The 288,358-nt window shown below is 39.4% G+C and overlaps 2 protein-coding genes and 1 long non-coding RNA gene across 9 annotated transcripts; 1 reads left to right on the top strand and 2 right to left on the bottom strand.

Annotated features, from left to right (window-relative positions):
• Positions 1-4,763: 4,763 nt before the first annotated feature.
• On the top strand, positions 4,764-66,129 carry igdcc4 (immunoglobulin superfamily, DCC subclass, member 4). Of its 3 annotated transcripts, none has more exons than XM_086072154.1 (20): positions 4,764-5,171; positions 33,401-33,715; positions 39,705-39,846; positions 43,332-43,468; positions 45,946-46,080; positions 47,301-47,453; positions 49,027-49,437; positions 50,392-50,556; positions 50,644-50,781; positions 51,639-51,821; positions 52,729-52,929; positions 53,467-53,565; positions 53,637-53,823; positions 55,560-55,687; positions 56,354-56,521; positions 58,231-58,365; positions 59,871-59,973; positions 60,207-60,438; positions 60,512-60,631; positions 62,063-66,129. In XM_086072154.1, exons 1-20 carry the CDS (start codon positions 5,105-5,107, stop codon positions 62,543-62,545), a joined length of 3,702 nt encoding a protein of 1,233 aa, XP_085928280.1. In that variant the 5' UTR covers positions 4,764-5,104; the 3' UTR covers positions 62,546-66,129. The 3 variants fall into 3 exon arrangements, with proteins under 3 accessions (XP_085928280.1, XP_085928282.1, XP_085928281.1); XM_086072156.1 differs by having other exon boundaries at positions 60,207-60,387; XM_086072155.1 differs by having other exon boundaries at positions 43,335-43,468.
• A 23,640-nt stretch (positions 66,130-89,769) lies between these two features.
• On the bottom strand, positions 89,770-215,552 carry unc13c (unc-13 homolog C (C. elegans)). 4 transcript variants are annotated; one of them, XM_086070783.1, is made up of 33 exons: positions 199,559-203,793; positions 189,711-189,733; positions 189,110-189,156; positions 187,605-187,683; positions 183,545-183,550; positions 183,086-183,157; positions 176,472-176,691; positions 175,740-175,967; positions 171,585-171,726; positions 166,941-167,110; positions 164,435-164,550; positions 164,179-164,342; positions 159,186-159,342; positions 158,929-158,997; positions 149,099-149,188; positions 146,338-146,466; positions 138,449-138,582; positions 135,270-135,355; positions 122,847-122,973; positions 121,773-121,869; positions 121,014-121,157; positions 120,255-120,332; positions 117,692-117,769; positions 115,282-115,308; positions 111,884-111,972; positions 110,950-111,087; positions 108,006-108,129; positions 107,372-107,434; positions 103,198-103,278; positions 100,355-100,502; positions 96,265-96,357; positions 93,174-93,333; positions 89,770-91,884 (listed from the first exon to the last, which is right to left on the bottom strand). In XM_086070783.1, exons 1-33 carry the CDS (start codon positions 203,634-203,636, stop codon positions 91,599-91,601), a joined length of 7,743 nt encoding a protein of 2,580 aa, XP_085926909.1. In that variant the 5' UTR covers positions 203,637-203,793; the 3' UTR covers positions 89,770-91,598. The 4 variants fall into 4 exon arrangements, with proteins under 4 accessions (XP_085926909.1, XP_085926907.1, XP_085926908.1 ...); XM_086070781.1 differs by lacking the exons at positions 115,282-115,308; positions 183,545-183,550 and adding an exon at positions 215,387-215,552 and having other exon boundaries at positions 183,086-183,139; XM_086070782.1 differs by lacking the exon at positions 183,545-183,550 and having other exon boundaries at positions 183,086-183,139.
• A 30,820-nt stretch (positions 215,553-246,372) lies between these two features.
• Positions 246,373-277,505, bottom strand: LOC147176905 (uncharacterized). 2 transcript variants are annotated; one of them, XR_015094330.1, is made up of 3 exons: positions 277,309-277,505; positions 276,382-276,550; positions 246,373-246,693 (listed from the first exon to the last, which is right to left on the bottom strand). It is a non-coding gene; the product is annotated as an uncharacterized LOC147176905 (long non-coding RNA). The 2 variants fall into 2 exon arrangements; XR_015094331.1 differs by lacking the exon at positions 246,373-246,693 and adding an exon at positions 274,400-274,543.
• Between the last annotated feature and the right edge of the window lie 10,853 nt (positions 277,506-288,358).

The raw sequence follows: 288,358 nt of genomic DNA on the forward strand, positions 1-288,358 counted from the left end.
AGGGAGATCATGCAAGCTTCACAAAGGAAGGCCAGAGCTTGAATTAAAATGCACCTTTATTAGGGGGTGAAAGCGTTTATTACAGTGCCGTACGTGTACAAATGCATTTAATGATAATATTCACTTATATATAATTGTATCCACATTTTAAACAGTATTTTATAAAATTATGGAAGATCATGTTTTCGTTGTTTTTCTCATATTTCTGTCTAATTTGATTAAATATTTGGCATCAATTATTTTATTTTATTATATATCATTATATTTATTGCCACAGACAAATTTATTGTGTGTGTTTTTTTTTTTTATTCCTCACCATTAAAGATTATTCGGATTTTGATGACCACTTAACTATTTTCTGAGACCAGTGAGTGTATTTGCAGTTTACTATTCCAATGATAACACAGGGGGGAAAAAAAGCCCAGGTATTATTTCACAGCACTAAAAAAGCATCAGTGGATGTTTTCTGGCTTGCATTCAAGACACTCACCTCGCCGCTTTAAACTGCCAAGAAGAACCACTAAAAAGCTCTCATGTGTTTTGAATAAAGTTTACTCTACTAATTGGTCTCTGTGAGATCCGCAGACATCACAATTAAGCCAGCTGGTACGTGCAAATGTGTCATGTCATGGCCGTTCGAAGTCTATGAAGTCCACTGAGGTTCTACAGTATTTTGCATTAGAGTCACAGCAACAAATTGTATGATATTTGAATGGCAGCTGAGTTAAGATGTGGTTCAAAGGTGAAATGAGATCATGTTTCTTAACACGTGCCCAAATAGTATTAGAGAAAGTTATTATTCATGTGAAGAATCCTATGTATTTTAAAAGGATCCCCAACTGTCAACGTTTAAGGTAAAAGAAGACCGAGGTCAAATCGACAGTAGGAGTTGTGGGGGTATGTTGAGTGCGCGGGTGCCAAACGGTGGTGCGTATGTGAAAGGCACCCTATTTGAGGTTTTTGTCAGAAAGATGTGGCTTGAAATACGTAGGAAAGGGCTAGAATTTTTTTTTTTAGGGTGTGTGTTAGGAAGAAGTGGTTCGCCAACTCTATAAGAAAGTTGTTGAAAGGGGTGAAGAAGATGTGGTGCGCCAACTTTGCCCGGATGTTGAAAGTAGTGTGTGACTTAAAATGTTTGAAATAGGCTGGGGAAGGTTGTTTTTTTCCCCAGGGGGTTTAGGTTAGAGGGGGTGCGCCAGTTCGGATGGGATGTTGAAGTTGGATGCATGGCGTTAAACTTTTGGGGAAATCTGATAAAGAAGACCTGTTTGTTGGGTGCGCATGGGGAAGACACTATTGGTTTGCGACATACCGTAGGCGTAAAAAGCTGGATTACAGAGGATGACATTGAATAATTTTCAACACAAACTACCATCTCAAACTACATAGTGTGCTGCTATCTAGTGGTCGACAGTGGAATTACACTCAAAATAGATGAGAATGAACCCAAAATAGTTATTGCCTTGTGTTGGGGAAAAAGGTGGTGCACCAACTCTGTATAGAAGTTGAATGGTGTGACTTACTGAAAGGGAAAGTTGACCTCCCAGAAAAAAATCTTGACAATAATGTGTTCTATGCAGTCCCACTAGTCTAAACACGGTATTCTGGTTAATATTGTGTTAGTGGAATATGAGTTGAGCAGCAAAATCCAGCCGTTTTTATCCATCTCAGGGGTGGCCATTTTGTCACTTGCTGTCGACCGAAGATGACATCAATGTTGCTCAGGTCCGAGGTAACAACCAATCACAGCTCAGCTTCAGAAAACAGGTGAGCTGTGATTGGTCGTTGACTGAGCCCTGAGCAACATTGATGTCATCTTCAGTCGACAGCAAGTGGCAAAATGGCCGCCCCCTGAGATGGATAAAAATGGCTGGATTTTGCTTCATAACTCTTATTCCACAAATGTAATATTAATCATAATGCCATGTTTATGATTAGTGGGGTGACGTTTAAGGTTGACTTCCACTTTAAAATGTTGTGGGAAGTGCACTCTGTATGGGTGTGTTTGGAAAAGAGGGGGTGCGCCAACAATCTGGTATGCTTGTACTGCTTTTTATTAGCTATGCCTTACTTCGTGCCAAACCAAATTTACTGCTTGACACAATGCAAGCAAAAGCCATATTTACTCCCCTTGGAAACAAAAACAAAAAAAGAGACATTGGGGAGAATTAGAGCTTGACCACGATCGCACCTGACACCGCCATCCTGTAATAATTCACATGCGCTGTAATCAGACACCTGGGAAATGCGCGCATCCGATTTCATTTCATCAGAGCATATCAATCTGGCATCAGCATGAGGAGAGGTGTGCGTTATATTACCAAAGGGAGTGCCTCCATTAAAGCCTTTAATCATTGTGCCTGTGCTTACAGTTAAAAGACGAGCGTGGGGATTTGCTTTGTGCTGCCTTGACTATGCTGCATTACAGGCTATTTGGTGCACTTGAATTCAGACAGCAGCAGCGGTACTGTATGCGTACGCTGGCTCTTCATCACTTTGTTTCCTCGAGGATGCTGTCTTTGTGTGGCAGGCGGGCAGGCAGGCAGGCAGGCAGGCAGAGCTCCAGCTGGCTGCCCGCGATGTGTTTGCACGCACGAGTCAGTGAAGCCCTCAGCACTCAGCCGCTGATTGATTGGGATGCACACCACGAGGCAAACTGCCCCTCCTCTTCCTTCTTCTGCCCAATCTTGGAAGAAAAAGAAGAAGAAGAAGCATATATATCCTTTTTGAGCTGTTTTTTTTATTTATTATTTCTGCCCCACACAGGTGATATTTACTGATAAATTGATATATGTGTAATACATTGGAGGCGATCAAAAGGCTTCATGTAGTCATCATCATTGGGTACATGAGGAGCAGGAATTCATGTGGAAGTGAGAGTACAAGTGGGTGTGTAAGGAGGAAAAGGTGGTGCGCCTTTTCTTTTGGGATTTTGAAGGCAGTGCATGGCATAACATGTTCCACAAAGGCTGGGGAAAACGCCCTTTTTTATGGGTGCGCCATCTTGGGTGGGATTTGGAAGGTGGTGCATGGCTTTAAACCTAAGGCAAGGCCTCCATTCAGAAGGTATGGCTGGTTAGGGGGTGCGCAAACGGAAGAGAGTGGTTTGCTGAAAACATTTAGGAAATGCATATTTGCTTGCACCAACTCTATTATGATATTGAATTGGGTGTGTGCGTATAAGTTGGGAAAGTTTTATACGTGTGCCTTGGGGTGGGGGTGGGGGGGGTGCGCCAACTTTGACAGAATTATCATCTTAATCCAGGGCATAATGTCAACACGATCTGCATGTTGAAAGGGGATGTGGCTTAAAGTCTGAGGAAAATCACCCTTGTATATATCTGTAAGGTGTGTTGGTGGCGTAAATATTTCGAAAAGCACCTTTTCTTAAGATGTGTGTATTGACACACATCAACACACACATCTTCAATACTGTTGAAGAAACGGTGCTTCAGCTCCGTCAGGAATCAGACAGAATGCATGGCTTAAAATATTTGGGAAATGCATCCTTTTTTTAAAGGGTGTTTCTCGGTAAGTGGGGGTGCGTCAACTCTGTTGGAACATTTACGGGGTGCGACGTAGAGAAAAGCACCAATTTTTAGGGTGTGTTTGATGAAGAAGGGGTATATCAGCTTCCTTGGGAAGTTGGAGTGGATGCGTGGATTAAAATATTTGGGAATGCATATTTTTTTAGGGTGCGCCAACTCTGTTGGGAAATTGTTGCGACCAAAAATATTTGGAAAACTCTCATTTTTAGGGTGTGTGAAGAAGTGGTGCGTCAACTCCATCGGGAAGTTGATAGGGGGCGTGCCTTAAAATATTAGACGCAATTTTGAGGGTGTTTGTTGGTAAGAGACTCTGTTGGGACATTTAAGGGGTGCGATGCACAATGTTTGCAAAAGGAAGGAAAAACGCACCCATTTTTAGGCTGTATTTGGTGAAGTGCTGTGTCAACTCCATCGGAAGTTGACGGGGTTGTGTGGCTTTAAATATACTGTATAAGAGAAGCACACTATTTTGAGGGTGATTAGTTAGTTTGTTTGTTTTTTGAGAGAGAGAGAGCTCAGTAGTGTTAATTCGGTAATCTTATCAATTCGACATTGCTCTCTTTTTATTTCTTTTTTTTCTCTTTTTCTTTTTTTTTGTACGTGCGAGAGAATGTGCGTGTGCGTGCGTATGTGTGTGCATGTGTGTGCATGTGTGCGTGCGTGTGAGCGTGTACTCATTAATTCACCTAAAACCTATTAAAAATCCCATACCGTTCACCTAAACCGAATACTTCAGAATCCAGCTCGAGTCGTGAGGTTGTCAGGGGACCTGAGGAAGGATCAAAGAAAATAAAGTGAAATCCAGCACCGAGGGTGACTTGGGTAAATACATGCGCCAAATATATCAAAAAGTTGAAAAGACTGGTGGGAAAGGCACCGGCAATCTATTTATTTATTTATTTTTGTACGTGGGAGTGCACCAACTCAGTCAGGAGGTTGAAGGGGTGCTTGCTTGAAATATTTGCTTGGTAGGGCATTAGTAATGCTGTTGGACAGTTAAAGTTTAAAGTCTGGGGAAATTATTATTTTTATTATTATCATTATTATTATTATTATTATTATTATTATTATTATTAATAATATTAATGTGCGCGGCTTGCTCCGGTGGATCTTCATCCAGCCAGCCAGGCAGTAAGTCAGTGTCTGGCAGCGTGCACGCCCCCCCCCCCCCCACTCCCCACAAGTGTGGAAGTGTGTGCGCATGTATGTGTGTGGAGCAGCAGGCACGAGCACCAGCACACACCACTCTTCAACGTTGGCTGGTAACATGGCGTTGACTCGCCGAGGGACACGACGGCTCTTCCACCCGCGCTGATGTTATTGTTGTTGTTGGGACTACTAGAAAAGCGTGGGAGTGGGGTGCCGGGTTGTGTGGGGGGGACCTTTAGCGTGGGGTGAGTCTCTCTTAAAAATAAAACGCGCAGACAATAGCAGACTGACCACCCGCGGGCAAAAAGAAAATGCATCGCATGTGGCTGTGACGGCGTGCAGACACGGACGAGGAGAACCCACGCTACCCCACTGGTGGACCCCCCCTCCCCACCAAAAGGCTGTACATGGCGGTGGAGAGCACCCCTTGGCTCATTTGTGTGCTTTTGCTCTTTTGTGCTCCATCCAAGCAAGGTAAATATAACATTTCCATCCATGCTTTTACTATAACGATTTGTCTTTTTAAGTGCGAGTGCATGAGGGTGGTGGTGGTGGTGGTGGGGGGGGGGTCTCATATGCACCTTGCACCGTGCAGGACAATATACGCTCACTACTGGACAGGACTCTCAATACTCTTATTGGTGCTGTTCGGTGTTTATTGTGTGTTCACTGCAAGAGTTGCCTGCAAAAAGAGCAGCGAGTGAGCTTCCAAAGTTGGATTTGGCCAAGTTTGACATCAATTGTGTTCAATGGGTTCACTTACTAAAGGGACACAATCACGTGCCATATATTAGATTTGACAAGTTATGTTCTTAGTTTGTTTATTGGTGTGTGTGTGTGTGTGGGGGGGGGGGGTATGACAAGTTAATGTTATTATACAAGTACGGTAGCTATTGAGCTGCGCCAAGGTAGAGGTCACAAAAAACAAACACTAATTCAACTCCGGTAGGCTACTTAAATAAAAGAAGAAAAAAAAGTACATACTCTAAAATGTAGGATTAGGGCCAGTGAAGAGAGAGAAAAAAGTTTGACAGGATTCTGACTTTATTCTGAGAATTCTGACTTTAAAGTCAGAATTCTCACTTTAAAGTGAGAATTCTGAGAATAAAGTGAGAATCCTGCCAAACTTTTTGTTTCTCTCTTTACTGACCCTAATCCAATTCCTTACATTTTACTGTCAATATTTTTTTTTTATTTTTTTTTTATGTATCAATAAACTAGCCTGTTTGTTTGTTTATTTGTTTGTTTGGGTAAGACTTGTTATTGTAATTTGAAAGTGCAGTAATTATAGTACAGAACATAGTCTGTATTTGGGTATAAGGACAGATACTTGAGTAAAAAAAAAAGTCTGATTGAACTAGAAGTATTGCACTGAGGGGCCGTGTGGAACTGCTAAATTGTAGCCACATTAGAGAGTAGAAGGAAAAAATCCTGATCAAGTTGTTCCAATAAAAGTTTTTTTTTTCAGCGTGGAGCCGTTCGTTTGAGTGATAAAAGTGCAGCGAGTAGCGCGCTAATTAGCATTAGCGAGTCAGACCGGAGTAGATCATTACGATTCCTTGCACATTTATAGATTGAAGCAAAAGTCATTGTTAATCAAATCATTTTGAATCAAAAATCGTTCGTAATCGAAAATCTATTTTCGGAATCGAATCACAGGCCCAAAAATCGGAATTGAATCGTGAGACATTCAAAGGTTCCCACCCCTACTTAATACACAATCTAAAAGACATAAAACAGTGCCACCCCTAAAAACAATAAAACAATTATAATAAGCGAAAGCAATCACATATGCTGATCACTCAATCAATCTGATTTCTCTATCGTCCTGTGCTTACCCCAAATCCACTTAAGTTAGTTTCTTTGTTGTTGTTGTGACGTAGATGTAACGCAAATCGCGCTGGCAGCTTGAAACGACAATTTCAGTGTTCGTTTTTTGTTGTCCTTACCTCCGAATTTTGAATAGATGTCGGAAATATTGGAAATCTCCATCGCAGCTCATTTCTCTCATGAGCAATGCAAAGGATTTAGTCCATGCTTTCAATTGGCAATTTTCTCTTTCCGCTTTTCGTTAAACAGCAAACTTGGAATACATGCAGCACTTTCATGCAATCTGGGTTCCCACAGCTGTCACAGCAAGCATCAGTGAGAGTTGGTAATTGCACTTCCAGCAGTGAACTCAGTGACCCAGTAAAAGGCTGTCTGTGTATCGTTGGCATGGAGACAAGTCCTGGGATGACTCGAGTGAAGCGCGTAGTGAAGGAAAATACTTTTTAATTTGGGGAAAGGGTGGCGGGCGCCCACCTCGGGCACTACGACACCCGATCTCGTCAGACCACAGAAAGGGTCATAGATAAGATGCAGCCTGGGTCCTACAAATGGTGCATTCTACAGCCAGACAGGGTACGTTGGTGTAAATTTCAGCTTTAGGGACCGAAATTAACTCCTGTTGTTCCCTTTATGTGGAGCTGCAGTGTTGAGTACGTTTTTTTTTTTTTAAAGAAAAGTTCCACACGTCACTGATGAAGGGTTTGTCCGGTCAGAGAAAAACGTGTAGCAAGTTGCAACTGTGTTTGATCGAATGATTATTTTAACTCATTCACTCGCAGCCATTTTCACTGAAGCAACCCCCTTCGCTCCCGGCTGTTTTACTGGATTTTGACAGATTTTGCAAGGCCCACAGAATATTTTGTTCTGTTGCTATAAAAACATGGAATCTGGAAGAAAGATCAGAGTCTCTTTTTTCATCAAGAAAAAAAAGTTTTGCAGCAATTAGCATTAGAATAAAGCTAAGTTTCATCGTCAGTCACAAATCTGTTTAGAACTGTGGGGAGATCAGCTTGTTTGCAACATGGCCCTGGTTGGTCTCTTATACTCTGCTGCCACCTGCTGTCCGTTTTTGTTTAAACCATGTTACCATTGCTTTAAGCGACCTATTCAGGTCAAAGCCTTCTGTATGCTCTAGCATAAAACATAAAACATGTATAAATAATTTTTTGTGACTATGGCAATATTTAAAATAGAACGCTTTTATACGTTTTTGGGAGCAAATGAGTTAATAATCGATTAATCTGTTGATTTTTTTTTTGTCGATGAATGGATAAAGTAAGAATGTTTTCATTTCCGTCCCTGTATTTAAAAAAAGGACATTATTTCAAATTAACAGTGCAAAGAAAATACTTTCATAATGATTCAGTTAATGGTTTGGCCGGCAACATGTCAGAAAATAGACAAAACTGTTCATCATTGTTTTCCGGAGTAAAAGCAAATGTTTAATTTGGATTCAAAACAAATTTGCGATCATGGAGGACAACAGAAATCAGAATTTTTGCTGTTATTTACTGAATGTGGAGAATTTCTAAACAAATTGGTATCGAAAGGATTTATCGATTATCCAAAATAATTATTGACTAATTTCATCGATTTAATTGTTGCCTTCAACACGGAATTTCCTCCAGAGATCAATTATACAATCCAGCATTGGACGGAACTGGGAGCTATTTCTTCGGTGCTGATGGGCTCTTTTGGACTAAATAACAAATTTGCTCAAATTGCCATTAATTACAGCATTGCGTTGCGAATGTCACATGACCAAACTCAGAAAACAGGTGAGCCGTGATTGGTCGCAACTGTGATGTCGCTTTCATTCGACAGCAGGTGGCAAAACGGTCACCGGATTTTTCTTTTTCACAATACTATGTTTAGTGTTTACACTAATGGGGGTGAATGTGTAAAAAAAATGTTTTGGAATGACTTGATGCTAGCAGAAAGTTAATCCTTGATGCTAGCAGAAATGAGGCCGAGTGACCTGCTATGATGACGGTTGACACAACAGCCGTCTTCCTTAATGAGTACTCTCGTCGTGCGTGGAGGTCGTCCCGTCCCTTCTCTCTCCCGCTCAAGGACTTTGCCAAAGACCTTGTTGTTCTCGCCTCTGAGCACATTTGTTGGCCCAACGTGACAGGTTGCTTTCAAGAGTGCCACGCCTGATTGAAGTGATGCAGTGAATCATGATATCCACGCAAACTAGTTTTACTGCCAAGTCTTATCAGAAAGCAATTTTTGGGGTCAACATGGGGAATTTTATTAATGATGGCCTTCGGGTTTTATAGTATGTTGTGTAAGCTTGATGCGTTTCCTAGACCTGTCATGATATTTGCTATTTCAACTTATAGTTTGATGGGCACAACTGATTTCCCAAACTCGACAAATTATGATTTACATGCGTGCGTGTTTACATAAGACATCCACATTTGGAGTATTTTGAATCGAAATTGGCCGACTCATGCTTAATCCACAGCTTGAATCAGCGGTTCAAGTGAAAGAACAAATAAAAGTGGACTCAAAGGCCAACCTTGTCATGAGGAGTTAGAAATACAAACATTAGACCCATTTTCTCTAATACAGACCACAAGTAGGACCATTCCAAACGCTCGAAACATTCAAACGCTTTCATTGCGTTCAAAGACGACACTGCTCCTTGAATGCTAAAAATAAACGTGGAAAAAATTAATTATGATTTGGCAAGGTTAGCAATATCTACAGTATATAGAGTGTCTTTTTTTTCCCTTCCCATACCTTCTGAACAGCATTTATCATGACAATGTAAAAGTATATCTGAGTTTAATTGGCAAAACCTGCCAATTATTATTCTAAAAAGGCCTAATATCATCTAGCCGATTATTTAGCCCTTGCGCTAACCTCTAATCCGCTTTGCTGACCCCTTTTGAAATATTTACTGGGTAATATCAAGTTGACCAAGAAAATGTATTGTTGTTAAATGCGCCTGTCCACTGCTTACATACCGACAACAGCGGCTCATGAAGATTGAATGGAGTGAGGTTCCCCAGGTTCTAAAAAGTTAGCGCATCAATTTGTATGTTCCTGTACGATTCAGTTAGAAAGCCTAAACATCGCACTAGAAATTATCCTAAAACCAATCTGTCAGTTGAGGTAAGGGAGAAGACTATGCCATTTTCGGCATTCGGCCAAAATAAAATTAAAGCCGAATGAATATGGTCAAAATAGGTTGTGTTGACGCAAGCACAAAAAAAAAAAAACGCTGCAAAAAAACGCAGGGTGAGTGTCCGCCTTTTCTTCTCGCTGGCTTTTCACCGTGTGAGTTTGCACCGTTCGGTCGCAGCCACTCTTTTTTTCCCGCGGTGCCTTTCCTTTTTTTTAAAAAATATAAGAGCCTCTCGAACGCTTCCACTTTTTCCCCGGCATCCCGGTGGCCGTGCTAAACACTTTAGCTAAGCCAGTTTTAAACACAAAAACACTTACCGCTATCTCCAACCTCTATAGGACGCTGTGTGTGACTTTGCAGTCTGTTCCCGAAGCCGATTAGCTGGTGCGAACAAATGTATTTTTTAATTTTTAAACGTAGATGAATATTTTATAATTTATAATTTTAATTAATTATAATAAATGCAATGATAGTAAAAATTGGCATACCGGTGTATTTTTTGGTGTGGGCGTTTCGGTTTTCAGCCAAGCATTTTTCTTTTCGGTTTTTGGTTTCGGCCAATCATTTTCATTTTGGTGCATCCCTAAAGAAGACTAAACAGGCATGACGCGGCTCTTTTGAAGTTATGTCCCTCCTTTCAGGATGTATGTGGAGGCACTGATGTGGTGCTTTAAAAAGGTAAATATTGCAGTAGAGTGTTTTTGAACATCATAGAGGATACTTCTGGAGAATTTGCTGATCCGCACAGCATATAAAGTGTTGCCTCCATGATTCAAAATACTTTTATTGTCCACATTTCTTCACTGTCCAGATCAAATGAGCGGATCACACTTTTGTCTCCTGTGCGCCCTTTGTGACGTTGAGAACCGGGTGCATGAACGAGTCGGAGGCGGCGGGGTTTGTGTGGGAACTCATGGTGGGTGATTTTGGGACAGAGATGAATCGGCGGGAGAAGCCGGCGGGGCGAATTAGAGGGCAAGGGCCGCAGCTAGATCCACAAACAAAGAGCTTGTTTTGTCCGTTCTAATGATCACAGGGAAATATGTCAACTTCGTTTAACACGTTATGAGCACATGAAAGGGAGGAAAGCGCCCCCTTTGCCTTTGTTTCTATTGCGCCCCGCAAATTCTACAATTTGGAGTTAGACCAACTGTTTCATTAAAAATGCCCCTCCTTCCTCCTAAAACAGTTTCTACTACTTTATGTCTGTGACCAGCATGAATCAAACTAAGCCAAGCAAAGCAGAAGCCAGAATTTGGAAAAAAAAAGTGAGTGGCCATGAAGACAACAAAAGCATTTTCACTCATAGAAGCAGTACTTCACGCGCGACAATGGGCCGACGTGGCACATGGATGCATGACCAGACCACAAACATTCCCCACCGCCACCACGTTCCCAATGTCAATGAGTAGCAAGTATGTGCCGTTTAAAAGCTAACGCTGTATATTAACTTGAATCTGTGCGTCCAACAAAACTCAATGCAGCTCTGCTTACCCTTTGGCTTTGATGTGATCAAGTGAGTTTTTTCGTCAGTTTTTATTTCAGTATCGCTATGTCCATACAGATGAAAGAAGTTCAATAGTCGTTTGAGAATTGTAGTTTACTTTATAGTGACGTTTTTTTTATTTTTATGTTGCACTTGACAAATACGTCATATATTTGGGAAAAACTAATACTAAAACTATTAAAAAGTAAAAAAAATTGAAAAATTTAAAACTAGCAAACCACCTATAAAAGCAACTTCAAACTAACTGAAATGTATCAAAAAGACAAAGTGAAATACACTTGACAAATACTTCATATATTTGGGGAATGCTAAAACTAAAAACATTTACAAAAATGAAAAACTAACAAACCTCCTATAAAAGCAAATTCAAACTAACTGAAATTAATCAACAAGTCAAAGTGAAATAAAAATGAACAATCCAACACTATTATAACATAATAATGTTGGACTTTGGCTTTTTTTGTGGGTCAGACATTGTTGGTTGCGATGTTAGCTTCTTATGCTAACTGCTGAGTGGCTAGCGGCTACGTGCTTGTCACGCATGAACAAAAGGCAGCGTTTTATATGTTTTATTGTTTAACACAGAGTGATTATATTGTGCGACAGTTGATGTTATACATGAGGTCGCAAGCATTACACCTCCACATGAATTACATTTAGGAGTGTTTTATTGTTTACCTTCAAGTTTATTGGGGTACTCGTTAGACTTTCCCATGGTAAAGACTTACATGATTTACATGAATACAACAAAAATAAATAAATAAGCATAACTAAAAATGAAAACATCAGTTCATTAGATAAAGTTCTGTATAATCTGTATTTTTTTGACTTTTTATTTTTTGGGGACATCATTTTAAAATGTTCCTTTAAAACTAAAGGTCAAATATAATTTATCTCAATGGTAAACTGTCATCGATTGTGGTTGACCTTCAAGGTGCCAATGTACTGTATGCACATGGAGTCCATCCGGCACAGTTGTTAATAGAAACCTGACTCATTTTATCCATGAAGTGAAACTGCAGCACAGCAACAGTTGTGCCGTGCTGTCATGTTCCAAAAGAAATATAATTTCCCGGTGGTGTTAATAGCACTTTAATCCACAATTTAAGCGTGAAAGTTCACATCTCATTAAACAGCTCCGGAGTCATCATCTTTCTTTCTTTTTTTTTTCATTCTTTTTTCAAGGGCTGATTAAGATGGCAGGATTTTTTTCCATAGTGTTCAGCATAACTCGCGCACATAAATTAACGTTGCTCCCGCTGTTGGTCACTGATTTAACGGGTACTTTACATTCCTCCTGTGTCAGCAATTTGCTACTGTCCTCTCACTCAAACGATTATCATGCATGTTTGGCAGATCCCCTTAGTGATGTTGTCAAGCGAAATTAAAAACGGTTTCAGTCTGGCATAGAGTACTCATGTATTATTTTAAAGTATTATTTTTTTGGCGTTTCGCCTCTCCATTATAAAGTGTATGAAAACATCTGACTCGGAGCTGGTCGCACCAAAAAGGAGTTTGAAACTTTCGAAAAAAACTCCTCTCAAACAAGCAATTATTTGATATATTGATTGAATGTCGGTGGAGGAAATGTATGGCAAATTCAAATGTCCATCTCTAATACTAATTTAGAGTGTTGTGCTGTATGGCGAAGCATCAAACTTCACCAGCAAAACTAAAAAATTTTCGTCACCCACCACTCTAATTTACGTGCTTAAAATTTGGTAGTAACTGGAAAAAGTAAATCTTGGAGAAGTTCATGTTTAAAGACCAAAAGGCATGACTAAAATGACACAAGTGAAAATGAAATGAGTAAACATGGTAGACAAATAAAAATCAGGGCTGAGTTTAAAAAAAGCAATTCATTGATATCATATAATATCATATTGATGTTCTTTTTCATTGCCCGATATAGATTCATAAAGCGATTATTTTAATGTCTTTTTCTCATAAATTAATGGGAAAATGGAATTTGAAAGGCCAACATGTTTGTTTTTGTATCTCGCTGTTTTCTTGAAATTTGCTTTCACAGGAACTTCAAAGTATTTTCTTACATTTATGAAAGACCTGACTTTTTCATTTTAAAATCTTTTTTTATTTTTTATTTATTATTTCAATTGTGAAAATAGTATTTTCATCTCATCCTTGCTGATGTCAACGCTTGTGTAACATTTTAGTGATTGTATCACGTGTTACTTTCATTAATAAAAAGAAATTAAATGTTTTCGAGTTTTTATCTAAATCAAATCGAGTCAAGAAATTAGCATCGATACCCAGTTCTAGTAAAACACCGGGTACTGAATCTATGAAAGGTTCAAGGGGATGTCTTTGAAGGCTTCCTGGAAATAACCAAAATAGCCCAAAAACTTCAAACTAAAAATGTAGATTTTTTAAAATGTTTTTTTTGGGTCTGGTTTTATGAGACTTTTTTTGTGGGTTTACTACTCATGATAGATTATAGATGTCACCAGCGGTTGAATTTTCAAAACTTTCTGAGGGTACGCCTTTAAAGGACTCCTGGAAATGACCCTCAAACGGCAGCTATTCATGATCCCATGATGCTTCGTGAAACACACCTTGAGAATGTTGTGTTTCTAAGTAGGGGAAAAATCTCAGCATTTTTACAAATTTGTCTTGAAAATGTAATATTGTTGTTAAAGGCAGACTTTCCATGGTGCTGAATAGTACATACGCTGTCAGTCCTGCAGAAGACAAAGACTGTTTAAGTATGGTAGACGCAAACTATGTGTCATGTGCTTCTTACAGATGTTCAAAATTGCACCGTTGCCTGCGCACAGACGGTAATCAGAATCAACTTATCTTTTTTTTATCTTTTTTTATCTTCCCTCCCCTACTGAGTATCATAAATAAAAATGCAATCAAGAAGGAAGAGGTATTATCAAACCAGGACAGCCATCCTGCTGTCAACAACATGCTGAGAATCCATTTTAGCGCCTGATGAATCTCCCGTCCCCGGCAGAGTTTGACGAGAGCACCGTAAGACGCAAGGCCAGGGCGACGTGGCCGATGTGTCGACGGCAGAGGGTATCCGTAGGCTGGCTTGTTTGACCCGCGACCTCTGCTCACTATCTACACAGAATAGAACAGATACTGCACTACACAGGTTTCTTATTGTGCCTACTTTGTGGCTGCTATTCTAAGGCCAAATAAATCAACATTATGATTTTTTTTTTTTACCAGACTCACCATGTGAATCCTGGTTAAATTTACATATGGAAGGGTTTATATGTTAGACCCACAAAAAAATGAGCCAAAGCACACATTTCAAAAAGATACTGGAAATCTGACATTATGGACATTTTGGGTAATTTCCAAGTCCTTCAAAACAACCCATAGAACATTTGGAAAATTCAGCCCTCAGAGTCAGCTTTATGTAGCGGCGTGAAATTTGGTAGCATATCTCATCTTCTTTTATCATATCAACCCCTTGTGGATCCTAAGGTCCATTCCTAGGGTGAGAACCAAAACACACGGTGAGGCTGCATTCATAAAACGTCTCAGTTTTGCTATTCAACGTGTTATAATGAGGCGCAAATGACAAATTTTGACCCGCTAAACTGCGATGCAAAACCGTTTAGAGTCCTTTTCATGTAGCAATGTGAAATTTGGTAAGCAATCTAGCATAAATGACTTTATTTTATTATATCAACCCTTGTGCATCCTAAGGTCCATTCCAAGGGTGAGAACCAAAACACACAGTGACGCTGCATTCAGCCATTATGGTCCATGCTAGCATGTCAGTCTTAGCTTAACAATTAGCATGGCTTCAGGGTATTCAGGGTCCATGGAATAGCCTGCCAGAGGACATCAAGTCCGCAGAGATTGTTGACATTTTTAAGAGGAGGCTAACAGCGCAGTTTGATAACGAACAGCACATTCATTTATATTCTCTAAATCTTATTTTTGATGGCATTGGAGAATCTTTGAGTGACTGAATGAATGATGATATGATTCTACCTTATTCCGTTTTTTAGTAATCACCATTTGAAAATGGGTAATTTGAGTGACATCAAGCAAAAGTAGCTTTTTGTGAAAATATACTTTTTCTGCACAACAGTGACTTTGACACTAATATTTTTTTCTTTTTTCCATTTTCTGTGAATTAGATTTAATGTGACAAACGCTTTGATCATTCACGGCATCTCTGAAAACATTGTATTTCCTAAGAGCCTCCATGTTTTCATGTAATTTGATACACGGCAGTCCATTGAAAAGAGATACAATGCTGCCATCTGTTGGGCATATTTAGTGGGTGTTTTGGGATTTTCACAAAGCAGCGCTGCACAAGACGTTGCTCTGCCCATTAAGAAAAAAAAAACGTTGACGTTATTGGTGGAAAAATTGTTAATGGCAAGAGGGAAGAAGCTATTGAAATGTCAGCTAGTTTCTGTGTGCACAGATTGATAGCACCTGCCTGATATACCTGATATGAGGGAAAGAGCTGAAAGAGGTGGTGACCAGGATGTGGAGGGTAGATGACGTCATGTCCTTTTTAGCCAGCAAAGTATTTGATTGAATGAACTGCTGTCTTTTGACTTAATTGCCTTAAGGCACCATTGAGTAATAATCTATTATACAATAGTGACAGAATTCAATCGATCGAGCGTCGTCTGTCCTTCCTTCCTTTCCTCTGTCTCTCCTTTGGTCTCTTGAGGTCTCCCTGATTTGTTGGAATTTAGATGTTTCTGGGGTTGGTGAAGGACTCTGGTTGGTGGCCCGGTGGGTGGTGTCTGGTCGGTGCTGGATTTCACTTTCCTTTCTTTTCTTTGGTCCTTCCTCGGGTCTCCTGACGGCCTCACGACTCTGGCTGGATTCTGAAGTGTTCGGTTTAGGTGAACGGTATGGGATTTTTTAATAGGGTTTAGGTGAACTAATGAATACAAACTCGCACACATGCAAAATAAAAATTAATAAAAAAATAATAATAATTTAAAAAAAGAAAAAAGAGAGCAATGATGATGACATGTCAAATCGGTCAAATTACCGAATGAACTGAGCTCTCCAGAAACCCCCCCCAAAAAGAACAATTCAATCGATCAACCAATAGATTAATTGATTATGTCCATGTTAGTCGCTGATGGTGTAGTAGTTCATTCACCTTACTTTTGTGCAGGTAGCATGGTTCAGTTCCCACTCTGTGACAGTGTAAATGCAAGTGACTGAGAATACTTGAAACAATGATTTAAACCATAATGGCACAAGTGGATACGAAGAGTGCTGTAATTCTTTATCTTTTATGTGTTTTGACCGCAGAAGGTTAGATACCTTTGATTAAAACACTTAAATTTATGGGGGGAAAAGCATAATTTGAAAACTGTAGTAATTTTCCTTAATACATGTGTCAAGGTTGTGGTCCATCCTCTCCACATTACTTCGCACTTAATGTGCCCCCCCCCCCCCCCCGTGCTTTCAAAGTACCTCTGCTGCGCAAAGAAGAATCACGCTATTATACATCGTTGATGTTTATCTATTAAAAAAATACAAATAAAACAAAAGAAAACACTGTTATTCCTCCCAATGGTCCACAAGGTCAAGTCCGGCAGCTTGTTCGTACAAAGTTTGGAGGGAAAATTAGCATACGGGATTCCTGCGGCTTAAGCGACCCTCCGCAATGTGAAGCACGGTGGTGGGAGGGAAAGAGGGTAGTGGACTGAGTCAACCATTCATTCTGTATTCTGGGGGCAAGGTCCACTTTCTTGCTTAAATATCACGGAGGATGAAGACACAGGATATTTTCATTATGCAGGGTGTCCCTAAATTCTGGATATGCGGAGTTATTTCATCATGTTCATGTGAATCTTGCGTTAAGTATTCAAGAAAAACCATACGTTGGTTCATTAAAATAGAAACATTTAATACAAATAAATATCTATATAACAAGACCGATTTTTTTTTTTTTAATCAATGACTACATGTGAGGAGGAAATGAACAATTGTATTTTTATTTATTTTTATATATATATAATCAAGAGTTTTTATTTTTTTTAATAGACATTGTATATAATAGCAAATTTTAGAACATTTATTGTTGCTGATATTCTAAATATTTTAGACATTTGTATATTTTTAGTCTTAAAGGCCACTCCTGGCTGACGTTCGGCGTGAGGTACTGTAATTCAGTTTTGGTCGTCGTTGACGTCAAACTTTGGAAAGAAATTAATAAACATTTAATTTAAATGACAAAATGCCCGGACTGAAATTGTAAAAACGTACATAAACCTAAGAACATAAATGCAAGATATATTGAATAACTAATAAAATAGATTGAATAAATGATAAATCCACAAATGAATTTCCTGAGATGTGACAAATATTGTCAGTTTAGATTGCTAATGTGGTCCTAATATCATTCAGACTGTTTTTGTGATGTAATGTGATTTGTGAACAACTAAAAAAGAAACCAAACCGAACCGAACGCATCTGAATCGCGCATTTTGTTAGCGCTGCTGTACTAATAACGCTTCAATCTATTTAATTATTTCTTCAATCTTAAAGTATCCTGCTTTTATATTCTTAGGTTTATTCACGTTTTTGAGTCCATAGATTTTGTTATTCAAATGACATCTTTAATATTTTCTTTCCAATGTTTTGACGTCAACAGGATTTTTTTTCCATATAACTTTATTGAACAATAGTAAACGGATAATTTCCAGGCAATCCTGTAGCATGACATCATCGGTAGGTAACCCCGATACAATCTGGTAGCCCGATCACATCTGGTACCGACACCGGTTCTGTTTATCGAGTACATTTTCTCTAGTGTAGACACTTAATAATTTCTGTGTTATTATTTTGTTAAAAGTTGGATTATCTCTGCTTTAATGCGGTTACAGCCAGACATCTGTGAAAAGTGGACTCCATCACCACAAGCACTTCATTCCGCTGTTAAACATGCTAGCATGTCAGTCTTAGGTTAGCTTAACAATTAGCATGGCTTCTTTATCTTTCCTCGCCATCCCTTCGTGAGAACGATACTTGTCAGATGTGAAGCTTTGCTGCCATGGAGGTGACAATTTCTGACTCAGCACCGAGTCCACAATGTTTTTAGCCACACTCGTAGCCAACGAAGCTTGTTGCTAGCTAGCTGGTCGTGGCGTAAGGAGTACCAAGCTTGCCTCGATCGCCTACGTCTCCTGCGTAGGTGACGTCGCGGCAACATTAACATGCATGCGTATTGGACAGTCTCCGCGGTTCGTAAAAACTTCTCAGTTTTGCTATAATGTGTTTTAATGAGGCGCAAATGACACATTTTGACCCGCAAACTGCGATGCAAAACCGCTTATTGTATAAAACCCACATGACCATGACACTTTAATGTAATTCATTCATTTCATTGGCTTTCACTCTTATTTTTTAATAAATTTAATTTATTCACTGTTAAAATGTATTTATTTATTTTACCTCTAGCCGACTAATTTGTGCATAAATGTTTTTAAAATGCACATTCATTCACTAAATTAATGCCATAATTTGTTACTGTCTGTGTTAACTTTTATGACATACCTAAGTAAAATATTACTTCGGTACATTAAAATTCATAGAGCTCAATTTCATAGTACTCATCAAGGTAGAGTCCCTTCCTCCTGAGATTTAAAAATGAGCATGTTGGACAGCGCTGCCTGAGGAATAGCCCTATAGTGGTAAATTAGGTATGTTTGTGCGTGCGTGCGTGTATTTACAACAGCGCGTGTGCCTGCATTCTTTTGTGTAACTGAGTGGGCATCAGCTGTGATTTGTCAGTGCATCTTGAATCCATCCCTTGAGAGTCCATTTTAAATTAGAGTGTATATTATTTAAAGGTGCCTCCGGCCGACTTTCATTTGGATGCGCTCGTGTGGTGAATATGTTGATTTTTGTAACCGTTATTTATTTGTTTATTTATTTGAGATATAACAGTCCTCTGTGTGCATATTTTTAGCCCATCATGGCATTAGTCTTACATCTATTTTCTATTAGCACATAATTTATATATATTATATAGTACATTTCTCTAAATTGCAAGGTGATGTGATGCTTATATTTTCCCCCGCCAGTTCAAAGCATGCTTTTTCTGTAGCTTCAGTGGATACCTGGTGGGATGCAATTTGTTTATTGTGTTTATAGGACATGCAGTATTTTTCCTCAACAAATTGTCAAAGAAAAATTATGGCAATACAATTGACAAAAGGTATGATGGAATGCAGTTGAATAAAACCATACGGTCATTTTGTATCATTACTATATAGTGGAACCTCTACGGTCAAATATGTTTTGTTATGGTATGCAAGTTACAATTCCCTCTGATTTCAAGACTGTTTTGACCATAGGGAATCATAGAAATAGAAATCATCTTTTCTGGGGTTAAACTGTATTACTGTACAATAGCTAGAGCTGTCCAGGTTACTCAGTACGTGTCCTCTTTTGGGAGGACAGACCATTTTCTTACGTCCTGTTCGGTCGTCCGGGGGTTTTATAAATTCATCAAAATGTCCGGTTGGCATCGCGTGACTAATTACAGTGTGTAACTGCGGCTGGTACCACAATTTCAATTTCAAGTGTCCTCTTTTATGGGGGGGGGGAAATGGGAATATGGTCACCCTAAATTAAATAGATAGCTGCTAGCTTAATTGCTTGCTAACAAGCTAGTAGATAGATAGATAGATAGATAGATAGATAGATAATCCCATTGAGAAAAGTCATTGTGTGCAAACAGACAATACGTTAGCATCAGCCATTGTTGTTTGTCTCAGATAATTGGTCAGTCCCAAATTCCCAACAGTGATCTTAATTTACGACTGAGAGATGCACACACGCTTCATGTTAGCTTTGATTTTAGCATCAGCATTCCTAGAAGCACAGACAGTCAAATTGCTTTCTTTTTCTCGATTGTTTTTGGAGGTCAGCAAGCAATGCTTTGAAAGGACGCGACCAATACCTGCACGACACACAGCGATACAGCAATGACTCTTTATAGGCTGGCTAAAAAAAAAATTGAATTGAAAACCTATTTCATTGGCTTAGTTGGTTACAAAGCTTCTAATTAAATCGATTGTTTTCCTCAAAGGAGTCATAAGTCATATGTTCTGGTTGTTCAAGTTGTCTGCCCTTTACAGCGCATATTTCTCTCCCCAAACTTGGGTTGGTTTCCAAATTTTATGAGCTCAGGAACATTCAACTTTGTAAGGTTCTACTGTAACCTTCACCCCCTAAATGTCTACTGTACCATTTAAAAAGGTCATATTAAAGCTTTTTCTACATCATGCATGTTCCACCAATGCCCAGATGAGTACGAAGAGCCCTGACTGTTTTACTCTGACTGCACCTATCAGCTTTTATCTTCCCTTTTATAGTAGATTGCCTTACCTGGATAAATAATGTTTTTTTTTTGTTTTGTTTTTTTTTAAAGATAAAATAATGGTTTAATAAATAAATAGCTTTGAATCCATGTGGTTCTTACTCACATCCTTATTTTAAAGCCCGACTATCATTTCACTGACGTGGTGGTCATACTTAGTTGAGCTGAGGTCGCCTTTTACATGCTTCTCATAGAGTTTGAGTGAGGTCATACTTCACAAATGCCTCCCCGCTGCTGTGATCCGCCTCACATGGCAGCTTGGAGACGTTTCGTTTTTCTGATCTCGTCTCCCGTGGTCTCACAGATCTTTACCTCAGTTGGGGTTATTCAATAGATAGCGGGGAGAAAAATGCTTAACGTGTTTCGGAGAAATGTTCACTTTCCCCGCTGCATATCCGAGTATTAACGTGGTGTAATTGATGTTGGCTTTATATGTGTCTCATTTTACTGTGGTACTGTCGAGTTGTACAAATCTATCAGCCATTTTCTTTTGCGCTTGTTCTCGTTATGGTCGTGGGTTAACTGGAGCCAATCCTAGGTGACTTAGTCATAGTCTATTGATGACAAAATGTAATTTTGGAATGATCTGGGGTCAGCGACACCTTATGAATACATCTCGTTTTGGCGCACAGGTTAAAGCCAGCTGCTAACCAAAACAGCAGCACCTGCCGAAGAAAGAAAATGTGAAAAACACTTAAAAGGAAAGATTTAAATGGGAGAGTTGCAAACGAGAGGAACATTTCTTGGAAATCGAGGATTAGATAGCTAATTTTAGAAATATTCCAAATTGGAAACTTTCCATGTGAATTGTGAGAATTTATGTAAATTAAGTCAGTTGCTAACCAAAACAGCAGCACCTGCCGAAGAAAGAACATGTGAAAAGCACTTAAAAGGAAAGATTTAAATGGGAGAGTTGCAAACCAGTGGAAAATTTCTTGGAAATCGAGGATTAAATGGCTAATTTTAGAAATATTCCAAATTGGAAACTTTCCATGTGAATTGTGAGAATTTATGTAAATGAAGTCAGTTGCTAACCAAAACAGCAGCACCTGCCAAAGAAAGAACATGTGAAAAACACTTAAAAGGAAAGATTTAAATGGGAGAGTTGCAAACGAGAGGAACATTTCTTGGAAATCGAGAATTAATGGCACATTTTTAATTTTAGAAATATTCCAAATTGGAAACTTTCCATGGGAATTGTGAGAATTTATGTAAATGAAGTCAGTTGCTAACCAAAACAGCAGCACCTGCCGAAGAAAGAAAATGTAAAAACAGCCTTTTGTAATTTACAGCACTAATTATCTCATAATGTTTGCTTTGCAAGATAATTGTTCTCTTTGATGAGAAGTTGAGATATTGGTATTTCGAGCTTTGCCCTTGAAGTGCAATTACGACACGATTAGATATTGACCTAATATCCTGAGAGGGGCTCCAGCAATCTATTGAGCAAAGACTCACATAGCACCTGCCTCAGTTTGAACCCTGTTAATAAAGTCCTTCTCATTCTAAACTCAAACTTGAACTCCCGTCTCCTTGGATTAATTTTTTTAAATGCCAAAGAAAAGCAATATTTGTACGAGTGGAAATCTTTTCATTTGGTATTTGATTCTCCATGCCTGGAAAAAAAAAAGTAGTTCTCCTCAATATGCTCTTACATACAAAGACAGTTTTGTATTGTATAGTGAAGTTGTTTACATCAAGTACCTACCGCTTGGTCATTGTTGCCTATGACCAAGGGTAAAACACATTTGTTGATATCAATCTTTTTTGTCTGTATTCGAGCACTCTTCAGTATATATTGTATGTACTTGTATAATTTCGCTGACGCTTTTGAATCAAATGAATCAACACTGGGTGCAACTTTACATCTTAAACCCGTGACCAAAACTTTATAGTTGAACCAAAATGTCTTATCTTTGCAAGGAATTTGGCCCAGGGACCAACCCATCCACTCCTAGAAACAAAGTACACTAATATTCGCAGACAATACTCATCGTTATGAAGTATTTTATTTTTTTCCCCGTTTCTTTTAAGCAGTGTAAATATACACTAATACACTTAAAAAGAAATATTTAAATGGGAGAGTTGCAAACGAGAGGAGCAATTTCTTGGAAATCGAGGATTAGATGGCTAATTTTAGAAATATTCCGAATTGGAAACTTTCCATGGGAATTGTGAGAATTTATGGAAACGAATGGGAATTTTTTGGAATTAACTGTCAATTGAGGGTCATTTAATAGAAAAGTATCATATTCCAGAATAAATATAAACATTTTATTTTGTCCTAAACAGATGCGCAAGCGATGGCAAATAATAAAAAAAACAACAACAAAAACTGTTGGAGAATTCGTTGTTAAAGAGTCATTGTATAATCATGAAATCCATTTACACCAAACTATAGCCATATTTAAATTCCCAAAGCATCAACCTTGAATTTTGGACATTTTTGGTTTATATATATTTAATTTCTTCTTCTTCTTCCTTTGGAAGGTTTGTAAATTTCCAGAATTTTGCAACTTGAATTTCAATTGTCCAGCCAGATCTTACAAAACAAACAATCAAGACTCTTAACTGGCCCAAGGTACGATCTAGTGCTGTCAGCCTGTCACTATCAAATATTTTTAGAATCGAGTAATCTATCGATTATTCAATCGATTACTCGACTAACCAGATTCATTTTAATTTTGCATTACAGTATATTACAAACGCATTTTTTCCCTGATTACTGTTTATTAACCAGTGATTGGCGTTTATTTCGTACTTTGTATTCGTATAGTGATTAAAAAAAAAGTTATCAGTTCAGTGAAGTAAAAACAGATGTTTGCAAATGTCTTGTTTTCCAAAGTAAAAACAGATGTTTGCAAATGTCTTATTTTGATTACAAACGTTACAAAAGTTTTCTTTTGTAGAGGACAACTGAAATCAGTGAACAATTACTGTTGATATGCTGAAATCAGAAGATTTGGACAGTTTTAAATGAAAAAAAGGCTCCAAACTCGATTATTAAAAACAAGTTGTCGATTAATTTTATAATCGATTACTTGTCGATTAATCGATTAATTTTGATAGCTCTAGTAGGATCATCTTTGTCTCTGTGCCACTGTACCTATACTGTATGTTTCCAACTGAAGAACTCCTCAAAAAATGTCAGCGATACCGCGTGAATACCATGAGCTGCCGCCTCAAGCACACTGAAACCTAAAAATATATGACACCTATGCATTTTTACCCTACATGTCAAATGATACAGCAGCCTCTTCCTTGCTCTTCCTTCCTATCTCGCCTCTACCTTACAAGGATTCACCGAGCAGACAATCGAATTGCTCACGCGGTGCTCGAAACCGTATGCGCTCGCCATTGACTACCCTGACATTCGCACACCCACATTTAGCTGCAAGGAATGACTTTTTCCTGGGGAGTGAGACACTTAAATGAGCATGGCGAGCCCTGATATAAAGTAATGACTTGGGAACGAGTTATTTGTACAGGAGGAGCTCAGCTGGAGGTGGCCACGCGCATGCAGATGCGAGAGCGTGAATAATAAAGTGCAAATGTTGATCCGTCACCGCTATACGTTCCCTCGCGGCGCATTCGGCATGTCACACCGCAGCCTCATTTATCATTCCGGGCCGAGATGCACCGAGGCATTATTAAGTCCGTGCATGTCACCTCGGTGAGCAGCGACAAGAAGGAGAAGAGGTTGGGTTAGTCCTTTTCGAATCTACGCCCGTATGTTGTCGCTTATCTTTGCGCCTCTTATATCCCTTTGGGGCTTTTTAATAAAATAAAGTTAAATGTCAGGTTTGTCGACTGCATATTCATTAGGTTTGCTACCTTTGCTGGATAATCCGGTCTAAATTAGTTTGAGTGTGACTTTTCGATGCTTGTCATGGCTGTGCGGCGGCCCCATGCTTCTGGGAGGCCCCGCATTCAAGAGGGGGCCCCGCCTCTCTCTGATTGGCTGACGCCAGGCAGGGATGAATGAGCACTGTACATAGAGCAGGAGGTATGAAGGAGGGCAGCGGTACTCACCCCCACCCCCCCCAACCCCCATCCCCCCGCACGCTCATTCTTTAGCTTCCCCTCTGTCCACTTATGTTCTGGTTCCCACACACATACACTCAATGGGGATGCATGAGCCCGCCACAGTTTGATCGCATCAGAATTTGCCCTTCCGCTAGCCATAAGAAGGCCAATTAATTATTCAGCTGACATCAAATACAAGCTGCGTGGTATGACGCACGCGTAAAATCAGCCTTCCAAGAAGGTTTTATTTGTCGAAGAGTATAGGTGCGTTTCCATTACCCTCACCTTTTGTGCAAAAGGAAAGTTGCGCAAAAGCAAGCTGGTAATGGAAACACATGGTTTTCGAAAAAACACTCGCAAAAAGTTTTCATACCAAATCATACCAAAACGAAAAAATATCCATCCATCCATTTTCTTAACCGCTTAGTCCTCACAAGGGTTGCGGGGTTGCTGGAGCCTATCCCAGCTGGCTTCAGGCAGTAGGCGGGGTACATCCTGAACTGGTTGCCAGCCAATCGCAGGGCACACAGAGACAAACAACCATCCGCACTCACAATCACACCTAGGGACAGTTCAAAGCGTTCAATTAACCTGCCATGCATGTCTTTGGAATGTGGGAGGAAACAGGAATGCCCGGAGACGAAAAAATATACATAATTAAAAGGAAATAAAAAATATATAAAATTAACGCGGATTTCCATAATCGCGGGTAGTTTTTGGAACGCGACACCCTCGAGAAACGAGGGAACACTGTATACTTAATTATATTGTAGTTTGCAGTGTGTAAAAGAATAAAGAGTGCTGAACACAGTTATTATTTCGACTACCACCTTCTGTTTGTGTCTGTCACCAGCAAGAAACAAAGTTGTTTTTTGTTTTTTGCACGCCAACTTGTATCGGAGGCAAGTGACGGTTCCACTCCGCCACCCAGTAAGAAACAAAGTATTTTAATGCAGAAATATTTAAACTTGGGTATACTTTTACTATTTTGAACAGGAATTAATCATTTCAAAGTGACCAATGGTATCAATCTTACATTGGGTTGGGGTCTAACATGTGCATTTCGAACAGCCGACCATCTGGTTACGGAACGACCGTCTCCGAAATTAGCTCTTGTGAAGTCAATAAGTAGATGGTAATCATTTTAATTTTGAAGCTTTGCGGTATGAGTTCGAGGTGACTCATTAGCATCAGCAGGGGAATCTAAAACGTGCAAAACAAAAGAACACGAGTGCTTGGTAAAGTTTCTGCCAGTCGGATTTGGTCATCTTTGAGATTGTAAGATGTTCTTCGTAGGGAAGATGAGTCGCTGTGAGAAGCGCATTGAAGTTTCGTCATGGGAGGAAATGCAGCTGGAATGTCTGTGCTCCTGATAGGGCAGCTGTTCACATTGTTGAGTGAATCATAGCCTCGCAGCGGCTTCAGGGGAAACATTCAGTCCTCTGTTTGGAGCGTTGCAAATCCAACAAGATCCGACACAAGAGAAAAGATTGGCTGCTTTTATAGACGGACAGTTTGGATTGCCATTAGTTAGTGCAAAAGATACATAATTGTCCATCCATCGATTTTATTTTATTTTTCTTCTCATCAGGGTTATAGAAGCCTATCCCAACGGACTTTGGGCAGCAAACATTACAAATATTCTATTTTTTTTTACACAAAACATTTTTGAATTGTGGCTAAGGATAACATTTTGGTTAGACCTGGATAGTTACTTTTTTTGATTGCATTAGGAATTTGTGAAATTGCAATGCCGTGCTTTTAATGAGTAGTTAGTACAAAGTCATACCCATGGATGCGATTCAACTTGAAAAAGACACAAAATATGAAATAATCGCCGAAACCGGTTCACTGGTCTCAATTTTGAGCCTTATGCTGCATTAGAGGATGGTCGGAAGTCTGACTTTTCCGAGTTCAAACCAGGAAGTGTGTACGGGACTACAAGTGATGTCATCCTAAAATGGCGACCCCTTTGGAAACAGACCTTGAATGGTAAAACACAATTTACTCAAGCTTTCTTTATTCATAAATATTCAACATAATTTCACGTAACATACGTGACAGTATGCTGCTATCTCTCTGCATGAGATTATACGGTGAATTTATAAACTGTATAGAATGCTTATGAAATAAGACAAAAACAATAAATGATGCTAAATTGCGAGAAGGTAAATTAACTGGAGGTAAAAATTTGTTTTGAGGACCAAAATTTTAAAAAACAATTTATCACCATCCGCCATTTTGGTTGTTTATATTTCGCCTCAAACGCTTTCTGGTCAAAAACAACTTGGATATATCCGACTTCCGACCATGCTCGAATGCAGCATTATGTAACGAGTCCTGTTTTTTTCTTCTTCACACAGTTGTCTTAACAACTCATACGATAAACAAATTTAAAAGGATTTTAACGGTTATATTCTTTCCTATTTACTTTCACATTTACGATTGTATTCTCATTCTCATCCGCTTCTAATCGCTAACAGGCATGTTTTTGTCATCCGGAAACTAGAACTACTTCCTGCTTCCGTGTCTAAGAACCATGGGAAATGTAGTTCTACTAGCCTAACGTGGTCAGACTCAACACAAGCTGAGTTTCTCTTGCACTATATTTCCATTGTTACGATGAGGGACAGGCACGAGGTAAACGACACAAACGGCTGACATTGACCGAGCAAAAAAAGTTCGATAATCTAAAGTAATAACACAAACACTAATCACCAAGTTGACTAGCGATTACATTTGTTATCTTTTCAGCGATATTGTAGTGTCCCGGTTTTTAACTTTGAAAATCTGGTCACCCCAACTAAATGCCGTATGAGCTACTCATCGTTAAGTCACACTAGTTAGCGTTTAAACCTAACGAATCGTGACTTTACTTTTGATACTTACTATCAAAATGATGAAAAGAACAAGATGTTATAGAAGTTAACTTGCTAGTTAGCAAACTGGCAGACCAGATGTCTTAAAGCACAGCTGTTTAAAGTGCTAACGGTGAATATCTCAAGTGGTCTTGCTTTTTCTGTAAAACACTGCGCACGTTAGGTATGGTCCCACTTTAGAGGCTTGCCGAAACCTGAGCTTTGGTCTCGCCGGGGTCACTGGGGGGTCCACGGGTTGTGTGTTGACACTGAGCCTGACCCGGTGAAATATTCACTTGGCAGCGTCACTCTCAATGAACTACCCCCCCGTCCCCCTCCTCCTGGTTTCTCTCTGGTCTCTGCTTCCTAAAACCTATTGAAGAACCCAAGTCATACATTAACAGAAAGGGACTAACTATCTCAACAGTGTTAGAAAACTTGGTCAGAAAACTTTATTTAACCTGTGGGGCAATTAGAGGGGCACAGTTACATGGACGACACAAGGTTTGTCTTGTTTTGAGCCTTTTTGACTCTTTACAGCCACCATACTTATGGGCTGCTCCCTATAAATTCTGCCTAGCAACAAGTAACTTCCACAACATTGGTACCCATTTCACTGGTGAGCTTTAATTAATAAATCACCATTTATTTTGTCAATGCAACTTAAATGTTTGCATTTGGGATGAGAATTAAACGAATAAAAATCATATTTTTATTTATATATATTTTGCCTTTTTCCTAATTGTTTGATTTCGCAATATCTTATTCCTACGCAGCCATTTATAAAGTTGTTGGCACAGTGCCATTAGAATCATTCATTACAGATTTGCTCAAGTGCAATCTGCCCCTTTTCAGCAATCCCCCTCGCGTCGCGTGTAAAATGGCAAAATGAGTACTTAAGGGACCCCCACCATCCCGCACCCCCCTCGCCACTGCGCTCTCTCCTTGAGGGACATTGGCACTTATCGAGAGGGTATACGTGCACTTTAATGGCTTCGTTAACGAATATACTGCTTGTGTGTGTGTGTGTGTGTGTGTGTGTTGCTTATATTCACACAATCAGGGCATATGATTTTTTCTGGATTATACATTTGTGAATACGCAGCATTTGAGCCGCAGGTGGTTTCTAGTAGCGCATGTCAATCACAGTATGCTATCTAGCTTGAACAGTGCCCTTTTTAATGGTCTTATTTAACATGATACACTTACTGTAGGTCAAGAAGTATTTGACAGTTACTTTGTATGATTTTATATTTATATTCCACTCGTATGGATTTGACTAGCAAAACCACATTTTCAGGAAAAGAGACCAACAAGCAAAAAAGTGGGGAGGTTGCATGAACCAGTTTTTGGCACGCTCTCTTTCTGTTTTGTCACGTACTGACAAACTAACATATGTAGGCCTTTTGCCAAGTTCTCATTGAGCTGGGTAATGGTTGTTTTAATGACTTAATGAGACCTTATTATTGCATTTGGAATGGGGATGAGGAGCCATGGAGTGTTGTACAAGATCGTATGCGCCTGTGAAATCCTCTTTAGATGAGTGCGCTGGGTTGCGTTTGGATGCGCGTACCGTGTATGTTGTCTCCATGACGTGATTGTGTGTGTTTGTGTTTCTGTGTGTGAGAGCACCGTGCAGCCTTTCTGCCGATTACCCAGCCTCTTCATCAGGACGTGACGGCAGGGGGTCAGGCCTCATTTAATCAAGGGAAAAATTCCATCTCCCATTAACGTAATTAATCCAACACCAGAGCAAGAGAGAGAGAGAGAGAGATTCAGGACATCAATGTGTGCGTGCGTGGAGAATGTGTTTGCAAAGTCAATTAGTAGTTTTGTAGAATGCGCTATATATATATATATTAGGGGTGGGCATCTTGAATGTCTCACGATTCGATTTGATTCCGATTTTGGGTCTGCGATTTGATTCAGAATCGATTTTCGATTAAGAAAGATTTTTTATTCTAAATGATTGGATTGACAATGATTTTTGCTTCAATCTATAGATGTGCAAGGAATTGTAATGGTCTACTCTAGTCTGACTCGCTAATGCTAATTAGCGCGCTACTCTCTGCACTTTTATCACTCAAAAGAACGGCTCCACACTGCAAAAAAACAACTTTTATTGGAATAACTTGATCGTGTTTTTTCACTTCTACTCTCTTATGTGGCTACAACTTAACAGTGTATCAGACCGCATGGAACCACACTGCCCCCAAGTGGCCAAATCGAGTACAACATGAACAGCGCTCCAAATAAAGGCACACACAAACAAAGGGAAGACAGCATAAAATAATTTAAATAAAATCGATTTTTGGACATTTAAAATCAATTCTGAATCGTACTAAATGAGAATCCCAATTCTTATGAGAATCTATTTTTTGGGCACACCCCTAATATATATATACATATACAAGTCATAACTCACAATATGATATTGTGATAATATATTGATACAAGATAGTATTGCACGATAGTTGTGTAACTGAAGAACTCAAAACAAACTCTATATTTTCCTCACTAAATGTGCAAATAAAACATGGAATGGTCATTTGAATACAAAATGACACTATTCCCGAAAAACATTCTGATGAAAGACCAAACGCTGATTCAAATCGGTTTTCGTTACACTTTCAATCTTTCTTGAAACTGCCGTCCTTCCGTCCATCCATATTCCACTTATCCAAAATCGATCACGGGGGCAGCAGCTTAAGCATAGAAGCCTGGACTTCCCTCTCCCCAGCCACTTCGTCCAGCTTCTCCAGGGTAATCATGAGGCAGACAACCAGGACTCAGACATAGTCTCTCCAGTTTGTTCTGGGTTGAACCTGGGACCTCCTCCAGGCAGGACGTACCCTGAACACCTCAGGGATTCTGATCTGATGCCCGAGCCACTTTGTCTGGCTCCTCTCAATGCTGATCTGAGCCCCTCACAGAGGACCAATCTTCTCATTCTTCTTGCGATGTTGCACTTTGCTAAAAAGAACAGACTTAACCAATTATATATGATCATGTTTAGTTTATTTTGTTTATTGAGAATTGTTCATTTATAGGCTAATTTATCAGCAGTTAGCATTTCGCAGTTTTATGTTTCATTTGAGATAGCATTAAAACTTGCTGGCCACATTTAAAAACAAACAACCTAGGTAAATGTGAAACTGTTATTTTTGTGGTACCGTTATTATATTGTTCGTAGATGCTGCTGCGCTCATTTTAAAACTGTTGCCAACCAAAACAGCAGCATTAATCAGCCTTTTAATTAAAAATACATATAATGACTAAAATAACTTTCAACAACAAATATATGAATTACAGGGAGAACATTTGACTGTTTTACAATCATTTGTGTTTTAGTATTTTTTTTAAACTACAACAAAGACAAAATTTCAAGTACAAAAACATGCAAAAAAGCATCAACTGATGATTTTGTCTTTAGAATTAGGCCATCGATATATGCAGTATTTAAGTAACATAATGGGATATATTTTGAAAATATGATTTTCATAGACAGACACGTGTATCTTTTGTGTTTGGGAATTTGGCAGCATCTTTCTGGGCATTCCGGCGGACCGAGGGAAATTTTCGGAGATAAAAAAAAAGTAGCCTTGACATTAGACCAGGTAAAATAAGGTCTAAGTGGTGGTGCAGAAGGTTTAATGCGATTTTGGTGGTTCTGGTCGATGTGCAAGTAGATCACATTTTTATATTCCTTGACATGAAAGTGATGACTTATGACGTTGAATAAAAATCAGATATCAAAATATGTCATGTTTGACAGAGTTGCATTTTAAATGTAGTCATTATCATGCTGAGTGTTTTGTTCCACCTTGTCAAAGTCCGCTTCTAATTTTCTGTCCCAATATCAAGGCTTTTTAATACCCCCACAAAAAACAAGGCCAACATTTGTTATAATAGGAATTTATGGTCTCCCCCGATCTTCCGTTCTTTTTAATGTTCCACTCTTATCCGCTGTGTAAACTGTTCGTCACTACCATGACAATAAATTGACAATGGATTATGCAAAAACAATATAATTCCATTCAAAGATAAACGAGGAACAAGAGATAGAAGTGTCACAATTTCTCATAAAGATTCATTTCCCCCTTCTGAATAGGCCATAAAATAAAACAGGCCATCCATCTTGGGTAGAGAGAACAGCCGATTCATTTATGTGGATCAATAAATTAGTAATTTTTAGGAAATTTGATGCAAGCGCCTCCTCAAAGTTGAGATAATATAACAGCTGTTGGTGCATAATGGATGAAGATGCAGTAATGGTTGAAAATGCATGTTCTGGGTGCAGCAGTGGATAAACCCAATGACCTGGCAGGCTGTCTTACAAGCACAAGATAGCAGCTTTAAACGTGACCGCGTGTGTTTAAGTGGACTTTTAAAGCAATTCCAGCGCAGTCCATTTTACCTGTCTTAACTTCACTCCTTATGAAAACCAATCACGTTTTGGCTGCCTGTCACAGACATTGAGTCTTCAGCTCCTTCTTATCTCCCACTTCAGTCATTAGGACCTTTTATCCCAAGATCCTCATCCACCCCTCCTTTTCTTTCTGTCTTTCTCTGCCATCCGCATGTTTCCTACCGAACTAAATTAAGAAGCACTCTCAAAAAGCCGGGAAATAAACCAACTGAGCTATGAAGGTCAGATGCAATTAATTTAAAGGCAAAGCAGGAAATTATGTGAATGGAGTGTATGGCGCAGGGGTGGGCAAACTCGGGCCGGAGTCCTGCAGGTTTTGGATGTTTCCCTTCTCCAACACAGATGATTCGTATGATCAGAAAGCTCTGCATAAGCCTGATAATGATCCTGTTAGTTGGAATCAGCTGTGTTGTAGGAAGGAAGCTCTAAAACCTGCAGGACTCTGGCCCTGGAGGAGCAAAATTGCCCACCCCTGACATATGGAATCGGCTAGACAGACAGACAGACCGACCGACAGAGAGGCAAATGACAATTCTCATTCAGATTTATGGACGTTAGAGTCTGCAATGAGCCCAAGTGGCTTTTTGAAGCCGATGGCGATCGGCAAGTAAAAAAAAAAGAAAAAAAAAAGAAGATAACCGATCACTCTTTTGACCAGAAGTTGGACCAATCTATTTAAAAACCTTCTTTATTAACGGATACAGTCAATCTTTGCTATTCACATGGGATTGAGGTATTCTTTATGAAGAATGAACTGAAAGCATATTTGAAGAAATTGGTCTCAACCTCTACCCTGGAACGAGTTCCAGTTCCCGTCAGTGCATCCGTAAATAGGATTAAGATAAGAGAATTCCTATATTCATAAATAATACGTGCAAAATCTCATTCCAGTGGCGCTTTTGAATCTCTCTGTGACTCATCTCCCAACACCTCTGCCTCCTGGACTTGCCCTCTCTAAATTTAATGTTCTGCTGCTGACATCCAAATCCTTTCCGAGCGCCTGTGCCCGTTTCATTCCCAAAGCCCCTCCCTCTCCTCCTCCTCGGCTTCCTCGCTCGACTCGCTCTGTGTTCGCGATACACCCCACCTCAGGAATGCGCCGCCCTCCAATCCGTGCGTGCGGATTTGTGTGTGTTCTGCCAGCACTATTGACTCCATCCTGCTATGAAAAGACAAATTGCCAAGAACAGCAATGATCTAATCAGTGAAGGGAAAAATTGTGATGTTTGCGTTAAAATGAAGACTAATAAAATGGTTGCGATAAAGCAACAAGTCATTCCAAGCAATGCATGATACTTTGAAATGGTTTCGTGATCGGCTTGCGGCTTACGCATGGCTTGATTACAAATTGTTGTTGTGCCTTTTCCAGCACTTTCTTTCCAGTCCTTGATTGGTGAAAATTGGCTTAACGTGCAGTTAGTCCGTTTATCCGCTCACCGCTGTGCCTTTTCCGGAAATTGCATCCTTCCAACTTCTGATTGGCTAAATTGCTCTGAATGTTTGTGATGATAGCACCACCGTAAGCATTCATTCATTCATTCATGATTCCCTTTCTCAATTCACAGATAAGCCCGTTTCGGTGGAGCTGAGCTGCGGGGCCGGACCCAGCCATGTAGTGTTGGAGCCGGGGTCCCCCCTCACGCTGGACTGCAATCTGGGGGCCAGCGACACGCCGCTCAACATCACCTGGCTGCATGAAGGCCAGCCCCTTCCTCCGGATGGGAGCGACGCCCGCCGGCGTGTCGACGAGCGCTCCCTCCTCCTGCTGCTTTCCTCCCAAGGTGGAGCGCCCCCTCAGGGTCTGGAGGGAGGCTACAGCTGTGTGAGCACCAGCGCACAAGGAGCTTTGACCAGCCGGACTGTCAATGTGCTGCTGGCGAGTAAGTGGCCGTCCGCCGCGTATGTGATGTGCATATTGAAGCAGGAAACTGTCATTCTGGTAGTTTTGTCTTGATAATGCTGGTTGGTGAGTATGCAATGCCCCAAGAAATGGAGAGAACTGAATAGCAGAGCTGGGCATTCCGTCGGGAGTGACAGTCCGTCACTGACAGTTGACCGTTTTATACAGACTGACGGAATGTCCCACCTCTGTCTGTCAGTCCTAAAATAGTGGCAAGGAAAGCAATGACGGAAGTGTGGTTAAAATAACATGACGGGCAGTCGGACTGATGAACACGACTGATGACTACAGTTTGGTACGGCTTGAAAAAAATAACGGACATATGATGACGGACGGTTGCCCCATGGCCCTGATGAATGACGGACCAGCAAAATGTTGTAAAATGCCCACCTCTAGTCAGATACTACTATATTTTCATCTTTCAGGTGAAATTTATGGAAAATGTCAAAAGTTTCCGCTACGGTGATATCATATGACGAAAGTAGGACGTTTAAGTAGAAGGATCGACTGGTGATTTCCTCATCTCAAACAATTCATTGAAACAAAAGTTAACAACAATGTTCAAAATTTTCAGCGGCTCAATAACTCGTCATGTGCCCTTGAGCATCGATTGCAGCCTGACAATAACCTCTCATGGTCTGCTGGGGCATCCCACTCTTCTCGAAGGGCAGCCCTCAAGTCATTGAGGTTCTGGCTTGCCGAGTTTCCAGCCTCGACGCAGCGTCTCAGCTGAGCCCGCAGCTATCATATGACGAAAGTAGGACGTTTAAGTAGAAGGATCGACTGGTGATTTCCTCATCTCAAACAATTCATTGAAACAAAAGTTAACAACAATGTTCAAAATTTTCAGCGGCTCAATAACTCGTCATGTGCCCTTGAGCATCGATTGCAGCCTGACAATAACCTCTCATGGTCTGCTGGGGCATCCCACTCTTCTCGAAGGGCAGCCGTCAAGTCATTGAGGTTCTGGCTTGCCGAGTTTCCAGCCTCGACGCAGCGTCTCAGCTGAGCCCGCAGCTTTTCAATAGGATTCAGGTCTGGAGAAAGCGCAGGCCATTCCATTTGAGGTACACCAGTCTCCAACATGAGCTGGAACATTGTTGGTTTGTGAATTTTGCCGTTAAGGTCCTCGTTAGAGAACAGCAAATTGTGCAAAAACGAGACACTCAAAAAAAGAGTTGAAAAGTGCGATAGAATGTTTTATTATTATTGTGGTATGTTGATGAAAGTGTGTATCCATGAATGCATTACCTACCTTTACGATAGTGACATCTTTATCCTGGAGGCCAAATTGGTTCACGTGACATTATTTCCTATGGGAAAATTTGTCACAGCACCACAGAACAGATTGTGCTCAACTATGGAAGTTGCACTGTACTGTAATTGCATAACAGACGCATGGCACACCGTGCACGGGGCAACAAAGACTTCAATCGCAACCCGCGCATTCTTTCAAACGCAACAGTCAGGAAGGTTATGAAAGAATATCCGCAGGTGTTCGTCCCTCGGGGAGGATCTTCGTCTCTCCGTGGGACAAGAGGACAGACAGTAGCTTTTTAATGGTCCCTGCAAGGAGGGCCTCTTTGTCAGCGGCTCTGAGGAGGTAGTCTTTATTGAGTCATTAGCTTTGTGTAAAATGAGACCGTGTACTTTGCGGATGCCCGCGCTTTTGTCAGCTGTCACATGCCTATTTATAAGGAGCTCTTGTTTGAGGGACAATAACCCGGGTGGGGGCAGAGGATAAGTGTGTGGGGGGGATGGGGGGGGGCATCGGTCGTGTGAATGGAGGGGAGGCGGATGGTGCCGGGAAGTAGTCATGGTGAAGGGAAAGGTTTCCGAGACCGTTACGATTGACCTTCAGTCTGTTTGTGTACGTGCGGTGTTTGAATTAAATCCGTGGCGGTGATTCTATGGAGGGAGATTTGATCAGCGCATTGAGAGGTCGGCGCTGAAGTGCTTTAACATTGACATTGAGCGGATGTTCTCCTCTTTGCTGGAAAAAAAGAAAAGCAACACATCTCGCATGGCATCTGCGAAAGCGCATTACCCGAGCCACCTGCTTTGATGCTTTTTCCCAGTGGTACCATGCACAGGAATGTGAACGAGGGTGCAGATTTGAATGGAAATAACAAAATTGTAAGCGGCGACATATGGTCAGCATTTTGCTTTCCATAATGACAACCCTCAAAAAACAGCTTTTGACATTCATCGGCCTATTTAACCTCACTCTTTATGGCCTGCCAAAGTAAATATTAACAAGTCTTTCTTCCCATCTTAAGTTTGTCTTCATTATGGAAGAATGGATGAATCATACTTAAATGAAACAAGCGTACTTTGAGGTTTTTACTCTGATTGGCTATTTGTTAGCATGCCTGCATCGCAATTCAGAGATTCGGGATTTGAATCTGTATGTTAGATGAACATTTCAGCAGGTACACTGATTAAAAAATAGATTAAGAAATTCAGAGGTCAATGACTAATTAATTCACATTTCTGTGTGCTTTTTTTTTTATCGTGAAATGGTCAGTTTTCTCAATACTCATTTTATACATATCTGTGAGAAAATGCTTTCCACAAACACAAAGATGGAGGGTTGTCTCTTATTCTGACCCTATGGAAGTGGTTACTCTATTACAAAATTTGACTTTTTTCTCTTAAATTAAAGTATATATTAGCATTCCACACTATATATGGGATATTTGCAAAGAAAGAGGTCCCACAGGTGGATTTTTGAAAACAACTTTTAATTACCTTTAACACTGGTAAAGTTTCTTTTTCTTCTATATACCACCAAACATGGCAAATCACAGCAGCTTCTCAGAAAAGTCAATGATTACTGCGTCCGATCGACACATGCTCTGTCTTGACCAAAATGTGTAGTCATACCGCGTGGGAAAAAAGAAATGATGGTACATTTTTTAATTTAAGTATTACCAAGAATACTTCGATTTCTACTTTACCTACACACAGTTGTGCTCTTAAATTTACTGTACATACCCTAGGGCTATGTAAACTTATGAGCACTACTGTATGAAGCCAAATTGACATCATTTTAGCTTCTTAGTCAAAGCTAAAGAAAAATGTGCATTCCTCCGCACACGGTTGTGCTCATAAGTTTACTGTATGTACCCTAGGGCGTGTATGTAAACTTATGAGCACAACTCTATGGTGAGAAAAAGGCTCAATGCCCATAAAATCCAAAATACTGTGGCAATGTTTTTTGACATTTTCAGAGATTGAAGTGGACATGAACAGAAATCCACGTGCACATGTCTGTTCATGTCTACTTCAATCTCTGAAAACTGACTATTGACTGACACAATTTATGAGCACAGTTAACAATGTGTCCAAGAACGCTACTTGTAACCCCTTGTTGGCATCACAGCCATATGTCCCAATACTTCAGTCCATTTGTTTATATACGAAACCATGTTTGATTGGGTTTCATCGGGTAAAAAACTCACTAAAAAACAGTTTAGAAAAGAGGTCATTGGTTGGATGGATTATCTTGCTTGCACAAGTAGAGGTGGGGGGGGGGGGGGGGGTGGGGAGGGGGTGGTGGGGGGGGGGGGCAAATAGCTGCAATCTGATAGCTATGGGGCCAAAGAGTGGGGGCACTTGCTGACACTGACACAGGGAGACAGGGTGAAGTCATATTGCACGTATTACGACCATTAAAACAATTAAAAGGACCCTGTTCTGATTGTAAATGATATGAGATGACATGTATGAATGGCTGCGAGCTTTGATAGGTCCCTGGTGGACTTGCTACATTCCCACACACATGCATTGCATCTTGAAAAAAAAAAAAAGTCTTGATAGATATTGTCCTCTCTCAGCTGTTCTTCAACTTCACAGACAAACACACACATGGCGACCACTTTGGTGCCGATAGAGTTGATGTGTTTACATGATGATGTAATAGCTGGAAGTTGAAGTTTAATCATCAGCTTGCCCTGCAAAGCTTGCCAAGCAAAAATCAATGTCAGTTTTCTGAAAAGATCCTTTTTTTTAATCAGTGTCCAGTTGTTATGAATGATAGTGGCTCAGTCGGCAAAGTGTGGGACTTTAAATCAAAAAGTCGTGTACTGAATACTGTTGAATCTCTGAGATTGAACACAATTCATCCATGTCTCCCAAAAGAAATAATGGAATTTGAAAAGTAATCCATTCCAGGGTCAAGATATTGCTGTCCTAAAACTGAAAAGATGTCACTCAACGGTTGTCAAAGTGTCGTTTTACTTGGATTCATTGGAATTTCTCTCCCTTCCTTTCATAAAAGGGCCACAGGCCAAATAGTTTTGTTCCCCCCTCAGAAAAGCCCGCTGTAAGGGGTCAAAGGTAAGATCACCCCTTAACCCACCCTGACATCATGCTCATTGCTGCCCCCTGGTGCTCAGTGTTATCTAGCAGCAAGTGTTCCCCCCTGCGTGTGAAAGTGTGAAGCTGTGAACACTGGAGCTCTGCCAACAAATTCCGGCTAAAGAGACAAAGTAATCCCGCCACATGGGATTAAATCCCAGCGCTTTGTCCCAATCACGACGTTTCACTTCACTCAGTTTAAACTCGTTGCAGAAGAAACTTTTCTTCCAGCACAAAGAAAATCGGCCAGTTTCTCTTTGGTAGAAACTAAAGCTGAGAACATAGTGCCTTATTAAAAAGAATTATGTTTCAGAAGCATATGTCCAAAAGTCAACGATTAACATTCAGCTACATTACTGCAAATGGCTTCTTTTATTAGCAAGGCAAGGGAGATGAGACAAAATGTTGTTATTTGGATTAATTCAGAAAACACTGGATAATAACAACAATAACAACAAATGCACAAAGTGTCGTCTATGTGGTAGCTAGTGGTTACCATGTCTGTCTCACAGTTCTGAGGTTCTGGGTTCAAATCTCAGCTGCGGCCTGCCTGTTATGGACTTTATATGTTTTAGTTTGACTTGACCTTATTCACATGTGAAGTATTACTGTTGTATATTCATCACCACGAGCGCAATCTGAAGTTTTCAACAACATGTGAAAGGGACGTCTCATAGAAGTTTATTGGGGGGGTTGTGGCTTTTAACTCATTTGCTCCCCAAAACGTATAAATACTTTTTTTGTTTATGTTTTACATGTCCCAAAGATGTATTTATACCTTTTTTATGTTTTTTTTATGCTAGAGCAGACAGAAAGCTTTGATAGTGCCTCTGAACGGCAGAGAATGGGTGAAGCAAGGGTAGTTATTACAAAAACGGCCAGCAGGTGGCAACAGAGCATAAGAGATCAACCAGGGTCATGTTGCAAAAAGTTGTTTTCCCAACAGTTCTAAACAGATTTGTGAATAATGATAAAACTGAAGCTATATTCTAATGCTAATTGCTGCAAAATGGAAACAGATAGAAATATAGAAAGACTATAATCTTTCTTTTGGTAGGTTCCATGTTTTTATAGCAATAGAACACAATATTCTGTGGGCCTTGCAAAATCAGTCAAAATCCAGTAAAACAGCTGAGAGCGAAGGGGGTTGCTTCGGGGAAAATGGCTGGGAGTGAATGAGTTAAATACAAACAAACACATAATTAAATAAAACAACAAAACAATTTCAGTAGATCGGAATCTGATGCTAGGAAATGTGTTGTGCCAAATGAAATTACAGTTACGCAGATGGGGTTCAAATAGAGTTTTATAGTTGTATTTACATTCCTTAAATAGTTCCATATTAATTTGTCTTTCTTTTGAATCTATCTAAATGAATGAACGTTTAGAACACACTCTTTTGTTTGTGAATTATAGACAGAAAGTACGACTGGATACTGAAAGGGCCTTTCCCAACTGGACCAGGCGGCCTTTATAAATAGTGCGCTGTTTATATTGGCACTGCTGAGAAGGGATTTGAGATGATTGCACTGTCACCCGGAGAGCGGCCTACATAGCAAACATCCACGAATGGTTGCGCGTGTAACGGCCGTGTTCTCCTTCCGCAGGTCTGTCCTCCTTCCGTCAGGAGCCTTCACCTCAGACGGTGCCTGCAGGGGGGGCCGCTCGCTTTGAGTGCCAGATCGATGGCGTGCCCACACCTGTAATTACTTGGGAAAAGGACAAAGTCGCTGTCCCCCAGGACCCAAGGTGACTCAGCTTCAATTGCTTCTGTACCTCGGATTTTTAAGCCTTTTCTTCTTTTTCTTCTCATTTTTTTTGGGGGGGGGGGGGGGTGAGTTAAATTTATGTAACATCACACACAATGGCAACAAAGTTTTTTTTTCATTCTGTGATCTAAACGTGTATCTGCTATCATCATTCTCCATTGAAATGAGTTAACGGCAGTAATATTAGTAATTTTACAAAGGTTAAAGAATACTGATCCCATTCGCTAGCTCGTCCGTGTTTGTGGGATTTGCTGCTGATTTGTGCCACAGAAGCACAATTGATTCATCAATAAATTGCCGCAGTCTAGACTGCAAATGGTCCACTTTTATAAACGGACGTGCGTATGAATGTCATCCCGCGGACTGATCGCAGTCAGACAATTCCAAGTGATGCATGCTGGTCATTTGGCTAAAACTCCATTAACGTCCCTTGTTTCATTTTTTTTTTTGTTCTTGTTAATTAATTACAAAATCGTAATACATCACATTTTCTATTAAATGTCTTCAAGAGGGGTCGGATGGAATTTATTACCAGAATTCAGGGTACAATAACGTCAACACTAAGCTTTTGCTATGACCTTGGTTATCAAGCTAATTTAGCTAAGTGTTTTTTACTGTTTGCTGAATACAATAAGCATAATACCATGCACTGATTATGATGGGCTTGTTTTATGTATTAATTTATTTAATTCACTTACATTTACTTTTTCATTTGTAATTGATTTTCAAGGTGACAAAAGCTCCTAAGAAACTTTTTTTTTTTTGGTATAGCCTATTAGCCTAGTTACTTACAGTAATTTCTGGACTACAAGCCGCTACTTTTTTCACTTGCATTCGACCCTGCGGCTAATACAAAGGTGCGGCTTATCCATCAGATCACAAGGGGGCGCACTATAAAGGAAGCGCAAGAGCAACAGGCAGAGCAAAACAAACCAAGTGAGCCCAAATACAGTAGGAGAGACCGAACGAGAGCGAGACAATTTGCGCCCTCAGTATGGAAAAGAAAGTAGCGGGAACCCGGTGCGGTACTATTAAAACACCTGCGGCTTACAGTCGGGTGCGGCTTATATGTGTAACAAACTCAAGTATTCCCCAAATTTAGCTAGCGCGGCTTATAGTCAGGTGTGCCTTATAGTCCAGAAATTACTGTAAATAGTGACCCCCTATTCACAACATATATCGATTAGCCGGCTCATGACTTGTCTTTTTTTCTTGTCGTGAAGACAATAAACAGTTAATTTGCTCAGGGTGGAACTGTTGAGCTCATTTGAACTATCTTGCTAACCAAAACAGCAGCGTTTGCCTAGTTTTTCAGATAAATGAAAGTGTGGAATCTCCAGTTTGCTGTGCAGTATTAAAGGCAATCTGGCGTTATGTGCAGACGGCGTCTTCGTGTTTTTTGTTCCCGTGTTTTTTATGTCTCGGCACTAATGGCTGCCGTAGCCCCGTGTGACCTGCAAACAGCTCGAGCCTTACGAGGACTCGTGGGTGAGATGAAGCTCCGCCACCTCGGCCGTTGCTAATGGCCTGTCACTCCGAGCTGACTTTTTGTTTTCCCTTGGTGCTGCTATGATGGGCCCCCCTCTTTTTTCTTTTCTTTCATACTCCCGATTGGCTTGTTTTTTTCACTGTCCTGTTTTACTTCCTTTTTGTTTCTATCTTATCCATCCCCTGGTTCTCTTGTTTACAACGTACATCTTCTAGCTAGAGTGAAGCTCCACTAGTTAGAGAAACCAATTTCTACTTTCCTATTAGCCAGGGCTTTGGTCCGTATTGCAGCATCTTAGAGCATTAAAAAAAAAAGAGGCTCGACTTCAGCAAATTGCTGTTGATTGGTTTCACAAAAACATGCAAAATTTGTGAATGGTGAACTTCAAATAGGCCACTCTGTGTATCACTGAGTCAAAATTGGAGGAACGTAGTAATTGGTGTCCTCGCACAGCCTTGGCGCATTTTTATTTTCAAGTAATCTGTAAGCTATTTATTTTCAAGGGTAATATTGAAAGATGAGTTTGAAATGTTAGCAAGTTTTTGCGATGATAGTTTGTATATCACGGTTCTGTGCTTTTTAAAATTAATTTTAACAGTATACGGGAGGGTTCATACCTGGTAAATTTATGGAAATTTAAAAAGCATTTCTATGTCCTTAAAAAGGACATAGAAATGTGCAACATCAAGTGCTATAACTGTCTGTTGCGACATAATGCGACAGTTGAGAAAAGCAAACAAACGAAGCATTCTTCGGCGCCCTCAATCACTCTACGCTCAACTTGGATTCTAAAATATTATATTTAACCAGCATGGGAGAAACGGCCTTGGTAAGCCGTATGGCTTCGAAAACACACCGCTGCGGAATACTGCAGAAGCAGCACGGTCAGAGAGTTTATTACAACGGGTGATGCTAAGTGCAGATTCCGTCTTGGTGACACAGATGCCATTGATGCAGCGGCTTCAATTTTAACGGTAAAGCAGGCGAACTTGAAAGCCTTTTAATGTAACGATAACAGAAGTTCTGAAGTTCTGATGGCATTAAAAGTGATGAACTCACGACTTCTTCAAGTCGATGGAAGATGTAGTCTTATCCGGGTATTTCACGACATCCAGATTGCTTTGAGATTTGCATGTGGTGACAAAAAAGTACTATATATTTAATGTTATTGATTCCTTTGTTAGTGCTGCTGCTGTTGCATTTAAAACATGACAAAGTGTGTCAAGAGTGGTTTTGATTGAGCGCAGGGATGGGCTATTTAGTTGATGTAGGGGGTCAGCATTTTTCATCAGTGCAACTGAGGGGCCACATAGGATCACACACTGCCTGACCAGATATATGACAAAAATGTCATTTTAAATATGGACATAATACATGCCGGGCCACGAATAGCGGAAATCCACGTATAATTGATGGCCATTGAAATGCATTGGGAAAATTTGGCAAATTTTTGGGGGGTGAACCCCCCAAAAAGTCTTAAACGAAACTGATGAGGGGTTGATGAGGGGCAAAAAAAAAAAAAAAACTTTAAGTGTAGAAGTCCAAATTTGTTTCATGGGTTGGTCTGGAACATTTCCCCCTGCGGCAAACGCGGGTTCACATTTAACACTAGTCCTTTTTTTTAATTCCATTTGCCAATAACACTGTACCAAATGAGAACAATCCCTTCTCCCCAAATAATTGCCCCAGACCTTAATTTGCATCAATATGGTAATCATGGTACATTGGTGCAAGACACCATCCTACAATTGCAGCTCATTTTTCAACTTAATATAGCGCCAACTCCTTTTGAGTCCAGTCATAACTCTCACGTACCGGCACACAATGACCTCCTGCTTGAACAAAGAGGAACGACGCCCTGAGAGGACACAGCCGGAATCCCGCAGTCTCGACTCGGCCGTGTCGACTCCCTGTGTGTTGTTTGTATACGGCTTCTGACTTCCGTCTCCCTTTCTCATCTTCGCCCCTGTGTGAAGCAGGTTCATTTCCCTTCCTAACGGCGTGCTCCAGATTCTGGAGGTTACCAGGGAGGATGAGGGCGCTTACCGCTGTGTTGCATCCAACTCCGCCAGGAGGGACATCAGTCACGAGTCCCGGCTCACTGTCACCACAGGTCGGTCTGCTGCAGAGCTTTGTCTTATAGTTATTGTGCAAGTTTCCGCGAGAATTCCTGAGAATATCCAGCCCTATTGTAAAAATCATGTGAAAACATTTATTAATTAATTGCAAGATGATACGTAAATATTTCTAGTCATAAATCCGTCAATAAAATGGTATTTGTGTGCTACAACTACAACTGAGTTGTCGTGTTTAAGAAATGTGCCATATAAATAAAGTTGTCTTGCCTTGCCTTACATCAGGTGCTGGTCTACCTCAGTTAAAGCTGCTCTCTGTAACAATTTTGCCAAATATATCTTTACAATAGCCTTTTAGTTTGACTATTTATGACTGAAACATCTTCTAATTAGTAGATTAACACCTTAGCTGTGCACAATGGGTACTCTTGCAAGCCTTTAGTTTTCAGACAGAATTCGGGTTTGAATTTCCCGCCCTCTGTTGTGGATGTAAAATGATGTGCGTGTTGTGTATGTGAAGCAGGGAAAATGCCGTTAAATTTTTCGGCCACAGGTGGCAGGTAGCGATTCGAAATTAAATTTTCTGTATCCAGTAGCTTTAAAAGGAACCCCGACTGTAATGACAAGTTTGCTCTATATTATTTATTTGGTTGTTACTAACATAACTATGAGATTAATTTTTCAAAAATCATTTCCAGTTTAATACATTTTGTAGAAACTTTATTTGGACATACGCCGCCATTGTTATTTATGTCGCAACGCATCAGTGCGTAGTGACGTCGAATGGCGGCTGGCTCTCTGCCGAGCAATGTGGAATGCCTATAAAGAAAGTAAGGTAAGCCTCCGTCGCGTTCCTAAAGGGACGATCACAACTCTTGAATGTGTCTGGTGAATGACGAGAGCACGTCGTGGGGGAAGGTGACTTTCCTGATCGCGTCTTGTTTCTTTAGGAACGCTACGAGCTATGAGCTTAAACCTGGGAAATTCTTGCTGCATAGAAAGTCATGCTGATTCCTGAAAAACTAAATTCTAATAAATGTCCTCGAGCCTCTCAGATTGCTTTCCAGCTTCCTCGTGTAAGAGTCAGTCAAATACTGTACTTCCTCATCAAGTAGTTTGTCCTGTTCTCACTTCATTTAAATAGATGCTGGGGATTAAATGGAGATTTGCTGACCTTATAATTTCTTATGATGCTTTCCCATTTTTCAGCCATGACCGTAACATTGCTACCCCACACTTTTAAAACACATTGTCAAAAATATTTGAATACCAAAAATTACAAGTTATAAAACTGTTCAGTTTTGATAAGTGCTGTAAAAACCCAACAAGGCTATAATGCTGAATGTTCCATAGTTATGTTGAGAAATGACATCATCCTTCTTTCGCATTCTCAACACAATGGCTTAGTAATTCTGTCTTTCCTGAAAAATATCCAGATGTGTTTTTTTCCTCATTTTCTGGTACTTTAGACATAACCAAGATTGAACTTAAAACAAAACTATCATTTTTCTATCTGTTCTATCCGAGAATGCGTTATTTTACCGGCAGCCAAACAGATCCCAAGAATGAAAATCCTGCTTAAATCTTCATTATTTTATATCCATGTTTTTTTTTTTTTACACTGTAGGCTATTTGTAATAACTAAAAAAGCTGCAAAAAACGATAATACAATTTTTATAAACCACAGCCATGATATGTTACACACACAAAAAACATAAAATAAATAAATGTAAAAAATTGAATAACGGGGATTCACGGTAAGTGAACTGACATATGGAAAGGGTATACTACAGATTACCACATTTTCAGACGGTACTTAGCTTTATTTGCAGAAAAATAATGAGAGGTGGGCTTTCACTGACAGAAGCCCCGTTTTTGTGATGAATGGTAAGAAACTTAAAAAAAAAGGGAGAAAATAGCTTGTTGCAACATGAACCTGGTTGATCTCTTATACTCTGCTGCCACCTGCTGGCCGTTTTTGTAATAACTATCATTGCTTTAAGCGACCTCTTCAGGTCCAAGGCTGCATCAAAGCTTTCTGTATGCTCTAGCATAGACCATGGCATTATTTAAAATAGAACGTTTTTATATGCTTTTGGAAGCAAAGGAGTTATTTTATTACTTTACTACTGTAATTTTAGCTTCAATTTGTAGCTTGGCCCGATGGAGTTCATAGTTTCCTGTCATAGATTTTACTACCTTCCCTAACTGCCACTAGTTTAGTGGAAGGTTGGTTATCTTCTTTAACAATGACAATTTTGTTTTGTTTTGAAGATCCTCTTTCCTCAAATGCCACCGGAGCTGTTCTACGAGATATTCCACTCAATACCATCCGATGGTCACATAAAGATCTTTCACTAACTCTATGAGCAAACCCCCAAAATGTTCAAACTTTTTTTTTTTGATTCATTTAGTCAAAAGAACAGTAATGAGAAAGCAATGAAGCAGTTTCACGAGGGCCTTTACGCTGCTGAGTTCTTATCCTAAAAACGTGCACTTCCCCCCTTTTCTCCAGGTTCTGCAGAAGCCCTGAACAGAGTTATGATCGTGGCACCGCCTCAGAATGCGACGGTGGTGCTCGGCCGTCCAGCTGTGATGGAGTGCATGGCGCAGGGCCAGCCCAAGCCGCTGGTGTCCTGGAGCAGGCTCGGTAATGCATTTAAACAATTCTCTGAATTCAGCCCCTCTGCTGTCGTCTTCTTTTAACGTGTCGATTGCTCATTCATTGTCAGTCTTCCCAGGAATATCTGCGTTGGCATACCTGCAGCTGTAAGAGTTGAACGAACAATAGCCGTCACCGCTATTGTTCCATTGTTCGGTTATGCGGTGCTTGCCATTAGGTGCTTTGTCATGTCAAGTTCATGCGCGCACACATGCACACACACATTTTTTTTTTATCATTGTAGTTTAATTATATGCATTTGTACAGAATGCTAACTCAGCTCAAACCAATAGCTGTTAAATAGGCAGTTTCAAACTCTAATATTGGTACTGGGTTGGGACCCAAAAGTGGGTCGCGGATTCAATTTGGGTGGGTCATGAACTTGTAGATTTTTGATAGTACCAACATATGACTTGCTGCTTTTCATTGAATTGTTTTATATTAACTTTTGATTGCAAAGGAGGGAAAGCACTCACATTTGGCTTTAGTCGATAATTGACACCCCCACCCTCACCTCAACGCGTCACATTTCCGTGTTTTAAGCTTGAATTACTCCGCCGTCCGTCAGTAATGCGGAAACACGAAATATTTGTTCCGCCGTCTTCCGGGTCACGCAAATATGTTTTTTAAAATTACCGTCCAAAAATGTTGATGTAAATATCGACTTTAACGGGGAAATCCGAGTTAAGTCGAAATTCGGGTTACATCGCCAGCGTAGGAACAGCACCTCGACGTAACTTGAGGACTCCCTGTATTATTATTTTTTTTAACATTTGCTGTAAAATCTTACAAAGAAGTCAACCGTTCTTCATGGTAAAATACTAAATGTGCTACCTTAATTTCAATAATAAGTGACAATTTGCTTTCTTTCCATTCTATTGAAAGTGTTGCAGAAAAAAGAAAAAAAAAAGACTGAGGACACATTGCATGACAATGGGAAAATGAAAGTCTCACAAAAGAAAAACTCCCAGAGTTTGATAATCACTAAGATGGGGTCTTGTGACGTACTCTATAAGAACTGTTTTTCATAACTGCAATTCAATCGTGATTTTTTTTTCTTACAAAAGACATAATTTCATCTAAGTGATTAAAACCTAAAATCCCCTTTCTCAGTGCCGCGTCTTTGAAAAACTGCAACATTATACCAGCATTTCTTTGTGTCGCCAAAAGTATCATCAGACTCTTTTTTTTTCCCCCGCGTTGATCAGATGGGAAGCCCATTTCCACAGACGTGGTTGTCCTTGCTACTAACCTGGTGATCAGAGACACGAGGCGCCACCACGGGGGCATCTACGTCTGCAGGGCCAACAAGCCTCGCACCAGAGAGTTTGTTATTGCTGCTGCTGAGCTGCATGTGCCTGGTAAGTGACATTACACTCACTTGGGTTTAGATAACCTCAAGTCAGCAAATAATTGAAACGAACGTGAGCATTGCGGTAACTGTAAAGTAGGACTAGAATGCAAGAGACAAGTCAGAGTTTTAGTTTAATCTGCCGGTAGACCTAATTACATCTAAGCAGATGTCAAATCAAGTTCCAAAAATAGTTTTAAGGGAACACCTTGAAAATTCCGCAAACGATAAAGTGGGAGAAAAGGCCGGTGGCATTTTTGCATGAAGAAATAATAAGCTGCGCCGACAGCCGATATTACCTGAGATTCATTTTTAAAATGACATTTTCGTAATGTAGTAGACGTTACAGCATTTTCTTGGTTTCATCTCACGTTTGTCACTTTTCCACTTAACCTGTGCCTATGGCAGTCACTAGTGTTTTGATTCCCTGAGAGCAGCAAATAATTGAACAGAACATTTGCTATTATGCCAACATTTCTCGAGGGAGGGAATACAAGGGGAAAAATTGTAGCTAAGGACTCCTATTTGTTTGAACCAATTCCAGCAACACAATAGGCTACAAAATGTAATAGGCCCTAGAAGAGACAAGAGATAAGTCTAGGAATTGAAATTCCTCAAGGCTGGACACGCTCTGCATTAAATTAATGAAATTTGAAGACTGGATTACTCAAGCAAATTTTTTGTAATGGAGCAAATATAGCAATGTAGGTTTGGGAGTTGGGCACTGTTATTGTAGGGTTTGGTTGACCATTTACAGTAATAATAATACTAATAATAATAAATGTAATTTTGTGCATTTTTTCTTCTGTTTTTCAGTTTTTTTTTCTGCCATAAAAATATTGTAAAAAAACGGAGTGAAAAAAATATTCAGAAATACAAGAGGAAAAATTACTCAGAAAAACAGGGGGGAAAAAAATCATAAAAAAGGGGAAAAAATTATAATAATAAAAAAAAAACTGGGAAAAAAATACTACGAAAAACAGAAGCTCGTGCTCTGTTTTTCAGAGTTATTTTATTTATTTTTTATACCTCTGAACTCCAAGTGACTTGTTGCAGACTTGCTAATGGCGGACACTTTTCCGCATACCTCCAACGTACCTTCAACTATATCACTTACTGGCTCAGTTAAGTAAGTATACGATCATTTCCTCCCCGCTTTTTAAAAATAATTTCCCCGTTTTTTTGAATATTAAAAAAAATAAGTTTTCTGAGTAATTTTGCCTCCTATTTTTTCCCCTATTTTTCGTAATATTTTTTTATGACAGAAAATTATGCATTATATCTGAAAAATAGACAATTTTAAAAAGTATGCAAAAAGACAAATTAGTCAGAAAAACAGGTTTTTTTTTTCAAGTGAATGCAATACGGTTATGTAAATAATGATGATGATGATGATGATAATAATAATAATAATATTAAATGCAAAATGTATTCCAGTGATTTATTTTCCATCACTGAATTTCTCCTCTAGTTTAAGCTATGAATTTCGCCGACCTCATGCTTTAAACACATTGAAACTTATTCAAATACGCTTTTTCAACACATTGCAAATATGAAGATATCTGGTCTGCCTCTGTCACCAGCCCCTCCAGTCATTCTTCAGCCCCCGGAGACGGTGTCCCTCTCCCGGGGAAACACGGCCAGATTCGTGTGCAACAGCTCCGGGGAGCCCACCCCGGTGTTGCGCTGGTTGAAGAATGGCAAGCCAATCCGCTTCTTCCGTCGTGCCAAGACCCAAAACCCTGGCGTACTGCTCATCAACCAGCTGGCCCTGGAGGACGCCGGCTACTATCAGTGCATCGCCAACAACGACCTGGGCACGGCCTGCGCCACCGCCAAACTCACTGTCATCGTGAGGGAGGGCCTCCCCAGCCCCCCTCGAGGCCTCTCGGTCGCCCCTTACTCCAGCACCACTGCCCTGCTCACGTGGGAGAAACCAGAGTACAACTCGGACCAAATCATCGGCTACTCGGTGCACTGCCAGCGCGCTGCAGGTGAGCGTGTATACATAAAGTATCTCTTTAACCCTATAAAGCAAAACATATCATATTAAATATATAAGACATTTTGAGCCCTCTATTTCACGAGTGTAATATTTGTTTCCCCATTAAAACCCTGACGTATATGATTTGACACAGCCACCTTGCAAGATCACCCCAATTGAGAAAGGAGAGAGACCTATACTTATTAATAGTGGCAAATGGTCTTTCTAATTTTTGGAAATACTAAAATGTTTGATATGTCTGTTTATTTATTAGATTTTTGACAGTTGGAAATGTACAAATTTAAAGCATTGTGACCTGATGTATCAAATATGACACAAATCAAAAGTCATGTGGAAGTTGATTTAATTAATTAATTTATTTATTTATTTCAAAAGGACCAATAAATTCTCTATTTACAAAGAATCAGAATGTTCTCTCATATATTTAATGGTTCAGGCTTTATAGTTAAATAGTGGTGTAAGGCATTTGTCAGAATTGGACCTTTATTAAAACACCAGTAATTATAAGTACTGTACAGCAAAATAGACTATACATAGGAGTAAGTACAAACTACATATTTTTTTATTTTATTTTTAGTTTAAAATGGCTTATCTTTATCACCATTTTGTATTTTATTGTCATCTTTGGATTGTATAGCTTTTTTATTATTATTTCTCACATAAATTATACTGAATATATATTTGCATTTATGTACAAAGCATTCTGTATTGCATTATGCAATTAGGCTCACTATGTTATATTTACTACTTTTAAATTCTACTTAAAATCATTCACTCCAATGACTTCATTATTTTTGTTCAAAAAACACAAGCAAAATGTCCGATTTTCCAATGCTACGCTGGCATTAGTGTGATCCGTTTGAGGCGTCTACCACAACGCACGGTGGTGTCTTGATGACAGCCAGCTATGGCAACAAACGGACTGATTTGGATCATTTCTCAGGTTCCGACAACGAGGAGTACCAGTTTGCGATGAACAACGACACCACGGAGTACCACATCAAAGATCTTCTCCCTCACACCGCCTACACCTTCTTCGTGGTGGCCTACTCTCTCAAGGGAGCCAGTCGCCCGTCCCTGCCCGTTACCATTGACATGCTCGAGGACGGTAAGTGTCATACCATGAATCTCAATTCCGTATTCTGCCGGTTGTTCTTCAGCCTGGAAAGACTTGATGTCCTCATCTGTCTTGCAGTGCCTAGCGCGCCCCCTCAGCTGTCGATTGCCAGCACGTCACCGACGGACATTAGGTTGATGTGGCATCCGTTGTCCTCGCAGCACAGTCGAGGGGCCGTTACCAGCTACCGTATCGAGTACAGCTCTCTAGATAATGGTGAGCGAGTTTTATGAATGATGAACAGCATGTTCAGTCACTTTGTATTCTTTTTTTTTTTTCCTCTAAGAAAGCAATAGCTCTTTTGAATTTGAATTGCATTTGATTGAAATTGGATGTGGGAAGTAATCTAAAACAGTGGTTCTTAACCTTTTATATATATATATATATATATATATATATATATATATATATATATATATATATATATATATATATATATATATATATATATATATATATATATATATTAGGGGTGTTTGAAAAAATAAATTCTGCAATGTATCGCAATATTACAGCACGCAATTCTCGAATCGATTCAATATGCGGCCGAATCGATTTTTAAACATCAATTTTTTATGGAAATATTCAACAAAACGTCTTACTTAGGGTTAGGATTCACACATTAAGCATGGAAGAATGTTACATTAGTGGAACATTAAGCCTTAATATTTTATTTCAGTGCTGTTCAAACATGAAACAGACTGCAACCTGTTTGTTAAATGCAGTGGCTCATTTATAAGCCTGAATTTTCAGATAAATAAAAACATTTTCATACAAATCTTACAGTGTACATGTACAAGTTTACTGATTTGTATTTTCTAAATTTGAGTTAAAATTTTTTTCGCAATAATCAATTTATAGATTCGTATCGAGATGAATCTGTATCAAATCGAATCGTGACCTATGAATCGTGATACAAATCGAATCGCCAGGTACGAGGCAATTCACACCCCTAATATATATATATTTCCACAATTTCAAACGGTTGAGGACTAAAATTGACTACAATGCAGATGAGCCAGTCAGTCCAGTCAATCCTGGCAAATCAGTCTACCGTGTTTATTTTCCCACAGCGGACACCGTCTTCTCGGTAGAGGTTGGCGGTAATGAGACCCAATTCACGCTCAGGGAGCTGCAGCCCAACCAGGCGTACAGATTGAGGATAGCAGCTGGAACAGGTGTCGGCTTCGGGATGCCGTCCGAGTGGGCTCAGCACCAGACGCTGGCCCACTACAACCACACCAGCCACCGCATGGGTAAGCCTTATGACTTCAGACTTGTTGTGAGGGAATTCCCACATTTTGGGGTGAGGATTTATGTGTTGTGTTTTTTTTATTGACGAGAGACATATTTAGTAGTGCTAGGTTTCACAACACAGCCTGGGGGTTTCTGTCTGACTTGTGAGAAGAGGTTTTGTTTATTTATTTTTTCCGCAAAGGGTGCACTTACCACAGTGAAGCCACCATCTGAGCACTTACAGACATTAGTCGGCGGTGCGAACAATGATTCTGCCAGGCTTTGCGGGAATTGCAAAGTATTCAGTGTTAGCGTGTCAGCCACTCAAAAAAGATAACACGTGGGACACGTTTTAATTTGGGGAGGAATGCAGCTAGGTCAAAGTTTATTAATCTCGAGAGAGCAAGCATAATGGGCGTTTAATAACATACACTGAGGTGTCATTTAAGAAGGTGTCTGCCCACTACACTGACATGCATGTGGAGTTATACGGTGACTGCGTGGGTGCTTTAAAGCCATTTATTAGAAGACGGAAGGATTATCAGGCTCTATAAAACGTGGTTATTTTCTATCCACCCATTGTGCTGTAGATGTGACGGACATTTTCTGCCAATTTTCCAAATAGTAATTGTATTCTCTTTTCTTTTTTTTTCTTTTTTTTTTTTTAAGTCATCTACGGTATGTTGCTTTTATGAGCGTAAAATGTCAAAGCTCAAAATGTGTCATTGTAAGAAATATTAGATCAAAAATGTTTTTAATACATAAATAAATTCAGAATCGGCCTTCTGATAAGTATTGCCAATATGCTTAACGAATCTACATAATATAGGAGTTGCCATGGCGACTCCCATATCACCCGCTTCAGCCCTCAGGCTATCGGTGGACCCAACTGGATATTAAAACAAGCACGTTCTCTCATGTACCCAGTGATGTTCGCTCCCACTGAGCTGAAGGTGCGAGCACAAGTGAGCACGCTCAACGTCACGTGGCAGCCCTCGCCCAATCACACGGCCGTCTCCGGCTACAAGCTGTCCTGCCGAGAGGTGGACGCCGACGGGGTGAAGACGACGCAGACTCATGTGGTCAGGCTCCGCAAAAAAGCCAGATACCATCTCTTCACTGGGCTTGGTAAGTAAGTAAGTAAGTAAGTAAGTAAATAAGTCTGTCTGTCTGCCTGCTTGCCTGTCTTTCTGTCTGTCTGTCTATCTATCTATCTATCTATCTATCTATCTATCTATCTATCTATCTATCTATCTATCTATCTATCTATCTATCTATCTATCTATCTATCTATCTATCTATCTATCTATCTATCTATCGTAACTAGCTTGCAAGCAATCAAGCTAGCAGCTATCTATCTAGCTAGCTAGCAGCTATCTATATCCAGCAGCTAACTATATGTTGTCAACTTTGCCATATTTTACTGAATAACCTGAACAGCAATGTGTGTACTGCTTCCCTACCTTGTTCGATGTTTATCATCAAACTTTTTCAAACATTGTCTGGCAAAAGCCGAAATAAAGGCATACCACTTTCAGTATTAACATTTATATACTTAGGCCTACTGAGGTCATGCATTAAGTTGTCTTGTTGTTGCCTGTTGAAGTACATTTTTCTACTTGTAAAATATATCCGGCCTTGTTTCTTTTGTTATTTTTGTGTTAGTTTCAGGCCAGCAATATGAAGTGAGAGTCTGGGCATTCAACAAGCAGGCAGATGGCTCAGCTGCAGTGTGGAAAGGAAGGACCGAAAAGGCCGACAAAGGTAAGAACCCCAGAGAACTGCAGGATTTTTTTTTTCTGGCTCAAATTGACACACATGCGAATGCATTCCAGTATCTTCGCTCCCCATGCGGCCACCCCCTTTACCACCAAGCAGTATTCAGGCAGCGGCCAACAGCTCCACGTCGATCCGGCTCTGCTGGGAAAAACCTCGCTTTAGCACGGTGCGCATCATCAACTACACAGTGCGCTGCAGCCCGGCCGGAACAACCAACGCCTCTCTGGTCACGTATCACACCAGGTGAGCCCGGATGTCTGTCATCCTTCGCATCATTGACTACTCGTCTCGGTTGCTGCCACACAGGGACGAGACAGGGATGCATTGTATTTTAAGAGCCGTTCTATCATTTTAATGAAAGGGATGAGATGATGAATGGTAAAAAGCGTTAAAGGGTGGAACAGATTGATGCACTAAATCAGTGATCCCCCAGTTCATACAAATACCTGTACATGTTCTTCGAGGACCAGCAACTATTCATCGAGAGTACATCAAAAAAAAATTTTACTTAAAAATGTTTTTATTACGAAAGATGATAAACACATTTTTTTTATCATAACACTTTTACCCGACAATGCAATAAACTGTAATATCGTGAATCTCCATCATATAGTAAAACATATTGCCGTTAACGTATATTGCTGTTAGGAAAGTTGATGGGCTGTTTTAGGGGAGTTTATGTATATTCTTCGCTGTCTTTTTAAATTTATTTTTGGACTGTCTCTTCATGCAGCCTGGTACCAAAAGGCTGCAGACCGGTGGTTCGTTGAGGACCATTGCACAAAATCAAAGCTGCAATGACTGATATTTTCATTTTAGGTGATTTCATGTGAATACAGTCTGATTGACTTGGTGGTACCATTAAAAGATGACGACGAAAAAGCGGAACCTTTTTTGACTTGCTCCGTTCTTTAGTCTGGCCAACGAGCATCTACAGTCGACCTCCACAGATTCGCTATTCAGCAATCACAGATTTTTGGGGGGGAAACATATCCCCGCTTTTTCTCTTCTTCTTCTGACTTTTATAACACTAGTCAAATTAAAATAAATATTGTGGCAAAATACTGTTTACGACATGCATGTATTGAGTTCAATCTCTAGAGATGTGAAAATGTGGCATTGCGTTTGGTATAGTTTTTCTGAGTTAATGTAGCATGGGCTACTATGGTAGCATTTTTTTTGAGATGTACAGTAAAGCCCGCTTGAAAACAACACTAAACAATTTACTTCATAAAAAATGTCAGCACTTTACCTTCGGTAAGTCAACATCTGTCCAGTAGTATTTATCCATCATCGTAACACAATATCCGCCCACCAAATCTTATTAACGCTTAGCTCATCCATCTTGTGGACGCATCAGCTAGCAACAGGCTAGTTAGCTAGTTAGTGGCTAGCTGGGTGCAAAAGCTGAGGAGGAAGCTCAATTCTGGATGCTCTTATTTTTTATAACATGCCACCGGGAGTGCAGAAGTCGAGAGTGGATGACAGCGACTTGGCTAAAGGAAGCAACTTTTGATTATATTAGGATAAGTAAAGTACACATTGCATGAAGTTTATCACAACAAGGACAATCCTCCCAGCTCTAGCTGATTGTGACATCTTGACTAAAAAACGTTAACCCACACTTGCTTTAGATGCTCAGCGAACTTAAGTTTTGTTGTTGCTATTATTATTATTATTGGCTACCATATTCTACTGAGCAACCAGGACAGACGTGTATATCCTGTTCTGTTGTTATCATCCATCCAATTGATTATTTGATGGAATAATCTATAGGATGATCAATTCTAAAAAGATTCAATACTGACAGTCCGAGCAAGATGAGACGTTCAAAGATTTGTCTGTTTGTATTTTGTTAACCTTCTAACGGTTGAAAAAATAATAATGGCTGAACGCTCTGTATTCGAAGTGGTAGTCAACATGATACAAGAGTGACTCTTGACTTACTCTTGTTTTGTACTTGACGTGTGGTGTTGCAGTGCCGCTCAGGAGATCCTGATCGGGGCGCTGAAGCCCTTCACCCGCTACGAGCTGGCGGTGCAGTCCAACGGCGTGGATGCGGTGGGACCCTTCAGCAGCACCGTGGAGGAGTCCACTTTCTCTGACCGTGAGTCTCTGCTGGATTTAAAAAAGAAAAAACATGAATTGAATGAATAGGCTCTCTTTTGTTTTTTATGTCATCTCAGGTCTCTCACTGTGGTGCTTGCATGTTTGAATATTTTTTTTCTTCTGCCCATCAAGCTTGTAAATACATTTTTAATGTTAGTTAATGAGTGTACAGTACAGTGTATACATTTGAAGAACGTACAGCAGATATAAAAAGTCTACACACCCCTCTCCAAATGCCACAAGATTAAGGTAAATCATTTCAAAATTCCACCATTACTGTGACTTAAGCCTAAAGTCAGATGCTATGTATTGGATAGCATCAGATGGTGCAGTTGTACCTAATATGAATCCAACTGTGTCAGTCAAGGGGAAGGCAGGTAATATGAGCGTGTGTGTTTTAATAAAATGTCCACCACCAGTCCCCATATCCTGAGCCCCCAGCCTCTCTTCCCTTGCCTCCTATTGGCCCGCTTGTAGTCTCCTTGCTGTACCCAGGTGGCTGCAGCATGAGGACACAGATGGTTGTCAAATAACATGTCCAATCCCCCGCCAAGACAACACACACACACACACGCACACACCCCCAGCTGAGAACCTTATTAGTGACTTTTAATTACCGACTGCTGTACCCCTAACTCCCTCCCTCCTGTTCTGGTTTTATCAGGGCCCTCGCCGCCACACGAGCTGCGCCTGAGCGCGATCGACTCGTCCTCAGTACTGGTGAGCTGGCGCCCCCCGCTGGAGCCAAATGGTGTCATCGTGGGCTACAGGATCTTGTTCAGCAGCAACCTGAGCCAACCCGAGCACTTGTGGAGGAACCTCTCTCAGAACGGTGAGAAAGATCACCATGACAAGGGATGAGCATCCAATTATAAGGAAATTTGATGTGGTTACTGTAATATTTGGGGAAACCAGTTTGCGCATTATTAATTAGTATTATTGCCGGGTTGCATTGGTCAGACGTTGCAGGTCACGATGTGTCCCCTTGCGCAAAATGAGGCCCCCCGCAGTAGATGGGGCCCCACACATGGAGTGTGATCTACATGTAGGGAGGGGCAGCTGTGTTTTCACTTTTTGAAGTTGAGTGAAATTGACATGCATTGGTTTACGGGGGCCTTGCCACATCAAATATGGCGGACACGCTCGCATCCAGAAAAGTACGGCAAGTAGTTTCTATGAATTAGACGTCTATGCTGCTTTTTTAATGGTATAGTTTTAAGATTATAGTCACCATGGTGTCCAATCCATTGCTTTATTGGCTTCTCAAATGCATAACCGACATGAAGTTAATATTTGACAATTTATTGGTGAGCTAAACCAGTGGTTCTCAACCTTTTTTCAGTGACGTATCCCCTGTGAAATATTTTTTCAGCCAAGTACCCCCTAACCAGCGCTAAGCATTTCTGATTGAAAAACACAACAAAAAACAAAATCAACAACAACAAAAAACGAGTGCTGTGCCATCATTGTCTGATTGATTAACCTTGGGAACTCTATTTGTATTTATGTGGTCTCTTGAATTATTTGGAAATAAAAAGATAGAACTTAAGAAAGAAAGAAAGAAAGGAAAAACTTAATTATAAATAAAGCATTGTGCACATACACATTTTTTATCAAAATAAAGTGTCATCTTTTAGGATCATACAAAAGCTCTGTTCTCAAAAAGAATTAATTAACTGAATTTAAATAAAGTTTTCAAGCGATTGACAGGTGATTCATTCTAGGTGGCATATGACAAGTAGGGTCAAACCATTCTGGTATGGGGGAGATGCTGGGTTTTTAGGACACAGATGAACAAATTAAATAGCCTACTGAATATAAAATAAATGTTATGAATTTATATATTTTTTAGAAATATTTACTATTATTTAATATTAAATGTACCTTTTAAATATATTTTAAAATATCACGCACCCCCTGGAGTGCCTTCACGTACCCCCAGGGGTACACATACCCCCATTTGAGAACCACTGAGCTAAACTGTCGAGCTAACCTAGCTAGCTTAGCATCATAGTTCAGACAGCTAGCTTACGTGCGAACAGAACCCTTTGTTTCTTTCTTTGTTTCTTTCTTTCCTTTCTGTCTGTCTTTCTTTCTTTTTCTTTCTGTCTTTCTTTTCTTTCTTTCTGTCAGTTGGTCTTTCTCTTTCTTTTTTCTTTCCTTTCTTTTTTTCTTTCTTTCTCTTCTTTTTCTTTCTTTCTGTCTGTCTGTCTGTCTTTCTTTCTTTCTTTTTGTCTTTCCGTCTCTTTCTTTTCTTTCTTTCTTAAAAATAGAAGAACTGTGTTAAAATTGCATGTGTAGACAAACATTCATGCTCACATTCACACCTACAGAGAATTACTTCATAAAGAAATGCATGTTTTTGAAAGAGGGGAAAAAAAACATGTAAGCAAGCAAGGCGAGAACATGCAAACGCCCCGCTGATAGTTTTGAGATTTGAAACCTTGAACGCCCTAATTTGACTAAGCAGATACTAAAATTAATGCACTTATTATACACTCCAAAACACTTCTTACTGCATCTATTTTCTCTACCGTGTAGGCAGCCTCACCAGTGTTGAGGTGCGGGGATTATCCAGTGGCACCCATTACTTTTTCAAGTTGGGAGCATCTACAGAGGTGGGAGCCGGCCCTTATTCGCTTGCCAGGGACATTCATACACCCCCCGACCAATACGGTATGTGCCATTCATTTCACATATACATTGTGCATCTTGTGACAGTAAGTCACAGCAGCTCTTGAAGGCTAAAACACAAAAACACACATTTGATGTCACACTCCAGACAAACAGCGATTTGTATACACGCCATCCAAAAAGTCAATGTTCCATCATGTGTCCTGTTTAATATGAAGTCTCAGTATCATGCTTATGTCGTTGTCATGGGCTGCTGTGCTGGCCAAGATGCACAATGAATGGAAATGACATAGATGGTGTGTGTGTATGTGGGAGAAGGCTCTTGCCATCTGTTTCCTCTCTACTTTGCTGACAAAAAGATAAACTGGCATAAATGAATATCAATGAAGGGAGTTGAATGGATTGCTATTACATTTTAGCCTTGCTTGATATAAAGAAGCGACGTTCGCTTTGCTTTATTTTGTTCTCTTTGCTGTTCAGGCCAAAACCGAATGTGTCATTTTGTGGGTAAAATCGTTATTTTTTTAAAGTGCAGTTTCTGTGAAGATAATACTGTACGTAAATAGCCCCGTGCTCCTTTATGATGGATTGGAATGTTGTTGTGAGGAGGAATTGGCAAAAATACTTCATACATTAGTGGGTAGATATGAAAATGGATTATGATAGAATAATTATAAATGAAAGCATCGCGTAATAACTTGAGTGACTATCATTTGGTATCTTCTTTGTCATTATTAAGTTGCAAACTAAGTCAATGGCATGAGTAGATTGTTTTGAGATTATTTTTGTCATAATAAGCTTGGTGTACAACAATTAGAATTAAGTCTGACCAAAACTAAGAAAAATCAGACAAATAAACCTTAGTTATAACAATAATCATTAGTAGGGCTGAGTATCGATTCTAATTTCCTCAATCGATTCGATTTCGATTCACAAGAGTTCATTTCCATTCGATGTAGATAACCCCCCCCCCCCCCCAATTCAATTAACTTCACTTCAATCCAATATTGATTAATTATGGAACATCAAGTCTTCTTAAATATCAAGGACATGGTAAAAACTCCACAAGCATTAATTTTGCGCAGGATGTAACTGGTTAAATGATTTAGTTTTATAATCACTTAAGTGTTACACAAACATTGGCATCAACAAGGATGAGATGGAAATATTTTCATAATTCTAATTCAACTCAATTCAGCCTTTAAATTCTATTTTCTCATAAATGTATGGGAAAAAGAGATATTAAAATAATCGATTCATGGTTTTATTATTTTACGAATCGATATCAGGCTGGAAAAGGAAAATCTATTTGATTTTTTATATAAAGGTGGAAAAATATGTCCAATGGATGGATGATTGATAATAAATCAACAAAATCATACAATGCTAAATAATAAATGATAAATAATGTAATATATCAACAGTATCCAAAATAAAAAGCGTCATATAATATAAAAAATATCCCCCAAATTGTCTGTTACCAAAACTAGTTCCAGTAATGTATACAAATATATCTGATAGGAATATTTTGCCATTATTTTCAATAGAACTGGACATCCATGCAGTGACAGGCATCATCGTTGGAGTGTGTCTGGGGCTCATATGCATCCTCCTCTGCATGTGTTTCAGTTTCCGCAACACCAAGACCAGGTAATGTATCTTCCACTAAGACCAGGTCCTACACCCAGACCAAGCAATGCATCTTAGACTAAGACAAAGATTTTTTTTTGTAGCTGCTGCTAGCGATGCATGTGTTGTTAATGCCACGACACGTGATTGCCGATAAATTGGCGTCAAGCTATAATCATCATCAAGTCGACTTCTCACACTTACACCAATTAAGTCCCACCTACAGTTGCCACTTTTACGTGTGCCTCAAATAGGGGGGTATCTGGCAGTCTGGACTCCACAGCCGTGACCCCCCAGTACAGGAGAGGGGGCTACGCCAGTCCCGCCCATGCGCCAGAGTGCAACGATTGTCACGAGCTGGAGACGCTAATGCCCCCCGCCGGCAAAGAGTCTGGCCAGTCGGCATCAGAAGCCCCCGAGGAGCTGAACCTGATGGTGAGCGCCGACACCTGGGAGGGGGGGGATGCCCCAGCACCTGAACCAAAGGTCAAAACCAGCTCGTTTGTGTTTCACGTATTGATTGTGGCGCATCCGACGTGTCGCCGTCGCCATTTTGCAGGCTGCTTGGAACGGTTCCATCAGTCATAACTGGGCCAACAGAATCACCCGATACAGAGACACCGTCACTGACGACTCGGCGGGATTCGTCGCTGGAGAAGTCAACGTGACAAACAATACGGTAAATGAAGACATCACTCAATGCAGTCAGCTGTCAGCCTTTCAGAAGAATGGATTTAGGATGAGTTTAGTTTGGCGTTTGAATGAAAGATTGACATGTGATTACATTATGTGTGGATGTGAATGGAGTGTGTAAGTGTGTGAATAAATTGAAATATATTTACATTTACGTGTTGTAATGACGTGTGTATGTGAAGTGATCAACACATATGTATTGTGTGTGCATCAAACTTGAAAAAACATTTTCATTAACGAAATAAAATGAAAACAAAAATACTTTTGACAAAACGGAAACTAACGAGAACTGCATTTATTTGAAATGTATTTATGCTGCATTCGAAAGTCGGACTTTTCCGAGTTCAAACCAGGAAGTGTGTACGGAAATGCCCCCTTGAACTCGGAAATTCCACTTGCGAAGTCGGGGGGAAAAAAGTACTCCGACTTCACCGACGGACTACAATGTGATGTCACCTTACAATGGCGACCCCTTTGGAAACAGACCGTGAATGGTAAACACACAATTTACTCGATTATAAAACTAAATAGCTTTCTTCATTCATAAATATTCGACATAACTCCACGTAACACAACGTACGTGACAGTATGCCGTTATCTCCCTGCATGAAATTATACGGTGAACTTCTGAACTGTATGGAATACTTATGAAATAAGATAAAAACAATAAATTAAGCAAAATTGTGAGAAGTGGGAGAATTTATCACTAACCGCCATTTTGGTTACATTCACGAACGTTTTCAGGTCGGAACTTGGAAAAAGCCAACTCTGATAAGCCCGACTTCCAACCATCCTCGAATGTAGCATTATTTCGGTATTTCTGTACGTCCGTCCAGAAAAAGGAAGGTCAAATGGTTGTTTGAGAATTGTAGTTTACTAGACGTCATTACATAATACCTAATACATTTTAATTTTAGTGGAAATATTTGGCCAGCTAGCACCTCACTGTTAGCCAGCTAATGTCGTGATACTAAGAAACGAAGGGGAGTTTTCAAACTTGGACGCTGGACCTGAGAGACGAACTATAACTTAGCGCTAGCTAAAATGAGGCGAGTAGCGTGGAAGTGGAAGTCAACCTTAAACATTACTTGACAATAATATGTTTTATGTGTGACCTCTCTAGTCTAAACATGGCGCTCTGATTAATATTTGTCAGGTTCCGGCAACATAGAACATTTAAGAAACAACAAATCAGAAAGGAAGACAAAAGGTTTGAATTATTTTTACTCGCGAGGAGAACGGAAAGAGATGTGCCCAGTTACAGTCTCCTATCGCGCTCTGGACACACTTTGTCGTTCCCTCTTTAACCTTAACCTTGATATGCTGTGTCAACACGCTAGCGCTTCAATGGGTATGAATGAGATAAGTGATTATGGCTTTGTATACAAATAATCAAGCTAAACCTGTATTTTTGCAGGATTGTCCGAGCGCATCCCCGTCCAGTAACCAGGTGGAGGCCGAGGTCATCGTCCACTCGGAGCTGTCCGACCCGGTCAGCGGGAAGGCCAAGGCGGACTGCGGCCGGGCCAAAGACTCCAAAGCCACCCGGGGCCCCTCGTTAGAACAGAGCGAGGAGGAGAACCCTCCCAGTAAACGACCGCTGGACCCGAGCCAGCCGATTCTTCCCTCGACAAGTCTGGCTGCCGACCAGAACCGGGCGCCGGAGGATGTCGCGGCGGAGGCGATTCGTGCCGGCCCAAAGCAGGACTCGGGGCTAACCAACGGCTTCCACTCCCCGAAGACGCCGCGGCCCATGGCCAAATCTGGGGAAAACGGGGACGTTCGACGCTGCCCTTCAGCACAAGCAAAGAGCAAGTCTGCCAGTCTCACCCCTGCTCCTTTTGTCACTTCAGGCCTGGTCCACCCTACCTCAGTAGCACACGGTTACTTGTGGCCGTAGTTTCTGCATGCCAGGTTGGAGCAAACGGAGACATTCGTACCAGGGATGATTGTGTATACGAGCCTCATTGTCAGTCGGATTTCTTTTGTACTTTGAATCCACACTTTCATACATATGTAAATACATGATACAGTCTATTTTTAGCGGTAGAGTGCTTGTTTTCGGAGTATGCATCGTGACCGTACATTCCTCTGGGCTGCGTAAGCAGAAGGATTCAGTGCAGACCTCTCGATGCCAGACCTAAGACGGGAACCAAAATGGCAGGTGCCAGTCCAGTGGGTCGAACTGAGGATCCACACACACTTTTAAGAATGTCCAGCAACCGTGTCTCTCTCTAGCCTCATTCTGTCTCAGGGTCACATACACACAACTGGAATATGTGCCATTCTATCTCAGCCACACACATTTTGGAGTGTGGAGTTTTGTATTGCCGTACTATGACTGCATAACACTTGACTTCAGATGAGCCATTGAGAGCTAGAGTAGGCTTATTTCATTTTGGTGGCTTTGCCGGAGAGTGATTACGGCTGTAATCAAATCTCGGTGATTTTTATGATTCTTCTTTTGCAGAACTTGGTAGTTTTCCTCCGGATTTATTTTATTTCAAACAGCCATCAAATTGATCAATATTTCATGAAAGATGATAAATATTATTTATCAGGAATGAAATATGATCCATACGATAACTACGAGGCTTCTGCCTGCACCCTGATCAAATTCCCCCAAAATCACCTTGGATCAGCTGCGCCTGTGTTTAGACATGGTCCGAGCATGAATAACTTTAGACCAACTTTCTGCACCCAAGTTGTCAATCCGCCAGGCGTATCTCCAGCATGGCACAGTGGTCTGCCAAATTAGCAAACAGGCACAGCAAACCTTGCACCTGTACACAAATCGGGATACACCAGCATTTGCACCTGTACACAAATCAGAATCACTTTGATCGCTATTGTCAGTTATAGCTACACAGTAAATGTCACTCTATTTAGAGTCAATTTGACTATTTGGAATGGGACCAAATAGACTCACTTTTACAGAGTACAGTAGATTAATATTTACAATTGAAAGAGAGTAAAATAAAGAACTGGAAATAAATAAATAAAAGTCACTCAACGGTTAAGGAACAAACTCACGACCTTCAGACTGTCATACTACCACTTGAGCTATGCCCCTCCTCTTCTTTAGTTTACTCTCTTCCAAGTGTAAAAATTACTCTAAAACTGAGTCTATTTGGTCCCATTCTAAATAGAGTCTAATTTACTCTACAGAATTCTACTGTGTAGGAATTTTTTTGTCGATAATGCAACACGAAACACGGTAGTCGATGAAAGTAGAGCCTTAATTGAAACTTTGAATTTAACAAGTATTCAAATGGAAGATAATGCCTTTCTTATATTCATTAATTTCTTCAATTAACTTCAAAATCACAAAAATTCAGTTAGCCTTCTCTAGTTCTTAGTCGCTCAAATGTGAACCAATAAAGATTGGATCTGATCCCAACACCCATACAGACTTTAGCCAAAGTTTGTTTGTTTGTTTTTTTATTTATGAAGAAGTGTTAGCCAACAACCATCAATTTGTAATATGACAACATAAAGTTGCAATGTTACAAAAAGAGAAACATTGGAAATGAACCCATTCACAACAATTTATGATTCTCCTAAGATGTTTTTTTTGTCCTTCACATTTGACTTTTTGTTTTTTGCATTACAACTTTATCTTGTAGGTTTTTTGTTGTTCATTTCATTGTGACCGAATCCTTTGTAGTTTTTATTTTTTAATGTCTGGTTGTGGAACTGTTACTGCCACCTATGGGTCACATTCTTTTTTTTAAGATGTACACATTCTTCTACATGAAACCAGGGATTTTTTTCCGAAGTAGCAAATCCAGGTCCAGAAAGTTAAAAACCCTGCCACAGTTTGGCTTTAGCCCCTTATGCTAGCTAGCTAGCTCCCTAGCAGGTGAACGAGCACCTGGGGAGCTCGCTAGCAAGCACCTGGGGCTAAAGCGTGGCAAGGTTTTTACTTTCCGGACCTGGATTTGCCACTTTTGGATTTTTGGGTGAAATTTCAATACACTAAAATTTTCGACGGCCGCACAAGTATTTAAGTTGAAGTAATTGTGTGTAAGAAGTGTATTGCTTTAAAAAAAAAAAAAAAAAAAAGTGAACTGGTGCATTCCGACCGACTCCTTATCAACCACACTACCTCATTTATTTTTCAGGTTTTCATTGTGCTTTGTGGCATCAGTGTGACTAGCATCTTTTCCAGTGTTATTCTTTTCATTTCAGCAAAATACATTTTCGAGAAATAGCCTTGTTTTAAAACAGAAATATGCCGAATCACCCCAAATTCATACAGCATCATTGCATGTATTATGTTTTTATTGAAACTGAATTATCCACCATGGTCACAATTGAGTCAAGTGGCTCATCCCTCGTTTCCACCCATTTGTGTATTGTTACATTTTTTTCAATTTGTAATTTAATTGTTAGCCATTGCATTATGTTGCTCTGTTGTGTTGTTTCTTATGCTGCATTTCAGGGATTTTTTTTTTTTATGAAGAAATTTGAGTGATGATACAGTAAAACATAGATTTTATTTTTGGGTTGGAACTGGCTGCCAAAACTTGGACATCTTCATCTCCTGGCTTTTAGTATGATTAATCGGCTATGATTTGTCTTTAATATGATTTGTCTTTAATTTAAAAATATATATATGCTTATTGTACCTTTTTTTTTTTTGGTGAATTATTGTTTTCAACGCTTAGAGGTCAGAATGCAGCATCATTTCCAAGTACATACAACTCGAGTATTATTCACTAGAAAAACAATCCTTGTGTTAGTGTTTGACGCCCCCTGCAGGCCATCACTGTTTTTCCATCCACTTTGTTGTTAATACTTCACTTTTGCCAAGCGTGAAAATTTATGTATTTTAGTGCTTGCACAATCACAAATAACCCATTTGAAGTTATAAATAAATAAATAACATGCCCTTGACACCAGTTTTACCGCTTGGCAAAAATTGGGGAGACATGACAATAGTCTCGATGCCAGACCTGAAATTGAACAAAATTCAGCATCACGTTTTAAAAGTATGCTTTGAGAATTGTGATTGATCATTTGTCATGTTTTTGTTGTTGGTCACGTACACCATATGGGACACGCACTTGTTTTTCATGCTGTTCTTATGTTTGCATGTATAATTTTGTCTCAATGCACAGTTGATACCTCAAAACCTGGTAGTGTACAGCATATCATCCATCCCAATGCAATACAGTTTACTTTTTTTTTTAATTGCATGATAGCAGTAAGGGGAAAAATGAATGTGTTCAAATCACATCAGCTGGAGGCTTTTTTTTTTTTTTTTCATTTTAAGGGGTCACTTGTCATGTCACTACGCTTTAACTCTCTCTGTCACTTCCAGCTGGTACTGCTTTCAAGTAGTGTTTGATGATTAAGGTTATTGCCATAGTCCTACACAAAACACACACATTTGTGCCAAGTGTAAATAGATACAAGGTTGAATGTTCAGAGAATACCTCCAACATTAAACCACATGAAGTATTAAATGTCTAAATAGTGGATTATGTTGTTGTTGTTGTTGTTTTACACAAGTACATTTAAGAGAATTGAAAAATGTGTCGCCCTTACCTAACCCAAGCCGTTTTGAGATAATCTGTTCTCATGGGAATTTGGTACAATTTTCTACGCAAAAACGCAGCATAATTATAGAAAAGTCACTCATGTTTGAGCTAACTAAAGATGTATTTCTTAATACTGGTTAAAAATATAAACTTTTGTTGGTTTCTTTTGCATTTCTTGGAGAAGCCTGGCAATAGAGTTCTCCACAAAATCAATCTGGGACTGCTCCGCGTTGATTTACTCTCGAAAGGCGGGGCATGCAGTACAACACTTGCTGATTGGACGAAGCAGAATCGTGTGCACAGTCTACCTAACTTTTGTTTCGACCAATCACGGCAAAGGATGATAATGTCACCGACATGCGACTGTTGTGACTAGCAGATTTTTTTTAACTTTATCAAACAATTTCAACAGAATACACAAACAAATCGTGAACACTACACACACGTTATTAATACAAAAAATATATATACAAGCAAAACAAAAACAGCCAGGGGGGATATTTAAATTAAAACATTTTTAAAAAGAGTATAAAGCCAACGTTCTCATCGTTTTCTTGTTAAAAGATCTCAATATAGTATTAATGTACTGCTTGGTTTCCATTTCAAAAACTAAAAACAAAGGTTTCGAATTACTAACTTTTGATTTGTGTAAGTGAAATTTCGCCAAAATTATTATCAAGTTTATTAGAAACAATTGTTATTTTATTTTGATCATTATCACTATTACAGAAAACAAACAGTACCATTTTCCAGAAGAAAAAAACAGAAATGAATGTCGATTAGCTGATATCATGGCGTTGAGTTTATGTTGTCGGATTTGCAATGTTGATATGCGGATTCAAGAGACTAATTCAGCGAGAACAGAATTAATTGCAGCGTCCACGCATTCGTCCACCGGTGTCGCTATGTTTTGGTTTGTTTCTTCCCAAGGCTTCGGCGCTTCTTCTTTTCTTCACAGCTGCATATCCCGCCCCCAAATACAACGTCGCTCTGTGATTGGTCCGAACCACCAGTGGTTTGTATTGATGGAAATCAATGGGACCGGTACAAGATGGATTCTCGGGAGTTTGTGAGCTCACAAATACCGAGTGGTTAAAATGGCAAGTTAGAAAAAATTAATGGCTAAATCCAACAATCATGTGGAACTCCATTCCCACACTACAGTCTTTGACATTGTTGTTGTTGTTGTTGTTTTTTTAACTCTCAGTGACAAAATCTAGCCTAAAAACAAAGTAGTTTCAAGTAGAACCATTGTGATACATAAAACAATTTTATGTTCTTTAACCATTTAGTAAGAAGTGTCATATTTTTGTACAAAAACAAACCGTATGATTAGAAGACTGAAATTCTGGCCTATTTAAAATAGTTATGCTCTATCAAGTTTTTGTGTGCTCTGCATCCTCATTTGAAAAAGTGCAAATATGATCTTTTTGCACTTGTTAGAGGAGTAATGTGAGATGTAAAGATAAAACTAATTTTAACAAAAAATAGTAATAATAATATATGCACGTCCTGGAGTATTTGGGAAACTTCCGAGGCAAATTCAAGCCACCATTGACACAACACAGAAACTATACCTACAATTTGGCCTACTTATTTTTTTTTCTTTAATGTTAAAAGGATTTTGTAGAATTTTGTTCAAAATTGTAGTGTATTTAATAGAAAACTGATGATTTAGACTTAAACTTTATTTTCTGAATACTTTTTGATATTTTATGCTGTACGCCCATATTTAAAAATATACAGTATACCGGTAAATAAGGGATAATAAATACAATAATAAAAAATTGTAATAAAGGCATAATTTGAATACAGCTCTTTTACTGGACCTCCGAGATTGTAAAGCTGTACCTAATTTTGTGGCTGCTGACTGTAGTTGCCATTTCTATACGAGCCACAAAGAGGCAATGTGGTCATTCCTAAAGATTCCTGAAAAGCAGCAGAGATGAAAAATAGAAGTAAGGAGCCACTCCCAGTAGCTGAGCTGCCAGTCGTGGAATTCACGTGCTGCTTAAGATCTGCAAACATTATTTTTAATATTACTTGAAAAATATGAATCGTGATTACTTCAAAGGCGGTGAGTGAGGTCAACACAAGATAAAGCAGACAGGAATAAGAGAGCCAGGATGATGACGTCACATGCCCGAATCCCTGGACAATTCCAATAAAAGCTCATGTGACACACATCACTCACATGTCTACGCCGCACAGGTGTTAAACATGACACGATACTTTCTGGCACCTTCATTTTCCACAGAAAATAATGGAAATTGAGTTCATGTTTTCATGTATATGAATGATAGTGTACTTCCATATGGACATGACTAAAAAATATGGTACATCACTTGCCTGTGTGCGTAGTGTTGTACTGAGAACTCTTAAGAGTGTGAGGGGTAATAATGTCTCGAATCACACCATTCATTTGCTTCTTCTTTGATTATCGCAGCAGTGCGCCCAATATAATTCGAAAATTAAATCCCAAAAATATAAATGGAAATATCTATCTATCTATCTATCTATCTATCTATCTATCTATCTATCTATCTATCTATCTATCTATCTATCTATCTATCTATCTATCTATCTATCTATCTATCTATCTATCTATTCACTTTTAGTCATTTATTTATTTAGGCATTTATTTATTTAGAATTTTGGCAGTTTCGGTCCTCCATAATACAGTGACTCCGCTTCCTTATACGGTCATAACACACTGCGCGTAGGGCACCACATGGTCCTAAAGCCCCCTATTTCTTATTTTGTTGTTGTTTTTTTGTTTTGTAAAAAATAAAATAAATCATATTTATTTTTAAGGCATCATACGCCCACATATGCTATGATATTGTTCAAAGAAAAGAAAAAAGCACAAATAAAATAATAAATTAATCATTTAGCAGACAGTTGGCTTCCGCCTTCCTCTCTCCTTTCATCATGACGTAACTTCACACCGCTGTCTCCCCGTGTGCACGTGCCAAATGATTCCGGTGTCAGTCCACCGGCCAGACCCCTGGGCGACAGTTTACACAAGAATATTTTCTCACAAACACAAATATTCGGCGAAATACAATGTTTTGTACACATAATATTGACGCCATGGGTCCAAAACGAATCACCAATAAGCAGGCGCCGAGAAACGAAAAAGGAAAAAAGTATGTGACGAGGGCCGTGAATCACTCACAGGTAAGTTTAGTAGTTAGCAACAAGCTAACGTATCCCAGGTCAAGTATTGTCGCAGTAAACCTCCAGTCACTCAAAACATTTTTTTAATATGATTTATTCTTCTGTAAATGCAGTTTAACGCCGATTTGATGTACCCGCTAAATCACATTCTCAGTGTATGCAAAATCAGATTACAGGGAAAAATAAGGTGGCAGTAATAATAAAAAAATAATAATTATTTTTTTTTTAATCTACAGTTGTTGTGATTTAAAAAAGTCATCCTGCAAGTAGCCTACTTTGACTGCCCCCCCCCTCCTAAATATTCCCTTAATATGTTTAATTAATTGTAATATGGGTTTTTCAATTATAATTTTCATTTATTTAAAGTGCCTTCTGATTGATCACAAGAATGTAAAGAGGATGGACCAATGACTGTAGGGCCAACAGTCCTCAACCACCAGGTATTTATCAATCATCATCTCATTTTGCTACATTTCTGATTGTGATCAATTAGATTGACAGCAACATCACGTGTGAGGTATTTTTTTGGTACGCTTGGAATGTTATTTCCCATGTAAACATGAGCACAAGTTTGTACATATGTGACGGCACACAAAAGTGACTTGAGGGAGCTTGTGTGACGGCACCCTTGATGATACCACATTCTCAGATGGAAGTCTTTAGCCTTTAGTCACATTTTTAGTGTTGGCGCTTTTGCTTGTTTTTAACTTTAAAATGACTTTCGTTCCCCCTGACGACCACCATGACTACCTCAGTGTATGCAACATGGCAGATAAGAGTAAAAGTGCCTCAGGACACGCCCGTTGTTTGTATATTGTAATATTTCATGTACTTTTTAGTGAAAGCCATTTGCATTATGTTATCCGTAGAGTGCATTTATTGCCTTGTTAACTCGCAAAAATGCGTCTTTACAATTGTTGTACTCATGAGTCAATTATGCGCAATGACTTTCAACACCTTTTTCCGATAAGACACATTTTCCCCTTTGTCAGTACATCGGGGGGTGGGGGGGATGGGGTGTAACCTGCCAATCAAATATTCCCTATTGCAAACAGAGACAGCCTTGAGGAGATGCCAACGGAAGGATAAGGGAGGAGGTAAATGAATGAAGTCTGGGAGAGGGGGATTTCAAAAGTCAGCTTCAATTAGACTTCTTATCTCCTGCCTTCAATTCGACATAAATATACAAGATGGCTGCTAAAATGAAAGGTTGTAGGGTGCCAGCAAGGAAACTAATTCTATTGGACGGTCAAGCAAAGCTTTTGCAGTCTTTGGTACTGCCGGACAGATTTCTCTTATCTTGATTATCATGTCTTTTTTTCTGTCCCTCTTCTGGATTATTCCACTTTAGGACCATATTGTGCTATTTTAACAATCCAAATATTTGTATGCAAGCAATTAAAAAGTACATTTTCCACAGTATGTCTCCATTAAAAACACAGCAATCATGATATGGTGCATAATGTCTTTACAAGTGCTGTCACTAACGAATATTTTTAGAATTGAATAATCTATCAATTATTCAATCGATTAATCGGCTAATCTGATTCATTTTAATTTTGCATTAATATGTATTGCAAAAGCATTCCCCCGTGATGACTATTTATTAACCAGTGATTTGTGCTTATTTCGTACTTCGTATTCGTATAATGATTTAAAAAAAATGGGGGATTGATGTTGTACCAGTTCGGCCATTATTTTCCAAAGTAAAAGCATGTTTGCAAATGTCTTATTTTAATTAAACACAGAAGATAATCAGTCTTTTTTTCCCATGAAGGGCTTCAGAAATCAGTGAACAATTACTGTTAATATGCTGAAATCAGACGATTTAGACCATTTTAAATAAGAAAAAATGGCTCCAAACGATGACTTGTTTTTAAAAATAGTTGTCGATCAATTTGATAATCAATTACTTGTCGATTAATCAATTAATTTTGACAGCTCTAGTCTTTATGCGAGCACTAAGGTTCAAGCGATTACTCGATTATTAAAATAGTTGTCGATCAATTTGATAATCAATTACTTAATTTTGACAGCTCTTGTCTTTACTCAAGCACTAAGAATATTTAAAATCTTTTAAATGGAGATACAGCCACTTTTCTTCATGACCCTGTGACGAATCTGCCTCTATATGCACATTGTCATACAGCTAAGTACAACACAGTATCTTTTTAAGCTTGTGTTGACATTTGGCAAAACATCGAGTCACCCAGCATGCAAACCAAAATGAGGTGCTTTGAACAAACCGACCATCGTTTGGGAGAGCAAGCCGCCTTGCTGGCTGTTCCTGATGCAGGAAAACTTAGTTCCACATCGGCGAACTGAGCAGGCGGACTCTCAGTGGGCCGGCTGACCCACTTTTCAGCTCTCCGAGTAAGCGTTGTCGGTCTCGCACAACGCAACCGGCAACGCATGGCAGCCATTAACGTCACATCCTGAAGAACATCATTACAAGTCATTTGTCTTTGGATTTCACCCAGGCTGTCGCTTTGCTTTAGTTTTGCCATTATACGGCTGTGAAAGAAGCTTTGTTTTTTGTTTTTCTCGAGCTTGGATAAAATAACTAAGCTTTATATTAAGGGGGGCATTCTGTGGAAAATTTACTTCTTACTGTCTTGAAAAGTAAATAGTTGGGTCTTTGGAGTGTCTGCCCACACATCATGTGTAAAAAGAAATAATAAGTAGATCTTTTATTAGCTGCTTATTTCCAGCTGTGAATGTTCTTGGATTTCTGAGTTTCCGTTAATAAAAAAAATCTAAAATTTTACTAAATCCAACTTCTTACAGTCATCACTGTAAAAATAATAATAAAATATTTAAAAGGACTACTTTCAGCTTGTAATGAAATGGCAAAAGGTTAAACACTCACAAATATTACTAAGTCATCTAGAGCTGTCAAAATTAGTAAAATTAATCGATTATCAAATGAATCAACAACTATTTTTATAATCAAGTAGTTGTTTGGAGCCATTTCTTAATTTAAAATGTCAATTGTTAACAGTAATTGTTCACTGATTTCTGTAGTCCTGTTGTCTGTAATCCGATTAGTCGATTAATCATTTGAATAATCAATAGATTAATCGATTCTATAAATATTCGATAGTGGCAGGAGTAAAGCCATCAGTACAAGAAACATGTCCATAATCTGAGGTTGTTGGCAATTCATTAAATTTAATTTTAAAGTTTATTCAAATGCAGCAACATAGATTTGGATGCAATCATGGCGTTATAAAACACGTTTATTATTATTATTATTTTATGTTATTCAACAGTGATAATCTCATTATGTTAAGAAACCCACAATGCCAAGTTTTCATTGGACGTTTTTGATAAGGCTCTTGTATTGTATTGTCCAGGTGTCCCTCAAAAAGTGCCCTCCGTGTGCGAGTTGATGGTGCAACAGGTGATGGCAATGTGCTATTTAATCAATTTAGAGTGGAAGCAGTTGTTTCATTAGGACCTGCTGGCAGCCGTCAATGGACATGTGCTACAGCAATGGACTGATTCAAATACAGTAGCATTTTCAGTTTGATATCTTTTTTTTTCTTCTAAATAATAATTTTTATAATAATTCTGATTTTCATTGGTTAATATTCGTTAAATTTTTATTTATTATTAATATTGGATTTTTTTTCATTAACAGAGGGGGTACCAACACATTTGTCCTGAATACATTTGTTGGTAGCAATAAACGTTTAGATTATAAATATAAACATCCACCGCGTCCCGGAAACTCATTTCGGCCGCTTGTAATGAGTTTCCGGGACGCGGTGGATGTTTAAGATCCCGGATACGAGTCCTCCGCAGGGTATCCAGGCTCTTCCTTAGAGATAGGGTGAGAAGCTCGGTCATCCGGGAGGGACTCAGTGTCGAGCCGCTACAACTCCGCGTTGAGAGGAACCAGTTGAGGTGGCTCGGGCATCTGGTTCGGACGCCTCCCTAGAGAGGAGAGGTGTTCCGGGCATGTCCCACCGGCGGGAGGCCCGGGACATGCTGGCGAGACTATGTCTTTCGGCTGGCCTGGGAACGCCTTGGGATCCCGTCAGAGGAGCTGGCTGAAGTGGCTGGGGAGAGGGAAGTCTGGGTGACCCGACCCCGGATAAGCGGTAGATGATGGATGGATGGATGGACATCCACCGCGTTGAATTAGTTTGATGTTAACTTTGATAATAGCCGATAACGTACTCATCACTCGTTCCTTTCTATGCGATAATCTTAATTTTCCACGTGACGTCATTGATGAAGGAATCACCTTTTCTGTAAATTGACTGTGCCCGCTCACAGTTCACATAAAGGCCAAATAAGTGAAGACTTTAAAGCCAGTTGATGTCTGTCTGATCTCCACTTCAAGGTTCCTCATGAAAATTGGAGGGAGGGTTTGACGGCAAAACGAACTAAAGCTCACTCTGATGAAGTCATCTCAAGCATCAAGTCGATTTGATGGTTATTTTGGAGTGTTGCCCAGCCACCAGCGCTTATGTCGGACGGAAAACGTATTGCCTTCAAATGTATTCATTTAATTTTGTGTGGTAATAGAGTTTATTCATAATGTATACTCCCGATACACCGTAGAACAAAATTTGTGTCTCATTTAAAATACGGCACATGAATTTGGGAGAACACGATTTTGTGATCCTTCCATCCCTCCCACACTGCTACTGTGACAAGATTTCCTTCTTGTTTTAATCCCATTTGCATTTATTATGGGTTCAAATGTTCCTGCTATTTTAGAAATAAAGCTGTAGACCAAGACAAATTAAAGAAACAATCTTTTTCTCCCCAAAAAATGGTGGAAAAGGTGGAAGAGAGCTCAAAGGATGAGGTGTAAACGTTCAGATTTTTTAAAATGTATGCTGAAGGCATACATAACAGAATTACAAGACAAAATAATTATATAAAATAATAAATTCTAAAATAAATACATAAATATGTGCGTAATACAAATAATAAACAATAATAAATATTTAAATAAATGAAAATAATTATAATTATAAGACAAAAACTACATTAAGAATTGAACCCAGTGATACTGTACGTCTGTCGTAAATATTTTTGAGTTTTGTTAATTTGGTTTATGGACAGCATGAACATACATGAGGCAATATGAAAAGACACGAAGAGAGGCTTGCGCCAGATTTAGTAGAAAGATCATTTCCACCCGTCGTCTATCTACCGTTCGATTTCCCTCGTCGCTTCCAAGGGAATGCTCTCGTTTCTTTTCCTCCCGCTAAGTAATATGCTCACGTCAACGGGGATTTCCTTTTTCATTCACTTCATTTACAAGTCAGCCCACAGAATCAACATGGCATCCATCGACTTACAGTAAACAGTGTCCATCCACACAGCTGCATTCGTCACTTATCGTTAAAGACAAGAATTTGATTAATTTTGGGTCTGTCTGGATTATAAAATGCTAATCTGGATATCCAACAACATTACAGTTACATGTTTGTTGTTTTGTGAAATGGTGGTTCTGTTTAGTCCTTCCGTCACTCGGGAGAAAGAAAATGTCATGTCTTCGTCCTTAAAACAACCCCCATACTTGACATCATGAATTATTGGACACCACAATGGACAACGTTCTTGTCATCGGGATTGCGATGCTTAGCGAAGAAAAGACATGGAAATAGGGATAGACCGATTATAGGTCGGGCCGATTAACGGTGCCGATAGTTGGTATTTTAACGAATATCGGTCAGAAGGCCGATAAAGCTGCTATATCACTGAGCGGCAAATACTTGTGAACTAAGTGAATTTTGGGCTTTCGTCGGGGTTCGTAAAATGTCGCAAAAGGTTGCAAAATCTTAACAGACCGTTTTTACTCGCCCCAAGTATTGTAAAAAAAAATTTGTTCAGACAATTTTTCACTGTTTGCGAACATCTTTGGTAACCTTTTACGAACACTGACAGAAAAAGAAAAAGTTCGCCAGCATTCATCACTCACTGATCTTAACAGATTAATTTAAAACTGGTTTAACTTCATGGAACTTTTTATTAATGTATCTATTTAAAATTTCATTTTATAAGAGATGCTGTCATATGCCGATGCTGCTGGGAATTCCATGTACTTTTTGTTTTTGTTCAAAATTTTAACAAAAATGTCTATTCTCTTTATGTTTAAATGAAAAGAAAAACAAAACTTGAACAAATATGCTCAATGGCATTTCAACAAAGTTAAGTTTTTTATTTTTGACGTTAATTTTTTCTGTTTTACTGCTATTAAATATCGGCTCCAAATATTGGTTATCTGCCTCCTTGACTAGTAATAATCTTTATCGGTATCGGCCCTGGAAAAGACATATCGGTCTATCACCACATGGAAGAGTAGTCTGGTTTTACTGAAGTGTAACTAAAACTCGGATGGTCTTTATGGTCCGAAGAACAGTTTCTGGGCACCGAGTGAAAATAAACGCAGGGCTCATTGCATACAAGAGAGCTCGACTGTATAAAGGGAAATGTGACTGTGAATCGTTAATGACGACTTGGCTCATGATTTTTTGTTTGCTAAACCGTTGGCACATTAGAATGCCATTAGAGATATGGGTTGCCTTAAGCAGGGGTCGTCACTGCTTTCAATGCTTTTTGGAACCTCGCCTGCAGGAAAACGTTTAGCCAAAAGTACAAAGCCTGGAATTGCTCCTGATTTTCTTACAGCAAAGACAATGACATAAAACCAAGGTTGGGAGGAGTACTCTCATAGAGTTAGGGAGACCGGGGCTTGTTGTATCATGGGTAAGTTGTCACATTGCAGTTTTCTTGTCCACCAGAGGGCGCGACGAAAAAGGGGAATACTAGTTTTCTTCGTATAAATGGTCAGAGGTTGTGTCCTGTCTTAGAAGAGAATAGCACATTGTGAGCTGAGATGAGTGCCGGTTATCTGTTTTTCACAACCCAAAGTAAACATTTTCAACTTTATATTTAGAAACAGAAGTCGTACATAGACAAATTCTAGCAGCAAATCATGTGGACTCGTTAGAAAAGAGATTTAGGCATCTTGTCATGCCTCAGTCACTGCTGTGTTTTAAGCTAACTTTAAACTAGAGCAAGTATTAGCCAACATGGTATTTTGGGCCAACTCGTCTCAGTCATTTTGGGGTTTGTTGTCACATATGCAAAGAATGGGCCGATGAAGATTCTCTGGCAACTCTGTTTTCGTATGCCAGAATTGTTCTCCAGATGATGAGTCTGAAAAGTGAGGAAATTAGATTGCCAGGTTGTGTTTCATTGTTTAAAAAAATATTTTCCAGTTGTTGGAAACTACAGTATGCCCACATGTCAGAACTGGTTCAAGTTTCATGAAGAACCATCCATCCATTAACCAAAATGCTTTTTTTTAAATTTTTATTAAATTTGATCTCAAATTTCCAATTTAAGGGAAGCACAACAGGCATTTGAGGCTGAGAGCTGTAACCTACATGCCAGCAGTTCCAAAGGACTTTAATCTGTTTCATGATATTGTATGTTAAAGTTTCCTCAATGACTTTGCTAAATTTTCAAGCTCAATGATAAACAATTTCTCTGGCTGTAAAAAAAAAAAAAAAAAGAACAAGGATAATTTGTTTTATTAGTTGCAAAACCCAGTGTGACACCTTACCCCATATAGTGTGACAACTTACCCATTGGTGGGGCAACATGTCACATGTTCACTCCTTCTATTTGATGGCTTATAACTGCACTGACACAAAGTATGAAAATGATATGAATACAAAAAATATATGTTTGGTCTTTCATACATTTTGTTTATATATGATGTATTGATTCTAAGAAAAGTATAAAAAGTGATACAACTATCTAGTTACCTGTTAAAAACTAGGTTTGGGTGACAATATGGCGCATGCATGAACATGAGTTAAATTGACACTACCTGCAAGGATCACATTGCAGGAGGTGGACTCAATTCCATATCGATTTTGCCCACATTCCAGAGAGACCCCATCGTACTTTTTGGGCAAGACCTTGTCTGCTTCTCGGAGGGAATCGCGTAGATGACTTGATTGCAGCTGCAGTTTCAAGGGAAAAAGGGCCAAGTTCTGCTGCGAGATTAGAAACTTGTCTGAGAGAGGGTGAAAGTGATGAATGGCATTCTGCTGAGCGCACACGCTCACTTTTGAGGGATTGCCTCCACAGAGTTAGGAACTCGCATGTCCACATGTGGCTTTGTGGAGCACCTCGAAAAAAACATCGATAGTGCTGACATCATTATCTCAGCTCACACACGCGCACGGCGCGCCGACATCATAAATCAGATGAAGGCACATGAACCAGGCGGGCGTCCGCATGGTCATGTGGGACCGCTCATTTGCTTGCCTTCATTGGAGGCTATTTCAGGGATTGTTTTACACGACACAGATTTAGAATGAAATGGGGGGGGGTTAAATACATACAAGCATACTGATTTACAGTATGTCAAATTGTATCAATACTGTAGGGGAATTATACTAATAGTTCACTGATTCAGGTGAATGAGCTGTCTTCACACCGGTGTGTTGGCCAAACACCACTAGAGGCAGACACGGAGCAAAGTTCCAAATTATATTAAGTATTCGTGGGCTATTGGTGTAAGGTGTGAGTGTTTGGTGTGTGTGTGTGTGTGGTTTCCTAAACAAAGACAATAAATAGATCAATTAGCAATGCATGCAACGTCGATTAAGGCACTCACAGTAAACAAGGCAAATTAAACAAGCGCAGTTGAGCTAGCATCATTTAAAACAACACTTCCGCTGTGTGCTCTTATTTTGAAACTGCAATGCTAACACTTCCGGTGTCTAGTTTAGCAGCGCAACATCAACTTGTGATTACTGCGCGGTAACGTGCGTATGGGAAACGTAGTCTAAACACTCTTAACAAGCAATTGGCGGGAACAAGCTCATGGCTGGTTCTGACAAGATGCTTACAGACAAGTAAATTAGAATCATACATCATACGTAATTAGCAAAGTTGAACATGGTAGACTTAAGGAATAAACAACTTTGTAGCCTTTTCTACAAATACTGATGAAGGGCATTTGCAATATGGTTTTGGAAAACACAAGGTTGGATTAGCATTGTGGGTAAAGTTCAGTGACCTTCATAAAACTTTATTAACTGCACAGATTATGTTTTTAAAGGGGAACATTATGGAAAATGGTCTTTTTAATTGCTTGTTTACAAATGGTTGTCTCTGGAGTGCCTACCCAGCCACCAAGTGGGTAATTAAATGAAATAACGGAGCCCATTGTTTGTGAGCTGCTTAACTAAAAAAAACAGAACAAACTGTTCGAAATTTAGCCACAATGTCACAATCAACTACATGCTAGTATGCTACAAACACTACATGCACAAAACTGCACACTGATTTGGTCCAAAAAGTTTACAAATTAAACTTAGTAATGAAGCGCCAATCCATTTAGTGTACTAGACATTTGATCCTCCGTGCTGTCATTAGCAGCGTAACCCAGATCACATATACTCTGTATAAGTCGCTCTAAAGGCTGTTTTCTACAGCAGCACTCTGCACGTCGTACATCACAACAGACAGGACACGCTCATCCTACGATGGCCATTACCCTGAATGACATATTCAATGACATATAAAGGTTCTGTCGTAACAGCGCGCCATTATTTTGACCTTTCTCGCTCAAAGCAGCTCGGCTTACTCATGAGGAGGAAATGAGACAGAGTTCAGATTTACACAAAGGCTTGAATATTCATCATATGGTCTTTCTTTCATTTCGGGCCATTATGATATTTTACTTTGTAGCGTTTGAACATGTTCAGGCTGAGCAAATTGTATTTTAAATGCACTTAACTCTTTGACTGCCAGACGTTTTCAGAAAAGGGATGCCGTCAGTGCCAGCCGATTTAAGCATTTTGACTGATCTTTCAAGGTCCACAGAAAATGTTCTGTTTGGACTATGGAAACACACGTACTACCAAATGGACTTTCATCTTTCATCAGAAAAAAAAAGTTTGTTTCTACCTTATTCCGTTCTTTAGTAATCAACAATAGAAAATGGTTAGTTTGACCCAATTTCGCCTGTTTTGGACCAAAATACGGAGAAATCAAGCTTTTAGTGAAACAATATTATTTCATGCATTCTAGTGAATTTTACACTTCTTTTTGTCCATGAATGATGCCACAAACACCTAAATAGTGCTTTACTTCTATAAAACACTACCACCAAGAATGAAAAAGTGTTTTTTGATAGCAAAATACGTTTATTTACATTCAACAGTGTAACAATTTGACAACAATTTGGCAAACTATTTACAAATGTGTGCAACTGTGGTGCTATTTACAAATATGTGGATGTTTCAACGACAGTTTTTCTTTTTGTAACACTCTCCTGCGTGCAAGAAGACGCAACAGCATTTGCACAACAGATTGCCTCTTCGCGTGCTCCACTTTCTTGCAGGCCGTTTTTTCCGGGGAATAGCAAGTATATACTGCAGTGTGTGTTGCCATCAAGCAATCATAACAGTCGCGTCAAGGCTTCCAACTTTGGCGTCAAGCTCGGAGTCATCATCATCATCATCATCAATCTGCATTGGTCGATGCCAACTCTCCATCGCCCGATCGAATGTCCGATTGTGTAGAAGTACCCGGTCGGTTATTGTGCGCGTTTTCCGGCCTTAGCAGCGCTAGCCGCGCTTAGCCGGTGAGGCTTACTACGTGATCATAACAGTCGCGTCAAGGCTTCCAACTTTGGCGTCAAGCTCGGAGTCATCATCATCGTCGACATCAATGCGCTTTTTAGTATTGATTGATGCTTTCCGTCTTTGAAAAAAATGCTCAAGCGTGAGCTGCTTGCAACCGGTTGCTTGGTCAGCCATTGTGGCTTCATCAGCCATTGTCTCCTCAACACTCTAGCTCCGCCTCACGTCTTCTACTGACGCCCACGGTGGGCGGCCCATCCAACCTTGTGCAAAGAGAGTCATCGCTGCCCTCTAGGGGCCAAAACGAGTCTTTTACTAATCAGATCTGCCTGATACTTTCAGCACAGCTGCCCAAGGCTTTCCTGCACCCGTTTTCAAAAAGAAAAAAAAAAAACATAGGGGACGTCTTTTAACGTCCTCGGCGCCCTTCCCTAGGTTTATGCTAAACGTTTTATAACGTTAATGGCGGTCAAAGAGTTAAATAACTGCACTATTATAAAGAGCACAGACAATATATATATATGTATATATATATATATGCACTTGTATTACTATTCAGGAATGAAAACAAACACAATTATTCCTTGGTTATTTTAAATGTCACAATATTTGCAGTCTGACAAACTCGTGGAATCCCAAATGTCAAGCACTCGCGGACATGTAAATATACACTTAACCCTGTAAATAAATATGCACGGGCACAAAAAATAGCATCACAATATGAAATTATTTATTACTATGGAAATGAGGCACTCATCTCCAGTGTGGAATATGAAGAGTGAAAGGTGGCGCTACTGCAGTGACTATGATTAATAGCAAAACTGTCAGCATAGCATGGCCGCCGTATGAGATGATGCTACGCTGACGTATTGACTTGACAGGCTGCGCATGAAAACATCTGCACGCGTCATCTCCATTAACACACGTCACACATATAGATTTTATGATGCTTTCTAAACATTATGGCTGAATGTACATCTATTCAAGAGGTCATTTGAAACAGGCTATCATCATATTAAACATCTCAAAGCTAGCCTCTAAACTGACTTTAAAAGAACACACGTTTGCTTCATGCATAAATCCCACATGAATATTTAAACAGCTCCGGTTTTGGCTTATTTAAACCGGGCCGAGTGCTAGTGTTCATCTTTTTTTCCTTTTTTTTTTTTAAAGATTTAAGTGTCTTCATTTATATGGAGAGCATTCATACTTTAGTGAGATGCTCTTGTTTTGCAGTGGAAATCAATGGGGAGGCAGTTAATTAAAACATTTGCGGAGTTGCTGCTATTCAATCACTTGAATGGGCGTATGCATTGAGGTGTGGCTACCATAAAGTGGAGCAAAAATAAATAAAGTGCTTGAAGACACATTGGAGCAAAACAAGACTGTTTTGACACAGAGTGAATTTTAATTGAGGTAACACTGGCAGTTACAAACAAAATTAACATAAATGCCTTGGGGTGTTGTGTTAGGCAATGTTGCAGCTCTGTTAGTATACAACCAAAAACTGAACACTCCATTACACACAAATTCTAGGACATAAAGTTCCATTTAAAGACTTGATAAAATGACTACTTCTAACGTACTGCGCCTCTGAGGTATATGTTTCACAATTGCTCAGATCTGCACTGTCTTTAATTTTCTCTCCTTTGCGCACATCCAGGTCAGTTGTGATGTAAGAGTAATATGGTAACAGTATCATGGCTTACCGGTTAACAACAGAGCTAGAAAGTTTGGGAGCATTTTCACCCAAAGTACTAAAGAGTAAATACGATGCAAAACCTGCGAGACAACAACTAGCCTTTCATTTTAGCTCGGCGTTGATATATGAGCATCTAAAAAGGAAAAGCGTTGTAGCTGATTCAATTTCTGATGAAGAGGGACAGTCGTCTCTTCAGGCTATTTGGCTAATTATCCGCTAACATTAACGTCAATGTCAGCGAGCTACTTATGTTAACATTAGCTTAAGACTAGCAATGATGATTTCATTAGCCTTAGCACATGGCTTATGTCTTTGATGTAATGTTATAACCACAGATATGAATAGAAAACTAGATGAGCCTACATAGCGGCCATGTTGGTGGGGGCAACGTTCCTGTCAAAGGCAATGCATGTGTAGTACAACAATTCACACTTGGTTATTTCTCAACCGACATTCATGAGGTTTACCTTTTGATCAATCGACCTCAAGATTTATCGTACACGCTTCACCCTCGCAAACGTCCAGCTCAACTTAGCTTACTACATCAACATCACAGCATCACAGTGGCGTCAAAATCCAAATGTTTGCTTATAGCTACATTTTCTGACATGTAACAACAGCAACAAACAAATATGTTTGTGCAATTTCAACTAGTGCATACAAGCAATTAAGGTCCGCGGCCTGGTAGTTGGGGACAGCTGTTCTGTAAGATGTTTATGTGTGTCTGTTCTTGGTGTTTGATGGTGTTTCTTCCAACAAGTTCATCCATGAATGCCTCGATGTACCTTGCCACTAGGAACACAAAAAAGCCTTTCCCAACTACCCGTTTCTTCAGATTTGGAAAGGCGAAATAATCCAAAATCATTCAAGGCGAACTGAGATTCTCCTATCTTAACTTTTGATTGATTAATTAATCAATTATTTATGTGTGTGTGTGAGGCAGCGGGGCCATCTATTGGCCCACTGCCCCCTTGGCCAAGAGGCCGCGGAGTGGAGAGTGATGACACCCATGAGGATGTAATTACGCGAGGAGCAGATGGTCTATGCAGGAGGACGCTCCTCCCTCCCAGTCAGGGCGCTCGCCACCCTCAAAGTGAGCGGAACTGCAGGCGCACAGTCAGGCCGCTTTAAATGGAAGCCTGGCATGTATAGCTTTGCGGAGGTGCTCCATCTCTGTTACAGCTGTCCCACTGCAATACATCAAATCATGGTCGGGAAATAAAGACGCTGACTCATTGTCTTGTTTTAGCTCCTTTTCTCAAGCTGTCGAAAATCTCATAAAACAGGCAGTGGGAGAGCTTCAACAGCATTTCATCAGATCCCACCATGACACATGTAACATTTGCTTTTATTTTATTAAAGATACTGTAGCATATTACCAACAATGTTTGAATTAGTTTTTTTTCATTTTGTGAAAGCGCGGCCATAATAAACACTGTAACCCATCCTTGCTGCTTTTTGCTGTTTAAACACTATCAAGGCAATCTCGTTACTACTTACGCCACAGCTAGCTAGCAATGAACATCGGCTGGCTAGTTAGTGCGGCTAAATAGTTACAGTCACTCCTAAGTCAGTAGTGGGTGATAGTTAGTGGTTATAACCACTAATCATCGCGTCCATGGCAGCGAATAAGATACACTTCTAGCGAGTATCATTCTCACAAAGACATGACGAGACAGAAAGTAAACAGAAGATGGCGAAGCCATGCTAATTGCTAATCTAAAATTGACATGGAAACGTGAAACACCGCAATTAAGAAGCCTGGAGTGTATATCCAACTTTAAACAATAAAATAGGGCTGGCTGGATTGTCTGAAATTAAGAACGTCTCCAATATTAGCCTCTTCATATTAATCACTGTTGCTTCTATCCATTACCCATATTTGGACTTTCAACCATTGCTGTGGTTGCTGTTGTAAGCCTCTTAAAAACAATTTTTTATGATTTTTTTAATTTCTGTTTTTTACCACAAATATGACTGAAAAGTACAACGGCGTATTAGGGCCACGTATATATATTTTTTAGAAGACGGGGCCAATATAACTTGCGAGTTTATTAAGTGGCAAATTTGGGAGTAAAAACTCGTAAATTTGCGAGTTTATTAAGTGGCAAATTTGCGAGTTTATAAAGTGGCAAATTTGCTAGAAAAAACTCAGAAACTTACTTTTTTCTTCCGCAATATTGCCCCTGCCCTCTAAGAAAAAAATAAAATTTATATGTGGCTCTAATACGGCGTCGAAGAAAAGGTCTCTCTCTCTTTTTTTTATTTTTATTTTTTTAAATAGCGCACAAATGTATTTGTGGACTCACTATCTGCTTCTGAAATCCAATATACATACTTTATTTTCTTTGTATGTACTCTCACAAGGATACAGATGACTACTGTGCAGCCATAAGCGTCTTTTATCATCTGGGTCGTGACTCGTGAGTATCACTGTTTATAAGGCAAAGAAAAAATGATGTATTTCATAGACAGAAAGTGTCTGAGAAAGAATGTAAGTGTTAAATATAACTTCATGCAGAGTAATTAGCGATGCCACTGGATGATAAAGTGGAGTCGCAGCACAGGGAAAGACATTAAGGCGCGAGCATTTATCTTTTCACAGCCCTAATAGTGCAAATACTTATAACTCTGTGTACCACTCATTTTCTGAATTCCAGATGGAGTGATTTGACACATCAGTGTACTGTAATATACTCACTTTTGGGATTGTAGTTTTAATCTCAATGAGTATGTGCGCAGTCAGTTGAGAAGAGTTTATTGCAGGTTTGACGGCGGGGTTGAAGAAATGACGCTTCCCTGGCCACGTGGCGGAATCAATTATTGCATTGTTTGCACCCATGACACAACATGACAATGCATAGCTAGCCCAGTGGCTTCAACAAGTCCATCAGTGCTCAAACACCAGGAGGTCATCGAGGCTTGTCTTATAGATTTATCATATCATTTTGTGTCTCTGAGATAACAAAAATTGAGCACTAGCGACCATTCAAGGTCGTCTCTAGTGCAGTCCTAAACCAGTGCAAAGTACTACCACTCCACTCAAAAAAATTTTGGGCCAAGTGCAAGACGGTCATGTATGTTTAGGATTTTTTTATTTTTTTTTTGTCTTGGCAGACGTTTGCGTGTCATTTTCCTTTTAATGGTAATTTTATTTATTTTATATTTTTTTGGGGGGTGCTAAATATCTGGTGATGGTATAATCAAGAACATTCTACCAGAGGTGGAAAATCCAGTTCCAGAAAGTAAAAACCCTGCTACAGTTTGGCTTTGGCCTCTGAAGCTATGTAGCTAGCTCCCTAAAATGTAAACCAGCACCATGGGAGCTAGCAAGGGATCTCGCTAGCTAGCTAGCTAGCACCTGGGGCTAAAGTCAAACTGTGGCTTGTTTTTTACTTTCTGGACCTGGATTTTCCACCTCTGCATTCTATACACAGTGTATAATCCTGACAAGGGACTACATGTAAGTAAGATACTACTACACACGTCCCCAGACACGTGAGCTAGCATGATTTATGAGCGAGTTCAAAGGGGAAGGAGGAAACTGGGAGGGAGGCGAGATGGATGATAAAGCAGTTCACTGTGATTACCTCCTCAGATAAATTCACATATGAGTACAAGAGTAGCCTACTTATACAAAGGAGTCCTCCATCATAGCTTAAACATGTGACAACTGTGTAATCAATTGGTTTCAATTTAGGATCTTAACTCAAAAAGGTCAAGTGACATTGAGATGTGGAATGAAACTGAATTTGAGAAAATTAGATTTTCATTTTAAATTTAAGTGGCTGCTTAATGTGCTATCTGATTGAATTTCAATGGACAATGCATATTTGTTCCCATTCTGTGTACACAAAATATTTTATACAAATAAGATTAATGTGTGGATTCTGCGTAAAATTGGAATTGTGTTGCACTCCAGTCCAAGATATGGCAGTAAGACTCATCTGTGTATGCTGTCTTCTGGAGGATTTTGGTTTTTGCAATCATGAAAAAAATTTAAATGATACAGACTGAGATGGGTTTTTTTCATGACCGATACTGATCATTAGTTGTCAAGGAGGCCCATAACCGATATTTAGAGCCGATATTCACTTCCACTGAAAGGGAAAATACTGGTGACAAAATTATTAATGCAAACGGCATTTCTAAAAAAATTTTTAAACGTCTTCATGAGTTAATAAACAACTTATCAGATTTGTAAAATGTTCACGTTATTTATTTATTTAATTTATTTAAAAACATTTTTATTTTTATTTTTGCCAATAGACATCTTTGCTTTAAAATTCTAACAAAAAGTTCGGGGTCTTAAAAAATGCAAACCAATATTGTTTTGTAAAGTAAATAAAGTTACCCAAAATTTCAAAATATCCTGAATGTTAAATGGTCACTTATCTTAATTTTTTATGATAAATAAATGAATAAATACATAAATAAATGTGCAGAGTTCCGTGGGTCAGCAGCATCTCTTATATTGTTAACTGAAAATTAAATAGTTATCTGAAGTTAACACAGTTTTAAATTGATCTATTAATTCAATATATCAGCCGTCAGATTTTTTTTTGGGTGATTCTGAATTTTGAATCGCACAGAAACATTGTCACAATGTCGCAAAGGTAGAAGCAGATCAAAACTTCCAAAAATGAGTGCGCGATGGGCCTAAGGCATAGTTTATACCATTTATTTGCCTATTGTGGTGATTTGCAATATTTCTAGTTTTTTTGTGTGTATATTGCAGCTGCTCCATCAAGTTCAATTAGAAGTGAGAGATTTAGTTCATTATTATTTTTCTAATGTTCGCAAGTTGTGTAATTTTTAATAAAGTTTCTAGACTGTTTGAAATGGTCCGGTTTTGGGCTTGTCAAAAAATAAAATCCGTCTGTGAGCGAGTAATCCATCCCTGGAGGTAAGCCCCATCAATCTTCCCCTTGAAAAATAAACAGCATTCCTCTTTGAAGGGCACAGCAAAGTCCAGGATTGGATGCTATATATAGTATGTGTATGGGGTGTAACTCACACATAACAGCTTGCCGCATCCCATTATCTTCCCACAGATGGACATGCATGATCCCTGTGGCCCCTTTCCTAAAGTTCTGGAACCTTTATCCTTTTCTTTTCCCAGAGCGTGATTATTCTCATGTTATCTGATCTGTAAAAGAAATCAGCAGGCTCAATAGGATGCCAGCCAAGGTTAACAACATGACTGTGGCCTCATCTTACAAGAGATTGTCTTTTACCTTTTAATGCTGACCTCACATTGGGCACACTTTGCGGGATTCCCACACTTTATGTACATAGTGTTTCTTGTTATGGATTCCTTTACATAGTATTCCCATGACGTCACCGACCCCCACCTTTCGACCCGGCAGCCATTTGGTGGGTCAAGCAATTTTGTGGCAATTAATTGGGGCCAACGAGACAACGCAAGCAAATGCCGAAGAGCGCTCGTGTTGCTTACCACCAGTTACTTTGATTCATTTATTTGTTCATTCATTCTGGATTTTTACGAAACACTTCACAATGGTACACACGTGTGCCATTCTCGGGTGCAAAAATAGGGCAAACAAAGATGTGAAACGAAGTATTCACATTATGTCATTTGCCCCACATTGTGTGCCGTTCACGGGTCCATGACAACGGACAAATAAGTGTCCGGTATTGCAAAGATAAATCGAAAGGATTTCCAACCGACAGTCTACCAGAGTGTGTTCTGACCATTTTGACTAAAGTAAGTGTCATTGGTAAGATGACTAGCTCTGGCTAAAAATAGATCTGTTGGTCAAGATTTTGAGATCTCTCCTTAACGTCTCTTATTTTCCTGCCCCAGCAGCCCAAAAGTTGGAATTGTTGTTATAGTGTGCGACAATAAGTGGTGAATCAACAATGTTCTTGTTGTGGTTTTTGTTGTAACATGCTAGCGCTAGTAGCTAGCGCGGTCGGGCAACTAGCTAACTTGGTTTAAAAATAACCCGAGTTTCTTCACCTCAAATTCACAAATGAAAAATGCACATAGCAACCAATAAAAGCCGAACGTACAGACGACGCAAGAATGTCCGTGTTTTGGGAGCCATCTTACCTCAGAGCATACGTTAGCATGTAGTCCGGTCCGGGCAGTAACATCGGCAAATGTTTGTAATCCAATTGATTCCACTAATCAAACGTTTCAACGTGTAGGAGTGTTGAGCTAAATCTTCCGCATACGTACCGTTAGAGAAAGCTCTGGTTGACATTCATCAATAACAAAAGAACATTCGGTGTAAACACAATAGATACACAGCTGTGTCCGCTGGAAAGTTGACCCACCATGAGGGGCAGACTCACGATCCCAAAGTCTTACAAATGAAATGAACCTGTACATCCATGCTAATTCTTCCATTTAGGCAATTTTGCCACTTCTTACATTCTCTTGTCAATTTGCACATATCTCCATATTCAGCCGGGAATGTTCTTCCTGGTATATCGTATATTTCTACTTTCGGGCTGACTGACGTTATCTTGTCGACCCCGCCTCCACAGTCAAGATAAGTGCCAAGGACTGAACGCTCAGATAAAAGCTTTACAAAAGACCTAATAAGTGCGCCGCTAAAAATGTCAAGAGGTGTGACGCTTTTTCTGATGTGAGCGATGTTATTGCGTGAAGATCAGGAATGAATCTCCCGTTGATTTGTGCTTTTTCATAGGAGGTCAATGGTGTTATCAGGGTGATTTTCATCTTGCATTTATTAAACTTGCTAAACGCAATGCAATGTAGCTAGCAATGTAGCTAAGTATGCTGCAGCCCACAAAATGGTGGCCCCAGGGATTTATTTTGGACCCTGAGGGGTAGTTTAACGAACGAGACCAATCGTCTGGATTTACAGACAACTTTGCCACTTGCTGTCGAATGAAAATGACGTCACAATTTCCTCAGGGCTCATGTAACGACCATCTCGTTTTGTGGGTTTGGTCGTGTGTCATTCGAAGTTGAGACCTAGGCACTGTGATGTTGACAGCAAGTGGCAAAATGGCTAAAATGGAGATAGATTAAAATGGGTGGATTTTGCTACTTAAAGGTATTAGAGAGGATTCTGCGGCGAACAAGTAGCCCAACGGCTGTTTGTAGTTTTCTCAGTCCCTGCTCCCTGCTCAGTTGAGCTGCATTGACGCTGGTGTCCTTATACAGCTTTACATGTTTAATAAGCTTCATAAAGTATAGCTCTTACTCAAAACGTAGACCAGAAGTTACCTGTCCAGCAGAAACTTAGCGACCAAAGCATCCATCTTCAGACCTCTCTGCTGCTTTAACGCATGCCTTTGCTGAAACGACTCGCCCAAAATGTCTTTCTTCTACGGCTCGGTGGTCCTGTATCCTTCGCTGCCATTGTTGGTTAACTTTGAACACAACACACACGCGAGGAGCTAGCTACTGTAGGAAGAAGTTACGGCGCCGCTGCGCTGGTAAACACTGTTACGTCGAGGCCTACGCAAGCTATGTACTCGGGGCACATACGCAAGAAGTGTGATTGACGAAGCACCTTCGTTATTGATTAGCTAGAATCTAACATTCCCTGCCTCGTCCTCCACAGTTTATGAATAATATGTATCTATTTTTTGTTAACCAAGTCTGTTACAGGTTGATAAAGCGATTTTTAAGTGACTCAGACAACTTAATTTGTAGTAAAAATCCTCTCTAATTCATTTAATGTTCTAGTGGACTTGACATTGTCGTGCCATAATCTTCATGCGTCCATGTTTAGGTTTCGGGAGGTATGTGACTTATGCGTTCTGTCAAGTCTGCCTCAATTATTCCATAGTAGTCCTTGTTATGTATACAATATCACAATGATATATATTGTAATATACTGATAAAAAAGTTAAATGAGTCCAAATATGTCAAATTTGAATTCTCTCATTTGCGTTTGGGCAAATATACGCTCTGTCTGATATTTGGTGGAAATATACTAGATTATTGTATGATCTAATCAGGTGTATATGTTATGGTTTTATTTGCACATTCTAAAAATGTGTGGCAAATGATAGCACGAGTGCACATTTGTTTTGCAAAATGACCGAGATGTGTGACCACATTTGCACATACTTTATGCACAGAAGAAAAGTAGACTTTTTGTACAATATCTCACTAAATATATTTACATGACATACAATTTGCCATCAGTGCAATACATAGGAATGTTGCATATTTACCAAAATGTTAAACTCTTTCCTTTTTATGAGAAAAATAATGACAGAAGCTGAGTGTTTTTTTTCCCGCTCACTTTTAAAGGAACATGTGCAACTCTCATTTTGCTATCATTACAGCTTCACAGCAAATAAAAAAAATAATGTCTCGGCACCACCCTATGCACAATCGGACCACATGTACATATATATCTCCATATATGGAATGGATTGCGTTTCTTTTGTACAAAGATTCTAAACAACTTTGGCAGTTTATCAGGAACTAAACAGATCAGAAAATATGATATGAAATTATGCCTTCCAAAGCTCATGTTCACAGTGGTTATTCAGAAAGGCCTGAAGCTAACCGTTCAAAAATAAACACACAAAAGGAAACAAAATAAATGAACAACCATTCTTTCTGGAGTCTGTTTTCATGTGTCATGATTATAAAATTACAAACGCCTATGAAGGTTTACGTAGCAGTCATCGCCATTGCAAAATAAGATAAAAACAAACACCATTTCCTCGTGGTGGACTTACGATACAAAGAGTTTGAAGGCTCGGGGGTCGGGACCCTGCTTGGCGGTTTCCGTGGGAACAGGGGAACGACGCGACAGAGAAACGACGTGCAACAGTAATAAGAAAAGAAAAACAAGTGACTCCACAACAGCGCAACAAACAAGGAACTAAATAAATAAAATGCACAGAAAAAAACCACCATAACACTTCTGGGTGGCAAAAAGTGCAAATAAACTACAAAAGGCTTCAAAACAGTTGGGTGGAGAAAAGTATAATAAAATAAAGGACTCTACAATTGTGTTGGGTGGCCACCAAAAAAAGAATTAATTTAGTTTTTTTTCTTCTCCCTTTTCTTTAAACAAGGTACTGCGTATCAGTGTTGGGTGGCTCAGAGCAGAAAAAAGGATTCCATAACTCAATTTTTGGGGTGAAAAAAAATCAATAACTGAAAAACACAAAAAAACAAGGACGCAACAGTGCAAGGTGACAAGAATAAAAACAAATGTAAATGAATGCATAAGACAATAATACAAAAGAAAAAAGGAACTCACCAACAAGTTGGGCGGGAAAAGTGTCGTCGAAATCAACAAATAAGGTAACAGAAATGGAAAAATAGCATTTAAAAATGCAACAAGGAACTTTACAACAGTGCTGGGTGGCAAAACATATTTCAAAAACAAACAAACGAGAGACTCTGCAACAATCAGAACGCCACACAGTCATAAAGTGACTTACAACCGGATAATCAAGCAAATTTTCAAACATACTAATAAGTTCATCGCCAGAATTCCTGTAAGTTTAGTTCTTTTTTTGTTTTTTTTGTTTAGTTGATTTTTGTTGTCGTTTTAACTCCACTGGTTTGGCACTTTATTGGAACAAATCTCAGTTCTAAAAAGACTTAAGTGTACAAAAGGTATTTTGTCTGCTTGAACGTAACCGGTAGAATATAGTACTTAATAGTAAGCATACGGTCAGTAAACACTTGTACGTACTTGTAGTATTCAAATGAACATTCCAACAGATGTTTTTTGTTTTTTCTTACACACATGCACAAAAACAAACAAACAATCAAACAAACAAACAACTCCTTCGCTCACTTCCTGCTTTGGATCATCTCGGGTCGAACAACCCTCCAATCATTCTCATCTGTAGGACAAAACCGCTTGGAAGGAATACTGCATTTTTTTCCCCGCACACGGCGCTACGTTCGCATTACGACACTTCCTCGGCCGAGCGCGTGTCCGTCTTGAGACGCACAAACTCTTTGGCCACCTCGTCGTTGGTCCTTTGCGAGAGTATCCGCATGATGGTGAGGCCCGTCTCGTCCATGGAGATGCTCTTGACCAGCGGGTAGCAGGCGGCGCAGCTGCCCGAGTCTGCAAGCTCGCGCAGCTGGATGACGGTCATGCCAATGATGCGGTCCTCGCGGGCAAAGCAGTAGTCCTTCACCGACACGTGCAGCTCGTACGACTCCGGGCCGTGCTCGTTGCTCAGGACGCTACGGGGAAAGAGGGAACGCAAAACTTAGATCTTGGATTGATAGCAAAATGCGGTGAACAATTCACATAATCCTTTCAAGTGGCTCGCTATTTATTAATTCACCTTTCTGCATTTAATTCTATGGAAACCTACCTTACCGAAACACCCCAAAAAAAAAAAAAATATTTGCTTTTGGTTTGAATTGCAAAAATATTCTATAACGGTGGATGTTGTTCTACTGGCTGCTTTTTTCATATTTACTGCAGGTCAAATTTATACTTTTGTCAGTAATACTACACTCTAAAAAGATCATTGTTGAATCAATTTAAGATTAACAACTGAATTGTTGACCAATTTATTAAAAACGCTTCAATTGGTAAAACACGCTTGAATCAAAAGTGAATATATTAAGTTTAATTATTCATAAGTTCATTAACTCATTTGCTACGTATAAAAACGTTCTACTTTAAATATTGCCATGGTCCCAAAAACCTAACGTTTATTTATTATTATTATTTTTAATGCTAGACCATACAGAAGGCTTTGATGCAGCCTCCGACCTGAAGAAGTCACTTAAAGCAATAATAGTAATTACAAAAAATGGCCAACAGGTGGCAGCAGCGTTCAAGAGATCAACCAGGGCCATGTTGCAAACAAGCTCTTTCCCAACTGTTTTCAACAGATTTGGGAATAATGATGAAACTTAGCTATTTTCTAATGCTAATTTCTGCAAAACGGAAACAGATACAAATATACACCTTTTTTTCCCTGATGACTCTAATCTTTCTTTTGGTAGGTTCCATGTTTTTATAGCAATAGAACACAATATTCTGTGTATAATTTAATTCAATATATTAAGTTGAATGAACTCATAATTAATTGAACTTAATATATTCACTATTCGTGTGTAACCAATTGAAGCAATTTTATGAAATTTGTAATCTTAAAATGGGTCAACAATTCTCTTTTTAGCGTGCATGTGTCAAAATACAATAATGATTGTGACAGTGACATGTGAAAAGCCTCTTGTTTGGGGATTGTTGAATTGATTCACTCGTGTTTCCTGGGTCAATTTGATGAGCTAATAAACCCAAAGGCCATTGTTGTAATTATTCCCTGCAACTCAACAAGTGTTCAAATTGTAATGAGGATGCTGGTGAATCTAAAAAGCCCATAAAGAGGGCAGATAGCTTGGCTTGTATTGAATGGTCACGATTGCTCACAGTTCAATTCACTTTAATTAAATTGCTGCATTGAAGAAGATATTTGAAACATGAATGGATATGCTACGGATGCGACTATGCTTACTATTGGAATGTTTCGTTGTACTTTGGTGACCAGTTGTTGTTCTTGGTCTTGGTGCTGAATTTGCGCTTCTTGTCAGCCAGGTGCGGCCCGACGGCGTTGACCTCGACGAACGGCCGGAACATGGCGGTGGTCTGCCACTGGAGGTTGTTCACGCCGACCACTGATACACACAGTAAGGTTGAATTAAAGCTCTGACTGGTGATGAACGTACGCTTGAATTGCAAGGCTAGACGCAAGTAAAAGGTTTGAAGGAAATTGTAACATCAGCAGCAGAGTCACTGCACGTAAACTTTTTTACTATTTCTGCCAGAAATTGCCACCTCTTAATCTCTGAGGGTGTGACAGTCATCACACAAGCTGTTTGATCATGCTCTGACCTTGTGCAGTTGAGATTTTAGAGTTTCATGTTTTCATGACGGATCGTCAAACTTTTGCAACTTATGGGGATACTTAACCCATTGAGCCATTTTCAGCAGTAAAAAGTTAATATTTTGTTTAAAATTAATGTGATAACTTCATTATTTTTCATGTACAATTAATACCTTTAAAAACTATTTTTTCCACTTGCTGTAGACTAAATATGACATCACCTGTGACCAATCATGGCTCAGTTTACTGACCAAACCCAGTAAACAGCTGAGCCATGATTAGTCGTTACCTACTTCCTCAGCAGCAAGAGGAAAAAATCGTTTTAAAGGTATTAATTGTACATGGAAAAATAATGAAGTTATCAAATTAATTAAATATTAACTTTTCAGTGATGAAAATGGCTCAATGAGTCAAGTATCCCTTTAATTTGGTCACACTTTTGTCTTACCTGCAGAAAACGTGTGCCTTAAGATATCTATCATCAGAGGTGCTCGGGAAATAATCAATTTCACTGAAATATTTTTTTTTACAACAAAAACCAAAAAAAAACCAAAGGTTTTCTTCTTCTTCTTCTTCTTTTTTTTTTAAACCATTGACATATGACATTACAGTAAATGCTCTTTCACTAAATGGCAAAAGGTACAATTAACTTGTGTATTTACCCGTTGCGATTTATATAGTACAACCCAGATCAGTATATTGAGACAAGATCGTCATTAATATAGTGTATGTATACATTTTGTGACACTTTTGTTTGGCAAAACATGTGCCTTGGCTCAAAGGTTGGGAAGCACTGGTATTACACCTAGTACAAAACCGGTTGTGATTTAGCAAAAATATTAAGGACTTTAAGTCTTTGTAGGATGACAAGAAATTGCGGAAATGACCACAAACTAAACCAAAATGGAAGATTTCCCGTGTGTCTTAGGGAGCTGCCTTTTCAAAAGGAAATCCAAACTCAGCCGAACTAACCTTTAACACGACTGTCGGAAAAGTATATTTTATGAACACATTTTAGCTGTCTGGACCATCTCATTATTTGCTCGGCACCATGGAGACAGACATGACTGATTGATACAGTAGCTGCAACAGACCATCAAGCACTCAGAATGTACCTTTACTTTTGATGTTGTGGCGGAGAGTGAACAGTAAAAAGGGGCTGATGATGGAAGATTAAGGTAAAAAGCAGCACTCAGCCTCCTCTTGTGTTGCTTGCTGTAATAACAGGCTAATGGCACACCCCACTGTCTTGGTAATAAAGACAAATGTAAAGCTGTGAACATGTCATAGCAGTTATGTTGCTGACAATGTATGCGATACAGACAGATAAAAAAAGAAAAAAGTGTCCATTTAAAAGAATTAGCGCAGTGTGACGGAGCGCAGCAGCAAGAGGTAAATGCTTAAAGTCGTCTGCCCCCCGTTGGTGAAAATGACCATTAATCCATTAAGTCCCACCACATATTGCAAGTGTTTCTCTGTATTTTTTATTTATTTTTTACTTGTATTTATACTATTCCGTAAACGGCACCATTAGCGCACTACTGGAGTTTTTTATTTAATTTTATTTTTATTTTTTATTTTTATTTTTTTATTTTTTATTTTTTTTTAAACTGGTAGCTGTAAGATATGTTCATAGACGCCACTGTAACTGCTAAACCTTTGTTGCTAACCAAAACAGCAGGACATCCCGAGGCATGTTCTGTCAAGGCTGTTTCTTTGCATTTTTTTTTTATAGTAGTTCTTTTAAGTTTTAAATTCATTTGAGATATTTGTTTTACAGTAAAGTAAGTCAACAAACAACCGCAAATTAAAAGCAGCAAAATAACAAGGCGGCCATCTTTGTGACATTTGCACAAAAAAAAAAGGCTTCAAATACCTCTAAAATTCTCTATAACAAAATACATTTATTAAAAACATATTTTAAGACTAATGTACATGAGATATTCTACTGCTCATATTGTGGTTAACTCATTTGCTCCCAAAAATGTATAAATATGTTCTATTTTTAATGTTTTAAGCGTCCCAAAGATGTATTTATAGGTTTTCTATGGTTTTTTTATGCTAGAGCATACGTAAGGCTTTGATGCAGCCTCTCAACTGCAAAGAAGGGTTGGAGAAATGGTTGTTATTATACAAACGCCCAGCAGGTGGCAGCAGAGCAAAAGAGATCAACATGGGCCATGTTGAAAAAAAGCACACATTTCTAAATAGATTTGTGAATAATGATGAAACTTTGCTTTATTCTAATGCTAATTGCTGCAAAATGGAAACAGATACGAATATTCTTTTTTTCTGGTGACAGAAGAGACTTTAATCTTTCTTTTGGTAGGTTCCATGTTTTTATAGCAATAGAACACAATATTCTGTGGGCCTTGCAAAATCAGTCAAACTCCAGTAAAACAGACGGGAGCGAAGGGGGTTGCTTCAGTGAAAATGGCTGGAAGTGAAAGAGTTAAAGCATAATTTATTTGTGCAATTAATAAATTTTTAGTTGGCTGCAAATGGCTCCCCGTAATAATACCTATTGCTTCCCTGTCTGCAGATGTCCCCTGGCCACCATCTGAAGTAATACAGTATATTTGTTTCTAAATGGAGTCATGAGCACAGTCAACTGCTGCTTATTCATTTTCAGGTCCCCGGCAGCACAATCGTCTCGAGAGTTGCCTCGGGCGAGCGAGTGCGAATACATTTGAATAGAAATGACGACGGATCCAAAGCTCACCCTTCACGCTGACTTTGTGCTCTCCGGTGCCGGGGTGAGAGATGAGGTTCACTTGTATGGACACCTCGCCCACCGAGCCGTTGCTTGACTGACCTGTAAATGCACAGCAGCAAAACTCAGGCGTAATTAAAATTCTGAGACGTGGCCAAGAAAAAAAACAACAACAACAAGAAAACAACTTAAATCCTTTAAAACCTGTAGGGAAGCACTCTTGTTTGAACAATGTGTGCCACAAATGTTTCCCTTTGCCCAAGGCTGAACAAGAGCAGCAAGAGGAGGTACAAAATGACAAGAAAAGAAGAAATATTGTGTCTAGTTTGAAGGCCAGGGAGAGGCAGGTGATGCGAAGGAATGCACTAAATAAATAATATTCTTTCACAGTGAAGTAGTCATCTACAGAGATGTAAAGAAAATACTGTGGACTGGCTGCAACTAGTTTAGTTGTAGTTCACGCACCATGTTGAGAGTTGATGTTTCTAATGTTTTGACCCTGTCACATAGCTAATGGAAAACAAACGTTTTTTGTATTTTTTCATTAAATAGGACAAATGTTTTTAGCGTCATGGTTAGTGGCCATTTGCCACCTTAGAGAGAATATATAGTCACAATTTTTCTACATTTTAACACTAAAGCTATTGACGCTTAGATATCTAGCGAGTTAGCTGGCTTATTAATATATACATCAGTGAAAATGTCATATTTTTATTGCAATGAATTTTATCATATGGTGAATTTTAATACACATTTAGTAATAGTAAAAACAATTTTAATAAATGTACAGATCACTGTTGTATGTACAATCATGTGACAAGATAACCTGTATAGAGACGTCACGTGTGTGACACAAGCACAATTAGTATTGAGCATGTCCACGCAAATGCCTCTCGTCTAGCATCTGAATGAATGCGTCACAGAGAGATATCCAACTTCAGGCTAGAAAGATGCTAATGCAAATCATTTGTAGTCAAGACAGCCACCACAACAATTGTTCATACTACGCCTACAGTAACAACCGCTAACGTGCTGAGGGGCAACTTCAAAATTTTGACTCTCTTTAACTGTGATGTATAATTAACAACTACTTGTAAATAATGAGACAATCAGCTACTTTTTGCTAGCTAGCGGTAAAGGTACAGTTTTTTTCTGTTGTATTTGAAATTAAAAAACATAGATATATATATTGTTATTATATATATATTGTTGCTGTCCTGTTAAAAATACTTATGTCCATTTAAAAAAATAAAAAAATAATATATATATATATATATATATATATATATATATATATATATATATATATATATAAATAATATTTCAGTTCCATCCCATACATAAAAATGCAAAAAAAAGACAACATTTGAGATACGTGTTTTTCACAGGACAGCAACAATACGCTTATTATAGCAGTATCAAAACAAAACATGTAAAGGTGGCCTTAATCTTTTGCACAGTACACCACAAAGCCCAATTTGAAGAATTCATCATGCAGTATAATTATTAAAACATGGAACAAGTGTTCACCTCATTTGCACATTGGCTTATGGAAATTTTTTGTACATTTTGGGGTGAAAAACCTAGAAGTGGAAACGTACTATTTCGATCAAATTGCTGAGCACGTGTGCTTTGCTCCGCGCTGCAGCCAAGTGAGGACGGATGATGAACGCCAGAAGGCTACGAGCAGGTACGACAAATGATGAAAGAGCATGCTGGGCCGATAGCTGATCGATACGTGCCAAACACGCTGCATGTGTTGTGCCACTAATGAAGAAACAAGGCAGTTGATTTATTGTAATGATACTCCATGCGGAGGGCTGCTGCATAATTAGGCTGAGAACTTTTGTAAAAGAAAGCAGCATCCAGAGCACTTGCTCGTGATTGTGACTGTCATACAGGATTGCTTGCGATCACATGCAGGGATATACGTCCTGATGTGAGCTCATTAAAGCAATACAAGGCTGCCATTGCTGACTGCCGTTGCCATGGCAACCCTATAATCACCTACTTCACCGGGTTGTATTGGTGGAGCTGCCAGAATAATAATACCCACTAGCTTCTGTGTAGTATTTATTTTAGCTTGCAATTATATCTTTCTCAATTTTTTTTTAGATGTTGGATGTTCTCCAGACTAGTGAAATATGACACTGAGCCGACTAGAAGTGAAAATAAATGCTAATCATGTGGGGATAGAATTCGGTACAAATTGTTATCTGACGATAAAATATCTCGCAGTACAGTATCAATACGCAACATCAGCTTTTGATAATGTCGATTTGCAATGCATGTGCATTTTATGACAAGTTTGACTTTCGAAATATGTTGTGAATCTGTATTCTCTTGCTACTGCAGCTTCCATTTGGCAAATGATCACTATAATATAATTTTACGAGTGATTCCCACTCCTACTACAAAAGTGACTGCAGTGTAAGCGGAGAAATCTGATAGAGCCTGTCATTGCAAAGCAGATGTTATTGACTCTCAAACTATTGATACATTTTCTTGAACTTATTTATTTTCCTTTTTTTCCTTCACTGTAAATCCTCAAAATGAGCAAACTTGCCACGCTTATGGAAGTGAATCTGTGCCATCGGACGTTGAATTTGAATTACTAACACAGAATTTATTCAGCATTGAAATTCAACATCTTGTAAAAAAAATCAATGTCTCAAAATAATTCAGTGCAAAAAAAAAAAAAAATCCATAAATTTTTGAGATCTTAAATTTTTATACAGTCATTTTTTTACATGTTGAATTTCGATGCTGAAAAAATTCAGTGTTCGTAATTTTTATGCTTAAAAAGACATGCTTCCATACACGCTGTGACAACATTAGATAGTGTAGTCAAATATCTAAAGCCCAAGTCTAAGAATATTAAAACCCAAATTCTCATATTGCTGGTTCTGCTTGGGGTTTATGCGAGTGATTTCCCCAGTCGAGTTCAAAGTACGAGTCCTAAAACTTCCCAACATGGCTGCTTCCAGCTAAAATGGCCGACTTCCTCTTCAGTTTTGTGCCTGTTACAATAGACATGTACCCCTAATTTCAGTTCAACTGTTTTTTTTTTTGTTTTTTTTCTAAATACGAGTTACTGAGCGTTTCCCATTTTCAATTAAACAAATAGTAGATGCTCAAGTCTAAAACAAATTGTGTCTCATGAATATCAAGTCTTAAAATTACAATCCTCATTGTCATTGTACAGTAATTAATGTAGCATCGTATGCAATATAAAGAATTCAGTTGCCTGCCACTACATTTCCCAACGGTAGGGATAATTTGAGTGCAAAACCCTAGTATGACTGAAGTTTTGTCCACGCAATAAACTTTGCATTTTTGAAGTGAGAAACTGTTTGCTGCCCTAATGTGCATCAGTCACCTCACCCACCTTCACTTATAGGCACCGCATTTGGCAGCTTCTCGTACAACACAGACTGATTGGTGTGTGGTGACTATATCGAAAGGAAAAAGGCAGGCCACATTTAACAAGGTGGCGCGGCTTGTTCTGCCTGGCTGCGTGCCTATTTGCAACCCGTGTGTGTGTGTGTGTGTTCAGCAACTAGGGTTGAATTCCCTCTTGAACATAGTTGGACACCTGGAGGCGTTTCATCCGTTTTACAGCAGGGGGGGGGGGGGGGGTGAGGTTTGTATAAACAGATGAGCCAGGCACAAAAGTGGGCCAGTGATGATGGCAAGGGAGAATTTATAGTTGTGTAGTATACAAATTATCCATTGGCTCTGACTGAGTTATGTTTGTGATGTGAGGGGGAGAAAAAAGGGGGTGCAATGGAGTGTAGCAGCCTCAGGGACGAAGGGGTGAGGCGGCAACAATCTTTTCACCTTTTGTTTTATTCATTTGACAAGTAGGAGACAACCCAGCAGGTCAGCTCCACATACTGTACGAGCCCTAGAACATAACCCTTTGAAATTGCACCCTGAACGTTTCAATTTCATACCAATGAAGAGTTAAGGCTCGTTAATGCTCATCTGGTCTTCTTCTTGTCATTTGACTGTGGTGAATGACTTGTGAGAATGACTCACAAGATACATTCTACATATGTCGTCAACATGGGACTTCATAGCTATTTGGGTGTCTTACCTTGAGAGGTTTGCGTGCATATATATTTCTTGATCAAGGCATCTGTAGGTTGAGTGTAAAGGCTAAGAGCATATTTGAGGGACTTCATATCTGGGCTCTTCTCCAGGAAGGTCTTCTTGAGACCGTTTCCTCCAGCATGGAAATATTGCTGGAGAAATAAACAAACAAAAACACATTTCCAGAGTTTTTCTCGCCGACAGTGTGGTATACGGTATATACACAAATGTGTTTGTCCATTGTTGGTCCATTGACAGTCTTGAAGGGTCAGCGCAAAGACACAAACCGCTTTGGGCACTTTGATGGTGTAAATGTGCTCCAGTTACCATTTTACCATTTGTATGTAAAAATGTTACTTAGCATGCAAATTAAGGTTTTATAATTAGCCAATTATCATGTTGTTGTTTTTTCCACAGTCAAGCTGGAGCCTAATCCAGTTGACCTTGGGCAAGAGGCAGGCAACCTCCTGAAATGGTCAGCAGTCAATTAATTGCAGGGAAGGTTTGACTCACAAAATCCAAACAAAGCGCAAGGCTTCCAGAATAGATTTTGTTCCACGTTTTTCCATTTCTTTTGGGTATGTCTGTCTACAAACAAACATTAATGGACAGTGGATTTATTGATTTCCTCAAAATTTTTGTGAAAAGTTGAATTTATTACATTTTGTTCTGAATCCATGTAAGCACATTTATCTGGGATTTTTATTTTCATGTAAAACTAAGATCCAGCAAATGGATGGCATTTCTTTGTTTGGCAGTTGACAACTAGTTTGTATTGTGCATTGTTGCCATCTACGGGACTGGAGTAGAACAGTAATGTAACATGGCTTTAATTACTTTGTTATTTACCAGCCAGAAATGATGAGATTATCACTATTATTGGAAGAAATCTACCACTATCAGTGGTACAGTCATTGAGAGCTATTCTAGGTTTTGATCATCTCTTATTTTTATGTGCATTCCATTAACTGGAATAATAATAAAATACATTATCCAGCACATCAACATTGGTTGGTAAAATGAGACGGAGCAGCTGCCTGGCTGATATTATTCTTTACAGGTCGGAGTTCAGATGGGAAATGTACATTATTGGAAATGTGTCTGCAGAGCTCGCATCCCGGTCACGTGCGGACTCATATGGGTCTGCACATTTTTTTGTCCAATAGTACAGGCAGGTTTAAAGTTCAGTGTGATTAAATTGTTGCACATGGCAAGTCCAACTGCTTTTAAGGACATAACATTTTATGTCAACGCATCCTATTGTATTTTTTTTTTCATTAATGGTATATTGTTAGAAAGAAGACATGCGTTCATCTGATCGCACAACTCCCTGAATGCTGAACTGTGTTAATTGACTGTTCTTGTTGGAATACTGATGACAATAACCCCGCAACACGATTGATCCAAACCAACGGATAATCGCCTCAGAGCCGGTGCAATCAATCCATTTTCTTTGCAGCAGCGCACCCCTCATAACATCAAAAATTTGTTGCCACACAACACAACAGCTCAGTTGTCAAGCCTTTGCCGTCGCAACAGTCGTATAGAAGCGGATTCATATGACCACACTGCATGCTTTGGTTTGCTGGAAATGTATGGAAAAGGGAATAATATAGATGTACACTCCTAGAAGTCTCCAATGCATCCTTAATTGTTGGGATCTCAACATACATAAGCACAACAATCAACTAGATGAGACAGCAGGTACACTCAATAGTACATAACTCAAGTCGCACAAGTTAGGTCACATTCCAACCATTTTCACTGAAGCAACCCCCTTCGCTCACGACTGTTTTACTGGATTTGGATTGATTTTGCAAGGCCCACAGAATGTTGTGTTCTATTGCTATAAAAACATGAAACCTACCAAAAGAAAGATTAGAGTCTCTTCGTTCATCAGGAAAAAAAGTATATTTATATCGGTTTCTGTTTTGCATTAATTAGCATTAGAATATAGCTAAGTTTAATCATTATTCACAAACCTGTTGAAAACACTATGGAAAAAAGTTTTGCCACATGGCCCTGGTTGAGCTCTTATACTTGGCTGCCACCTGCTGGCCGTTTTTGTAATTACTAACATTGCTTCACCTGTTCTCTGCTGTTCAGAGGCTGCATCAAAAAACATAAACAAATGTATAAATACGTCTTTATTTAAAATAGACCGTATTTATACGTTTTTGGGAGCAAATGAGTTAAGTAGCATCTTTGTCACTGTCATGGCAACTGCCCAACAAACAATATTTATATCCCCAACTAATGACACTTACCAATAATACAAAAAATATACTGTAGACTACCTACTCTCCAAATATCAAAATATAATAGATTAACAACAGTAGACTGTCAAAAGAAACTGATCTTTTTTTTTTATGTGGAAAATACAAATGTGGCTTTAGAAATGAAAAACCAACATAAACTACATTGTGGAGATGACTAACGTGCAAGTGGAGATTACTGCTCGCAGTGCACGTGCATGTGAGACAATTTGCTTCCCATGAAGGCTTTACATCGCTTCCATTATTGTTGCTTCAGCCATATTGAACTGACGTGTGTTCCTCACTACACTAAATCTAAGACCCAATAACTGCTATGACCAGTCTATGGTTATCACATTTATCCCCTTCGTCATCACTGGCATCCTTCTGTAAGGACATCCCAAAAAAAAAAAAAGCCAAATAAATCCTTTCGATGTTTTATCGACCAAAGTGCCTTAAAGGTAAATTGCATTTTGTGGCTGCACAGGGAGCCCAGAAGCAAAAAAAAACAAACAGAAAAAAAAACAAGGGCTTCAAGCAAGCCATCCATTCATGTCTCTTGGGTCAGCTGGCACTGTGACATAAAACTCACCTTGATAGTGGGAAGCACGAGGTCCATGGCCGCACACTGACGTGGCGTCAGACTCCTGGCTTCCTCACGGGTGACGTGCTCCTGCGGAAGAACGCAAATATGAAGATAATGACCAACAGAACGAACTGAGCCTCAGCTGCGGGCCACCAAATGCAGACTTCGATTTGACAGGGGGGGGGGGGGGGGGTACGGAATCATTGGCATAACAATGCCAGGATGAGCATATCTATTTTAAATATGAGCAGTACTGTATAGCCCCAAAAAAGTATCAGGACATTGTAAGATGGCTCAACCTCTAATGCGGATTATAATTAGCATTTACAAAGCCGTTAACACATCTATGCAGACCTACATTTATGGTGCAGTGCAGAGAAAATGCACATCCCGTCCCTAAAATTAGAACCTGCAGATGAAACACGAAACCTTGCCCTGCTTTCTTATGCATATGAATTTAATCAGAGACGGCTTTAAATTGATTCCCACAAACTGGCTTGGACTGCAAACACTTTAATCAACATCTCTGCTAAAATGCAAGGCATGTGCCAAACTGCGCCCAATTCATTTTTCATTTACAGGACAAGTTAAACCAAAAAAACAATGACACCATAAATCACCTTAAATAGTCAAATAGTTGCATCCCTTTTTCCCATCTAGACAAACAAAAGGGTATTATCTGAAATTATCTCAATTCAGACTGTGCTGACATTAAAAAGTTGAGCCCCTTTGCTAACCAAAACAGCAGCACCTAACAGGAAAACAGCCTTTTATAGTGAAAAAATAGTTTAATGCACAATATTAAAGATCATTGTACAATATATGGACTCAATGAATTCAAATGGGGAAAAAAATTACAGTCTTAATGATAATCTCACATTGTTAGGACGACATCTTCAACCACAAATAGCAAAATGAATCTGTGACTTCTATGTGATTTGTGGCTTTTATGTGAAAGCTGGTTAAATTCAAAAGGGAGAAATATGAGTTAATCAGTTTCAGCCATTGTGACGCAGAAAAAACACAACTCATTATTCAAGTACCTTCCCACTTTGGTTGGTACCCACCCACTCAACCTGGCTGCATAACCTTTCAACCAAAGAGTACTTGAGGAATAATTAGTCAGTTTCCATCCAATTGTTTTGAATTTCTTAAGCAAATTTACTGAAAATGCGCAAAAGCAACTTCTGCCCGTTTCCATCTGTTCTTCTTTTACGAATATTGAGAGGGGACTCTGCCGCTGTAGGTGGCGGTATACACCATAGAAATGGTATACACAAGTACTTTAAAAGAAGAAGAAGAACAGGAAGCGACTGCGCCGTGCGATGACGTCGTATGAGTTTGCTTTTGTAATTCTTGATAAACTGTAGCGTTTCTTTGCTGTTTTTCCATCAACAATTCCCAAAAGACTTTAGTTTCGCCGTCTCCCCATACATACCTTACTTCATCGTCCGCCATTGCTTTGGGACTACAAACGTACATGTGACGTAATATCCAATCAAAATGGGTGATGTGTATCCGATCTTGCCAGCGGTTATTCGCAAAACCCGTTTCCATCGCCAAAATTCGCATTTTCCTTTTTTCGATACGTTTCAAAATCCACCCCCTCCAAGCGTAAAAACATTTTTGCGAATTTTGGGCCCTTTTTCGAATTTATAGCGTTTCCATTCAATTTTAGTTCTTGAAAATTGGAATGAAAATGGGTGGATGGAAACCCAACTATTGGCTTCAATTTACTTTTTGAGAAACATCACGCAAATACATTACCGGTTTTTGGGTGAGCGAAACTCAGCCGGCTGCCGTGCTGCCGAGCCTTACTGATAATACAAATAAACGTAACTCTATTTATAAATAATTTCATATGTTGTCTGTGGGTGTCTCCACCAGTAAAATGTGTGGGAGCGGGTACATTGAAGTGAATGGGAGCGAGCTGACAAGGAGCCATGTCACTATGAAAGCCATTATCATGATGGTAGGCGTAGATAAAAGTGCTATATACGGTAAGTGCACTCCATTTACCACAGACGGCGTTATACCATGAATAATAGTAAATAGCAGTTCACTGCATAGTATTAAAAATTTTGCATTTGGCGTTTAGCTTTTCAGTTTACTGACGCGCTCTACAACGTTATGCAGTCCTTCCGTCTAATCTGCTTTGGTTATCTCACTTTTCTGTAATTTTCCATAATAGCCCTTTGCATACGTACAAATAAATAGACAATTTGCATTTGAGTAATAAACGCCCCTTGAAACCATTTGCTTCTATAAAGCAGACTTGCGTACATTCGGAAAATCCCTCATTTGAGATGATTATGACTCATGACCAGCATTAACAAGGGGATGATAAACGACTTTAACGCTCGAGGAAGGATACAGACACACGCCCATCTGTGTGCTCCTCTCCAGATGTCGCTGCCTCGAAGGACGGCAAAGTCTCACAAACAACGGGGACGGTTGCCGACTCGAAGGAATGCAAAGGGAAAAAAACGTACATCGTCTGTTAATACTTCCGGGACCGGCCGGCATAGCACGGTGGTTAGTAAAGTCAAAAGTTCTCACAGCCTGAGGCACGATTCGTCCTGGTCGTATCAGTAGATAGACATGACCAGCCTGGCCGGATGATGCTGAGGTGCAGCAGTAGTGGCGAACACATGGTTTTAACAGATGTTGGCAGCTATCATTCCTTCTCGGACGTTGCATAATCATTTTGTGCACGGTGTGAATACAAGCGTGAAGCATACATGCACTCAATGTTGCATTGCTGCAGAAATTTTTGGACCTAATATATTAATTGGACCGCATGATTTGTGTTAGGCTGTTAGGATTTGTTTCTCTTAGGCTAAGTGGACTTGTAAATGGGTATTTAAAAATGCATGGCTTCCGCAACAAGAGCCCCACAACATGATGGAAAATGTTTTTAATTCTGGCCACAATAGGGCTGTGCAATTAATCGAATTACACTCCACAATTACAACATCAGCATAATCGTAAAAAAAAAAGGTTATTAATACTTATTTTTGAGTTGTTTAAATTGGTACATTTGCACCTTTTTAAAATTTTAAAATAACTATTTTAATACATTTAGTTTCATCCAAAAGGAACTTGCATAATTATAGTGTTTCAAAGAATTTTATTTGTCTTAATATTTTTTTGTTGTTTTTTACATTGAAACATTTGTTTTGTACCAATAACTAAATGATCGTTCTTCTGTACAGTGCACAAGCTGCACTACAACCTCAAGTTTTTGCCAACATAAATTGGCAAAATAATAATAAATTATTATAAATATATATTGTTATAAATTCTGTTTAGTCCAAAAGGAACTTACATAATTCTAGTGTTTCTGTTTTTTTAATTGGTCTTAATATATTTTTTAAATACTTAAAAATGTTCTTGCTTTGTCACAAAAAATAAAATAATCGTTTGAGTAATCGTGATTTCAATTATTGCCAAAAATAATTCTGATTATTATTATTATTATTTTTCAGTGCAGCCGTAGGCCACAATGTAGATATACCAAAACACACTCCCAAAAAGTTCGAGATATTTGTCTTTCGGGTGAAATTTCAGGATTAAACTAAAGGGTCTATGACCTGTAGATTATTTTAACCTCCCCTAAACCTTTGAAAGCACATCTCCAAATGTTTCAGTACCTTTTTTTTTTTTTGCACAATTTGCGGTTCTCTAACAAGAAGTTGAATAGTATGATAAGGAGGACTAATTGAATCAGATAATGTATTGGCCCATTCATGGATCAAACACCTGTTGTGAGTTCTAGTTTCTTAGACTAAAGTAGTGAAAGATGTACTAAAGCATTGAAGGGTTGGACAAACTGTATGCAACAAAGGTTATAATGAATTTTAGGTTCATCCTAAAATTTACCCCCAAGCCAAATATTCCAAACTTTTTACGCGTAGTGGTCGTATAACGTGTTCGAAAAACAAATTTTGCCGCTTCCCAGCCTATGCTAGTCTATGAGTATATTGTATAATGGCTCATAACACTTGTAATAGTCATTAAATATATATGAACAGACCAGCGTGTTTAAAATATATATCTACAGTGGCAGTCATATACTATATGATCATATACTATATGACCCGGGGTAATATGAGTCACCAGAACGTTTTATGAAGCAAACCTACACTACATTAGCAGCAAAGTGAAGAAACCGGATTACCTTCAATTTGGACAATTGTCCCAAGTCCTTTGCCGCATTGAAGATCATCTGAGCTCCTTGCTGCTGGAAGACAAATGTATATATTTTAATGTTTAATATTATGCCATATGAAAAGAAAAATGCATGGCCATGGGGGCCATTCTCACATAACATTATAAGAAAAGCGTGTTTTCCATTCCTTTCCATTATTCATGGCGGATAGGGATCAACCATTACCCCAAAGTATTTATAAATCAGATTCGGAAAATTGTACTTATCTCTGCGGGGCAATTTAGGTAACATGGAGCGGTACATTTATTCACAGTTTACAATAAACAAGTTTACAACTTAAATAAATGAATAATATAATTAGCCTAGGCCTATGTTAATAGTTTGTAAATATACCACAAATTATAATCATTTCATTTCAACAATCTTACATTAAACATTAAAATAAATATATTATGGAAAATGAACAGACAATAGACAAACACAAATCAAAGTAACGGTGATAAGCTATAAGAAAGTGTGGAACCTAATTGCTCTTAAACAGCTAATGATGAATACAAATATCCAAATACATTATTGGCAAGCATGCAAATGATATTTTATGAAATGAAATGAGTGTAAAAGTTGCTTTTCTGAAAAAACTCACGCTCTGGTCGCTCAGCGGCGGCAATACGATGGTCCTCTCGATTGTGTTCAGCACGATCTTCCAAAGCTCTTTCAGAACCCGTTTCAGCACTGTCTTCTCACAAATCTTGGCGAATAACATCAAACTGAAAAGAGGTGTAAAAAAACAATATATATATTAATAATTGAAGCATGTGTTTTAAACATCTAAATGACATGTTTTCATAAATAATAGGATTAGCCGAGTACTAAATAAGCCTTCTATGAGCGTACATAGTCAACTCGTTACGCTATTTTCCAACTTCAGGCTGACATTCAAGTCTGAGTAATTCCCCATGGGGGATGGGAGGGATTGAGAATCCCCCCCCTGCAAACTATTCACAATTCACCTTATTACCATAAAAAATCATTTTTACACATTAACATTGGTATGAAAAGGGTGCAAAGTGCAGTAACAACAAACAAGAACATAGAGTCAAAAGGGCCTTGCAGTGTGTTGGCCGCTTGCCATCGCCGCCACACAATGCTCGATGGATCAGTTTTGTCCGAGCCAAGAAACCGCCGTTTGATATCATCGTGGCAGACCAATCAGTCAAACCGGGTGGAGTGGAAGGATTCCAAATTCAGGCAGAGAGGGACTGTTACGCTCGCAAAAATATATCTTGAAGGATACACTAACTTGTAACTAAGGCTGTACCCCGAAAAATAGTAATACCTCTTTAGCTTTGACACTTGACTTGCAGGTACAACGGTGTGCCGCATCTACTTCTATCTCAACCATGGAAATTATACTAATTACAAAGATGGACGCTAACACATAGGGTTAAGAGCATGTCTTTCGCTGGGTTACCATAGCTGAACTAAGCTTGCTAAGCTTTAGGCATGACTTTGGCCTGAGAAATATGCAAATTTTTCAGCGCATACCAGACGATAGGTTCCTGAAAAATGCCTTACTGCAAATATTTGGGGGTTCATTGCTTTCTTTTCAGCATATCCTGTAACTTTTGGTGGAATTTATGCTTTATCATCAACCTGCATCGATTTAGTTTAGCATTTTAGGGGGAGTTGCATCAGTTGAGCCTAGTTTTCCGCTAATCACGACTGGGCTCGATGCTTATAGCCGTCAAATAACCGGGGGGGGGGGGGGGGGGGTATACAGTAATCCTGAACTGTATTACTGAATTCAATGGACACTACCTTGAGGGACTGAAATGAACTTCTCCTGTACACCTTTTTGTGGCAGTTGGTCATCTGTGTGCAGATGGGAGTAAGGATTATCATTTCCATACCATAAAGAGGATTCCCCTGTAAAATTCCGATGACCTTAATGCTTCTTTAACAATAGCTGAGAGGGATTTCTAAACCTCAGATGAACCATTTATAATCTCTGTGGCTGTTTCAGGAATAGCTTGTCTTTCACACATAAATCTGTGTTTTTTTCCTCATTCTGGCTTGGGTAGGGTGATACTAAGGGGGGTTCAAGTATAATTTCATGTCTCTACAGGCAGCAAGGTTAACCGCAAGTAACCACTGTACTCTGCTCAGGGATGTTCAAACTACGGTTTGTGGGTTTTCTGTGGGGGCGGCACTAGTGCTGTCACTACTATAATATTTTTAGAATTGATTAATCTATCGATTATTCAATTGATTAATTGGAGTAATTTTAATTTTGCATTAGAAAAGCATTTCCCCCCTGATTACTGTTTATTAACCAGTGATTGGTGTTTATTTCGTACTTAGTATTCATATAGTGATAAAAAAATAAAAAATAAATGAGGGTTGACATTGTTTTCCAAAATAAAAATAGATGATTGCAAATGTCTTATTTTGATTAAACACAGAAGATAACCAGTCTTATTTTATTAAGGACTACAGAAATCAGGGACCAAAAACTGTTGATATGCTAAAATCAGAGGACTTGGACAAATCTAAATAAAAAAATGGCTCCAAACGTTCACTCGATTATTAAAATAGTTGTTGTTAATTTTGACAGCTCTAGGCGACACCCACATCCCCCATGGGTGCGATGAACTTAACGACCGACTATTACGACCTCGAGTTACGTCGCACGCAACCTACATCATTTCGACTTTACGGCGCTCGTGCCTCGTCCGTAGCACCTTCTTTTTTGTTAATTTCCCACAGTAATCTCGCCATTTTAAAGTTATTTAAAGATGTCTTGTTGTTACCTCCAGTAGCGGACGTCCATCGAACAGGTCGGCTCGCCATCAGACGCGTCACATTTCCGTGTTTAAGTTTGAACTAGCTTTGCTCTGCTGTCCGTCAGCAATAAATGTCCGTGTGGAAACACGAAATATTGGTCTTCTGGGTCACACAAATATGTTGTTTTAAAGTTACTGTACAAAGTATTTTGATGTAAATATCGACTTTAGCGGTGAAATCCGACTTAAGTCGAAATTCGGGTTGTATCACCAACGTAGGAACGTAACTCGGCCGTAACTCGAGGACTCCCTGTATTACTAATGATAACAAAATTGCTTTGTATTTCTAGATTTACAAAGAAACTGTAGCTAAAGTACTGTAGTAACACCATGTCTCTTTATAATGCCTATTGAATTAACATAATTCCGTTTAAGAAGCAAAAAAAAATTCATCCACCTTCTGCTGTGTTGAGACAGATCAAGTTATCTTCAAGTTAACACTGCTTTGAAGATTGACAGCCTATTACAGCTTGTTCTTGTTTTGGTCCTGAATATCGGGATCTGTTAAAGGCAGGGGCAGATCTATTCTAGTGGGCGCAGCCACCAAAATCATGGAAAATCTAACATTATTTACCTATTTAACCTTTAAAAATAAATATAATATTTGATTGATGGAATGGTTTCAGTGTACTTTAAAAAAAAAAAAAAAAAAAAAGTCAACAAATGTCATAGTGGCCTTACAGTCTTTTTTTCTGTAGTTCGGACATGAAAAAAACTCAACAGATTATTTAATCTGCTACCCACTTTTTATCCAGTAGATCCATAAGAGGCCGAAGGACAGTCTCCGCATCCATAGCTGCATTACTTCCCTTGGCCGAACCTTTCATCTGAACCAGCTCCTGGTTCATCTGCTTTACACAGTCCTCGATCACCGGTTTGAAACTGAGGAAAATAAATAGAGCATGTACTTTCAAATGTTTCCGTATAATATGTAATAACATTTTGGAACATGCTTTTGTAGAAAACGCATTGACATGAGGTGTTGTTTAAATGGCAAATGATCTATTTTTCAGTAACAGGCTACCTTGCTATCTGAACTCTACAAGTGAATTCCGGCATGGCAGCATGATGGAGTTTAGCACGTTTGCCTCACAGTTCTGATGGTCGGGCTTTAAATCCCACCACCGGTACTCTGACTTACTCACAGATTCCAAAACATGCATTTGTCACGATAATTGAAGATTCTAAATTGTCAACAGATGTGAATGTGAGTGTGATTGGCCGGGAACCCAAGTCAGTTTGGACAAGCCCCAGAGCTCACCTGCAACCCTCATCATTATAAGAGCCAGAAGAAAATGGATGCGGAAACAAAAATATGTTTGCTTTTTTCAAAGTATAACTGAGGTATGATTCAATGTGGCTTGAGTGGGTCTACCCTGAAATAGAAACCAAAGCCAGATCAGGGTTGATTGTTTTAAACCAAACGTAATGAACCGAACTCAACAGTGTGGCTTGGTGGACATAAGGCCGTAAAAGCAACGTCGAGGAGTTGTTTAATCACCGATGCTGGCTGTAAAAGTGCAACACGGGAGCTTTCCCCTCCACCCCTCCCCCCCGAAATGTTTAGGACAAGTTGAATCAATTACAAAATGGAGAGTACGGCTGTGAGATGCAAAGCAGATTAGCGGTGTAATTAGTCTGATTGAGAAGTTTGCACATGGGTTGCGCTAATACTCACCTGGAGCCCAAAACACCGCTGAGCTCGTCCAACACGGTGTTAAGTTTGTTCTGCAGCTCCTTGAGCAGATCACTGGCCTCTGCATCCAGCTGTCGTGGTAGAGGAAGAAGATGGACAGTTACTGCATGGTTGCACTCCAACGAGCTGCCACACCGCCTAACAACTTTGCAGGATGCCTGGGCTGGAATGAGGAGGGGGGGGGGGGGGGTAACCTGTTTGCCTCCCGCTCGTTCTGCGAGCCATCTGTGCCGAGCATCGCTCTGAATACAAATGGATGGCTCCGAGCCGAGCGCGGCTATAAGACATGGCGTTGGCGAAGTAGAAGCAGCCAGCTAGAAGGCGCCCACATGGGCAACGCCGCGTGCACTAGTGCGTAACATACAGTAGTCACAGCTGAGGGAGTCGGGTATCAAGGGAAAAAGCTCGGCGTAATCCTGTATGGACTAGCTTGCATTAGTCCGTATGTCATTTATTCTTTTCATTTTCATTGGCAATCAAAGAAAAAGCCACGGATTGGTTTGTTTTTTTAATAAATAAATAAAAATCCAGATTTTTGATATTTCAATGTAAGATTTAAATCAGAAATATAAGATGGAGAAGCAGGCCACAGGAGTGAATCTGATTTTAACATTTGATTAGTCGGGTATACCCTAATGTTTGGCAACGAGCAGCAGCAATATTGGTAATAGTTATTAATACGTTAAATGTTACTACGTGAGCAGTTGTTTATCACAGGAAATAACATATTTATCCTGTCAGATGTTATCGTTCTCAATTTCTGATTTGATGCCCGCAGCCTCCCAGTCATACATTTGCTTCACTACTGTCTGGGTGGCCAACGGTCATGAGTAGCAGATGTTGGTCCGCGGCCTTGAGCTGAACTTGGAAAGCTACTCTCTCTAGAGAATCTAATTTTATACACTTGTCATATGATCTTTTTCACTAGGTATTTAAGTCATCACAATTAAATATATTTTTGTATCCCCCCCTATCTTTTATTAACCTATTAACTCCCAGCCATATTCACTGAAGCAACCCCCTTCGCTCCCGGCTGTTGTACTGGATTTTGACTGATTTTGCAAGGCCCACAGTATATTGTGTTCTATTGCTATAAAACACGGAACCTACCAAAAGAAAGATTAGAGTCTCTTCTTCCATCAGGAGAAAAAAGTGTATTTCTACCTGTCTCCGTTAAGCAGCAATTTGCATTAGAATAAAGCTAAGTTTCATCATTATTCACAAATCTGTTTAGAACTGTGGGTAAATCAGCTTGTTTGCAACATGGCCCTGGTTGATCTCTTATAATCTGCTGCCACATGCTGGCCGTTTTTGTATTTACTACCATTGCTTCACCCGTTCTCTGCAGTTCAGAGGCTGCATCAAAGCTTTCTGCATGCTCTAGCATTACAACAAAAGTATAACTATGTATTTGGGACACTTAAAACATTTAAAATAGAACGTATTTATGCGTTTTTGGGAGCAAACGAGTTAAGGAATGAGTGACGGCGTCTATTGAGGCAATGGCCACAATTGTATCCAAGGAAACCTAAAATTACTATGACTATGTCATTATGCAATACAGTATTCTCACAACATTATAGGCTATAGTGCAAAACATTTGGTAAACCAAATATTGGTGCCGTTTATTGTAACAGTAATAGATTAACTGTGGAAGTAAGTATACGTGTAGTTATTGTGCTGTATGCATGAATTTCACTTAGAAATGATTTGATTGGCTTCCTCTGCATACATGCCTCCGTCTGCACATGAGCACAATTGATTTATGTGTTTGTGTGCTCACTTATGGATGTGTTCATACTCCTGTCAGTTCAGCACAACACACTGCCTGAATGTTGGACTTTTTTCTTTTACAGCGAAGAGAATGCTCTGTTTAAGTGATAACAGAGAGGAAGCATCAGTCTCAATGGCCTGGAGAACGTTTTTGCCTGACCTCTAATCTGTTGTCCGGCAGTCTCTGGAATTGTTTTTTTTCTGAGAGCCCTCAATTTAATAGCAATATGAGTGAGGAAAATACAAGTTCAGTGTTTGATACCCAAGGCCACTGTCATACCCTGTGAGCTGAAAATTCAATTCGGACTCCAAATGATCATTGACATTCCGGTCGAAGGTTACAATCTTGCCCGTAATGCCGTTTTTTGAGAGGTAGTCACACCTGTAGCCATGTCATTCATCTGCAGGTCATGACTCTGTAGCTTGTTCTTTTCACAGTTCTTTTTTCGAGGATGAAAAGTAAGTCTGTCTTGTGAAAATCAGTAAAAAATAAAATAAAAAAAGAGTCAAAATCAGTTTTAAAAAAAGAAAGAAAAAAATGCGGGTCTGAAGGGGCTAAGTTAATTCAAAAAGTTTTGAACGTGAGCTATCTGTTTGCGGTCACCTCCAGAGTGAATAAACTCTTCTCTGGCTTCGAGCCTATCAACAGAAGCCAAGCTTTGCTTTCATTTGCCTGTTTCAACACTTGCTCGTGAGGAGCCATTCTGAATGCAGTTAACAAGTAAATAATGGCTTGACAAACCACCGTCTAAAACGAGACATAACCTACCAAATTGGGAACAATCAAGACGGAAAGCAATCTGTGCATGTCAGTCTAGCGTCTATAAATGCAGGTGTTGTGATGTTTATTGCCACTGCAGTAATGCTCTTGATAATTATATTGGCACTTTGGAAGTCAATTGCGAACCGAGAACAATTCTGTAATGAATTGTCGTCTTTCCAAGGGGAAAACCTGAAGGAGAACTGTCAACAATATGGCAAAGTTGCAAAAAAAAAATAATAAAACATTCCCTGAGATATAATCAGCAAAACCAGAAAACAAAACATCTGGAGTCATTAATACACAGGCAGTAAATGCCCTGGAGTGAACCAGGTCACGATCTGCTGGCCACGCCATTGCTAGGCACATAAAGTTGTTATGCGGATGTTTGTCATGCTCTTGAAATCGTACCATGAACATTGTGGCTGCAGCCTGGATAACCTGATCCAAACCACAACCGGTTGAACTCAAAAGGGTCATGTGCGGGGGAGGAGGTAGTCAACAAGCTATGACACGTTTCTAAATCTAGGTAAAAAAAAAGATTAAAAAAAAGACTTGTCAGCGAGGGAGGGCAGGAAGCAAGCTAAAAATAAAGAGATGGCAATGCATGTTTTTTGAGCCACTATCCCTACAATGCCGGTGATGGTGAGCTCGAGCAGCCTGTCCTGAGGGGTGATGGGCCATTCAGATTCCGTATGCTCCGTGGCACATGCTGCTGGAAGGGATTCATAGTAGAGGGGTGTGGTGGAGTGAAAAAAGCGCATGAGGAGTGGCGGGGGCATTCGTGCTTTTTCAGATCATTCGTAAATGGCGGGAAAGGGCTGTTGGCGGGTCCTATTACACACACCTTACAGAAGGACACAACACCCTCCTCCTGGAGAGAGAGCACATAAAGAAAATTGGGAAAAAAGGGAGGTGGGGTGTCAGGGACGGGTTGGGGGCATTACCATAGGAGACAAAACGCAGGGCGAGACAAGGTGTTAGATATTTATAGAGAAACATGCACTTAAGTCAGAAGAAACCACACGGGCTGCATCCCCCGGGTGGGCAGTGAGACGACTGTGTTTCACACACGTTTAAAGAGTTTTTCTATTTATGCGCATGAAAAAGGTGTTTGAGTCGATTGCGTTGTAAAACCTGCATGCTGTGTGTGCTAACACACTAGCTCCAACTTTCTAACCAATATCTGTGATCTATCACAAGGGTCATTCAAACCTGCTTCTGACACCATTTGTAAACCTGGATTTGAACCCTATCATATCAGCAAACTGAAGAAAAAAAATTTGATTGACGGAGCAAAGGAGACATTAGTCAGGTTTCCATTCAATTGTTTCGATTTTTTTTAAGCAAATTTACTGAAAATGCGACTAATGCCCGTTTCCATCTGTTCTTATTTTGCAAATATTGAGAGGGGACTCCATCTCTGTAGGTGGCGGTATACACCATAGAGATGTGATCCACCCGTAATTTAAAAGAAGAAGACCAGGAAGCGACTGCGCCGTGCGATGACGTCATAAGAGTTTTCTTTTGTAATTCTTGATAAACCGTAGCGTTTCTTTGCTGTTTTCCATCTAAAATAGCATTAATATTTGCTTCTTTACTTAAATCCAAAAATATTTCTGTTTCGTTGTCCCCACAACTATGCCTTACTCGTCCGACATTACTATGGGGCTACAAATGTACGTGTGGCGTAATATCTGGTTAAAACGTGCGACGTGTCTCCGGTCTTGTTTGTTTCCATAGCCAAAATTCGCATTTTCCTTTTTTTCAATACGCTTCCAAATCCACCTTCTCTCAGCGTAAAAAAGTTTTTTTGTGAGTTTTAGGCCCTTTTTCGAATTTATAGCGTTTCCATTCAGTTTTATTTTAAAATTTCTTGAAAATTCGAATTTAAATGGGTGGATGTAAACCCAACTATTGACAGACAGCTGCTTTTTCCTCCAGGTAAAGTATTTTATTGTGCATTTAAAAACTAAAACAACGACCTTGTTTTGTAAATGTATCGAGTAAAAAGTACAGATACTCTTGTTAAAAATGAAACGGATAAAAGTAAAAAGTAGTCTAAAAAAAGAAATACCCAAGAAAGTACAAAGTACTGAAAAAAACGACTCAAGTAGAGTGAGTATTCGTACTTCGTTACTTCCCATCTCTGCTGACCGAGAAAATTACACTACAAGGTAGTAACGAGTTAGGTTCTTTGACATGGTAGCCAGTTTGCATAATTGCAGATCTGCACAGTAAATTCTGTAGAGTAAATTTGACTCTATTTAGAGTGGCACCAAATAGACCCCGTTTTAGAGTAATATTTACACTTGGAAGACAGTAAAATAAAGAATTGAAATAAATAAAAACAAAAGGAACAAAGTCATAACCTTTAGCTTGGGAGACAGCCGATATACTCGCTGAGCCACGCAGTTCATGCTATGCGTTAGTATATCGCTTGTGTCAGCTGGAATCTTCCTAACTCCAATACATTGTTTTTGGTCTCCTCTTGGAGATAAGCAAACAGGAGGAGGGGCATAACTCAGGTGGTAGTTTGGCAGTCTCCCAAGCTGAAGGTCGTGAGCTCGTTCCTCAACCCTTGAGTGACTTTTATTGTTTCCAATTCTTTGTTTTACTCTCTTCTAAGTGTAAATATTAGCCTACTCTAAAACGGAGTCTATTTGGTCCCACTCTAAATAGTCACGTTTACTTTGTGCCAATGTTTTTTCCCAATATGCTAATCATCCCACATCTGACACCACAGAGCTCTGACGAAAAGTACCCGCAGCCCAGATTTCAGTGTATTATGTTGAAAAAGCTGTCTATTAACCACAATGGCACACAACCAAGATCTTTAGCATGGTTACTGTAGTCACAAGTTGGATAAGCAGGGGGCAGGTTGAAGGCTTGAAATTGCAAGTACAGATAAGGGTCACAAATACGATATTAACTGACAAGGCAGATTAGTCGACAACACCGTTACACGGGAAACTGAGGGAAGGATTACAGCACAACACTGTCAGGGTCATTGCCTTTTCACTTCCAATAAATGTCGCCCGAAATGATCATTTACATAATCATGACCTAGCGCTTATTTCTCGGGCTGAATGCCGGTGTGAGGGTGTGGAGTTTAAGCCTTGCATTGCTAACTGACAGCAAGCCTGTTCGTTCAATTGCCCATTTCAAAGACGCAAAATCCCTACAAAACATCTGGGATATGACAACCTTTTGACCTTATATTTTATTATAAGGGGGGGGGGGCAAATGAGACAGACCTGTTTGCCTCCCATTGACTCGAACATCTTCTCCAACTGGACTCTGAGTTGCTGAATGTTGTTGAGAAGAATGCAGGGCTGTCAAAAGGAGTCGAAAACAAACGAGCGTCAGCACACAATACATATTTAATGTTCACGTCTTGCCAATATAAATGACGTCGCCCATTGCGCAGAAGCGGCATGCGAGGTTTGACTCGCTCATAAAATGGGAAATACATTGCAAAAATTTCAACGAAAGAAGCAAAAAAGAAAATCCTGGGGATCACAAACATCCATCAATTTTCATTTCTTGACACATCATCTATACAAGAGATGCGAGGCGTCTACACAACATTGTCAGTCAGCGCAGGAACATAATACTACAGGGAGAGGAATGCCTGCGCTGAATGCACCGGACGTTATCGATTGTGCCGCTCCTTGACAAATTTAACAGATGATGAACATTAATCACAACACCTTTTATGCTCGCCTGCCAGTAGTTCTTCTTAGTTTTTAGTCAGGCGAACACGATGTGCATTATCTGCCCCAAATAGTCGGAGATTCAGACCCAGTGCTTATGAAAAGGAGGGTCGTGGGAATGGATAGGGCTGAGATTGTGTTAACCACACAGGAGCATGATTGGTGCTTTTCAAAGCGCTAAAAGCAGAATCGAGAGAACATACTGCACATACAGTAATGACTCCATTTTCTTTTGGATTTCTTTTTCTTTAGATCTAAGAGCATATTTGCATCCGGTGATTAGATAGTGAATAAAGGGAAAGGAGATTTCTCAGAAACAGAATGTGCTCTTTAGCTTGTGGGAGGATGAAACATGTTGGAAACAGTCCACTCACGCAGGATCCTAATATTATAGTGACGACAGATAAAACATGTGAAATGTCTCCTGACTTATTTGCAGACAGCTATGAAATTGATTTAACCCTTTGAGTTAAATTCAAACAGAAAAATGTCTTACAATTTGTTCTATGCACTTCACTAGTCTAACAACGGTATTGTGATTAATATTGCATTTGTGGAATATAAATTAGGCAGAAAAATCTACCCATTTTTATCCACCTCATGGGGTCCTTGCACACTACAAAAAAGGACAGTAGAAAATGTAAGACAAAATAAATTAAAATAAGAAAATTATTACTTCAAATAAGCAAAATTATTTGTCAACAGAACAAGAAAATGTTGCTTAAATTGACCTGTAAGAGTTGGAAAAATAAGAAATATATTAACATATTAATATATTAACCACAGCAGTCTTGAAAATTGTATTTTTAGACTGAAAACAAGTAATGTTGACTTTTTTCAAGCTGAACTATTTTCTTAAAATACAAGTATTTTTTTACGCTTGGATAACTTTGCCTGAGTGTCAAGCAGGGTAACAAGTCCCATTTCTATTGTCAGCCAGGGATTGAACCCACAACATCTAATTCTGTGGGGAGGCACTCTACCACTAGACCACTGATCTGGTACTGGAACGAGGAAAAATGAGCTTAGTAAATATAACGAAACAAACCACTATACTGATTGTTTTCATACTATTTTTTTCCATTTAACTTATTACTAGATTATACCGTTTTTCTTCTTCTTCTCTTGGCCCAGTGGTGATCAGGTTGGCAGGAGGTAGAACAAGTTGAACACCTTGCACAGCGGCATAAGAATATGTCGTCGCACAGCAATTAGCGCAACACTCAGTGTTTTTTATTTCATGTATTGATACTGCGTTTATGCCATTAGGCGTGTATTTAACACAGATGATTGTCGGTTAGCGATGGAGTACGCCGCGTTCCAATTGCGCAATTTACAAATTCCGGTTAAACAAGCTGCCATATGTACAGAAGAAAAAAAAAAAAGAACTCTAGTGACCCCCCCCCTGTTATCGGACATAAGTCTCGTTTTCTTTTCCAAGTGTGTGGCTCTACCAAAGTCTTCGTTCACGCACCCACACAGATGACTGCGTTGTAGCATAATTTGTGTACGGTTCGTGATCATTAATCTTATAGCATCAAGTTGAAAAAGTACATAGAGTAAGTGGCTACTCTATAAATAACATCTCTAAATCTTCGTCGAGTATCCTGCACACTGTGCTCACGACAGCTTGACTGATTCTATATGTGGAGGGGGTGTTTGTGCAGGCTTTCTTTTTATGCTTATGACATTTATCAACACGTTGCTACAATACTCCTAAGTATATCTTTGAGTCATCTAATTGCATCTCTGCATTTATCAGCTCTGCGTCACAATGCACAGAAAACAAACATTATAGTGATTGCTTTCTATTTGATGGATGACTGCCACTGCATCACTCAGATGATGCCTTTTAAATATATATATTTTTTCGTTGTCATCCATTTGTGGAGCAGGATCTCTCGGACATCCGACACAAAGGCCAGAAAATATAACAACTTTGGGCCGGGAGATGAGTAATTACGCTTTAAAGTGCATTACGGCACGCAGTGCTAGACTTAAGCGAGAGCACTTCCATTTGCTGTTACTGGATTGACTTATATATTTATCTTTAGAAAAACAAAACAACTCTGTCACGTATTTGCATACAATAGAAAGCACTTACCACGTTCTCCTTGTTCAAATACAAAGGGAAGTCCTTGGAAATGATTGCGGCATACTGCAGAAGAACCTTATTGATAGTCTGTATGATGGGAGGGAGAGAGTCAGCGTTACAATCAGAGTTGTTTGCCTTTGCTGTTAATTAATCACAGGAATGTATTGGAAAAAAATACAAGCAGCGTGGCCTAATATCAATACAGTCTGTTATTATTCTCAAAAAAAACTAAAGAGAGAAAATAGCACAACATGCTGCCCTAATGATAATAAGCCTTTTTTTTTCTACTTTGGTGTAAAGTTGACTGTTCTTAACGCAAGCCAATTGGATTTTGGGATGAATATCCATCACATTAGTTTGTTTCAGTTTGAGTAGTACACATCTTTAATGGTAGTACAAAATTCAGCATCTCAAAAAAATTGAACATACCATAAGAAACACAAGGCTTTAAAAAAAAAAAAGTATATATATTTTTTTTAACCATTTGTACACTGGCATGAAAAGGTCAAAGACGAGATATCTGAGGAATACGTGCACTCACTGTCACATTGAATATTTTTTTTTACATTTTAATATTAACTCATTTTTAGACTTCTATGACTGTTAGGAACGTTACAAAAAACACAATATTGAAACAAAGTCTGTCCTATAGTCAGTCAATATCGATTTTTTGATGGCACGGTTTGACCCTGGAAGACTTTACTTTCTGAGAAATGTTTCAAAAAACTAAGAAATGCACTATATTGTGTTGTCTCACAAACACCTGACCTTCGCAAAGCGGCACATGAAGTGAGCCAGAGCTTGTGGGTTCGGACACTCCAGCTTCTTGATGATCTCAAAACTCTGGTTCAGCTGCGTGAACACGTCCACCACCGAACAGGAGAAGAGGGCGTGGTCGGACGTCTGCTGGAACTGTGGAGGCAAAAATAAAAATGTAGTATTGTATTATACGAGTATAATGTCCAAACTCTGGATAGATCCAATTACTTATTTCTCAAAAAGCAGGATTGAAGTCCACTGTTAATAATAGAAAGAAAACCTTAACAAATGTACAAAATAGGCCACACTTGAGGAAATAGAGTTGTATCGTTACTTAAAGTGACTTTCAACAAATATAAAATGGACATTTAAAATGATCAAAACAATGGAAACACGGAGTGGTAGTAAACTCAAATTTTATGAACTTTGAAAGATAACAGAAAAGGTTCTTTCATACAATACAATACAGGTATAGACCGATCCGTACAAACCAATTTCTTCATTCTTCTCATCCTTTTATATACCGCCAGCTCCTTTTTATTTTGCCTTTAAATCACTCTTTGTTTTTGATTCAGTTCCATTCATATTCTTGTCTTGTGCACGACCCAAGACAAAGAGTGCCTTCTTGTCTGCGTGAGATTCCTTATTATCTGAGAGACTCTCTCCTCCTGGAGAAGCGCAATTCTTCCTAGCGGGCTGTCCTTGGCCCATTTAAATAAAGCAAGGAACACATTGAGAACTACAAGGAGCCTTTTTTTTTTAACTCACGCCGTCTTTCTTGTCCCTCTCCAGAGCGCCATTGAGAAAATCCATGGCCACATCCTCATTCTCGTCAAGCCACTGAATGACAAACGGCTCAAACCACCTGAAAGATAAAAAATACCACATTAGTGATTAGGCTTGGGTTAATTTTTGGGTTAAAAAGTTTGGCACATTTTTGCACTCTTAATTGATGGCATAATTCAAATAGCTGCCTGGTGCGTTTTTGTTCCAACAAATCCCCTTATCACTCGGTGTCTTTGATTAATATTAATCAGACCTATACTGCCATGTAGTTGTCTTCAGCATAGATAAAAAATAGAACTGAAGTTTATTGTGGCATTTAAAGAAAAGTTTTAAAGACTTTTAATATATCCAATCTCAAACTATACATCATATACCCCCTCACAATTATGTAGATGTTGAGATGTTTTTGGCCAAACAAACTTTTTTAAATTTGCCTTTGCTTTTTGTAAAAATATAAGAATCTACTGACTAATATTCCCTACTGTGAAACACTGGGCCAGGAATTGTATACATCAAAAGAAGAAGAAGAAAGAAAAAAACTCAACAAAAAAATTATAAAAAATAGGTCATAAGCTCTGTTGAGTTCCTGTCAATATTTCTGCTACAAAGCAAAGAACTCCGCCAGGGTGACTTTGAAATCTTTCCATGTGTCTCACACTCTTTTCCTGTTTTTTTTATTGAACAATGACAAGCAATTTAATATATGCTTCCCTCGCCATCCATATTGACTTTCATACAATGTTGCGTCTGCTACAGTTGTCCAACCGTGCTGATAAATCAGGTGTGTTAAAGTATGTTTGACTTTCTCCTACTCTCCGTCATCCAGTAAATGCATGAAAACGCATATTGAACGGATGCTTAATTTTCTGTGGTGCCTTAAAGTGGTCTCTTAATTAACGGGTGCAAAAATCTTGGCACGGTTTAATCAGGAATTCCATTAGGCTATTTGGCGGCAATATATCACAACGACAGCATCATTTCACACGTCATGCATTTTGAGTGTATGTCCATTCAGTGTGTTTGTGTATGTTTAGGGAAAGAGTGCATTTTACTTACAAAGAATATTCTGGCGGAACCCCCTTGAAGGCTGGCAGTTCGCGCACATACTCATTATGGAACCATTTGACTTTGAAGTGAAGATTCATGTATTCAGTACTTTTGCATAAGCGGTGCTTATCGTGCTCTGAAATGCAGATTAAAACACAGGAAAGGGAAACCGGTTACAGCAAATGCTTCATGTCTAAAATGAAAAGCTTGGTAAAAAAAAGAAGAAGAAAAAAGCTTGTTAATTTCAATCCATACAATAATTTTCAACAAATTAACTCTAACTTTAAAAATAAATGTGCAAGCGTATTCATAATAAATACGAGACTTAAGTAACAGTTTTTGCTTCAACACAAATATCTTCACAAACACAATTATGCCAACAGCCTGCAGCTATTGAAGGCATTAGAAAATAAAAAGCGTCCGGCAGCTCCCTTCAGAAAAGACAGAAAGCCCTTGAATGACTCCAGAGAAACTCCCGATAAATCCGATTTTGGCTGACATTGCTGCTGAGTCATTAAGCCTGGCTCGCTTCAGACATTTTGGAACAATTAAACCTGTGGGATACCCCTATCAAAGTAAACAAGTGGAATTCAAATAGCGACTCTCAACCATATTTTATTACATTATTTTTGTTAAGTTATTATTTCTTGTTCTGGTCAAGTGGCACACTGGACAGTCACTTGTTGCTAGGTAGAACTTGTGTTTTTTCTGCCCCCAAGACAAATAAAATACTTGGCATAGCTGTGCCACGAAATTAAGTCAATATTGAATGATGAACAGCAACATTACCCAATAACAACCTGCAGCCAATATTGTTTTATAGGAACAGTATGGTATAAATTTCACGTTTGCCAGCCTCTCGTTGCGAGGCAATGAGAGAATGAAAAAGGCCAGTCGCACCTCAATGATAGGATTTTTTTTAACAATTGAAAAACAAATAAATAAATAAAGCTTTCCTTCAAAAAATACTCCAAAAGTACTCCAAACCTTTGAACATTAGCATGCACACACATTTGAATTATTACTGTAAAACTCACATATGCAGTAAGTGCTGAGGTGTTTTTTTTATTCTCCCTGCAGTGCTAGGAGAAAGGAATGGTGCATTTGTTTTGTCTTAAAAACAAAAACATTATAACTGTCACTGGGGAAAAAAACCCCAAAAAGTAGCAGCCATGAGATTGATGAGCAGTATATGAGTAGAGTAAATTCAGACTCCTTAGGGTGAGATTAAAAATGCAGTGAAAGAAGGCACTCACACATGCGCATGCATGAGGCACGAATGAAGTCATGATAAGCAGCCTGTGTAGACAGCGCTGCCATTTTAAATGGGAGCACTTATGCCAGGTTGAGTGTTTATGAAACACGCCAACACGCACGAGAGTGCGTCTTCACGACGACAAAACTATGACTTGCACTTACTGTAATATGCATGCCAGGCCAGTAGTTGGCAATGTTGTTATTCTAATGTAAATGGAATGTTTCTTGAGTGTGCACACAAAACACAATATTGCATGTTGCAGTGTTTACAAACCGGTCCTGTATGTAGGGGCCTCATTTCATTTCTCTATTTGGAACTTCCTAAATCATCACATCTTTGACTCGTGTCACAAATCAACCGTTTTTGTGGGTCAGCGCCTCTGCTCTATGCCCCTGACTTCCGAGCAGTGAGGAGATTCTTAGCAAGCACTTTCTACTGGCAATGCAGTGACATCATTTCTGCATCATTGCTAATCCATCCATTTGATCTTCAACCTTTATAAATGTATTTCTTTGATTGCCTTAGAGTAATTATTATTATTAAATGCATAACGGTGTCAATGCAACGCGTGTCTCCTTTGCGTCAGAATAATTTTTAGAATAGTTTAATTCATCTGAGTTTTAGCCCCGTAGAAAAAAACTTGCTTTGTTTTTGCTTCTTCAACTGCCAAACCAGCAGAAGAGGAAGAAAAGGTCAACTCTGATTGGCTGCTGACACGCTCATTTCCGCAGCATCTGATCGAGTAAATATTCTCACAGCTGGCCACGCTTCTTGATCATATAATAACCCAGCCTTGCGCTTATTGCCCTTTGAAAGGTTAAAAAAAACATTATTGTTATCATTTAAATAAGTATGCAGTTATCGATAAAAAATGGCACTTAAGACGTTAACAATGTGAAGGAATTCATCTACGGCTGCTTTCATTTTGCTCACGCCGCCTCAACGTTAGCTGAATAGCGGTTTGGAATCCAGCTCGTTGCACCCTGCCTGTCACGCCTTAATCCTGATAAGAACCACGAGTGCTTAGCCTGATGAATTGTGCTAACTAAGCCTGCCATCCTACACTCTTCTTTAAGCCCAAAGAAAATATTGCCAGGTGTTTAAATTATCATTTTTACATACACACGCTTGGCTTGCTGCATTCAAATATCAAAGCGATACTGGGTGCTGCTTGTTTTCAATGAGGAGGAGGATTTTGATGGTTTTCCCCACAAATAAATAAATAAATACAAGCTGCACAGCAAATGTCATCTTTGTTTTGATTTTCATTTTGTCGTTAATCCTCAAGTTCTGACGCAACAAAAAGCTCACTCGAAGGCCATTTTTTTCCCCCCATTGCTCTCTGCTTTCCTTTTAACTTTCCAACTGTTGGGTTAGTTCAAATTGTGTATGAATTTTGACAGTTTGGCAGGGCTCCCAGGAGCCCAAGTAGAAGACCTTTGAAAGCACTGCAATATCCTTCCTGAAATGAAACCAGACAATCCCTTACAGTTACTTTCCCTCTGGGATCACTGCTCCCATCTACACCCAATCGTCATGGGTGAATCGGTTTTGACTACACGGAGAAAAGTAAAGTTTCACTTGCTGGCAGCTTCGATAGTCGGTTGTTTTTCAAGAAGGCAAATCGTCATCTTGATGCAGAAGCTGAACAAAAAAAGAGATGGAATAAACTGTTTGGTAAAAAGCAAAAACATCAAACATGTAGAAGAATCAATTACAGGGTAAATCTTGTAGAGTATTTTACTCTGAAAAAGACTGTTCGGTCCCAAACTAAACAGAGTCAACTTTACACTTGTAAGAGAGTAAAATGTGATATATAATTTATTTTCATTTTTTTAAATCACTCAACGGCTCAGGAACAATCCCACAACCTTCAACAATGAAGACGTCCACTCTATCACCTGAGCTATGCCACACCTACTGTTGGATAACATTGCAGGTGTGACCAAAAGGAGACCAAAAATGGTCGGAGGTACGAGGATTCCACCTGACACCAGCGATATACTGATGAAGGTTCTGTGATTGTTCCTCAACCCTTGAATGACTTTTTTTTTGGGAGGGGGGGAGTTACACAACAAAGTAAATCCACCCACCCACCATCCATCCAATTATTATCTCTTTTTGGAAAATATGTAGACTGGATAAGTGATCCATTTAGAATTTTGGCAAATTTTGATGGCATGATGTCTTCGCTGCTTGCGCCACATTCAGTACTCAGATCTCCCACGCTAATTGACTCGTAATTTGGCAGCTTGGTGATGAAGTGCAGCCTCCGTGAGAGAAAATGATAAGAAATTGATACAATAGATGCTGCCTTTAAACGGTTTGTGTGCGCTTCTCAATTTGAAATTTTCAGACGAGTCATCATAGTAATAAAAACTCATGTTAGCATAGCCTGAGGGAAAGATTTTTGCATTGCACTGCTTGTCTGTTTATTTATATCTATCACATTTATACACCTTTAGTGGTAGCCGGCAATTAAAATGAACAAGAAATTGAAGAAAACATGAGAGGAAGCCGGAGTACCCAAAGAGCATGTAAACTCCACACATGTAGGCTGAGATTTGAACTCAGAACCTCAAGTGTGAGGAAGTCATGCTAACCACTACAGCACCATGCTGCCGGTTAGTCTAAAAACACAAAGTCACCTGGCTATCTACAGGAAGCAGATGGAGGTCATTTCTGAGAAAAGGTCAGTAGGTGTTTACTAAGTGTGTGTTTGCATACCTTATAACGTCATGAATGTATTTTTTTCAATCCTTCCTTTCAATTTTTATAGTTGCTCCCACAGAGAGTTTGTGCAAGCACAAATCACTAACCTCATAGTTAATCCAGGAAAAAATAGCCTGGCCTTGTTGATGTTAGTCGTCAACGAACCTAACATTTGTTTTTGGAATGTACAGTAGGAGGAAGCTGGAGTTGCGAGTCAAATGCAGAACCACTTGACTGTGAGGCAGGTGTGCTAACCACTCATGCTGTTTTCTATGAAAATTGCACCATCTAGCTGGTAATCTTTCAATCAGCATATCCAATTATCCACTTGATTTCATGAAAAAAAAAAGATAAAGGGAAAACTGTCCTTTAAATATTTTGCACGCACAAAATTATTTCCAAATGAAAATGTATGGAAACAGAAGTGGCTAATGGTTCGTTTTCCAAACGTTGCCGTTCAGAGCTCATCTTAAGAAACCCCTGCCCCCTCGTATCCTCTAAACAAAAACGCAAGCAGCCCTAACATAGAGCGTAAGGGACCTCTCCCTCCATGCACCGACACTACAGCCCACGGTCTTGGAATGGAAGGGAGAATCCGAGGGAAATGAAACAAGGCCAGCGGGAGCGGTGCAGTAAAACACGGCCAGGCTGCGTGACTTCTTCAGAGTGAGTCATCAGCATCATTTTTAGAAAAGCTTTAAATTATTTACATCCAACAATTTCAACCGGGAATGTAAGCGACAAGTGACTTTTTTTTATTATGTGTATTTAATAATACACCCCGCGACTATTGAAGTTCCTTGCTTCACCTCTTTGAGTGCAATGTCTCATAAGCAGGAGGTACCTAATGAAGTGTCCGGAGAGTGTGGTCTTCCCAGGCCCGTCGTTGCGTATCTGTCGCTCGTGAAGGTCAGTCGGTGCATATTCATACATACTGCATATGTAAATCCATTCTCACGAGGTCTTCTGACGCCGCTAACCAACCGCCTGTATGTGCATGTTTGAATGTTGAACAAAGACGAGAGAAGGACAAGCTGCAATATGCTATTTTCTTTCCCTGACTCTTCATGCATTTATGTGGTAATTTTCTCAAGTCTCTATTCCGTGTTATTGACGGTGAAGGCTTCTGCTAAAATGATTGTTGCAAGTAGGGAAATTAATGAGAGACACACTGGTTCAAAAGGCAAGGGTTTGAGTTGAGTAAATGCCAATTGGCCAGCGAAAAAATACACACCGTGATTCTGGGTATTTGATTTGGAAAGTAGTGCCTTTGGAGACCAATTAAATTTGTATTTATTTTCATTTGGGCTATTCTCTAGCCTACCTTAATATTGACTTTGCATTAAGGGTCATTATTTGTTTGAGTACGCTTGCAAAAGGCTTTCTGCCAAGCACTATAGCTCACTTCTGCATGGTAAGGTAGGCACTTTTTGTTGTATTTGTTGTTAAGCGTCCCTGTCCATCTTATCAGGGTCACTAATGAGCTGTCGTCTATATTAACTGCCTATGGGCGAGATGTGATAACTCACACCTTGGGCTAGTCACCAGCCGGCAATTACACGGTAGATACTGGAATGAAAAACAACCATTTTAACCTATGGACTATTTAAATTCTTCAATGAAGCTATCTAACCTACTGTAAGATAACTAGCTAAGGCGCAACATAGTCTCAGTCACGGTAATCTAGACTTGCCCTATCATGAAAATGACAATGTGCCCATTTTCACTGTCTACGAAATTGCGCCCCTAGTGTTACCACTTTTTTCGTTTCACTTTTCAACACACTTTTTTAAATATCGTCGCTGACCTGTGGAAAACACTTACTGTTTGTCCATTTTTCTCATTTCTTTCCATTTTTACGTTTATGGGATGAAACTGAACGTAGACATCCCAAAAATGTAAAAAAAAAAAACGGACACAAGTGTTTTTCACAGGACAGCGACAATATGCTACTTTTTGTTGATTAGTCAACAGAGAATTGTCACTTCCGTGTTGACATGCCATGCAGTTTTATGAAAGAGGTTCCTCAGATTACAACGGTTTCTGACATACGTCATTCCGAGGTTTCAAACAACAAACAAACTAGTTTGCGCAAATTCATAAGAATACTTGGTCATAAGGCGGCACAAGTTACTGCTACAGTTACTGGTTTTATAGTCATTGCCTAGGAGTCGTTTATATATATATATATATATATATATATATATATATATATATATATACAAATACTGCAATTGTGATGTTACTACTGTCATAACATAGTTTAGTGACAGAATACGACATGTTTCGACTTAAGTACAAATTGGGGTTACTGCCCTATAAATGGAATTCTGTTGTAAATGTATGACCCCCCCTGTACTTGGCATTTACACTGTTTTTAATGTGGTAATGACTAATCAGCACACCAAACACTATTTTTATCCTGCTTCATGGTGGTTGTGCTAAATGCTTGGCTGCATGCCTGTAAACAAAAGCAAATGTTCCGTTTGTTGCTAAGCCTGTGATTGTGAAACAAGTTCTTTTGTGCCCCTGCTGGTGGCTAAACAATGCTGGCTATCCCCAGGGAGGAGTTGGCTCAGCGTCCCTGGTGAGGATGTCATCTTATCTGACATCCGCCCTACCGGGACGTACTGACTCACACGGGACCCGTCTTTGTTTTGGCGTCATTGATTTAAATGGCATTCATAAGTGCGGTGACTCACTCCCATTATCGTGCGGTGACCGACCATCCACAGAATTGGACGCACATAGTTTGGTGGTTTGGCAACCAATTTTAAAACTTTGTCAATGACTGGAGGCATGTACGAAGCAATAACCCATTAATTTGTTTTGTGAAAATTGGAATCCAAAATGTAGCTGGAGGGAAGAATAAATTTTTGTTGAAGTTGTCATGCCCCATGCAATTAACCATACCGGCAACAGCTACAAACATAATATTGCATGAGATGGTGACCGTCCTTCTAATAGACACAATTAGTCACTGGGTGCATCATCCATGATATAGCAACACAAACAAATCCCTTCCTCTAATAGATATGTCTCCTATTTCACATAAAAAAAAAAGAAGGGGAATAACTACTAAATAATCCTTGCTAACCAAAACAGCAACACATACCACAGCACATAAACTCAGAGAACGAATCAGTATTCTAGGAGACTCTGACATTGTTGTTCCACAATGTTCTCGTTGGAGGGCGGCCATTTTGTCTAAGATGCCATCACGCCACATGCTGGCCGTTAGATTTTGTCTGTTTTTTTTTTCTTGGCAAGAAGTATTTTCCAAAGCAAGTATTTATTTTTGATGATATCGCCTTTCTACAGTACTCCCGTTTTTGGTCCCTTTTGAAACGGGGATGGGGGTGGGGTGAGGGGGTGGTGACTAGCACAGCAGATCCGGAAGTCAAAGTTCTTTGTTAATTGTTAGATCATATGAGATTTCTGCTGAGGCTTTTTTTTTTTTCAAGATTGGCAATTGAATAGACTATTTGTGGTGTTCTGTTTTGACATTATGGGTGGCCACTATACACAGCACAACCAAAAAAGCTAGTTTCATATGTGGGGCCAGTAACAGGTAAAACATTGTTTAAGATATGAATATTCTAGATTTGAGTGGCGATATTCACTCTACTTATCTTGAGTATTTTGGACTTCTCTCTGCTTCCAACTTTAAGGAAAAGCTAATTGGAAACCAAAGTCCATATACTTCTCCATTTTTTACCATAAACAAGTGCAATAGTCAAGTCAAGTCATCATAGTCCAAAATCCTCAACTGGCTCACTAATGTAAGGATTTTATAACCAATTATGTGCTGTGATCAGCCAGCAACAGAACATTTAATTCCCAAACCTCGACCAGACCCCCCAAAGCATCATCCACAATCATGGATAAGAGATTAAGTGTAGTCTATTACACTGAAAGCTGCGATGAGATATGTCAAGACTGCAGCGCTGGTGAATTCATGCAACTGAAACTACAGCAATACGTCATTCATTTATGTTTAATGAAGCTCTTCCAAAAGGCGGGATACGAGTTAATGGGCTGCTGGAGTTTTTGGTCTTAAAGGATACGCTTTAGTGACGGTGATTAAACATCTTTACGGTAGCCTTGCAGCATCTATACTCGGAGCTTTAAAATTGATTCTGTAGTCCCACCAATCTGTTGTGATGTAAATGAGCTACAGTATGGGAAGAACTATAATATCAGTAACGCACATTTCTAGGACTGCAGTCATTAAATATTTTTGGAATCAATTCTATCAAATATTTAGTTGTTTAATTGGCTAATATTTTTTGTGTGTTTATTACCATTTTTTCAACTTTATTAACTCAACTTTTTTTATAAAGTGCTGCACAAAAAGCAGTCATACGATAACAAAGACAGGTAAAACAAAAATAACACAAAAAATACATTAATAAATAGCCCAATAAAAAAAATACATATCGATAAACATGTGAACTGAACCAGGACCTTAAAACCAAGGAAGATACCAAATCAACTTGTGCGAAACCACTCATTTAGAAAAAAATCCATTCTGGGACACTGATTAGTTTGGATTTCACAACTTGTGATACGTATGACATCATGCATGGCAGGTGGCCAAATAGTCAAGAGGCCTCTTTTTGTTTGGTGGCCATAAAAATCACACATCCAAAAATAAGGCTCTGTCATGACGTACTGGTGTAAAAGCGAATAAAGAAGTACAAGGATGTGCGCTCATTCATTATTTCACACCCTCCCCTTTTTTCTGCCTCTCTTTGCCTTGTCTCTCTCTCTTCCTCTGTTGCCCACATTCATATTCACACAGAGATGCTAATATTAGCCTCAGCCCTTTTATTATTGCGTTTTACAGCCGCGCCGCCACCAAGGCCCTCTTAGCAGGAAGCAGAAGATGCATCAAAGCCCTGATTAAGTCATGCACATGTGCTGGCACGAGCACTCCTTCCTCTTATTCCCATTCATTCTTTGTCTGACGCAACGTAGGCACGCAAACAAACATGGCGGCATCCTTCAGGCTCACTTTGCACTTATGTAATCTGGTCCCTCCTTCTGAGCGACTTCCATTAGGTGTCTGACACTAGCAGCTCAGTGGTTGTAGCTCATTGTATGCATCGTACGTATTAGGTGTGAAGAGCGCCAGACACGTCCCATGTACAGTATATATAGAATGGACTGTCCCCTTTTTTATGTGTGTCACGTTTAGTGTATGTGTGTTGTATGTCCGCAGTTGGCAGCGCTTTCATTTGGTATCGGGTTGGTTGCCATAGCAACGCAGGACGGTGTGGCACGGAGAAAGAAGCAGCGGGTACATGATGTGTGGCTACGAGCGCATTAACAATCCTCAGCATTTGAGTTCTACATCTCTGCCTATCGTTATTAGAATGAAAGTACTGAAAGTCTCCTTGACTGCTTTGTGCAAAGCGTGACGTATATTTGTAAGAAACATCCACAAGAAAATACGGATTACAGTTGAGTCTCCAGTCAAACGCCTCCAAAGTCAAAGAAAAAAAATGACCAAGCAAGACGTCTTAAGGAGAGTGTTTTTCGTTTTTGTTTGCCTTTTACAGGTGAAGGGAACTCAGGCAGCTCATTCAGAAGTGACGCGGAATTAGCAAGATTTCTGCTCAACAGATACGTTTGTCTACTTTTTTTTTTTTTTAATTGATTACACTACATTAAAAAAAAAACATCATTTGAATCAGTCAAGGATTAGTGTTATAGTAACACTCCATTATGACTAAGTCATGTTATCAACACATTAGCAATGGCTAACTTTAAGGTATGTTTAAGAACTTACAACATTACCTGTGCAGTTGATAAACAGACAGTTTGAGCTTGGAAGAAATGTTTTTCCAATTGGGGATGTTTTATTTTTTCTTACATTTTCTGTTACTTCATGAGACATTTCTCCTTTTTATCACTACTCATTCCTTTGGCTCTTCGTGAGGTGTGCAAACTCCATCGTGTGAGCACTCACTCAAGTCTCCCCATACGTTTCCTTGCCAGATAACGAGGGTGACAAGATGACCCCGATAAACGGACACACAACCATTTCATTCATTCAATTAAATGTGGTATTGAAAGTGCCAACCTGTCCTTGGTGAGGGAAACGGCATCCGTACACACTGGGAGGCATTCCGTCTCCATAACGGCTGACTTTGGCGTGCGGGGATCACGCAGGCAAGACAAATGAGGTGCACCTGTGCGTAGCATGTGCTTTGCGGTGACGACACGCTTTCTTGGTAATAAAACTAAAAAACGATTTTCTCTCTTCTGATCAAAGTTAGCCAAGACTCTCAAATTCTTCTTATTCTCCATTTCAATGTAGTAACTTGATAGATTGATAAGCTAGCATTTAGCATTTTTCTTGGGCTACTTTTTCTTCTTTGTATTATCCGGAAGTCAGCCATAACGGCTGACTTTGACGTGAGGGGATCAGGCAGGCAAGACAAATGAGGTGCACCTGTGCGTAGCATGTGCTTTGCGGTGACGACACGCTTTCTTGGTAATAAAACAAAAAAACAAAACGATTTTGGAGTAAATTGAAAATGTTCTCTCTTCTGATCAAAAGTTAGCCAAGATTCTCAAATTCGTCTTATTCTCGATTTCAATGTAGTAACTTGATAGATTGATAAGCTAGCAGTTAGCCGAGCTTCTTGGGCTCCTTTTTCTTCTTTGTTTTATCCGCCAGTCTGAGAACCCCTTAGCACCATGCTGACACTCATAGGTCATTGTTGGTACTACGATTGGTTTGAGAGCGGAGGCTTGATTATCACAGTAGAGCTGTGGTGTTTTATGTTGGTCATCTTGTATAAATAACCCAACTTTAATTTCTGTAACTTAAACCTAACATACGTATATATTATATACACCCCAACAGGTTCGTTCACAGAGATGTTTGCGCCCTTGCAAACCTGGCGGGGCCCCACACGTGTAGTTAAACACAGATTGATTCACATCTCCCTTCTGTATCCCACCTACACACCGCCAATCCACATATCCTGAGGGGGTGTTGATCCGCAGGACTCTAACCTAACAGGAACAGCTTGCTCAATCACCTATAGGAGGTATTTGTGGTCTTTAGGGGAATAAGATGGAGCAGCAGAAGCTTTCGCATTGGGATTGGAAGTCAGAAGCCACGTTTAAACCGGAAACATCTGTCTTGCGGCATCAAAGCAGCTCAGAGATTTGTTCCTTGATGGCTGTCTCCTTCGGAAAAAAAAACGTACTTGTTGAGATTTGCAGTACTGTTTTATTTAAAGTAGTCAAGTTCATTTAATTATTGCAATTAAAAACATAAATGTGTATTATCTTGGGAAATTTTGAACTTCTGTAACGTTTTTAAAATGATCCCCAGTCACACCGTGCCGCAAAAAAGAAGAAACTTAACGACACTCTATTTTGCATACCGTCAATGATTTTCCTCCTCAAGCGTATTTAAAATGCTTTTTAAATGCTATATGGTATACATTTGGGAAGAGAGAATTGGAGTTTCACAGTCACAGTAAAACGGGAACAATATGTTTTAGAAAACATCAACGTTAAGCATTTTCATAGTCATGTAGTTGTGTGGCCAAAAAACGGTCTTGTCCAAACGTGTGCCACCACAAAAGACGGACAAAAGAAAGGAAAAAAGAAAGAAAACAAACAGCATTTCAAATTTCTTGTTGCTATTGTGAGCTTTTGGATTGTGCCCAGAATCAGTTGATGATCTCGACTCCAATCGTGTGAATCAAGTGTGGAATCAGTGGGCAGTGTGGATGAAAACAGCTGATGAGCTCTATTGTGACTACAGCCAATGAATTTGAGTATGGGTTGAGTTAAGGTGTTGGTGTCACCTCATTCCTGATGAGCGCGGCAATTCATTAATTAGTCAAGGTGAACAAATAACTTTACACTCAAATATAACAAGCCCAGCATTGTGGTACATTGTTTTGTACCTTAAACATCAGGTCAACGTTTATTGACCTTTAACTCATTCACTGCCACATAGACATCAAAAAATCATTTGAACTATTTCTATTAGTTTTACATTTTTTTTCACTTTTGTTAACAAGAGTATGAAAACCTTAAAAAATGTTTTATTGCTCATTTAGAACAGATATAAAATGTGTTATTAATCGTGAGTTAACTTGTGAAGTCATGCGATTAATTACAATAAAAAAAGAAATTATCACCTGACACCTCTATTTTTTAATAATCTTTTCTTCTTAAAAAAAAAGATTTAAAAAAGAAAAGATTATTAAAAATTAGAGGCGTCGGGCGCTTAAAATTTGTCACATGACTTCACTAGTTAACTCGCAATTTTATATCTGTTCTAAATATACAATAAAAAAAAGTCTAGGTTTTCATACTCTTGTTAACAAAAGTGGAAAAAAAAAAAGTTAAACTAATAGAAATAGTTCAAATGAATTTTTGACGTCTATAGCCGTCAATGGCGGTGAATGAGTTAAGATACGACTCACCTTCCATGGCGTACTTCATGTCCAGGGCGAAGAGGTTCCATGTGATCTCGGCGCTGATCTTGCCCACGCTCAACTCCTGCGGAAACCTGGCGGAAATGGATTCCAGTCAAACTCATTTCCCTGTAACGACATGTTCCGCTCGGTAGCCCGAGAAGAAACCGCCATACTTTTGCAAGGCGACACGGTTGGCGAGGCTCCGGAGGAGAGCGCAAAACATTTTTCATCTGCCAAATCAATAAGAGAACGGCTATAATCAAGGATGGCTATAAGGTAGTGGTTCTACCAAACAAATAAAAAACAAAAATATGTCATTCTTTAATAAAAAATAAAAAAGGTATTGCAAAGAATGCAGGACACTATAATATTACGCATTTTGAACAGCAACCTTACTCTCTCTCAGTGTTCTCAAACTTTTTCTAAGAAATACAAAAACAAGTAATTTTGTCATTTTGAATTACCGTAATACAAACATGTACATGCAACTAACATATTTTATTTTTTGCATAGCCAATCCAGGGGATTTAGCGACCTTCCCATATCATCTATTGTCACACAAATGAATAAATAATAATAAAGATCAGGGATAGAGGCAACCTTTTCGCCAGACAATTTGCTCCTTGGAATACTGTTGGATGGCTGTTGAATGTGAGACATTAGCGCTTTAATTATCCGCATTCTCAGAAAATGATGGAAGGACATTAACTCATTCACTGCCATTGACGGCTATAAACGTCAAAAATTCATTGGAACTATTTATATTATTTTAACATTTTTTTTCCCACTTTTGTTAACCAAAAAGTGAAAACCTAGAATTTTTTTATTGTACATTTAGAACAGATATAAAATTTGTGATTAATCGTGAGTTAACTAGTGAAGTCATGTAATTAATTACGATAAGAAAATTGAATCGCCTGACGGCCCTAATTTTTTATAATATATATTTTTTTAATTGTGTAAGGCGATTAAATGTTTTTAATTGTTCTAAATATACAATAAAACAATTCTAGGTTTTCATACTCTTGTTAACAAAAGTGGGAAAAATGTTAAATATAAATAGTTCAAATGAATTTTTGACGTCTATAGCCGTCAATGGCAGCGAATGAGTTAATAGATAAAGGGCTCCGTGGCTGTGAGAGGTCAGTTCTACCGGAAATCCTTTTACAAGCACAAAGTATTTGTTTTTTCTTCCCAACCAAAAGCATAATCGCTCCGGTGTGCAGAATAAACACAAAGCGAGACGAGGAGGCGGATTTGTGATGTGAGCGGCGAATGAAGGAAATCGAAACAGATCCCAGGAACAATCCTTCCTCCTGCTTTCCCGTCTATCACGCTTTAAACCTTCAGCATACAATAAAATGTCAATCTGTGCGGATGTGTTCTACCTTTACGCAAAGTAAACAAGCTGTAGGCAGGATGGCTATTTTTCTTCGGGAACAGCCTCTAAAGCGCTTCTAATCTATGTGTATTGTCGCAAAATGAGCACCGGTCTTGTCATACTTTGGCCCAGAAAACAAATTAAGCACCAAGCCCACTTTAGGGTTTTGCCATAAAAGAACAGTGGGAGTCGTTAGGGTCCTGGAACTTGACCAAAAGAGGAAAAAGTGAAGGAAATAGATACAAGTATTACAGAGCTATCATTAGACAGAGCGGGAGAGGGAAGGGAAGGGAAGGGAAGGAAGCTCAGGGCATAAACAGTCGTAATGAGCATCATAAATCAGCAAGGCGCAAAAAGAAAAGAAAACGAGCTAAAAATATGAATGCATACAAAAGGATGAGAGGGTATGTAATATGTGTAAGTGGGGCAGCAATGGGCGAAAAAAAGAAGAAGATCATTTGGTTTCTGCTTTGGTGAATTGTACTGTTTTCGTGGAATGTGCAACATATGCTCGGCAATTACAATCCGCTGTTTGGTCGATGCATTGTTAGGAAGCTATTCAATTAAGTCTCAACACTGATGCTTGGAATGGCCATATCACTTAATTGCTTTGGGTGATTACGGGATGAAATGAACCCATCCATCCATTTTCTATTACCGTACAATTCTCTTCTTCAGACTTGCGGGGGACTTTTGGGGCAAGAGGCCGAGCACACCCTGGATTGGTTAGCAGCCAACCTCAGGGCACATATAGTCTCGTCAAACTGTAACAACCCTTCCCATAGTTACAGTGACATATATGGACATTTTAGACAAGTCTGCTTACATGGAGGACAACAGAAATTAGATAATAATTACTGTTGAGAAAAAGGCTCCAGGACTTTCTCTCTCCTAAAGGGGGGCTGAGATATATATTTTTTTAGATATATCTTAGAATATCAAATAAAATGCTGGAGGGTCTTAACTGTAGCACCTCTTAACCCCAGTGTAGCGCCAAATTACCATAAACTACGTCTTACATCAATTTTTTTTTTATCGATTATCAAAAATGATGATGAATCAATTTGATAATAAACTCAACTCCATTTTCCTCCAGTTTATTCAAAACCCAATACAATTATTATTTCTACATAGTCAACCAAACTAATCAGTAGGGCTGGGTTTAAAAAAAAATCAAATAATTGATACCGAATCGATTTTCCTTTTTAAGCCCAATGTCTATTCATAAAACCATGAATCGATTATTTAAATTAAAATGTAACGTTTTTCCCATAAATTCCTAAGAAAATAGAATTTTAAAGGCCAATTTTTTTTGTATCTTACTGTTTTCTAGACATTTACTGTTCACGTGGATTTAAAAGTATGTTCTTACATTTATGAAAGGCCTGACTTGCACTTTAAGACAATTCCGAATATTTTAAGTTTATATGTACAATTAAATTTGAATTATGACAAATATTTGCTGATGTCAATGTTTGTATAACACTTAAATGATTATAACACGTGATACTTTCATTAATAAACTAAATCATTAATCATTAAATCAAAACTTACTTTGGAACTTAATTTTTGGGGAGTTTTTATCATGTCCTTGACATTTAAAAACAATTGATGTTCCCTAATTAATCGGTATCGGATTGAACTGATGTGAATCAAATCGGGAAAAATCCAAATCGAATCAAACTGAACTCTTGTGAATCGAAATCGAATCAATTGAGGAAATTCGATTTGATACCCAGCCCTACTAATCAGTTTATTGATTGCTATGGCCATCCCTAATTAGCGAGCGTATTCTAGTACATACTGGTTGATGACGGGCGTGTAGGCCGTCCTGTCCTCGTCGATGACCGACACCATGAGGGTGATGAGTTTTGGCCAAAAGTCCAGGTTCTTGATGCATGGTCCCTGCTCCTCACGTGGGATGTCCTGCTTGCGGCTCTGCAGAGAAGGAATTAAGGAAACGTTAGGCCACGCCACTAAGTTGGCTGTTGAAATGGATTTTGCATCAGGAAAAGTGGAAGTGGTTCATTAACTCATTCACTGCCATAAATTCATTAAAAAAAAATAAAAAATTAGGGGCAAGAGGCGATAATTTATTTAAATTGTTTTAATTAATTGCATGACTTCATTAGTTTTATATCTGTTCTAAATGTACAATAAAAAAATTCTAGGTTTTCATCCTCTTGTAAATAAAACTGGAAAAAAATGTTAAACTAATAGAAATAGTTCAAATGAATTTTTGACGTTTATAGCCGTCAACAGCAGTGAATGAATTAAAAAAAAGAAAGAACACATTATAAAAAATTCGGGGCGTCATTAAAAAATGTCATATCTGTTCTAAATGTACAAAAAAAATCTAGGTTTTCATACTGTTGTTAACAAAAGTGGGGAAAAAAATGTTAAACTAATAGAAACAGTTCAAATAAATTTTTGACGTTTATAGCCGTCAATGGCAGTGAATGAGTTAATAAGAAGGGATAGTCAAATAGATGTTATCAAATACAAAAAAAATCAGCAAACGTTCCATATAATGTATAATATAGTAATTGTCGAGCGTGACAAATTTGAATACCCAAATTTAACAGTCAATGGACTGAAGTCCATGTAGAGATTTTACACTGATTCTAAACATGTTCTACATTCGTTAAACTGTTTCTTTTTCAAGTCCAGCAGAATCTTCAACGGTGCATTCTACACGCGAATCCATAATTACATTGAAAATGACAAATAATATTTGACATAGCCTCCAAAGAATATACTCGTTTCCTTTTTCCCATTTGTTTATGTAAATTGGCCCATTACAGATGAATGGAAAACGGTGAAACTGGTTGGATTCTGTCGCTGAATAATTTAGCGGGAATGATCTAACAACCTTCAGCATATTGACTTTGGTGCGGCACACAGGGGCGCGTTGTTGGGAAGAGTGCTTGGGAATTGGAATGACAACATGTATCCATCTATTCCTCAGCATTCAATTGCCGTCATCAATGATTAACTTTGCGTTTTCGGTGCTGTATCAAAAAGATCCCGTTGCGTGTTTTGCGACGTTGAGGAGGGCGAGCGAGTTTAATCTCGGCCGAACAAGGACGCAGATGATGGTGGTGTTACACTCAATTCTGGGTTGCCTCCTTTTAATCATGCGGGCTTGGGGCCGCCAGAGTAATGAAAAGAGATTACGTCATTCGGGCAGAGGGCTTCTTTCCAATTCTTGCAGTTTGCCTTTTCTGCTCTACGTGTTAAAACATGAAAAATGCTCCGAGGCACTTTGAGCTTTAGATTCCCCAGACTTGGGAATTGCCAGCGTTAACAAGATGGAGACAAAAACCTATAGTGTTTTACTGTAGAGAAACTAAAGGAATGGTAAAGCAGTTCCTATGCTGAATCAAAGTAGACATTTACTTTTTGCTTGAATGGAGGCGACCGCTCAGCCACTGAGCCACGCCGCCCCTGATACGGAATGTTAACTCATTCACTTCCAGCCTAGTAAAGTTGTATCTTTGACGTCTCTAGCCATCAATGGCAGTGAATGAGTTGAACTCATTCACTGCCATTGACTGCTATAGACGTCAAAAATTAATTTCAACTATTTCTATTAGTTTAACATTTTTCCCACTTTTGTTAACAAGAGTATGGAAACCTAGGGAAAAAAACATTGTACATTTAGAACCGATATCAAATTTGTGATTAATTGTGAGTTAACTAGTGAAGTCATACAATTAATTAATAACAATTTTAATAACAAAAATTAATTGCCTGATACCCCTAATTTTTTAATAAAAATGTTCTTTTCTTTTTAAAATAAGAAAATATTATTATAATTTTTTTTATAATTAAAATTGCTTTAAAAAAATGTAATCGCATGACTTCACTAGTTAACTCACGATTAATCACAACATTTATATCTGTTCTAAATGTACAATAATTTATATTCTAGGTGTTCATACTTTTGTTAACAAAAGTGGAAAAAATGTTAAACTAATAGAAATAGTTCAAATGAATTTTTTACATCTATAGCCGTCAATGGCAGTGAATGAGTTAATGAGACACATAGGAGCTGTTTTTATTTGTGGAAACAACTGTATAATGTCTCCTTTAAGATAAGTTCTACAGAATGTTTTCCATTCTAATCAACTTGGGAAATTCCAAAATGCTTTTCTAGGTTGACGGCAACTAATCGTAGCGAGGGGAATTGTTAGCGGTGCGCGACTAAATTCATGTTCAATTGGAAGAAATGAATAATGAAAAGAACGTCCCTGCAGGGTGGGGGGGGGGGGGGGGCTTTAAGTCAGTCATGGAAAATCCTCCGCGCGCAGGTGCAAAAGTGAAGGACGCATTTGAAGGTTGCCTCTATGGGCTGCATCTTGCATTCTGTTAAAACTCCCTTTGCTCATTTGTATTCGTCTCAAGTCATCATAACCACATTGTTAGATGTGATTAAGCCGCTGCTTGTTTGATTTATTTATTTTTATACATTCTGTGACGCACCAATGGGTTGTAATCTCACTTGCACAAGGAGGAGAATATGATACGGTAATATTGGATTGCACCTTAGCACTACTACTACTTGCTTGAGGCAAACGCAGCAAGATTGATAGCAGCGCATCACTCTTCCAGAGGCTAGCCTGTGCTTTATGTTTATTGTCTGTTGCTCCCGGGTCACGATGTGTAGGAATCAGTATTTGCATGCAAACTGCCCGCCTATTAACGCCCCCCCATCAATTCAAATCCAAATTGCAGTCCCAAATTGAGTGGTAATGTGGATGATTTCTGAGAGAACGCAAAAAAGTTTTATTAAGGCGAGATGGGAGAGCTGAAGATGCAATCTCTAGGTTTTGGATGAAGGAAAATGTCATCTTCTCATAACTCATTAGCTGTCATTTAAATTCAAATGTTTCTAGTGCACTGTGATTGGCTGGCGATCAGTCCAGTGTGTACTTACACCTGGGTGAGATATCATTGTTTGTAATTTAACACCACATTTGGGCATGAGCAAAAGTAGGCCTATGTGAGGTGTGCCAGAAAGGTTCCGACACTGATGTCAGAAAAGATACATTCCAAATCCAAACTATGGGGATTTTTTTCAGAAATAAAGTCTTTTTTTTTTTTTCCATTAGAAGCCAGAAGACAGCTGGTATGTGCGAAAAAAATGTCTGTACTTGACTATGGTGACCTTTTGTACATGAATGGACAGACTGCATAATACTGCCTATCACCGTGTTCTTCGTTTTATCACATATTGCAAAACCTTAACACATCACTCTTTATCAGTGTAAATACCAAGGCTGGCTGTCGCTTACTCGCCATATGGACGGTGGATCACAGTTATCTTTTCATCGAAAAGCCTATCCAAGGTATGCTGCCAGTTTATATATACTCACTGGGGAACACTTTTTTTTTTTGCTAATTTTTGGGTGCAAAATCCAAAAGTGGTCTCAGTTTTCTCTATCGTAAAGTTTTTGATCTATAGGATGTAGTATATTTATTTACTTGATTTATTAAATGTATAATTAAAATTGTATTATTTTTGATTTAATATTTAATAAATGTATTTGATTTTTTAATCGCTTTGGAAAACCCCCCAGCATAAAACTAAATCGAAATTAGACCGTCATGCCCACGGTTACAAGGTTAAGAGAAAAGCCAGCACTAATCCTCTTAATTCTTACTATGCTATCTTCCTGTTTGCAGATATTGATAGAACTGACCTATTGGGATCTGCGCACACATCTCGCCACACTGCCTCAATTGTGGCTGCACAGACAATTTGCCACGTAGCTGTAGATGAGTCCAATCATAAAAAGCTCTTCTTACTACAGTCTTACTACGGCCAGATCAGTGGAATTTTGCTTATCTGGAGGAAAAAAACTTGACATGCTTGAAAAAAACGGACTGCAATTTTGGAATCAGCGCGCCAATTTTAGTTTTAATCAGCATAAAAATCGAATCACTTAAAAAAAATTAAGTTCCCCAGTGTTATCTGCTAGCAGTCATAAGGGCTCATCTCAAGTCTTTTGTTCGCAATGTTCCTAGCTCCTCGTTGTTCAAAACATCAACGCGACCTGGTAGATGTTCTTACACTGCCATATTAGGAGTGTTCCAATCGTCTTAAATGTGTATCAAGGTGCGAGGATTGAGCATAAATGAAGTTCCAAGGACTATCTTAATTTGAGGGACCTCTGATGTATCCTATTATATTATATCCTATATGTATCATGAAAGAAGTCTTATTGTTCCTACTAGTTTGAATATTACATATTTTGTATATATTTGTGGCAGTAAACGTAAACGTTTTCAGTCTCGAGAAAAAAAATGAAGGATTTAGCCTCACTGTTGAGATGTGTCGTTATGCCTCTTGCAAAAGTTCCACAAGCTTCACAGTGAATGAGCCATGTTTTTTTCCTCCACTCTTCGCCACTTACCATGACTGATCTCCTTGCATTTTCTTGTTGAAAGCATCCTTTTACTGTGAGGATTGTTGAATTCATTAAGCCAGGGTCCCCTGCCTTAACTTCTCCCCTTCCTCCCGCTAGTCATTTCATGCCCGGGCGGAAGCGGCGAGCTCGGTTGTCACGTTACGCAAGATGCCTTGTTGTATCAAGGCTACGTCTCGGCCTGCCTTGTAACGAGACGGGGCTTTCAAATGAGTTGTAACCACGGCGACAGCGAGGGGAGCGAGTGTCTGTGACCACAATAATTTACGGTCACAGTGAGGTTAGCTTTGGGGCAATGTCTTTTCCCCCCCTTTGTCTTGTGGACTGTCGCTCTACATTGAAACAAGTACAAAACGATGTAATTAGCAAAAGTGCCGGTGTGGTAATTGCCTGCAACACCTCTGGCAGTTGAAACAAAAGGAAAGTGCATTATTCTACTTTTGGGGCAGATCGCATCCCATTATAGCCTAAAACGGACATTATCTTCCGAGGTCATAAAATCCGGAACAGTTGCCTGATAATCCACCCGGACGTGGCCAATGAAGGAAAACGCCTGGAAATCCTTAATGCGGCCGAGTGATGCTGTTTCCAGAGTCTCTGTTGCCTCATTTAAGAGCCTCCCGTTGGTCCCGGCAAGCCAGCAATATTCATGAAGACTTTAAAAGGCGGCATGGGATGATGTTATTTTTGCACATTGCACTGCCTGTTGATTTGCCGGCCACCTTTGAGTCTTTCAACACATTTTATTGCAGACTGAGAGTAACAAATGATGCGACAACTGTGCCATGAGAAACTGGTTGCCATTTGAGGCCATAGGAGCTGTTAAATTGCGAGTCACATTGAAGTAAATATTCCGTTTCTTATTACGTCGGAGCATCCTTTTTTTTCTCCCCCACAGTCATATTCTTTCCTGTGACATTTCTGCATTTCAGCAAAAGCACACCTGTAGCATTAATCTGTTAGCTGCTAATTTAGGTGAAATCTCCCGCTATTCACTGATGTCTCCTAGTCTTGTTTCACTTTTAAGGCAGCTTTTTTTCCCAGAAAATTTTGGTTGGTATCCAAATTTGATCACTTTTGGTTTGTTTAGTGCTGGATGTTTCACAGCAGGACGATGACATTTTCAGTTGACGTTTGGTAGCAAAATGGCCACGACTTAAGATGAACACAAACACATGCATTTTTCTGCTTAATTCATATTTCACAAACACAATATTACCTAATTTGCTCCCAAAAACGTATAAAAAAGCTCTTTTATATATTGCCATGGTCCCCAAAAACATATTTGTATGTTTTTTTAATGCTAGAGTATACAGAAGGCTTTGATGTAACATCTGACCTGAAGAGGTCGCTTAAAGCAATAGTAGTTATTACAAAAAACAACCAGCAGGCAGCAGCAGAGTATGAAAGATCAACCAGGGCCATGTTGCAAATAAGCAAATAAGTGTTTTCAAAAGATTTATGAATAATGACGAAACTTAGTTATATTCTAATGCTAATTGCTACAAAACGAAAACAGATGCAAATATACTTTTTTCCCCTGATGAACGAAGAGACTCTAATCTTTCTTTTGGTAGGTTCCATGTTTTTATAGCAATAGAACACAATATTCTGTAGGCCTTGCAAAATCAGTCAAAATCCAGTAAAACAGCCGGAAGCGAAGGGGGTTGCTTCAGTAAAAATGGCTGTAATAAGACTTTATAATGTTATTCCATATAGTACTACTGTAATCTAGAATGTCTTTAGGGATCACTAAATTATCTAATAGACCTTAGTGTACCTAATCTAATGTACCTAATTCCAGTGTTATTCTATTACCTGCATTATAATAGTGTATTTTGTTAGTTTACCCTTGATGTTAAATACATTGTATGTACAGTCATGTATAAATTGTAAATGTCGTGTGTGGATCAAGATTGAATGAATCAATATTTGGGCAGCATAAAATATATATGATGCAAGTAAGAAGCTAAATCTTTCAAACGTGTACTGCTCTCAAGGGTATATTGTATGTATGTGTGATTTCTGGAGTGCCTGCCCATAGCCATGCATTACAGCCACCATTTTTTGCGTCTTCAAAGAAAGCTGTTCAGGTTTTGACACTATTATCACAATCAGACTCATTCTTATACTTTCCTCTCATTGGGGTTTTTCACCTATGATTTGGAAGCAACCTGTGCAAAGATCTTTCATTTTAAAGCAACGCCTGGACTACAAGGAACCACAAAGCAATACTGTATGTGTTGCTGGATGTTTGGATGTTATCTTCTGGTGATGGGTAAGGGCACACACTATATAGCTTTACAGGATAGCAGTCACGAGCCTAGCCACTAGGGGTGGGAATCTTTGAATGTGTCACGATTGAATTCGATTCCGATTTTTGGGTCTGCGATTCGATTCAGAATACATTTTCGATTAGGAGCGATTTTTTGATTCAAAATTATTTGATTGACAATGGTTTTTGCTTCAATCGATAGATAGATGTGCAAGGAATTGTAATGATCTACTCCAGTCTGACTTGCTAATGCTAATTAGCGCGCTACTCGCGGGTCCACGCTGAAAAAAAAAAAAACTTTTACTGGAATAACGTGATCGTGACTTTTTCCTTCTACTCTCTAATGTGGCTACAACTTAACAGTGTATTAGACCGCGTGGAACCACACTGCCCCTCAGTGGCCAAACCGGGTACAACATGAACAGCGCTCCCAATAAAGTCACACACAGACAAAGGCAAGACAGTATAAAATAATTTAAATAAAATCGATTTTGGGACATTTAAAATCGATTCTGAATTGTACTAAATGAGAATCGCGATTATTATGAGAATCGATTTTTTGGGCACACCCCTACTAGCCAGCATAGACAGCCCCCCCGCCCCCCCCCCCCCCATCTCAGTTAGATCGTATTTTATCATTCCGGGGTCTCCTGGCCTTTAGTTTTCTCAGAATAAAAAAAACAGTACAATTTATCCATCCATTTTCTATAGCGCCAGTCAATCGCACAGAACATGCAAACCATCACTCTTATCTTTGGGCAATTTAGAGTCTTCAAAAAATCGGACATGCATGTTGAGAGGGAGTACCAAAGAAAACCCGTGCAAAGAATAAGAAGAACTCAACTACCTTAAATTTGAACCCTGAACCTCAGAACTGTGAAGCAGACGTACCAGCCCCTAGGCCAACGTGTTGCCCCTCTTTTAAATAAAATGCATCTATAACAGGAAAAAAAAAAGTGTGTCCATGGCAATTCTGCCACATCTTACATGGTCCAGCAGCTGATTGTACAATTCGTGACAGTTGTCGAAAATGTATTTGTACGTAGAATCCAGGCAGGCTTTCACGCAGTCTTTAACCACCTGGCTGGCTCTGGGCGGGCTCTGGAGCTCTTGAACCTAAACACACACACAAGCACACAACCATTAGTTTAAGTGATGGCTCTCACTCTTAGCCTCGATTGTGAAGATCCAAGCCCTTCACTGGAGCTAATCACATCACCCACATCTCTCGGCTGCCACTAGGGGCAACGCCAATCAAATCACTTCATGGTCAATATATGCGAGCGAACACTTGGAAAAAAAATACTTGTTAAACTCGGGCCCTTTTGTCATCCCTTTTACTGGTACACCATCTACAATATTGCACCCGGTCTGTGAGCACTTACGGCTGAATGCATTTTTGAAGAAAGCCGCTATTGCATTTCGATCAATTAGATAACAGGGCCTCTGTCGATTCGAAGGGGTAGAACATTAGTTTATCCATGTGTTACAGCAGATTTTTAATTTTCGTAATCCCTTAATGGACCGGCGTTTAAAAATGTGTCCTGCTTGCTGTCCATGCATAAATCTCACAAAATATTGATGTTCCCTTGCTAACGCGATTGAACACCTCCGAAGTTTGGTTCAAGTGAGTGCTGTTGCAATTTCGGTAATGTACATACAGTTCCATGACTCAAAAACTGTTCAAATGAAATCTTAAAAGGTGAGTCAGGTCAAGTGAGAGTTGCAGCGTGGTAAATGCAATTCAACCTTCCCCTGCAATCCATCATTGTGCCGCTAATGTTATAATATCGCCGTCCACGTTCGGACTGTGTGGCTGTATATGACTTCCTGGTGGAAAAAGGCGAGCCACTTACATCCATTATGTATACTACAATTGACGTGTGGCGGTCATGTGTCTCGTCTAAGAGATGCTCGCGGACATGTCGGAATGCACGGTGCGGTCGTGACACCAGAGAGAATGCGGTGGTAACCCAAAGTGAAATGTTTCATTCCTTCGCTCACGGATGCCGTCTTAGCTGTGCTTCGGCGTTCAAACACAACGCGGGAGCTGAATGGACATTTTCATTCGCTGACTGTTGAGAGAGGCGGAGGTGAGGATACGAAGCAATGATGCCGGAAGCGTTTTCAATACTGCGCAGAGGCTTTACTGTATAGGATCCGTTTCGTAAGCCTCCAGTCAAGGGCTCGGTGGGGATAAAGACGTGCACCGTTTGCTTTTGAATGGTCAACAGTGTTGAGAAGAGTGGCGGGCATATTTCAGGAATTGTGAGATTGAATTGATTGCAGTGAAATGAAATGAGCCCCAAATCAATGGGAGTTTATGCTTACAATGAAATGTGGGAGGATTTTATGGTCGTGAGCATTATTGAGTGTTTCAGAAAGTCAAGGTTTTGCACTAAAAGCATGACACAACATGAGAAAAGTTATTATTGCTCTGCTCCATCGTCATTTATCACCATCTTGATGTTTTTATCAATTTATTTCAATTATTTACCATACTCCGCAAATACAGCCCTCAGTGGTCGATACTGGTAGTCAAGGCTAACACCACAAGAATGGAGACTAGGCTAAGACCTCCAGGCGCTGACACTATGTCAAGTCCATTGAGGCCAAGTCAAGACTAAGGTCTGGATCTGAGAAGATGAAACCAAGCCAAGGTCGAGACTTTGATGTGTTGAGACCAAGAAGTCAGAATCAAGGCTGAGAAAATGTGAGAAAAGATCAAGGTCAAAACTTTGAGGAGTTGAGACCAAGTCAAGGCCAAGAACATTTGAGACGGATGATTTTGGAGTACAGGACTTTGAGCTAGACCAAGAAATTAAGGAGTGTATACCAGGTCAAGAGTTGAGACAAACAAACTGCCTTCAGACTATAATTTGATATAAATAAAGACCCGAGAAATGTGAGAGTAAGTCAAGGCCAGGTCTTTGAGGAGTTGAACCCAAGGCCAAATAACAAGGCCAGTCAATCATAGGTTACCAAGTCAAGGCTGAGGTAATGTCAAGCCCAATCAAGGCCAGGAATTTGAAGAACTGCGACCAAGTCAAGAATAACAAAATGTGACAAAAAGAAAAATGGGATATTACATATTTCCATGGGGGCTTTTATTAATCTACTGTACACTTTGAATACAGAACTTAGTGGGATACCGCTGTAATTATATGCAGTTTCTCAGGGCAGCACGGCACCTTGCGATCAGATAATTAGATACGTGACAACATCAGTGCCATTGTTTGGTGCGCAACGGCGTTCGACACAACAGGGTGGTCGGAGTATCAGGTGGTTTTTTTTTTTCACTCTCTCGTCTCAGCATGGCGGACTACACAGACACAGGCGGCGTCATGCCTGCGATGCAACATCCAAAACGCGGCATTCCATGCTGGAGCCCTTTTTACAGAACAGTGACATTTTGAAAGGACGACTTTGACAAGCAGTGTCACAGATCTGTGTCACAACACTTGAATCCTATTCCTGTTCAGTCAGATCTGAGTCAGATTGATTCTGACAAGAGACTGATTAGTATCGTCTATCCCAATATATAGTACATTTTATACTGGAAAAAACCTCACAGCACACTATCCAAAATGTCATAAAAAGAATATGTACTGAAGGTCATTAATTATTCATTGTGATTTCAAGGCTTGGTTAGTTGAACGTTTTATGAATGGCAACAGGTGGCTACAAAGGTTTAATTATACCTGACACCAAACAGTAGAAGAACATTTAATGGTTCCGAGATTGGTACCTTCATCCTGAAGAAGGTGATGCTTGTCAGAAGATCCACAGTTGACTTCAGATCTTGGAGACGCTCTTGGTTTCCAGCAGGGAAATTGTCCTGCAAGGGAGGGGGAAACATATTTTCAAGAGCCACCGCTACCTCGCTGTCATTTTGGCCCCCAAATATTAAAATGGATTACAGATTAACGCCCAGCAGTCATAACTGAATGAGCGTCTGTCCAATCGTTTAGCAGACCAGGGAGGTCTCCTCTGATGCAAACTTCGATTTCAGCGCCATGAAGCCATCAGGCGGTGCACGGGAGCGTGACACGGAACATTTAAATCCCTCGCAGCATTCCGGCACCCTTGCATTACAGGTATTATCCTCTTCCCTCTCCCGCTCGCTCTGCACTAATACAATTCTGCCAGTTTTTTATGCATCCGCTACCTCTTTTTAAATCAATGCACAGCCAATAGTTGAAGCAAAACTCTCTGCCGCAGCCCGCAGGCTTTGCTGTAAAAACACACCAGCTAGGATCAAGCCTTATTGACAAATGATGGTCTTCTGTTTTTTTTCAAAAAAACACAGAATGGGCTTTATGTTTAATCTTTGTGCTTTTGACCAAGTTTTCCAAAGGCATGATGTTGAAGGTTCCTTCAGAATTAGTAATATCGCTAGTAACATGTAGCCACCTAGCATTGTGTATGGCATGAAAGCAGAGGTGGGGACATCTGACACGAACCGGAAATTTAACCGGGGTTGACATTGACATTTAAAAAGGTTTGATGCAGAGCTGCCGTGACAGCCAGAAAATCTAATTTTATGTGGAATGTTTTTCTTTAGCCCGCTGGAATATAAATATGGACACACAACAACCACGTCACAGACACTACATAAGGTCATCTTTAGTACTGCACACAGTGAAATCCACACTTTTCAAATCATCTCAGAGAATGGTAATAGGCTTTTGTGCTGCTGTTTTGGGTAGCAACATTGTTCAAATAGGCTCTTTAAAGTTGGTGTATGAACAGTTGTTTATGAATTGCATGCTTGAATTTATTTATTTTTTGGAGGAATTTGAGGGAATATGATATACTCATCCAGGAAATTCTATCTGCTTGAGCAAGAATATAGGTCAGAATGATTTTTTCTAAGATGTACAGTGACACTCAAACAGTATCCTTCAGCCCCTAGCACATTCCTTTGAATATGTATTCCTTGAATTCCAGGGTCGTAAAATAATACCCCCCTTGGCTACTGCATTGTTGTAGCACTGGTCTCATTTGCAGCTTCACAGCTTGAAGCATAAGCGCCATCAGTCACAAGACTCTCTCCCTGCCGACACCAATTTTCCTCTGACAAGAAGTGCACAGCCACACCGCCATTGCACACAATTCAAGTCATCAGTCCTTTGGAAACGTGGACTTGAGATTCTGCAGAGCAGCCTTGAATGTTGACATCTGGCATATTTCTTGATACAGCAACACATGCATTGTATTTAATGATGCTATAATGGGGTCCTAAAATGCTGCGCAATTCAATGCTGTGCTGTACGATGTGCCTTTGGGGACCCTTTTACTGCTGAAATCACTGAGAAATGGGGCGATTCACTAGAATGGGTGTTGTACTTTGCATAAAGGTGGGTTCTAAAAGCCTTTTTCGTCTTTGGGTACTGCGCTTGTTGGCCACGACTAAAACTTCGGCTGTAGAAGCACATTTAACCAACTCTGTACTCCACAAGGCACTTGTTTTTATTTGCAGCAGTCACAGACATATTAGACTGGCGAAACTTATTTCAGTAATTTATGACTCAGCATTTTATGTTTTTTGCTTACATTTTCACTTGTTCGATTGTTAAATATGTCAAATTGTTAACTAATTTGCTCCCAAAATCGTATAAAAACTTTCTATTTTAAATATTGCCATGGTCCCCAAAACATATTTATATATTTGATGTTGTTTTTTTTTATGCTAGAGCATACAGAAGGCTTTGATGCAGCCTCTGACCTGAAGAGGTCACTTTTATACAATGGTAGTTATTATTTTTAAAAAACGGCCAGTAGGTGGCAGCAGAGTATAGAAATCAACCGGGGCCATGTTGCAAAAAAGCTCTTTTTAAAACAGTGTTTTAAACAAATTTGTGAATAATGATGAAGCTTAGCTATATTCTAATGCTAATTGCTGCAAAATGGAAATAGATACAAATATACTATTTTCCTGATGAAAGAAGAGACTCTAATCTTTCTTTTGGTAGGTTCCATGTTTTTATAGCACACAATATCCTCAGGGCCTTGCAAAATCAGTCAAAATCTAGTAAAACAGCCGGGAGCGAAAGGGGTTGCTTCAGTGAAAATGGCTGTGAGTGAATGAGTTAATATAAAATTCCCTGACCAGTTAATACAGGTTTTATGATGAGACCAGTTTCACCTTTTTCATTAATTGCCATGGGAATAATTGTTCATAAATCGGAACAAATTGTTGTCCGACCAGCATTCCGTAACCTTAGAGCTTCCACAACTACTACTGTACATTTATGTAGGGAATTAAGTTAAAACATGTCCGGTTTAGATCTAAAAGTAGCAGAGCATGATGTACACAAAATTACTATTATTATTATATTATGGCGTGCTAACCTCTCTTTCAGTGTTGTTGTGACTATGCATACATATCACTTCCTTGGATTATTTAGGGAAGCCAAAAATAATACCGAATTGTGCAGCACCCAGAAATCTAATCATGCTTTGTTCTCTAAACTGGAGTATAGATGCAATTTCTTATCACCTCCGCTGTGTCATATTCAGTGTGGCGGGCTATGACACAGTGACAAGATACTTTAATCTCTGCAGCAGCGTCAACTTTATTCCTATCAGTAGAACAATGAATAAACTGGGTGCAAAATCACGGTGCAAAAATGGGTTTTAATCTCATCATAGGTGAAGTTTATCACCAAGAAGAATGTTTGCCTCATTTTATCTGCACATTGGTATGCTTTCTGCACTGCAAACGATGATGAACAAAAAGGTGAAATTCCGTCTCTCCCAATAGACCAATACATATTCCTGCCTGGAGGATAGCAGCATGCATTTAATAAAACATGCCTCGGATGCATAGTTGTTTTTCCCGACCTCAAGTCGACATGATGCACACAGTAAGAACAATTTGTTGCAAGTCCTGTGCGTGTCTAAAAAGCAAAGCACATCGAGCCGCCCCCATATAAATAATGCACCATTAAATGAGAACACATTTTTTGTTGGGTGGACGCGGCAAACATTTCACCAAGAACCAACAGCAGGTGCCAAAAATGCTGTCATTACAAAGATTATAAAGGCTAATGTGCATTGTAAAATGGGTCCCAATTGGCACAAATTGTCCAATTTGGCTGAAAAGAAGCAGACGCAAAGTGACAATGAATTCTGGATCAGCACTTGCATCTATCTCAGGCTAAATGTTCCATCTCTCTACCAAGTTTTGTGAATTTGTTGTGAGGTGCTTGTATAACCTTGGCTAACTAAATAACACTGACTGAATGACTGGTGAAATAGCTATCTTACCAACTAACTAAATAAGATACAAGACTGCCAGCAACAATGCATTCCATTTTGCGTTTTTGATTGCAAGGTTCTGAATACAAATCACCATGGTTACAGTCATCTAATGCGCTAATCATTTGATCTACGTACACTCGACAATAACATTTTATCTTTGCTCACATTTTTCATGAGCTGAACTCGAAACATCTAAGACTTTTTCTGCATCCTCAAAAGGCCTATTTCTGTCAAAATGTTGACAAACCTTCACCTTGCCGAGCTAATGTGGCCTATCAAGATGCTGTTTGGACAGCGCGTGTGCCTTTGGCTGCTCACAATCAGAGGCCACTCTGCAATGTGCAATTTTATCACACAGCACAGTGGCACAGATGTTTTGAGGGAGTGTGTAATTGGCACTCAGAAAGCAGCTGCAACCAAACCGAACCAAAGAATTTCTACCAGAACTGTCTCAGGGAAGCTCATCTGCATGCTTGTGGTCTTCATAGGGGTCTTGGCCTCACTGAAGAACAAATCTTGTGACTTTTTTTTGTCTGGTGTTCTTTGTTTTTTTGGGGGGTTTGTTTACTCACTTTTTACCTCTCCCACGACATTATTCCTCTCTCCTGCGGTGCCCATTACTATTCTATTACATGCAAATGGTCAATTATGCAAATTAGGTAATGACATCATTTAGCAACTTTTAGGACAGCCAATATTTTACTTTGGATAGAGAAGAGCTCACTAGTGCAGATTTAGACATGGACAATGGACATTTTTTGTGTTATTAAAGAAAATAGGCCTGTACATGAATAACATCTTACATTTTTTAGTTAAGCTCATGACAAACAGGAGCAAACTAAAGTGTAGTGTTTATATTTTTGTTAAACGTGTTATTGTTTTTACAATAAACATTTTTTTTCTAAGTTTTCATACTCTTGTTAATTTAAAAGTGGGGGGAAAAATGTTGAACTAATAGAAATATCGCTGCATCTTTTAGTCATTGATAGTCATTTCATAACTCATAAAATTGAGTTAAAATGAAAAGAATGTACTGTACTGTAAAAAAAACAAGTGTGATATTGATTTTTGTGGAGTTAATTTTTCTGCCACTAGATGGCATAATTGCATTTGTAAGACGTTGATGACAGCTCAGTGCATTTTTCTTTTTCTTTCAACATGAAGCAACTTGTGAAATTCTGTACATTTTTGAAATTGTAAAATACAACTTGACCCCAGTCTCCACAAATCTATGCATTATTATTACATTTATTACAGCTAAATGTTGACGTGGATGTGTCTGCTGCGTTGCGACTGGAATTCCCCCAGTACAAGCTTTCCAAGTAAGGGGCGGTTATTAATAACGCGTAAAAAAAAAATTGGCATTAAAGGAACTTTAATTTAACTCAAAATTAACACACTAATGTTGACACCCCTAGTTTTTATTCGGTAGAATTAAAACAATTTCTAAAGGGAGACAAACAACAGTATCCTACCACACATCTCTGCAATGTATTTAAGTTAGCAATATTAAACTTGTGCAGGCTAAATGCATGTAAGTGGCAACCACTGCGCTTTTACTCGTGAAGGAACAACAACAGCACAGAGCCAAGCAAACCATACAAATGTTTTTTTTCCTTCAGATTGCTCTTACACAACACTCACTCAAATTTAAGGGCACAACCAACTCCCATGGGTGTTTGCTGAACAAGCATGACTTTATATCATCGTGTCCAAACAGCAAGCGGTATCCCGGAGAACCTTGCCGATCCCACGGGGGACAGCGCGCGGCTACACAAGGTGTCACCGTACATCAGGCCTGTTTCGTCGACACCGATTCAAGGCCTCTTGTTTTATAAAAGCAAACTCAATCTCCGACGGAATGTCATTAGGAGAGGGGAGAGCAATTCGCTGGGTGAGCCAGATGGGAATCGTATTCCTTTCCAATTGTGGCCGACTGGCTCTGCTCTGAGAGAATGAAAGAGGGAATGAATAGTGCGCGTGTGTGTGTGCGTGCGCGATAGGGACACAGCAGGGGTGGTGCCGGCAGGTGATATTCTGTGATTTCGTTGTGTGTGAACGTCACTGCCAAGAAGCAGGGCCGCGGGAAAATGAAAGGCGCAGTCGCTCAGTCACAGCATGCGCGCTTTCAATCTACCCGTGTCATCTTTCCGTCCAAAGCCGGCTCCTCTCGTTTGACATCGTTCCCAGCATTGTTGCTTTAGCATCAGCTGCTATCGCGAGTGGGTCGGTGTTGGTTCACTGCACGGTGCCACCAGCTGGACATAGGTTTGTATTCAAGTGAGGTGATGGGAAAAAAAAAAGAGCAAGGGGGTTAAAGGGCATGATGTACCTGCATGTGGGCGCATGTGTATGGATGTGTGTGTGTTGGAGTTAACAAGATTAGCGCTCATGGGATTGTTCTAGAAGCTTATGTACTAAATGTCAGGAATTCAATCTGCCTGAGTAGAATAGTGCGGTACCTTTGGCGGACCGGCGTGCTCTCCCAACTCCAACTATCGGAGATGAAATTCTATTTGCTAGGATCCGTTTATTTTTCATTCTGCCATGTTTCGGTGGCTCGTCGTGTCTAAATCAAATATTGGAACTCTCAGACTTGGCTAGGAAAGTATTTATGTTGCTGTGCTCGGCTTAAAAATATAACTGACAAATTTGAACCTAATAAAAGGCACCAACATTAAGCTTTTCTGTGCGGTTATCAAAAAAAAAGAAGTGGTATTCTGTCTTTGATGTGAGTAGTGTTTGTTTTGTTGGAAGTTAGACAGTTACTGTATAACGCCGTCGTCATTTAAACGTGGCCCGAATACGCCGTCGTGGTATGTCAAACGTCTGCACGGGAGCAAGTCAGGCGTGGAGCAAAACGACTTAAGCACGTGGGTCTTAATAACTAACTGACTAAAATAACCGTCTTAGTTCAAATTCTTGAGCTTCTTCCTTAGACCTGGAGATCCCTTGGTAGTTAAAAGATTTGTTGAACATTGCCAAGAGCAGGAAAGTGACAATGATCATGCTATCAATTTGAACTATGATCTTACCTACCACCCCCCGTCTCCGGTGGTATATCAATCGAAAAATCAATAGAGCTCTCACTTTGGCATAGAATGATAAATCCGGAAAAGATTTGTTGGACGTTACGACCCGCAGCGTTGCTGCCAAGAAACCTCGGCGGACGCCAGGCCAAGTCCTAATTGCGATGGCATCGCTGTACCGTGCGTTACTGTATTTTATTGCACAAATAGATCACACCAAACGCGTAGCAACACCCTGCCAGGTAAAATACACACCTCGCTAGATCTGCCCGGAGGGTCTAAAAACGAGAAAGAGTGGCACAGCGCCCGCACTCGTCATCAGGCATGCGGCGTGTCGCTAACAGGTCAAGTGTAAAATCCTTCACATACAGTAGAACATCTGTGCTCAGGAGCAAATGTTGGAAAGTCACCAAGCTACTGACCATGAAGAGTGATTACGTACCTAGTTTAAACAAACAGCTCATTGATGTCGGGCAGAGTCCTCTGTAGGAAAATGCCGCTTTTCGTTTTGTACTGTTCTCTTTCCAAGGAGAAACGGTATTTTTCGCAGCAGGCATCGTCCCTGAGCCGTTGGAGGTAGCCCATGACCTTGCGTGCTCGCCTGATATGCAGGGGTCACATCTCCTTATTGTTGCATCTGAGTGGTTTCATTCTTTGATGTAGGCTGTTACAGTATCAGTTATATTTTATTACAAATGATTGGCTGATAAAAAAAAAAGATACTGGTTTTGTTCCTCAAACTGTGTTGCAAATCCGGTATATGCACAACCACTTTCTTTTCACTTTCACTCGATGCAAATTGTAATCTACCATTAATGTTATCAATATAAATGCCGTCCCATTAATAAACACCTCCCCGTGTAGATTCGAGTTACTAAACACGTCACGCTACACACAGCCACTAATGTGAAGCTACAACCGTGTTTGCAAACCATTTGTGCTTGTGCTGTTCTACCTAATTTGACCAGCAGGCTCACTTATTTGTTTTCTGGACTCACTTATGTTGTCTATCTATCATTTTCCCAAAGCAATGCTGTCATGAATCATTCATTGAGGATTTTTGAAATGCTTCCCCTCTGGCTTTTCTTTTCTTTTCCGATGTGATGGCACGCTGCTATGAAGGTTAGTTGTCTGTGTTTTGATTGACTTTATTACTATGGGGACCTGCGGGGTTATCATGTGAGGCGTTGTAAGGTGACCTTGATTCCGTGTCATTACACACGCATCCACTTTGACGTTTATGGAGACTTCCTGATGGTTTGCAGGATATGTCATAGCTTATATGAACATAAATGATGGGTGGGTGTACAATGTAGACATTTAAATGTGTCCCTAATGGAGATTGTCCGGTTACATAAAGGGACAAGGATGTACGCTGTAGTTGGCTCACAATGGGCCTTATTTACGAACAGAGCATACCCACAAATGTGTGCTTAAATCATGCATATGCACATTTGATGCATAAATCTGTGATTCATCAATGATTGTACCTGGTTATGTACACTGTAAAAAAATATATATATTTTTTAAACATCTTAAAGACTTAAAAAAAATTCCAGCAGCTGGGGCGCCCAAAAAATACAGTGAAATAACAGAAACCTATTCTTACTTCTCCTAAAAATACATTTTTTGCAGTTGTAATTTTAACAGGATTTTGCCTTATTTTCACATTGTTTTTAATCTTTAATTACAAACATTTTCACATTTTAAGACAATTAATTTACCTAGAATAGGTAAACGTTGTATTACGAGTAGTAATGCTTAAAATTACAGAAATGTGCTGTTATTAGTTGTTTTAATTACATGATTTTATGAAAATGGGTTTTATAATCATTTGTGTCTGATGTAACATAACAGTATATGACTCAAAATTCATGTGATTCATCTTTCAAAACGTGTCAAAAAACTGTTGAAAAAGTAAATATTGGGTTTAAAATTGCAACACTTGACTGTTATGCTAATTCATAAGATTACAGTCTATTTTGGAAGATTAAATGATATTTAAAAAAAAAAATAGGAACATCTAAAAAATAAAATTAACTTTTTTTAAGGACTTTTTTTAATGTATGTACACTACAAACAAACTTAGATCTTCCTCAGACCATGCATATGCACAAATAGCAAAGACTCAACTTTGCACAATGCATTGAAACTAGTCATTCATAAAATAATAATTTTATTGATAGCGTTGACTAAGGTCCTAAATCACCGTGAAAAGGACACTTCTCATCACTTTTACCCACGTTACATTTAAATGCTTGTATGCATGTGCATATTCAGCTGTTGTCTGTGTGTTGGCAGTGGTCTCTCAACGAGCAGGTTTCCCCGAGTACATCGAACCGTTCGCATTAATCAAAGGCTGCAGAGTGTTTGTATCGATCAAGAACACATGCACGCTAGAGATCTTGAACATTTCCAGAAAATTACAGTTGATAAATGACGGTCAAGAAGATCAGAGGCACAGACATCAACATAACCAGCAGACCGTGATTTTGCATATTCTCCCTGCACTGTGAAAAACACTTGTGTCTATTTTTGTCATTTTTTACATCAGTGTTAATTTTGACAATACATTTTTATTTATAGTTTTAGTTATAGTCTTTTGACTAAAATTAATTAAAGTTTGTCATAATTTAGTCATTTGATTGTATTTTTGTTTTAATCCAATTTTAGTCGACTAAATTGACAGTTTAGTTGATATTTTCCTTATATTATAACACACCTATTTGTAACTGTAGCTTAACACGGAAGACACATTTAAAAAAAAAAAGTGTCTTTATTAATTGTTTCAATGAAACATGTTGAACTGACAATAATATAACTTAGTTTTCACCTAAATAAAAAAAAGTGCATAATTGCTTGGGATTAATTTTACAGCTGCACAATGAATGAGTGTTTCTTTTCTCCAACCCGCGTTTCATTCCTTCTGATTGGATTGTGTGAATTTTTGTGTTGTTTTAATTTTTGTTTTAGTCATTGACAATATTGTCAGTCAATTTTAGTTATCGTTATCGTCTCAATGAATGGCTTCTATTTTAGTTTTCATTTCATTTCCGTCTGAAATTTTTTTGGGGGGCGAAAAATATTCACGAAAATATCACTAATTTACATTTTACGGGTTTTTTGGGGGATACAACTGAATGCAGACATCCCAAAAATGTAAGAAACAAAACAAAAAATGGACATACATTTTTTTCACAGGACAGCGACGCCATACTCTAAACAGGAAAAAACAAAATGATGTGGCCAAAAGCTTAAGACAAAGTAAAGTGCTGGGACTTACACGATACTTGGACAGGTCGATCCTCAGCGAGTTGTGCAGCTGATCCAGTAGTTTCACAAATTTCTCCCTCTGTCGGGATGAGAAACCAATTACTATTTAGTCACGACTTGGAGCTGCATGAAAACATTGATACCACTTCAGGTTGAATGGAATAGTTACGAGCATCATTTGAGCCCTTAGAAAGTGTTGCGTATATTCCGATTGTTCAAGATTTATGTTAACAGCACGACTCCAGTGACAATGCGGCGCGCGCTTACCCCAAAGTTGGAGGCGGCGAATCGATCCGAAGCGGAGGCGGTGGTTGTGGTAGTCGTGGTTGTGTGGGCGAAGTAGGCGTTGATGTTCGCAAGCAGGTTACTCATCACCGCCGGCACACCGGGACACATGTACTTGGCGGACAGGCAAGAGAAATGCCTGCGATGGAAAATGAACGGTAATTATTTGTAATTATGGTTGTGGGACGTGGACGCAATTAAGAACAGTAAACCTGGGGACTATTTGAGACTGCACAAATAAACTTTAAATACCTTGGCGGGCACATGCGTACATGAATCGATATGTGCTTAAGTAATCGCCATATTGTTGATGTTCCGAGCAATCCCCTCTGATGAAAGACTTCATATTTGAAGGCATGAAGAGATCCTGAATGAATAATGCAGAGCTTTGTTGTAAAGCAGAGGTGTGTGGACTGGAATAAAGTGTTCCATTAGCGAGAAGCAAATCAAGTTGCTTAGACAGTAAATCAAAGCTTTCTTGCTGTTGGGACGTTGGTACCGCACTTTTTTGTATGTGTTTTCGCATTTATTTTCTAGTATAATTCTATGCAGCTAATAGATGCTAAACTCATTTTGTACTCTCAGTATATTATAGTAACCATTAAGTTATTATATTTATCTATTCATTTTATATCATGCTTGTTCTCATTTGTGTAATGATAATTTTGGATGGATTAATTGATTTTTGATTTAGGATGGGCAAGTACCGATAAAAGGTATCGTATCAGGCCAATATCGGACCTTATTTCAGGGTATCGTTACTCTCTTGTGGCCGTTTTACGATCAGGAACTTTAAGTTAGAATAATATAAAAAATGTTCATAGTGGTACTATTGGTACTTGGTGCTGGCATTAGTCTAAAAAAGTGGTATTGAACATCCCTATTTTTGATTATTCATGTCTTTCTTTTTTGTCTAAAGATCAACATTTCTACTTAACTCATTTGCTCCCAAAAACGTATAAAAACGGTCCATTTTAAATATTGCCGTGGTCCCAAAAACGTATTTTACGGGGGTTTTTTTTATGCTAGAGCATACAGAAGGCTTTGATGCAACCTCTGACCTGAAGAAGTTGCTTAAAGCAAAAAACGGCCAGCAGGTGGCAGCAGAGTATAAGAGATCAACCAACACCATGTTGCAACTAGCTCTTTTCAAAAGTGTATTTTTTGTGAGTAATGATGAAATTTAGCTATATTCTAATGCTTATTGCGGCAAAACTGAAACTGATATCTTTTTTTTTACCTGATGAAAGAAGAGACTTTCATCTTTCCTTTGGTAGGTTCCATGTTTTTATAGCAATAGAACACAATATTCTGTAGGCTTTGCAAAATCAGTCAAAATCCAGTAGCGAAGGGGGTTGCTTCAATGAAAATGGCTGGGAGTGAATGAGTTCAAATGAACAATGAGTTCACACTGAAAACTAGTGTACTAAAAATTACATTTGAGATTCTCCTGCCCATTTTATACAAACAATAGATTACAAACTTTTCCAACTCAACCAAACATCATTACTTGTCTCCAAAGGCAACACAATTATGAACATGAAATATCTTCAGTAGTTCACATTGACATGCACACAAGGCCAGTAGTGAATCGCTACAGCATAATTTCTTCTGAAACGAGTGCTGCATGCTAATACAAAAATATGAACGCTATAGTATCTGCATCACTGCTTGTAAGGCATGCAAAACTTGCAGTGTTCGACTTTGCAGGGCATAAAAATGCAAATGTGCAGTCATCTGCAAGTTTACGTGAATGCAAAAGGGAATACAAAAAAGGTGAGGCACCCTGCTGAAGCTGCTTTGCTTTGCCGAGGCATAAAATGCAAGAGGGACCTCTATTGTTGAACGCTTCTGAATGTGTACACTTTAAATTTGAACTGAAATGTTTTTGGAAAATGTACATTTGTAGTTGCAAAATACCCCTTCAGCTCAGTTAACATCTAACGGATTGAATCATTTGCATTTTCTTTGGCTTATTTGTGTCATTTGATGTCTCCTCAAAAGGGGTATTAAGTGATAGCCAAGAGGAAAAAGCCTGGTATACATATATAATAAGAAATGGAATGTATTGCCACATCAGGAAGCGGCATGCTACTCAGTCCTGGCTGCTAAGTACAACATGGCATCTGTTTAGTGCTATTGTGGGGAGACACAGCTCCCCAGCACTCTGCACATTTAAAAGCGGTTGTAAAGTTCAGATGGGAACTTTCACCGGTTATTGTATCTTTAATGCTCGTTATACTAATAATAACCTGGAGTCTGCATATTCTCAGTTGAACTATTTACTGGATGCCAGAAAGATCGAGTACACAGCTGTGGAGCCTTATCTGCTGAATGCGGAAGAAGGTCTAATCTATTCAAAATAGTCTCTCCTCTTATACTATCTTGGCCGCCCACCCGCACGGGGCATGGCTCAGCCTAGCCCATGTGAAAATGTGTGACCCGATGGTCTTAACTGGTTTTTAACTGAATACGTGTGCCAGAGTGCAGATAGATAGAAAGGCGCCAAGCCAGGACAGGTCACAGCGACACAACGGCTTAGCTCAAGTCGCCTATCTTGTCATTAAGAGCTCTATTCTAACAGTGATGAACACACAAAATGTATCGTTTACGCTTTGCTTGTTTTTAGCGTCACACACTGATGAGAATGTTACAAATCATGATGCATGGTCAAAGGGTGAATCATTTTGTTTGAGTTCATTTCAAAATGTTACCAAAGACATTGCCAGGCAATAGAGAATGGGATTTAAGATAACGACAGGCTTTTAATCACATTATTTCCTATGGGAAGTCAATTTGAAGCCAGAGCACCCTGAAACATATTGCCAGTCCAATATGAAGGTTCCATTGTAGAAGTGTTCAAAGGAAGGTGCAATTTTCACATCCGACTAAATTCTCAGAACAGGCTGACCACAAACACGTTCTGCCGAGTTAATTACTCTGCTTTCAGACTCCAAATTAGCCACAGGCACTTGTTGTGAGGGAGCGAGAAAGGAGAGGGATGTAGACTGACTGATGATTGCATCTGTTGAAATCCTGTGGTGCTTGGATAGTTCAATCCCCAGAGCCATTACTCCCTCTTAGTGCCCCCCCCCCCCTTCCCCACTGAATTTCAGAGGAGGGAAAGGGATTTAGAGAGAGACAAGGTTATTCAACAAATAAGGTGGACAGGTTGAGTCTTTTATAAATGTATGTTGAGGTATAACGTGCTCAAGAGGTTCTGAGCTTGAAGCATTTAAAAAAATAAAAATGTTGTTTAGGCCACTTACTGCTTTACTTGTCTGAATCTAAACAACCTCGAGATCTTGTAGTACTTGTTAAATTATCTGTCACATTTGTGAGCAGCTCGTAACAGACAAAATGTGACCAAACCAATTTTTTTAAATTAAAAATTAATTTTTTATTTTAATTTTTTATTTTATTTTATTTTTTTACAGGGGCTACAACAACCATTAATCATAGACAACCCAATTAAGCAGCTAATTGACCCACTGCTCATGGTGCAAATAGGTGGTCAATAAAAATGTGATAATAGCAGTTAAATGTTCACAGGACGGACGCTTTTAAAGGTTTTATTACCGTCAAAACTTTTGTCGTAGCAAACACGAAAAAAAAACGTAGGAGACTAGCGGCCTTGCGCGCACAGAGGAAGTTCCAATAAAGATGGTTGCTGTGTTAACCCGCTATGTGTTCCCTTCTTTTATAGTGCCAGAGTCAAACTACGATTGGCAAGATGTAGTCGTAACAAATGAAACGTTATTAGCTGTAATAACAGCTTGCACATTGTAAAAACTGTTTAATGCGTAGGGAACCTTGCTTTAACAAGTAAGGCTTTCATAACTTCCTTTTTCCGTTCCACCATCGTCATCCTCACCATTTAAGGAAAACAAAAACTGAAAATTGCCGGCCTCACAGACAGCATGTCAGCCGGTTGCCTCGGTAACCTGATCTGTGTTCCCACCCTTGAAAGAGTCCGAGTGAAACTATTATTGTTTGGCTAAACGTGCAACTTGGGTAGTTAAACAAACCTGTTGTAAACCGTTAAACACTGGTTTAATACAATGTACCACTTTGGCTGTCACCATTTTGTAAGGTGAGTCAAATACGTTGCTATGCATAAACCGGGCCAACTTAAAATACGTGTTTATTGCTGATTCGATTCGGGTGCTTCTCACATTTCAAGCCCGCGCTATGTAATGTGTGGTGACAGACTCAAAAATGAGGCAATGAAGCCTTGAAAACTGCTTTGGCACAAGGAGAATAAGTACCTGGCATGACAAAGTCAGAATTAAAATCAAGGCAGAAATACATCATCCTATCTTTGTGACTACAATGAATACAACTCAAACAAGAGTAGAACCGTAACAAACTGCAGGTGTCACTAACTTGTATACCGCCTTTGCGTAACTTTTGAGGAAAACATCATCAGGTCAAAGCAAGATGAAAAGTTGCTTGATTTTAAACATAAGAAAATACAGCCACTTTTCCTTAGGGTTCTGCATTTACAGAAACGTTCGAAACTAATTGTAATTAAAATATTAGGTCCAGTGAGTTTTTACTCTACCTTTTATCTTCCTAAATGTTTCAATGGATTCATTCGTGGTTCAGCATCTGCAAATTCACCAGTTCAAAGCTGGGAAACTATCCACCATTATTTGCACCATGAACAAGATTTGGGGATGGATGGAGTGATGGCTGGAGGTATGGAAGGAGTTATTGTGGAGAGAGAGAAAGAGAGAGTTTATGCGTGTCCACAATCAACGTGACCAAAGCAGATTTGAGAGTTTTTGCCGGGCACCAGCAACGAATCAATCAAATTTGAAAACTCAATAGTCCTCGAAGCTCTGATAATGCTGAGGAGACACTACTGCACTCCTCATCTTTTTCTTCCTCCTCTCTTTTGTCCCTCCACTCTGTCCGATGAGACAGTGACCGATGCCTGAGGTGCGGGACCAGAGACCAGGGCGGTACTCACGTCATGGCCTGATAGATGGACTCCACTCCGTATCTCATGGCAAACTCGTCCACTATCTCCTGGGACACGTCGTCGTAGTAGACCTTCCACGCTTCTTCGCCTTTCACCTGCGGGATCTTCACCACGCCGTTGTTCTTGCCCTCAGTCAAGTAGTGGAAGAGGTTCTAGGAGTGGGAAGGGAGATAAGGAAAGGCAGGGTATGCGGTGTCACACAGGACAATTCATATGTCGATATTTGAGAAGGAATCGAAGTTACCTCATGCAAACATGTGTACTGGCCGTGAGGTGGCACCACGTTTTCCTCTCCCTTCATCTCCACGCTGATTTTGAGCCTGATGGCGCCAGATACGGCGGACTTGTCAGTCCTCTTATCTGTAAAAATACCATCATTCAATTAGTTTAATACAAAAAAGAGCTACAGAATGTGTTCAAAGTCGTGTCAGGCGATTATTATTTTTTAATCGTAATTAATTGGATGACTTCAATAGTTAACTCACGATTAATTGCACATTTTATTTCTGTTTTAAATTAACAATAACATATATTTTTCTAAGTTTTTATACTCTTGTTAACATAAAAGTGGAAAAAATGTTAAACTAATAGAAATACGGCTGCATCTTTTCATCATCGTCATTTATGCAGTCATTTCATAAGAATTGTTGGTGTTAAAGAAACTTTAAATTAACTCAAAATTAATGCACTTAATTTTGACACCCCTAGCGAAAAAAAGAAAAACTTCTGGGAAGCTGATGTTGAACCCATATGGGACATTCATAAACCATTTAAAAAACAAAAAAGTGCATCAAGACAGATCCCACAGAGTAACATTACAGTACAGTAACGGCCCTCTATGGTGGAAATGTGTCCTTGAACGCATCATAACAACATGACTTATCGAGCAGTGCCCATAAATCAACCATAGTCTATGAATCACATTATATAAACACATAACAGCAATGCCAAGAATCATTGATCGGATGACATCATGTACTATAAAACATCAATGCTGTCCCACTCTGAAAAGTGTATAATGAACCAGAAAATGTTTACATTAATCATGTCAGCAGTTTTGGGTTAGATCTATAATATCATTTGATCGCTGGAACCTTTTTCGGTCTCAATTTGTTGTGTAAAGCATGGTACACACATAGCGACCTTTTGGTCAAATTTGAGCACAACTCAGAAGTCCCACATCTGCTTAGAAAACCCGTTCAAATGTTTCGAGGTCAAAATAAATCCTCCTGAAAAGATGATTGTGCATTTTAGGTTCATCCTGAAATAATACCAGGAAGCGAAATATTCACCGTTTTTGTGAGTCGTGTAAATAAAGCATGTACACAGCAAACATACACACATTGAGTCTGCTGGTAGACGTCTAACATCTTGGACATTGTATACAAAGAGAGTGACATGCTACTCCATGCTTTGGTGAAGTGAAAAATAATTCAGGGACAAAGTGAAGGCATGAGGTGTCGCTTTGAAGAGGCGCTGAAGAGGCTTTAAGAGGAATGCAGCTGAAGGGGTGATCACCCCACCTCAGCAAAAACCCTATTAAACATTCATTCAGGTGTTTAAAGAGACTCTGAACCGCGGCACCGGGCATGGGGTCACTATTAGCGCAAATTGCTTCCTTTTAGCGAGAGGCAAACAATACTCAAGCAGCAGTCTGCGCTCCTATTAAGCCGCCATTCAAACCGATGGGAGGGCGGAAATAGCGGAACACTCGGAACGGGAACCACAGGGCCCGTGTGTTCTTTGGTACTTGAGCGGTATTGATGGCCTCAATTGGAACACACTTGATCTGACCATAAATTTATCCTGCTATCTTTGAGGATAATGGTTATTGGATGGGAGTGGATATAATGGTTACACAGCGGCTACGGTGTAATGGGATTTTGTAAGGGAAGCCAGGACGAGGAGATCTATTTGCTTGCAGAGCATAAACTTTGTGGCCTGATGTCAACGGCAGATAACTGGGACGGAAATTTAAAGGGACAACCTATCAATTTATTATTTTTTTCTTAAGGTATTAAGCTAGGTTACTTGCGTTTTAAAAGGAGCACTTGTTTATTTATACTAGCTGTAATTGAAGTCTATGTGAAGTGAAGACTGGACTATACCAGGTTTTGAAGGTATTTTCCAATTTCAATTTTTTATTTTATTTTTTTAAAGATATGTAGCTGCAAGGTCACTGTGGTGGCCAATAAATAAGAAAATTGATGGACTGTCTCAGCGATCACAGTCTCTGTTTATCTTCAAATTTTCAGAGATCATTATCCTGTCCAAGGTCAAACCAAGATGGCTGCGCTATTAGTCTTCAAGCTTTTTGTATGAATACTTGTTCAAGGCACTGTATATTGGCAGACATTACTGACCCTGGGCAGATACGAATGGCAAGTAATGGCAACACATTGAAAGTGAAATTTTGACTGGCTAAAACATCTGGAATCCACATAGATGCTTCCAAGAGAAATATTACAAAATGAAGAGAATAGGGGTTGGTAATTAACCAATACAATTTCATGGAAGAAAAATACTGGAATTTAAGTTTACGTCAGTACTTCTAGTAGAGTTTAGGCCTTGCTGGCCCTGTGGATTGGGGATTTATTACTTTTAAAGTTTGACGCGTGAGGTAGCTTTGGCAGAGTGGTTTATCAGGCTCCGTCGCGTGCTAAAAGCCACAGTTTAGTAGTTACATGAGATGGTTCAAGGCGTTTTGTTGTCAACCAGTCTTGCGTGTCACTTGTGGTTAAAATACATACCTAGATTGTACCAAACATCCATTTCCCCGCTGAGCGTGCGGACCTCGATGATGGTCTGGCCCAGGAAGTCGTCCGACTCGCGCTTGAAATGCTGCTTCACCCGCGACTTGATGTCGTCGTCCTCGTCCCACACACGCACCTTGATGCGATCCGTGGCGTTGTGACATTCGCTGGGGATTGCACAAGGATAGACACGTCGGTCAAAGCAATCAGCGGCAGCGTGTTCTACAGTGTTGCGTTTGGCTGACAGCTCATCGGGTCGGGGCGCTCAGCCGAGCAGAATGATTTAATGTCAAATTCACAATTGGAGATCAGCATAGCTGCACAGACTCACATTCCTTAACCCTTTTTTTTTTTTTAAAGCACAATATGAGAAAAAATCTTGTCTGCCATGAGATAAAAGTTGTTATTTGTGTGTGTGAATGGGCATGCATCTCATTTGTGTGTGTGCCGAATCGTGCTGTGTGCCTGGCAGGAAGCGTCACCCCCAAGACGTTGCATGACCTTTCCTCTGCATGACTCTCCGAGCGAGCGCATGCGAACATCATCAGAGCAGAGCTGCGTGTTACACAAGAATGACTGCGTAGCATTCACAAGGAGGATTATCTATTTGTGAAAACATCATTATATAAAATAAGCGTCGCTTCTGCCCAACGGGCTTCGCCCTAACGGCACCGCCGAGCACTTATGGACGGGGTCAGACCGTCCACCCCCGCAATTAAAACCAACAGATTAGGTGGTGTACTAATGACGTCTTGGGCGCAAAATCCGCAGGAACGCTAGCCACAGTATTTCTGCGCTAATCCCTTTCTTTGGGAAGCCCTGCATGCTTGCAGCTGCGCTCGTCTAGGATTTTGCTCTTTGCTAAGAACACAGTGTAATGTATCACTCTATCAATCTACATCCCCGTAGTAAGACGAAAGAGTTTTATTATAGCCACCGCTGGAGCCTCATTACAGGTGTGCAGCCCGTGCGCAAGTGGCAAAGGCAACAATTTAATTTAATGCAGTTGTTATTTTCATCACATTGTATTATTGTTTTTCATTTGATTGTTTTGTATGTATGGCATGGATGTGATTTTAATACAAATATTTACTGTATGTCACCTGACAAGACATGTGTGTTGGAAAACAAAGTCTATATACAACAATACAAAAGTAACGACTTCGAGAGCAAGGCTGGATTCAGATGGCCTCGAAGAAAACGCTAGACGGAGAAACCTTGACTAAACACCTTGATTGAGAGCAGGGATGGATGCATGGAAGCAACCCCGAGAAGAATAGGGAGGGAAAACCTCAACGAAGGAACCTCGACGTACCGACAAAAGCGTCATTCAGTAACTCTTGCGAGGGCAATGTACAATTCCATATGACATAATAAATGCATATATGACATAAGAGTCAAATACAGAACAAAACTATAGGACATAAGAGTGACAATTACAGGAATATAGCAACTGACAACATCATCACAAGGGTCATAGCAGGACCGTAACAACACAATAACCTACGACACAAAACAAAACACAGTCATAAGAATTTACTGTACATAATACGGAGGCTGCTTGAAGAGGTTGCTAGTGAACTCTGGCAGAGTTTGTATTCATGTGTAAATGTGTAAATTATAAACTCTTGCAGATTCTCCACAAACGTGATCATGAATTATTTGCCAGCCTACCTTGCACTTCTGTGCATGCGCTGAAGGGAACAGGTAAGTTTATGTGAAATGAAAATCTCATTATCGCTTAACAAAAATCTCTCAAAAAGTAATGACTGAAATAATGACAGTTTTGAAATCTGGGCCGGTTACTTTGAATGCTAAGCTATTATTCTGTTGTATGAATGGCAAAGGGCGGATACACAGGTTAATTGTTCTTTCTGGTGCAAATTCTGACTGTCAATATATGTTACTGGCATAGATATATGTACACAATTTTTGTAAATGAATAAAAAAAAATTGACTTAATCAGTGAAATTGGATAATTTCTCATTATTTTTGATGCAGCCTCTAAACTGAAGAGAACGGTTGAAGCAATGTAGTTATTACAAAAAAGGCAAGAAGGTGGCAGCAGAGTATAAGAGAACAACCAGGGCCATGTTGCAAAAAGCTTTTTTCCCCCCACAGTTTTAAACACATTTATGAATAATGATGAAACTTAGCTATATTCTAATTCTAATGGCTGCAAAACTGAAACAGATAGAAATATTTTTTTTCATGATGAAAGAAGAGACTAATCTCTCTTTTGGTAGGTTCCATGTTTTTATAGCAATAGAACACAATATTCTGTGGGCCTTGCAAAATCAGTCAAAATCCATTAAAACAGCCGGGAGCGAAGGGGGTTGCTTCAGTGAAAATGGCTGGGAGAGAATAAGTTCATGTAAACCCAACATTTCTTTATATTTCTAACCCTGAGATTTCAAATTTTATTGTATTGAGTTAAGAGTTGGCATGCAATTTTGTTCTTCAAATATAGTCTGCTCTTTTACTATAACCGGAATCATAAGCAAATTTAACCTTCCGCCAGTGATGATAAAACTCAAGGAAATTTTGGTAAATGCCCCAGCTGTAGCAGACCTTAATCTAAGAAGAGTAGCTATAATGATGTGCAGAAACCTCCAAAAGAATGATTAAATCCAAGCCCTTCATGCGAGCGTCGCATCCCGGCAAGTAAAAACGTTGGGCGAAGGTGACGACAGATGAGGTTGTGCAGTGATTCATAAACACTGTCAGACTTTCACATTACTGCCTTCAAAGCTGCCATCAGATGCACTCATCACGGTGAAGACAATGGTTCGCCAAGCGGTATGTTGTCGAGCGATGGGTATTAAACGCATGAGAAGATTTGTCGCTATAAATCTGCTGTCGGTGGCAAGACCAGCTTTTTATTTGATGTTGATTGTTGTGCCTTGATTAATGCCACCTGATCGCGTTCTGCCGCAACTCACCTCAATTTATTAACTCTTATTAACGAAATGACAAAAACACTAGACGGAATGGCACTTTTGCTGAAAAAAAAAAATATTGACGAGGGGCAAAGATGCTCGAGATTGAGTTTTTCCCAGAGTGGTAACACGCAGGGGATAAAAATAGCGAGTTTATAATCTGATATTCGCTTGCGTGATTCTAGAGCATTCTCCCAGCATCCACATGGGATGCGGCGTAGGTAAATGCAGTGGACGGCTGCGATGCATAATGCGCACATCTCAGAGGCTGCAAATGTATCAACATATCAGTTGCTGTGGGGCTTTTGGGAACCGGAGCTTTCCATAGAGCAACTGAGGACAACCGGCCCTTGTACAAACTCTGTGAGTCACATAGCCATGCCGCATATTTACATGCACATTAAACATGAGATCCTGCGGATTAAAATGCATACCCTGGTTTAATTAAAACTTTGTATTTAATTCGCTTTCCTCGTTTCTTTTCTTTCAGAATGTAAGGTAATTACTGAGTTTGTTACTGCTTGATCAAAACCAGCTGTGGAACGTTTGACAGTTTTCAACTGCTATTTTGTATAAATATAATTTTGTTTTGATATCGAAAAAGAGCACAATCGGTTAAAAAGAATGACCCTCATCAAATAAATGCAAATGCTAATTGCTCATTCACTATCTCACAGACTTTAAAAAAAACAAAACAACAACAACCATTCAATAATATGTTCTATGCACCCTTACGAGTTTAAACGTGCCATTGTGATGAATACTGCATTTGTGGAATATGAATTACGCAGCAAAATAATTTATCCATTTTATCCACCAACATTAGCAATACCATCAGCAGCTAACTGCACAAAGATAAATGCTCATTCGGCTGTCATAGCCACAGGTGTAAACAGTAAAATAGATTGTTGGCTTGTTCAGCTTGTCACCTCAGAAATAAGTATAAAACCTTTAACTGCTATTTGCTTGTGTGTGATTGTCTGCAAGATTATTGAGTTAATTATTTTAATTACAGTTATCAACAGTTTTGCTCCATTTTGCCAGTGCCGCTGCTTTTATTTTCCTGGTGTTACAAATAAAATGCATTAGATGTATGCATTATGTCAATATCTTGAAAATACCAATATAATGTTCATCTTGATATTCGTGATGTGATATTTTTGTACGATTTATCTCTTGTCTGGACCATACACGAATGTGCCACAAAAGCCATCGACAAGAATTTAGGCATTCAAGCATGTCATTAGCTTATTTTGCACACCATGTGTTCGTCACAGTGTACCCCCCCCCCCCCCCACCCCCGCTTTTTTTGTTGTTGGTGTTATTACTGAGAAAAAATAGAGCTAGGTAACAAGCATTCCCTTGGACTATTACACACCTTTTCAGAGCAGAAGAAAAAGAGGCAGATGGGAAGGACTTTAGGGAGGACATAATATGTCACATACAATTTATTTGGTTGGGGAAACCATAGGGATAAGAACTCTGGCGCATACCTTGATGGATGGCACTGTAAAACTGCAACAGGACTGGTTTTAGCAGCCGCTGCGTTTCGTTTTCTATTAAATTGTACTCCCCTCAAACTATTAATAACACAGGGTTTAAATGCTAAATAATGGATTAAGACCCCGCCCTAAAACGAGCCTCGGGAGGGGGAAGCATCTGGATAGGGAGAGAAGGAATTCTGCAAGAGTAGGCTACTCACAAGTAGAACCTTTCGTCCCACACTGGGTTGAGGTTGCCAAAGATGGTCTTCGTCCGACGCTTGGTCTTTCCCACCTGGACGGTGACGTACGGGTCGCTGGAGCCCGTTTTATCCTTGGCTTGGAGCCCTTGAGCACTCATGACTGGAGAAGGAAGAAGTGAAAGATGCTTCGAAGAGTCACACATCTTGGGAACGATAGAAAACTGTACATGGGATGGATATTCATGCAACCGCAATTAGTGGCACAAGGACATTTGAATAGTACAATGGCTTGTAATCAGAATTGTCTTGCTGTTGTTATAGCCTACAGTATATGTCAGAGGTGTGTGTTGTGCTTGCAAAGACTTGATAAAACTGCTTTTTAAGATGGTTTTAGTTTGTATATGATGTAATTCCATCCATATGTATTTACTACAATGGTTTCCATGGAGATTAGATTACACTTCACAACGATTCCGTTTTCCTTATTTTTACTCCCAAGAAGACATTATGCAGGTTTTCCCCCCAGAAAATATTATTTTGTTAAAATTAAAAAAAATACCCCAAGGATTACAGCAGACATGTCTTAATTTTTGGGATCCCAACTAAACTCCCTATTCTGTCGCAAATGAGTCGCCCCTATCCCACTACAGATAACCCAACACCGAGTCAGTGTAGCTACACACTAAAAAAAGTCAGGTCAAAAAAAATAACTCAACTATCGGTCAAAAATGGACCTCTACTTGGATCGATTTGACCCAACTTTGAGGTCTTTCAGCATAAAACAAATATTGGTCAGAACCTGTAGTTGGGTCAAAAAATTGGGTCATTTTGTATAAAACAACCCAGAAAGTTGGGTCAAATTGACCCATAAAGTGGATTGTTTTTTGTTTTTTTATCCATAATTGGGATCTTTTTGACCCAACTGTTTTTAGAGTGTAATCTGGGCATGTTGGCCAACACAATTGTAACGTCACGTGACAACTCTAAAAAAACTTCAAAAGAATTTACTTTGTTATGGATGGATGGAGTAATTTCACATTTGATGATTGGGCAGCAATAAACAAGTCTATTTTCAACAGTATGTCAACTTTAATCCAATCACAAATGGATTCAAACTCTTAGAGAAATTAGTGTTGAATCCTGCTTCACTCGAGTTTCGAGAACATTCGTCGAGCGGCCATATTTTTACCATTTCAATTATTTTGCTCAAATGCATGCTGGATAGCCAGAGGCTTAAAAAAATCAGCTCTGACTTAACTGACAGGATGGATATTCCTTTCATTTTACACATAGTGTTAAGTCTATCCATAATTAATCTCTTGTCCAGGCAGCGGACTAGTGATTCAGAATCCTATACTTCCGCATATACCGAGGAAGAAGACCGTTGTATTTCACCGCGCCATAAAGGGGTGATGGGGAAACTGGGTCGTTAAATATGCAAGAGACTAGTTAAATAATTCAGACTACAAGTATATCCCCAGCTCAATGCAGACATGAATTGGAGGGACGCAAGAGGGTCACACACAAACATTTGCATTTGAGTACACACAAACACAAACAACGTCTTTTGTGGTAAAAAATCGCATTCTGGAAGAAACTTGGAAAAAAAAAAAAGAACACACTGAGCTTATTCAAGTCATTTTTTTTTTCAGGGAAAGCCTTTGTTGTCAGTCACAGATGGAAGCCACACCAACTTGAAGCATTCAATAAAGCACAGCCAGGATGGAAGGTTTTACGATAGTCCCTTGGTAATTTAACCTCGGAAGTTGCTGTCTGATGACAAACTATGTACTGTATGTCACTTGCTCCCCATTGTAGTAAAAATGTCATTCATTCATAAAAATGCACCATAAAGAGCTGTTTTGGGACAGCTTTAGTACTGGAAATGTATATCTGTCTTTTCATCGCAGAATGAATGAATGCAAATAAGAACACCTATGTATCTTTAATAATGACTTCCTAATGATATATATACTTCGTTCTGATCCATTTATATTCCTCTCAGCTTGTAGAGTGTCGCAAGGTAAAAAAACAACAACACAATTCCTAAAAGCTCAAAGCACTGCATTGATATTCTAGTTAATGGGTTAGTTTAACCACCTAGTTCTGATCTGCAGACATCAATAAGACTTTGTTCAGCAAAAATATTTTTATCGCCAATCATCCGTTGGAAATCACTGAATAGCAAAGTAAAGGCTGTAAAGTCCAGAATTTCAAATTAATCAAAAGTTTATGTATTAATTAAGTACATTACATAACCTAATAGACAATACTGGATGTGTGTTGAAGGACAATTCTGATGACAATTGGAGACATTGCTCATAATAAGTACAAAGTAATGAAAGAGCTGGTTGGTTGTTAATTACACACTTTTAACAGTACATGCAGGAGAACTCAGAGAATCTCATAATACTGAAAAGTCATAATCGCCTACTGAATATCCAAGGTTCTAGCTTGACATTGATGTTAAATGAAGAAGCATAGAGGCGGAGTAGCTCCTGGTTGCTGTCTGGGAGCTGCCAAGTCGGTGCCAGCGATTGCTTATTTCATGAATGATGACTAAATAACCGCTCAATAGCTGCATTCTAAAATGGGACATTCAATAGGCCCTTGGGATATCAACAGAGGCAAGCCTGGGTTTTTCAAAAAGCTGGCCCTCTTTCTGTTTTCACTCTCTTACCTTTATTTTCACCCCCTTCCAATCCAATATTGGCCCTCTCTGTTTGTGCCTCACTCCCTCGGCCTCTGCTGCTCGCTCATGTATTGACAAAGCCAAAACTGCAAAATGGGCAGTAACTGAACTGCGCCTGGCAAACAGTTAGTTACCATAGAGATGGATTGGAGTCCTGAGAATGAGGCTACCCCGCTGACCCTCCTTCTATTGCTGGTCCAAGTGTGGTCAACAAAAAGGGCAAGCACTGGGTTAGGTTTATAGTTTCCTATTAGGTGATATTTTTGTGAATGGGCAATATTTGTCAATGGCACTACGACGGACGCTAGAGTCATCACTCCATTTTAGTAGAAAGGCTGGCAAAGACGATAAAGTTCACAACGAGGGACGGATCATCAATTTCCTTTTACAACCAGCAGAACATGTTAAGTTGCATTAGGCATGAAATAACCCATGAAATCGGGAGAGAGCGATCCCAAAATGTATGCGTATCACCCCAAAAAAAAGGTGCACTCAGGAGCTGTCTTGTCAAATTCTACTTGAGCGCTTGACATTTTGATTGGCATCTGAAAAAGCTCACCGGTGGGCTCATTTCCAGAGCTCACCGTGCAAACTTGTGTGAGAGTATATCCAGTTGTGGGAGTAACCTGCGAGTGAACTCTGCAAAAATCTCGCACCTCAGTGCCTCTGGGAGGCTTTTTATTTGAGGCTTGTTTAACATTTGCCAGAAGCAGGGCCACCGCGTCGCTCGTGTTTTCACTGGAGCTACAGTTGTGTTCAGCATAATAGCAGTTTAAAAAAAAAAAAGGAGAAAATCCTTATGATGACGTTTTTCATACACAAAACTGCATTGAAAACGCCGTACTGTACATTCTATTCCAAATCGACGTGACAAGTAATTACAAATTGATCTCAGAGCTTGTCATGAGAATCTTTAAAAATTTTAGAATCATTTAGGTGAAAGGGCCTGACCAAAAGACTGAAACAATTCAATAATATTTTATTTAATTTGATGTATTTACTTTTATTTATTATTATTTTTATCAATTAGGGCATTTAAAATTATAGGGGCGGGGGGAAAGAAAACCTTATCATTCTAACGAGAAATTATCTCTGGATGAGAAAATTTCTCTTTAAGACGGGGAACCTTTATCGTTAGGATGAGAAAATTGTCCATTGCATGCTAACATGGAATACCCTATAACTACATTTCGGCTTACATTTTTAAGTGAAAATGACAATACAGGAGGGTGTACCTATTCGGGTTATATTTTCACAGAGGACCTTGAGTCGTCACCATTATGTTGCTTCTGAGAGACATTTAAAACGTCAAAAGTCTTATTGTCCTCTAAATAAGCTGCCACTCGCAGGTAAAGACGTTTCTCATCCTAACGAGAAACTTAACATATTTCACTTCCCCCCCATGTCACTTTAGGACCTCCATTAACAACGTTGCTATATATTTTAACAGAACTCCTAGGAATGCATTGGACCAGGCTTACCAGTGATGCTGATTTTAGCAGACCATTTCGAGGTGCCGTCCAGTACAGCCTGCTTGGCTGTCTTGAGATGGCTGGCAAAGTCCTCCTTGGAGATGTCAAACATCTCCTGGATCACTTCAAACACCTCGGGTCGGTTCTTCTCCCGGATCTTCATTCGCTCTTTCATGGCCATGATTATGTTTTGGGTCTTGTCCTCCGCCCCGTGCTTGGAGCTCTTCTCCACTGCCCCTAAAAAAGATGGCGGGAATACGTTTTTTTTTTTTTTTAAGAGCAGCTGTTTTAGAACATTATTGAACCACATATATAGAGCACGCCACCCAATGTTTGCACAGCATGTCATCTTGTATCTTCAAAAGGGCTCATGATTTAAGATTTGATTCATCCTTATCACATTGATAAAGACGAATCACAGTTTAATTCGGAAAAGCATATGCAAGTATAACGCCGTTACAAAGCATTGCGTTAAGGTGTAGCTAATCCACTTAAGTGTGTCTGGATTGCCGCTCGTGTCCTGCGGCACTTTTTCTATTAGCTGACACTGTTACAAAAGGGACAGCCCTGATTACAATACTGATTGGAGATGATAATGTGTGAAGGTGTCTGAGTAAGAAATGTAAATTAACCATAATTTTAGTTTTGTACTTTTGGAAACTTTATATTCTCCATTGAATGATAATGAATCACTTCTTAAAATGGAGCATGGATTGGTATGGATTCTATTTTCAGACTTACTTTGTAAACAGTCTGCATTGAGCAGGTCTTGGCACTTTTCGTGGCATTTGACGCCACACTCGGAGCAGCGCATGCCTTGGCGGGCGATGCCCCACAGGAGCCCCTCGCATTCGTGGCAGTATGTGGGAGCAGTGGCCGTCCACACTTCAAAGTTGTGTGGCGTTGTGGAAGAAATCGGGTATATCAAGGCCTGCAGGGTCTTCTTGAAGACGTGAAGTTTCTGAAAAGAGACCATTCACGGAGTGTGAGGATTAACATGGTGTAACTGTTAAGGATTTCGCAGAAGAAGGTCTGACAATTTTAGGTAACTTATTTTTTTTCCTCTTTCTTTTCTTTTGAGAAAGCTCAGTATTGTTCATTCGGTAATTTTACCAATTCAACATGTCATCATCATTGCTCTCTCTCTTTTTATTTTTTTTATTTTGTATGTGCGTGAGTATGTGCGGGTGTGTGTGTGTGCGTGCGTGTGAGTGTGTACTCATTAATTCACCTAAAATCTATTAAAAATCCCATACCGTTCACCTAAACCAAATACTTCAGAATCCAGCTAGAGTCGTGAGGTTGTCAGGAGACCCGAGGAAGGATCAAAGAAAAGAAAGGAAAGTGAAATCCAGCACCGACCAGACATCACCTACTACCCACCGGGTTACCAACCAGTCTTTCACCAACCCCAGAAACATCTAAATTCCAACAAATTAGGGATACCTCAAGAGACCAAAGGAGAGACTGAGGAAAGGAAGGAAGGGATAGATGAAGCAAAGTGAGATCCCCAGTTTTAGGTTACTAATATTACAGTCACTCACTTGTGATTATGCAAGGACTAATAGCACTTCAAGGCTAAATAATTGGTCATAAAATTCTTACTGATTTAACAGTCTTACTTAAATTTGATTTTTGACACATTGCAATATACTGAGGGACTAATATAGTCTGTTAGGTTTATGTAGAAAACTACCCAGTGTAGCAGAGGATATGTGCAGGGGTACACATAAACATTTATGAGTGGTTCTCAAAGGAGCAACAGAGTTTGTTGCTTGGTGCAAATTTTCCCACCTACCAAACTCACTGGGAGCGGCAATTCTAGCATTTATTACTATTACCATTTATGCTTGGTATGCAAATCCGCATTCAAGACCTGAATCTGGCTTACAATAAGTAATAATAATTAACATTAATATTTTCAACACACATGCGCACTTGTGTCACCGTGTCCTCAATGCATTTGGAAGTATTAGATTACTAAGAACCTCTAAGAAAATTAGTAGCTCTTGCTCAAGTTCATGCAGTTTACGACGGTATAGGTTCCAAACTATCCGTCATAAATGCTGCAATGTCATTCAAAGGTCAGACTGTATGATCTGAGTCATTACTCATTGCAAGTTTTGTTGATGCTTTTCTGATTACCCTCTAACTATAGCAAAGGTCCGGGCGTATGAAAGTAAATCAGCCTTACATCTCATTAAACTCAGATTAACAACATCCGTAGCTCCCAAAGCTTTGTTCCAATCGACTGGTTGGCGGACTAAAGCTTCTCTGCACCGAATACTGGAGTTGACAGAAACCTCCTCAAATAGAATGCTTTACTGCAACGGTGCCACCATCAACAATTGAGCGGGCCCTGCCAATTCCTGAAGGAAGAATCGATGTGCGCCGTAAAGAAGGTTTTAAAGATGGGAATGATCCAGATTGAGATGGAGTGAGAGCAGTGGAAAGGCAGGAGTCATGGAGGCTAGATAAATCTCTGCTTGTGTCATCTCCCCCCCCCACTCCATGCGTTAAAGAACTTTAGAGCAGCTCGCACAGCCCACTCGTTCCACCAGATGATTAAATGATGCCAGATGATGAGACAAACAAGGCTAGGTTTTAACGCAGGGACACTCATGAAGAAGCTGAACCCTAGAGGACCTTTAATGAAACACTAACAGAGACTGTGAGAGATTTCCCTTTTTAATCTAAGGGCCGCGAGACGGAGCAGATGTCTAAGGTTTATTTTAGCAAGATTTTTTCCCCCCCAATTGTTGATAACCCTTGATGTAATTTATGCCTGTATATTTTGTTATTTTTTAATCAACGTATCATTTGTTGCTTTTATTTTCATTTTAGTCCCAAAAAGAAAAAATTAATTCTAGGGCTGCTCGATTATGAAGAAAATATTCATCATAATTATTTTGTTAATAAGTGAAATCATGATAAGGACGATAATTTATTTTTTTGGTACAAAGCAAGAAAATGTTTAAACATTTAAAAAATCTTAAGACAATAAAATGATTTGAAACACTATAATTACGCAAGTTCATTTTGGATGAAACAACATTTATTATAGGTAAATTTGTTATTATAAAAAAAATGTATTTGGATTTTTGAAAATGGAAAGAACAAATGATTCAATTCCCCTCCACCTCTCTACCATTGCTGCCGATCACATCACCCAGCAGAAGTGTGAAGAGCCATGGTGTGAGTCACCCTGTGAGGTAACCCCGGCTACGTGGTGCAAGACACCAACATAAGTGTTTGACAGACACCACGTCTATCAGAGAGCAACGTGGCGGCAGAGTCCAAATCTTGCATCCCCTTTGACCCTTTCCTTTCACCACCTGCTGTCTGTGTTGTCTGCCTCTCTGTCCAAACACCCACTTGAAAACCCAAAGCGGCATTCAAGTCCCAGTGGTTTCTACTCGAGAGTGGTCTTAAGGCCACTTTTGAGTATGGGCTCTTAATCGATCTGTTTTGTTCCTATAAAATCCCAATGTCCCATAATGTGTTATTTTTAGAACAGGCACACAGGCCCTAATGTGGTCATTGGGGGCGATTTGGTGCCTATGGACAGTACGTTGGTGACTCCTAATCTTAAATGCTGTAGTTTGTGCCTTTAAATCAAACCTCAGACACAACTTGATACACCATGTTATAATTGCAACAGCAGAAATACTACCACATGTATCAATAAGATGAACGGATGGACTACCTCTCTTCATCACAGAAAGCAAGACAAATGGTGGACACAAATATTTTTTAGCTCTAGGATTTTCAATTTTGAGATTTTTCACCTTTTGTCTCAGTGTCTGTCGTTACTTTGTCAAAGTCTTCATCTTGATTTGGTCTCGACGTGCCTTTGTCTTGGTCTTGTCTTGACCTGCTTCATTCTCAGTACATAGTTGGTTTCAGCTGTACCAAGTCTTGCCTTGGTCTAGACTTGCCATTATCTTAGTCTAGGCCTGCCATGATCTTGGTATTGACATAGTCTCAACACCTCAGTCTTGATCTTGACTTGATCTCAACCTGCCTCCGTCTTGCTATTGCGTTTGTCTGAACTGTTCAAAGTGTTTGGTCTCAGTTTATTTGGCCTTGACAACAATACTAGTTTCTATACTAGCCAATATTACCATAAAGTTTTGGAACAAGCATCCAAAGTGTAATCCTTATAAATTTGAGGCATTGCAACAATGGACTCCTGAGCATTGACAATCAATCATTTCTTGGTTTGCTGATTCATAGTCCAACAGCATGCAACGCAGGCACTTTTGGATTCTTAAAATTCACAGGCCCTTACTGTATTCAATAATTACCTTATTGAATACTAACTCTAGTGAATCACAGCCAGCTGTTGGCATGCATACTACATCGATGTCAGTGTGGTCAATGCAAAACCACAAGAAATGGTCATGAAATTGTTTTACTACAGGGCCTTTTCAGTCTCAACTAAAAGATTAATAGCATGCATCTAGTTCGACAAATTCTGAACATATAGAACAATGTCTTTATCTGAGGGTTGATAAATAATCCAACATTGTTCTAGGAAATCATGATAGACCAATTAGATGACTGGGATCTTATCTTCACACGGACTCAATTAGGGAGCTTTAGGTGTTCAGATATTCTTGACAGATAAACAGAACCCATGTTCTTAGTATTGATGTTGACAGCACAACTGGAAAACTGCAAATAGCTGGCGCGAGCACTATGTTCTATTCTGCCCTAAAAAGCACATCAACTGGAAACATGATTCAGATGTCTTTTACGTCAGCCGATTTGAAACATCCATGGTAAGGTTAAAAAAAAAAGAAGAGAGAGTGGTAAGACAATAGTCAGGTTGTTTAAGATTGAAAGACGTCTCGTATTCGGGAGGTGAGGGGAAGTTTGTTCAACGAGGATGCCCGATCAGTCACGTCAACGCCGCAGGACTGCGATGACGAATCGCTCGCTACGTTCTTCCCCTTCCATTCTTCTTTCATCACCCTCTTTGCTCCGGATCCACTCCCTAACGTCATTTGATTGTTTATACGGAGCTTTTCCCCCCATCCACCCGCCCTCCAGCCCCCTATCCCAGTCCTCACAGGGAAGCACTCTCCTGGACTTAATGCAGCAGATAAAACTCTGACATCTGCTCGGCCTACTTACCACAACCGCACAATCTGCAGCCTTGCTGGGAACTCGACCACAAAAATACGCAACTCTCTGTTTGCCCCTCTGTCCGAATATACTTCTCGACAGCTGCCCCTTTAGGTCCCTTGCTTACAAGGATGCACCGTTTCGAATTATAAAAGGGGGCCCAGCTGCACTAATAAACACAATGAATATTTAATGTCTGTTCATCCCCATCCTGATTTTTCATCCTTAAAACCCTTTCAATCTTACACACTGTGACCGCATATTGCGAAATTGTGGCCTCAACTCTAATAGACACAGTGCCTTAATTAGTCAGTGGTTTCATTGTCTTTTTGAACACGTATTTTTTCCATTCCTAGATGTGCACATACCAACTGTTAGTTAGCATGTCAGAATTTTAGCGATAACATTGGACATAGTATGTGACTAGTGCTTTTTGTACTCAGTTTTCTCATTAAAAGTAGAGCCCAAACTACAGGGCAAGATGTAAAATCCTAATTGATCTCCTGCTTTTTGAACTCTGATAGCTATTTTGCTTCATACTCTAGCTAGCTGTTAGCACGTTATTAGTTCTCATTTAAAATAGTTGCTGCTCTATTACTATCTTTTAAAATACTGACATGCTACATAGAGCACTATGTGAGCTGCCTTATCACTTTTTTGTACTCAGGTTGCTATATGTTAGCATACCAACAGTTAGCGTATTAGCATTTGATCAGTTCATATTAGAAATAGTATCTGAGTATGGAGCATGATGCAAAAAACAATTACCAATCTGCCCTAGTGCTTTTACTACTCAGGTTGCTATCTAGCTAGATGTTAGCAAACCCGTTACTGACTGATCGATTTTCATTTGGCATAGTATACAAATTCAAGGGATGTAACATCAAACTTACCACTTTCTTGTTTCTATCATCATTCTTGTTAACATATACAGCATATTATTAAAATTGGGTTTCAGCTAATAGTGGATTGTCCACTGAGATCCTAAAATAGCACTGTGGCCACACAGGTTGTTTGCGTGCTCTAGGTTAGCATCATAGCTTTTAAGCATCGTTAAATTTTTCACATTTGCAGTGCCACTGTTAAAAATAGTTCTACAGGGCCCAATATGGATGTCAAATGCTTCATGTCTATGCAAGGACTTCACTTCTCATGTAGCCCCAAGTTAAAGCTGGTTTGCCAGTTGTTTTGTAGAGAAAGTGCTCTCACTCCTGCCTGCTGTAAATCCACCTCTCCCTCTGGGAGAGACGAATTGCAATCAATTAATACAGAGACAGCTTTGGAGGTCACCACAAAAGTGTCTCTTCCTATTGACTTTTACATTCCGCCTGTTACAGTCGCTCAGCCTACCAGGGTTGCTTGGTGTTTATTAATAATTGCTGGACGGCAAATTTGAGACGGAGGGAGCATATTTTAATACATGGCACAAACAGAGATAATATGTGCACCTGACATGCCAGACGGGTTCTTTAACAATTCGAGTGAGAATGAGACCAGTAAGGAGAAAGAAAAAAAAACAGGTGACAGGTGTAAAGAACTTGTGTATGTAAAATTCATTACACACCAACCAACCAACAAGTTGAAAACAAAGTATGAATGAATAAGTAAATAAATAAGTAAAGAAATGAATGGATGGATAAATAAAAGCAATTTTTTAGAAATGCAGCAAAATGGCGAGAACTGAGGTGCAAGCTTGTTGGAACTACTGTGTAAGAAAAGATATCACACTTAAACTATGTTGAGAGTTTTTACTTGCATCAGTACTTTCTGCTGCTTTAGTTATGAATAGATTTGTATCTGTGAATGGTGGCATCTATGAACTGAGGTAATCACAGACCCAGCATGACTGCTTGTTGGTTTCCAAATAGGAAAAGGGAGACATCTATTTGAGGGAGGCATTTATTTTGTCTTAACTGGGACACAGCATTGATTAGAGAAAGAGGAAATGCATACTTTGCTCGTTCAGCAAGCAGTCATTATGTCGTCGTGTTGAAGTCAGGCGAAGAGTGAAAACATCCTTTGTATATAAAAAAGTGCTCTTCTTTTGCTGAAGACATATTGTACACTTTTGATTTTCTATATATATATATATATATATATATATATATATATATATATATATATATATATCCAGTGGCTTCCCCAAGGGGGAGCCTCGTGTGATCCGCAAAGAGCTCAGCTCAGTAACCGAACAATAACGGCCAAGTGTGCACGCTGGTACTCACCAAATCCTCGTTATTTAGGGTGGAGCGGTTCACCAGAGCAAACGAGATGCCTGCCTTTCGAGCAGTGAGGGTCTGCCGACAGAAGTGGAACAATGTGCATGGTGATGAGGAGAGAGAAATCAATGACCTATTTTTAAGAGGGTTTCTGCCATTTATCAAGGGCAGACAATGGATGAGCATGAGCGAGTAAAAATAAACATCCGTGCACAATTCCAGCTCGGGACTTGTGAATAATGCATAAAAACAGTCAAATGCTGATTGTCTAACATTAATTTGCCTTCAGGTCGTTTAAGGATAAGAGTTTTAATGTTGTAGTAGTGACGGAGGCATCGGAAGATTACTTCCATTATGTCTGATGGGAACAACAGTTCCAGACTCTGTACCACCGTCCTGAAACGGATCGTGTTCCACATTTATAGAAGTATAGATCAACTCTAGCAGAGAAAGATGGAAGCTTACCAAAGCCTGCGGTTTCCAGGAGGCCACCAAGTGAGACAGAAAGAGAGACACAAAAAGAATTAGACAAGTTGCAGTAAGTCAATTAGGAGTGAAAGCACTAACAGCAGAGTAATTGTGTTTTCCATAGTGAGCGTATAAGTGTCTTAACTGCCATGCAGGACTGCTGATTGTTACGGCTTAGAGCTCATAGGCAGATAACTAGTCATCAGAGATTATGAAGTCCATTGCGTGATTTATTTATTTTTTTTTTGTTTCTTTCTAATCCATCCATGCACTAAATGTTACTCGTTTGCAGTCATGCTTGACTTTTCTCTAAAGCTCGCTGTCGAGTGAATCTTTTTGCTCACATGTTCTGCTGTATGCTCTGCACAATCAGAAACACGTAGAAACACACACAGACGTACGGACACACTCGTGTACGGGTGAAGCCAGCTGTGCTACACAAACCTGACTCTCACGCGCACACAGAACACACACACTTGCTCACAAACGCACAATATCGTCAACGAGCACAAATGGGTAACGCATGTAGACAGGAGGAAGTCGTGACGCGGTGTTTTGCTATTTTACTATTATCATGGCACAGCGTCGTACGGGAAAAAAAAAAATCATTGATGATAGACTTGGATACAATACATTACGGTTTGTATGGAACTGATGTACGGCAAGCTTGTTGGAGCATATTTAATACAAATATCAAATCTATATAACAATACACTTTTGCCTTTTATAAATTGATTATCCTTATTTCAGTTGTTCAAGGTGATGCTTATCATTATTAACTAGCAAGAAACAATTGCATTACAGATTGTATGATACGTTTCTGTTTTGTATGTATTGGATGTTTTGGACTGGGTTTTTTTTTCGAGTCATTCTGCTTTTTTCTATTTAGCATTAACATCCCTTTTTTGACTGAGGAATACTTAAATAGTCATTCCATGTATTTTTTTTATTGTGCTCATAATACCACATTCATATTTCCATAATTCAATAGAATTTGTCCACTTACTCTCTCTCTCTCTATATATATATATTACTTTTTCATGTTTTACAGTAACAACCAGGTAGAACACAGGCCTTCTATTTGCATATACTGTATCTCAGTTATACAGTATATATATATATATATTTTTTTATTTTTATTATTATTATTATTATTTTTAATATACATGTGCATCCAGTACCAAATAGCTGTACAAGTTTGCGGACCGGTGCTTGGCGACCTCTGGTGTATACACTGTCAATAATTTTTCCCACCACCAATGTAGATGCACAGATACACACATACACACACACATACACACACACATACACATGTGAAAATGACATGTATTATTATAATTTTTTTTAAATAAACATCCTCTGCATCTTTTAACCCATTCTGGAGGAAGTCAGGTGACACAAACACTGCAGACACTGACAGCTGACAATAGCGGACCCGTCTTTACCACCAGCCTTATGTGCGCAGCCCGGTTATGGTAAAGATCTACGGACGGCCATGGAGAAAAGCGGAGGGAACCTCTACATGAACTGCGAGCGTTGATGTAAGTTTTTTTTTTTTTTTTTTTTTTTTTTTGTCAACATGCACCAGCACTGCTGATGTTGCTGCAGGCAATACGACATGACTGATAGGATCTGATCGGTGGCGATATCGTTGCTTTTTCGAATCAATTTCCATCGTTATCCTTCTTTCTTTTTTTTCTTTATGCGTCTTCATTCGTTATGTGGGTAAGCCCTGCTGCTGCTGCCCTGAAGCAATCATACAGCAAATGGAGGGGGGAGGAGGGGGGGGGGGGGTCGCGGGGGGAACATTGACAAAGGAATAGGCATGACAGTTGGGGACGAGCACCAATTGTTTTGCTGACTTCATCCCAAGTGTAAAAGGCTTGTCGAGCGTCACTTTTACATGATTTAAAAGCCTCACACGTTAAATCAAGAGTCAATGAAGTCTCTCCCGTATATATTTTTGGGTTGAGTTGTCAACATTTCAAGTTAAATCCAATAATCATGATAAAAAGTCACAAAAAAGGCTGAAATCTGACAACTCACTGAAAAATATCACCCATAGCTGTGATGGGTCTATGTAGGAATGGCAAAATATACAAAGTACACGCAAAATCCCAAAGATAAAAAAAAAATTAAAATTAAGACAACAACCCATACTTACCAAGACAATGTTGGTTATTAATTTCATGAGAGACATGGACAAATACAGCATCAACTCATGTTGTTCACTGTGATATAAACATTCATCAGCATCCATAGTAATTAAAGCATTCAAATGCAACTATTGCATTAACGTAAAAGAGCCTCCATAACTGTTCAAATAAGCACTTAGGTTTTTCTATTTTTATTTTTTTAACACGGCTAAGGCTAAAGTACATGATGATGAGAAACATACATACACAAGAGACAGTCACGGACAAACAAGAATAGACACATTTGTCGTCATTGTCGTTGAGAGGCGGCAACCGTGTGCCGCTAAAGTGGAGCGTGGCGTTACTGTCGGGTATGTTATGACACATTATGTGTCAATAAAAACAAAGGTGGGGGGGAGCAACACTGGGATGCAATGTCAAACATTCTCTCTTGGGTAATTAATCAAGCTGCAATAGCCAATTGCCGCAGTGCTTTGCTTACAGTGATTGAAATGCAAACTTCGGTATTAGTTGTTCGGGCATCATGTGCTTCCACATTTCTGAATTTGCAACTAGTTTACACAGCGCGCCTGATCCATTGAGGATTGCACGTGGCTTTCATCACTTCATTATGCGACACCAAAGTACTGCGCATTTCCTGATTTTGTGGCTTATTTGTATCTGTTCTGTTCATTTCTATTGTGCAAGATGGCGGTCATCATGACTGGCTCGCGACAGGAGCCGTCACATCAGTTTTATGACACAAAAATTACACATGCATGTGACTGAGCGTGCGTGTGTCGTACACAGTCAATTCTGTAGAGTAAATTTGACTCTATTTAGATAGGGACCAAATAGACTCAGTTTTAGAGTAGGCTAAGATTTACACTAGGAAGAGAGTAAAATATGTATCATATGTAGTTTTAATTTACTACAAATCCAGCATTTGTATCTTTATTTTAGAAAAACAAATTTTATTCCTCTAATTTTAGTCAACAAAAACTGTCAACGTTTAGTTAGGACAATCATTTTACCCCTGTATATATTTTTTGTCAGCAGATTATGTTGAACATTTCTGATCTAAAACTATTTCACATAAAATGTTCTCATCATTTTGATGACAACTTCACACACAATTACAGTATATCAACAAGTGGCTACTACGGCTCCATGCTATGAGCTAGTAAGTTAACCAGCATTAGTTAGCGGTCGGATTAACATTATTGTTGGAACATTATAGCCGTTGGATGAATGCTACATTATTAACTATAATTTACTCTTTTTTTTTTTACCTTTCACCGTGATTGCTCCTTCTATCTGTCGAATGTGTTTGTGTGTGTTGCACTCACTCACTGCAGATTTGAAAGGGGGGTGTGTCAGATTAGCAGAGACAAGATTTTATAAAATCATATAATAATAATAATTTATTTTTGTTTTTGTTCCTGAACTAAAATGTCCATAGATTTTAGTTCAGTTTTTATTAAGTGAAGTACATTATCTTCGTTAGTCTACGAAAATGCATACGGATTTAAGCCCAGTTATTGTTTATTAATGAGGGTTTTAGTCTAGTCCGGTCTAGTTTTAGTCGGGTGAAAAATATGCGTTGACGAAATTATTTTGTTTAGTTTTCGTTGACGAAATTAACACTAACTTCTTGTTAGAATTTTCCATAATTTCTATTTTTGTTTTTTGTTTTACATCACTGCCCGAAAAATAAGTCTTTTTTGTTATTATTCACTTTTATCAAATGTTGATCAGATACCTTCAGAAGGCAATCAGGTCGCCATAAAGCAAAATGTCTATTGCGCTCCTTCAGTTGATACTCACACAGCACAGGGTTCCACCAGCGTGACACATCATAAGGTCACTCAGATAGCGTTGACATAAATCACATACAACCCCGTTTGAGGCAGATGACTCACCAGGTCTCGGACAAGAGGCACAGTCCTCTTGCGGCGTAAATCTGGCATGCTGTCAATACCGTAAAGAATACTGCCGGCCCTAGAAAAGCAGACAGATTTAAAGTGTATTAATATCATCATAACGCCATGCGAAGGGGGACATTACTACCATGAGGTCTTTTGATTTACGCGGGCCAGCGAACATCATGGATCACGCCTCCTGCCTTCACCTGTCTCACCTTTGGATGTGACTTCATTCCATTCCATTGAGATACTGCTTTAGATGCATTGCAGTTCATATCGCTGGCGATGGGCCTCCAAAATCACGTTTCAGGTGACCCCAAAAATGGCAAGTTTGTTCAACCAATAACATTGCATCTTGTAGGCTGTTTAAATGTTTTGGTAGGTGCTGCTGTTTTGGTTTGCAACTGAGTTTAAATGGGCTCCTCTCTGAACTGCGGTAGGTTTTCTTTATGGTAGGTCTACACCGTCCTCTCGGCTCTCTATATTGTAACACTCCCCCCGGGCCTGCTCCGCATCTTTTCCGCCGCTGTCCCACCAGCCTCATTCCTTCACCACGAGGCTCTGGGCGGCATCACCTCAACTGTCACTCAAAGCCTCTCTAATGACCTCGACAGCAAATTCCCCCCTCCTCAAGCCTTTGTGTCAGGCGGTATGACCCCCACCCCGAGTTACACGATGTGACGAGCAGCAGGGCGGGCCCTTGCTTCACCCCGGGGGCCCTTTGATTCTTGCCGGTTTTATGCAAAGGGCATGCGCCAGATGGCTAAATAGTGAGCTGGGGTCATGTAGGCTAAATAGTAGTAATGTTTTTGGAAACTTTGGGAATTGTTCATGCTACAAAAAAAGCCGGTTTCGTATGTGGTTGCATTTCTGGCTCACAGTCAAAAGGTTAGAATTTCATTTTGGCTTTTCTGTGTGGAGTTGGGATGTTCTCTCAGTGTTCCAAATTTTCCCTAGAATTGGTGTTTGTTTATACATAGAAATTGGTGGATAGGTAGTCAAAGCTGGGCAGCTAAATTTCAGGTTTCTTTACACGCTCTACAACTATTGGGATAGTGATTATATTGGTTATGCTCAACGTTTGCACACTGGCTCTCATTTTATTTTTCCACCCATTGTCATTTGCTTTTAACAACTCTTAACTAGTCTAAAATCTTTGAACCAAGAATTATAGATATTCTGCATTAGTTATGGTTTCAGATCTTGATCCAGATCAAATCTGGTAGGCTGTTGGGATAGTTTAATTTTCATCTCAACACGAAGCCCAACTGTTTACAGTCTACGGCAAAAGTAAAGAAATTGGCCTGACTGTTCCAATACTTTGTGTTTAGCTCGCCCTATTTCGCAAATGATCGGGAGCATGCTGCCTTAACTAATTGGGGCTGCCTGGCAGAGAAACAAAAGATTCCTGTCACATTTTGCTGCCTCTGTTTGTCGAATAAAACAAAAACAGCCCGACCAGAAATTGTGAACGTAAAATGAGGGAGTGAGCCAGCACTCACCCTCCAGACTGCAAGCCGAGCAGTTTGGGGTCCAAAATACTGCGTGGCTGGAAGAGAGAAGACAAATTCAGTGTTAACAACACCGCAGGTTCCAAAGCTACGTGGCTAATCACAAAATAGCTCATTCATAACAAAACACTCCCACATTCAAGAGTCAATTCGGGATAAAATAACTGATGGGCGAGTAGGAGTAGGAGGAGGAGGAGAGCACAGCGGGAAGGGAGGGAAGCACCAAAGGCAAAAATGGAGCAAATTATTCCACATCAATGTAATTTGTGGGCTCAAGACTGAAAATGATGTCGCTCTTGGTGCTTCAGGCCTGGATATGCCTATTGTGTAATGCTCCCTGTTCACTGACCAAAATAATACGACACACAAAATCCTCAGGAAAAAAAAGAAAGAGCAGGAGTAACAAAATGGGTTGAAACAGGATGACGACATGGATTCTTTTTTTACACATGCAGGATTTTCTTTTTAACACCTGACAGATACACCGATACATGTGTTGCTTCGCATTCAGTTTCGGGATGACACATCTCACTGTGCTGACACAAACACATGCACATGCGTGAACATCACTTAATAAACAGTGACTTAAAACCTGAGAATCCAAAGCACTGCAGTCTGAAAGGAGAAAAGGACAGGCAAGTCAATCAACAATTATTATTGGGTACATCTGGTGTTTTGACACATTTAGCGGGGGAGTTTGCTGTTTAAAAAACAAACAACAAAAACCTCTCGTCATATATTAAAACTGTCTGTATGAACAGACACTAGACACTGACAGGGGTGGGCAAACCTGGTCCTCAAGGGCCGGAGTCCTGCAGGTTTTGGATGTTTCCCTTCTCCAACACAGCTGATACATGATCAGCTCATCAGCAAGCTCTGCATAAGCCTGATAACGATCCTGTTGATTGGAATCAGTTGGTGTTGGAAAAGGGAAACCTCCAAAACCTGCATGACTCCGGCCGTCAAGGACCGAGTTTGCCCGCCCCTGCACTAGAAAAATATTAATATGATTTTTGGATAAAATGTCTTATTTCTCTTTTTTTCTTTTTTGACAGCATATATCTTAACGAAAACGCCATATTTACCATATCAAAAATGATAGCATGATTTAAAATCAAAATGACTTAACATAGAAAGGCCTTCTGTCAAATCTTCATCTGAGTATCACTTTTTGAATTGAATACTGAAATAAATGAACTTTTCTACCATGTTCAAATCCTTTGAGTTGCACCTATAGAAGCAGTTCAGACACGAAAGGACTCTCTAAATGGAGCCTTTCTGTTACTTTCATTCTGATGACATAGGAGGGCTGAGCTAAATGACCAACCATGCACATTGAACACCTTGGATCAATGCAACACGATATAAACGGCATCTTTGATCGAACGCGTGCACCTGATTTAACAGGCATGTTGACACGGTACATTAGGCGAGCGCCAGCAGTTGGGTATCGGATAGCAATTTTTTCCAGACAAACTCACGAGAACGCAGGCCAGACCGCAGAGAAGTAATTAGTCCAACATTGATCCCCGTAGATAGATGACGGTGCTGTCATAAACAAACGTACTACAAACTACACACAGGTGTTCATAAGAGAGTGATTAAATTGTGGCCGTAATTAAAACAACCGCAGGCAATTTTGTTGGCTGTTGACACGCTGTCACACAAAACTGTTCCGACAATATTAGAGGATGCACTGTGTACTCGAAAGTTAGCACCTATTACGATATGAATGACTAAACATTAAAATAATGCAGCGACTAAAAACCCTTTTCTTCCCCAGGAATGCAATCACCTAGAAAAAATGTTATGAATAAAAATAAATGAGGACTGAACTGAACAGCATTGAAGCAGTCCAGTTGAGTGCAAAGTAACCACATAGACCTTGCATTATGCCATGTTACTATGCTGCCGAGTGGCTATCAACAATACAGAGCAAACGTTTATTTACGGCAGCCAATAAAAACTTAAAAATGGCGTGATTATTGTGGGATATTTTAACGAAAAAGAAAAAGAAGGTCCTACAAACGAGGCACGGGCGCCGTAAAGTCGAAATGACGTAGGTCGCGTACGACGTAACTCGAGGACTGCCTGTATTTGAGTAACTGTCACATTATCAAAAACAAAGCATACTGGTATTTGGATTCAACAGCTGTTTTATAGCTTTATTTGATCTTTGAATACAATTGTTTTCCAGTAAAATTGTTGGACAAAGCAAACTAAACTGACGCTTTATAGAAATAATTCTCAAAACTTCTAGCTCTTATGATTAGTTCAGCACACTCTAGCAGCGTTGTTTTGCGAGATCCCGTGGAGATAACTTGAGCAGACTATTTTGCGCTGAGATGATACACCAAAGACATACAACTAATATGTTGTTTAAATTTGGCTTTGCAAAGTGCTTTAGATTTCTCCAACAAGTGTCAAGGAAGTAAAAGTGAAAGAAAAACGACCTAAAGGCTGTGTGTGTCCATCTTCATGCTAGAAGACGTAACTCATTCACTGCCAGCCATTTTCACTGAAGCAACCTCCTTCGCTTCCGGCTGTTTTACTGGATTTTGCCTGATTTTGCAAGTCGCACAGAATGTTTTTTTCTATTGCTTTAAAAACATGGAACCTACCAAAAGAAAGATTAGAGTCTCTTCTTTCATCAGAAAAAAAAAGTACATTTGTATCTGTTTCCGTTTTGCAGCAATTAGCATTAGAATATAGCTAAGTTTCATCATTATTCACAAATCTGTTTTAAACTGTGGGGAAAACAGCTTGTTTGCAATATGGCCCTGGTTGATGTTGTATACTCTGCTGCCACCTGCTGGCCGTTATTTGTAATAATTACCATTGCTTTAAGCAACCTCTTCATGTCAGAAGCTGTATTAAAGCCTTCTGTATGCTCTAGCATTACAAAAAAACATATAAATATGTGCAGGACAAAGTATTAAAAAGCATATTTAAACGTTTTTGGGTTGGAATGAGTTAAAAGAGAACGTAAAGAAATAAAATGTTTTTTTACAGAATGTGTTTATGTCTGGACAAGCAGAGTTATGTTGTATGTGTGCCTTTAAGGGGAATGGTGACAAACGAGTCCATCTGAGACTTGGCCAGAGCCAACTTCTTAAAGATGTCTTTTGGCCAAACAATTGTTATTCTTTTCTTTACCGTGTCCTATTTTGAGTCTGCTTTATATCAAACTCTTTTTTTCCCCTCATCAAATCAATGCTGGCGGTTCCCCATGGAGACTTTCATCCATTTGGAAAACCTACAGAGCGCAAATTCATAGTTCACTGTGGCCAAAGCCGCAATGTATCGGATGTGGCTGCACCCAAGCAGAGGAGCAGCACTCAGCTGTGTGTGCAGGCACCATGGACAGCAATCAGCTAAGCCACTTTGAGCCGCAGCCTGACAAGATTGAGCCATCGCTCGTCCACAGCTGCACCAGATAAAAGCCTTACAGCCGGCCGAGATGAACCTCATTTCGTAGGTGCCTTAAATCTCGGGGAGAAAAAAAGTAACAAAAGATAGCGCCCCGGGTCTCTTCCCGTGCTGTGGGCAAAGTGTTGCGCGAGTAACAATCGCAGTAAATTTAACATCTTGGAGCCGACACGCGTGATCACACCTCGCGTAGATCAGCACTCACTAGAGCAGAAAAGCCTGCTTTTGGCTGATAGTATAAAATACACAACACTCGCTCCAGGATGGACCAAACAGAGACACAGTAAATATATGCTGGTGTATTTCTATTTACTCATACAGGCAGAGGCGCGCGCACACACCGGGGAGGAGAAGAAAAAAAATCCTCTGAGCGAGCGAAACAATCGTTACGTAATCAAAAAACAAGGCCCCAATTCAGTAATAGCTGCATGACACAAGGCTCGACGACTGGAGAGCTTTAACCTTGTCTCAAACTGATAGAAGGGATTTTACTGATACTTATCACGTCAGGTCACATCTTACTAGAGGATTTGATAATGCCGTCAAAGGAGAGGAGCGGGATAATAAAACGTTCAATAATTCCAATTCGTTTTGACAGACTTGCTATCAATATCGCTATTGAGGACATAGGTCAGTATTTCCATAACCATACTGAGTCAAGGCACATATTTTACATGAAATAAAAATCTTAGCACACACCACCTAACAAAAAAGTCAGAAAATAATATACAGCCAACAACTGACATATGGAGCGTCATCGTTTGTAACCCTACTATACTATACTATGCAGATTTTTAAGCAATTGTTTTACAGTATACCAACAAGAACCCAAAGTGAGTGAGCTTGACTTCTGGTTGAATTATGCTAATTTCTGTTAGCCCGGGCATTATACATTACATTAAGCTAATGGAATTTTGTTATAGCTGTGTTTTGGGTTGGGTCACCTTTGTCAAAATTTTCTCCGTCAAGTGTTTTCTGCGCGGCCATCTGATTCAAGTCCTGCTCTCTGTTGCTACTTTGTATTTTTTTATATAAAGCCTCTCTGTTTCAAAACTCTCTTTGCGTTTGGATCCTAACCTCACATGACAGATTTTGTTCAATGTTAACTGGTTAGATTTGATGATGTTAAAGTTAAAGTACCATTGATTGTCACACCCACCTAAGTGAGGCGAAATTCGTTCTCCGCATTTGGCCCTTCCCGTGAGGGAGCGGTGAGCAGCAGCAGGGGCTGCCACCCAATTCCAACCCTTTAATGCTGAGTGTCAAGCAGGGCGGCAATGGGTCCCATTTCTTGGTATAACCCCGCAACCTCCTAGTCTCAGGGCGGACACTCTACCACTAGGCCAATGAGCTGCTTTATATAAAGTGCATGTGAGCCCCCAAGATAGTAAAAGCACTGATTTTATTTTCACGTTGAGGCAGCACTTCATTACCAGGCCATTAAATTACACTTGCCAATCAGTGTAGGCGGCACATGCAGCACATTGACAAATATTAACACCAAACTATATAAAAAGAATGCTCTAACAATCAATCACCATCTCCGATAGATTTAATTTAAGAAAAATGAATACTTGAAGCAGCACCATAACAACAGAATAACATGTATTTGTATCCCTTTGAGGAACATATCTCCATATTCAAGCTAAGCCTGACCTTCATCCCACGTGTGTCAACGCATTATTCAGTTTCATTTTGGTAACCCTTTGCAGAATACATAAGCACTGTAGCAAAAAGGCTCCAACTTAGTCCTAAACTTTTCTAGCTACTAATTTCTACAGTAGAACAGATAGAGTTGTTTGACCAATGTGCTTGAATGATAAATTATCAATAATAATCATCATCATCATAGATTGCATTTATTTCATCAATTACACTGTGATCATACATTGTTGTGCATGCCTTCAACTGGAAGCCTTTCTTTGTGGTGGTTCACTTGAAATGACACAAGCCCGTGCTGCTCGCAAAAAAAGCGAGGTCATCGGGTTCAGACAAAATTGTGGGCATGAAACCGGCTAAAGAATAGTCTTCATGCTCTGTTGCTCACCCTGGAACTCACACAGACGGACAACAACTGAGTGTGAGTCTACCGGGCCGCACGAAGACTCACTCCCGTTTAGTAGTGACAGAAGATAATAGGGAGATGCCAAAGGATGACATTCTCAAATAGTGTCATCAATAAAAGCTATCAGCAAATATCTGTTGTAGCATATTTTAAAATTGGTACGCTACACAATAACAAACAGTGCATTTCATCTGAAATGAAAAGAATGCTTCAGTGGGTAGAGTGCTGGATAAGTCAGTGGGATCAAATGAAAAGTGAATTAATGTTCTTTGCCTTTGCCTATCGAGACTTCAGAGTGTAGCATCTGAGAATCAAATTACTGATCTTGGCAAGCACGATGACAAATTGTTGAAAGCATTTTCTGCAACCTGTTGGTTTCTTTCAAGTGGACTGATATCAGTGAGGCTTTTTTCCCCTGATGCATGCTTAATACTTCATATGCCGATGTATGAGTGCTGGCGAGGGCTACTCAACAGCACTCTTTTGGCCTGTTGGGCCGTCGAACCAAGCACATTGAGAAATTCACGCTTTAAGAGTCCTCAACGAGACGATTATTTATCTCCATACGCTAATCCGCATTTCGATTGACTAGCCGCAGTGTGGTGGTGAGCTGCGGTGCTAAAAGGTGTGCACAGATGTGCTTATCAGGCAGCTGTTGCTGAGTTTAATTGCCATTCGCAACTAGATCGAAAAGCTTTGTTCTTTGGTCCTGATCTGAATCGGTTCCACCGCACCTTGCACCCTCTCAGATGGCGACTGACAGATTCTGCTCTATACTCGGGTCACTTAATATTGGATGTAAACAGCAGGTCTTAAAGCTCATTTCCTCTGTAGTGCCTTTATTTCCCAGAAGTGGGGGACTCGGGTCTCATACCTGAGTTTCAAATTTTAGTATTTCTGACTTGCTTGGCTAAAACTTAAGAGACTTGATATTGACTAAGTATTCATGACCCTTGCCTCTTTCAAATATATATATTTTTTTAAGAAAAGTACTTTTTTGTAGTACATGCAAACTGTATGATTAGAAGGGCAGAGGCCACTTCCGTGACTAAAGCTACAGCTTAGCTAACCAATAGCTAGTCGAACCTTAACTAAGCTTCATATTGTTTTTTCGTTTAATTGAGAACAACGAAGTAATAGACAATACGGAGAGTGGTTTGAGAACTATTAAATGTGATTATGAATGCAGTAAAGCTAACCAACTTAAAAGGACAGCAACGTGAAACATCTACTTTTTGGAGCATTCAACCATGTTAAAATGTTAATTCCTCACCAAAAACATCAGCGAAGTGGAGTTTTCCTCCATTTGCCCCTCTATGAGAAATTCTAGGTTAGGGGTGCTCAAGTTCGGTCCTCGAGAGCCCCTATCCAGCCTGTTTTCCATGTTTCCCTCCTGCAGCACAGCTGAATCTAATGATCAGCTAATCAGCAAGCTTTGCAGAAGCCTGATAACGATCCTGATCATGAATCAGGTGTGTTAGTGGAGAGAAACATGAAAAACAGGCTGGATAGGAGATCTCGAGGACCGAACGTGAGCACCCCTGTTCTAGGTCATTCTGCTCTCCAAGCACCAGCCCCTCCCAAACTGAGAAAACGAGCCTTTGTCAGTAAACATTCTGTCCAAATGAATTCAAAGCAATTAATTATCCTTCACATTTGTAATGCAAAAGTGCAATGACAATTGGCCGTCTTAAAATCCCAGAAAGGATTCTGGCTGACACTTGTGTAAACTACAAGTACAACTTTTTGTACTGTTGATTTTAACTGAACGAATGGTGCAGTGGTTAGCGTGCTCGCCCTGTAAGCAGCAGGTCTTCAGCATGTAGATACCTTTTCATTTGCCTGACTTCAGGGCAGGCTGCATTGGTTCAGTTTCCCCTCTGTGATGGTGTGAAGTGTGAATGATTGTCTTGTCAGTTTCTATTTGTGTCATGTGATTGGCTGACAACCAGTCGAGAGTGTAGTCTGCCTGACTTCCAACTGAGTTTGCTACTGCCTTAATTAGAACATGAGCTTCAAATATCTGTGAAAGTAATGCCAAACTCATAGCTAGGCTGAAAACATAAAAACGTTAAAACCACCGGTAAATACCTCCATCACAGAAAACCTCCTTGGCAGAGGTAATTAAATGATCTGCCATTTCTAATACCGCAAACTACTTCCATGAGAATGAACTTATGACAGAAAGAAAGATGTGTTGGGGACTTCACAGCTCTCTAGGCCACGTAATTTTAGCTTCTAAAAGACCCAGGAGTCATTAGTTGTGAGTTGGTTATAGCACTCATTACTTGCTGAGACTCCAGCACTGCCTAAGGACCAGGACTGCGCAACAGAATGAACAAATAATATACTCTAGTACTGTGCACTATATAGTACTCAAAGTATACTGTATGCAACCTCAACTTTTTTTTTAGTAGTAGTAGAAACATTTGCAGGTTACTTACTGCTCTGAGTATGTATTTATATTTGTTTTTTTGTTCTCAGCAGAAACTAGCATTATGCAGACTGAAATCCCAGAAAATGATTAATTAAATTATTATTAATGATAGATGACACATTTGCCATTTATCCACCGGAGTCACAGTAACACCGTATCCTCCAACTAGCTCATTTGATGCATGACAACATATACAATTCATTGGAAAGGCAGAAAATTGCCTGGTTGATTTCATTCTTCCATTCTATATCGATGTTCGTTTATACCGAAAAGTGACACGGAAAAGTGCCAGATTTTTCAGGCATGAGAATTAAGGTCACAGGGGAGTGCTGTTACTATGGCATAAAAATCAACGTAACCCTTGGAACGCAGACTCTGACTAACCAATGCAAACACATTGGTCGTAACTATATAAAAATTAAAAGAAAACCATTAAATGACAAAAAGTACAAACAAACAGTTTTAATCACAAATAATGGCGTACAATGAAAAATATTCTTGTTGCAGATGCATCACACCTATCTTAACCCTAATTGTCCAACAAGTGATGATGTAAAAAAACTAAACAAAACAAAAAACAATGCTCAACGTAGACTGCTAAATCTAGTGAGTTATCCACCAAGGTGTGCGATTTTGTGACAATTGTTATGCTAAATCAGAATTGTACGACCTGGTGTGAACACTGTACTGTATGATTGTTCTGGCGAGATAACAAGTTGTGTGCAATTAACTAGTTTGCGCAGCGTCAAAGAAATACGTGGTCATGAGGCACAACAATGCTCCCTCACGTATTACCATAAGTGTTTAAATATGTTTTTAACTGCACTACCATAGGTTAGTCATAGTCAATACCTTGTTCTGATTTATGTACAAATTAGGTTTAAGATGCCACGACAGAATTGCATCATAAACAAAAGCCCTCCTGTAATCATCTACTGTACCCCAAAATGTCTTTAAATACTTTGATCCTACTTACAGTAGCTAGCACGTGTCCAAAAATGCATCCGACAAAAGAAACGTCTCACTACAGATGGTGAAAAGAGGGCCATAATTGGAAGCACACACATGCATATTCTACCCCTCATTAGCTTTACGCCTCCATCCCATGTAGCCAATCGTCATGAGTGTGCTCTGATGCGTGCTGGCTGGTCTGTGTTCGAGCTGTGAAGGGAGTCTCAGCAATGCCACTCCTGCCAGCTCCCCCTTCTTCAACTGGCTACAGCAGTGTCTGTATTCAGATGCTAATTCACACTCCCAAGGGCATTCTGTAACCAGGTCAGCCTTGCTTGGAATATTTATAGAGGTCTGCTGCTAGTGAAGTTTGAAGGAGGTACACCCTTTTTATGCTTAGTGCATCATTTCTTAGGAATGTGTGGCTATGAAAAATGCACTTATAAGGGAGAGAAGAGCCCCTGGTATTGTGTAGGTGATACCCCCAGAATTCAAATTATACTGATTCAGTAGAGCGGTTCTCACCAGGGAATCTCTCCAAACTTTAAGAGAGGTTGGGCTTTCTCGTTAGGTTTTAAGAAACTTCCACAAATAGGACGTTAGGCTTAGCATTTGCCCTAAACTTTCAGAAGTGCACAGAGGGTCTTCGATTTATGACAGTATAAACATACAGTCTGGCGTTTCAAGGTTAAAAACGACACTATGAAGTAGTTTCCGCAGTGACATAAGAATACGAATATGAAGGCAGTGTAGAACCTCATGATGGATCATGTTCCATATCACATATCATGTCTGTGTCTATGGTACAGTTGAACACAGTGGAAACCAGCAAAGGCTATGACATTGATTGTTTGTGACAGTCAAGGGGAAAACATGACTGGACAACACAAACCAAAAGGAGAAAAACGCTCAAACTGTGTATGCCACCAAGGAACAAAAAAACAGCCAAATGGTGGTAAGCCGTGGCACATTTTTATTACGAGTCCTATGCCCGGAGTCCACTGCATGCCTCACCTCGAACATGCAACACTGAGGGGTGATTCAGTCTGTCAATGAGTCAGTCTTGTCAAAATGGCGCTTCTCTGTTAGCCGAAAAAGTCAACACAAGTTAAAATGCACTCACTGCAATCATAGATTACAGCGGTGCATTGATTCTGAAACTATGACTACTGACAGTTTTTTATTTATTTATTTATTTTAATTATTATTATTATTATTTTTTTAACGTTATGTCAGTTGCTCTTTGAAATATATAGTATGTAGGATATTGTACCTAATAACCTCTAGATCATATAAGCTCAGCCCTGTTTTTTTTTTCATGGATCAGTGGATACAACAAGGTGCTGGATTGCCAACTGTGTTCTCATCTCATGATGCCAAATAACGGACAATTTAGCTTATGTCATACCGGTCAATGCAATGAGCTCAATTTGATTTTTGAATTACAATGAAAGGCTATGAGAGATCTAAAATGATAATGCCTAGCGTAGGGAGATTTCTGTCTTCACTGCATGTTGTCATAAGCAGGTATATCAAAATGAATGGGAAGGAGTCCTACCTCCTGCCAAGATCTGTTGCTCCAGTTCAGCCATCTGTTTCCGGTATGCCCTCAGAGCAGCCTCTTTAAATGTCGGTCGTATGCGCTTCTTCGGTGGTGCTTCGGTGGCGGCAGGCTTCTCCTCAGCTATGCTTTTTCTTTTGTCATCCTCATGTTCATCCACTTTCTCCGATACCTCTGTGGTCTCCTCCACCAGCTCCTCAATCTCGTCGATATCCTCGTCACCCTCTTCCAGCTCCTCGGTTATATCATTGTCCTCTGTCTCGTCAGGTTCCTCAACATCCAAATACTCCACCATGGCGTCATATTCGGCTGTGTCCTCGGTCACGTTGGTTTCATACTCCTCACTGTACTCCTCATTGTACTGTTCATCCAAGCCACAGTCATACTCTAGGACATGTGCCTCTTGGCTCGCATCGTTGTCTCTTGTGGCACTGAAATCTTCTGAAGTCTCAACATTTTCAGGGACATCATTCTCCTGAGAAGCCTGGACATCCTCAAATGCATCAGTGTCCTGAGAAGGCTCACATTCCTGCAAAAGTTCTTCAGTTTCGTTAGCATTAGTCCTGTTCTCTAAACTAGCCAGAACCTGCTCCATCACCTCAACATAGTGGGTCTCACCATCCTCTGATTGTTCGACAGCTTCAGCCTCTGAAACTTTATTCTCCTCCTCCGGTTTGTAGTAAACAGGTTCTTTGTGAGCAGCTGGGTCTACCGCTGAGGGGGAGTTGGAGGGGGAGTTGGAGGTGGAGAGTGTGCGGAAACGCCCCATGAATGACGAAGAAGAGTTTGTGGGTTCTTCAGGAGGTGCGGGAGTATTCGGAGGGCCAGTTTTCCACACAACCTCCAGAGCTGATTTAGCCCTTTGCAGCGTAGACCCAAAGCCAAAACCAAAAGACTTCTCGCTGAGGTCTATACTGAGCCTGCTGCTCCATGATTTAGGCACCTCCTCAACCTTTTCTGTTCGAATCTCACTCTGACTGCGGTACATAGTTGTGGATTTACCTTGAGTTTGGTGAAAGCTGTGATTGACATCGATTTCAGGAAATGTTTCCTTTGGAACTGCTTTTGAAGCTTCCTTGGGGGCATCTTTAGCAATTATTTTCGGGGAATCTGGAGAGACTACCTGAGGTGATTGACTTGGAGATGCCTTAGGGGCTTCTTTGACGGACACCTTCGGAGTCTCTTTAGAAACCGGTGCTTCTTTGATTGGAATGCTTGAATCCTTTTTTGGCGGTACTTTATTGTTATTGGTGTTCTCCTTATTCTGTTCTTTAGGTATCTCTTTTGGGAGTACCTTCGCGGCATCTTTGGTAACCTCCTTAGCAGCAGGTTTCTGTGTGCCTTGTAGAGGTTCTTTAACACTGACCATAGGGGACTGTTTAGGGGACTCTTTAGGGGACTCTTTTGGGGACTCTTTGGGAGTGGAAGCTGGACTCATTATCGGGGTAATTTTAGGGCTGTCTTTTGGTGACTCTCTTGGACTTTGTTTTGGTGTCATGGCCTGGGAAACCTTCGGGGCTGCTCTGCTAACTTTAACCGTCTCAGTGCAAATGACCTTAGGCGCTACTTTAGCTACATCTTCAACAGTGGGTTTTGTAGAATATTTAGTTGTAGGTTTTTGGCTGTCTTTAGAGAAGGCTTGAGGGGTCTCTTTAACTGTGGATTTCTTCTCTTTCGTTGGCTCTTTTGGAGTGGCATTTGATGTCACTTTAGATGAAATCTTTGCAGATACTTTAATAATTTCCTTTTCCTGTGTGTTGGGGTTTTCATCTTTCGACACAGTTTTAGTTTGTTTATTTGTAGTTTTAGCTGTAGCTTTTAAAGCATCTTTAGATGATACTTTTGCACTTTCTTTTGCTACTCCCTTGGAACTCCCTTTAGACTGCCGCACATGTGTTTTGGTGGACTCACGGTCTACAACGGGTGTAATAATGTGGGTGGTTATTGGGGGCAAGGTGGGTTCTCTGTCAAGCATCATGAACTCCTCCTCCCCTTCAAATTGTAAATCAACTTCTTGGCATTTAGTGATATTCTCTGGAAAACCCGGTATGGTAGATGGGTCAAATGGACTGCTGACATCTATGGACGCTTCCAAACCTGAATCGGCGCCTTGCTCTAGATGATGCCAGTCTTTCCAAGGTGACAGATCAGCTTGCAGAGAAAGTTGGGAGCCACTGTAGTGGCTTCTGTCCCCAGACATGCAAACAAGTCCATTGCTCACCCCACTGTCAACAGTCTCAGTGGTCTCGATCTCATTGTGTTCATAAGGTCGATTCTCATGGCTGAGTGGGTGACTGGGGCTAGCATACCAAGAGGATGCCATATCCTCTTGTTTCCTCTGCCACAGTTCTTGATCTGAGGAGGACAACAGGGAGCAGCCATTGGCCCGTGTAAAGTACTGGCTCTCTGAAAAGTCCTCCGAGTATGACTGGCAAAGTTTTGAGCAGTCCGATTCCGAGCGGCTGAGTTTTGGTGTGGAGTAGTCACTCTGAGAGAGCCAACAAGAGGTTACATCGGAATAGTAAGCCTTTCCATGCTTATCGGGGTCATAGTATGAGTCATCGGCATAGTGAACTGCACCTGAGTAGCTCGCTTCCTCCCCTGACCGGCTGTGGTCATGGGATCGTCTTTTCTCTGATTTGCTCTTGTGAGCGGGCTTTGAAATCACCATTGCATATTTGTTTCTGCTTAGCTCATCTAATTCCTTGTCACTATCCATGGAATCCCAGTCATCACTCTCTACTACTTTATCTTTCCCTGATACCTTAATATCCATACTTTCATAGGTTTGTGAGGAGGACATTGCCTTGTCCTTTCGCTCTTTCCCTTCCCGAGTTAAGCTGTCAGTAGAAACTGTAATTCCAGTTCCTTTAAGTTTATAGCATTTTTTCAAGACTAAATCCCTGTCTTGGGGTGTTGCAAATATAACTATAATGGGACGAGGTTTTGCATTAGAACATTCTCGTGTTTGTCCTAACCTGTGAGCGAGCTCGATTTTAATTGTTTTATAGGCATCGGCAAGACCCATTTTGTCTTTTAGTAATTTATATATAAGATGTTCTGTTTTCTCTGACCTTTCTTCAGGAACATTGAGGAAACGCAGAGTAGAATTATTGGCCTGGTGGCTAATTTGTTTTATGTAGTCATGGATGTCACGTGTTTCCCTCCTTGACTGCACAAATCCAGAGCGAAGTTGCTCAATCTCGCTCTGAACTACTTCCACACTGCTGGAGATCTCGTCAATTGAGCTCTTCAGAGCGTTGACATGGCCACGTAGTTCGGACAGTTCTGTCTCTATCTGGCTGATCCCCTGAAGTTCCTTGAAGATCATCTCCATGACATCCTGTGTCTGACTGATGCATCCTGTGGAAGAGGAGCCGGGTTCCAGAGTGGAGCTCTTCTGCTGCCGTCCCGCTCGGTCCAAGGACTTGCTCCGGATGCCAAGGGTCTTCCTCCAGTTGCTGACCTCGGAGTCCGAGGAGACACATTCCTGACTCTTCTTCCATTTCCTCAACTTGCGAAGAGCTCCCAGCCGGAGAGTGTGCAGACTGGAGCGTTCCACTCGTTCGCCCTCAGAGCTCCCGTCGGAGGGAGCCAAACTGATGAGGCTCTTCCGGTTCCGTCTTACTGGCATAGTGTGCGATTTATGCTCATCCAGCCTCCGGATAGGCTTCGCGTCGCTCAGTGTGTCGGAATAGCTACTGTCGATTGAAAGAACCTCAGGAAATATGCTCTCATTGTTGTTGTTCAAAAAAGGGGCGGTTTTAGGGAGTCCATTTGCGATGGCCACGCGATAACTGAAAGTGGGCGACAGGGACGAGCAGTCGTTCTTGCCGTCGTCGTCTTCCAGCGATACGTTACGTGCTGAGGAGCATTTGGAGATCTTTTTAACAGTGGTCTTCACTGTGTTAGACAGAGTCGGATTGTGTGCTTGCAGGTCAGTGGTTAATTTTGTTGGCTCTTTATTTTTACTTCTCTCTTTCTTCTTGATTTGGTTTGCCAATTTCTTTGTAAACATTCCTTTGCAAATCTTTTCAATGTAAGCTGATATAATCTTGATGAGGGTAGAAACCATGGATGGCAACCCTGAAGACTCCCTAATATTAACAAGAGAAGGAGTACATGGAGAAGAGAGCTCTGGCACTGTGAGGATTGTCAGCTTGTTTTTGTGAAGGGCAGACCATATGGTGAAGCAACTGGTTGTTGTGTTTATATCCAGTAAAGGAAATCCCCTGTAAGCAGAACAAGAAAATTATTAAATTGTTTTAGCAGGATTCTGTTTTACACTGAAAATATAGATTATTCATTCATACATATGAACAAAAATACCATTTGTCAATGGTATAGTGAATGATAAATGAAATGATGGCATAAACAATGTCATTTGATGATGGATGTCAAAATATAAATTTTCTCAAATCAAGTTTCAACACAAGACGAATGCAGTTGTCAGATACCGTGCAGCACTTTCCATTCATTGATTATAATAGCAAGTATGACATATGAAGTAATTAAACGTTGAAAGTTAATGACCTGTGCTTCCATTTGTTTCACGTGCAAAGTCATGATGTGTATGGCTTAGTATTTGAATCATTCATGTGTTGATAATACACGGGTGCAGCAGACTGTATGCTTGCAAAGGCATCATGTTGAAAATTTAAACAGTCTGAAGTAGCTGCTGGAGACATTGTTTACCAATGAGAGAAACCGGCCAACTGAGTCGAAAGAGTAGTGTTTGTCATCCAGACGTTTTGACAGTTGTTTTATATTAGTCCTAGGATTTACAGTGTTGATGCTACAGTCTACTACAGCCTCATGCCCACAAAGGCCTGCACATGTCAAAGGAGCTGTAAAACACAGTCACAATCACTGTTTTGCTTTAATAGAGAATTACACACAGCATGTACTTTTGGTTCAAATATCTATGGTATGGTTTCTTCTTGCACCATACATTAATTAGACATGAGACTTGACTAGTTGTTATTTTCATGGAAAAGATACAAGTAGAGCCACTTCATATTAGTGGAATGGTTGAATTTCTAAAGTCAAACACAACTGGATTGTCCGAACAGTTTTTCTCCTAGAAAAAAACTGCTGAAATTATGATTTGTCTGATTAGCATTGTCTGCAGCTTCCAATGTATTATTGAAATATGTTGAGCAATAACATGGAATTAGCAATAACAAAATAGCTTGTTAGCTACCAGTCCAGAGTGTAAGTCAGCTGATGATAGGCTCCAGCTCACACGCAACCCTAATGAGTACAAGCGGCAGAGAAAATGTATAGCTGAAAAATAGTGGTGCTCTAGTACGATATTGTGTATGGTATTTAGTGAAGACCTGTGTACAGGCATAAAGCAACTTAACACAACTTCTATACACCTTGCATGAAAATAGCAAAGACTTGATGTGCCCTGACATTGCCACACAAACCAAGAAGTGACGTAATACTGCTGTCGGGGCCGGTTAATCAGCCGCTAAGGGTAGTTCAAGGCACCTTTCTGGTTCGCCCATGTCAAGTTAACCCATTAACATCATTCCTTCAGGACTGCTTTTGCAATTTTAAACATCAGTAGCCCTGCAGTCATAGCCCACCTACACAACTTCTACTGACTGACCTCCTCTGGAGACAGTGTGGGCACAGATAGCACTTGATTGACGTCTACCATACACGGTTCTTTTCTTTTTATTGGATCAGAGTGTCTGAGTTTTTGACTTCATTATCGTTGTATTAATTCAGAGAGGCCTGGAGATATATAACTCTCTTTATAGTTCTCCAACTTCCACGCCAACAGTTCTTTTTTTTTTTTTTTTATCAGCCAGCCTCATCAGAAGCATCTTTGAGTTGTTGATGGCGGGGACTTTAACTACATTTGCCAAGTACTTCCTCGGGGCTGTTGATTGGGGAAAGGACAAAGACTAAATTAGGCTCACAATTTAGAATCAACTTCGAATTTAGTGACACTGCTCTGACTTTCAGTTGTATATAATTCATATGATATGGCCTAAGGTTTGGGTTATTAGCACAGAACTATGAGAAGAACTCTATTGGAAAATGAGTTTCTTTAATATTGCGGCAACATAACCCGAATTTGTATGACAGCCACACTATAATCCATCACTATCCTAATCTAACATAGTCATAAAGTCACAATTTCAGTTAATTATAAACAATGTGATGTTGACCTGTCTTAACATCATACATCGGTGTCATTGTAAACTTTATACTTCCTCTCTGTTATTCTATGTTTAGGTGGTAATATTGTATTGTTACTGCTAGTAAAAGTAACCACAGTTGGGAGTAACATGCAGCAAAAACAACACATTTACACAAACTCAGTTTGGGTAGTATCACATCCATTTCATTCTCAGTATCATGTTGCACAGCATCCTAACCTTACTGTGACCAGCTGTCCTCTTGAATCGGATTTTAGCAGCCTTTAACCTGTTTGAGTCCTGCATGGGGTTAGGGTCTTTTTAGTCAACATTAAAGTAGCACTAAGAAACTTTTCCAACTTAATAGAATATTTTCCTAACTCTTCTGATTAAACTTAAAACTAGTTGAATGCTACCTTCGCCATGGCCTAAGGGGTCTGTATCGTTTTTACTGGCACTAAACAACTTTGAGGAGGATGGTAGGAACACTGCCACACAATAAAACTACAAGTACTGACGGCCTTATGGCATACATCACTTCCCCCTTTCCTCATACAAAGACGGAAGTCAATTTGAATGTCAACGCACGATTACTGCTTTCCTGGCAGAAGCTGCAAAACAACTGAAACGTTTTGTCTGAGGAAACAAAAAAGAAAAAGGGAAGCTACCCGGATAAAAGGACAGTCAAGGATCAACATTGTTCCGGCTTTCACTCGCTGGCGTGACCTAAAAAAACAACAACACAATGTGCTTGTCCTCATGGGAAATGTGGTCTTCCTTCGGGAATAACCTTACCGCTTTTGTCCATATGGCGCCGCCATAATCAACATAAACGTTCCTTAGTATTGCTTTAATGCAATCATTGGAACATCTTGCATGTCATTCATAAAAACAGAATTGTCACAGCTGTTGTTTTGATGAAGTTAAAGCATCTGTCATATCATTTGTTACAATTCAGAGATGGTAATCCTTTTAAATACATTAGTTACATAACTTGTGTCATCTCTTAGAAACACTAGTTACTGTGTTATGGTTTCCGGCACACATGCACAGACATTTGTACAGATCCTTCAGGAAGTACTGGAATCCTACTACAGGACTATTATGACAATATGGTTTGCACTCCAGTGAAAAAAAAAAGTATCAACTTGTCCAATGAGTAATTGTTAAGCATGTCTCGGATGGAGCATTTCTATAAACATCACCGCTAGTCACAAACCCCCATGAACTAATTATGACACTACATTTTCCCATCAACCTTACACCGCTTTATTGCCAGTTTTGGCTAACTGTTTAACTGCCCAGCTGCAACTTTACTGTTGTGCCTTGCTACCTCATTCATCGTAATCCAATAAAAAATCAATCAATCATCTAAAACACGAGTCACCTGACCAGCTCACGGCGTACCAAAAAGGCAAACACATTCTCATATCCGATGGGCGTCACAGGTTGATTGCTAATTATCCTCCAAACAACCTCTTGTCTGCGAGTGTTGTTGACACCTGCCTCAGTAGTGTTTTCCTTTTTAGACACAAATACGCCCAGCCGGCTGTTTCACACACTCTTGTTTCGTTTAAAAAATACAAGACCTGCGAGTCAAAAGGCATTTGCTCGCTCAAAAGATGACAGTGCTTCAGTGGCATCGTTCAACTCTCCTAAGTGCCTAAAATGTAAGTCAATACTGTTAATTTAATGTTTAAATCCGTGGCTGATGGGTTGATGTTAAGGGGAGAGATGTAGGGAATTACACGGTGCTTTAATATGAGCTTGTCATACCCCCGGCAGCTTGAAATGAGTATATACAAACTACTGGGATTGTTTCAAATAACGATGCAAGCTTTTGCCTTCAAGGAGACGCACAATAGTACAATTCAAAACAGTCCCCAGGTCTTTTAATTATGTGACATGGTTTTGCCAAACTACTTCAAAGATGAAGATTTTGTGCAGACTTTACATGCCGGCTGCTTTCTTGAACTTAAAGTAGCTGAGCCCAGAGTGTTGAAATAAGAATTTAAACTCATGGAGGCAGCATGAGCACATGACTTGAGTGCACCACAAACTGTGATTCCAAAATAATGTACCACTTTAAACTCATCTTAGAACAACCCTTACAAATAAAGGGCTTTCAGATTATTTGATTTCGAGAAAGCGCAAGTATGCTAGCGTGTACTTTGCAACTCATGATTAATGTCCCCACCCCAATATTTATAATTGACTAAATGAATAGTTCCAACCCTAAACCTAACCAAAAACAGTTTATTATTGCTTAATTAAAAAAAAAAAATGCACAATATAGTTCCACGGCACCATCTTGTAGCATCTTGGGCAGTTAAAAAAAAAAAACAACAACCACAAAACAGCATATAGGCGAGTTTTCAATAACTTGTTTAGATTCCCAGGCACTCCAGAGATCAAACTATTTGTACACAGGCCACTAAAACGTCAGTTTATCATAATACAGGCACTTTAAAGTTAGAAGAGATGTCATGAATAAGTGACTGATGATCCATATCCATTTTGAGAATATAATCAGGAAACTATCATTACACATTCGTGAGATGAACCACTTAATTTGAAATGGAAAACTGTCTCTTTTTTTTTTTTTTACGTGTAATCTGACAATCTAAAATGAGCGGGTTTCTTTCCAGCGGTTTCCTGTATTGTGGCTTGTGCAGTGAAATGAAAGTAATAATTGAATATGATCTGCACACTTGAATGCTACAATATAATGAGCAGAAAAGGGAGGGTACGTGAGCCAGTGTAAAATTGGGAGAAATAATGAGTGAAATGAGGTGAATTAAAATTAACAAAGTGAAGGTAAAAGTGGCAGGAATAGCTTGCTGTGTTGTTAGTGAATGGAAGATTGTAAAAAAAAATAATAATAAATCAATAGATGACATGTTCTGCTTTGAAGAAACCCTTATCTTCCCAATGTCTCCTGGGTACAGCTCCAGTCCCTCTGCTACCCTTTCGGGGATAAGCCGCGCTTGCTAATGGATGGGTGCTTTTACAACACAACGACTGTATGTGACCTAATTCAGCAAGTCCAGCTGTCCAACAAAACATATTCTTTATATGAGGTGTGTCAGTAAAGTTCCAGGACTGATGTCACAAAAGCTAAATATCCAGACTACATATACTTATTTTTTGTATGTTTTTTTTTTTTTTTTTTAAAGTTACCGCCATGGAGTCTAAAGCACATCCCCGCCCACCTGGAAAGATTATTCCACAATCCAACACAGTTCTGTCATCATATCATACAATACATGTCATATACCATATTCCCTCAAATACTGTCCGTACCTAGAACACATTCTTAATTAGTTGGCAGGTGCAACATCCACTCAAGACAACTTATCAGTTCCCTCAAAAAGATGCTTGCGTTTCCCCCCTCTGGAAAAAAATATAACTAATTATTCACTTCACAGATACTATATTTCACTTTAATTTGCCTGTGTATGAAATAGTTGAGTCTCTGGAGTGCCATCATGTGTGAAATTACACAACAAGGTAAAATCTTTTTGTGTTCTGCATATGACAGAAAATGTGTCTGAAAGGCATCCAGTGTCTGTGATATCAATCAGGGTAATTTGAATAATACCGCCCCCCGCACCGAGTTTGACTGGCAGCCATATTCCTTTCGGCCAGAGTACACAGAAACATGAACATGTGAAAGCCAAAAGCTACGCAGATCTGCAGTATTGTTGGATGTACAAGTGTAATTCGGTGGCTTGGTGATGAAGTGCTGCTTGTATGTGTGAAAATATAATTATTTTACTGTCTTCATGGGGGCTTGGGTGCACCTCACACTTTTTTTCAGACATGAGGCACGAGCACTATTACCTACTAGGGATGTAACGATATCCAAAAATCACGAAACGATAAATATCACAATATGAGCCTCACGATACGATAATTATCACGATATTGTGGGGAGGTTGGCGATACAATAAAAGCTCACAATAATATGTAAAAAATTCACGTTATTGTAAATAAATAAATAAATAAATAAATAAAATTTAACAAAAGCTCATATTGGTGGGGGGGAGCATAATATTGTGTTTGTGTACTTAATAACAGCAGTGATGGAGAAGTAAGCTTGGCCATGTCGTCATGTGCTCCTATTGGCTCAGTGGCGCAAGGCATCATGGTCTATGTAGTTCACAATGTTGTGTTTGGCTGATGAAAAGTAATGTACTTTTTTTTTTTTTTTGGACGGCATTGTTGAAAAATATTTGCTGGTATGACTGATTTTGAGGAGTGATAAAGTGGCCAAAACATTCCTAATTAAAATCATATTGCACTAACAAACTAACCACCAGAGGGTGCTAGAATTTCACAAATGATATATAACATCACATTTTTAATGGATGTTCTGCTTTTAATATTGTGACAACATTGTGGCACTTGACCATGTGGTCGTCATGGTCACGTCAACTCTATTTTCCAATCGTTTCCTGCACACTATTAAGGATTATTTTGTGTCTTGTGGATACGGCGACAAGTCCTGTAAATGCTGACGATTGGTTGCTCCCCAATGTTGTGCCATTGTTCCAGGGAGATGCGTCCAAGTTCCTCTGGTCAGCCTCGGTTTGTTCCCTTCTCCACATTTTCTCATTGATACTCAGTGTTGTTATTCTCCATTTTTACTTCACTTATTTTGTAACATGCAGCACAGTATTTTAACGGAGCTTCATTATAGACTGGTGGAAAAGTCCAGAGTGCTCCTGGGTTCCAATCCCATATTCAAAAAAAGTGCTTGTTAGGATAATTGAAGACCTTAAATTATTATGGCAGCTCGGTGCAGATGAACTGAGCATGTTTTGAGCTCATTGAACGTGGCTGCTTTAGCTTCTAACCATGTCTTCGTCACGCATTGGAATTAGCATAGTATCTTGTAGGGGTTGGACATGTTAGGATTTATTTTATTTTATTTTTTAGTCAACACTAATGTGATGAAAGTCAAATTGTCACCGAGTAGTCATTTATAGTTTTTTTTATTTTTTTATTTATAAAACTATCATAATCTATGATAGGAATGCTTTGAATTAATCTATATTCATCAATAACATTAACCTAACACTAACCCTCTGCAGCATTCAATTCTAGTGTTGTTCTGGATTCGAATCTCAATGTGAAACTTGATGTTAGGTTTATTTAAGACTCTAAAGTGTCCATTACTGTACATGTGAATTGTTATTTGTCATCTGGTTAGGCTTCAGCTCACCCGCGACCCTAATGAGTACGATGTTAATAACTTCTACTCCGCCCTGATCTACAGTTGCGTAATTAAACACACCCTGTCCACTTGATGAAGAAAATACAGTATCACATGTTTCAGTTCTGGAACATAAAGCACTTTTCATGTCCGCCTGCTGCCTGAACAAATCACAGTAAAAAAGCGGTCGTCTTAAATGAGCGCTGATTAACAATTAGCGCGCCGCCTCTCAAGATTCCACGGAGCCAACATTCTGACATGTGCACGTTAGGCGTTGACAAATGAAGCATTCAGCCTCCTGCCCGAGCTAGCGTTGCCACACAAATGACTCGATAATACCCGCGAGGTATCGCCTGCATTGTCCCGTTAGGGTGTAATGACGCAGGAATTAGGCGGAAGGGATGACGGATGACTGTATCACCTTTTGCGCCCCATTTGCATGTTATCAGTTTGACCGCCGCATCCAGCGGAGCAGCTGCAAATGCAAAGATCATTCATTCACAGCCATAACACCGAGGACGTGTAAAATGATCTTACAGTGCGTACTGATGGCACTATTGGCCATTCTCTTCATAGCATAACATGAGTGGCTTCTAATGTTGCATCATAGTGGGTATAAATCTCAGGCGGTTCAATATAAGGAGGTTTAGAAGCAGACGTTTGTCGTTTAGTATGGAGACAGCACACTCTCCACCCAATCATTGTGGTCTATTGAAAGCAATAGGGACATGTATAATAATAACTGCATGGATTTATTGATGGTTACGATATTTTTTCTGTGTGTTTGAATGGCAACTGGCATGCACGACGTGCTGAGGTGCTGCTGTCAGTCACAACTCATTTGATTTTCAAAGGACTTCAACTTGAGAGTTGAAAATAAAATCAGTAGCTCCTCAGTTGTACCAACTTATGAATTTGTTGCTATATTTAGTGACTTTTCTGACACTCAGCAACTTCTTCTGGTGTTACCGAAGACTTGTGGAGATTATGGGACTCCCTCCTGAGGGGGTGTTCACACCTCTACATCCAGACTGCAAATGAACATGCACGAAAAGCCACCACTGCTTGATTTCGGCAATCATGGATGGAGAAACTCAATGTAGGTTGTGGTTTTAATGTAACGTTGTCTCACATTTTCATCAACAGGCAGATAGGAAATATATTTACTTGGTTGGTTAATTTCACATTGGATGGGCAAGCACTCCAGAGGCCCAACTATAAAATATGAAGGGGGAAGTTCATTACACATGAGCAACAGGCTTGACTATTCTGCACAATGCGACACTGACATGGGAAACAGGAGTTAATTTAGTGAATGTCCATCTTCATACAAGAACATACCAACTACATACAGTACATATCAGGGTCTATTTTCAGGCTCAACACAAGTCAAGCACAAACTGTCCACATAGAGTTTTCTTTACTTTCTTTACTTTTACTTTAGTATTTTAATATACATGCACAATTAGAAACCTGCGTTTGCACCATTGAGGCAATGAAGACAGCCGACTTGCTTCCCGGCCAATTGAAGAGGCTCCTTAAATTCAATGCAGAAAATGGTCTAAATGACGGAAGTGTAAACGGACCTGCTGGAGTCCATGCAAGTAGATCGATGCAGGCAAAGTACGTTTATAAGGAAGGGCAAGAAGATCGGCTGCTGTGAAGTGGGCCATCCGATTGTGCATCCGTGTGTGTCAACTATGATATTAATACTAATCCACTAATCAATTAATTGATTTCTGCGATGATTCAGAGGGTTCAATGCGCACTGTTGACATATTTGTGAATAAAATACGATGACATCCATCACACGTCCGCAGAGCTCACAATGTATCTGCCTGCACCTTAATCAAATCCAACAAAATTACATTACACCACCTGCGCCACAACTTAGACTTGCTTTTAGCTGGTCAAAACATTAGTCAACTTTGATGTGCCAGGGCCTGTAAAAGAAAATGCTCCCAGTCCGCCGGAACATCCAGGATGGCGCAGTGCAGTCTGCCAAATTCCCAAACATGCATGTCTATGAAAATTTAGCCCATTTAGTTTTTCTATCCATAAAATATACAGTAATTAGTTGGGAATCTTTGAATGTTTCACAATTCGATTCGATTCCGAATTTTTTGGGCCTGCGATTCGATTCATAATAAATTTTCGATTAGGAACGATTTTTTGATTCAAAATGATTTGATTGACTATGATTTTTGCTTCAATCTATAGATGTGCAAGGAATTATAATGATCTACTCCAGTCTAACTCGCTAATGCTAATTAGCGCGCTACTCGCGGTACTTTTATCACTCAAAAGAACGGCTCCACGCTGCAACAAAACAACTTTTAGTGGAATAACTTGATCGTGACTTTTTCCTTCTACTCTCTAATGTGGCTACAACGTAACAGTGTATCAGACCGCGTGGAACCACACTGCCCCTAAATGGCCAAATCGGGTACAATGTGAACAGTGCTGCAAATAAAGGCATACACAAACAAAGGCAAGACAGTATAAAATAATTTAAATAAAATCGATTGTGGGACATTTAAAATCGATTCTGAATCGTACTAAATGAAAGTCGCGATTCTTATGAGAATCGATTTTTGGGCACACCTCTAGTAATTAGGTCATATTTTTTTCCATTCACACTTTACAAACTGTTTCCTTAGCTTAGCATTTCTTAGTCTGTGCTATAACTATATGTTTTTACAGTGGAACCCTGTAATTTTAATGTCCAATTGATGTTTTCAGGAATACAATTGTATTGAAAATCATGGAGGTCAACCTGTGTGACATTAAGATATTGAATTGGTCTACAACTTTTTTGTGATGTCACCGCAAAAGGTACCCTTGATGTCAAAAAGGAAAAATTATAAAACTGTAAATGTAACTCCTTGCGATACAGGAAAGCGGTACATATGTGACTGTTCTGACTGTTCAGCACAATGTGGCTAAAGAACCAATAAGTCAGCTTCAATAATTAAAGAAGAACTAAGTCAGCTGCCTGCGTCCCAGGCACACATAAAATAATCACAATATATTTTCTTAAAACCACAACGAGCAACAAATCTACTGACTTTTTCTGCTGTTATTGGAGACTTGGATACTGACGCTCCCTCCAGAGCTGGAGTCGTTTATTTTTTCCCCCCACACACACCGTGTGCACTGTCAACGGCTCATGCACAAATCCAGCACTGGTTAATTTAACCAATTACATTTTGATTAGGAGAATGGTTCGCTCACAGACACATTTTCAGAAATGCCAAAAGATTTACTTGGTGACTTAATTTCAGATTTAATGCAAGCCATTAAGTACATGTTCAGAATGTGTCACCTTTAAGACACCTGGGAACTGTTTCAATTTGTGGGAAAAATCCTTCAATATCTTTAATTGACTTCATTCAGGCTTATAACTTAAAGTTGTCTAGTAAACAAACAGTTCTTTGGTACTATTTCCTTATTTTATATAAAAAAAAAAAAGTTTTTAAAGAGCTATTGATTTATGAGGTCAAGCCAATCACAAAAAAAGAGTGTCTTTTTGTACACAAGAACTCCTGGTCCTCGTGCCCTCCAGTTTGGGAAAACTCCAAAAGAAATAAAAGACAGAAGGGAGCCACCACAGCCACACCTACTCCCTTGAGCATGCCCGAGGCCATCATCACTCGTATCCGGGGACCCATTTCCTCCATTTCCCTTGAGGGGGCATCTGATCAGCACTGCACTCGCCAGCACTCCATTTGTCACAGCTTCACAATATGTGTGCCACTCTCATGCTAACCCATTTCTCCCAATTGCCAGATCGGGGTCATTTGCTCTCATATTTTAGGATGGTGGAGGGGGGGGGGGGGGGGGTATCAACACATCGTAGATACTGTATATGCATGTGTGTTACGTCATGTCTCTGGGAGCACATGATCGCGGATTACGGCGGAGTGTGGACGAATGTGGGCGTGTGCGTCGCATCTCGCACATGCATGCACACACATGTGCATGATTGCTTTCTGTACCGCCCGACGGGGGGAGAGAGAGAGAGAGAGATATGGAGAGGAGCACACCACTGTGATGGACGAGGGGAGGGGGGAGCATCCTCAGATCATATTGCCTGCATTTTAAACGTGCGCGTTTCCCTGATAAATCCAACAAAAAAAATAATTCAAATGCCTTCTTTCTTCTTTTTTTTGCTGGGGGGGGGGGGGGGGGGAGGGAGCCGGAGGAGCGCGTGTCATTGCAGCCGCAAAGGAGAGGATGCAAGGCATGTGCACCATTTTTTCTTTTTTCTGGAAACAAAATGAGTGCAGTTCACATGATCCCACCGCATTCCGGTCAAGTAGCATGTCATGGATGTGATGACAGGGCCACAGAGAGACAATGGGTGGATGGATGGTAATGGTAACAAGAGATGGGATTAACCCCATTCATTCACACATGTGGAGAATCCACACACACGCTCCCCAAAAATACCTGTTTGTGTCAAGTTCCAGTGCAGGACGCCGGCGGCCAGTGTCTGGTGGTGTTTCCGTGTCCCCGCGTTCAAATGAGTGCCGATCGGCGATGCTGGCGAGGTGAGGGGAGGAGATGAGAGGAGGGGAGAGGAGAGGGAGGGGAAGAGGGCGGCTGGGTGCGCAGCTCACGGGAGTCTCTCACAGCAGCGGCATCATGGTCGCTGCGCGCCCGTCAGACCGCACGCATCCCGCAGCCGCGCCTCCACGCTTCTCCTCCTGCATGCTTCACTTTCGGAACCCTTGCCAAATGAAAAACAAAATCCGCTCCAACCTCCTCTTTTGTTGGTCTAGGGGGGCGGGTATAGTCCGAAATCTGGATGCAGACTGGTGTTGGTAGTAGTGGTAGTGATGGTAGTAACCGGGGGAGGCAGACAGCGATGCTGCTGCTGATGCTGCTTCTCCTCCTTGCTGGCCAGACTGAGGCTCTGCTCCCCTGCTTGGAGAATGTCTGTCCCCTCCCTTGCACGAAACTCACTCCCTCACCATCCTCCCCCTTTCTCTCTTACTCGCGCCTCGCTCGCTCTTTCGCCACCCCTTCTTTCAGCACAAACTGAGGTGTGCAAACGGCGCACACACTGCAAGTCTGCATCTTTTCACGTAGCCCATAATAGTGTAATAATAGACACAGTACATTTAGGTGAGAATATATCATATTGCTTTTTCTGGGCTAAAAACAAATATTAATATCTTGAACCCATTATAGGGGGTCCAATTCTGTGACACCAACGTAAACCCGATTTTGTGCACTTGTGCATAAAGCGGTTTGAGGCCATAAATATTTCACATTCAAATGAAAACCAGGTAAAAAAAATAAAAAATAAATAACTACTTAGACCCTTCAAACTGCCGGGTTAAAAATAACGCAATTTTGATTAAAAATAAATAAACAAAAAAGTTGTACCTCTAGGCGGTATTGTGACCCATTTTGGGCTTTTTGATGGTTCTGACGACCAAGCCATTTCAAAATAAAATGCTGCCCATGGGTTAACCCAACTTTGTTTTTTTGTACCAAAGCAACACATTTGTTTGTGGTTATTTAGTACAAAAAATGGGTTGTTGTATACAAAACAACCCAGAAATTTGGGTCAAATGAACTCAAGTAGCACGTCAGTCCAATTTTTGAGCAAAATTGGGTTATTATTGACCTAGCCAGCAATTTCAAGAGTAAACCTACCTTTACTGTTGTGGTTTGCGTACACATTTACAATGTCCTTTGTTGTTGTTTTAAATAGACTGTAATGTAATTCATTTGATTAAATGCCACTGGAAAAAAACAGGGATTGAGTGACCCGAAACCTTTGAACAGTATTGGATTAGTGCACTGGTTCTCAGCCCCGGTCCTCGAGTACCCCTATCCAGCCTGTTTTCCACGTCTCCCCAGCTAACACAGCTGAGGATCGTTATCGGGCTTCATGCGGAGCTTTCTGATTAGCTGATGCGTTGCTCGTGGTAGACATGGAAAACAGGCTGGTTAGGGGTACTCGAGGACTGCGGTTGAGAACATCACTCATACGGGTTGCCGTTGGTTTACTTGAGACAGTTTCATTGATGCGACACTGTTTTTTGTACACAAGTCAGAGCGTAGTGAAGTGTCACTAACCTATGCTAATGCAGTGGTAAAGTCATACTTAGAGTAAACATTTGTATGAAAAACACTTCAATGTCATAAATATTAAACACGTCACAGAGAACCACAGTTGGGCTAACTCCATTGTTGTCATTTTGCAGGAGAGTGATTTTAAGTTTTATGGCCGCGATAAAAGCTGGGGGATTTATATCTTTGTGATTTATATGGCAGTGATGACTCTGGATATTTGATTTCAGATATTTTGCAGTTTTCCTCTGAATTCGCTAAATATGATTTTCAACTTGGATGGTATTGGATATTTGTATTAAATCCTATTGCTTGCATTGTTATACACAACTCAGGTACCGTCATCATCTTCAGTATCGGCGGTTCAATCCTGGTCAGTAAAATGCCTGAGAGAAAGGAAAAAAATAAAAAACAGGGATTAGAAAAAAAGGTTGGAGCAACAGCTAGAAAATGTATGGATTTTTTTTTTAATTAGCATTGACAAACTAATGCTATAATATCATGTTATCATGCGTTATAATGAGATTTCCACCACCGAGTTCATTGTGCAAGCTAACCTAGAGTTCGTAAAACTCATTCCGCATGTTGACACACACTCACACAGAGCACACACACACGCTAGCTATTCTCATTATGTCGCCATTAATTGCTCATTCGTCTTGCACATTAGTCATGGACGCATTCTGGTGTATTAAATAAAACCCAGCGTCATGGTGTAAATATAGAATTTCACAATTAGAATTGTACTGATAGAAATGATACATGTTAAAAAAAAACTTGAAAATCTAATTTGAGAATTTCCTCCCTTGCGATGAATGTCAGCAAACTCCCAATTGTTGAATATCTCTAAAAGACTATCCTCAGCGATTACACTGTGGTGTGGGGTGTCCGGAGTGATTTTGGGGTGTAAAACAGTCGGGGCCAACCATCGTAAACATGCTCCATATTTACGATTTTTTAATGAGTGCAGTATGCTGTGCTGGCCATGCAGTATACACCACACACTGTGGGCCCGAGTTATGAAATGTTTGCACATGCAAAAATGTGTGCAAACTTGATTGCTCACCCAAATAGATGTGGAAGCTGATCTACTATTGAGGCACCCTCAGGATCACGTCTGCCAAACGTACAAATTGCTGTGCAGTTCAGTTTGATGTTCTGGGAGGAGTTTATGCAAATAGATTAATTTAGCCTCACGGAATGTGATATATCAAACCTCAGCTGAATAGTAATGGCTGATTTTGCATCTTTAGGTACCCGGTCTGAAACACAGGTGCAAAACGGCACACACAGCGGTGACAGCTAGAACAGGAAAAATGAGATGTGGTAGAGGGAACTTTTGCGCTTTTGTAAACATTTTTGAAATGCTAGAAACAAAAATGCTCACAATCTAGATTGGCCTTACATCAGCCAGCCATGATGAGTATTCATGCGATATCATCTATGACAATTTGCATTTAAAGGATCTTTGTGCAGTTTGTCACTTTTTTACCCGTGACTGCTACCTCTGGCCCAAAGCGTAACTGCATCATCTGTGTCAGGCTTGTTTATTGTGCGCGTGCGAGTACGTGCGCGATCTTAAATGCACGTCACATGTCCGCTACTTCTCTGGGGCGCGCATGACGTCACCCGCCATTACTCCACCCATCCCCTCCCCAAAGAAACTGTGTAGTGTGCGGGTCTATAAAGGGAAGATAAAGCTGATATGTCAGGGCTCTTCGTACTCATCTGGGCATTGGTGGAACATGGATGATGTAGAAAAAGCTTTAATATTACCTTTTTAAACAGCCCAATTCACCTTTAAGTCATGTTTTAAACCCAATGGGCAGATTATATCCAATTGCCACCCGGGTTTGCCCAACATAACTGGAGCAATACATTTATCTTCTGTAACTGAGTAATGTGTTTGATGGCCTCTTCCACTCACACTTCCAATTCCATCACTTCATTTTGTGCTGGCTGTCCTCATCTCTAATGTTCTGTGGTGAAATCCATCAGGACTACCTAAAGTGCAACCCCCTCTTTTCAATCCAGATGTTTCACCTGTTGCCAATGAGTTTAGTGAGTGAACACGTAATGAAGTGCCTACTATTTGGGATCTTAGTAAACGATGGACGCCTTAGTATATCACTTGCAACAATCTGTGAACACACAATTTAGTAGGGGTGTGCCAAAAAATCGATTCTCATAAGAATTGCGATTTTCATTTAGTACGATTCAGAATCGATTTTAAATGTCTCAAAATCGATTTTATTAAAATTATTTTATACTATCTTGCCTTTGTCTGTGTGTGCCTTTATTTGGGTCGCTGTTCATGTTGTACCCGGTTTGGCCACTGAGGGGCAGTGTGGTTCCACGCGGTCTGATACACTGTTAAATTGTAGCCACATTAGAGAGTAAAAGGAAAAAGTCATAATCAAGTTATTCCAATAAAAGTTTTTTTTTCAGCATGGAGCCGTTCTTTTTAGTGATAAAAGTGCCGCGAGTAGCGCGCTAATTAGCATTAGCGAGTCAGACTGGAGTAGATCATTACAATTCCTTGCACATCTAAAGATTGAAGCAAAAATCATTGTCAATCAAATCATTTTGAATCAAAAAACGTTCTTAATCGAAAATCGATTCTGAATCGAATCACAGACCCAGACAAGTAAGTAAGACATTCATAGATTCCCACCCCTACAATTTAGCCCTTGTATATGGGATCTTCAGAAATTTTGTTCTAAGAGAATGGTCAGCAAACACTGACTTACAACGTTTAAAATGTAAAAAATCCGTCTACACCGCTTTGATTGAGGTCTTCATTTTGTGTTGACGCCAACAAATGGAGACGCGTCACGTGAATAACTTTTCCTCACACTCCCTCCCCTTCTTCTCTGTCAGCTTGCATTCCTCCAGCAGCCACTAATTGTCTGGCCTCCCAGCGAAGTCGCATCCCTCCCTCCCCGGTCCCTCCCTGTCACATGGGAGGAGGAAAGATGTGGGAAGATGCTACGTGGTTTGTGTGTGGCCCCCTTTCACCCCCTGCTGGTGACAACTGTGACTGCACCTTCAAACAAATCTGACCCATTAGATGTTTTTCCCCCCATATTGCAGAACACTCAGCCAAAGAGAGCAGAAGAGCAAGTGATTTATTTAAGCATTGTGCCATGCTTCACTTCAGGTCTAATGCGATCCAGTGTGGTAATGAGAAGATTAGTTGTGTCTGAGAGAGACGATAATGGAGGAATTCAGTTGTGAAATATTTGTCGCGTCGGTGCAAATCAATTCTTTCTCTCTTGTCTTTTGTGCGTTTTTCTATTACGCGGTGTAATATCTGAATTCACGTTGTTTGTAACGGAACAGCTGTATACAAATATCCCTCCCGATCCGTAGCGGTGATTAAAACTCTGTCTTTTCTTTTCATATTGAGTTTATTTCACATCGCATCTCAGATTATTAAAGTTGTCTTCAAGCGCCGCGTTTTGCTGCTGACTGGGGAAATAAAGCGGAACAGTTACTCTTATTACAGTGAATTTGCAGCCTAGTGTTGGCATGTTGCAGGACTGAGAAAAAAACAACTGAAATCTACAGCTGCTTTGTTGCGCTCCAGTGACCATTTAAAGTCCATCCAAAAGCATTTAAACTGGATTTAATAAGCATTCATTTGCTTTAACTCAAACGGGTCCCAAGATGTTTACGCACTGTTCCAAACTATCCGGTGTATTTTATTAACTGGACTACACTATGTGAAACACTATCATGCACAAACATCCTCTGTGTTATGTCAAAGACAAAACGTGAGCACAGCTGCAGTGAGTTCTGTTTGGATGCACCGATTAGCATTATGCCATGAGTTCAGAAATCACTCACAAAACAGGTCATCCTCGAATTGATCGCTAAACCGAGTTTTAGTGAGGAACGCGGAGGTGTGATTTGCTGAACTTTCGCAAAAAATACATGACGACATGATTTGCATGTAGCGCCATAGTTGATCGATTAATACCTTTTCATTAAAATCATGGGTGTAAAACCATCATGTTAAGGATATCTTGCTAACCAGTAAAAATGCAAGAGACTTTATTATCATGTCCTAATCTTATGCTGTTCACGCACAACATTATTTTGTATATCTTATTATAAGTATTAGATCCCAATAGCAGATGTAACCTAATGACCTAAGACTCTATTTAGTGTATACCTATCAATAAAGCGGCCTAGCATCACAAACAAACACAAGGATGAATAATAAATCTTGGACCTTATGTTCCCATGATGTTCTACAGTAAATTGAGAGCAGCCAATTAAAGTTTTCCTTCAACATCATTCCACCATTATAAACCAAGTTTATAATCCAGAACTATTGTAGTTGTTAAAAGACACCATTATTTTCTTACTTGTTAAGTAGCCACCCTGTGAATCAGTATTTTATAAGGCACTTTAATTGTTTCCTGTTGATGCCAAGTTGGTAAATCTTCTGTTTTCTGTCCTGTTACGTTAAAGAAGGCATATTGAGGAAAATTGACCTTCTAATTGTCTGGATACAAATATTTGGGTTTCTGAGTGCCTGCCCACACATCACGTTATGAATTTAAGAGTATGGCTAATTTACATAACTGCTAATGACTTGGAGGCCAGGCGAGGTGAAGATTTGCCATTTTCAAGGGATTAGCATTCGCTACAATCAGTGCTAGCTTCTGATAAGCAACAAAATACATGAATGAATGTTTGGCAAAGTTGTCAAGATGGTATTTGGCAATGTGCCAGCTTCATGCACCAGACGCACAGTTCTGCACACTAATTAACAAGTTCAGTGCAGTGTGAGCAGTGAATGGATTCCGTGTTCTGAGTGGATGTAAAATGAGCTTTAATTCTGTATCCTTTGTGTGTTCAGAGAGGAAAAGTGTAAAATGTTATTACAAGACCTGGGAACCGTTTTAAACTCTGAAAAAGAAAGAAGCTTCATTCACCTGCCCTTGTAGTACATTGGCTAAATTCTGTTCATCACACCAAGAGTGGCAAAAAACTAAGCTAGAGGCAATTTGCGTTCAATTCAAACAGTCTCCGAGGCTGCTTTGCACCGTGACTTTTTGCATTCCCCAAAGTCACACATTCGGAGCCATGAAGCTTTCATCTTAACCCAGAATACAAAATAAAAATCTGTATACAGGGTTGGTTCAACCGTCTTCTATGGCAGACCTTCATCCTCTGGAGGCGCAAAAGCGGCAACATCAGCGCTAATGAGACAAGCAGATGGCCTTTATGTTGTTCCTTTGGAGGTTCAAATCCCTCTACTGAAGCGTAAAGGGCTCACGTAGCACTAAATCCATCACGTGGTCATCAGCTTCAAGGAAAATATCGTTTCATTTATGATGGCAGGAACTCCGAGTGTCTTGAAGATAACCAAGCTGATGACACATTAATGTATGCTGCCTTCAGCATCATCATTCATGTTTTTTCTTATCACCTTATCTCATCACAAACATGATTCAGCAAGTCAGGATTATTGCATGGTGGACTATACACTTACTGGATACTTCATTAGGTACAAAGAGCTACTAGAGCCCCAACAATAGACTCAAAATTTTGCATTTTCAAGAGTCCTGTAATATTGGTTGCATTCATCTGATGGATTTTTCCTTGGTTAATAAAATGTATTTATTTGTTTTATTAATTAACCTCCTATATAATTGATTAATTGATTTATTGCAATAGATAAAAAAAAAAAAAACGTATATATTGAATAATATATATTATACAGTATTGAAGAATTGTCACGTTTCGGTTCTTTGGGGTTGGGTTTTTGTTTGATTTTGGGTGTTCATGTTCCTTTTTGTCTTGTGTTTTAGTATTTTGATTTGTGCTCCTTGTCTTTCCCCTCGTCTCGAAATGTGCCTCCACGTCCGCCTGTGTGTCTTCCCTTCCCCTGTGTATCAACCTATCAGTGCCCTCAGCCGCTTGTATCTTCCCGAGGTGTGTCTTGTCAAGTAATTAGCAGAGGTGTATTTAGTTTGTGGGGTTTGTCCAGTCAGTGTTGGTGCATTGTCTACGTTATGTGCAGAAGTTTGTGTGTCAAGTCTTCGTCACAGCCAAGTCGTCTTTTTCGCAGCCAAGTCGTCTTTGTCACGGCCACACCGTCTTTGTCACGGCCAAGTCGTCTTTGTCACGACCAAGTCGTCTTCGTCACAACCGAGCCATCTTTGTCGCGGCCAAGCCGTCTTCGCCACAACCACGCCGTCTTCGTCTCGGCCAAGCCGTCTTCGTCACGACCAAACCGTCTTCGTCACGGCCAAGCCGTCTTCGTCACAGCCAAGTCGTCTTCGTCACTCTTCATCACAGCCAAGTCGTCTTCGTCACAGCCAAGCCGTCTTTGTCACGACCAAGTCGTTTTGTCATGGCCAAGCCGTCTTCGTCACAGCCAATCCGTCTTCGTCACAGTTAAGTCATCTTTGTCACGGCCAAGTCGTCTTCGTCACTCTTCATCACAGCCAAGTCGTCTTCGTCACAGCCAAGCCATCTTTGTCACGGCCAAGTCGTTTTGTCATGGCCAAGCCGTCTTCGTCACAGCCAATCCGTCTTCGTCACAGTTAAGTCATCTTTGTCACGGCCAAGTCGTCTTCGTCACTCTTCATCACAGCCAAGTCGTCTTCGTCACAGCCAAGCCATCTTTGTCACGGCCAAGTCGTTTTGTCATGGCCAAGACGTCTTCGTCACGGCCAAGTCGTCTTCGTCACGGCCAAGCCGAGCCGTCTTTGTCACAGCCACAGCCAAGCTATAGCCACTCCACAGGAAGTCAAGTCAAGGTAAATCAGGTCCTGTCACGTCACGCTCGTTTCAGTCTAGTCACGCTCGTTCCAGTCATGGCAACCAGTCTAGTCATGTCCTGTCCAGTCATGACGACCAGTCCAGTCTCATCCCGTCCAGTCATGGTTATCTGCTCACCTTTTTCCCTATGTTTCAATAAAGTACCACGCATTGCATCTCACTCACTCGCGTCCGTCATGACAAGGATTTGTTAATCATAATGCAATTAATTCTAAATAATACAATAAAATGAGCATGTTGCACTAAAATAAACCATTTTACATATTTAAACTTAATAATAATTTGTAAAAATGATTTTGCCCGATCTGTCACTGTTGTTTTTATTAAATTGTTTTATATATTAAAAATGTGTTATGTTATGTTTTAGCCTGCTCTCGTCTATTGTGACAAGAGCAGCGTAATTCAATTGTTACACTTTATGCATGGCAATGTTTGTTGCATAATTGGATTTGCTGGATTTTTATCATTCAAAAACATTGCACGCCACATTTACTACTATGGCTTGCACAAGGAGTGCTAGAGAGAGTGAAGCCACAAGTGTACAAAGCGTTAACAAGAGACTGTCTAAAAGTTGTGTTGGACCTTTCACACAGGGCGGAACCAATATGGATTTCTTTAAGCCTGAACGCTGACTCTTCTCAGTCATGCCAGATCAAGAAACGGCATCAACCTGGATTTCAGACAGCGTTGGGAGACGGAGTGTTTTCTTCAGATCATGCGAGCACGATAGAGATGCTCCCAAATCAATGGGTGGGGCCTTAAGACCTTGCAGAGTCAGAGTCCGCTGCCCGCTTTGCACGGCTGCTGCATTGCAGATAAAAATAAAAAGTTTATTGCAAGGCACCTTTTGCCGAGCACTTCCCTTCCACTGCTTAACAAATGTACTTGACCACCTGGCATAAAAAACGAGAGACCATAAAGCATCATGAAATACTTTAATGTGGATGATTTCCATTTCATTGGGCTTTTGATGATATACCATTTTGAACAAGAATGAGGGAAAATAATTCATCCATTCATGCATTTTGTGGCTTGTCCTCATTATTTCTGTGGGTAAACTGGAGCCAATTAGAGCTGATTTTGGGTAAGAAGCCTTGTACACCCTTGTCTGGGCTATATGATTAGTTTTTATATGATTAGAAGTGTCCTTCGTTGGAGTCTGTCTAGCTTCTACAAGCTAATGAATTATCTCCCAAGAAATTGCAGAAGTTGCAAACCCAACTATTTATAGAGCAGATTTTTTCCATTGTAACGTTTTTTAAATGCATGGCTAGAAATGTCAAAGCATGCGAGCACACCGCATCACAGGCCATGATTTGAATGCTATTTGTGATTGTTTAATTGACTTTGAAGAAGTACATCTTGAAGATGGCAGATAATGACAAATGCAAGGAAGTTTGCACTCGCTCTTAATGAAGGAAGTGCCACGGGCAAGAGTCGGGCTCCCAATGGAGTCCGCTGACAGTGAAAGTAACTGCCACCTCTTCGCGACTAAAATATTGCTTTTGAACTCTTGTGAAGGAATCATTAGGGAAGCCGTCCAGCTCCAACCTTTATTTCTGACCTTTAAAGGCACAATGGATGCCTCACCTTTGAATCTCATGCGGTCCACACTGCTCATTTAATCACATCCTCAGCAAGACTTTTAGGTTACTTTTTTATATGTTGCCCTATTTAGTGGCCCGCATATGCACGTAACTGGAAAGAAGTCTTAGGATTACACAAAAGTGGAAAGACACAGTTTACAGTAGGGTTAATTAGCACAATTAACATAAATCATTTATTTTATTATCTTTTTCTCCCATAAATTTGTAAGAAAATGGAGTTTTAAAGGCCAAACAATCTTACTGTTTTCTTGTAATTTAGTGTTCACATACTATACAATTTATACACAGTTTATGCAGTTTTAAGTATTTTCTTGACCTGATTTATTGCACTTCAAGACAATTTGGAATTTTTTAACATTTATTTTGAATTCGAATTATGAAAATATTTTCATCTCATCCTTGCTGATGTCAATGTTTGTGTAACACTTAAGTGATTATAACACGTTACTTTCATTAATAAACTAAATCATTTATACAGTTACTTCCGTATAATTTAATTTGGAATTTAATGTTTGTGGAATTGTTATCATGTCCTGAATATTTGAAGAAGAATTGATATTCAATAATTAATCAATATCCCAATGAAGTGAAGTGAATCAAATCGGAAAAACTGAAATCTAATCAAACTGAACTCTTGTGAATCAAAATCGAATCAATTAGGGAAATTTGAATCTATACCCAGCCCAAGTTTGAAATTTGTGTTTTAAGCCTGTTTAGGGTTTTAACGTATGTATTTGAGTGAGGATTATGGATTCAAATCAGGTTTTAATTAGATTAATGTTTCAAAGGGTCTCAAACGTGGATTATGATTTAAACGGTGACTCCTTTTCCTAATATACTGTATATCATCACCCAGTAGCAAGCAGACACAATAAAGTAAAACAGCAAAAGCCCTTTCAATGTAGTCCTAAAACCTTGAACAATTTTTCAGTTAACACTTAGATGATCAAATATATTGTCTCTGCACCATACAATTTCATGTTACTTTTGACGAGCAGCGTTCCCAGCGGCATTAGCGACTGATGCCACATCAGGCAACGACTGCTGCTTCAGGGGGTCTCCCTTCGCCTTTTTATTTATTTATTTTGATCTCCCAGCAAGCTTTGTGATAGTCGTTATCTCGCTCCCGCAGCCCCGCTGTGCGACTTAACGGCAAACGGGAAGTGCTTTGCTGACACGCCGATGCCCCAGACGCCGTACTCTCTCTCGCCCAGCTCATTTGAATGATAATCAGGAACTCTCTCGCTCATTGTGGAGGCATTAGGCATCCACACCTGAGCACACTTCTGTGTGTGCGCGTGTGTGATATTTTTTTTAATATATGAAAGGCATGCCAGCATTTTATTGTAATTGTGTGTGTATTTTTGAGTGGAAATGAAATACAGGCACATTACTGTATCGGCTGCTTTAATGCTTTATTACAGGGTGACGCAATTATGCTTGGGTGAAACCTTATGGTTATGTTCGTGCACTGTACTGTTGTATACTGTATATATTACAGCATCTGTGGATGCCGTAAAGCGAGTTACATCAACGAGAGGAATGGAAATCAGAAGCAGATTGAAATTATTTTTAATTGTCTGAATAGCTGCTGTTGCTGCTTCGTGGCTTTGGGAATGCATATTATGCAAATGAGGTATTCCAAAACATTCTTCTGGAGTGTAAGCATCCAGAACATCAGTCAAAAGATTTCATACTCGCATGCTCATTATTAGAGGTTAAAATAATGGACTTGTCCAGCTAAATTGTGGACTGGAAGGCAATGGTGTCTTGGGAACTGCAGAAGCTCATAGCTCATCTTAAAAAGTCTGCTTTTCCACTGCACAAGACCAACTCACTTGTTATCTCAGTTGAGGGGCGGAGTCCTCAATATGGTATCGCAAATAGTCACAACACCAAGAATAGAGCCGACTGTCGGGTCGTTCCACGACAAATCTCTCAGTGGGTTTAAACAAACAGATTTGAATTTGAATGAAACTCTGTGTATTTGTTGATGGAGATGGCACATCACTAAATCTCGAATTTCAGGTCAATCTGGGCAGGGGTTTGGGAACGACGGGCCGCCGAATTGTGATGTTTTCGGAAAATATTCATTGAAAATCTGAGTATATGGATACTTTGACTGCTTAATGCTTGTTGCTGCTAAACAAAACTTTTATATCTCTGATTACCTTTCATGAAAAAAAAAAATTCAAAACACTACTGTATACTGGTTAATGCATAGTAGCTGTTTTGTGATATAAATCAGTTTCATTGTGATACTATTGTTCGTTTCCAAGGTTCTATATTTTCCTCAACACTACCCGACCCATAAAAATAACAAATATAACGAATAACAAGCCCGCCATTGTTTCTTAGCTTGAGTTCTTCTATGCTAGGCTTTCAGTCAAGAAATATATCATTTCAACATACTTCCCTGACAACAATTACTATATTCCTACTATCTTGTAGCCTGGCAAGAGCCAGATTGATAATGTGAATCACTCAAAGGAATTCTCCACAATATCAATCTGGGACTGCTCCAAATGTGAATTGATCGGGAAAGGCGGGGCATTCAGTACAATACTTGAAGCTGATTGAGCAATGCGGTAAGTTGTGCACGTCTACCAAACTTTTGTTTGGACCAATCACGGCAGCAGATGAAAATGTCATCGTCATTATCGGTAAAAAAAAAGAAGAAAAAAAAAGCATGGACATCTTTACCAGCTAAAAATGTATGTGATTGGTCCGAACCGCTCGATGGATTCTTCGGGGTTTGTGAACTCCCGCGAGAATTCATCTTGCAGGCAAGGTGAACTAGCTTGGGCTAATAGATGAATTTATGAACAGCAAAAGATTTTCACACAATATTACATAATCGTTGCACTATGGTATATTAATTTTGTTGTTGCCAAAATATGAGGGGTCAATTTTTGTATCCTCTACGGACTCAAAACACCTGAACATATGCAATGTTTTTAACATCTTGCTGAATCGCTCCTTGTGCCTTGGTCTTGAAGAACAGCTAATTGTTTTTGCTTCATTTCAATACAACCGAGTGTGGGTTTTTTTCTCCCTCCATAGATATTGTGATACTGTATTGTAGGTTTCCCACTGGGGGTTTTACGTGCAACACCAAGTTTGGCCTACGTTTCAGATAGTCCACAACGACAGCATACGTAGCTACATATAAGACACAGATGTTTGTGTATGCGTCTGTCCTTGCTACAACAGACCAATTATGCTCCAGCATGTGTGATGAATGCGGCCCCGCTCAGATTTACTCCACCGCTGATCTTACCGTATTCATAGCCTCGCCATCGCCGTGCACATGCATCAGGCCCGCATTTCTCTTGAGAGCAATTATCGCCAACTTCTACAGTATGGACCCATGTTATTAATCTCTCTGTCGACTTTACCGTGACAATACAATACTTTTGCCCGTTATTTACTGGATGAGTCTGGGGCCTCGGCTTTTACTGCAGCGTATAATTGCAGGCACAAATAAGCTGATGTAAAGAAAGCCCCGCGGCTCGCTGGCTATTGCCGAACGTTGAGGGACGATCAACTCGATGACCAGTGGAGTGCCTCAGCAGCAATGTCATAATCCACTTAAGAGCCCCTTGTTGAAGCTGCTCTTTCCTTTCGGAGAAAGTGTTAGGCGGCCAGGCCACTTCAATTCAAAGACAAAACTCCCTTACTCCTTTGATGCTCACTTAACTAAGTTCTCAGGTTCTTCGTTTTGCGAGATTTTAAGGTCGGGTGAATAAGATCAGTTTTGGTTTTATTTTTATACTAAAATAATATCTGATTTTAATTAAATTTTCACCCTTTGCAAAATGAATAGATAAAAAGAATTAATTGGCCTGAACTTCTCCAATGTGCTTTATTTCTCCCAGTACCAAACAAAGTTTGAAGCTGTTTTCTTCTGAGCATTAACTATCATCAACTTCCACAGAAATACCACAAATACAAAAACTTTGGTATATTCAACTTTTTGCAGAACTTGCTGTTCTCAACAAGGAGCTGAACAGCAAAATTTACAACAGTTGTTTTATCCATTTTGGCACCATGAGACCAAAGCACAGCTTTTTGATCAACAGTATATCACCGTTGCGAGACTTCAAACAAGATTTTCTAAGAGGGAAGTGTCCACTAAGATTAGTGTCATCAGCTGGTTGCAACCGAGATACAAATAGATCGGAAGAGTCACAAAAAGGAAATAAAGTTAATATTGTGTTGTGTTGTGATGTTTAAAACTTGCGAAAACTTTATACTGGACCTGCATGGCGTGTTCCTTGGATTCTGTTTGCTCCCCAGTATTCGTTCAAAAGAGCTCTGAGACGATCACAGAGCAGCAGGTAATTTATACTGGGACTAAATTACACATATGTAGACTATTTATCAACATCATTCTTTTAGGTCAACATTGGATCATTCAGAAATCAGGGAACTGGAGTCAGTTGGCTGCACTGAGAGAAAAGGGGGTGGATAATTTCACACACCCTATTTCTCAGTTATTAATTTGTTTAAAAAAAAAAAAGCACAAAATATTGGATAAATTCCACTTGGTGTTGATTCTTCACACAAATTTTTTTTAAATGTTCAACAATTTTACATAAAATGGGGTGTCAAATTGCATGACTTTGTTTAGTCCATGTCTGTTGTGAGACACTGCACCTTCTTCAGCTCTGTCACATGCAGAATTTTATAGCTGCAAGGCAAGGTCACCAAGATATGTGGGTAAAATATTTCAAATACTTGATGTCAAAAGTTTCCAACATGACAAATGACTGCTTTTGCAAGGTATAATTGGATATTATGTATTTGGCAATGTTCAGCACAAATCACTCTGTGATTGTGCCTTCCAATGGGCTCCTTTCTTGTTATATGCAAAACAATGTGAAACTGACTGGTTATGTTGACTGTTTCTCAGTGAGATTAAACTTGCAAGTCACGTTTTTCTCACATCTCTGTTTACTGCCTTGTTGTTGGTGTAAGCAGAGCAAATCAATGAGGATGCACTTTGAACTATGGAAGTCACAAAAAAATTGTGTTCAACATTGACAATAACTAGACAAAGTGCAATTTCTGCAGAAATTGCGTGGGAATGCTGAAAAGCTGAATGCTAATGCATGTGCTTAAATCATTTCAGTGAAATTATAATCCATTTCCTGATATGACAGTCAGTTGGTATCGAACAATCAAATGTACTAAAAAATGTGGTCCAAGCGAGGTTTGAACCCAGGCTCCCCATGGTGGGAGGCAATTCCTTTAAGCACTGAGCTAACTTGACTTCATCAAATTAATGGCTAATGGCGTATTTATTTTTGAAGTGTCATCTGATGCTGAAAGCTAACATGCATTTAATCATTTCAGTAAAATTATAATCCATTTCCTGATCGAGTCAGTTGGTATACATGTATATCACTTAGCGTAATGACTATGGATACATTTGCAATGTCGGAGGTGGGATTCAAACCTGCAACCTCCTAGTTACTGGACAATGCACTTTTGATGATACACCATTAAAAATGAATGGGGAAAGTTCATATTTAACGTTAAATTGTGCCGTTACTGTAATTAATGTGAAATCAGACAATATAAACCCCGGGAGGCGTGAATTTTTGAAGCAAGTCGAAATTTGAACAATATAAATCGGAAGTATTATGTGGGAGTTGTTACACGGCAAAAAAGTGTGACGAATACAAATCACAATAACATACAATGCTTTAGCATTCCCACAATAATTAATCTTGACAAATAAACATATACTGTACAGTACTGTTATACTTCCTCTCTACTTCAAATTGTTATGAATCATGTTTGCTCATTTACAATCGGCTGTCAAGCAGGTCCATCGTCTAGCAGCAAGACGCTTAAGGTTCCTCAGGCTTGAATAAACAGGAAGTGCAATATCCTGGCCATCTACGAGCCATCGATTAGTCATATCTGGTCGTAGGATGCTGGCCTCGCGTGCGTGTTATTGTGCAGCCAATGGAGGAAGTCAAGACAGAGAAAGGCCATCTGTCACGCTCTCATCTCGGCTTGCTTTCCGAACCCCTGTTGTTGACCCTGTCCGGCGCCTCGTAACTAACCTGACTTACCACTGCCAACCAAGCAAGTGGACATTCTGTGAATGTTGGCTGTGGTTATCCATTACTTCTTCTAAACCACAAAGAGATCCTACAGACATTTTGTGCTGTCTGGAATGAATATAGGTCAAATTTGCCAGAAGTTTATTTGTCTTTGTTCCTTTAATTAGCATAAAATTTCTTTTTTTGGGGGGGAAATTATGCGTAAAAGTAAATGTCACATTCATTTGGGTCTAATAATAATAATAATAATAATAATGAAATACTCCTTGTGATGTATTTTATGTCAATCCTTTTGTTCAATACAGAAAAGATGACTTGGGTCAAAGTAGTGGCCTCTAAAGGATTACAACCCCAACAATATAATTATTTGATGTATATATTTCCCACTAAATAGTTTGAAGTATAGAAGACATTTGTACATCAGGTTTTTAGTGGGTGTAAAGTTTTTGTCACAGGGGCCAAATGAGTGAGGATTTTGAAATCTTTTTTTTTTTTTGCATCAATTGGCTTGCGCTATGATCTGTTTTGACAAATTGAATGATACATATATTAGTTCTTAATTATGCGGGGTGGTAGGTCATGAAGCAACTTTGCATATTTTTTGCATGAGTCATTTCATCGGGCAGGAAGTGCGGAGTGATCATAATGTCAAATGGAAATAAATTAGATTGACATATTTCATCATAGAAGCTAATTTTTTGTTTTGCATTCCACTTTCTAGCTACGCTATCTCAGCAGCGCAGATGATGCTCAATATATTAACCTTTGTTAGCGCAACGCAAGCATGTGAAGCCTGAAAATGAAGGACAAAACATAACATTTCACATGTTCATTGACTTTTCCTGTAGGCCGTGCATTTTGAAGCTCATCTTTTCATTTGAAACAGCTCAAGATGGGGGAGGAGTTTGTGAAAGGCATTTAAAAAATGTCATATGATTGTTTCATTGGCTTGATGATGAAATTTTGCTCCATGTCCGTGTGCTTCTTCACAAACATAAACTGCTTCGCAAAAGATGTACGTGGCCGTTTAATTCCACACATGATGAGAGGGCAGGCACGCTAGAAAAGATTTGTTTGTATGCAAACAATAAAAAGTCGCATGTCTATAAAATGTCGCCTTTAAGGCATAGTTCATTGACTGAATGGTAAACCACATCAACGTTGTTGATGTCATTACCTTTTTTGTCACAACAAGCCCAAAGGCAAAATCCTTCTCTCAGCTCGCATGTGAACATGTGACATGCTCGACTTTGCAAAACAACACAATGTTTTCACTCTGTAAACGTCTTATGCCGTAGCCGCGGATGTTCTCTTTAGTGTGTGCAGTACAGTTCTGTTGTGCGCTGCATTCTGCATCCCCTCAAGCGTCCAGAGCAGTCAGATGTCATCTTGAGAAATTATGGATCGGATGAACGGATTGCGACTGCCAGCCAAGGTCGTGTATCATCACATCCACATGCAGATCCGCCTTCACGACCGCATGTTTTTTCCGTGTTAAGTATGTCGATTTTAAACATCTTAAAGAGGAAGTCAACCGTAATCATTTCTTAACAATAATAAGTTATATGTGACCTCATTAGTCTAAACATGACCTTCTGATTCATATTACATTTGTGGAATATTAAAAGGGGGCGGACATTTTGCTACTTGCTGTCGACTAAAGATGACGTCACAGTTGCTCAGGTCTCGCGCAACGACCAATCACAGCTCACTTGTTTTCTAAAGCTGAGCTGTGATTGGTTGTTACCTGAGCAACTGTGATGTCATTTTCACTCGACAGCAAGTGGCAAAATGGCTCCCTTCTGATATTGATGAAATTTTAAAAAATAAAAAGCTGGATTTTGCTGCTTAACTCATATTTCACTAACGCAATATTAAACAGAATACCATATTAGACTAGTGTGGCAGCATATAACATATTATTGTCAATCATTTGAGGGGGTTGACTTCCCCTTTAACCAAAATGTAAATTGTGGAATAACCTCTTACATGACGAGAAAACAATCTTATGATTTTCTTTACAATACACGACAGCTTACGATCATCTTTTAGACAATCGGGCCTTTACAAACTTTGATCGCAAGGGCTGTAAAATACGCACATTTGTTAGTTGTTAATTGAAACAAAGAGCCCTCATCATTGAATACCTTTTCTAAGACTGAAAGAAGCCACGTGTGTTTACTTCAGTTATCCAAAACGCCAAATGAAAGCATGCGTTGTTGTTTGTGCTGAGCATGTTCGAACGTGACTCTTGTGACAAACATATTCATGGCATTTGCGTTACGTAACCACGTTAGCGTAGACGCTCGTGTACTGTAAGTAAGAGACAAATGTGCACAGACACGAGCACTACAATCTACTGCGCAAGATGCCTTGGGAGACGACATTCCCAATTCTTCTTTAGCTATGGACGATGTGGGGGCGGGGTGGAAGAAGACGGTTCCAAAAAACGCCACCAGTGGCTTTGATGGCTGGTGACATCGCTAATTACCGGCCAACGTGAAGGGCACGCGCCACCGAAAGCGACACGGTGGAATTAATTAAAGATGGCTGTAATTTAAGTGCTTCTGATTTAAAAGAGCAATCAATACAAAGTCTTTTTCACACCTTTGTTAAAACCCCGCGGGAACACATGCTGGGTCTCTGCCACGGATCCATTCTGAATATGTTCACATACATTTGCGTAGGCGTGTGACAGAGAGAGAGAGAGAGAGAGAGAGAGAGAGAGAGAGAGAGAGAGAGAGAGAGAGAGAGAGAGAGAGAGAGAGAGAGAGAGAGATCTCCCCGTGTTTGTGTGGCTTTTCTCCAGGTACTCTGCCTTCCTCACACATTTCAAAAACATGCATGTTAGATTCAAGGTGGCAAGGGTGTGGAGAAAGTCTGATAAATGTACATGGGAAGTTTTGCTGGAAAATTTTTGAATTATTCCAAATAAAAAATGTTAAGGGAATTTTCGAGAATAAACTGGGAATTAAGTTCTGAATTCTCAAACTGGACATTGTTTATTTGTTGAATTTGTTGTGGTCTTTCTTGTTTTCCTGAAAATGTTCAAAATGAGTTGAGTATAATTACAACATTTTTTGTTTGTTTGTTTTTAAGGCTAACGTAACGTTACAATCACCTTCCAGCTTCCCACATAGACTCCCAACTGGTGAATATCTCCAAGACTGCACAAAACAAAACTTGCTTTGTTCTCTCTTTTTAAAAATCATGGTTTGCGTATTATGTAATATACTATATGCTTGCATTTCTAAAACTAAAACGGCACTATTACTTTTCTGACACTCTCATCCGATTCATCAAAACCTACGTCTTTCTGTGTCACGTTATTAAGTTTTGTCACAGAGGCTTAGAGGGGCGCGTTCACCCCCTGGAATCAAGGTGGGAAAACTAAGATCATAAAAATGGTAACGATGATGACTCCGCTCTTCCTCCTTTGGCTGCATGACCGTTTACATCAAGTCACGAGGTTTCTGGTGTGTGGCTGCCAGATAAATGAGACCGGTGAGACTTAATCTGGCGTGACACTCGCCCACGTCTCTCGATCCCCCCCCCCCCTTCCCGTCCCCCAACCAACAGCTCCTCGGCAGCAACATTCACGTGGCGTTCAAATAGGGGGGGTTGCGGTAATTGTAATTTAAAAAGGATAGGACAATCAGTAAATTTGAAAAACACAAAGTAGGCTCTTACGAAATGAAAAAAGTGATTGTGTCAATAACAAGGGACAAGGATTTACGCGTAGGCGATTTTGTGTAAATGCGGAAAAACAATAGTGCTCGAGAAATAAAAACATCCACCCGGTTAAGGCTGGATTTACACTGCAGCTCCAAGTGCCCAATTCCGACTTGATGCCTCTAATTTAATCTACCTAAATTGCCATCACACATCCTAGTCATAATGGAATGGTGTCATTACTGTGTGGATGCTGAGACTACTATAGAAAAGATATGTTGGTCTGTGACAAAAACCGCTTAAAATTGAGTATTTTAACATAAAGTAACAACATTGCATTTTACAATTTGTTGTCTTTAACAGCAGCCTCTCACTATAGATTAAAACTGAAACAAATTCAGGATGGGTGAACTGCCCCCCCCCCAAAAAAAACATTTGCACTCAAAAACGGGTGCAACCCCTTGCAGTGCTCTCACAAATGTTCTATTGTTACACACCATCGGACCTAGCTAAGGCACACAATCCTTATTTAAAACAGTAATATCTCCACACCTTCAAAACCTGTTGCCAATTGCGCTGCAATCTTAGTTGGTTTCGCGCTCACCAAAAGCAAGCGCAATCTGTTAGCATGAACACACAATTAAGCGAATCCATATTGATGTTCCCAATACAGCCCACAGTCACTACTACATTTTTACAAGATCTTTGTGATTTCCATGATGTATTAAGCAGCTTTATAGTGCTAAATGAACATAGTTCTTTGACATTGTGTTTGTGCTTCACAATTTCATTGTGTCTACAGGCAATTCCTAGCTGCAACATAGTTAGGTCCACAGCTTCAATTTGCCGGTAAATCAATTTCCGAAATTGTGCAATGCCCTTTATTCAGAAAGGGACAAAAAATATTGTGCCAGTATCATTTCCCTGAGTGCCTTCCAGTTGTCAGAACTTGATAGCCGGTGAACTCTTCCCTCCGCTTGCTTGCCACACTTCCTCTTTCGCACCACACTCCTCACTCGACCCCCTTTCCTCATCTTTCCCTTCTAATTCCCTGAAGACAGACCGTGGCGCTTCTCTTTCAGGAAGGAATCTCCAAGCGGATAAGATGAATGAAGAGTTTGGAGATCACAGCTCCAATTTCTCGTTGCCTTAGCACTTTCTACAAGCAAACCGCCCTCCCGCCACTGAGGTAGTAGTGCTGTGCAACACATTAGAAAGGATGCGGTTTCAGCGTGAGATACGAGGAAAAATAAGGTCTTGGATATCATCACTTTTAAAACGGTCAGCAAGTAGCATCCGTTGGAGGGAAATTCAAAAGGAGGCAAAGGCAAGATGCCAAAACATTGATTCACAGTGGACAGGGGTCTCTGCAGATCCATTCAAACAATGTCTCAGCTAAACTAAAATGTGGAGTCAGACATTCTAAAAGTAGATGCCTCTCCCCCATCTTCACTTGAAACCCCCCAATTCACTATATGAGGAATTAACCTAATCCATTTGGTTGTGTTATCATGGGCGACCACAGCTGAATGACAGTACTGTGTACATAAATGCATGCAGTAAAGTGGTAGCATTTGCCTCACATTAACCAGGCCTTTCTTGGTCTACAATGGTGCCACATACGTATGGACATTGTTATTTTTAGACTCTCCTCCTCTAGGCTCAGAGAAACAGCTTATGTTGTTCGCTACAAACGATTTAATGACTGGCTCCATTATCAGATTGATGGCCGCTTCAGCGTACGGCATCAAGGTCAATGCCTGTTGATGAGTGCGTTGATCGCCGTAATTACCTCAACACATTTGCGTGTAAAATTCTCAAGAACAGATTTGATGGCTCTTTGAGATTATTGGGGATATTCTGAGACTTCATCAAGGACAAGTTTTTTTTAGGTTGGGGCAACGTTTCGGATGACAATGACAATGAATGCATATGTTTTCATCTCCATAAATGTTGCCTCACCCTTGTAGTAGGTGGAAAAGGAGACGGAGTGGCTGTACATTACACATTTTGTTAAAATTGTGCAACCCAACCTGAGCATCTCTCACGCTACTTCTTTCTGTGCCATATTCTATTTCTACTGTGTATCCCCAAATAATGGGACTACTCCTTCAATGGGCATTTTCATTTCTAAATTTCATTGCCTGATTTAAAGCTACTTGATGCAGAAAATTGAATTTCGAACCGCTACTGCCACCTGGTACCTTGTTCACATATGCAACATGAACATGGCGTCATATCTGCAGACAGAGGGCGGGAAATTCAAACCCCAATTCTGTCTAAACGCTATTGGCCATAGGCTTGCAGGAGTGCCCGTTGTGATCAGCTTATGTCATAAATGGTCAAATAAAAAGGATATTTTGGACCAAATTGTTACAGACAGCAGCTTTAAGGGTGGAAATCCGTTCTTATAGGAATATATCCAGTACTTACAATGAAATGTGAAGATTTCTGAATGGTGTGAACTACTGTTTCAATTTCCGTGTCACATTGAGCGAATAAGCTTGCCTTAACTTGGTGTGATTGGCTGGTGACTAGTCTAGCGTTTATCCAGCCTCTCACCCAAAGTCAGATGGGATAGGTCTTCAATTCACTTATGACCACCTTCTTAACGTTCAATCAATTGATTATTTTTGCCCAATCCCAGTTACTATACCTTCTTGCATGTACCTAATGTGATAATTATATATATTATTGCCTAATCTCACAAACCAGATTGATAATTGTGATTGACTCAAGGGAGTTCTTCACATTATCAATCCGTTCATCCGATCCATAATTAACATCTTTACCAGATAAAAATGCACAAAGCGCCTCTCGCTGTTCAACATTCAACGAGTAAACGGTAAGTAATTCTGCGAGGACAGAATTAATTGCAGTGTCCATTCGTCTGTTAGGTTTGTTTGTTTCCCCCTGCCTGCCATCAGCGCGTCTTGGTTTTCGTCCCGCCCTAAACAAAGCCTGATTGGACCTAAAAAAGGTCGGTTGCAAACGTGTCAGCGGGAGCGTTACAAGATCTATTCTCCGGAGTTTGTGAACTCACAAATACCGCAAGAATTCAGCTTGCTGGCAAGGTTAATTATTGCCTGTAGATTAACATTATCTACGAAGTTTTGGGGCAATGTCACACAATTCAACGACTAAAGCTTCATGTTGACCTAAAGTTGTAGTAACTTTTCAGTCTTGGTACCGAAGGTCCTTGGTTTACAACGATCCCGACCAACGGCGTAAAAAAAAAGTTGGCACACTCAAGTTACCACCGTATTTATTGTTTTTTATTTGATTGTTTTATATTTATGGCCCAGAAGTGTTAAAAATAATTAAAAATAACTACCTGCATTGGTCTTTAAAAAAAAAAAAAGTTATAAAAATGCAGTTTTGAAGTGTCAAAACAAACACTTTCAGAGGGCACACCCCATACCAAAGGCGGTCCTCTTAAATGTACTAACCTCTAAGCAAGATCTTCTTGTGGCTCTGATTAATTACCCTACGGCTACATTTTGATCATTGATCACTGTGGCCTTAGCAAAGAATAGTCCTCAAAAAGTTATCACTTCCAAAGTAAAGTTCCTGCAAACTAATTTCACTCCATGTAAACTACAACTTGAGGTTTCTTCGTACCCAATAGCCTTATCGTTTTTGTAGCAGCCTTGCCTTTGTAATCTTATGTCTATGACGGTTAGGTTAGTTTGGGGTTATCCAATCTCCAAGACAGGAAGTCTTGAGATTGGCTAAGCCACTCCGGGAGGATTGACAGCTCGTGATAAACAGATATTTCCACATCTGCAGCTGCTCGATGATCAACGGTTGCCAATCAACTACATGTGCATACTTTCCGAAAAACCAGCAAGACTCGACTTTTCAATCTATTTCCTGCCATCTTTTGTGAGGATAGCATCTCATTCCAAAGGACATCTTCAGTGGTGCTTGAAACCGAGCCACTCCGGAATGTGGCATAAATGAGCAGCCCGAGATGAAAGAAAGCGGTGCGATGCAAGATCCCATTTGATTGATTTCTTATCTACCAGACTCCTTTGTAGTGTTTCTGAATATATCTGCCTTTTGGTCCAGTGCCTGAAGCCAATGAGAAACTGATATAGTGAAGCAGATGGCGAATGTAGGGTGTCATCACTGATTACAAGGGAACAGGTGGAAAACCAGAACATTGTAAATGTTTGTTATTATCCTCACCTATCATATTTAGTTGAAATTGTAAAGTTAGTTATTTTACTTTATTGTGAAGAATTTGGACTCAAGTATAAAGGAGATAGAGTATTATAAGTTTTTTTTTTTACAATTTAAAATAGTTCCAAGGTTTTTTGGTCAAAACACATACACAAAGGATCAATAATTACAACACACTAAATATCCACTTGTCACACTGTGCTTCAATTTAAACTTTTTTGGGGGGGTTTGTTTGTGTGAGGGTGATTGTGTCTCATGCAAATGCCAACAACATTTGTTACGATGACGCAAAAAAAAAAGTCATTAATACATACAGTGTTAAAACAGTTTTTGCTTTGACATTTAGAAATATTCTCAAGAAGTATGACAACGATCCGAAGACAATTGTGGCAGAAAAAGAACACGCAGGGTATTGATTTGGCCTTTGATCTCAGCTAACTTGGCCATTTCGTGTCAGACGTCAATATGGTTATATCCTTCAAAATGAACACGCAGCCTCTGCTTCATAACATGAACTTATCCTCCAGACAGTCAACACTGGTTAGAGCTTAATTGCATTTGGAGGTCAGCGTTGCCCGTGGCCAAGCGGAGGAGGCGTCGTATGAATGTGTGTTTAAGAGCTCGCCCGCGTTCATCAGTGGCAACCGGCTGTGACAGTGTGAGCAGGCTTGCAATGCTGCCTGTGGAAAACTTTCTAAAGTATTCCAACAGAATTGCTTTGCAGTTTGCATGGAACAACTGAGTTGATTAGTAGTATTGGGACACCCATCCATCAATTTTCTATAGCGCCTTTCCTCACTAGGGTCATAGGTGGGGTGACAAGATTTTCAAAATTAAAACTGGGACACTACAATCACTCCCAGCCATTTTCAATGAAGCAACCCCCTTTGCACCCGGCTGTTTTACTGGATTTTGCAAGGCCCACAGAATATTGTGTTCTACCTACCAAAAGAAAGATTAAGTCTCTTCTTTTATCAGAAAAAAGTATATTTCTATCTGTTTCCGCTTTGCAGTAATTAGCATTAGAATATAGCTAAGTTTCATCATTATTCACAAATCTGTTTAAAACAGTGGGGAAAACAGCTTTTTGCAACATGGCCCTGGTTGATCTCATATACTCTGCTCCCACCTGCACCTACCATTGCTTCAACCATTCTCTTGAGTTTAGCGTATGCCTTCTGTATGCTCTAACATAAAATAAAATAAACATAAAAACGTATAAATATACGTCTTTGGGAGCATGTTAATATTTAAAATAGAACGTATTTATAAATTTTTGGGAGCAAATGAGTTAAGCGGAAAATAAACTATTACAATAAATTCTCACCATGAACTATTTACAACAAATTGAATCGCAAGTCAATCTGGTTTTGTTGTTACTTTAGCTAAATGCTATCATGTTCAACAGTTAAACAGTTGTAAATAAGTCAATGCGCTCATCATTATCCAACCTTTTTTACTCTGTTCCAGCAACTACTGGAAGCTGACGTGCCATTTATTTTGTAACATTGGAAATATGCTGCCAGAAAAGCTCAGCTGGGTCTGACTGGCAAGCGTAGCATTAGCCTAGTAGGACTATATTTCCCATGATTTTTAGTCAATAAAGCAGGAAGTAGTTCTTGTTCTGGTATGTTGGAAACATGCCTGCCTGTGAATTAACGGTTAAATTCCTGTTTAATTGGTTTATCATATAAATCCCTATGACAACTGTTTGATTGACAAACACATGGCCCGAACAATTGGCTTGCTGAATGGTTAAGAAACAACCAAACAAACAAAAAACGGGACACCGGAGCAGGACCTGCGTAAAAGTGACACAAAATGAAGGGACTGGCAAAATTGACTGTTCACTTTAGACTGCAACATCTGTTCACCTTAGTCATTGGTTAGCTAGAGCCTGTTCCATCAGGCTTTAGTAGAGAGGTGGGGTATATTGCATCCTGGACTGGCCAGCAGGGCACATAATACAATAGTAAAAATGTGATTTAAAGTTACACCCTTTGAGGGGAAAATCTAATTTATGAATATAAGTTAGCTGTTCTCAAGTTTTTAAAGGATGTATAACTTATCCTGAGCAAAAAAATACAGTGATACAATACAGGCCATTTTAGTTTGATTTAATAACAACAAACCAAGCGGCCTCACCATACATAAAAAGTTAATTTCTTCTCTTTTCAGCCAATCTAACTCCCTGCTTGTACTGTTTCAAATGGTTGACGCTAACGGTCTGGTGTCTGTGCTGCACGATGTTTCACATTAAGGCATTAGCATAGGATTCAAGTTTTTTTGCACATTATCTATGCTCTTTTGCATGCTCTCACTGTGCAATGAAAAACATATTTGGTCATATTTATACAAAGAGTGCAAACGTACATATAACAATATAACGATTAGGGGTGATCGATTCGGCAATATATCTAAATTTTACAGCCGAATCGATTTTTAAACATAATTTTTTTATGGAAATATTCAACAAAACTTCTTATTTAGGGTTAGGATTCACACATTAAGCATGAAAGAATGTTATATTAATGGAACATTAAGCCTTAATATTTTATTTCAGTGCTGTTCAAACATGAAACAGACTGCAACCTGTTTGTTAAATGCAGTGGCTCATTTATAAGCCTGAATTTTCAGATTAAAAAATAAATTTTCATACAAATCTTACAGTGTACATGTCCAAGTTTACTGATGAGTATTTTCTAAATTTGAGTAAAAAAATAAAAATAAATCGCAATAATCAATTTATAGATTTGTATCCGGATTAATCGAATCGATTTGTGACCTATGAATCGTGATACGAATCGAATCGCTAGGTACTAGGCAATTCATACCCCTAATAACGATGAATTATAACATACCCAATATGTACACTCTGTCTGTCAATAAGCTCTGAATGACCTGGCCAAAGTTCCGCAAAATTTCATTATGGTAAAGCATTTTCCTGTTAGGTGGTTAGATTAGGTCAGGCTTAATGCAAAATCAGTGTGGATCACCTCCAAAAAACTAAATGCTAGCCATCAAAAGTGATGTCACGGTGTAAATCACCTCCTTGACGCGATTGTCAAAACACAGCAGTTCTTTATCCCAGCTGGCTTAAAAGGCAATTCAATGTCTGAATGGAGTCAATCCCTTCCACTCATCTCCTAATTGCATCTGAGTAACATGAGATTGTTTTTATCTTCTTTGTGGAAGGATGCTCTGCAGCAGTTTCATTTGGTGTAGATTAACCAAAAGCGTTGTCAAAGTCAGGGTTGAAACTTCAAATCAATAGTCTGGAACAGAGGTGGGGCTTTCTTTAGTTGTTCATCCCCCTGTTATGTTGTGGCTCACATTGGCCCATTATAAAGGTAAAAGTTCTGAAACAAATGTTAAAATACAGTAAAATATTAGTTATGCTCTTATTTATATAAAGAGGTTAGGAAAGAATGAACACAACAGGGGAGTTAATATTTATTTTTTATTTTTCAGGCATTTCATGACTTTACATTTAAATGTACTTAAATTCAATGACTATTAGTAAAAAAAATGTGTATATATATATATATATATATATATGTATATAATAATCATACATATACTCTAATACAACTAAAAAAATATATAAATTAAAAGAATTGTAGAACCCAAAGGTTTTGCCACAATATGTTTGTCCATGAGGTGCTTATTGAGTATTTCATATGACTGAAGTATCAAACCTGTTGAATGATTTGATGAATAATCTAGTATGCACATCTATTAAACATAATAAAGAAAGCAACCTCGGGAAGCCGCCACCTAACTTGCCTGATGCATTGCAACAAGTGGATGGCATGGTCCATAACAACTGGTAAATAATAGAAAAGGATGAGATTACACGAGACGATTGCTGTCATGTACATTGTTTTGGTACACACAGCCCTCGAAGGACTGTTATGATTGTTTGAGACATACTGTACCATGAATAAACAACATGATCGGTAAGTGCTGTTTGTTCAGTTCTATAGTGAAAAAAATCATTGCTTTGGATTAGTTTCTTAGACTAAGTCCACAGTGACTCATTTTAACATGGGATATACAATACACACAAAAATACTGTAATATTGTAGTGTTAATGCTGCAAGGTACATAAAGATTTTGGATCAACATATGCCACCATCCAAGCAACGTCTTTTTCTTTTTTTTTTAAGTGTGAGTCCTAGATTGGCCTGCCAGCTGTCCAGGCCTGTCACACGTTGAAAAAATTGTGGTGCTTTATGAAGCACAAAATATGCTAATAAAATTGTATCAGTTATAAAAATAAAGTGTTTTAATATTTAAATTTTTCATAAAAATTACAACAGTTTTTCTTTAAAGGATCTTTGTGCAGTTTGTCACTTTTTTATTCGCGACTGCCACCTCTGCAGCATCCCAATTGTGGAAAGTTCAGTGTCGTGCGCTAGCTAATACCACAGGCTAATGCTAGCACAACGTCACATGTCCGCTACTTCGCAGGGACGCACATGACGTCACCCTCCACCACTCCACCCCTTCCCTCCCCAAAGAAAGTGGAGTGTGTGGGTCCGCATACTATAAAGGGGAGATAAAAGCTGATAGGTCCAGTCAGAGTAAAACAGTCAGGGCTCTTCATACTCATCTGGGCATTGATGGAGCGTGCATGATGTAGAAAAAGCTTTAATATGACCTTTTTAAATGGCACATTGCACCTTTAATATTTGCTTCTTCTTTTTTTTAATAAAATGTCCTCATAAAACTAAAAAAAACTAAACAACTATAATTCAGTCATTTTTTTCTTGTGGAATTATAGGTTTATTCTTTTATGGTAATGTTTTGACTATTTGGGGAAAAAATGCTGACTTGTGTGAAATATTTAACATTTTACATACAGTATTTATGAGTGTGGTTTTTTTACTATTACAATTTTACTCTCCTACAGTTTTGTCTTCATTCTAATTTCTTATTGTCAATTTTTGTGGTCCTCATACTCGTTCCTATGAAAACATAGCAGTTGATTTTTTTTTTTTCCTATCAATAAGTGCAAGAGTTCCTAAAGTGATCACTGCGAGTGCGTGGGAGGTGAAAATCGAACTCGTTTTAGGGTCGACCCTCCACGAGGAGACATCGACATCGCACCTCGGGCTCGTTCCTGGTCCGAGGTGGCGTTTGCTGTCGCATTATTACCGCCTACACATCCTCAGCTGGATGGAAAGCGACTTAAGGAGATTTCATGTTACATAATAACTAGTGACAGCCCATCCTCGACAGCATCACACAGGCTTGGAGGGGCGTGTGGGTGCCAGCAAGCAAGTGTGGTCCTCTTGTAAACAATGATAAATAGCTGGTATTTGCAAACAAGCGACACTCATTACCACACCATGGCTACAACAAATATATTAACATGGACTGGTGACATGAAGCCTGGGAGCCTTCCTCAACGCAGAGTTATGATAAATTGTATTCTCCGGGGAAATATATTTTGCCTTATGAATAGTCAGACAGTTTGCAATGTGATGTATTAGTTAGGTTTACACATGCCATCCAGCGTGTGAGTGAATGATCAATTTCATAGACTCGGTTTCCTAATCCAAAGTGCCGTAATTGCACACACAACCGCAAGTGTTGAACCAATGAGATCAATCTTGGCGTGTGTTTTTTTGACTGGGCTTTAAGGTCACAGCTGGGATTCGGTAAATTAAAACAAAAAATGCTGACAACAGACGGTTGAAGATTCTCAAATAAATTAGATAACGTATACAGAAAAAAAATTAACATTTAATAATGCATAACAGCTTAAATGTTTTCTTTTTAGGAAAGTGCAACATAATTTGTCTTCTTTTTAGAAAAATGCAACATCAATCGTTCGTCTCCTTTTTAGGAAAGTACAACATCAATGGTTTGACTTCTTTTTAGGCAACTGCAACAACTATTGTTTTGTCTTCTTTTTAGGAATCAACAATGCAAACAAATATGAAATTTCAACAATGTGAATTATTATGCGCTGTAAACAACGTTATTATTTGTTATTGCTTTGGCTGTAGCACACTCCATTTTGTTTCAACTGCGTCAGGATGTGATGAATCAACAACTAAACAAACTGTATGCCACAAGACGATCATCAATCTTGACTTGATGTCACCCCCACCAATAATATTTTACTTTTGTGGTAAATATACTGTAGATGAGTGATGTCTTGAAAGTGACACAAAAGCCTGATATTGAAAACCCCTTTACGAGCCAGTGTTACATTTCCGTTTAAATCAATATTTGACCCATGGCCCACTTGCCTGACTTTCAGCGTGACTTTGGCATTTTATCTTCATGATGTAAAGTCGGTCTTAGTGTAACTGCTCGTCCTCGGTAGCTCCGGGTTATAATCCCCTGTGAGAAGTCGGATGATTCCTAACCTTTTGAGCTTCTAAGCTCCAACTAGTTCCGCCCCCATATATAACGGAGTCATTTTAAAGCGCATGATTTCAATTCAGGAACAAAGACTCAAAGGTGCATTTTCAACAACCTCTTCACATATTAAGTGGATGTGGATGCTTTAGGATATTTTTGATCCGGTATCATTAAGTACGGAATCCGGCAGTAAACATGACAGTAAATCCTCTAATGAGGTTCAAGTAAAACCTATTTATCCGTCCATTACTTATGATTCGTATCAGTGGCGCAGATGGGATTTTGGAGGAAACCGCAGAAAACCCACGCAAGCACGAGGAGAACATGCAAAGTCCACCCAGGAAGGCCGAAACCCGGATTCGATCTCACGTCCTCTGCACTGGGAGGCGAACGTGCTAACCAGTCAGCTGTTCACTGTGTCTTCCTAAAAAGAGAGCTAACTGTTCACTTTGCATTTTATTAAAAAGTCCACAAACCTTCTGCATGGACTTTCCTAAGTAGAAGGAAAACTATTGGTGTTGCACTTTCTTTAAAAGAAGACAAGCTGTTGACATGTTACGTTCCTTAAAAGGAGGTAAAATGAACTGTTGATGTATGTACCCAAATGGTAAAGATTTAAGTTGTTATATAATACCAAGTGTGTATTTTTAAATTATTGCATTATTGATTATTTCATTTAAGAAAGAAAATAAATAAATAAATAATAATAATAACGTAAGAATAATTTACTGCTTATTAGTTTGATTTTAAATGTCATTACATGTACTCCCAATGTAAACTGAATTTACCAAACCGTGACTTTTTGGTCTCACACCCCGGATCCAATGTCTTCTTTGAAGAAGTGATCAATTGATACTCTCGAAGTGTGCTTACTCACCTTATGGAAGAGTTTGTGTGTGCGTACAGGAGTGATGAGAGAAGTGATGAGTCGCACTTGCTGACTGCACGCTGTCTGCAAAGGAAATGGGAACTGCCTTATAATCTGCAAACGGCAACATCTTTACTGCCAGATCTACAGGAATCTTCCAAATGTGCAATTTTACTACTTCGGTTACTGCTGAAATGATGATGTGAAAGGAGTGAATGGGGCTTATGTGTCAAATAACATGATGATTTATAACACATTAAACCAGAAGCCAAACTGCAACTCTATGCGGGTACTTTTCAAATGTCACATTTCATCACAAGGAGTAACGACAAAGGCACTCGGTGGAGCGCAGACTTCACCCGAGGCTGAATAACTCTAAACGTATGTCTGTCTGATGTGTAGGTTATTTGTTCACTTTGTACCTGTTTGCATTCATCATGTTACCATATAAGTTACTTGCGGTGTAGCGATTCAACCGCCTGACTTCCGTGCAGGCATTGTGTTTGATTTGCCGTTTACTAATAGTGTGAGTGTGAATCTGTATCTATCATTATATGTGCCAAGTGATTTACTGGTGACAATTCCTGGGTCAACTGAAGTACAGGTACCTTTGACCATGAAAAGGATAAGATGTATGTAAAACGAATTTGCTTGTTTTTTAAATGTGTTAAAATAATATTTTTGTTGAATTTTTACTTACGTTTTTTTTACATTTTGCACACAAATAATATAAATAAAAAATTAAAAAAAAATTAAAATAAATAAATACATTAATTAATTAATAAACAAGAAAAAATAAATAAGAAATGTAATTTAAAATTGTAAAAAAAAAAAAAAAACTCAAAGCAAAAAAAAGAACTAAAATGAAAATTCCAAAACTATATATGGTAAGTGGTTTAGAGGCATATATAGGGCATTCATGGGCGCAATAAATTAAAATAAACAGGATTCTTGCTTGGTCTAAATGTCTAAATAATCCCTGAAAATTCAAATCACCAACTGCTAAATCTATAATAGCATTACGTAATATCTTTTTGGCCCAAAACAACAATAAAGTGAGAAAATACGCTAAAACTAATAGATACAATTACCGACAACTAGCACGCTATAGCGCACGTAACATATCACACACACCAACTCAAGGACCTAGAAGATATAATCCGACAGCGTTAATCCCGCCAGCAGTGTACAAGTGGGAGAGTAATTTTCGCATCCAAACTAAGGATTAACTCCACATGGAACACACGCGTAGTGTACACTGCGGGTGTTCACATGCGCATGCCTGCAGGCTTACGCTCACATACATCACGGGATTTACTGTCGTTTGAAACCTGATGATGAAAACAGTGCAAAACCACACACTCAATCAGAATCAGGCAAAATTGTCATCTGTACTCATGGTCCATTTTTTTTTGTCTCTGTCACACATCACCTCTCCACAATGTGTGCGATACGCTGCGACCATGTACCACTATTATACGATCGGCATTCTGGATGATTTTTGTGCATTATGCGAGAGTGCGAGCGGCCCGGAGGCACCCTTTAGCGTCAAACTGCAATAGAGTAGAATGTTGTTCACGTTCCTCGTAAATCACGTGCGGGGAGTCGAACAGCGGGTTTCTCCATCGCAATCTGTGTGTGTGTGTCTTCTAAGTGTAAGCGCATATGTGTTTGTAATTAAGTGTTGTGCATTTGCATCTTTTTGGTACATTTTTTTATTTATTCTGTGAGCATGCCAATGATTTTGGAAGGTGTGTGTGTTTGTGTTATGTGGTCAGGCATGTTAATATTCAACACGGTGTGCGGCCAGTCTGTCAGTGTCGTGACACCTGGTCATGCCTCCGAGCGCCAAGAGTCTTCCTGGTAGCACACACACACACACACACACACACACACACACACACACACACACACACACACACACACACACACACACACACACACACACAGACTATCCCAGCTGACTGAGTGAGAGGTCACAAATCAATTGCAGGGCACAAACAGCCATTCATGCTCACATTCATTTATTTTTCAGCAAGCACATATGTTTTTTGTTTTTTTTTAAGGATGGGCAAGGACCAATACCAGGTATAGGTATCGTGTCGATACAAGGCCTTATTTCAAGGTATTGGTACTTGTAACAGATACTAGTATTAGCCACCATTTTGTGTTCGTTTTACGATCAGGCACTAGAAATTAGAAAAACAGAAATTTGCCATTAATTTCATGCAATTTTAAAGAAAAATACTATATTCTGATAGATAGTTTTTTGTTTTTTGGGGGATTTTTTATATATCAAAAGTACTAGTATCGGTACTAGGTATCACATTGGTGACTACTCAAGAGTTGAGTACCCGTACTGGTAACAGTCTGAAAAAAAAAGTGGTATAAAATGTCCCAATTTTTTATTTTTATTTATGACAGTAAGTTAAGTAAGTATATATATAAGTTAAAAATGATACTCCTCGTTCACATACAGTGAAGCAAAGATCACCGCTAGTTTTCTTGCTGTAGTGACTCAAATTTGCGGTATGTAACTCATTCATGCCCAGCCATTTTCACTGAAGCAACCCTCCTCGCTCACCGCTGTTTTACTGGATTTGACTGATTTTGCAAGGCCCACAGAATATTGTGTTCGATTGCTATAAAAACATGGAACCTACCAAAAGAAAGATTGAGTATCTTCCTTCATCAGGAAAAAAAAGTATCTGTTTCCGTTTTGCAGCAATTAGCATGAGAATATAGCTAAGTTTCATCATTATTCAATCTGTTTAAAATAGTGGGGAAAGAGCTTTTTGCAACATGGCACTGGTTGATCTCTTATACTCTGCTGCCACCTGCTGGCCGTTTTTGTAATAACTACCATTGCTTCAACCATTTTCTTCAGTTTAGAGGCTGCGTCAAAGCCTTCTGTATGCTCCAACATAAAAAAACAAACATACAAAATGTATAAATAGGTCTTTAAGAGCATGTTGATATTTAAAATAGAACTTATTTATACGTTTTTGGGAGCAAATGAGTTAATATTCAATGCAAAAAAAAAAAAAAACTTAACCAAACTAATTACATTTTTGGTCGGAATCTGAATAACGGTTCAACAGTCCTTTACTTTCTGCTATTATCGATGTGATCTCATAACCATGACACAATGCTATTGCTAGTGTTGTAAAAATAAATAAATAATGGAAACTTTTAAAAATTGCAACCATGGCAGTACTGTAAATAAAATATATCCAGATCCCTTTACCATCTTTTCTGGCAATACAATGTATGCAGGAGGCCAAGTTAGTTTTGCTATTGATTTGCCATGCGAGCGAGGTTACTGAATATATGCCCCAGTAGTATCAGTGGCTCTGCTGCGCTTTTGTATCGGTAATCCATGGCACTGTCCGTGGTGCTTAAGTCCCGGACGGACGTGTTATCCCTGCTTCCTGTCAGGTTCACCTTCGACCTGCGCAATCCCCCGAGGACAACACACTATAAATATCCTATGCATTACCGCATGGCCTGTAAACAAGCATGAATTTGCACTAACATCTCTACATTTGGTATTATTGATATTACATATTCAAATATTGCTATGGCGTGTTACGTAAAAAGACAGTTAAGTTGGCAAAATTAAAGGACAGGTTCATGGATATTTTCTCAAATTTGTATGTGTATTTTTATTTTGGAATTTATTGTTCAACGCAATTGATTCTATGATTGCCTTCCAGGTGGCTAAGTACAGTATTCAGCTAATGTTGTCCATTTCTTAACCGTAATTAAACTCGCTAGTCATTAGAGCAGACGAAAAAGCCGCTACGGGGACCTCATCACTAAGTTGGCAACACCAACTGTGCTTTTGGAAACTAGCTCATCTCTCTTTGCAGCCATGTTGTTAGTGGAAGCAGTGCTTTTCAGTGGGAGGGAAAAAATTATCTTCAGATCCAAAAAGTTTGAGAACTTGTGTTTGTCATACAAATATGGACCGTAATTGTGATTTACTGCTACCTTAGCGTAGTTTAGTGATACAAATTCAGGAAACCAAGTATGCTCTATTATTAGTGATCAAATTCTTTCACTTTTACGTAGTGAGAAGTAAGGGGAATACTGTATTGGAGGCATTTCTGACTTAGCAAGTTGTCTTTGACCTCTAGGAATTTTGTTACATCAAAATCCACGATAGAGCAATCAAAGCACAACAGATGTAATCCACGCTCTAACATGTGCGCCGCAGAGGTCGCCACTCGCCGGGCGCTTTGTATGAAAAGCAAAGGAAGGACATAATTGATATTCCCATCACTGCATGGAATTTGCCGAGTTTCAGAGCTTCAAGGAACGATCGTTCCGAAGTCTGCGTGCATGTGGTTCTCAAGGACTTAAAAAAAATTTGATTCCATGCCGGAGACATACGACACTCGAGTATATTTAAGGAGACGGAGTATGCATTATCGATAAAGATGAGTTGTTCACTAAGGTCAATAAGATATAAATATTGATTTACAGTAACTGCAGTGGAGGAAATTTACACCAAATAACGTCTTGTAATTTATGTTCACTCCCACTAGCCACAACATTATGCAATGGATCTTTGCACTAAAATAATTCTGTCTCTATAAATAATTATACTTGTAATTCAAAGTATTGTCCTTATCATGTATCGAAACAAGGTGACCGCAATATTGCCAACAGCTCTCAGTGGGTTGCAGTGATTACATTTTCATATTCAAGCCTATTTAACATTTATGCTCCAATAGCATAAATAAGTCCCGAAATGCACTTGGGAGACAGAAATATAACTTCAATAAACTCTTTATGATGGATACAGAGGATATCATTAACATTGCAGGATTGGTTTTTCAAAAAACTTTTTGGGGGAATTACATTTTATAAAGAGTCTGTAGTTAATAATTCAATGTATGCATTTAAAAGAACTTCACGAGCCCATTGAACAAAATATATTAGCATTTTATTTTTACAGAGTAGTGACTTTTTGTAAATAAAAAGTGAGTTAAAAATGACACTTTTAAAATATATTAAGCTTGTCTTACTACTGCACTTAGTCATGATAATAAATGTCTGTCTATCTATCTATCTATCTATCTATCTATCTATCTATCTATCTATCTATCTATCTATCTATCTATCTATCTATCTATCTATCTATCTATCTATCTATCTATCTATCTATCTATCTATCTATCTTGATCATGTCATGTCGCTAAACGGAGTAAGCTAAATAATTAAAATGGCTCCCGGCATTAAAACTGTAAACCAGAAATGAAAGAATAAATTATATAAATTTGCATTGGTCAGATTCTTACTTGCAACCCTTTATTTAATCTCAATATTGATGTTCCAAAGTGTTGCTGCAAGAACAGAAATATCAATTTTAATGTACCATTTATGATGGCTGCAGAGGAAATCTTTAGTGTAGCAAGAAAAAAAATAATCGAAAAACTTTTTGGCAACTATATTTTATTAAAAAAAAGAGAATCAGCAGTTAATAATTTAACTTAGGTTGCATTTTCAAAATCACTCCAGTGGCTATTTGAGCACATGTTTTAATATTTAATATTCATTGGGGAATTTGATATTGAGTTTTGTAGTACAGTTTTTTTGTGTGAACTTTGTGTACACTTATTTCTGTACTTAATTACTCCAAGTCTACTGTATATGTATAATTACTAAGCCATAATAGGATTTGTTGAGTCTAATGAACTGATTTGATGCTCCATATGAAAGTTCATTCAGTCAATTGGATTTGCTATTTATATTTTTACTGATTTGTTTTCTTTTTCTTACACACATGTAGATACATTCAGTGATTAAAGAAGTAAACCAAAAAAATAATTGAATAATTATTTTGTGAGTTAAGTCATGCTTCTTCCATCCATAAGTTACAGTGCCTTCCAAAAGTATTGGAACAGCCTTTACTGCAGCCTCTTTGAGTTCTTGTTTGTTTTTTGGGGGGTTTCCCCTTCAGTCTCCGCTTCAGGAGGTAAAATACATGCTCTATTGGGTTATGGTCTGGTGATTGACTTGGCCAGTCAAAGACTTTGCACTTTTTCTATTGATACTGTTAAATGTTTTCAGTATACAACAAAAACAAAGGAAATGACCTTGCCATTCCAATTCTTTTGGAGGGAACAGTATGACACCCATAAATAATGTGAATGTTTTTATTTTTCTTGTTTTTACGAGATTAAATGAGTTTATCCTGGAACCAGTCCATGACCTGGTTGTTTAGTGAGCTAGCTTGGTGAATAGCAGTGTCACAAAGCTGCAAACAGCAACAAATAAATTCCCTTAGAGAGAGGTGCATTCTCAAGGAAAAAAAGAGGGAAAAGTGTGTCATTATCATTTTGTTGCTTAAGAGCAAAAAGAGGACACAATAACTCTTTCTCGTCTGGTCAATAATCCTTACAATGGATCAATGAATGCTGTCCCCGTCCCTCTCCAGGTGAGCAAAGCGAACCACAAGGCCAACTCAGCCTCAACCGTAAACCATGGTGGCTCTTTTCGGACCAAATAGACCATCATTTGTACTTAGTGGGGCAAAATAAAACCGATCCGCCACATAAGTTTTGACACTGGTTTTGTTTTTTTCATCCACACTAAAGTTTTAGAGATTGTTTTGAGTGCTGTTGTTTGTTTGTGAATGGAAATTAATCTCACATTAGAAATTTGGACTTTCACACTAGTTTCAATTACTACCGGAAAACACAATTTTTTAACCAGGTTTATTCAATGGAATTGGTTTGGTTAATGCGTCTTTCAGCGATCTGCTCAAAAATATTTGCTGAACTGTCAAGTTCCACTTGTCTTTTGGCTGCTCGGTGATAAAGCGCTGCCTCATTGAGTGAAAATACAATCAACACTTTTACTATTGGTCTAACAACAAACAAAAATGTTCCAAAAATTGTGGATACTGTAATTTATTGATCGTGGCTCCCAGAATCAAAATACACAGTGGTCTTTTAAAAGTTTTGTCCTGAGGAAAAGTTGAAACCCACTTTGAGAACTTCAACCAAGATGGCGGCAAGATGTTCCGTACCTCAAGTGGCCTCGCCCACTGACACAACAATAACAACCAACAATTAAATATCCATAATGAGCCTGAGGAAATGTACTAAAAGCCTTTTAATTGAATTACAACCCTCTAAAAGAAGTTATTGCCTCATCACAGCATGCTCGCAATCAGTTTGCATGACTGGAGTCTGTCTGTTGATCTTATTCCGAATATTTAATTATTGTGTTGACATGACTAATTCATAGCATATAAACCACGTGCATGTTTATAGAGTACATCTTAGTCCACAATGCTGGCTGTGTTTATTTATTATACAGTAAATCGTACTGCTGTAAAAGTCATATGCAGCAACAGACACCTCATTGGGCCTCGCATCATGGTCACACAATACAAAATGAACGGCGATGCTAAATAATGCAACAGATTTGTCACTAGAGTAATGCTAACATTAGGATTAAGGGAATTTAATAATTATTGTGCTGTATAAATATTGCATATATACATACATACCGGTAGATCATTTTATTGTATCTTTCGCAAAGTCTGGTAAGTTTAAAAGGGCGATATAAACAATACTACAAGAGTTAACTTATAAATACAGAGAGGAAATATCTTACTGCAAGAATTAAGTCGAGATAATATATGAAATATGTCATGTTACAAGAATTCATTCATAATTAAGAAAAAAACAAGAATTAAGTTTGCATGAGTGAAGTTGTAATATAAGAAAATTACAATATTTAAATTTGTTTGACATTTTGAACTTTGGCCTACTCAGGCTGTATTAAGTCAAATTTGATGCCACATAACTCATATTGTAAAAAAAGACTTCAATTAAGCTATCAAATTTGTTTATCCTTCTCCAACAAAGGAAAAAAATGTTTTTAATCAAAGTTGTTACATACGTTAGTAGTAGTCATCTTAGTTTCTTATCTTCATCTCAAACTTCCACGATGCTCTCCAAGCACATCCACTGGAGAGGGTGCGGAGGCCATTTCCTCCTCCAGTGCAATTAATTTAAGCGGAGCACTGGTGGGCTACGTTAAAACACTGCGGCACGCACAGATTTTGTTTTTCATGGAGAACTGAAAGTGTCTACATTTGTGCTTTAGCCCAGTGGTGGTACGTGTACACTTTCCCACGGCAGCAGCATCCAAGGGCAATTTTGGCCCAGATACTGAGTGGACTTTTGCCAAGAGTCAGCCTTCAATGCTCCATGACCAAATAAATGTGTGGTGCCTTTTGACACACAGCACCAGCACTGCCACCTTTTCATCATTTGACAACTGTGCTTTCTTTTAAAATTGGACTATACTTTGCCAAATAGCAAAGCAGTTCGCCATTTAGTACAGCAGTAACCCACCTGCAAAGTATTGGCTTTGGAGCCACTAGTTTGAGTCCTGCGGTGGACAAAAATGTGACAATGGTAGTTGTTGGAAAGATACTCTTCCAACATACTCTCCAGGTGCCCTTGAGCAAGCCATTGTCTCCCCACCAGAATAAAAGCACATGCTTTCCTTCAAAGTGAAAGGACATTTCAAATTGTACATGTGTTTTGTCTTTTTCACAGACTTCAATAACAATCACAAGTCTGTCTCATGCCTCTTTTGTATGGCTGCTTTCATTCACAACTGACACGTAGACTGAGAAAGTCATGATGTGAGAATCCGCATTAATGAAAAGTGTGTAAGTCCGGGCGCTAAAAAAGGACTTAGGCAAGAAAGAGAGCAATCCGACAGCTCTCTTTTCCCACCTCAGAAAAATACTTCCCTACTCCTTCCATTACAGCCTCATAGCACAAAACAAATTTAATTTGTATGCGGCTATCATGCCTTCCTAATGCCTGCCATATAGTTTTTTTGTTGTTGCTCTTATTCAATTGTTCTACAACTTATTGAAGTAAGTACCATCTCCAAAAATATTTAACTATGCCTCACATCAAAACAGTTGTGTTTAAGAGTTAATCAAAAACAAAGCATTAGTTTTATTCCTAAAAACTGAATTCATATTATTGTAAGCCATAGTAACATGCATGGTTTGAACATTAATCACTCCCTGCCATTTTTACTGAAGCAACCCCCTTCGCTCCAGGCTGTTTTATTGGAGTTTGACTGATTTCGCAAGGTCCACAGAATGACGTGTTCTATTGCTATAACACCCTGGACAAACAAAAGAAAGATTAAAGTCTCTTCTTTCATCAGGAAAAAAAAAGCATATTAGAATCCGTTTCCGTTCCGACAAAAAGAGCTTGTTGCAACATGGACCTGGCTGATCTCTTATACTCTGCTGCCATCTGCTGGCCGTTAAAAATGTTTTAACTACCATTGCTTTAAGCCACCTCTTCATGTCAGAAGCTGCATCAAAGCCTTCTGTCTGCTCTTGCATTAAAAAAAAAACTTTAAAAAAACATGTAAACACGTTTTTGGGAGTGATGGACAAAGTACTAAAAAAAATGTTTTTACACATTTTGGGGTTTGAACGCGTTAACACTGTCCTTAAAAATGGGAGAATAAAAAAAAACTGTACTAAAGTTTTTTTACATTTTATTTAACTATAGGCTACATAAGTATTTTTTGTGATACATATTATTTATATATGATGTGTGATGATGTGTATTGCTGCTGGTAACGCTGTGAATTTCTCCACTGTGGGATAAATAAAGGTGTATCTTATCTTAATGATTTAATCCAAATGTTTTGCACATAAATGCTAAAAATTACAAGTAAATGTTAACAACAGAACAAATACTTCTTATTAAATAAAAACATATTGTAGTATCTGAATGAACTTTTTAACGTATTTTCATTGCTGTCAAATGTCAAAATGGCTCAATTTTGACCTCAACAGTACATAAACCTTAAAGAATGTACTGCACTTCATAAATATCAACATGGAGGCGACATCGATTGCAGGGCACTCTATAGGGAAGGGTCCAGTCAACTATGTAGATTCCGTTGCCTGGTGGTTTATACTCGGGGGAAATCTTGGCTCAAATTTAAGATGTTTTTGTACACGTCCTCTCATCAATCAACACGTCGCTCATAGTGGGCTTTCCACTTGCCCTCAAACGGTAAACAAAACAACATGCTAATGAACAGAGACCCTGAAGTGCGGCTTTCCCAGTGTACCTCAGCACCCACTGCCCCGCTCGCTCCTTCGCATGTCAGCTCCGATTATCAGCAGTGGTTGCTGTTCGCTTCAGGAGCTTCTATTTTCGATCTGTTTTCCCCCCCGTTTGCGAGCGAGCGAGCTAACGTGGCCGACGCTCACTTGTCATTCTGATGTAATCTGCTCAACGCTGATTATTAAAATCGGATGTTGGGCAGAAAACTAGGCCTCCCAAATGGTCCATTATGAAAATGTTGGTCAAAGCACGCAACTACTGGTTGTATTAGTTGTATAGTATTAGTTGTGTTAAAATGGCCAGAGGTGTAACATTGGCTGAGCCAAATGCCCCAGAAAACTGGAATTACTGGCACGCCTACTAAAGTCCCTAAATCTGTCACAGAGGCTCATTACATCCAGACAACCCCCATGCTCTTCAAACTGTTAAGTGATGTTTTATGTCAAAAGATAAACGTGATGAATTGGATTTTGTGTTTTACTTCTTTAAATCTATAAAAAAAAATTAAGTGCATTGCTCAGATCTCAAAGTTTTTAACTAATTTGTGGTTGAATAGTCACAAATTTACTTCTTGAATTAAGCAAGACTACTCACTTCTGAAGACTACCGACAAGATGCAATGGTGGTGGAATTGGGAGTTGTTCGCAGGGCAGCGTTTTTGGAATGTCATTAATCAGATCGAAATAGATAACGCATATGGGGCTTGTTATTTTTCTCATTTCAAAAACCAAACCTTAGTCTCAGAATATTGGACTGTGGGGTCATATCAAGGCGAGTCCAGCAATAATGCAGACATGATATGATAGCCTCACTAGCAGGTCACTTATTAGTATCTGGGGAATGCTATGGTATGTCATGAAGTAGTAGCCACTCCTCAATTCATTTCTTTATTTGGGATTTCACTTAAGTGACTGCATTTTGCATTAAAATGATCACAATAGCTTCTTATAACAACATTTAGTTTGGAAACTCTGTCTGTTTTGCAGCTTGTGTAGGTTTGATTTGGTATTTTTGTTTTTGTTCATTTTTGCCATGGTACCATTAACCACGTTTCATTATCTTGTCACTGTTGGTGAGTTTTTTAGTTATCTCACAGCAGTCATTTTGACAGTAAAACAATAACTATTAGGATAAATACAGCTTTACATTTTAGTGATGAAAATAAGGTACAGATTCAGAAATTTATTTTTCTATTGAGTCAGATTGTACTGTTTAACCCCAACCTGGTAACCACCCATCATCACTTTGACAATGTCTCCACTGCACGTGCCACATACAGTGTGGAATTTGATTGTCGGGTGATCAAGTGCTGCCACCACGGGTGAAAATATAATCTGACCTTTATTGGGACACTCATACACTTCACAGTTAGCACTCTGGCCTCAAAAAGTGCCCAGGCATGGTAATGGGAGTTATTTTGGAGTTAACAGACCTTGAAGTGAAGTTATAAACAAAAGGTGACAAGTGTTCTAAAATACTTGATCTCTGGGTATTTTGACGAAAAAACATGTCCTAAAATAGCTTAAAATTGCTCTAAATTTGTTATAGATTTGAATGTTTGGCCCTGGTGGAGGTCTGCAGTCCACTGAAGCAAATAGTTCTACATCTGAAGCAAGTTGAGTGTGAATAAAATAGTTTACAGTGGGACATTTTTGCTCCACCATGAGTCAAAGTGTCGAAATCGAATTTCCAAGTCGGCGATTGCAGAGGTGCAAAATGTATCTTTTTTTTTTTTTTTTTGCTTTAATCTGATGAAGTGTCAGCTCGTTCCACTACATGCCGACCACAGTAATGAGACCCACCCACACACACACACACGCGGCCACCCAGCCAGTATGGCAGCAGCTGGTGTGGAAACTGACAAGTGATGAGACCTACAGAGAGATTAAAAAAAAAAAGTACATGTGATGTGACCACAGTGACAAATGCGCTGCATCTCATCCGGACGACTCCGATGCGACTGCGGCCAAAGTGTCAAATCCACACTGATGTTAGATACACAGAGGAGCTTTAGTAGACTTTGATTCATGGGCATGTTTACTGCTTCAGAGTGGTGTCACCTTTCATCACAACACACAATCTGTTAGGTGCACTTGCAGGTAATACGACTTCCTCCTCTTCTTTTTCAAAGCTGTTCAGCTTCTCACTCTCATATTCAGGACACACTTTTTTTCCCCCACTCAGTGTAAAGAGCAAGATTAACAGAGCGAAAAGTGTGTATAAAGTTTTGGAGCTTTTCTTGTGCCGTCTTAGCGAATACCAAAATCAATGTTTGTGTTAAGAGTTGAGGCTTTCAAGCAGAGGTGAGCCAAGTAAGGCCCACAGGACACAAGGAGCCGGTATTTAGTTGTATTATTTAAAGGGGAAGTCAACCCCCCAATTTTTGGGGGACAATAATATGTTCTATGCAGCCCCACTAGTCTAAATACTGCCAGCCCAGTTAAAATAGACTTTTGACATCTATAGTTGCCAATAACACTGACTGAGTTAATAATGTGTTAGTGGAATATGAGTTAAGCAGCAAAATCCGTTTTTATCCATCTCAGGGGGCGGCCATTTTGTCACTTACTGACTAAAGATGACATCAATGTTGCGCAGGTTTTAGGTAACAACCAATCACAGGGCAGCTTCAGAAGACAGGTGAGCTCTGATTGGTTTTTGCCTGAGCCTGAGCAACATTGATGTCATCTTCAGTCGACAGAAAATGGCAAAATGGCCGCCCCCTGAGATAGATAACATTGGCTGGATTTTGCTTCATAACTCATATTCCACAAATGAAATATTAATCAGAATGTCATGTCTAGACTAGTGAGGTCACATATAACATATTATTGTCAAGAAAAGTTTAAGTTTGACTTTAATCGACATTACCAACTACAACCAGTCTTAGGAAAGTTAACAAGTGAATATGTACACGTTTATTTAAATACTTTTGTTAATTATAATTCATTAAATACACTTGCAAAATGAGAATGAATAAAATACACTTTCCATACTGCACACATTTTACTTCATTCTTCTAATCACTTCTACAAGTAACCTTGCCCGACTGTTTGTTTTTTTTAATCAAAAGTGACCCTCGAGTTTCCCCATCCTAATGTAAAACCTCAACAACAACATTGAACACAATGCATTCCAGGACACTGTTCAGTTATTTTAGGAAATAACGGAAATACAAATAATCTCTCCTGGGTCGAATTGTTGAAATACAAACTCATGACCATCATAGCTGTTCACAGCCATTTGTTAATGTCGTGTAAAAGGAGCAGTGCACCTCAGCCTGCAATTATGACTAAATATTGATTTTAATAGCGTTCAATTTGTACCTTTCTTTTTAACTGATCATGTATAATTAGATTGAAATGTTCATTGGTGTAGCGTAGAGCTTCAGCTATTGTGACCATTTTGGTTGGTACCCAAATAGAAGTAGCACCACAGGGCACTCCTACAACGGAAACAGTTTGACCTCAAATGTCAAGGAAAGTGTTCTCTAAAAGCTTGACAAAAAATCTACTTTTGTAAACCCCGATGACAAAATCCTTGAAAGTCTTGATGCTTCCCCCTCGCTGCCCTTCAACATTAGCCATTATTTCTGGTCACTACACTGTAAAGCTGAACATTTTGAAGCCCGATGCTGCTTTGTGGCTCCTGAGGGCATTCGGCCGAAACCTCGCTCCTCTCATCATTGCTGGCACAAGCTCACTCTGACCACTTTGAACTGAGGATGGAGTGACTCATTTATACTGTAAAGTTGCATGTCTCTGTTCCGGTTCAAATCAATTTGGTATGCAAGAGCAGTTTTGCCCGATGGTTTTATATGTAGTATGACAGGCTGATGCTCTTTGATACACTTTACATGAGTACTCAGCTGGATACCTGTCATCATATAGGAACTTAAGTGTAGGTAATAAATATTCACTGTAGCCTATGTTAATTTAAAATATAAAATTCATGACTTGGTCCTAATCCTCAGGTAATGCAAATCTATACTCATCAATATTTTTAAACAGCTGCATGGCTTACTAAATTAAGTTTATATCAGATATATATATATTTTTTTTGGTGTTATTACACTTTATCACTCTTTTCTACTCAATCAATGAATTGCACAAAGACTAGTTAAAAACACCCAAGAATGGCTAAAAAAAAAACATCAGACTATTCTGAATGAGCTTTTGGCGAGCCCTGATATAAACCCGATTGAACATCTGTGGAAAGAGTTGAAACATCAAGTCATCAAAATACTGACGTTTGGTTTAGACTAGGTTTCAATAAGAGTTAGAGAAACTGTTTTCAAAAGCTTTAGTTAATGTACAATACCTCACCACGACAGTGCCGCTAATATGATCATGACTGAAGCGCACAGTTTAGCATTGAACCTATTACAAGGTTCTTCACAACCTTTAATAGCTGATCATACAGTTTTGACTTGTACGTGAAGCCAAAGTTCACACATCTTTTCTCCATTGGTTAACCTTCACGGCGTTTTTGTAGACTTGACTGACCTTTGCTTTATTCGGAGATGCATACTGTACATATGAACAATAAATGAATGCAGACATGTCCTTACTTAACATGCGGTGATCTTCATTGTCGTGGGTCATATTCTTTTTTGATCACATTAGTGATGCACGCTTGCATGGGGCAACCCCTGGAGATGATGTGATGATACTCGTGAGGCAGTGTTATTGGTTCACTGTTTACATAATGTTAATAATAATCTACTCTTAAAGAAGCTGTTAAGCAAGCATTTTAAACAAAATGGGCTCTATTTTCAGGGCGGCAGTCTCCAGGTGCCCACTTCACAACACAGATGTGTGTCCGCCAGGTTGACCACATTTAAAGGGAATAAAAGGTGCCACTTTGATTGGCCATGATTGAAGTCAGCTGTGACCTAGAGTACGGGAGCTGCCCTCCCTCTGACAGATCCACCAGTGTGCGCTCACCAACATTGGGTCTAACCCACCTCCGCGTAGAAGTACGCCTAGTACTGAGCCAGATTTAGGACGGTCACGAAAATAGAGCTCATGGTGTTCACAAATTCATTAGAAGGAGAATGCATCTAAAGTAGCTTTTTTTAGCTAGTTTTTACATTACGTTCAGCACGATGGCTCTCGTTCTAGCTGGCCAGGGAAAATGTATGGGAGATGCAATTCACGGTGACACACCGCCAAACACAAATACCCCCTGAACCCCCACGCGTCAACAACTTCCCCATGTATGTGCCGCTTATCAGAAGCTAACGCTAATCTGTGCATCCAACAAAACTCTATGCAGTTCTGCTTATCTTTTGGCTTTGGCATGATAACATGGGCGTCGTACATATGGGGCATGTGCGTGTTAGCGCCTCTGCATGAGATTGTTTCATACTACTCCACCTGTTGCTGGAAAATGGCTCTGGATGTTCACCCAACCTAGCTGATCATACCATGGGCAGCAGAACTCCTTATCAGAAATGGGCAGTTAACAAAATATTTACTTTTACTAATTCCTCACTTGATTGGTGAGCAAAAACACCACTTTTATTTGGAAACAAGCAATTAAAAGATCTCTTTAAATGAAAAATGCCAATTCCAATCCAGATAGTTTAGCATTTTTGTCTTGTATTTCCTACTGACGGTCATTCTATTATGTTTTTATTTTAATTTTATTTTTTAAATAATTTTAAAATAGGTGGCACCTGCGACCGGGCTCCCAAACCAATTCTGATGCTCTACTTGGATAAGAATTTAAATTCGCTCAATAATTGTCGGCGGAGTGACTCTCTGACTTCCCTGGCCGAGAGAGGCAATCTCAAAAGGTATCGGCAATTATGTTTACGCATCTGCGCTGAACTCCATTAATGCTTTATCGAAATGCATTTTTTATTTCGCTCCCTGCCAAATTAATGACAATGCGTGTGCGTGTTTTATATTATGGCGTTATTAGATTAGATAAGATTAGATGAATCCTAATTAGCTCTGTGACCTTGCAATCCATCGGGATGTAACTCTGCAGTAAAAGTAATGTCTGTGTGTGCGTTGTGGGCGGGTGAATACAAGGTACACACATCACCCATGTCAGATTGCATATACCTTATTCATATTCCATATTGAAATACATGCAAAACAGACACTACATTATGAACATTCATCCCGTCTGACTTTGACCCAGTGGTGCCCTCACTAGCAGATGTTGGGAGCTATGGCGTTTGTCGAAGAACAGTAACGCGGCGCCGCTCAGCATTGGCAATATCCCAAAGGAACGTCTTTGCCTGTCACAAGTGTTTGCGTCTTCCTTCCCTGGTGGGGAGCAGTGCAGAAAATCTCACATGTGCAAAAACGGCAGTGAGAATAGAAAGAACATGGCAGGAATCTACTTATGATTGTGACATTTCAACTACTTCATCACTTAATTAATTATATTTTTTAACTCATTCACTCCCAGCCATTTTCACTGAAGGAACCCCCTTTGCTGTTTTACTAGATTTTGACTGATTTTGCAAGGCCCACAGAATAATGTGTTATATTGCTATAAAATCATGGATCCTACCAAAAGAAAGATTAGAGTCTCTTCTTTCATCAGGAAAAATAGTATATTTTTATCTGTTTCCGTTTTGAAGCAATTAGCATTAGAATATAGCTAAGTTTCTTCATTATTCACAAATCTCCTCAAAACTGTGGGGAAAGCAGCTTTTTGCAACACGGCCCTGGTTGATCTCTTATACTCTGCTGCCACCTGCTGGCCGTTTTTGTAATAACTACCATTGCTTCAACCGTTCTCTTCAGTTCAGAGGCTGCTCAAAGCAAAAACGTATCATTCACTCCCAGCCATTTTTACTGAAGCAACCCCCTTCGCTCCTGGCTGTTTTACTGGATTTTGACTGGTTTTGCAAGGCCCACAGAATAGTGTGTTCTATTGCTATAAAACCGCGACCCTTGTGAGGACAAGCGGTACAGAAAATGGATGGATGGATGGATGGATTGCTATAAAAACATGGAACCTACCAAAAGAAAGATTAGAGTCTCTTCTTTCATCAGGAAAAAGTATATTTCTATCTGTGTCCATTTTGCAGCAATTAGCATTAGAATATAGCTAAGTGTCATCATTATTCACAAACCTGTTTAGAACTGTGGGTAAATGAGCTTGTTTGCAACATGGCCCTGGTTGATCTCTCATACTCTGCTGCCACCTGCTGGCCGCTTTTGTAATTACTACCATTTCTTCACTCGTTCCTGCAGTTCAGAGGCTGCATCAATGCTCTAGCATTTAAAAAAAAAACGTCTTTGGGACACATTTAAAATAGAACATATTTATACATTTTTGGGAGCAAATGAGTTAATCTATCGTTCTGGTGTCTTTTGAATATAACGAGCCATCAGCTAACAAGTAAAATGTAATGGGCAATACTACGTATTTCTTTATGACACAATATCACTATAAGTCACTTTAACATACTTCCTTGACACCAATTGCTACTTTCCTATAATACGGGGCTTTGGTGGCAACTTGTAGAATCTTGGGACATGAAAAAAACATGACTAGGTGAATTTTTGAATATCAAACTGTGACTAGAGTTTGATCTATTAGTCAATTACTCACTATATATTTGTTTTCACTTGATCCTTAACCACCACAAATAAGAGGGTTCAATGTACCATGTGCTACATTAATGTTTGAATCAGGTGGTTAAACTTTGTTCAATACTTTCTGCGCCCCTGGATGTATTATGTCTAAACGGCTCCAATTCTTAAATGTACAAAAATCTTACATTAAAATTAGGCAAGTCTTGATTGTTTTTTCAAAACCATTGCACTAGCATACAAGGCAAAACTATCCAAAATGTGTCCCTATCCAAATACATCTGGGCCTGACGGTAGCCTCCATCCAGAACAGTTTACGTACGTACCATGAGATCAATGTTATGATTTGTCGAACCCCACCTCCAGACCAGGCCCAGCATTCGACCAATCATGATGATTAGTTGAGGTCGCACATGTGCTCTCGCACCAGCCTCCTGTTCACGACTGAAATTTATGACACCACTAGGACAGGCCTGGTCTGACACAGTGACCAGTGTTAAAGGACAGTGTGTAGGCACTTGTGTATTCTGTATACAGTATATTGGGCTTTGCTAGTAATAACCACACACACACGCAATAAACAGCCCAGGGTCACTCATCCATTCCAATTCCAACAACTCATGACAACGCTGACATTGGCCTTTCCCTGTTGCTTAAAGGCAAAAAAGTAAATACCCTGTTGCAGCCCATTCCGCTTGTGCATGCAAAAAAACAAAACAAAAAAAACTCAAACCAAAGCAGCACATGCATTTATTATTAGTACTATCATTTATTTACTCAGTTTCACTCTCAGGTAAACAGGATGTGGAGCTACCACCATTGACGTTGAAGATATCTCATTTTTTAGTTCTGAAGTAACACAACAAAAGAAATTAGATTATTTACTTATTTTATCTGGTGGCTTGTTTCTTTATTTATATTATACATGTTTTTTTAAATTAGGGGTAAAGTACTTATGAGGAGATAGACCATTATATTATAGAACCCCCCCCCCCCCAAAAAAAATGGACATAGTATTGTAGAACACGCACAGAGGCTATCACATGAAAAAAAATGTGAGCATAAAATTGCAAAATAATTGTTTTAAGTCATTAATATTTTTAAAGAACAAATTCATACTCGTCATATTTTCGTGCTAGATGTATGTAATGTTACAAAGTTGTGTTACTTTTGTGGAAAAAGTTGTAACATTCAAATAATTGAATTTTATTTAAGAAAAACATTGTTGCGTGTAAACTAAGTCATAATAAATAAAGTATATAGATAGAAAAATATGAGAATAAAGTATCATACAATTTTGAAAAGTCTCAATGAAAACCATTTCTTACAATAATACGGAAATGTACTATAATAACAATTTTTTTTAAGAAATTGTGAATATTACAATAATGATTTTTTTTAATACATCAAGTCATAATTTTACCATACTAAAGTTGTAAAATGCAGAGAACAAATTTGCTGTACTATTAAATATAAAATGTAATATTTCACTTTTCGGGGTCAGAGGTCATTAATGGACGAAATACCTTTGCTCTAAGGTCAAGTGCTACTACGCCAAACTCACCCAGGCAAACTTTTTATGGACCTCGCTTTGCACACTGCAAACAGATTGAAATTACCTTTTCCCAAACTTGTCTCGCAAAGTTAAAAGAACACAATTGTTCTAATTGTCGCTGTAATTATGAATTAGAAATACACAATTGCAGACAACCACAATGTATCTCGTAGTGCATATCCTGAATTTCCACTTGCGATCCCAGTCACACTTGGCTAAAGCCATATTTAAAATTGCTGTCCTTAGTGTGAGCATTTGTAAATTACAATCATTATCATCTGTTCCACATTAAAATGTCAAGTAGAGCTATCAAACTGGCACCTGTGCATTATGTATCAACAGTGAACAAACCGCTCGAAATCCAAAACGTCCCGTGTGACTTTAAGCTTCTCCATAGTGTTTAACTTCAACGTGCAGTTTACCAATATTGTCATTCCTTTCAGTTGCCAGCCTTCCTTCAATCCATTTCACTTTTCGTCAATACTCCCTCCCCAAATTAGCTCCCCGGATAGAATTTGCTCAAGCGCTCCCCCGTCTGTTTGACAACAACAAACAGCTGACGACCGCTCTTTCCCAATCCCTGCAGCACAAAGAGAAGAAAGAAAGAAATGTGTCCACTCAGCAGCTACCTTCTCTGACACCATTATTTGCCACTTATTTATTCAAAGTGATATCACCTGGGCCCAAAAGGCTCTGTGCTCAGTGTCTGCCTGTTGTGTACTGACTGAGGAGAAGATGTTAGCAGCCATTGATGGAATGTGTAGGGAAACGCCCCAAGTGATGGCGGCAGGGTAGAGCAGACAGGACAACAGTGACCTCTGGTGGTCAGGGGCAACATACGCATACTCAACTGGTTTCAGTGATTTAGGGGGACTGTCATTAAAAACATTTTTAATTAAATAAAAACAATTAAATAAATAAATAAAAATTAAATAAATAAATATTCGGCTCATTAATTAGAAAGGAAAAAATAAATATTATTAATTATATTTAATTATATGGAACTATCTTTGAGGTTGTGTATGTATGTAAGAGGAGTCTCGACGTAAAACACAAAAGGTCAGAGCTTGACCAAATTTGAGCTTCAACCAGTCTCAGTCCAGAATTTAACAGCAAGCAAGGCCTGTTCACCACTTTAATTATCGCACTTCATCTTAAGCCCTGGCTCTTAAACCATAACAGGCGAGATCTGAAACATTGTAACCTTTACATGCTATTGATTGTTTGCCATCCAATACAATTCCAAATAAATGGAATGTGCCGTAAAGGAAGGCCGTAATGGCACGGTCTTCCGCAGGTCAAGTGCTGTTGAACAGAAACAATCTTCTTTAGCAACATAATATACTTTGCTCGTTACAGGAATAGGATCCGTTTAGTAGGTTTTACAGTATATTGAGGTCAACTAAGAAGGTGGAGTGGGATAGTTACTCTTAATGAGATTGCTGCCATATTGGATCACCGGTGTATGATTGTGGTTACAAATGAGGTGAAAGTGCAGAAGTGCAGATACTTCTTTAGTTAAATTGCTTCAAGGGATGAGTCAAGGACATGAAACTAAAAATTAAACCATTGCTTTTTAGGACAATAGGTCAGAAGGCCCATGTAGTTGGGAGCATGTTTGTGTACACATGTACAGTATGTGCTTTTTACTGCTTTTGACTGGAGGTACATAGAGAGTGGCTATTCACACAGTCTTAAGGTCGTATCCCACTTAGGTAAGAACGTTTGTGAAGCTAGCAAATGTTGATTTCTCGCCAGGGTTTGTCAGGTTTCCTTCAAGGTCGTAACGTTTGCTAAATGTTCTCTAAATGTCGCCAGACATTCGGCAACAGTTTTCATCGTAAGGAAATTAGGAACATGTTCAACATAAAGCTACATTAACCTATAAGAACGACACTGAAAAGGAAAAATGCCGGGTTAGTCATAATGTTACAAGAATGACATAATTTTTATGCAAAAATAAAAAAATCAGAATGTTCCGATAGTTAAGTCGTAATATTGCATGAATGAAATTGCAAAAATAGATAACAAGAAACCAATTAGAAGTCATATCACAAAAATAAAATAGTATTTTGGAGGTGGAAAAAAATCTAAATATTAAAATTGTAATAGTACAACTATAAAGTTATATAGTTTTAAGGATTGGTTGTCATAATGTATCATATTAATTTATTGACTTATTAGGTATGTACAGTACATGTATATTTGATCAATAAAGCAATATTATTTTAATCCATTCATTTTATTATGTGAGTAAAGTTGTCCTGTTACCAGAAAGTAATCATATTACAAGAATTAAGTCATAATATCTAAAAACAAACAAACATGTTTTTCTTTCTAAAGACATGTGTCAAGAATGAATCATAATATTACGACAATAAAGTCGTAATGTTGGAGAAGAATACAACTATATTCTTTACAGGGAAAAAAATCTCTATTACAAATAGTGAAATCCTATATATTACAAGAATAACGTAGTATTGCCAATAAATTAGAATTGAAAGTTGTAATATTAATAATGATAAAAATAATAATACTACAAAAGTATTTTCTAATATTACAATAGTAAAATTGTGTTGTCACGAGAAGTAAGCTGCAATATATGAATAATTTAACATAATTAAATATTTGTTTAAAAAAAAAAAAACTCCTCGAGTTGAGGTGACCCATGACCGTGGTATAGAGAATCAATGGATTGCACATACGGTGATTTGTGTGGGCGGGTGTGTGTGAGCTATAGTGGGTTTTGTTGTTTTGTTTTGTATTCCTGACTATTCTGTATGTGGTTGTAAGGCCACTTTGAATCATTAGGTGGCACTGCAACACAATTGATGAATTAGTTTTCCTGCGTTCATGATGAACACAACCTGCTGTATTTTTCCTACTATTGCACTGCTTGCATGCGTGCACATCAAAGTTGCGTAGAAGGTTCAGTTTTTCGTGCCGCAGGTGGGTCATATCAGCATTCTTCCATCGTTTTCTGACATTTGCACAGGCTATTAATGCATGAATGAATGCAGATAGCCATGCATATTCACAAAAGCAACACTCTCTCTCATCTGCTGCTCTCCCCAGGAGCCTTCGACATCACACGGGCACGTTTATGCTTAAAATAAAACGTGTCTGACATACTCAACGTCATGCAAATCATTCATTAAGCCTTCATTGCCGATGGGGAATAACAATTCAGTGGTCCCCCACGATATCGCGGTTCATCATTCACACACTGACTATTTTACAGATATTTTTTTGTTTTTCGTTTGTTTGTTTTTTACTTACTTTGAGTCAATAATTGAATCACTATAATAATAGTTTCTTCAATAGTCAAAAGTGTATTTTTAGTCTTGAGTTGCGAGCAAATATTTGAGTTATAAGCGCCAGCTAAGGTGGCAGCAAACGCGTTAACTTTTTCTTATGAAAGCGAGCTAGATTTTAGTGTAGTGCTAAAACACAATGCGAAACACCGTAGATAAGCTAACAAAACTAGCATCGATGTCACAGTAATTAAGGACAATTTATATTTGAACACGTGTATTATTCGGCCCCCTGTTGGCAAAGGAGCAGCACAACGACCATTGAATTACTGATGCACAATCTGTTTATTTTTGTATTAGAATTATTTAATTATGTTTGTCATGGCATTCAAAATTGTAGAACAGATTAATGGCATTGCTGTTCATATCATTTGTCAAACCTTAGAGACAATATGAGCATTTTTACTGTTTAAAAACATTAAATAAAATAAATCCTTAACAACATAGTCATGTAGTAAAATTAGGTTTTACTAATTTTTTCTTGGTGTAATTGTGTCTAGGATAGATGTGTCATAATAGTTTCAGTTGCACGGTTCAGCCACTTAGAGGAGCTGTAACTCCGCAGAGGGACAAACAATGGAAAAAGCCTGAGACAGACTTCCACGCATTGGACATCAGGTAGTATTATAAAATCCATCCAATACTCCTAAGTGAAAAGTACTGTGAGTAGTGTAGCAGTAACAAACCAATAGCAGTGGACTGGAATTCATACGAGTGGTGTACATTGGTATGTGCTGCTCTTTTGGTTAGTAAAAATAAATAAATAAATGTAAAAAAAAAACAATATGTTTGAGGGTGTCACCTTACAGCTTTGATTGATGAGGTTTCATAAGCATGCCATTTACCATTTAAGAAATTGAATGCAATTTACCTGAGAGATGTGCTTTGGTACGAGCTGCTGTTTTGGTTAGCAAAAGTAAAACAAAAATGTTTTATTATATATATATATATATATATATCCTTGTGATTGAGGTTTGGCTTTATTTTAAGAGGATTTACAAGCATACATTGTTTAACATTCTGGAATCACACATTATTCCATCTGAGAAATGTTTCTTGGTACTACATGTGCTGCTGTTTTGGTTAGCAACACTTCAGAAACAATATGTGGTTGCGCTTGTTGCCATTGAGCTTATTTTATGCCATTTGCCATTTAGTAATCACAACTGAATTTGTCTGTGTGATGTGGCTTAAAATGTGCTGCTGGTCTAAATGACCACGCCCCACAATTCAAAAATGCATGCAAACTGACATCAAACATGAGAGGAAGTGACTTTTAAGCCACAGGCACACACAGTCAAGATGGTGCAGGGCGCGGTGGTGGGGGGTTAAGTTGTGGCTTCCCACATTTTGTGTACTCGGCCACATCAAGCCGCCATATAGTTATTTGGAGGCCTCTTTAATTGCTGAGTAATGGCGCGACTGTGTTCGCAATCTGCGTCGGCGAGCAAATATTTTAATCGCGCTTATATCAAACAGTAGCCTGTAAAAACATGACATTTACAACGGAGCGCTATAAAGCTGCGTAAGCCGATCAATAAGCCTTCACACACGCACATGCACGTACACATGCAAACGAGTACAATTCATGATTTAATGTCAGACTCGCCGCATGGAGCCAGGCAGCAACACAACAACACGGACTCTGGTGCTTGATCATTGTTCATATTCAATTCTATTATGAAAAGTCCAAATATGACGATAGGAACAAAATATATACTCACTGAGCAAAAAAATGTATATCATAAGTAATCGATCACCACATGACACTATACATTACACAATTTAAAACTACTCTATGTTTCGATGCTACACTACATTGTACTTAAAAACTCCTATAGGATGCAATACTTTGTATGCAGCTAAGGCTGTTTTTAAATTGATGTGTAAATAACGTTGAGTTCAATGTTATGGTATATTATTACACCATTCCATACTACACTATACTGTATTATGGTATACGCCACAGTTAAGTATAGTACAACTACTATAGCGCACGGTGCTGCGTCCGACAGCGTTATCCCTGAAAAAGCCACAACTGAAACCTCCACAAAAAAGGTTTAGAATTTCTTATAAATTCCAGAAGATGGCGGCAAATCACTGCTTTTCCATTAGACAGTGCTAGGGCCTGACAAACAATTCCTGTGAATATCAGAGGATAGGACTTAGAAATATCTACAAGGTATTTGGTGATTTTACAAATAGCAAATCATAAATATGTGATACATTGCTCTCCACTACACCATTTAATACCATACTAGGCTATACTACACTAGAGGTAGTCCTCAACTTACGAACACAATGGGTTCTGAGAGGTTGTTTGTAAGGGGAATGTTATTCAATTTTGTTTAAAAATAAAATTGTATGAAATTATTAGTTTTTAAACAAAAAAAATCAAATGTGAAACATTTAAAAAATGAAACAAATTAAATTATATACAATGCATACTTTCTATACAGTACATAAATTAAATTAAAAAATACATTAAATTACGTCATCCATTGTCTGAACCACTTTTCCTCACAGTAAATTTTATTAAAATTTTACACAGTACACTGCCATGAAAACTGAATTAATATGCTTACTGATGGCGGAGTTATTGAGTTGAGTTCATGTCAGGCTACTGAAATGAAAGGTTATGTTTTCCGGCTGTCCGTGAAGTGCACACGAATGTGATTGGCGCGTATGACGAGTCAAGATGGCGACCGCCGAGTCGGATTCAAGTGATTTCGAAGCTGAAGATATATTGTATGTTTTACTACTACGCCGATAAAGAAGCCGTCTGAGGGCTGCTTCTCATAAATATCCTCCAGGAGAGCCTCTGAAATGTACTCACAGTGTGGCGCCAAGATTGGGTGTATGAAAAGCGCATGCGCCGCGGCCACTGATCCGTGGCTCCTGTGCCGTGCATCGCAAGACAGAGAGGTAGTTGAAATGCACAAATGACGCGGTGCTGCTTGGCAGGGTTGTGGCAGAGAGGGGAACTACAGTACAGTACTGTACCGTAACGTATGATGTGGCGCACACTTAAATATTAACTTGCACGCAAAATACAGCTTTTAAAGACATTTGTTCGTATCTGCGAATGTTCGTAAGTCGAACGTTCGTAACTAGACCTCTTCTATATAATTTATATCAAACTTAACTATACTGTGCTATACGGTACTACTACTATGATATGCTACGCTAGGCTACACAATACTACCAACTCTTTTGCTACACAACTCCTATACAGTATTGCTACACTATATTACACTACACTATACCATGCTACACTATAGAATACAATACTCTATCATACCATACCTTACTATACTGTATTTTGTTATGCTACACTACATTACACTACACAACTACTACACTACTCTTGACTATGTTATACCATGCTTACTGTGTTACCCACAGCATTACACAAGTCCTACACTACACAGCAACTGCACTATACTATACTGTAGTAATACAAAGGCATTGAAGCACTCTGCGCTATCAATCAACGGTGCGTTTGGCAAACAGCAGCTCCTCTCATGCCATTAACTTTCCCTGCTGGTGATTGGATGAGCAAACACACTGCAGTGTGTGCCTAATGTGCTCAAGCACCATCATCAAATCACACACTTTAGCCGTCCAGCGTCGGCTATCAGGTAGAACAACATTGTAAAGCGGCGCAGGCATCATTTTGTGCTCCAGGGTGATAAAACGTTGGCCCCATTGCTCTCCCGTCTGCTTGTCTGCATCCTGTCTGTTCATGTCGTACAGCTGCACACCGGAGCGGCGCTTTCCTTCATCTTATACCTCCAAAATTCACTTGCCTTTATGGATTGGTCATAAAAGTGTAGACTTTCACCTTTAAAGAAAGGGTTGTCTCAAGACATGACATTTAATATTTAGGAATTACTGTAAAACTATGTTATGCAGATTGCATGGTCCAAATTGCCTTACCTGGATAAATAAAATACTTCTGCACCTAACTCGTATATAAGTTGATGCATAGTACTAGAACAACGGCTCTTAGGAGCTGAATGCCATAATATAAAGGTGTAATATAATTGATTTAAACAGGCCTTGTTGTTAATCAAACGCCACAACTAGGGATGAGTGAGTACCGATACCAGGTATCGTATCAGGCCGATACCCGGCCCTTCTTCAACGTATCGTTACTTGTGGCTGTCGCAAGTACCGATACCTTGAAATAAGGCTGGGTATCCACTCGATACCCTAATAATGAGACTATATTTATTCCGGTCTATTTTTGTTCGTTTGTTTGTTTAGATTAGATTTATTGCTATGCTGTATTTTGTTTTTGTTGCGTACTTTGTTGGGTGTGCTGTCTGTCTAATCGTATTTTCTTTTTCCTTACTAGTCTTGGTACAGCCTCAGCAATGATGAAAATGATACAAACTCAGCAGACTACTCTGCCTTCCAATCACTGGATAAGGATGACAAAAACTCCCAAACCTCAAAAATTAACAAGATAAGTTTACTGTTACAAGATCGCGGTAGTAAATGAGTTGTTATGGTCTCCCTTTGATTTAAGCTCTCTTGACATTTTTGTAAGGGGAAATATTGCATTAAACATTAATGGGATGTGTCACATGTATGCATTATTAAAGTAGGGTGCATGCTGTACAGTATAATGCACACTGAGGCTGTGCTAAAATGAACGAGTTCAAATCTGTTTGGTTGAAACGGAAAAAAAACAACTTTCTCCTGGATGCTTTCGTCAAAGCCTGCAAATAAAGCGGTCAAAATTCCTCCGACATGCTAGACAGTAGATACAACTGCCATTGTTAAAATAAAAAAAAGTGTCGGTGGGGAGGGTGAAAAATAAATAAATGGATTAAAAAAAAGAAAAAGAAAATGCCTCCCGGTGTAAACGCTGCAATTTGCCTCTCAGCTGGTGGAGGCAGCGTCGACAATGGCTAAACAGCTCTGAGGCACAAAAACAATCAATACAGATTCTCTGCTCCATCCCGAGCCCACCTGCTCTCTGCTCACAGCCTGCACGGGGGGACCGCATCCCCAACTCTCCTTCCTCCCATCACTACCACACACACTTACACTTATACAGTTTGCAGCAATGTGACTCTCACACAGATAAAACTCCTCACCTGGTGAAAAGGAACATTATGCAACAACTCCTCATGGTCAGTTAGGAGAAGGCACCCTTCAAACATCAGAAGGTTAGAGCACTTTGCTCAAATAGTGGGCCAAAATGCTACTACTACAGGGTTTATCCTGTGTACAAAATTCAGAGGCGACCACCTCCAGCCTGAGCCACTGATATTGCTCAACACAGAGCTCCAGCTGTATTGATTGCAGTTGCAGTGTTGTGCCATTATGGAGGCGCTATGTCACCGGAAAGACCTGAAACAACAACCGAAGAAGAAACAGCTTTCTTCTTTTTCTTTTCTTTTTTAAAAAAACAACACTTTTTTTTTTTACTTTAATGTACCGAAGAAGAAACCGTTGCACACACACTTTTCCTGGTTGTGAGGCAGAGGTGGCGCGCTCCAGCCATCGGCAAAGTCATAAAAACACAGTATGTACAATAAACATAATATTGTTTTACAACAACGCTGAACTATATTTACAATTTAATATGTACTAGTGGATGAATTTTTAATGATTGTAGTTTAAAAAATGGCAAAAAATTAATGGCAACTTTGTATTCATATCATTTCTAATTTCTAGTCCCTGATCGTAAAATGGCTGCAGGAGGGCGGCCATAATGGTATAGGTCACCGCAGCGAGTACCGATACCTTAAAATAAGACTGGTATTGGCACCGATAGTTAGGATGATACCACCTCTGCCTCATTTTGAGACAGGAAAAACCCTGTACTACTACGACTATTAGTACAAATACTACTAGTACAAAATAGTTATTTTGGCTGATCCTTAATTCCAGTGTTTGCCACAAATGACTGGAACACTCAAACAAACACCTGCACCTGTTTTTAGCATCTTGTTTTTAGCCTATTATGAACCCTTTTTATTCACCATATGCTATGATCTGATAATGTATTATGTAAACATCCAACTATATCACATTGCATAGATTGTTTTTTGTTTATTATGTATTTGGTTGTACATCGCTGTCTACAGCCAGGTCGGCAAATGAGAATCTGTTCTCAATTTCACTTAAGTGGGTAAATAAAAGGTGGGAAAAAATAAAATAAAATAAAACGCCTGTCAAGATGCTAAAATATATTATTTGATTGCAGTGATTCCCTCTAAAGGTGGTGCAATAAAATATTAAGGTATGGCATGATTTTTGTTGAGGCCATTTTCTGTAATTCTGTACACCACAAAAATATGTATTTTTTAAATTCCTGTTTTTTATTGATAATTTTAATAAAAATTTTTGGTCAGTTTCATTATTAGCTATTGTATTATTGTTATTTTAGTGAACATTGTGTGAGGGGCTATTAAACACATAGGATTTCTACCTAATATCTATATTAAAATTATGTTTCCATTGTTCATTATCTGATATTTAAATTTCTTGAGATGGAGAATTTGAGGTTTTCATTAGCTGTAAGATTAGTAAGTTAAATTGTAAAATATTCCACTCCATGGGTTGTACAATTTTCATTTTCTAATTTACTATGACAAAAATGCGTACGTAAAACAATTAAAAAAAATTCAATAAATCATTCATTTTATATTTGAGAGGGTATTCAGTCACAGTTATTCATATGATCATAGTTGTGACCTTATTTAGCTTCATGAAAAATATTTAAAACATTGTACAGGTCTTCTCTTGATTTTTATTTTGTATTTTTGTTCGCCTCGCACCCATTTGACGCCCACTTCCTCGAAAGCCCGTTCCCTCTCACGCTCCTCTTTGACTTGGGTCTTTTTCATATTTGGCCGCCATTGACGCATGTGTCAAGCGCGAGGGTGCCGGTTGAACTGATTACATCAAACTCCAGTGTGGTGAAAGAGCACAAAGGTGTCAGTCTGGGCTCTGTGATGGGAGATCAGTGGAACAGTAATGCAATGGTAGTGAGTTATTAAATGAATAAAGAGGGGGGAGCTGCCGAAGAGTATTGATTTTCCACGGCTCCCCGAGGCTCCGGGGCTTTCAAGGGAGGGGAAGGACACACACAGACACACACACACACAGAGGTATGGGTACACATATGTGCACGCATATACAGGCAAGAAAAAGGTTTAAGAGTGAAAGGATAATGGCCTCACCAGTTGCAGTCTCACTTAAAACACAGTTTGGGCTCTCAAGGTCTCCCACTGGGCTGCCCGACGCCTGATAAAAGGACTCATTCGGATCCGACAAGGTTTTGTTCCTGCAATGCACTTGATGTTTTGCGAGAAAGTCAAGAGCCGTGCTGGTGCCAACTGTCTTCACCACCTGGGTCGCACAACACACCAGAAAAAAAATAATCATAAAAAAAATTAAGCACAACTGATTTAACAAAAGCCCAAGGTGCTAATGAATGGCATTTTTGTGGTTAAGCCCAACGATTTACCCAGAAGGCCTTCTTCATTCGTTGCTGTTTTGTTCTACTCGGCTTAGAAACCTGCATTACTGCACTATTATCTACTTTAGAACACTAATCAATGAGCAACAGCCTCGCTCATAATAACCCAATGGTATGAGTGGTTTAGACGTTTGTTGGAATACAGTGAACCCTCATTTTTATCGCAAATATAAGGAGAACATATAAAACCTATTTTTAATACATATTCCGCTCCTCACTTTAAATACTTTTAAACTTGTCAAAACCCACTTAAAAGTATTCCTTAGCACCTGCTTTCATGGTTGAAAACGCAACTCAAACTCTTGCTCACACAGTACTCCAAATAAAAGGCAAAGGCATGGGCTTTATTTGTTAATCCCAGTTGAAGGTTACCCTATCCCTTTACTGCAAAACAGGGTTAGGATAACGCAAATCTATATTTAAACACCAAAATGCTCAACAAAGCCCTAAAGTTTCATCTTATGTAAATCTGCTAGCTGCTTAACGAATACTGTAAAGCAAAACATTTTAGATGGATTAATAACAGAAATTAGCATGGATGTTATGGCAATTATAAAACCTTCACACAGATTAGGGTACTTTTTTTTCTTTTTCTTTTTTTAAGAAAGAGCAACAGTAGGCTACTCACGGCAATGATTCTCTCTGTTTACTGAAGTAGGATCAATTGAGCACCTATCTTCCTTTGAAAAGTCAAAAAGTATTATTTTTATTCTTCATCTATTTACTCTACATCTGTTCCACCTGACTTCAATGCTGCCCAGTGATTAGTAAAGAAGCCATAAATTACAAGTCTTGCCAATTCATTCCTCTCTAGTACCCCATAATGTAGCCCTACTGTAGTTTTAACTGGCAAGCTAACAGTTAGCCTAGCTTATTTGATTTATTTTCTCCCTACTATTCTTTCTCCTTTATATTTTCTGGCAGTCTGTGGCACCACACTGCCTCTCACAGGTCAGTCTTTGAACTACAACAGACAGCTATAGGTTTAGGGAGGACTCTTGCGATTGTCAGTGAATATTTGTTTCTGTCACGTGTGTTGTTCTGTTTTGCTCATCTTGGGTAAACCACACACTAGAGTAGCAAGAATGCATGTGACGATTTTTACACGCCATGTAGGTTCTCGTGCATTTTAAGCAATCAGTTAAGACCCTTAAAATAGGTGACATAACTAATCCTCGCATGGAAAAAGGAGTTCCGAATTTCCAGAAAGTGTTTTAAAAGACAAAAAAAAAAAAGTTCATGCTTGTTGGTTTGTTTACATGTCATGTATATGTGTAACTCAAGTTTTTGTTATGTCTGTTATACAGTAGACACAGGTGCTGCTCTCTTTAGTTGAATGAAACTGACAGTTTATCAGTTTCTTTAATTTATTCCAAATTTCTATATTACTGTTCCTCCTTTCCACACAGCAGCAGACACACCCATCAATTCTTCTTGTACTACTACTTCTTATATTCTTCTTCTCCTGTATGTCATTTTGATGAATGTGCGGGTTCTTTTCAGCGGATGCAAATGTGAACGCGCCCAGATCCATCTTGATTTGGGGAGTCAATCAGAGTCCATAAGGGGAGGGTCCGTGTCCATCTGTTAGCCGGAAGTGACACGAGGCGACACAAAAGGAAAAAGAAAAGACCCCCGAGACCCGTGATCTGATCCCTCTGCGGTTTGTTCATGTGTGTGTGTGTGTGTGTGTGTGTGTGTGTGTGTGTGTGTGTGTGTGTGTGTGTGTGTGTGTGTGTGTGTGTGTGTGTGTGTGTGTGTGTGTGTGTGTGTGTGTGTGGGTGTAAAAGGATTATAATTTGTCTATTGCAATTTCTCATAGAGTCATTATCTCCTAATTTATGCATAATTTTACATTGGTTAGTTTAATGACATCCATTTGTGTATTTATCCATAATATATTTTTTGTCTTTCTTTGGGTATGTATTTGATATTTTTTGTTTTTCAAATAATACAGGCCTTTTTCTTTTTTTTTTGTGTGCAAATTTCCCACTCTTTACATGCATTACTCTCTGAGAGAACCAAATCGAGTAAGGAAACATTCACCAAAATGGATTCCACACACATTATTGTGTGTGATTTATGCCAGTCAATCAAATGTTATGTCATTTACCCTTAAAATTAAATATGAATGAAAGGTTAAAAAAATGAAAATAAACATTAAATAGTGGGAAAACATTCAACATTGTTTCTGATCAGTATTGTCCCACAGTTCAACATTTAACAGTATTCCAGCGGAAAATTGAAAAACTTTTTTTTCTTCCCCCCAAAGTTTCTCTGCGGTCGTTCAGGGGTTTGAAGTCAGACAAATGCAAATCAAGACAAAGTGGTTGCAGCCTGCTCAAATAGCGATGACAGAGAGACAAATAGAAGGGGCACACAAAAACATCCCACCCGCTCTGGCACGCTCACACTGTTCAGACAGAAGGGGTTAGACGAGAGGAGGGGGGGGGGGGGGGGTAAAAAAAAATCAATAGCGTACTTGCCACATACAGATGAATTTTTCCAAGGTGTGTGTTTGGCTGAAGGATTCCACATTTGTGCATTCGGAAGAAAGATGACCTCTCAAACCTTGAAAGAGGAACAACAGTGTGAGTTTGCATCTTTATGATGTTTGGGCCATAAAAGATCCCCATCCTCATATTTTGTATTTTGTTCGTAGTATGTATCTTTATTTTAAGGCAAAATTGCTTCCTTCCAACGGAATTATATTAAACCTGTTGTTACTGCCCATGCGTCTAATACAGCTGTGGCGATTGTTTTCCTATAGATTCATGACAGTTTTTTGTTTTTTTTGCAAGTTCAAGTAAGTTGTGGTAGAAAGTTGAAATATTGTTGGCTTAAATGTGTCCACTTGTTTTCAATGAATCGCATGGAAATGTAAGCTCGAAGCCACGACCTTACTTGAAATGGTGCGATACAATTTTTTCATGGGGAAATAAATTGTGGACAACAAAGTAGTAGTTAGTTAGGGATGGGAATTTTTCAGAACCACTTCCCAGTATTTGGATTCCTAGGATTGGTTTGTTTGTTAGTTGACTCCACGACATGGCGGTGGTGAGGCCGCTTAAAGTGCCTCGTCCTTGGCCTTAATTGGCCTCACGTCACGACGGGAAGGAAGTAAAAACAAAAACAAAACTTTTTTTTTCTTTTACTGAATAGACACTGAACACATAAAAAAGGTAAATATTAAATAAAATAATAAATACACGTAAATATTCCCAAAGTGTCATATTTTGTCAATGTACCGGTTTATATGCCAGTTATCAGAAGCTAACACTGATAGCCAACAGTAATCCAACAACACTGCAGCTCTGCTTAGCTTTTTTGCTTTGACACAAATTAGTGGTAACATCGAGTCGAGTCGTCGTTTGCAAGAAAAGAAAATGGAGGCACTTCGTCAGGGGAGCTGCCAAGTCATGGATAGAGAAAGTCATCGTTGGAAATGTTTTAGTGCTGTCACTAATGAATCTTAATCTATCAATTATTCAATCGATTAATCGACTAATTTGATTCATTTGAATTTTGCATAACAATTTTATTAAAAAAGCATTTTCCCCCTGATTACTGTTTATTAACCAGTGAGGTGATTGGTATTTATTTCATACTTCGTATTCGTATAATGATTTTTTTTTAAAGGGGGGATTGTTGTTGTACTATGTTACCGGTTTGGTCATTGTTTTGCAAATGTCTTATTTTGATTAAATACAGAAGATAATCAGTATTTGTTCATGAAGGACTACAGAATTTAGTGAACAATTACTGTTGATATGCTGAAATCAGAGGATTTGGACCACTCAATCACTCCCAGCCATTTTCACTGAAGCAACCCCCTTTGCTCCTGACTGTTTTGCTGGATTTTGACTGGTTTTGCAAGGCCCACAGAATAGTGTGTTCTATTGCTATAAAAACATGGAACCTACCAAAAGAAAGATCTTCTTTCATCAGGAAAAATAGTATATTTCTATCTGTTTCCGTTTTGCAGCAATTAGCATTAGAATATAGCTAAGTTTCTTCATTATTCAGAGTTCACTCTTCAGTTCAGAGGCTGCATCAAAGCCTTCTGTATGCTCTTGCATAAAAATAAAAAAAACGTATAAGTATGTTTTTGGGACACTGGTAATATGTTTTTGGGAGCAAATTATTTAAATAAAAAATTGGCTCCAAACGATTACTCAACTGTTAAACTAGCTGTCGATTAATTTTACAATCATTTACTTGTCGATTAATCGATTAATTTTGGGGGATTCAAGCAACGCAAGTAAAGTGATGAGTAACAAATCTAGCACTGGAGGCTTAAAATGCAACTTTGCCTCCCAATTGTGACATCACAACTTGGAAAAATGTAGACGGCTCACTCACAGAAACGTTTTCAGAAATAGGCAGATGATTTAAGATGTATTTAATTTCAGACTTATTGGATGGGAAGGCATTCCAGAGGCACAACTATTTGTATACAAGTGCTTAGAAAGTTAAGTTATGCATAATATGACCCCTTTGACTTTTCCATTACGGGTAAGTAAGAAACAACCGAGTTCTACCTCAGATTCACATTACTTGAAGTTCTGCTGGACTCGCTGCCTCCCGCCAGACGGTTGCCAGGGGAGCTTCCTCCATTGACCGAGTCCGATGCTGCTGCCGGCATCTGTTTGCTTTGCTGCTCAGACAGTAATTACCGACAACCGGCGCGAGTGTGTATCCACAGGTGCCGTATATCGTACAACACGGTGAGGAATTAATGCAGTTAGTAAGGGCTGTCTCCCGCCGTGCATAGCGTGTAGTATAACCCAACAGGCCGGCTAATGCGGAGCAGAGCAATCCTGCCCTCTCGCCTGTTTTAACACAGGATCCTTTAATGCAGCCTTAACAACGTTTGGCGAGTATTTTTGAACGAAATGAAATTGCAGAGGCGCCACCCCCGTCTGCCCTGGTGCGGCGTGGGATACAGTTCCCGCCACCCCCTTCCCGATTCCTCCCCCATGGGCATGGAGCGCTCTGAGAGGCTGCAGGAATTTTAACTTCTGCTAATGATGACGGGGAGAGTGCTGCTCCCTCACTATAGGATTACATTGTGAGTGTCATACTGTCCTAATGTGCTTTAGAAGATGCTAAATCTAACCACAAATTCCTCTACGGGGGCCTCTTCGCCCCAAAAACTTTCAACTCTCTCACCATGCTGAGCAGTACATTTTCAACATACAGCTAGTGATAGTTGAAAATTTGGTTGACTTTAAAAACAAACCATACACATTTCCATTGTTTTTCAAAATGGTGGCAGCACAGTACTGTGCATAAACATAGGCCTACTAAGCAAGCATGATGGAGTTATTGAAGACTCGAAATTGTAAATAGTCGTTTGTCTATATGTCCCCTCCTGACCAGTCCAGGGTCTATTAACATGTTTAATTGTCATACAGTAGGCTAGTGCCTGGACTCGCACCCAAAATCTCATTTTAATAGGCCAGCTCCGAATCAACTCCAATCAGTTACTTAGTCCAACAAATAAAAAGTCCAACTTGATGGAAATATTAAATGGTAAATGGATTGCACTTATACACTGCTGTGCCTTGTAGCTACTCGATAGCGCTAAGCTAGTTTGTCGCTCAGGTTCCTCTAGCATCCAAGTTAGCAAACTCCCTTTCCTTTGTTGCTAGGATGCCGTCAGAGGCCAACAGCGAGGCGTTTGTTAACCAGCCAAATATTCCCGTTGCTAGGACAGCGTTAGCCAGCGAAATATTCTCAAACTATTTTCGTGTGTCCACTCAAATATAGCGCTTACGTAGGTTCCACACATGTGCAGATACTACGTAGAAGAGAGACGGGACATCCCCTCTAAACTTTCCTCTATTACGACAAGATGCATTCTGACTCAAATTGGCAAATTTTGATTATGTGTTCGAGCAACCACCGATTAGTGCGCTGCCGTAACAAAGCAAAAGTTAAAAGGAACCCCAACTGTCATGACAAGTTTGCTCTACATTATTTATTTTGTTGTTACTAACATAACTATGAGATTCATTTTTCAAACATCATTTACAGTTTAATAACTTTTGTAGAAACTTTATTTGGACTTATGGCGTCATTGTTATTTACGTCGCAACGCATCAGTGCGTAGTGACGTGGAATGGCGTCAATGTGAAACGCCCATAAAGAAAGCAAGTTTTGATCGTCCCTTTAGAAACGCTACGGGAGACTACCTTGCTTTCTTTATGGGCGTTTCACATTGCCGCCATTCTACGTCACTACACGCCGCATATATTGCGACGTATACAACAATGGCGGCGTACGTCCAAATAAAGTTTCTACAAAAGTTATTCAACTGTAAATGATGTTTGAAAAATTAATTGTCATGAGTCGGGGTTCCTTTTAAGAATTCTAATATGAATCTGTTAAAAACAACAAAATCCACTTGTATCTTTAAAGGAGCTATATTGTGCTTTTTTTGTCCAAATTCCCCCAAAACTCAATAGTTATAGCTTACTTTACACACCCTATTTCTCATCCTGATGAACTTAGCCTCTGCATTGACAAGTACAGATTTTGTGGCTATTGACCAACTAACCTAGCTTGTCAAGTTATAGGTCACAAAGCTTGGTGTGAGGATAGCTAAATATGAATGAACCCGACTCTGTGGAAGTTAATATCATTGGGCTCGCAGACACATTTTCAGAAAAAGGGTAGCTCTCAAACAGAATACTCGGCTGTATAATTTCCCACTTGATGAGTGGGAAGGGAACTCCAGAGACCCAACTAATCTGCAAGGCCCCATAGAGTCCCTGATTACAGAACTCTCATGTTTGTCCTCTCACACATTCATTGGCCCCTGTAAATGTCCTGCATGTGAGCGTGCATGAATGTCATGCGGTGTCACACAGACTGTATAGCTTCCTTCCATGTTTGATGTGACCACCAGCGTGACGAGCGGGGGGTGGCGGGGGCTTGAGTGTCGAGGTCAAGGGTGTGTGCTTTGACATACTGACGAGAGAGAGGCCCCCGGAACGAGAGGGACTCCTTGATGTTTGTCCTGTCGATCACTTTGCTCAGGGGAGGGCTCCGTCTCGAATGGCGCGACTTGACTTCCGCCGGGCTCCTCTTTGTCTGCCTGCGACTAAGCAAAGCTGTCGGCTTGCTGGTGTCGGCAAGGTAGCCGCTGTTTGGAATACTGTAGTAGCTAAGTTAAGTGCCAGTGAAGGGGAATCCGGGAGATAGACTGTGAAGAAAACTGGGATTGACCCTAATTTAACTCTTTGACTGCCAAGCATTTTCAGAAAAGAGAACATGTGGGTGCCAGCTGATTTAAGCATTTTGACTGATCTTTCAAGGTCCACAAAAAATTTTGTGTTTGGACTATGGAAACACAGATACTACCAAATGAAAGATTGAACTCTCATCTTTCATCAGTTTTTCAGTCATCAACAATAGAAAATAGGTTAGTTTCAACCAAATGCTCTGTTTTGGACCAAAATATGGAGAAATCAAGCTTTTTGTGAAACGATATTATTTCATGCACTCTAGTGAATTTGACACCTTTTTTTTTCATAAATGATGCCACAAACACCTAAACAGTGCTTTACGTCTGTAAAACACTACCACCAACAATGAAAAAGTGTTTTTTGATAACAAAATACGTTTATTTACATTCAACAGTGTAACAATTTGACAAAACAATTTGGCAAACTATTTACAAATGTGTGCAACTGTGGTACTATTTACAATTGTGTGGATGTTTCAACTACAGTTTTTCTTTTTGTGAGGTATATTGTGTAAAACTCCCCTGCGTGCAAGGGAACGCAGCAGGATTTGCACCACAGATTAGTTTCACTGTGATTGCCCTTTCGCGTGCACTTTCTTGCCGGCCTTTTTTTCCGGGGAGTAGCAGGTATATACTGCAGTGTGTGTTTGGCCATGTTGTCATCAAGTCTACTCTCAGGATCATGATACGGTGATCTGGTGTTACGTCTGGCTTCCTCATGTCCTTCAGTTGCTATACCGGGTGGTAAGAGATGTTCTGATCCATCTTATCCACTCCATTCATGGTGGCATCGTAGTCCAGAACCAGTGTCTTCTCCGTGATCAGACTGTACCCACTCCTCCGATGAATATGCATTGGACTCGGGGTACTCTTCATCGTCCAATTGAACGTCCGCCTGTGCTCCGCGTTTTCCGGCGTTAGCATCGCTAGCCGTTGAGGCTTTATGACGTGATCATAGTCGCGCGTCAACGCTTCCAACTTCGGCGTCAACCTCGGAGTCACCATTATCATCATCATCAATGTGCTCTTTAGCATTGGTCGATGCTTTTCGTCTTTGAAAAAAAATGCTCAAGCGTGAGCTGCTTGCAACCGGTAGCCATTTTCGCCTCCTCAGCCATTCTCCCCTTAACACTCTAGCTCCGCCTCACATCCTCGACTGACTCCTACCCGATCTTGTCCAAAGAGAGTCATCACTGCCATCTAGTGCCCATAAATAGTCATTATACTAACTCGATCTGCTTGATACTCTCAGCACAGCTGGCCAAGGCTTTCTTCCACCCGTTTCCCCGCCAAAAAAAAACAAAACATAGTTAACGTCTTTTAACGTTTTTGGCGGCACTCATTTGGATTTTACTAAACGTTATTAAACGTTTTTGGCGGTCAAAGAGTTAATGTGGTTGTCAAAAGCTTCAAGTATTTTCAATGAATATTGAGTTGTGGGCAGGCTAGTTCATTATTTGCCATTCATAACTTCAAAACAACATATGGTGACAGCTGTCATGACGAAGGCATATAGTCGGTCCATAATATGAAACGTGCTGTTTGAGAGAATCTCCAGGTGTTGTCTTCTGTTGTCGCACAAGACTGCTCAGGCCTGAGTGTAGCGATGCAGAAGCCACGAGGAAGTAATCCATTAAACAAGCCTTCCATCTGGAGATTAGGTAAGGCCATCAGAAGATGGCTCCTTCACTATGAGAGCGGGCCAAGGTGCGGGTCAAGCACTTAGTAATAAGCTCGACAGCGCTGTAGTGACTTGTTACCCTGGTTACCCGGACAGCGACACCTCCGTGCGTCTGCAGGTGACTCCTGTGTGTGTGTGTGTGTGTGTGTGTGTGTGTGTGTGTGTGTGTGTGTGTGTGTGTGTGTGTGTGTGTGTGTGTGTGTGTGTGTGTGTGTGTGTGTGTGTGTGTGTGTGTGTGTGTTTGTGCGTACGTGTCCTTGAATCCGCGTGGCTTGTGTTGACAAGTTGCCGTTGCAACGATATCCTTGGATTGAAGAGAGCTACCAGTTTCTTGAGTTTTAGTTGCCTCATATCCATAGAGGCACGGAATGCTGATGCGCCGTTTGCCTGCGTTGCATGATGGATGACACGCATTGATGCACAGCCTCTAAGTAATTGAGGAAGATTGAAGACACCTAATTCACTTACACCATAGTTGCTTTTCCATTCTATGACATGTGAGGTGAGAGAGTTAATCAAAAGGGGGGAAAAGGTGCGCTGGATTTGCCAAAGATGTTTCACAGCCACGAGCTGAATTTGACAAACTCACTCGGGTTTATTTTGGGGTTTCAATTATGTTGGGTTGTTGGCTGGCTTTCCTTATTTACCCAGCCTGTTCTTTTTATGATTGTGAAGATTACTTAGGTCTACAGCAGGGATGGGCAACTGGCGGCCCGCCACCACACTCCGAGTGGCCCTCTGAGTATTTAAAAAAAAAAAAAAAAGTTTCTTTCGGCACCCACTTTTATTTGCGGCCTGCTTTATATATAGTTGAAACAACAGAAATTAACAGGAAGTGACCTGAAATCAACGGGAAGTGACCTGTTTCAACAGTTTGAATTATTATTATTATTTTTTTAAAGAGGAGTACATTTGTCATGTAATTAGCAATGTAACTTGGAGGTTAATCAGCCTTTTTTTGAAGAATGTTTGGGGTTTACAAAAAAAAAAAAGTTCCAATGCATTTCAATAGGCGTCAATTATATGCTGATTTTCACTGTTCGCGGGCTGCACTGTATAGTTTTAAGTTGTAATATTACCATGCACCACTAGATGCCAGTGATGGCTTAATTGCACTCGCACTGGGTCTTATAATTTTAAATTAGTTGACTTTTGTGAAATTATGCGCAAAATAAGTTCATCAGTATTGTGCCAACCTTAAATGCATGAAAGCCCTTTGCACTGGGGGGGGGGGGGGAATCACAGCATGGGGTTATTATGTACATTTAAATGTTAACCTACTCATTGGTTCCATAAAAAACAGACATGCACGTATTTTGTCTATATTTAAATTATTATATATTTAGTTTTGGTTGAGAGGTGAGTGGTCCTATGTAGCCACCCCCAGTAGTGCTGATGGAAAAACTGTGCGCCCCCCTCCCACCGTCATTAAAGTTTCCCATCCCTTGTCTATATAGATCTAATCAGAACTTCTGTTTTAATCAACTTTTTGGTTGTCTGGAGCCAAATTGTGGATATAAAACTTTGCAGCGTCCTTGAAAGACTTTTCTTCATACTCGTCAGCACAAAGCCGACCACCTGCCTCATCTCTTCTTCTTTCCTCGCTTTTAACGAGCACGCACGCTTAGAAGATCACCTCCTAGTACTTGAAGTGTTCCGAAATGTTCCACGTTGTGTATTACAGCTAAGAAAGGTATGGGAAAAAAGTATTGATCATTATATAGGAGTGCAAGGTAATGATTGGTATATTTGCTTGTTTTTCTCCTTGGACTCCTTTCAGCACACTGAATTATCCCACATGAATGCAGCAGATGATTTTGTCCTTGATTGATTTTTTTTCTCACAGTGCCAGCCTGATTTCCTTTTGATGAGCCGCTGAGTAATTCGGGTTTGAACTGGTGGATAAGAATACGCTCATGTCCCACTAGTACTTCCAAACATGTTTTATCTCCTACTAAGACAAGTATGAAAATATCAAAGCAAACCTCTAATGGCGTTTACAGTGGGAGAAATAATAATAAATAATAAAATATTATTTGGCACCCTGTGGAATTTGTTTGCTCAGTAATGCAATGAACAAAATGATAAGATGAGAAAGTAGTTTAATATGCATGAGGATGATGAATGAATTAACGTTATGATATGGGGATTTTTTTTTTTTATTGACCATATTTGGGCATAACAAATTTCCACACGACAATGATGATTTTTAGGTCATAGTACTAACTTATTTTGCTTGGGGATTGAATACTGATTTCACACATTGAAATGCACAACATTTAATAATTGTAATACAGTGTTTGCTTTTTTTGTACACATTTTTAGCTAATATTGTATTTATTAACATGATCAATACCCAACCATAAAAATAAGAAACTGTTAATTTTTTAGGTGAAGTGAGTTCATGTTTGCCCACCCCACATGTTGAGTGATCTGGCCTGAAGGTCTAAATGGCCTCTGGTGGAATATTTGAATTGTTGAATGGCATTGAAAGTGTCTTTCATGAATCTGCCATTGATTTGACTTTGCTAGAAAAGACATTTCCTGAGGCCATGTGCCACAGGTAGCTGCTTCAAGCACTTTGAACGAAAAGTTAGAGTGGAATTTTGCTCAAGAGAAATTTGATGAAAGACGCGCTACAGTGGTCGCTTTGTGTACATTTCTGCAATAAAATAAAATAAAAAAATTAATAAAATATTTGACCTGACTTTGGTGACTAATGCTGAGGAATTCCATACGCATTTT

This window comes from Leptonotus elevatus, chromosome 3 (assembly GCF_054856555.1).
Source record: "Leptonotus elevatus isolate MCC_2025b chromosome 3, RoL_Lele_1.0, whole genome shotgun sequence".
Classification (NCBI taxonomy): domain Eukaryota; kingdom Metazoa; phylum Chordata; class Actinopteri; order Syngnathiformes; family Syngnathidae; genus Leptonotus; species Leptonotus elevatus.

What these genes read in the sequence shown, in the direction of transcription:
- igdcc4 (XM_086072154.1), top strand. Translation starts at nt 5,105, where the DNA reads ATGGCGGTGGAGAGCACCCCTTGGCTCATTTGTGTGCTTTTGCTCTTT. An exon ending in TGTCAATGTGCTGCTGGCGA is followed by an intron (nt 33,716 to 39,704) that starts GTAAGTGGCCGT and finishes CTCCTTCCGCAG; the next exon opens with GTCTGTCCTCCTTCCGTCAG. An exon ending in GTACAGCTCTCTAGATAATG is followed by an intron (nt 50,782 to 51,638) that starts GTGAGCGAGTTT and finishes ATTTTCCCACAG; the next exon opens with CGGACACCGTCTTCTCGGTA.
- unc13c (XM_086070783.1), bottom strand. Translation starts at nt 203,636, where the DNA reads ATGGTTTCTACCCTCATCAAGATTATATCAGCTTACATTGAAAAGATT. An exon ending in TCATGTGCCGCTTTGCGAAG is followed by an intron (nt 120,333 to 121,013) that starts GTCAGGTGTTTG and finishes CCCATCATACAG; the next exon opens with ACTATCAATAAGGTTCTTCT. An exon ending in GACAATTGTCCAAATTGAAG is followed by an intron (nt 103,279 to 107,371) that starts GTAATCCGGTTT and finishes GTTCTTCCGCAG; the next exon opens with GAGCACGTCACCCGTGAGGA.